Source organism: Mastigoproctus giganteus, chromosome 14 (assembly GCF_048544385.1).
Source record: "Mastigoproctus giganteus isolate SK-2022 chromosome 14, ASM4854438v1, whole genome shotgun sequence".
In the NCBI taxonomy this organism is placed as follows: Eukaryota; Metazoa; Arthropoda; class Arachnida; order Uropygi; family Thelyphonidae; genus Mastigoproctus; species Mastigoproctus giganteus.
Genome location: NC_143588.1, coordinates 90,436,024 through 90,724,381, shown reverse-complemented (window position 1 = coordinate 90,724,381; position 288,358 = coordinate 90,436,024). Strand labels below are relative to the sequence as shown.

Here is a 288,358-nt window from a genome sequence, read left to right as displayed (position 1 = left end):
AATTCCAACCAAGATCTTAGACATTGAGCTAAACCTGAACACTGACCCTAAGGCAGAGAAAACACGCTGTTACAATGAGATGATAAATATCTGGCAGACAAGATAGGACACTTCCACCAAGGGAGCAGTTACAAGGAGATTCCTGCCGGATGTGACTTTCCCCTTGTCTAAGTCGGCACAGAAGTGGCTCTCTCTAACTCTTGAGACATCGTTCCTAGTCACTGGGCATAGCTCATTGAACGAGAAGCTCTTCCAACTAGGCCTAATACCTATAGACGTTTGTTACTGCGGGGCCAAGGCGGATTGGTTCCACCTTCTCTTCGAGTGCACTCTCTATGAGTACCTGAGGCAAGACCTGGCAAATACCATCCCTCTCACTGAAAACCAACTGGACATTCTGTCACAGAACCTTGCTGCCTTCCAGAACTTCTCGACACAAGTATTCACGCGAAGGAAAGCCTCCTGCAGAATAACGCAGGCTACTAATGAGGATCCCCAGACAGCAGCTTAAAAATTTTATTTTTAATTTATTTTATTTTATTTTTTCTTCGTGATAACGTACTTTTTTTTCCCCTTCATTCCTCTCCCCACTAGAGTAGCTTCTTTCTCTCTCTCTCTCTCTCTCTCTCTCTCTCTCTTTTAATTACACCACGGGATTTTTTTTTATTATTATTTTTTATTTATTTATTATTTTTTTTATTTATTTATTTTTTCACTTCCTCTGGAATGGGCCCCCAGAGGAACCTGGTCCACCTTTTGACAACGTCAGGTGAGTCAGAGTTTCTTTTGAGACGGTACGTGTTTTATTGGGACTGGCCCACCTTCCCGTGGTGTGGACGAGTACCCAGAATCATCTGTCCAGGTGACTGATGCTTCTGGATAACCAAGAGGCCAGAACAGAACAACAGAACACACACATAATACACACAAACCTACGTCATTCACATTCTGGCCCATTTGTAGTGATACTGCTCTTCACAGAGATACGAGGCGGAGTTGAACAGACGTTCTAGGAGTCGCGCTTTACAAAACACATGTCCACATATCACCTCTATAAGGGCAAAGCAGTATCAATCATGGATTACACAACAGACCCAGCTAACACAGCTAAAGCAGAGAAAAAACGCCTAGCCCACTACCTACAACAAACCTGGCAATCCAGGTGGACCAACTCCTCTAAAGGAGAGATTACGAGAAAGTTCATTCCCGACACAACTACAGTTTATCCGGAAATGCCGAAATGGTTCTCCCCTGGCCTCCATGCCACGTTCTTCTTAACCGGCCATGAGTCCATCAAAGAGAAATTACAAGCACTAGACATTATTGATAACCCCCTATGCCACTGTGGTTCCCCGGAAAGCTGGAACCACTTAATGTATGACTGTGAGCTCTATGAGAACTTAAGATGTACTCGCTTCACCAAAATCCACTATCTTCCAAAAGACCGGGAACAGCAAGTCCTTGATAACGCCAAAGACTACATTGCCTTCACGCACTTTGCTCAAGAATTGTTCAACCAACGTAGGGCGCTTCCACGAACACAAACTTGAAAACTGTACAGTACCATCCACAAATCACGGCGCATCTTTGAATCACTCATTGGAGCCTCGACTGAGAGAGAAGTTCCATTAATGCACAGCAGAAGATAAGGAAACTGACAATCAAACCCCATCAAGTGGGGGCTACTTTATAAAATTGTAAGAAATAAATTATTTACACAAGAAGTGTATAGATCGATCGTATACAATGGTCTGGAGACCACTAACTGGACGGATTCTGTAAACATTATTCTAGATAATCTTTTTCTACAGAACAATGTGTGCTCCGACTCTGATTTTCACACTAATATTCGTTCTGCCAATTCTCTGTATGTTTCTTCAATTAAGACTGGGCCTTTTAGTGCCATCGAGTTGGACACAGCGGTCAAACAAGTGAAAGTTAAGAAATGCCCAGGGATGGATAGGCTGGAGAGTACCGTTATTGTACGGCTCGCCAAGATTAAGCCCCGTATACTTCTACAACTTTTCAATAAATGTTTAGATGCTGGGACTTTCCCGGATCTGTGGAAGACTGCCCTCATCAAGCTGATTAGGAAACCAGACAAGCCCCCTCAGGAACCGAGGTCTTATCGGCCAACCTTGGTAAGGTAGTAGTAGTAGTAGTAGTGGCACATGATGCAAGAAAGCAAGTGTAGGAGCTTATGCAGCATCAGCCAAAAAAAAAAAAAAAAAATCATCACACCATTCCCTCCAAATGCCTGTCCAGTTCCTCCTTAAATTTATTTAACCTATCAACTTCCACAACGACAGATGGAAGTTTGTTCCAGCAATTAACCACCCGCTGGCTAAAGGCAAATTTCCGCACATCTATTCTACATCTATCCTTTCTTAATTTGAACTTATGTCCCCGTAGGTTCGTAATCTGAACAAGTGGAAGGATCCCATCAGAATTCAGCGTGCTCAACCCATTCAAGGCCTTATAGACCTCAATCAGATCACCGCGCAGGTGCCTAGTCTCCAGCCACTGCAATTTGCAGAACTTAAGCCTCTCTTGGTAAGAGAATCCCTTCATTCCCCTCACCAATCGTGTTGCTCTTCTCTGTACACGCTCAAGCAAATCTACATCCTTCCTAAAATGAGGCCTCCAGACTTGTACGCAATACTCAAGGCGTGGCCTGACCATTGCCTTATACAGAGGGACAATCACCTCCTTTTCCCTGCTAGCAAAATTCCTATATATCATTGACAAAACCCCATGACCTGCCCTAGCAGCCTGTCTGCATTGCTCAGAAAACTTCATATCTGACTGCACAATTACTCCCAGGTCTTTTTCATTTTCTACCACCTTAAGTGTAGTACCACACAGTTGGTACGTTTCTCTGGGGTTACTTCTACCCATATGCAGTACTTTGCATTTGTCAAGGTTGAACTTCAGTTGCCACTTCTTAGCCCATCTGCCCAAATTATCTAGATCCTGTTGCAGTAGCACACTGCCATTACTGTCATTAACAACCCTGCCAACCTTTGTGTCATCTGCAAACTTCGACATTAAGCCTGATATACCTTCATCAATATCATTGATAAATACACAAAACAACAGTGGACCCAACACCGAACCCTGTGGGACTCCACTAATAACATTAGTCCACGAAGAGCAGCACCCATTGATTACCACCCTCTGTCTTCTCCCACTTAACCATCCTTTTATCCATTGTAGCAACTTACCCTTAATACCATTCTGCTCCAATTTGTACAGTAGTCTTCCATGCGCAACAGTGTCAAAAGCTTTCCTGAAATCCAAGTATATGATATCAAAATTGTTTTTCGCATCCAGTTCCTTTGTAACCACATCATAATAACCAATCAAATTTGTCAGACAAGACTTTCCCTTAACAAACCCATGCTGTGTTTGAATTATTGCTGCAGTCTTGTCTAGATGATCCTGCAATGCATCTTTAACCAGTGACTCCATTATTTTACCCGGAACAGAAGTTAAACTAACTGGTCTGTAATTACTCGTGTCACCCTTCGATCCACCTTTGTGAATTGGGGACACATTTGCACATCTCCAGTCCGTGGGAACCTCCCCTGAGTCCAAGGATGCTCTCATAATTATGGCTAAGGGTTTGCTTAGTTGCTTTGCCGCCTCCTTTAAAATAACTGGATAGATCCCATCCACCCCAGGTGCCTTTCTTATGTTTAACTTCAACAATTTCTCCTCCACTTTGCTCTCAGTTATTACAAAATCATTAAGCACACTGCTACAATTTGATAACCTTCTTCCATTTTCAAACTGTAATAATTCCTCACGTGTGAATGTAGATGCAAAATACTCATTCAGTTTGTTTGCTATCTGAGCAGGATCATCAACAGTCGAACCATCGATGTCAAGTGGACCAATCATATTCATCCCCTTCCTTTTAGAGTTTATATAAGTAAAGAAATCCTTGCTGTTTTTCTTAGCATCCTTTGCCAAAGATTTCTCGTAATCCGCCTTCGCCTGCCGAACCTCCTTTGTGACCTGATTACAGACTAGCTTATATCTGCCACAGGCTTCTGCGTCACCTGATAATTTATATGCATCCCATGCATTTTTCTTCTCTGTCACGAGTCTCATTAGTTCATTTGATAACCATTTAGGCCTAAACCTTGAACGATATTTCTTAATCGGTATATAAAGTCTAGTAGCTTCCACGATTAATTCCTTGAATGCTTCCCACTTAGAATTTACTGTTGGTAACATCGTCAGTTGATCCCACTGTACAGAATTTAAAAACTGTCTGAGACCACTGTACTCCCCTTTACGGAAGCAAAAACCCTTTCCTTTACCCCTGACGGTAGTTACCTCTTTGAGTAAATCCCACTTCAGCACACTGTGATCACTGCCACCTAGTGGTTCCTTTATCTGCAAATTCTTAATACACGAATGATCACTGCTGATAACCAGATCAAGAGTGTTACTTTCTCTGGTTGCCTCTCGAACATGCTGCTGCAGAAAACAATCATCCAATAAATCCACAAAAGTCTGACTGGTGTGTGAGTGACCAACCCACAAGTTCCAGTCAATATCTGGGAAGTTAAAATCCCCCATTATAAGACATTCAGATTTACTGGCCCACTCTATTTCTCTGTACAATTGTTCATTGTACTCATTCAAGTCATTAGGCCTATAACACACTCCTACCCTTATTTTTCCTTTCGCAGTGCTTATCTCGCACCAAACTGACTCAACAGAGCACTGTTCATCTATATTAACTGGGTGCACTTCCTTTGATTTTATGTTTTTCTTAATTAACAGCATAACACCCCCTCCCTTTCTGTCCTGTCTATCCTTTCTGTACACATTGTACTCCCCAAATTCCAGTTCTGCATTCCTTATATCTTTGTGAAGGTATTAGAACGTTTAATTACCCTGCGATTAAACAACTTGTTATTGGAACGGGGACTAATTGCGCGTAATCAATACGGATTCATTCCTGGACGGTCCTGCGAGGACGCCCTTGTAGACTTCATTTCTTCTGTTGAACACTCCAGTTTCAAGTATACTCTTGTTACCTTTATTGACTTCGAGGGTGCTTTTGATTCCCTTTTGTGGGAAAGTGCCCTCGAACGTTTACGTCATGCCGAATGTTCCCAGCAACTTTATCTTCTAATTAAGAGCTATTTCTCTAACAGATTTATCACCGCCAGATCTAAGTACAGACAAATTTTGCGTAAGGTCTTTCGAGGGTGTCCTCAAGGCTCCATTTTGGGACCACTTTTCTGGAACTTTGTTCTGCAAGGTTGGATTACCCGAACCTTTGACAACGTGAAGATCACGGCATATACGGATGATTTGACAGTCTTTGTTGGTGGCAATTCAAGATCTTTTATTGAAATATCCGCTGAGAAAGTTATCTGATCTTCAACAATGGACAGTTGAAAATAAGTTAAAAATTAGTTCTACCAAGACAAAAATTATGATACTTGGCTCTAAATTGGACGTTCGTCGACCACCAAGTGTTAAAATAAACAATAGACAAATACCTCTAATAACGGAAATTAAACTTTTGGGAATAACTATTGACAGCAAGTTAAATTTTCTTCCTCATTTATCCAATCTGCGAATTAAAATCAGAAATTTCACCGGCGCTCTTGTCAGAGTTTCTAGAACTGAGTGGGGTCTTTCTAGATTTTAAGAATCTACTAGAACTCTGTGTTTCTCCCTATGGTTGCCTATGCTGCTGGCGTTTGGTTCCACAGGGCGCAGACTGTACAATTTCAATCAAAATTGACGTCAATCCAGCGTTCAAAGTTACTTTGTATTTTGAAGATTTGTCGAACAGTTTCAACACCTGCTTTTGCAGGTTTTAGCTGGGACGTTACCACTCGATCTCTACGTAATTTTCAGAGGCTTATGTTATCGCTTGAAACGTCAGATTCCCACTCAGATCCTTGGAATTTCTATTAACACTCAAGTCGATGTTAAAGCTGAACGACAAAGAATTTGGCAAGAATTGATCAATTTGTGGCAGAGGAGGTGGGATGGCACAACACTGGGCAGTGTAACACGTAGGTTTTTTCCCTGAAGTTCACTCTCTTGTGGATAAAAAATCTACAATCTGGTTTAGCCTTGACTTGTTTACCTCCTATTTGATATCAGGACATGGATCATAAATAAGAAACTGTTTAAATTTTGCTTGTCTCCTACGGAACTCTGTCATTGTGGCGGTGTGGAAGATTGGCAGCACGTGTTGTACTCTTGTCCCTCATACAATGAATTTCAAGTAATTCTGCAGAATGCAATTCCCAACTTTTCATCAGGATTGTCTGCGCGGGTAGCACAGTGGTATCGTCACCGTCCTCCCCACACCAGGTAGAAAAGGCCTGGGTTCAAATCCCGTCGATGATGCGAGGAACTTTAATGGGCTTTTTTCACTCTGTGGCTGAGTTAGTCGGTCTCAGGTGTAGATAGCAAGCTTTTTCTCCCCAGTAACTGGGGTTTTTTCGTTCAGCAAAACAGGCAAATCGACCATAGAACATACGCAATTTATAGACATGTATTTCAATACATTAACCCGTATTTCAATTAATGTATTTCAATACATTAACCCTAAAAATAATAATATATTTTCATCAGGATTGGAAACTAACTTTGTATCAAATGCCACGAGTTACCGCGCCCTTCAGGATTTTGCTAAGGCAACCTTCAATAAAAGGCTTGCAATCCTTTCTGCAATGACTGCACATGCGAATGTTTCAAATTCAGCTCAAGACTCTTCACCTTCACTGCAATGACGTCCATTTTCTCAACCAGATCTACAATTCTGTACGTGTTCTGTGTGTTGTGTTTTTTTTTTTTTTTTTTTTTTGAAACTCTACAAGTGTCCTACAACTACAACTCAATTAGGCGATGAAAATTCCTGTGCTCCTTTGCTCGGATGGCTGTTAACTGACTGTGACTTTGTTATTGGTGATTGACTGACTTTGCTACTAATGACTGCAGGACTTACTGGATTTAACCTCAACTGTTTATAAGGTTTGTGCCTGCTTCTGGTCTAAAATGCTTGTGTAAAGTTTTGTCGGTTGAATGGTACTATTATCCTTAATTATTTTCTTTGACCTTGTTTTTTTTATGTTAATATGCAAAAGATTACTTGCATTGTTTACTTTGAAACCTCAAAGAATCACCTGTGTTTACCTAAATCTGCTGAGGTTATCTTGTGTACAGTATTTAATTTTTGTATAGTTGTATAAGTTCCTTTTTTTTTTCTTTTTTTTTTACTATTTTTGGCTCATACTTTGTTGGGCTCTTGGCGTCCCTCTCTTCTGTTGCCGCCGGTTGGTTGCCCCTGGTTTACCTTCTCGTGGTGGTGGTGGTGGTGGTGGCGCGTTTCCGACTTGCTGATTCCGGGTAGCCAAACAGCCAGTTCACTTCTGGCCATTTCTGCAGAATCCTCTAATTTAAAAGTGAAACGAGGCGGAGATGAACTAACGTTCCAGGTGCCGCCCAAGACAAATACATACATACATACATACAAACCCCATCAAGTGCCATCTGGCGATTCGAACTAGGTGCCTAACTTAGTTCCCTATAAGTCCCCTTCCCTAGGCCGGGGGGGGATACGGGTTTCTGTCTCCTCTCCTCCCCAACCTCCCCCTTCTTCTCCTGGTGGGGCCTACCCCACTGACTTTTTGAGGTCGCTTTCTCTATTGTCCCATACTTCAGTTTTTGCTCCCCACTCTGCCTACACTGTCAGCGTACACCCCACACAATGTCAAAATTAAACCGCATTAATATAAACCTCTTTCGGCCTTACTTTTCCAGAGTTTTTTGCCCCCGTTTTTTTATTTTTTTTTTTGTATTTATTTATTTTATTTTATTTTATTATTATTATTTTATTTTTATTTATTTTATTTATTTTTTATTTTTATTTTTATTCTTTTTTCTTAAGGTCCTAGCCACTGAAATCTCAGGAAATTAGGTGGCAGGACCTGCCAGAGTGAAAATTTTAAATTAATGGGTACCTGGTCTGCCGCTACGAGGCATAATGTGGACAACGTTGGGCCCCAGCAGGGGGTCTAGCAGTTAAATGGCCAGAAGAACAACGATACAAAACACCACACTTATAAAATCCATACGCTTTTAAATCTCTGGCCTTTACAGTGAACTGTTACAACTACAATGAAAGCAACGCGGAAATGGGGGAAATCCCTGGTGCCGTTAGACACGAACACACTATACCCTATACAGGGTGTTTCAGTTAAACGTTTCAGAACTTCTAAGAGGAGTAGGGTACATCCTGACAACTCGAAATCATATAGCAATGTGGGGTCGGAAATGCTTTCCTGAAGCGGTGTTGTACACAGAAGCACCATAAAGAAAAGAGACCGTAAGTGAGAAATCGTTTTAATAATACATGAAAAGAAGCAAAAGGTACATGGATTAAAGTAAGTGTTCGAAGTTTCTTCCACGGGCTACAATGCACGCCTCACATCTCCGACACATGGACATCCGAACATTCTGGAATACTCCAGGCGAATTTCGAATTTCTTCGGCAGCTACTGCGATTCTTGCAACCAGCTCCTCAGCATTGTCAACAGGGGTGTCATAAACTAGCGATTTCATATGACCCCAGAAATAAAAATCAAGACATGATAGGTCGGGTGACCGAGCAGGCCAACGCACGGGACCACCACGTCCGATCCACTGTTGACCAAATGTGACATCCAGGTAGTTACGAACATCTCCGCTATAATGGGCAGGGGCTCCATCGTGTTGGAACCACATTGTCTGTTGCGTCGATGCAGGAATCTGTTCATCTCTCAAAAGTTGTGGCAATACTTGCTGCAGAAAGATCAAGTAGATAGGTCCGGTTAGACGACACGGTAACAGGTAAGGTCCGATGAGGTGATCTCCCATAATACCGGCCCATTCATTGACCGAAAATCGAATCTGTGCTGCACGACGTCGCACGACGACTTCTGTATACAATACCGCTTCAGGAAAGCATTTCCGACCCCACATTGCTATATGATTTCGAGTTGTCAGGATGTACCCTACCCCTCTTAGAAGTTCTGAAACGTTTAACTGAAACACCCTGTATACACAATAGCTTCAGCAGATGATATGGTAATACTTCTGCACAGAAACATCAAAAAGGAGCTTGAAATGAGGTCTGACTGCATATTGAAAGAATTATGCAAATGGAGTAATTTACATAGGTTGACAATCTCTACATCCAAAACTAAAATCATGAAGTTGAAGGGTAAATTGTCTCTCAGTAGACATCCGCTCGTAAGATTGAATGGTATTTCCTTACAGCAGGTGTTAATGATTAAATACTTGGGAATATGTATTGCTAGTGGCTTGAACTTTATCCCGCATATTAATTACATCAGAGAAAGTGAAGAAATTAATTGCAATGATCTCAAGAATAAACAAGGGTGGAATGGGGGATAAAGGGGAAAGCACTCCATTTGATTTATGATTGCATTTTCCTGCCGATTATTACGTATAGTGCATCAATCTGGGTCGGCCATGCAATCAAAGTAAGCAACACCAGAAACCTCTATTCTATACATCGAGTTATGTTACTTAAAAATGGTTATGGCCTGCAGAACGGTTTCCACAGAAGCTTTGCACGTGATAGCTGGCAAAATGCCACTTGATTTGCAGTTTTTTTACTTTCTTATTCCAAAGGTGTTTTTCCTCCTGCTTGGAAATTTGCTCTTATCCAGCCAGTTCCTAAAAAATGATGACAAATCCCTCCCATCCAATTATCGTCCCACTGAAATTACTTCTACTCTTTCTAAAGTAATGGAAAAATAAATTAACCGCTAACTCTTAAACTACCTAGAAACCTTCCGTCTGATCAACGATCGCCAGTAAGGATTACGTCAGTGTCGATCCACTGGTGATGTTCTGGCTTATGTTACCGATTTATAGACAAATTCAATGGAAAATTTCGGTGAAACACAAGCAGTTGCTCTTGACATCTCAAAGGCTTTCGATCGTGTTTGGCATAAAGGTCTTCTAAACAAGCTTCCGGCTTATGGTTTGCCAGCTGTTTTTTGTAATTGATAATCCAGTTTCCTCTCTGATCGCTCACTGAGGGTGATGGTAGACAGCGCTCTGTCTTCTAACTTTTCCACTAATACCGGTGTCCCCCCCCCAAGGTTCAGTTCTTTCCCCTACTCTTTTCCTCTTGTATATTAATGACCTTCCATTGACTGAAAATCCTATCCATAGTTGTGCCGATGATAGTACATTGCTTTCCACTTTCCGTTTTGAGAAACCTTGACCTGCTCAATGAGCTTCAACTTCTCGAAAATCTGCTACCAATTCCCAATCTCCAGATAATTTTCCAGTGGGGAAAAGCCAACTTATTTGATTTCAATTCTTCTAAAACTTAGTCCTGTCTCATATCTTGGAAAAGGGATTCTTCTGTTCCTGTGCTTATCTTTGGTGACACTCCGATTTCTAGGCAAAATGTTATATCTCTTTTGGGGATTACCCTTGTAATCTCTCCTGGCACAAGCACATTACAAATATTGCTTCCTCTGCATCTAAAAAACTTGGTTTTCTCCTTCGCTCTCGGCGTTACTTTTCTTCAAAACAGCTGTTCACTTTGTACAAATCGCAAATCCGCCCTACCATGGGATATTGTTCCCACATCTGGGGTGGTGTCCTCAAAACCTCTCTCAAGCTTCTTGATTCCGTTCAGAAGAGGGCAGTTAGGTTAATTAATGACTCCTTTCTAACAGAGTTTCTCCACTCGCTGTGTCATAGACGTACAGTACTGTTTCTGCTGCATGCTTCTTCTACAGATATTTCCATGGGCACTTTTATTCTGAATTGGCTTCTATAATTACCACTTTCTCTTTCAAAACAGTCCGAACACGTGTAGCCACCAGCCAACATCCATTTATTGTCCAACTTCAAACCCACAGAACCAACTTTTCATCTTCTTCGTTTATTCATTCAACTGCCGTTTTCTGGAACAACGTATTTCCTTCATACGTATTTCCTGAAAATTACAGTCTACAGAAATTCAAGTCTAATGTCAACAAATATCTTCTTTCGTCTTCTCAACCTCCAACCCAAGCACGGTACTAAGTACTATAGGTTCTAATACCTCTCGTGTTTGGGGTTTTCATAAAGAAAAGAAAAAAAAAAAAAAAAACAGTATAGAGCTGTGTGGATAGCCTCCAGCGTTGCAGCATTTTTGTCAAGGTAATGAATGTCAACAAATATCTTCTTTCGTCTTCTCAACCTCCAACCCAAGCACGGTACTAAGTACTATAGGTTCTAATACCTCTCGTGTTTGGGGTTTTCATAAAGAAAAAAAAAAAAAAAACAGTATACAGCTGTGTGGATAGCCTCCAGCGTTGCACCATTTTTGTCAAGGTAATGTGTTGCGCTTCCTCCTCTGGCTCCATAGTATACTGTTCCCCCTCTGGTTCGATATTGACCATATTCTTTGTTCTTTGTAGTTGATCGCTCACATCCTGCTTTATTTTTTCTAAGATGGCAGGAGCTATTTGGTTCTTCATGACAATGGGCCTTCTTTGGTCGGCTAATCGCTGTTCGGTGACCTGAATATCTGGGAATCATTCCAACTACTTGGTATGTGGTGACAAATGGGCCTGGAGTACTGGGGTCCATAGTTTAACAGATATTTATTTAAAGTATACCCAGTAAAATAAAATAAAATAAAATATTTCCAGAAGCTTTCGGAACTCGTGTCCCTTTCTCAACTGACAGAATTTTTAAATACATTACAAGCAAACTGTGGCACGTTACTCATTCGTCATTGTTGTAGCACGGACGTGTGCTGCCTTGCGCCAGTGATCATCCATCAATAAAACGGTTGTCTCCAGGATTGGATGTATACGCATGCCTTTCTGGCGATTTAATGCCTTAGGGTTGTTCATTATGTTTAGTGACTCTAGCCATAGGCGGTGGCGAAAGTGTCGCGCGTGGTCCACTATCTCAAAGTCGCGCTTGGGGTCAAGATCGTGGTTGGTAGCCCAAAAATGTTCTGCAAGCGCGGACTGGTCAGTTTCGGCAAGCCGGATTGCTCTGTCGTGTTCCGTGAGGCGATCCTGGAGACGTCTCGATGTCTCACCTACGTAGCAACTGTTACAGGCCCTACAGGTGATACGGTACACTACATTGCTGCGTAAGACAGGTGTGACAGGGGTCTTCACACTGGAGACAAGTGAACGTAGGTTCCTACCTGGTAATTGTACACATTTTATGTTGTAACTTCTCAGGATCTTCGAGATACGTCCTGACACTCCTGGATAGTACGGAATGTAGGCGGATGATATGCCGACTTGCTTCGGAGGTCTTGGGTTGGAAGTAAGCTCTTGTGCCTGTAACAAGCATCTGTTTAGTACATGGGATGGATAACCGCATCTGGTTAAGTCCGCCTTCACACGGGAGATCTCGTTACGTCTAATTGTGTCGGTGCTGGAATGGCTCCAGGCCCTGGAGAACAGGGTGCGGGCAGTGCTATTGAGATGGCTTGGAGCGTGGCCGGACCCGTAGTTGGTGAATTGACCGCACCACATGGGTTTGCGGTATACTGAGGTCTCTAGATGTGGGCCTACGCGATGCACTAGCACGTCCAGAAACGGGAGCGAACCGTCCACCTCTGATTCTACGGTAAACTTGATGAAATTGGATAGAGAGTTGAGGTATTCTAGTAGTACCGTTTCAGAACCACGTGGTATTATGGTAAAAATATCGTCGACATATCTACACCACGTTGTAATAGGTGTAGGTGGGTTCTGGTGTATCTGCTTCTCCAGATCTTCCATGGCGATGTTAGCTACTACGGAACTGACAGGGGCACCCATAGCAGTGCCATGTACTTGTTTGTAGAGTGAGTCTTCAAAGGTGAAGATGCTGCTAGAGAGGCATAGGTTGAGGGCGGTACAGATGTCATCAGTGGATAGTGACGTCCTGGATTGGAGGCTTAAGTCGCTCTCAAGGAGCCTTCTGGCGCAGTGCACGGCCTGTTGGACGGGAATCGAGGTGAATAAAGAAACCACGTCAAATGATGCCATGACAGAGTTATCAGGGATTGAAATGTCCTTAATGGTGTTAATGAATTCACTGCTGTTTTTAACGGTGTGAGATGTATTACCTATAAGAGGCGAGAGGAGGCTCGCGATGTGTTTGGACAGTTCATACGTTGGGGCACTGCAGCAAGACACTATAGGTCTGAGAGGAATACCCGGTTTATGGATCTTTGGTAATCCGTAGAATTGTGGTAGTTGACAGCCAGTACCACGCAGAAGATGGTGAGTCGCGGTCGGGATCTTCTTATCTTTAAGCCATGCGTGGACAAGTTTATTAACATTTGCTTCCAGACGTTTCAAGACTTTAACGGGAGGATCAGGTAGAGGTTCATATACGTTAGGATCGAGTAATAGGGCCAAGGCTTTCTCTCGGTAGGCTGATCGGTCCAGCACAACAGTCCGGCGTCCTTTATCCGCAGGAAGTACAACGATGGAGTTGTCTTTTCTTATAGATGACAGGGCGGCACGTTGGCGGTGGTTGAGGTTTGGGCACGTTTTTCGAGTGTTGCGGAGGACTGCGGCAGTCTTGAATCGGATCTCGTTGGCAGTTTCTTCGGGAAGGTTGGTAATACTGGCTTCTATGCCCATAGCGAGCTGTGTGATGGGAGGTTTCGATGGTATAACGGCGAATTTCATACCGTTTGATAAAACACTCAGCTGCTCGTTGGACAGTTGTTTGTTACTTAGATTCAAGACGAAAGAAGTCGTGTCGTCTGAACGAGTGTTCGTCTTTAAGGAGTTAGTTTCTATGCTCAAGTTTATGAACTTGCGCTGTTGGCGTAAACGGTAGGTATCCGAGGTCTGACTAGCCCGATGGCAGATGGTATGTATAAGGTTTGTAAATACAATAGGCGAGACCTTACCTTGTATATGTTGTAACAGTCTGGACTTGTTGTAGTCAGCGTTCCTGATTTCATGGTGGAGATGGGATATCCATAAATTTAACGTGCGCAGGCTGAAGTTAAAGCAGGCACGATCCATATGAGAGTTGTGGAACGGGGCTTTGTATCGGAACCCTTTAGGTATAATTCGATTGCTTTTGCATCTGTGGGCGAAGCGTAAATGTTGCCTGTAGCGAGCTATTGAGAGGAAGCATTTTTGCAACTGTGCACAATCGTTGTAGGTATTATGGCCATAAAGTGATCGAATAGTGACAAATGGGCCTGGAGTACTGGGGTCCATAGTTTAACAGATATTTATTTAAAGTATACCCAGTAAAATAAAATAAAATAAAATATTTCCAGAAGCTTTCGGAACTCGTGTCCCTTTCTCAACTGACAGAATTTTTAAATACATTACAAGCAAACTGTGGCACGTTACTCATTCGTCATTGTTGTAGCACGGACGTGTGCTGCCTTGCGCCAGTGATCATCCATCAATAAAACGGTTGTCTCCAGGATTGGATGTATACGCATGCCTTTCTGGCGATTTAATGCCTTAGGGTTGTTCATTATGTTTAGTGACTCTAGCCATAGGCGGTGGCGAAAGTGTCGCGCGTGGTCCACTATCTCAAAGTCGCGCTTGGGGTCAAGATCGTGGTTGGTAGCCCAAAAATGTTCTGCAAGCGCGGACTGGTCAGTTTCGGCAAGCCGGATTGCTCTGTCGTGTTCCGTGAGGCGATCCTGGAGACGTCTCGATGTCTCACCTACGTAGCAACTGTTACAGGCCCTACAGGTGATACGGTACACTACATTGCTGCGTAAGACAGGTGTGACAGGGGTCTTCACACTGGAGACAAGTGAACGTAGGTTCCTACCTGGTAATTGTACACATTTTATGTTGTAACTTCTCAGGATCTTCGAGATACGTCCTGACACTCCTGGATAGTACGGAATGTAGGCGGATGATATGCCGACTTGCTTCGGAGGTCTTGGGTTGGAAGTAAGCTCTTGTGCCTGTAACAAGCCATTCCAGCACCGACACAATTAGACGTAACGAGATCTCCCGTGTGAAGGCGGACTTAACCAGATGCGGTTATCCATCCCATGTACTAAACAGATGCTTGTTACAGGCACAAGAGCTTACTTCCAACCCAAGACCTCCGAAGCAAGTCGGCATATCATCCGCCTACATTCCGTACTATCCAGGAGTGTCAGGACGTATCTCGAAGATCCTGAGAAGTTACAACATAAAATGTGTACAATTACCAGGTAGGAACCTACGTTCACTTGTCTCCAGTGTGAAGACCCCTGTCACACCTGTCTTACGCAGCAATGTAGTGTACCGTATCACCTGTAGGGCCTGTAACAGTTGCTACGTAGGTGAGACATCGAGACGTCTCCAGGATCGCCTCACGGAACACGACAGAGCAATCCGGCTTGCCGAAACTGACCAGTCCGCGCTTGCAGAACATTTTTGGGCTACCAACCACGATCTTGACCCCAAGCGCGACTTTGAGATAGTGGACCACGCGCGACACTTTCGCCACCGCCTATGGCTAGAGTCACTAAACATAATGAACAACCCTAAGGCATTAAATCGCCAGAAAGGCATGCGTATACATCCAATCCTGGAGACAACCGTTTTATTGATGGATGATCACTGGCGCAAGGCAGCACACGTCCGTGCTACAACAATGACGAATGAGTAACGTGCCACAGTTTGCTTGTAATGTATTTAAAAATTCTGTCAGTTGAGAAAGGGACACGAGTTCCGAAAGCTTCTGGAAATATTTTATTTTATTTTATTTTACTGGGTATACTTTAAATAAATATCTGTTAAACTATGGACCCCAGTACTCCAGGCCCATTTGTCACTATTCGATCACTTTATGGCCATAATACCTACAACGATTGTGCACAGTTGCAAAAATGCTTCCTCTCAATAGCTCGCTACAGGCAACATTTACGCTTCGCCCACAGATGCAAAAGCAATCGAATTATACCTAAAGGGTTCCGATACAAAGCCCCGTTCCACAACTCTCATATGGATCGTGCCTGCTTTAACTTCAGCCTGCGCACGTTAAATTTATGGATATCCCATCTCCACCATGAAATCAGGAACGCTGACTACAACAAGTCCAGACTGTTACAACATATACAAGGTAAGGTCTCGCCTATTGTATTTACAAACCTTATACATACCATCTGCCATCGGGCTAGTCAGACCTCGGATACCTACCGTTTACGCCAACAGCGCAAGTTCATAAACTTGAGCATAGAAACTAACTCCTTAAAGACGAACACTCGTTCAGACGACACGACTTCTTTCGTCTTGAATCTAAGTAACAAACAACTGTCCAACGAGCAGCTGAGTGTTTTATCAAACGGTATGAAATTCGCCGTTATACCATCGAAACCTCCCATCACACAGCTCGCTATGGGCATAGAAGCCAGTATTACCAACCTTCCCGAAGAAACTGCCAACGAGATCCGATTCAAGACTGCCGCAGTCCTCCGCAACACTCGAAAAACGTGCTCAAACCTCAACCACCGCCAACGTGCCGCCCTGTCATCTATAAGAAAAGACAACTCCATCGTTGTACTTCCTGCGGATAAAGGACGCCGGACTGTTGTGCTGGACCGATCAGCCTACCGAGAGAAAGCCTTGGCCCTATTACTCGATCCTAACGTATATGAACCTCTACCTGATCCTCCCGTTAAAGTCTTGAAACGTCTGGAAGCAAATGTTAATAAACTTGTCCACGCATGGCTTAAAGATAAGAAGATCCCGACCGCGACTCACCATCTTCTGCGTGGTACTGGCTGTCAACTACCACAATTCTACGGATTACCAAAGATCCATAAACCGGGTATTCCTCTCAGACCTATAGTGTCTTGCTGCAGTGCCCCAACGTATGAACTGTCCAAACACATCGCGAGCCTCCTCTCGCCTCTTATAGGTAATACATCTCACACCGTTAAAAACAGCAGTGAATTCATTAACACCATTAAGGACATTTCAATCCCTGATAACTCTGTCATGGCATCATTTGACGTGGTTTCTTTATTCACCTCGATTCCCGTCCAACAGGCCGTGCACTGCGCCAGAAGGCTCCTTGAGAGCGACTTAAGCCTCCAATCCAGGACGTCACTATCCACTGATGACATCTGTACCGCCCTCAACCTATGCCTCTCTAGCAGCATCTTCACCTTTGAAGACTCACTCTACAAACAAGTACATGGCACTGCTATGGGTGCCCCTGTCAGTTCCGTAGTAGCTAACATCGCCATGGAAGATCTGGAGAAGCAGATACACCAGAACCCACCTACACCTATTACAACGTGGTGTAGATATGTCGACGATATTTTTACCATAATACCACGTGGTTCTGAAACGGTACTACTAGAATACCTCAACTCTCTATCCAATTTCATCAAGTTTACCGTAGAATCAGAGGTGGACGGTTCGCTCCCGTTTCTGGACGTGCTAGTGCATCGCGTAGGCCCACATCTAGAGACCTCAGTATACCGCAAACCCATGTGGTGCGGTCAATTCACCAACTACGGGTCCGGCCACGCTCCAAGCCATCTCAATAGCACTGCCCGCACCCTGTTCTCCAGGGCCTGGAGCCATTCCAGCACCGACACAATTAGACGTAACGAGATCTCCCGTGTGAAGGCGGACTTAACCAGATGCGGTTATCCATCCCATGTACTAAACAGATGCTTGTTACAGGCACAAGAGCTTACTTCCAACCCAAGACCTCCGAAGCAAGTCGGCATATCATCCGCCTACATTCCGTACTATCCAGGAGTGTCAGGACGTATCTCGAAGATCCTGAGAAGTTACAACATAAAATGTGTACAATTACCAGGTAGGAACCTACGTTCACTTGTCTCCAGTGTGAAGACCCCTGTCACACCTGTCTTACGCAGCAATGTAGTGTACCGTATCACCTGTAGGGCCTGTAACAGTTGCTACGTAGGTGAGACATCGAGACGTCTCCAGGATCGCCTCACGGAACACGACAGAGCAATCCGGCTTGCCGAAACTGACCAGTCCGCGCTTGCAGAACATTTTTGGGCTACCAACCACGATCTTGACCCCAAGCGCGACTTTGAGATAGTGGACCACGCGCGACACTTTCGCCACCGCCTATGGCTAGAGTCACTAAACATAATGAACAACCCTAAGGCATTAAATCGCCAGAAAGGCATGCGTATACATCCAATCCTGGAGACAACCGTTTTATTGATGGATGATCACTGGCGCAAGGCAGCACACGTCCGTGCTACAACAATGACGAATGAGTAACGTGCCACAGTTTGCTTGTAATGTATTTAAAAATTCTGTCAGTTGAGAAAGGGACACGAGTTCCGAAAGCTTCTGGAAATATTTTATTTTATTTTATTTTACTGGGTATACTTTAAATAAATATCTGTTATACTTGGTATGTATTCGCGACCTGTAAATTGTCATATCGGTCTCTAGTCTGGTTATTTCATAGTATGCTCGCATCATACGTATTCATTTCGATGCTCCACTTCATGCGTTGGCGTCTTCTTCCTTCCTGGGTAGTCACAAGCGCAGTTGCGTAGGAAGCACTTCCAGTTGGTGGGGCTGGATGGTCTTGCCCTTCTCTTGTGGTTACGGGTCTGCGCGGTAGCACAGTGGTTTCGTCACCGTCCTCCCCACACCTAGTGGAAAGACCCAGGTTCGAATCCCGTCGATGACGCAAAGAACTTTAGTGGGCTTTTTTCACTCCGTGGCTGAGTTAGTCGGTCTCAGGCGTAGATAGAGGTTTTTTTCCCACACAAACTGGGTTTTTTTTCGCCCAGCAAAACAGGCAAATCGACCATAGAACACACGCAATTTACAGACAAAATAAATATGGGTAGATGTAATCATTTACAGGGGACCCTAATATCATAATTTGGTTGGTTGATTGCGGGGGACAGTGCCGCTTGCTGCACTGTTTTGCTCGGGAGACTGTCTCCAACTTTTCGAGCCGACCCCTCTGCCTAAGGTCTGAACGAAAATGACTTTATTCTGCGCCACACTCGATGCAGAATGATTAACATTTCTCTGCGTCATCATCCATCTATGGAGGTGGACTTGTTTAGGTTTGACTTATGTCCAGTGAGTTTATTCCTGGTGAGTGACACCAGATGGCGCCACTATCTACCTCAGTCGTTTATTATTATTATTAGCCATGTGGTGCAAGGAAGCCTAAGGCTTATTCTGCACCAGCCAAAAAAAAAAAAAAAAAAAATTCTCGACTTACCCTAAGAGAGCGACAGAGAGAGAAAGAGAGAGAAGTAGAAAGGAATCACCAAGAAAGAAAAGAATGATGATATCCTGATGCTCTACTGTTCATCAATATCTTCTGCAGAGATATTGACACAAGTACAAGGGATAGATAGTACAGAGATAGTAAGAATACGCAAGTACTGTGGTTGTATACACTTTGTAAAATTGATATCATGATTATAAGAACGAAAAATGTCATGCAATGTTAAAATATAATAAATAAAAGTTTTTAAATTCGTATAAAAATATTAGTTTATGTATTAGCATAATACGTCATGTATTATGCTAATACATAGTCATGTATCAATCAGCTTAAGTTTTTTTTTTTTTTAAATCTGCAGAGAAATCCATTTAAAATAATGCTTCTCTCTCTCTCTCTCTCTCAATTTTAATTTTGCTGCTAACTAAAATCTATTGCAAAAAATATCAGGTCAAAAGCTTGTTTAGTCTTTGAGCTTTTTCGGACAGAGGGACATAATAGAGATATCCCGCTCGCACAAAAAAAAATTGTAGCCAGGTTATAGATTTAAAAGGATCCTGATAACTCTTAAATCTCCGCAGATATACTACTTGTGTTTGCATAACATGACCGATTAGTATAGATGGACTTGTGTTTGCATAACATGACCGATTAGTATAGATGGACTTGTGTTTGCATAACATGACCGATTAGTATAGATAGACTTATGTTTCCATTGTGGAGTAGTAGCTTTCATACTTAATTTCGAAGAGTCGATGAAAAGCTTACAATTTTCTGGTTTATGTTCTTTGTCAAGGGCATCAAGCAGTCCATCAGCATCATTACAGAAGAAAAGATTATCTTCCATACCAAATTATGATGAAAGCTCTTTTATGTTGTTCACAAATATAGGTATATAGATATAGGTATATCTTTTTGCAGTAAATCCATTCCTTCAGCCTAGATCCCAAAACCTCTGGCAGTGCCCCACAAGATCACTCAAATCATTTTGAGTTATAAGATGGGGCTTGTTTGGGACTTGGAATTTGTATTTTGATTCAGAGCGGGTATGGACTATATCCACTGGGTTATCTGTTTCTCTTCTCTAATTACTAAGTTTCTGGATGAATAGGAACAGGTAGTTCGCTACTCTCATTAACTATTCTAATGGCTGGGGGTATATTTGGACACATTTTTTTTTCTGTCTTTCCCTTTCCCTTTCCGTTCTTCAATTTGAGTTATGTAAATATAGCAGTTGTCTCTTTTTCTCTCAGCACTATAGGAACAGGGAATGGCAGTGATACTTTTCAAGGTATGGCAGTGTTTATTTTCCAAACAGCCTGAGACACGAAGCACAATTAGTACAGCACAAAAAAAAAAAAAAAGATATTAGGGTCCCCTGTAAATGATTATATCTACCCATATTTATTTTGTCTGTAAATTGCGTGTGTTTTCTGGTCGATTTGCCTGTTTGCTGGACGAAAAAAACCCCACTTTCTGAGGGAAAAACCTTGTTGTCTACGCCTGAGACCGACTAACTCAGCCACGGAATGAAAAAAGCCCACTAAAGTTCCTCGCGTCATCGAACCCGGGCATTTTCCACCCGAATTAGTACAGCACATATGAAGGAGCCCACTTCATGTCTCGATCACCAAATTTACGACCAAAATAAAGCTGATATGCTTTCAAATGAACGTTACAGACCGCCTTTGAGATTTCATTATGTAATCACCGTACACATACCAAATGTAATTAACGTACCAATGTGACAATTCAGAAGCACGTTCAATTGCAACCAACGCCAAAAACTATTAGACAGCGCAAGTTTACTAATAAGCAACAACATTAAGTCACACACTTATAACTCCGACTAATTGATCTGTCTGAATGGCTTACATACATATCAGCATCTTTATATATCAGTATGACATGTAGGGAGCAGGTTCGGGTAGGAGAGTTCTTAAACTACTGGAAACTGACCATTGCAGCAAGATCTAGAAAATTTGGACCCAAAAACTCCTTAATCTGCAGTATAATTAAAATGAACAGACAGACCAAAATCTAAGTACTGTACGTAGAAACTAACATATCGAAGAAATATTTTACGAAAGCAGGATGGTATTAAAAAACGAGCTGCACATTACAAATTATCATTAAAAAACACAGTGCCCACCATATTTGTATTGAAAAAATTTTTCATTATTGTTCAGTGTTATTTTAAAGTTGAACGCTGTTATTGCTTGCATTTACTGGCAAAAATCATTCATCAATTAACCAGGTCTGAAAATATAAAATAATAGCATAAATGAGATAAAATTTGAACAATGCTCTCCTCAGAACAGCTAGTAGCTGAGACTTCATTTTTTTAAACTTAAAATGCAGAGAAATAGATGCAAAAGCTATCTCAAGCAAGATTTTATAGAAAGTTTATAGATATAAACGTTATATAATTGGAAATTTTTAAATACTAATAAAATATAACTTAAATAGTTAAGATATGAAGAATGCAATGCCATTTTAAATCAACATTAATCGAAAAGAGAAGGTAGCACTTTCCGATACAGCCTATAGTTAATGAATTGATATATATATATATATATATATATATATATATATTATGTGAGGTAAAAGTTAGGTAAAAGTAATAAAAATAAATAAATATGGCTATGTAGCTATCATTAGAGGTAGCAAATGCACATCCTCCACATGATGCCTAATTATATCTGATAATTAAAATAAATATGATATTTAAATATAATCATCAGCCAGTAGTACGGCAATAATGCAGAGCGAAATGAAACGCAAAATAATATAAAATAAACAAACAGGGAAGGGAAAGTAGAGTTAATAGGACAAAAAGGTAGTCGATAATCCCCTGTATAATTTAGTCAATTAAGTCATTAAACCCAATTAATAAAAAACGATATAAATTTAAATAATGCCAATTATAAATAATTTAGCGGTACCGCCCTTGAAGGTACCAGTTCCAAAAGACGTGAAATATCACCAAAAAAGGGTTAAAGAAACTACCATATATATATATATACATATATATATATATATATATATATATATTAGAAGAGGAAGCACTGCTTCATTCCATTCCACTAAAATTTTAAAGCCTTTTCCAGAAAGTCTGTAAATCTCTGGAAGGTTTATAAATAATATGAAATGAATATGAAGTGAATTAACGAATAATAAATATTATTCGTTATAATTCACATTACTATGCCATCAGATGGCAGCACAGTATAATGCCACAGGTTATCATTGATTTAAGTACGTCGGCACTACTGTATAAAGTTCGGAATTGCCAGCAGTCAAGAATTACCAAATATAGAAAATTCGGCAATAATAATAAATTATAACAAAAGGTTTAAAAACGCGTTTTTTTTTATTAATCGTATAAATCATGAATCGGAAGTCGAAACCCTTAAGTCTGTAATCAAGTCATAAAGGAGGTTAGGCAAGTTAAAGGCAGATTATGAGAAACCTTACACAACCATATGATTACAAACCAGACCCCATTTCTAGTCCACATGATGAGCTGTTTTCCATTCAAATCGATCGACAGCAGCTTCGTCAAGCCATCAACTCGCTGCGTCCGTCATGCACCGCTGGCATCGATAAAGTCCCGCATTTCATCGTAAAGTGCCTCAGTCCATATATCCTTGATCCTCTGCTCTACTTGTTCAACTCCATCCTCTCTCATAGAGTGTTTCCTGCATCCTGGAGCAAATACAGTCTTGCCCCACTACCTAAAGTTCAACTACCAAGCCAGCCGAAGCACTATAGACCGATTTCCACTTCATCCACGCTCCTAAAGCTACTGGAAAAAGTCCTTCTTCCGCATATAACACGCCATCTTCTTCCACAATCATCAAAACAACTCCATTATGTTCTCCCTAATAGATCAACTGTCTCCAACCTTCTGGCAGTCCAAACGGAAATTTTAAATGCATTTGAGGCCAAATCAGAAATGGCGGTTGTTTATGCCGATATTGAAGCTGCTTTTGATAGCCTCAACATCTCAGCCCTTCTGAATCTCCTAACCAATTTCTTTCGGATCAAAGGTGACGTTTTCGCTTTTCTGCACTCGCTCCTCCGGAATAGAACAGTGTACCTCACTCATCATAAGCTCTGCTATACCCGATCCATCAATGCTGGTGTGCCGCAAGGTGGCGTTTTATCGGGGTTACTTTTTACCGCCCTCCTTATTCCATTTGTGTGTAACAGAGATGATGTCATTACCTACGCCGACGATATAAAGTTCCTAACGGAAATACCACCATCAGCCGACAGGGGAGTGATCACATCGGAAATCTGTAATAAGATCACAGCTTTCTCTAACCACCTCATCCATTTCGGTCTCAAACTGAACCCCCAAAAATCCGTTATTATGGTTTTTTCTCTGAAGAAGTGTCCCACATCCATACAACCCTCACTGCAGGGTGCAGTTATTCCAAGTGTTACTAAACACAAAGATCTCGGTGTAACCTTCGACCCAAACCTTAGGTTCAACTGTCACATCGAATGTGTTCTACGCAAGATCAACCGAATGCGCTGGATTGCCCGTCAACATCTTCTTCATAACACAGACGCAAGAACCACAATCAGATATCTGGAAACCATTGTGTATCCTACCTTTCTGTATGCCTCTGAAATATGGGCATCCGCAGTACCTTCTCTCATGAAGCCCATCTTCGCCAGTGAATACTGGATGTTGAAGTGGGCAACCCACAAACATCGACTCCCCCCTCAGCAGAGGACCACCAGCATGGCCGACCAACTCCAAATCCCGCGGCTGCCTCAAATAATCAGCATGAGGAGAACTGCGACCACAGTCAAAATGCTGGTTGGAAAAATCAACTCCCCTGACTTCTGGGATATATGCCAGTGGCATGTTCCACTTCCTTCCTTACGAGCCACCCCTCTTCTTCAGCTACAACGGAACAGGCTGAAGATCAGTGACAGATTCCTACCTGGACAAGTACTTCCTACAGTACAAGCCCTGCTAATGATCGGAGTTGACCTGCAGAAATTCGCTTCTGATCGCAATTACAGGCGCTCGTTGGCCGAACTTGTTCCCCTTTTGTTTGGCCCCTGATGTCGACTCATACTGAAAACTCCATCTACTATCTCCTATGAGGCGCATAACGGCACGTCGCAGGCAAATCGACGAACTGTCTCACAAGAAAAGACGATACCGAACATCAATTTGGCACTGTGAAAAATTCTGACTCGTGTGAATATGCTTAAATATGTGCTTAAATATTATGCACATACCTTGGTGTACTGTCTGCCTCACAACTATACATACTCGTATCTATTGAATGGCTAATGCTACGTTTTTAATTGTTATGTAATCTTTTATACTGCAAATTCTTATACTGTACATATTTTTATATTACCCTATATCATTGTCAAGCCCCTGGCCTCCTGGCTGTGGCGGGCACATTATTGTATCTGTATCTTTACTGTACAATAAAGATTTTCTTCTTCTCTTGCAAAAACTTCTATGTTAATATTAATATTAATAAATGGTGAAGAATGGTGAATTAATGAATGAAGGGGCTGAATCACATTGGGCCACTTGATGTCTATGGGTTAACTGTTAATGATTCTGCTCAGGTTGCGGACAAATTGAATAAATATTTTGCATCTACATTCACACATGAGGAATTCTTTAGGGAAGGGGATGCCAGAAGTTTATCAAACTCTAACGAGGAGCTAAATGGCTGTGATAACTGAAAGGAAAGTGGAGCAGAAATTGTTGAGGATAGACATAAAAAAGGCACCTCGGGCGGATGGATTCTCTCTCCACTTATATTAAGGGAGGCAGCAAAGGAGATAAGCAAACCCTTGGTCATAATTATGAGAGCATCCTTGGATTCAGGTGAGGTCCTTATGGACTGCAGAAGTGCGAATATATCCCCAATTCATAAAGGGGGATCAAAGGCAACATGAGTAATTACAGACCTATTAACTTAACGTCTGTTCTAAGGAAAATAATTAAATCACTGTTTAAAGAAGCAGTGCAGGATACATTTGGACAGGCATACAATTATACTGCAATCACAGCATCGATTTGTCAAAGGGCGGTCTTGTCTAACAATCTGATAGGGTACTATGATGTGACCAAGGAACTGGATAAAAAAAATAATTTTGATATCCTATATTTGGATTTCAGGAAGGCTTGAAACTGTTGCACATAAAATACTACTGTACAAACTGGAGCAATGTGGCATTAAGGAATAGTTACTGCTATGGATAAAAGGATGATTAAGTGGAAGAAGACAGAGAGTGGTTAGCAATGAGCACTGCTCTTCATGGACTAATGTTATTAGCGGAGTTTCCCAGGGTTCAGTGCTCGGTCCATTGTTGTTTTCAATATCTATGAACGGTACTGATTAAAGTATATTAGGCTTAATGTCTAAGTCTTCATATGGTACAAAGGTTGGCAGGGTGGTTAACGACAGGGTGGTTAACTGCAAGAGGAACTAAAAAAAAAAAATGAACTATTGTCTAACCAATTAGGGTCACCTGGAAAGTAACTATCAACCACCCATGTGTATTGTGTCTGTAAATTGCATGTGTTCTCTGGTTGATTTACTTGCTTTGCTAGACGAAAAACCACAGTTTTTTCGGGTTTTGGGGGAGGGGGCTTTGCTATCTACGCTTGAGACCAACTAACTCAACCACGGAGTGATAAAAGCCCATTAAAGTTCCTCGCGTCAACGAAGGGATTCGAACCCGGGCCTTTTCCACCCGGTGTGGGGAGGACCGTGACGATACCACTATGCTACCCGCTCAGACATACAACAAGATATAAGAAAATTGGGTCGATAGGCTCAGAAATGGCAGTTGAAGTTTAACATTGACGAATGCAAGCTACTACACATGGGTAGGTAACGCCAGAGTAACTTATCAACTGTGTAGTACTACACTCAAGGTGTGGAAGGTAGTGGAGAATGAAAAGTCCTGGGGGTAGTTGTGCAGTCAGACATGAAATGCTCTGATCAGTGCAGACATGCTGCCAGAACAGCTCATGGGGTTTTGTCAATGATATACACAAATTTTGCTAGCAGGGATAAGGAGGTGATTATCCCTTTGTATAAGGCCATGGGTAGGCCGCATCTTGAGTATTATTTGTATACAGGTATGGAGGCCCCACTTCAGAAAGGGTGTAGATCTGCTGGAACGGGTGCAGAGAAGGGCAACCAGATTGGTGAAGGGAACAAAAGGGTATAACGGCTTCAGTTCTGCAAATTACAGCGTCTCGAGACCAGGCACTTGCGGGGGAGATCTCAATGAGGTGTTTAAAGCCTTGACTGAATCGAGTAAGGTGAATGGTAATGGTATTCTTCCGCTTACTGAGACTACACATGAGGGGGCATAAATTCAAGTTGAAGAATGATGGTTGCAGGATAGATGTGCGGAAGTTTTCCTTCAGCCAGTGGGGTGGTTGATTGTTGAAACAGGCTTCCATCTGTTGTGGAAGTGGATGGGTTGAATAAATTCAAGGGAGAACTACACAAATTCTTGGAGATTACGGATGGGTGAACTGTTTTTTATTTTATTTTTTGGCTGATGTTATATAAACTTGCTTTCTTGCATTATTTACTGCTACTACTACTACTATAACTACAGTACTCATTAGATATCAATACCGTGAGTAAATGATAATTTATAGTTAGAGTAGTTAGCATAATTGTATATACTAATGTGAGACAAGTATACATCATACAAATTTTATTCGACAATTAACACATTCAAGAATTTAGTTATAGAGGTTAGGAGTGCAGATAGCAACGTACAGTACCACATAATATATCAGGAGTGGATTTATATCCTGTATCGCCCTTATATGGGCACTCCTTCCCTCTTTCCCCCGACGTAGTGATACTGGAAATAATATTATGAACAGACGAGGAAATTGTAAACCAGTCTAATCTTTTTACACATTCGAAGTTAAACTTATGTACAAAGACAAGAATGGTTGCTTTATAGATTTAACTACTTATAAGCTTATTTCAGCAAGCAGTAAATAAGGTTATTGAGAATTATTTTATTTCCAGGTTGAGTGATAACCTTGAAAAATATACCTTTATTAAATAAAAATTTATATCTTTTCCAAAAACGGGATAAGCACAGAGCCATTATCTGAAGACCTGATATTTTTAACCTTCCTTTAAAAATAACAGCTTTATTCGTGTGTTATTAATGCATTTTACAAAAGCTATGATTTAATTCACTTACGTTTACTGCAACAAAAATTATAGCTTTATGGGGAAATTACTCGAGTTATTTGCAAGTTATTTCAAAACAGAAAGTATATGGTGAACGTAAACAATGCTTATAGTAAAAAGTATTTTGTGATTAGAGTCCCTCAGAGAGAGAGAGAGAGAGAGAGAACAAACAGTGTCGATTTTCTTTAATATTATTGAATGAGGCTGAAACACTTTAAGGGCTTAAGCCTCAGGCTGCGAGAGAATTAGACAACGCTTCACCAAAGAAGACTATTGTTACTTATTCTCAGTGGATACCATCACTCAGACGGCACCGTTCGGTGCCGTCTGAGTGATGGTATCGGCTGAGAAATATATGGTATCCTATTTTGACCACAGAAGTCAAATAGATGGTATAATGATGACAATATGATGCGTTTGCACCAACTTGTACGTTGTCTAATTCTCTCGCAGCCTGAGGCTTAACCCCTTAAAGTGTTTCAGTCTAACTTCACTTTATACACCATCAGATATCTCTCATATTGTGGAGTTATACTTCACAACTGTTTTGTCATTATTACATCACCAGGGTACCCAACCACCGAAGAAGGGCCAAATAGCCCCGAAACGGTCACCAGGGAGAGCCTGATGCTGCCCGGAGTTTCCAAGAATAAGTAACAACAGTCTTCTTTATCTACTGAGGAAGCGTTGTCTATTCGATGAGTGGTGTGAGTTGAAGGAGTTACTGTCCCTTTGATTCTTCTCCACCGTTTCTTTTCCTCTTCCACTCCTACTTTTTTGCATTTCTAAGTCTAATAGGGACAAGTGGATGGTATAGTTATTATTCCACACATATACAAAATAGCCTTGAAACGGTTCCGTCTGGGTGGTGGTATCCTCTGAGAATAAGAAACAATAGTCTTCTCTGGTGAAGCGTTTCTTATTCGAAGTAGTGCAATATCATGGCAACTCGTTGTGAAGGTATTCACAATATGAGATTTAACTAAAACGATGCCGTTTTTGCTAATTCAGAGTTTGCTGCGTACTAATATGATGCGTTTGCACTAACTTGAATATTGGATGAGGCTTATCGCAGTAGATTTACAACATGAATTTATAAAAGTACCACTCACGATGTAGACAAGTAGTCAAAGGCGAAAGTAGAGAAGCAAACGTGTTTGAGTGGACTATGGTTCAAGCGCATGTGACTGCTAAATAAGTTAGCGATTGTATTCATTGTTGAAATGATTAACTACAAATACCGCAGATCCGGTAGTCATACCGGAGTATAAATAAAATATTATTAGAGAGGCATAGCAGGAAAAAAAAGAGTTACTTCTTACAATTAGATGTGAATCTTCTTTTATTACAATTAAATAATAAACGCTTCCTTTACTAAAGTTACATCTTATTAACCACTCATCAATTGACTGACTACACTTCCTTCATAAAATTTCATTCCTATGATTGCAATGAGCCATACTGCTAAATTTCATAGCTATGTTTGCAGTAAGCAGCAACAAGCACTGAAGAAATGGTAAAAGTTCAAAAAATGAAACGTATGTTTTATACATTTCTTAAGAAATAAAATATAGATTTATTCTAACGCAGAAGTGCTCGTTTTGTTAAGTTTATGAAAGCTGTTTTAATATTGGTTCTTTATGTAATTTGCATAATAATTTGATAACTTGTCTGTGAAAGCAGCATGGAATCTTAACATTTTGTAATGTATTAAATTATTATTATAACAAAGAGTATATTGTATTATTATTATTAGTAGTAGTACTTGTACAATAAAGACTACTGTATTTTATTATTGTTATTATAAAATTTCATCACTAATTTGTATACAGACTATAGAACCAAAAGAATTTACCTTTTTTTTCCTTTTTCTTTTTTTTTTTGCCATAGATAAAAGACCACTAAAAGTGCTTGGCAAGTGAGTGTGTTCCAAATTAAATGTTAGAATTGGGGGGGGGGGGCTTATTTCCTTCGCGAAGCTATAAACTGTATTTTCCCCTATATACCTTATGTAATTTATACTGATGCAATTTTACATGCTGGTTTCCTTAATCAAATTTCTGACAGCATTAAAAGAACCAAAAAAATCTAGGTCAAACATAGTAAGACGCTTTACAAAGCCTCTTTCTCTTGAACAAGCTGATATATTCATACTTGTATTTCATCCAAATATTAACACTATTAATTTAATACTATGATGTGTGTACATATCATTGACAAGGAATTGGCAACATTCCTTGGCAAGTTAGCTGCCAATAGCTGTTTATAGATGGGAATAAGGAAGTAAAAGCCTCTTCTTTATAAAGCAGAATCAAAATTATGCAGCTCTACTAGGTTAAAAAAAATCTTATCATAAAAAATTTCTTGAAGGAAAGAAAGTCAATAATTCGTTATATTTTTTAAGTTAAGCAAATGAATTGTAAATCCGAAGGGGAAAAAATAACTAAAACAGTATTAAATAATGCTGAAACGTAGTGAACAAGTGCACTCAGTTTCATTGCTAAATATAGAATATAATTCTAAACTAGGGTCGTTATAAATGAGATCCACTTATATATTAAATATCACATCTGTCTTTGCACACATTTAGGTCGATGATTCTGCTAAGTGCAACGAAAGTTCGTTATTATAGTTAGGGCTAGTAGATGAACAATACAACGCTCTATAAGCTGTAATCATCATTACCACACACGTTCTGTCTTCCCGGTGTAGCTAAATGTAATCATCCATCATAATCGACCCAATTGCCAGGAAATTATTTGGTTCCGTTCACATATATGTTATTACTAGGATTAACCTTTCGGCTCTACGCAATATTTCGATCAAATCTTAGTAAGGCATAGCTTGACTCGCATTTCGAAATCTTGTACATGTTCAGAGACGAGATGAAAAGTTAAATTAGAGTGTTGAAAATTTTTTGCCTCCAGCAAGTATTATAATTCTAAAGTTTTTGTTACAAAACAAAATCAAGTGGCCATAAATTGCGTGCAAGCCATTCAAGAAAGAGACCAACTTGTCAGGAACGAGTTTGGCTCATCCTTTAAAAAAATTGATCACGAATTCGACCCACATTAGAACAGAAACATTGTCCTAATATCATAGGTGTTCAACGTCTTTATGTGAAAATTCGTAGCGATGAAGTTAAGCACTAGGTATGTTTCTGTTGGGAATGACTGAATAGTAACGATATTCTGTTCTATTTTAAGCTCTTGAAATTAATGACTGATAAAACAGACAAGCTCTCGATCAGTCTGATGATTCGAAAGGCAATAACTGTTAACAGTATTCATTGTAAGTTGTATCAGAAACCATCCTTTATTACCCCGGCATGGTTCACAAGTCAGAAAGAGAGAAATCTGGCTTCGAATCTTAGAAATAGTACATAATAGATTTGCATGAATTGGTTTTAGTACATTCTTTAGTTTTAGTATTTTTAGAAACAACATGCAAAACATATTTTTAAAAAACCAATTTTTTAAAAATTAGTTTATATAAACTAATTTTAAAAAATTGGTTTTTTTAAATATGTTTTAATATGTTTTAAAACATATTTTCTAAAAATATATTTTCAAAAACAAACAAACAAAAACAAAAAACAAAACATATTTTCTAAAAATTAAAAAAAATATTTTTTAATTAAAAAATTAAATTACTTTATATGTGTTAAATATGTTTAACATAAAATTTATTTTCTAAACAAGTTTACGTTTTTTAAAATATGCTTGCATATTTTGGTAAGTATGCAGTTTTTTTTTTTTTTTTTTAAATACTAAAACCAAAGATATAAAATCTACTCAAGCCTATCACGAACTTTTTCTTTTAACTACTTTCTTCATGTTTCTGATCCTTTCTAATGCTAATTTTCTTCATGTTTCCAATTAAATTACTTCATAACATATCTGGATGGTACAGCAGGGGACAGCGCCATTCAAAAGTGCTTGCTAAATCACGCTGTTAATTTTTAAAACTAGAAGTCTGTGTATAAAACTGCATACTGTTATTTTATAAAAATTAGTGCATAAAAGATAAGTTTTTAAATTGCACATAAGACGGTCTTCACTTTAATAATAAACTTAAAAGGCAGACACGCCTGTCTCTCTCACTCTCTTTGTTGCCACACTCTTAAAGTTGCTCTATTTGGATAAATAAACGAAATAATCTCGAGCATCATATCTGGCACGAATGCGTAGGTTACCAATAATTGAACTACATTTTTCCAACATTTTATAACTAGCTAATGCACTTCGCTTCACGTAGGTTGCAATAATACGACCTAAAATGCTCGACGATTTCTCTAATATTTCTTTCATTTACCTTTATGGTGCTATCTTCCGTTTAATAATATCTCAAATTCAGTATAAATTAAGGGAATGCATGAAATCGCGTCTAAAATGTCTCTCCCCCTAGACGTCTAAGCGTCTAAAAAACTCCCTAGACAATGGGAAATACAGATACCGAGTTCATACATTTGACCAATGGCCATAAAAGTTAATCACGTAAAGAAATTTAAAGACTTTTATTATTATTATTATTATTTTAATTTTATTTTTTGAGAATTATTGTTAATAGATAACGGTGTCTTTACAAAGAGTACCAATTCTAATTTGAAATTTTAATAGCTCGTTAATTAATGCGCTTAAAAATAGCTTCCATGTGCATACAATATGCTATGCGCCTGGTGGTTATTTTTAAGCGGGTTATTTTATTTTTAATTATTTTTTATTCTTTAGCATATATGTTGGGTTGCCACCCATCACGCTTTACTGGGATGGACCCAGTTTTAAACTTTTTTCCCATATTCCGATTTATTCTCAAAATTATTTAAACGGCAATAGACAGAATTTAATCAGCTTTAATTGGTTGTTAATAAAATATGATTTTTTTTTTTTTTTTTTAAGGTAGACTATCACAACCAAGGGCGGATTCGGGTTTGGGAAGGGAAGGGACACACATATCAGTGACATCATATAGGATGCCAAACATTTTTCTCTGTATACTTTTTTTAAATGTTTCAGGTTCAATTATTAAGTTTTCAGAAGTGAAGAAAATATTGGAATATCATTAATATGATCTTAATATAAATTCCAACTGCCGCGAATTCGCAAGATAAGGACAAGTGGAGTGGAGGGGGAAGAGGCGCCTAACCTTTGTGCCCATCCTCCCTTGATCACAATCTAAAAAAAAAAAAAAAACTGTGGGGCTTCATATCAGCCCCTATTAGCAACGCCAGTGCGTAAATGGTACATTTAATTACGAAAAATATGTAGACTGATGAACAAATTAGATTAAGTGTAGATTCCGTAAGAGTGGAACTACAGATTAGAATCCATCTCAATAAAAAAAAATGGTTTTGAATTTGTATATGTTGTTAGAATGCAACCGAAATTAATATAAGCTGCGAAGACAAAAAAATATATATATATTCATTTAAATTCTAAATGTTTAGTCTGCTATAATATTTGTGTAATATTATTATAAAATAAAATTGTACTAAATTTTCTTTTTTTTTTTTTTTTTTTATGTGAACCCCAAACACGAGAGGTATTAGAACCTATAGTACTTAGTACCGTGCTTGGGTTTGAGGTTAAGAAGACGAAAGAAGATATTTGTTGACATTGGACTTGAACTTCTGTAGATTGTAATTTTCAGGAAATACGTATGAAGGAAGGTTGTTCCAGAAAACGGCAGTTGAATGAATAAATGAGGCAGATGAAAAGTTGGTTCTGTGGGTTTGAAGTTGGACAGTAAATGGATATTGGCTAGTGGCGGCACGTGTTCGGACTGTTTTGAAAGAGAGAGCAGGAATTATAGAAGCCAATTCAGAAGAACAGTGCCCATGGAAGTATCTGTAGAAGAGGCATGCAGCAGAAACAGTGCGTCTATGAGACAGCGAGTGGAGAGACTCTGTTAGAGATGAATCATTAATTAACCTAACTGCCCTCTTCTGAATGGAATCAAAAAGCCTGAGAGAGGTTTTGGGGGCACCACCCCAGATGTGGGAACAATATTCCATGGCAGGGCGGTTTTGCGATTTATACAGAGTGAGCAGCTGTTTGGAAGAAAAGTAACGCCGAGAGCGAAAGAGAAAACCAAGTTTTTTAGATGCAGAGAAAGCAATATTTGTAATGTGCTTGTGCCAAGAGAGATTAGAAGTGTAATATTATTATAAAATAAAATTGTACTAACTTTTCTTCTTCTTTTTTTTTTGTTTTTTTTTGGTACCACCTTTTTTGTTTTTGAAAGATGGTGGCCCTATACGTATGTAAAGTTTCATGGTCTTGGAGATACGGCGCTAACATATACTCTGTAAACTGGTGTGTGTTGGGAAACCTTCTGAGTCAGGGCCATGATACATGTTGATCCCTTCATACACCAAACAAATTGTAACTAAAATATCCTTTAATATGATAAATCACTATTTATACTGCGTAATAAATAAAACTGCACGAAATACAATAAGATAAGGCTATATACAATAACAATTATTAAACTGTAAAACATTAAACTGTAAAACATAAAAACACCCATATTTAATTAACATCTGGCTGAAATTTAAATATCCAGCAAACAAGTGGAATAACCGTGTGAGATCGGCAACCATGTGAAGACGACCGCCGTTCTTGTCACCGATGAATCTGACAACGAACTTTCTTCCCTCCCTTTTCATTTGTTATTGTTTTCCATCGGGTCGTATCACACCGCAGTACGAGTAACTCAAAGATAGGGTGAATGAGAACCTGTTACATAACGCATTTTTCGCACGAGATGTTCATCGCTTCTAACCAGCAATGATATTGTTGACCTTTTTCGTACCCCATGATAGCCACGAGAGTCGGTTTACATAGTATCCTTCCTGCCAAACATGTTCCTCAATAGCTAAAATCGCCTTTCTGAACAGCATCCACGTGGTTTCCAAAACGATGCTTAATGTTTCACTTTGCCTTGCTGATACAGCTCGCTTTTACATTCAGAACAACCAATTTTACAAATAATTCCATTTTATAATCCCATCATCCCATCTTATAAATCATCCCAATCATCAATTTAATTGGTGGAAATATAGCCTGCAATTTCTTTACAGGTAATTTCCTGCAATAGATATTATACTGTTTTAGTATTCTGGTTATTCTCTTCGAAACCCCAAAGTAAGATGGACTGCAAGTCCATCTTTAGAGACTTACAGCAACCCTTCACTCCTCGGTTAGTCGTCTCGGGCGAAAGATCGCATGGTTCCCCCCCCACCAATCCGCTGGAGGAGTTTTCCGCCTAGTAACAGGCAAACCGACTATGGAACATACACAGCCATACAAATAGGGCTCACACTTGGTAGTGGGAGCTACCCACCCACTGCAGAAACCAAAAAACGAGTATCAGATATCAGAATTTTCTTGCATTTTTATATTTCTACTTACAAAATCTAAGTGCCAATTTTTCATAATAAAAGTATTTTAATTTGCATTTTAATTGAAGACATGTTTCTATAGTCATAAAAGACTAATTCTATTTCAGTTTCAAAATTTTTATTGCCAAGGTGATTTGTGTAATTCGGATTTCGTTTGGTGAAGTATTGACAGTAAGGCGAAAAGAGGAGATTTTGCCTATTTGTCTATTTTGAAAAATACACAAAATATCTCGAAGCACTGTCCTGAACTATCGAAAATTCAGTCCTATCTACAGAAATTCGTTTACTGCAGCAAGAGCACAAGAAAATATAAGATATAAGAAACTATCTTCCGCAGGATGACTTTCTTGATTTTTGCTTGTTATAAGAAGTTTCTTCGGAAATTAGGCGTGAGGAAACTCTCTCTCTCTCTCTCTCTCTCTCAGATTTATTATATGATAAGCAAAATCACTTTTAACGTGAAAACAAGGGACTGTTCGTGAATGACACAATCTCCTCAGAAAAGTAGTACCTTAGTCTCTCTTTACAATCATTTAAGACTCTTTGCAATAAAGAATGGCGTAGTCTAAAAGCTGACAACTTTTAAATGAACATCGTTCAAAAAAAGTTGTCATCTTCTTTTAGATATCGTTCATAAAGTTCTCAAATGCTTCCTCATTAATATAGAAATTCCTGCAAAATGAAAATTTAACAATCGTAATCGGAAAGCTATTATCGTGACTTCAAACAGCATAATGAACTTTACCGTGAAAAATAATTATTTCCGGGTTCAAGTAAACGACCACAATTACAGCTTTAAAACCAAGGGCGTCGAACAGTTTCAAGAAGAATAACTCGAGAACCTATATTTGTCATTGCTTCCAACAATACCTGAAGAGTTACTGAGATAACACCGAAACGTGCATTTTTTAAAAACCAGACATCACTTAAATAGAAATGCCTTTGTGTTTCAGCAAAGGTCATAGCCTATAACGGGGACAGCCGCCATTTTCTTCATCAAAAGGAGGTAGAAGTATTAACTTCGCATTACTTTCTCCAACACTTTTCGCGAATGTTTTATGCAGAAAATCACGTGACTGGGCCAAATAATTAGAGGGCTGTGCATGGAAAAGATAGTAAAGGGTGAAACCAGCGTAACGCCCTACACAGGGTCTCACTAATGGCAAAATGAGGAGTGTTTGAAGAAACGATGACGTCTCAGAAATGAAGGAAGTAGGTTAAACTAGGTCTTGAGTCATAATTGAGAAATGTGATGACACCAATATGATGAAAGACTGAGAAATATAATCGTTTACTGAGTTAAAAGTATGTTAGAAATTGCAAAGCTAATATATTCTGACAGATTCCTAAAAAGCATTTAACTATGTGCCGAAATTCTTGTAATATTGCATATTCAGACGCTGTTGAACATGAAGCGATAAAGCAAACTACACAGTTCTTTTTTAATTACACATCAGTATCAGCCAATGCTAGCATACAACGGAAGGTTGTCACCCTACCTTGCTAACGACAAGAAAGATATTTATCTTACCTCATGCATCGATATGTAGGCCAAGGGTAGCTTCTGTTTCGAGTGGCCTTCTACTTGACATATGCAAAATAGTTAAACTATTTCCACATTACAATAGAGGGCCTTAACTGGCTTTCTCAGTTATCAATAAGCAAAGATGTACCAAAGGTATATCACCATAAACTATAATTTATTTATTAGACTTCTTATAAGTATAAGCGTCGATTAAATGTTAATACAGTAACGAGTCCTACTTTAACTGAATCGCTACAAGCTTTCTAAATGAACACATCTCAGCCACAGCAGCGTATTAATTTCGAAGCTAAAAATCCAGTCTAAAAATCCGCACCCAGATCTAGAGCAAAGTAATCCACCCAAAAGCATCAATTATTTCGCTATGTTGAAGAAGCAATATTTGAAAACATTGCGAAACAAACAACGATAAATTTATACGTGATACTATCTTGTAAAGTCTAAGCAGAAACGCGTTTTGTTATTAAAGTTTTAATTATACAATAAATATCAATTTTAATAATAACGATAATTTCAATCGTTTCACAATACTATGAAATATATTTTGTTTATACATAAAAACTATATATAAATCTGTTTGTACATAAAAACTATATATAAATTTGTTTGTACATAAACCAGCTGTACAAAGAAACTAAAAATGATTTATACCTTCCAGATTATTATGAAAAAGACAAGTACATTCTTAGAGAGCCTTTATTTATTTTGACCAAGACTGTGCTAAGATCGAGCAGCGCTGATCAGTAGTCCTTTTAAATCGATACTACTGCTTCACAAAATGAAGGGACCCGTTTCTGTGGCTGACCGAAGGCAAAAAGAACAGTGCAATGTAACAAACAGCCCCAATCGGTCAAATGGCAGCGCAATACCACCTGCACTGTTAAATATGTAGTAATCATGAAACAGTAAAAAACTTCAAGGAAAATACAAATATCTCCATTTCCTACGATCCATGCGAAACAAGGTGAGTTTTGACATCCTCTTTGAACACAGTAGGAGCTGTAGGACGCTAAGCAAAACAGTTTCTGTTTTATTTTTTTAATATGATTTTTGTTTTGTTTAAAATATTAACAATATTATTTTTACGTTGTTAACATTGGTACTCTGTTGATTATGCGATGTGTTTTCATTATTTGATATGTTGTTTTATTGATATTAAACAACACATAATATCCACACTTATTCTGAATTATTGTAGAGCCTTTGAGGTTCAGATCAACCAGATACCAAGGTATAATCGCTGAAGAGTTCCATAAAATTTCACGTTTTGGAAAGAAAGATCATATTCATCCAAACAGAATAAACTTATTAAAGAGAAGAGAAATATATGCAACATTAGTAATCAGGAAAATGAAAACTACCGAGTAATAAATTATTCCAAGTTAAAACTGAGCTCAACAAATCAACATAATTAACAAACTTTTGTGTTGGTCTGGCACTAAGAGCATATTTCTAAAAGTTACAGAATTTTATAATTCAGTAACTTTTAGAAATATTACAGATTTTTAAAAGTTACAGAATTTTATGAAAGCTTTTTTTCAGTGTTTTATTTTCTTTTATATGCACTTTCCCCTTCCTTAGCCCTCACAGTAGTTATAATTAGTGTTATCCCGAAAACAAACCTGCTGCACTTAGACTTAAAGCACTAACTCAATCGTGGAATATAGAAATCGGCAATATATATCAGGACATGACACCGCCTGATCCACCGTGGACAAATATCCCTGCAATTTATGATGACTATTTCCAACAGTGGGGAAAGAACATCTTGTCTCCCTTCAATATCGCACAGTTACATGAAACGCATTCTTCTTCCAATTCACAGGCCTGTAAGATCTATACAGATGGATCAAAAACTGAGACCCAAGTGGGCGCTGCGGCAATCTACCCGTCATTCACTACTTCTGTCTCATTACCTGTAGAATGCAGTATCTTCACTGCTGAGCTTTATCCTATTAACTTGGCTCTAGATCACATTACTCAACTTCTAATTTCGTCTGCCATAATATACACTGACTCGCTCAGTGTTGTCTCTGCCATAAATAGTAATACCACCTCCTCTCACCCTGTTATCAAACAAATCCATTCTAAATTACTTTTGTGCAATGAGTCAAACCAAACTGTGACATTCTGCTGGATACCAGGGCATTCTGGTATAGCAGGAAATGAAAGAGCAGATCTTGCAGCGATCGAGCAGATCCTGCTGAGCTTTATCCTATTAACTTGGCTCTAGATCACATTACTCAACTTCTAATTTCGTCTGCCATAATATACACTGACTCGCTCAGTGTTGTCTCTGCCATAAATAGTAATACCACCTCCTCTCACCCTGTTATCAAACAAATCCATTCTAAATTACTTTTGTGCAATGAGTCAAACCAAACTGTGACATTCTGCTGGATACCAGGGCATTCTGGTATAGCAGGAAATGAAAGAGCAGATCTTGCAGCCAAACAACCAGATACCTCTATTTTACAGAATTGTCAAGTTCCGTATTCCGATTTCAAACATATCATCCGTAAAGCATGTTACAATAGCTGGTCACTGATCTGGAGAGGTTATCCAGGAAACAAACTGTACCAAATAAAACCAGAACCAAAGCTGTGGCTCTCCAGTTTCCGGAAAAATAGACGAGAAGAAACAATTTTAGGAAGGCTAAGGATTTTTTTTTTCTTTATTTTCTTTATTAACAAAGAACAGCAAGCGGCCCCTAGCCAGAAACTGGCAAATCCGCTATGTACATGCATAGATATATATACAATGATATATATATGATACAATATATAATGATACATACAATGATATATACATATAATCGTGTTAATTACAATGTTATAGGTGTGATGAACATGTATCATGTTCACAGAGCAAATCACATCACGTAATTAATCAGAAGTATTACTTGTGTCCCAGGAACCACAAGACAGCAGTCTTTTCCTATCCTAGGAAGAACGAAAACCGCACTCACTGAAGGTAGTGCTATATACCAATGGGTGTTAGCTAATCCTGTATCCACAGCTGCCCAAACTGGGGTACCAGCTAATAAAAAAAAAAAAAGAAAAAAAGAAAAGAGAATAGATGGCAGGCGATATCAGTTTCAAGAGGCTATAGACATTGCAGGTGTTGGGTTGGTTCCTTGTTGTTGATATGTTGATAAACTTGAGAAGAGTTGCTTTCTTTTAGTGAAAACAGTAGAGCAGAACCGTTGTAGAGCTGAGAACGATTGAGAATTTTCAGTCAGCGCCACTTCATTTCCTTCAGAGAAGTTGCTGACAGCAGCTTGTAATGTATTTCTGTCATCGTGGTACAGGTTGCAGCGATACAGAATGTGCGTCCAGGTTTCCTCAGCACCACACAAGCAGAGATTGGTGTCAGACAAGGCAAATTTAAATAGTTTGGAGTTGATGGAGCCGTGCCCAGTAAGTATATACGATGTTGTTAGGCTAGGAGAAAACCATTGGCGGACGCTCTTGTTGAGAGGGAAGGTAACTGCAGGAACAAAAGAGTGGGTGACTTGACCAGTAGTACTGGAATCCCATCGTGATTGCCACACACTGATAAGTTCATTCCAGATTCTCCGTTTCTCGTCTTTGATGTTAGCAGTTAAGTTGCATGAGATGCCGAGAATCTCGCCGGGAACTCCGTGCTTTAGACGATAGCATAGTCCTTTGAAAATTACATGCAGGTCTAGTGGTAAGACTCCAGCAAGGACCTGCAGAGCAGCAGAGGACACTGTCCTGCAGGCCCGGAGCATGGCAAGCAGCATAATCCGTTGAATGGAGATGAGCTTGGAACGGAGTTTAACATTAACGGCTCTATGGAACCAGACTCCCGAAGCATATGTTGTTATTGGTACGAATACTGCTGTATAATATAGTAAGAGAGTCTTCCTGTTTAGTCCCCAGTCCGATTTGGAAATTCGGATAACTGCTGCAGTGAACTTCTTAATCTTCGAGGCGAGGTGATTAATATGAGAGGAGAAGGTTAACCTGTCGTCTAAAATTACGCCAAGATGTTTTAATTCAGGAAAAAAAGGGATTTGCTTTCCGTCTATCTTTACATTTGGAGGTCTTCTATAATCTAACTTGCCTTTAAAAATCATCAGTTTTGTTTTTGAGGCAGATATTCGCAGTTTATGTATACTTGGAAGGCTAAGGATTCAAAATTGTGGTACCCCAGCTCCTGCAGGGCTTAATCCTGTCCAAGAGTGGGAAGGCTGGAGTCTGGACGGTATTGTTCTATCAGGATACGGCATTGTCCATTTCTTCTTTACTTCCTTTTCCCCACTCTTCCATGTTCCATCTTCTTTCTCTTCTCTTCCTTCCTCTTGGGCATAATCTTGTGTGACCCAACACCCATTGTTTTGCCGTAGTGTGCTGGCACAGGTGCAGTTGTTTGGCCACGTTCATCGGTGGTTTTCCTCCTCTTTCTTTCCTTTTTCTCTTTCTTCCTTCTTCTGCTCACTTCGCTTTCTCTTCCTCTCCTTCTTCATCTTCTTCTTATGGCTCATATTGTTTGCAAGGTATGCATACTTTGATGTCTGGGATCTGGTCATTGAGAGTTTGGGTCTGTATCTTGTCCCTCAGTATTAGGCTAAGGATTGGGAATACTCACCTCACTCACCTGTATCTATTAACTAATGACAGCGCTCCCCAATGTACATCATGCCAAGTTCAACTGACCATTCGCCATTTGCTAGTGGACTGTTCCCACTTTCAAACCATCCGCTTAGACACCTTTAAGTTAATTTCTAATACGCAGTCATCAATAAATTTAATGCAGATTCTGGAAGATGATCCTAATAAAACGGAACTATTTACTTTCCTAAATCGGATAGGAATATATCATAAAATATAGTTATTGTTTCATATTCACCATTAGAAAGACACTATGGCCCCAGCAACCTGTGTCGTTAAACTCAACAACAACAGTGTCATCCCACACCACGTGGAAAAAGACTTGGGTTCGAATCCCGTAAATGACGCTAGGAACATTTATCGGCTTTTTTCACAACGTATCCGGGTTAGTCAATCTTGGTTACATGGTTTTGTCTTGCAGAAACTGGTGTTTTTAGTCCAGAAAACAGATAAACCAAACACAGAATACATGTAATATACTGACGCCTCGTAGTCTTAGTTGCTCTTTGGCGCTTAATAGATGCACACAACCCCCTACCCCACCCCACCTTTTGAGTTTCTGTGTGTCATCATTTTCAAAGACGTTTTGGTATGAGCATCGAGATATATACGAGTATTTCTTGGAAATTCCAGGCATCTTTAAATTTGCTAGAGAGCCTCATATTTCAACTACAGCTATATAACTTTATTTTCTTTTACTGTGAAAATGAACTGGAAAAAAGGCTTTTCCCTGTAAAATCCACAATTAATGCGAAATGACCAACTAACACGTAAGCAGAATTTTTTTTATATGTAGGCTTCAAATTAAGGACGCTATTTAAGGACCGTGGGGAAATCATAAGCACTGCGTGCCGTTGGAGATTATATCTGATAACGCGAGCATAAATGATATGCCATACTCAGTTTTTATGAAAAATTTTTGGTTTTCGAGAACATATTGCGTGTAGATTATTGATCACGAAAAAATCCTTCAGTTAGCGAACAGCTTTCTCAGTTGACAAAAATATTTTGTCATCAGCAGTTAGGAATACGATTCCATAGACGTGGTTTTTATACAGTTAAACGATGTTTTAGCGTCTTTGCATATAATTTCCGTTTTAGTGACTTAATATATATTTTCTAGTAAACTGTCCACCGAGTTCATATGTGCACTCAACGGTGAATATAACAAACAAAAATTTCCCACAAAGAAATCGAAGTAATATTAAGTATTAATAGTACATGTTTACAACTCTTCACTGCTGTAATTCTAGGATAACAGCAATCATCTTCTGAAGTAGTTTACAAATACATTTGTGGAAAACTTTTAGTGAAAAAAATGGCTAAAGAGACAATATGAAATGTTCGTAGGAGCTCGGAATAAGAGTGCAGTATCACGACATCAAAGTCAATGATAGCCATACAACACTACCAAGGGCGAATCAATGCTGAGAAAACAAGTAATCACGAAACGTGTGGCTGGTAACGATTGGCTTAAGTTTGAAGCTTTTTTTTTTTTTTTTGGTTTTTTAGCTGTTTTGGATCTTGCTCTCTGTTGGATATAACATTTTTATGTGCGAAATGGACAAGATGCTCACAGCCGATCTTAATTAACTTCAACAATATCTTCATTGCACCTTTATAAATAACGTCCTCAACATCTTTAAGGAATCAATTTCAATACTTTCGAAACGTGCTTCAGGCTTCATTCGTCTCGATTAAGTGATATCCACAGAATAACTAACTATTCTCAGAACTAACGAAACTAGTAAATCCACTCTTAATTGCTCATATAAAAATCACACTACCTTGGCCTCGTATGCTTAAATAGCTGGGATACAAGAAGGTACCTGTCCTGAGGCACTTAAAGACTGAGTTAACACGTCTTTCGTGACACTCGTAGTTCAGGTGGTAATCTCCGGAATTACAACTGGGAAAAACTTAATAGCAAAGGGATTTATTAAATATATTATTATTCATGATTAAAATATCAAAAATATCTTTCAAGGAAACAAGCATGCATAGCGCATAGTTCCTGACGAGCGTTAATTAATTACAGTTATAATTATCTTTAGAAAGTAAAAGGTCTAGGGGTACAAACACTTTACCATTCTAAGAATTCAGAATGTCATAATTTATGTGTCCTTCAGCAATACAGAAGAAAGCTGTGGGTGTGTTCGCATATGTGATGTGTGCGCAAACTACAAAAACAATACTTTTTATGTTCCTTATGGTTAATCTCTTTCTATACAGACAGCCAATTTTATACTGACGAAACTGCTATTTTATAGACAACTTCCCACGAGAATTCTAGTTGTAAGAGAAGAAACTTGAAAGGAGGAACGTTGTCAAACGAGAAGATTAGAGTGCTGTTTTGTTACAAGGCCAACAGTTTGAAATTGAGGTTTTTGGTAATCAGAAACACCGCCATGTACATTCAACAAACGACTTTACTGTCACAACAAGAAAACATGGATGAAAGGAGGAAGTGTGTCAGTAATCTGTGACGCGTAAGCTAGTGACTGACCTGCCAGGACGAGTTGATTGATCCACTAATTAAACTGCATAAAATCACTTCAAATGAAATTTTAAAAGGACCAAATACACTGCTCGACAAAATTAACAGAACACGTAGAAAACATGGTGCAGCTCGTATATCTTGCAATAAAGCGGGGAAAATTTTGGTATGATGGTGTACATTGAATAACGATGAAATGAGGGGACAGTGAGAAACTTCGGATGGATATAAGGGACTTTATAGGGGTTTGTATAAGAATTACCAAAAGGGTCACATTACATAAGTCGATACAAGATGCTCGAAAATATGGTCAGGTGACATCAGTAGTAGTAGTAGTAGTAGTGGCATGTGATGCAAGAAAGCAAATGTATGAGCTTATGCAGCATCAGCCAAAAAAAAAAAAAATCACATCATTCCCTCCAAATGCCTGTCCAGTTCCTCCTTAAATTTATTCAACCTATCAACTTCCACAACGACAGATGGAAGTTTGTTCCAGCAATTAACCACCCGCTGGCTAAAGGCAAATTTCCGCACATCTATTCTACATCTGTCCTTTCGTAATTTGAATTCAGCGTGCTGAACCCATTCAAGGCCTTATACACCTCAATCAGAACACCGCGCAGGTGCCTAGTCTCCAGCCACTGCAATTTTCAGAACTTAAGATTCTCTTGATAAGAGGATCCCTTCATTCCCCTCACCAATCTTGTTACCCTTCTCTGTACACGCTCAAGTAAATCTACATCCTTCCTAAAATGAGGCCTCCAGACCTGTACGCAGTACTCAAGGCGTGGCCTGACCATTGCCTTATACAGAAGGATAATCACCTCCTTTTCCCTGCTAGCAAAATTCCTATATATCATTGACAAAACCCCATGACCTGCCCTGGCAGCCTGTCTGCATTGCTCAGAAAACTTCATATCTGCCTGCACAATTACTCCCAGGTCTTTTTCATTTTCTACCACCTTAAGCGTAGTACCACACAGTTGGTACGTTTCTCTGGGGTTACTTCTACCCATATGCAGTACTTTGCATTTGTCAAGGTTACCACTTCAGTTGCCACTTCTTAGCCCATCTGCTCAAATTATCTAGATCCTGTTGCAGTAGCACACTGCCATTACTATCATTAACAACCCTGCCAACCTTTGTATCATCTGCAAACTTCGACATTAAGCCTGATATACCTTCATCAATATCATTGATAAATATACAAAACAACAGTGGACCTAACACCGAACCCTGTGGGACTCCACTAATAATATTAGTCCAAGAAGAGCAGCACCCATTGATTACCACCCTCTGTCTTCTCGCACTTAACCATCCTTTTATCCATTGTAGCAACTTACCCTTAATACCATTCTGCTCCAATTTGTACAATAGTCTTCCATGCGCAACAGTGTCAAAATCTTTCCTGAAATCCAAATATATGATATCAAAATTATTTTTTGCATCCAGTTCCTTTGTAACCACATCACAATATCCTATCAAATTTGTCAGACAAGACTTTCCCTTAACAAACCCATGCTGTGTCTGAATTATTGCTGCAGTCTTGTCTAGATGATCCTGCAATGCATCTTTAACCAGTGACTTCATTATTTTACCCGGAACAGAAGTTAAACTAACTGGTCTGTAATTACTCGTGTCACCCTTCGATCCCCCTTTGTGAATTGGGGATACATTTGCACATCTCCAGTCCGTGGGAACCTCCCCTGAGTCCAAGGATGCTCTCATAATTATGGCTAAGGGTTTGCTTAGTTGCTTTGCCGCCTCCTTTAATATAACTGGATAGATCCCATCCATCCCAGGTGCTTTTCTTATGTTTAACTTCAACAATTTCTCTTCCACTTTGCTCTCAGTTATTACAAAATCATTAAGTATCTTGCTACAATTTGATAACCTTCTGCCATTTTCAAACCTTAATAATTCCTCACGTGTGAATGTAGATGCAAAATACTCATTCAGTTTGTTTGCTATCTGAGCAGGATCATCAACAGTCGAACCATCGATGTCAAGTGGACCAATCAGATTCATCCCCTTCCTTTTAGAGTTTATATAAGTAAAGAAATCCTTGCTGTTTTTCTTAGCATCTTTTGCCAAGGATTTCTCGTAATCTGCCTTCGCCTGCCGAACCTCCTTTGTGACCTGATTATAGATTAACTTATATCTGCCATAGGCTTCTGAGTCGCTTGATAATTTATATGCATCCCATGCATTTTTCTTCTCTGTTACGAGTCTCATTAGTTCATTTGATAACCATTTAGGCCTAAACCTTGAACAATATTTCTTAATAGGTATGAAACTTTTTAAATAGCTGCCACGATTAATTCCTTGAATGCTTCCCACTTAGAATTTACTGTTGGTAACATCGTCAGTTGATCCCACTGTACAGAATTTAAAAACTGTCGGAGACCACTGTACTCGCCTTTACGGTAGCAAAAACCCTTTCCTTTACCCCTGATGGTAATTAAATCTTTAAGTAAATCCCACGTCAGTACACTGTGATCACTGCCACCTAGTGGTTCTTTTATCTGCAAATTCCTAATACATGAATGATCACTGCTGATAACCAGATGAAGAGTATTACTTTCTCTGGTTGCCCCTCGAACATGCTGCTGCAGAAAACAATCATCCAATAAATCCACAAAAGTCTGACTAATGTGTGAGTGCCCAACCCACAAGTTCCAGTCAATATCTGGGAAGTTAAAATCCCCCATTATAAAACATTCCGATTTACTAGCCCACTCTATTTCTCTGTACAATTGTTCATTGTACTCATTCGAGTCATTAGGCCTATAACACACTCCTACTCTTATTTTTGCTTTCGCAGTGCTTATGTCACACCAAACTGACTCAACAGTGCACTGTTCATCTATATCAACTGGATGCACTTTTTTTGATTTTATGTTTTTCTTTATTAACAGCATAACACCTCCTCCCTTCCTATCCTGTCTATCCTTTCTGTACACATTGTACTGCCCAAATTCCAGTTCGTCATTCCTTATATCTGTGTGACACCACGTCTCTTTACGTCCTGTACGGCCTGTTTAGCCCTACAACGGCTAAACAGGCCTGACAGCAGTGAACCATACTCGATATAAGAATCACAATTAGATTCTGTAGCAACAAATCCCATTCTTCCACCAGCGCAGACCTTAGCAGACATTAGAGGAATTGGCTGTCGGTGGGCAATGCGTCCCATTCATGTTCGATCGGATTTAAGTCTAGTGATCGTGCTGGTCACGGCAGTCGTTGGATATCTTCAGTTTCAAGATATTCTTCCACCACTTGAGCTCTGTGTGCAGTGGCGTTGTCGTGTATGAAAAGAAAATCTGGGCTAACCGCGCCTCTAAAAGGTAGTACATAGGGTTTGAAGATCTGGTCTCAGTACCTCTGCCTAGTTACCGTACCCCTATCATAAACATGAGAAGAGTGCAGCCGTTTATCATTGTTCCGCCCCGCACGAGAACACCGCCTCCATTGTAAGTGCCCCTTTCTCAGACGTTGGAAGGATGGTACTGCATTCCTCGTTGTCTAATCCACACACCTTTAAACCTCTGGCATTGAGAGTTCTGTTTCACACCCACAATGTATACTACACGAAGATGGGGGGAACCCCTGGTTCCCACATCTTCGTGTAGTATACCTCTACACCAGGCCCGGGCAAACTATGGCCCGCGGGCCGCATGCGGCCCGCCGCACATTTGTGTGCGGCCCGCGAGCTTTAATTGTATTTTCGAAAAAAGTTTACTTATTTTATGCCCTTTGCGACGCCTTTTTGAAAAATAAATTTGTACAGTCCATTCCGGTTATTTGGGACACATCGGGACTAGTGCATTTTGGCTTGATTAAGCGGCTGCCCCAATTATCCGAAGTTTCACGTAAATAGTTAAAAATGCAATGTACTCCCCCTTTACAATTGTTTCACTGTACAATCAAATCACATTACGATGGAGTCAGCATCGCAATGTGATTTGATAGGTAGCATGTAAAGTACCGTTCACTATTACAATGTGCAGTAAGCGCCGGTCATTGTGATCACGTTTGTGAATTGAATTTTAATTCTATTAAACAGCGATCTAATTAGCGAAAATAGGAGGAATATTATCCACAGGTTATAAAAGTAAAGTTATATTAAACAGCACAAATTTACCCTTTATTACCTTACTAATTAAAAAATTAAATGATACGTGAAAATCGGAAGAATATACGTGATAATCGGAAGAATTAATACGTACTGTAATATGTACATACGAACTAGTTGACATTTCTGTTCACTGACATTTGTGGGTGGGGGTTAAAATTTAAAACAGTAAAAAGATAAGCAATCAATAACAAAGAACACGGTACACACAAATTGCAAGTAACAGGATACGCGCAAGTGAGAACGGAGCAACGAGTTACAAAGATTTAAAAATAGGAATGAAGAGAAGATCTGAAAATTAATTTTTTTATATGATTGAAGATTTCATGGAAGTGTAAACACATTTCACCATAATAACCCACAGAATTCCAGCTGTCGTTATTATCGCAAATTCAATAAGATCGAGTTTACTGTCCGTTTATGATAGATTTCACTAACAGAAAAGCCCAATACACAGGTGACTGCTAATTGTTTTTATTGTTTTATGGTTGTGACCTCCAGAATTTCGACCAAACCATGTGGTACCGTCGGAGACAATCGTAGGGTAATCTCCAGTGCTGGGGTCTCCTGCCCCGATTAAACGGCATGCTGTCCCAATTCCAACGGGCCCTTTTATAACAATATAATTTGCGATTATAAACTAACCGCGCGAAACTACAGTAACAGACAACTGGTGATGACGACAACAGCTTTGCTGAGGTGGCGGAGTAATAGGATAGAACTGCTGACTGCCCTCAGTTCCAGTCTGTTTTCTCTGACGGTCATCCCGCAGTTAGTTTTTTGCGTTATCTTCGGTTATCATCTTTGGTGCCAGTAGCGATAAAAATATTTACGTCCTTTTAAAAATGAATAAAAAACGAAAAATTCAACAAGAGCATCGTGTCTTCAATGAAGAGTGGAGCACAAAATATTTTTTTGCTAACATAAATAATAAGCCTATTTGTCTCATCTGCCGGGAGAGTGTCTCAGTGTTGAAAGAGTACAACATTAAAAGACATTTCACTACTAAACATTCCGAATATGGTGCCAATTTAACTCCGGAAGCGAGAAAGAAAACTGCTGATGGATTGATTCAAAATTTATCTAGACAACAAAATGTGTTTACGCGGGTAACTAAGGAACAAGAAGCTACTGTAGAGGCAAGTTTTGTTATTTCTCATATAATTGCAAAAAGCAACAAGCCTTTTTCTGATGGAGACTATATTAAAGAATGTATGACTGAAGCTTGTGGAATTATATGTCCTGACATTAAACACAAATTTGAGAATATAAGTTTATCTCGGCGAACCATAGTAAGAAGAATTGAATGTATCGATACAAATTTGAATGAACAATTATTATCAGTATTAGAATCCATAACATGGTACTCGATAGCTCTCGACGAAAGTAACGACCAAAAGAATACTGCGCAGTTATTAATTTTCATACGTGGATGTACCTCTAATTTTGAAATTATTGAAGAGCTTCTTTCGATGGAATCTCTTAAAGACCAAACAACGGGAGCAGATATATTTGAAAAAGTTGAAAAATGCTTAACAAGATATAATCTACAATGGAACAAAATGGTAAGCGTAACAACTGACGGAGCACCAAGTTTGACAGGTAAAAAATGTTGGAGCGTTAAAGAAAATTCAGGATAAAATTTGTGAAAATTATCCTGATTATAATTTAATTACAATTCATTGTATTATACATCAACAAGTATTATGTAAAAATGTGTTAAAAGTTGAACATGTCACATCTTGTATTATTAAACTAGTAAATTTAATACGATCGAGGGGCCTGAAACACAGACAATTCATTAATTTTCTTCAAGATATTGAATCCGAGTACACAGATATTCCTTATCATAGCCAAATTCGATGGCTTAGCTTAGGAAAAGTTCTTCGGTGAGTATGGGATCTTAAAGATGACATCATTTTATTTTTAAAACTGAAAAATATTATGGACTTTCCCGAATTAACTGATAATAACTGGATTTGTGATTTTGCGTTTACCCTGGACATCGTGACACACTTAAATACTTTCAACACCGTGTTACAAGGGAAAAATTTATACGCCCATGATATGGTAAAAAGTTTGAATGGATTTCAATTAAAACTCCAGTTGTTCCTTCGACATTTATTAATTAACAAGGTAGACCACTTTCCAACCATGAAGTTGCTGAAGATTCCAGAAAATAAATTTGAAAAATATTGTGAAATTATCAGCGCTTTGAATGACGACTTTTCACGAAGATTTGGCGACTTCCGAAAAATTGAGACAAGTTTGGCAATAGTGCGCGACCCATTTTCAATAGAAATTGATAGTGCACCGAGTGAACTACAGCTTCAGATTATAGATCTGCAGTGTGATACCGATCTGAGAGAATTGCACCGTCGTGAGGAAATCTGTAAATTTTACAATACTCTTAATTCGGACAAATTCGACGAACTTAAAGATTTTGCCCGAAAAATGTTGGTTATTTTTGGATCAACTTACATATGTGAACAAACATTTTCCATCATGAATCTAAATAAAAATTGTTTACGATCAAGCATCACCGATGAACATTTACAAGCAGTTTTAAGAATCTCAACTACAAAATTAACACCCGAAATTAAAAAAATGGTAAAAGATGTAAAACAGTTCCATTCATCTCATTAAATTCTTGGTTGTTAGAGAATAATTTTTTTATGTAAAAGATGTAAAACAGTTCCATTCATCTCATTAAATTCTTGGTTGTTAGAGAATTTTTTGTTGTATTTCTTCTTCATGATAACAAATAATATATGTATATCTAAAAATAGGAATTTACGTGCGGCCCGGCCTTCTTTGTGAATTTCTAATGTGGCCCTTCAGCCAAAAAGTTTGCCCAGGCCTGCTCTACACTCTACTCTTCGTTGTCTCCAGATGAAATAACGTTAAGAATCTGTTTGTAGGCTAAACGGGACTCATTAAAGAACAGAACTGTACCCCATTCGTCAGAGATTCAAGTCACATACGGTACCAGTTTCGACGAGCTCTGAAGTGGTTTGGGGTTAAGGGGATACAAACCACTGGCTTCCTTGAGTACAGTCCACTTGAATTTAGTCGTCTTAACACAGTCCGGTTGGAAATGTTTTCAGCTGTGGCCTCAGCAACCTCAAGAGACGGTTGATGACAGGACATCGTAAGATTCCGTGATGCTGTTAGTGTCAGATAGCGGTTTGTTCTGGGTGACGTTGCCCTCGGGCGATCTTGGCCAGTTCTTGTTGTAACAGTTATTATATCCTGAAACTACTTCCAGCAGGGATTTATTGCCAACAGCCACCTACGACTGCCCGGCTTCATGTTGTTCAACGGCCCGCCATCTCAAAGAATCATCTAAAACTTCTAAACAACGATGACTTGCTATCCTGAATACTGGAGATGTGGCTGTCCCACTGAGCAAGCCAAAAAAAAAAAAAACGGGAATGAAGTAGTGATGTAGTCGCAATCCGTGTTTTTATAGGCATGAATAATTTGCATAATGTGTGTCTCTGTAAGGATCGATTTCTATTGGATACTGGTATTTGCATGCCAGGATGCCTATTATATCAAATATTCGTCTTCAGCAACACTGTTCAATATTCATGAAAAACATTTGTTCTGTTCATTTTGTAGAGAAGTGTATAAAAAAAGTAGAAAAAAATGTGGAAGAAGGTTCAAAAAGAAACAATTGTTATATTAGGGTTAGATTAACCTCGTTCACTCATGTGTATTATGTCCATAAATTGCGTGTGTTCGCTGGTTGGTTTCCCTGGACAAAAAAACCGAGTTTCCAGGCGAAAAACAAATATGCTCTACTCCCCTCAGACAAAATAAAAAATTTTAAATAAATAAATTTTTCTGTTTATACTCCGGGACGACCAAACGGTCAGAGGAGTTCACAAGATACACAGATTACAAGAAACAGCACCGTATTCAGCAGTCACGGGTTTGAACCCCGGTCACTCAAGGCACGTGTACTTATGCACCCGCGCGCCTGACCACTAGCCACTAACCACTGACCACTAACTGAGCCACGGAGTGAAAAAGTTAATAAAAGTTTTCGGGTCACTAACAGAATTCGAACTAGGGACTTTTCCACCCATTGTGGGAAGAATGTAATTATAACCACTGTGTTATCTACGAGGACAAAGAAAAATGAAAAGATTACTAGAAACTGTCTAAATAGATGAGAATGATAAGTTGTTAATTTTTTGAAGGCAAAAATATACGTAACGTAGCTGAAAGAATATCTCGTGGAAACTTGCATTTTTCCTCGAAGATTGTGGAGTTCATTCCAAACAGAACATTTTAACCGTACTAAAATTATTTTTATACGTGGTTTAATAAGTTAATAACAACATTCAAGAGGTCATAAATGATATAGCTACTATGCTGATCTTCATAAGTTTCTATGGACATTATTTTACTAACATGTAAACTCGTTACCAAGTTCTCGAACATTTTAATGGCTTTAATTACCTCTTTAAAACGTGAAAAAAAAAAACCTTAATGCTCGTTTATTAAAAGTATTTATTACGGTGTACAAAGTGTGTTTATTTCTGGATTTTAATGGCATTTCTGAGATTTCTTTCTTTCTAGAATATATAGGGATGATTTAACTCGCTCAAAAAAATTAAAGATCAATTAAAAGCAATGAGGCGTCAGTCTACTATATCCCTAAATTACGTGCATTCTTTGGTTTAACCGTTGCTGTACTAAAAATCCGATCAAAGCTTCTCGCGTCACTGAGGAATTCGAACCCAGGCCTTTTCACATGTGGAAATATGTGTTTAAATAATAATATAATTTAATCGTAACAGTAGAGGCAAGTGATGCAAGGAAGCAAGCTTATGTAGCATCAGCCAAAAAAAAAAAAAAAAAAAAAAAAAAACATTTCACACATAATAAATAAATTTTCTGTTTATACTCCGGGACGACCAAAGCAGTTCACAAGATAGACACAATACAAAAAATAGGACCGCATTTAGCAGTCACGGGCTTGAACCCCACCCCCCAGGCACGTGTACTTATGCACCACGTGCCCTAACCACTCGGCTACGGACATCCATTCCCTTTAAACGTTTGTCCATTTCCTCTTTTAATCTATTTAAGCTATCAACTTCTACAACGACAGATGGAAGTTTGTTCCAGCAATCAACTACCCGCTGGTTACAGGCAAATTTCAGCATATATATTCTACAACTGTCTTTCCTCAATTTGAATTTATGCCCCCTCAGGTTCGTAATCTGAGCAAGAGGAAGAATCCCATCAGAACTGAGCCTGCTCAACCCATTCAAGGCCTTACACACCTCAATCAGATCATCTCGCAGGTGCCTAGTCTCCAGACACTGCAATTTGCAGAGCTTAAGCCTTTCTTGGTAATACCATCCCTTCGTTCCCCTCACCAAACTTGTTGCCCTTCTCTGTACTTGCTCAAGCAACTCTGCATCCTTCCTAAAATGAGGCCTTCAGATCTGTAGGCAGTACTAACGGTGTGACCTGACTAATGCCTTATACAAAGGGATAATCACCTCCTTTTCACTACTAGGAAAATTCCTGTATATCATTGACAACCCCTCCATGACCTGCTCTGGCAGCCTGTCTGCTCTGCTCTGAAAATTTCATATCTGACTGCACAATTACTCCCAGGTCTTTTTCATTTTTTACCACCCTAAGTGTAGTACCACACAGTTGGTACGTTTCTCTGGGGTTGCTTCTGCCCATATGCAGTACTTTCAATTTGTCAATGTTACACTTCAGTTGCTACTTCTCAGCCCATCTGCCCAAATTTTCTAAATCCTGTTGTAATAGTACACTGCCAACCTTTGTATCATCTGCAAACTTCGACACTAAGCCTGATATACAACAATATCATTTATAAATATACAAAACAACAGTGGGAACAACACCGAACCCTGGGGGACTCCACTGATAACATTAGTCCAGAAAGAGTAATGTGCATTTCTTACCACTCTCTGCTGTGTCCCACTCATCCATCCTTTTATCCATTGTAGCAACTTTCCCTTAATATCACACTGCTTCAATTTGTACAGTAGTATTTCATGCGCAACAGTGTCAAAAGAAAGCTTTCCTGAAATCCATGTACTGTATATGATATCAAAATTATTTTTTGCATCCAGTTTCTTTGTAACCACATCATAATATCCTATCAAATTTGTCAGACAAGACTTTCTCTTAATGCTGTGTCTGAATTATGACTGCAGCCTTATCTAGATGATCCTGCAATGAATCCTTAACTAGTAACGTCATTATTTTCCCCAGAACAGAAGTTAAACTAACTGGTCTGTAATTACTCGTGTCACCCTTAGATCCCCCTTTGTGAATTGGAGATACATTTGCACATCTGCAGGTCGTGATGACTTCTCCTGAGTCCAAGGATGCTCTCATAATTATAGCTAAGGGTGGGCTTACTTCCTTTACCGCCTCCTTTAATATAACTGGATAGATCCCATCCACCCCGAGTGCCTTTATTACTATGTTTAACTTCAACAATTTCTCCTCCACTTTGCTCTCAGTTATTACAAAATCCTTTATCTCCCTGTTACAGTTTGATAAACTTCTTGCATTCTCCTTCCCTAATATCTCCTCATGTGTGAAAGTAGATGCAAAATACTCATTACGATTGTCAGCTTAACTGAGCAGGATCATCAACAGTGGAACCATCGATATCAAGTGGGCCAATCTGATTCACCCCCTTGCTTCTAGAGTTTTGTAACTAAAGAAGTTCTTGCTGTTTTTCGTAGCATCCTTTGCCAAAGATTTCTTGTAATCTACCTTCGCTTGCCTGGCTAACCTCCTTTGTGACTTGATTACAGACTAGCTTATATCTACCATAAGCTTCTGTCTCCTGATAATTTATATGCATCTCATGCCGTTTTCTTCTCTGCCACGAGTCTCATTAGTTCATTAGGCATTCATTGAGGCCTAAACCTTGAACAGTATTTCTTAATCGGTATGTAGCTTCTCGTATGTGTGGAAGGACGTTGATTTTAATTACTGTTATTACCCATGAAGATGCCCTTTATCACTTTTAGTCTGCTTTAAACTTGTGAATAGTTTTAATGTATCTAATTTCATTTATAAAGAAAGTTAAGAATATTTAAAGGTATAGGAGTGGAAAAAGTTTTAATATAAATTATATTATTAATATTCTTAATATTAACTAAGTGGCTTCGCCCTCTGTTCGCTTTGCTCGCCCACCCCCGCGCACGCTTTTCTATGTAAAATGTAGAGGTATACGGAGTAAATCAAAACTTTTCTACGTAAACGACACACCTGTCGAAACGCACTGGTCGATATCTAATCAGGAAATGACCTATGTAATTATTTACCTGTGCATGTGCAGTGCGCGGCATTCTCAAGATCGAATAAATATCACGGTAAAATCCAGAACGGTGCACACCCTCCAACATGGCGGCAAACAAAACAGTGGGAAAGCTGTTTTTCTTTTCCCGCTTTCTCCGCCCACTGTCCTCCAAGATTGATATGCCTAGGGTGTATTTCACAACATTTGTCGCTGTTTTTAAATCGGGAACTCCTTTTCTCATTTTAAAACAGTGGGAGGCAGGGATAAACACCCTACCTAAGCTAAGTCTCCCCCTCCTCGACGACGCAAAACAATCAGAAAAGGGAGGTGCCTTCACCTGTCAATTATCGCCGTCTTCTTCGCTTTCATCGAAGTACCTGCCGGTGTATACTATACTGGACTTCAGCCAATATCACAATACAATTATTTGCCTGCGTTTACATAGGTCACTTAGGAAAAGGCCTTTTGCTTCGAGTTCCATAATACATGAAGAATATTGTTGCATCCGAAAGAGCAGGACTAAAATATTTATAAACTATACAAATATTTAAAATATTTGCCAAATACTAAACTACAATATTTACAAATTACAATATGTACAGTATTCATTAATATACAAAAAACGCTACAATGGAACATCAAATGTTAGGCTGTGAATCACATGCACGAGTTTCGTGAACGTTATGGAGGCAGTTGTCAACAATTAATTGCATTTGTAGTGACGTAATTGCCTAGCCCTCTTCTCCCATTGGCTCGAATAAATATCACTAGGAGGAAAACTTTTTTAATGTATAGATAGATAATATCATTCATAATATATACATAGGAGAGTTCGGCTTGAATAGTTTAAGTTACGTGTGAGATAAACGCCAAAAAACTAACGCTATGAAACGACAGTATCTATAATTCATGTATTCTTCAATTCATTTTCTGTTTGCCGGACAAAAAACACAGAAAAAAACAAAACAAAAAAAAAAAAAAAACAGGAGACTCTCGCCTGTGAAACCGACTAATTGGCCCAAGTTGTGCAACAACGCCTAAAAAAAATTATTAACATCGTAGATAGGACCCGAACTCATGCCACCAGTATAGTAAGACAAGATGTGTATTGCTAAAAAAAAAAATAGTACCGGAACGCTCGTTCTCCAGAAGACTATATGATAACGCCACATCAACTGTACAAATTATTATTATTTTAGGGTTGCCCGTAATTGAATACATTAACCCAGTGGTTTTCAACTGGGTGGCCGTGGCATACTAGGGTGCCGCAACAAAATTCTTGTGGTGCTGTGTAATTTGGGTTTAAGTTACTGAAAGTTATTATTATTATTATTTTTTATTTGTATATTTATTTCATTATAAAAAGGTGTACGGCATCCATTTTACCATATATTTTTAATTTTGTGGTGATCTGTAATTGATCTTTATTTAGTACCTCTATATAAAGAATAAAATTATTATATAAGTATATATTAAAAGGTCGAAAACCACTGTATTAGGTATTTCTTTTGGCCTAGGGGCGCCGTGAAAAAATTACTGGGACACTAAGGGCGCCGTGAACCGAGAAAGTTTGGGAACCTCTGCATTAACCCGTATTTGTGTCTGTAAATTGCTTGTGTTCTATGGTCGATTTGCCTGTTTTGCTGGACGAAAACACCCCAGTTTCTGGGGAGAAAAATCTTGCTATCTACGCTCCTCCTAAAGTTTCTCGCGTCACTGACAAGATTCGAACCCGGGCCTTTTCCACGCGGTGTGGGGAGGACGGTGACGATACCACTGTGCTACCCGCGCAGACCTACATCGACTGTACAGTACTGAATCAGACTTCAGACTCACGGTTCGTAGAACAACCAGTTCTAGCGTTCAGCTCATGGCGAATCAAAACGCAGCATTCGCACGCATCACAGTATATCTCATTCGTTCGATCTCTTTATCTAACACATTGTACTTTAGTAAGAAACGTTCAAGTTTCATTGAGAAATTTAAATTTTTGTTTTTAAATAAATTTTACAAGAAATTGTAATTAATTGTGAAGTAATTGTGAATTAATTGCATCTTTATTCCTCGGTAACGGCATATTCAGATCTCCTAAAATGATTGTGTCAATATTTAAGTCTAAGTTTGATACCAGCCAGGTAAAGAACACAATTTTGTGTTCACAATTAATTGTGAAGCCCAACTACTGAACAGAAATATATGGCCCAGTGGCACCCTCGTTAAAAGATACAGAGAACAATCGACAAGGCCCACTACTAGTGCAGTGAACACCCTAGCAAAACAATAGCAATCAACGAACACCTCGCCAGACTTCAAAGGGGATACAAAAGTCTCCCTTTTTCTACAAAATGTTCGCAGCATATCCAATAAACTCCACACCTTGCAGAGTCTTCTAATAAATGCAGAACACTCATTTATCTGTCTGACAGAAACGTGGCTTCAAAATAATAAACAGCTGGACACCCTGGTAGACAATTTAGGCTACAAGTGCATTGGTAGAGGGAGAGAGATCAAAAGGGGCGGAGGAGTAATGATGATATATAAAACCGACTTCCAGATTGTGAAAGAACACAGCTCTAATTCTGATAACTTTGAAGCTGTTATCGCCACATTCTCTGGTGAGAACAGCAAGGTACAGCTGTGCCTCATCTACATGCCACCAGAACATACGAGGGAGATCAGAAATGAGTTCTTTACCTGGCTGGTATCAAACTTAGACGTAAATATTGACACAATCATTTTAGGAGATCTGAATATGCCGTTACCGAGGAATAAAGATGCAAAAGCAGAGCTAGACGCCACAGTAGAAGCACTCGGAATGAAACAATTAACAACACCTGCGACAAGAGGATTACAGCGCCTGGATTTAATTTATTTTAACGCGCAAGATGTTAACTTAATAGACAACTCCTTACAGTTTTCCTCCGACCACTCTGCGCTTTCAATGGAGGTTGCTCTTCGAAGAAAGACTGCCGATCAGAACTGCGGCACACATCAGGGTAATGAATCGAAGTTGATATTTTCCACAAAATATATTAAATCCGAGGTCATCTTGCAATGCTTAGCGCGATACAACTTTCAAAGTCTACATAAGATGTCCACTGAAGAAGCCATAGACGAGATTTCGCGGTTACTCTTGAATATCGCCCGTCTAGGAGCAGCGAAAGTATTAAAGATCTCACACAGAGCGAATTCTTGGTTCACCAGAAGTTAAAGTTATGTTTAAAAAGAAGCAAAAGCTATACCGAAAGTGGAAAAGAACTGGACACCCGACTGATCGGACAACGTATAAATGCGAAAGGGCAAAGTTCATTCGACTGAAAAGACAAGCATACATTGAGGTTATTAAGGAAAAATTAAAAAAAGGAAAGAGAATAGTTAGCAAGAAAAACAACAAAAAAGAAATGACGGACCAGCTGTTTAGAGAGTGGACAGAAGTCACATTCGGAAAACCTTTGAATGAAAAGCAGAAAAATTGTGAGGAAAACATCCGCGAGATGCAGAAAATGATTGAAAAACTGATGGATCCCACTTGCACTAACCGAACTAGAGATAGAAACATATTACGTGAAATTAATATCAGCAGGGAAAACTTAAAGGAAGCTATTAATTCGCTCCCCAATAAAGCAACGATCGGGCCGGACCAGTTCCCGCTATTCATGATAAAAATATGTAGTGCTTACATAATCGACCCGCTCCACCACCTCTTCCAAAGAATACTAACTGAGGGGATTATCCCGAAAACATGGAAGAGATATTACGTAAAACCAGTTCCAAAAATAAACAATCCTAAAACCAGTAAAGATTTCAGGCCCATCGCAATCGGATGCTCTCTGCAAAAAGTTTTTGAGAAAGCAATCCTCAACACCGTCAATCAGCACTGCTTTGGGGACAGGCCAGAATACTTACATTCTGTGCTTCCTCGAAGGTCGACTATTACAAATTTAATGGAGACTCTACTCCGAATACAGCTAGCATTAAATAATAAAGAACAGTTGGACATCGTTTTCCTGGATGTAGCAGCAGCCTTCGACAACGTCTCAATCCCAGCTATAACAGTAATCCTCAAGGAGTATTTCCTCATTTCAGGAAGCACTTTAAGCATTCTCACTAACACCCTTCAAGAAAGACAAATTATCGCAATAAATGGGAAACAAACAGCAACTTACTGTATCTCTAGGGGAGTACCGCAAGGGGGTGTATTGTCTGCCACCTTCTTCGCAATAGCACTAGCCCCATTTTTAGCTCAAAACTGTGAGCAATTTATTACATATGCTGACGATTTGAAATTTTTTGTAACCTCTAAAGAACAAGAAACTGCACCCCATCTATCAGAGGAAGCAAACAAGGCAATCAGGAAACTAGAAGAATATCTGCACTACATTGGCCTGAAAGTTAATGAAAATAAAACTGCCCAAATGACCTTCACCAATAAAAAGAAGAAAAATGAAATTACGATTTTCGTGAACAATACCAGAGTCCAAAAATCTCCCGCACATGTTGACCTTGGCCTTAAGTGGGATGAAGGATTAAACTTCATACCTCACTTCGAATACATTAGGAAAAAGACATACGCAGCACTCTGGAGCACTAGACAAGAACTCACCGGTCTCCGAAGCCCTCATCTCATGATTCAATACATCCTTAAATGCGTTACACCGATTCCGTTGTACGCATCGACTATCTGGTCATCGGCCCCCGAGAACAACATCAAGGCCTTCTTAGGAGTAGAATACTGGCTCCTGAGATGGCTAAACAAGATCGCCAGGAAACCGTTTACCATCTCAAGAGCGGTCTTGTCTGCCAATCTGGACATCACACCGTGGAAGTATATCATCACAACCAGAAACATCTTAACTCTGGCAAAGCTACTAACGGAGAGAATAGATGCGCCGAAAGTGGGAAACGTGATCACTCGCCCTCGGATGACACGACCGAGAATAAACAGAGAAGAACCAAATCTCAAGTGCCAACTGACTCAATTGGACTCTCTGGGGAGATTTTTCCCAGCAAATACTGTGAATTATTTTAATAATTTAAATATAGATCCAGAGAAACTATGTACAGACAAAATGTATAGGACAGAAATATTTGGTAATGTGTACCGGCAGGTACAAATATAATAAGAGTAATTTAATAATCTATATAATAATATTTAGCATTTAACAACCATTCGCAATTAATCCATTAACACATATTCTGTGTTTTGTCATCTCCAAATATTGTAAATAAGTTCATGTAAATATGCTTGTAAATACTGAAATAATGTAACCACACCCTCTAGCCACGTGCTGTCTATGGGTGTCTCGGAAGAGAAATAAACAGATAATAATAATAATAATAAAAAATATATTAATTTTAAAGATTACTATTAATATATATTTTTAGTTGCAATGGATAAAATAAATATTTCTCCCTCTCCTTTGATTATGCCATTGTTTCATAATATTAGGTGTATAAATTTAATGATTTTCTATTATGACATTTAGAAAAAAGTAGCGGAACGATCCGACCCGAATATACCACTGGGTAAGACTACAATGATTGTACTACAGCAAGGTCTGGATTGCCCTGAACAGAAACCAACCCAAATCAGCATAGATAAACTTCACCTTGAGGCGGACACCATCACAAAAGCATCCAACGATCTAAGTAGTAAAATTCCCATGTTCGGCTGTTTATCCAGCCGGTAATACGGCTCAGAGAATACGATGTATGATAAATCAACTTCTTCTGATTGTGCAAACAGACAATCACAAATATATGTATTGTCAAAAGTAATTGGACATCTGCATGTTTCAGAGAACCCTTTACTGATACAACATTTAATAACATTCCGGCCTACCTTTGTCCTTAATTACACAATGTCTCCTCATCGGTAGACTCCAAATCAATTTTTGAGAGAGCGAGAAGCGGAATTTTGGTCCTTCCTTCCTTCCTTTAACACAGTTGTCAGTTCAACTGACTGTGGGAGTGTTTGACGTAGCCTGAAACTGACGTTTCAGTTCATCTCACAGGTTTTCGGTGGCATTACGGTCGGAGCTCTGGGTAAGCTAAGACTCATGTCTTCACACCAAGTTATTACAAGGTGTGCAGTATGACATGGTGCACTGTCATGCTGAAACAAAAAAGGGCACTCCCATACTGCTGCCACAGTGTAGGAAGAAGAACTATCCAGAATGCCAATATACCATGTGGCCAGTGGCGGATTTCCGCACAGGCGCACGAGACGCGCGCCCGGGGCCTCTTAAATCGAGGGGGGCCTCAAATCTCCGGTCTCAAAAAAAATAAAATTGTTTCATTTTAAATTTTTACACTCATCTTTATTACCGTTACTGAATAAAACTATAATTTAATATGAGAAGTTAGTAAACTCTTATACGAATATCCCTACATATTATATGAAATATCTATGCGGACTAAGTGAATCTGAAGTATAATACATATTATCATTAATGCTTAAATTAAACACTTTCAGTTTTTTCCTGTAGTGGAACCGAAAATATTTAGAGGGGGGCCTCAAAATTGAATTGCACCTGGAGCCTCTCGAGTGCTAAATCCTCCACATGATGTGGCATTCACTATTCCAAGAACAACCATTAATGGTCTAACCCCAAGCAACGGGAAACTGCCCCAGGCGGCGAGAGCACTTACGCCAAACTTCACAGTTGGGACAACCCAATTTTGTAAATAATGTTTTCCAGGTATCCGCGACAATCAGATCAGAAAATTGTGCAGTCCATAACACAGCTTTACAACGTTCAAGGGACAAATTAAGATGGACTAGGCACATGGCAAGTGACGCTGTGATGCTTTTAGTTTGTGTGCTGAGCTCTTCTAAAATCCGATAATATACAGTTTCCTATATATCACCCTTGTACTAATATCAGTTCTTATGAAATTAAATGAAATGAAAAAAAAAAAAAAAAATTACCTCCCTGAACTTCTCATTGATAGTATTCGACAAGGACTGAAAATTCACAATCACGTATCTCAGCGTGTATTTTATTGATCTGCTTACTTCCAGCGTGATTGAATTTGCTTTTATACCAATTATTTCTAATATGTGGATGGCGGGTATGGTTCATTTTCCCCAAATCCCAGGAGTGGCTGTATACTTTTGGCAAGTAGTATACCTTGAAACTATTGAATACTCTCGCCGCATTTAACCATACCTGCCTTCTAGTCAGAAGCATCAACGTGCTTGCTCTGCCTTCTCCTCAAAAAAGTTGCATGAAAAAAGGATTGTTATAGACTCGAATGTTTTCTCGGAAGTGTCTCCCTTTTTCCGCGTTCTCAAAGTCTTTAAAGCGTCTGGATAGGTATCTGCCGTCGGCAAACATACCTACCCTCCGTGAAAACACAAATGTGTGGCTCTTCCAAGTGCGCCACGAAAGATAATCCGCCGCAATGTTGGCATTCATCTACCATATCGCCTAAATCGTAATATGATACTTCAGCGGTTTCTTCGTTATCAGGATCTTGTGAAGATCGTACGTTACGTATGAGCCGTTTAGCGGTTCACTGATTTTCGGCCTGTTTTTCGTCTATATTAGCTACTGGTGTCCTGTAGCGTTGATTTTCCACTTTCCCAGTCATCATTGAATTTATTCTATGATTAGTTCGTAACCATTCTTTCTATATTTCCGTGAAGATACGTGATGGCATCGTTTTCGCTCGGAATCGGTGATATCCAATCTAAGTCACGGCATGTGTTAATTATTACTTTAGTACGTATAATTAGCAAATCAAACGTCACGATTCCAGAACACCTGTGGAAACGCACTGATCGATATCTAATCTGGAAATGACCTTGTAATGCATGAGCAATATTATTGCATCCGAAAGAGCAATACTAAAATATTTACAAACTATACAAATATTTAAAATATTTACAAAATACTAAACTTTTTCCAAATGAACAAACTATATCGGGTTCCTTCATCAGCTAACATTACAATGGAACATTAAATGATGCCGGGCATGGTCATGTGCACAATGAACCATGTGCACGAGGTTGGTGAACGTTATGGAGGAAATTATGGCTCGAATAAGTGACGTAATTGCCCCTCCTTCCTCTCCCATTGGCTGGAATAAATATCACTGGGAGGAAAACTTTTTTTAATGTATAGAGAGATAATGGATATACAGGCAATCCCCGGTATAACATGGTACTTTTACAACACGGGTTTGCTCTAACGCGGTTAGAGAATTGCGGCAAATCTCACATAACACGGTATTTTTGAGCTTTTGTGCAGGAAAAATTCTGCTATTATGTTGGATGTAATTTTTCATCATTTCCTTTTTTTGTGAATCCCCGCTGTTGACTCGACAGTAGAGGTGGGCTGGCCATAAGATTTACCAGGGAAACCTAGGTGACCCAGAGGCCGGTGTGATTTTCAATATTACACTCTGACCTCCAATACATTCTATTTGTTTACCCCCGGTAGGAATTTTTGATCCAGCAAGTCGCTGCTCGATAGCTGTAAAGGGGAAAAAAAAAAAAAAAAAAAAATTGGGAAATCCCCTTGTTTGATTCTGTGCTATTGAACTTGTGCTTGTTTCAGACCATAAAAATTGTGACTTCGAAGCGTGTGCAGTTCGTGACTTTTAAGTTTTTTTGTTAGGTTATTTTGGATTAAATTTGATCGTTTATAATTTTCCCGGGTACGTATTACTAAATTTTGTTTAGTAATACGTACCCGGAAATGTATTATTAAACTTTGTTTAGTAATACATACCCGGTAAGAACCGTATTGGAATAATTTCTTTGTTGTGAATTAAATTCAAACCCTAAATTATGCCTAAGGAAAGTAAAAAAGCGCCGCTCAAAAGAAACTTTATTTCTCTAGGATCAAAGATACAAATTTTGAATCGTCTTAAAAGAGAAAAAGGGGATGAGGTATCATACGTTACAAAGCGTTTAATTTAAATGAAACAATAATCCAGACGATAAAGAAAAATAAACAGAAAATTAGAACTGCTGTTGCTGCAGCAGCTTTCATTTCCGCAAATATGACAGCTCGTCCACGAGCGCCCATAACTGAGAAAACGGTACTTCTTTTGTGGAAAAAGCACTCAGTATTTGGATTTATAGCAATAAAGAACGGATCCCATTAGACGGCAATGTAATTAAACAAACGGCACTAAATATTTGTATAACCATTTAAAATAAAATGGAGAATCTTCTGTTAACCCGGAGTTTGTTGCCAGTAAAGGTACACACCACATCAAGTTTTCAATGCCGATGAGACAGGTCTTTCGTTTAAAAAATGCCCAACAGAACGTTTATTTCAAAAAAAGAGAGTAAAACTTTGAAATCTGCACCAGATTTTAAGGCATCAAAAGATCGTATAACGCTACTACGTGCAGTAACTCATCAGGAGATTAGATGATAAAATCTATGCTAGTTTATAGATCCTCTAATCCTCGTCCGATTAAAGCAAATAAAAAAGCTTGGATAACTGCCGATTTAAAGAATGGTTTCTAAATTGTTTTGTGCCAGCTGTGGAAAACTATTTAAAGCAAAAAAAAATCTAGATTTTAAAGTTTTATTACTATTGGATAAAGCGCCAGGCCATACAAAAGATCTAAGTCATCAAAATTTGAAGTAATTCCTACGACCTAATACTTCTTAAATTCAACCATTAAAAAGGCATTATATCTACCTTTAAAATTCATTACATCAGAAAATCGTTACAACGGATTTTGGAAAAAAATTGATTCCAAATCTATTGAGGTGATGGAGGCATGTAAACATTTTCAATTGTGGAATGTAACAGAATCATAGCTTTATCGCTCAAAAAAGTAAAACCATCAACATTAAATGCAGAAGATACACGAAATCTATATGCTGCAGAAGAAAGTTCAGAAGGTGACGCTATTCTGCTAAAGAAAAAAGTCCTAGGTGGATTGTGCTTAGCAGCGATGAAGAGGAAGAAAATTAAATGAACATACATTATCTGATATATATGTATCACAGTTTGTAAGACGTTTGTTCAGTTATTACTATTTTTAATAAAAATTAAGTTTCCGATAATTATTTAAAAAATTGTGTATTTCTGTTATTAGCTTTTGGAACGTAACCCCACTTTTTGTACTGGTTCTTAGTCCCGTATAACAATGTTTCGCACTACACGAGATTTTATAGGAACCTAACTACCGTGTTATAAGAGGGTTACCTGTATATGCATTTGCGCCTATTTTCTTCACCTTGTCCGCCCATCTGTCTGTCAATCCGTCCGCAAGTAACAACTCGACTTCCAGTGAACGGATTTTCGTGATATTTTATGTTTGACCTTGTAAAAATATTTCCGAGCCATTCCAAATTTCATTAAAATCGGACAAATAGAAATCCGGCATTTATTATTTTTCCCCCTTTTAATTTGCATATAGAACAGAAATCATAGATTAAATGTAATTTTAAAGCGGTATTGTTAGCTTCAGTTCGTGAAAGCTTCGCGTGTATATACTCGTGAACGTGGTGTCACTTGTGAAGAGCTACATATTTTCAAAAGAAAGTTGTTGTAGGAGGGTTTTAGGAACATTAGCGACTAAGGCTGTAATTGTTTCCTGTATACTGTCTGTAAATTGCGTGTGTTCCGACGTCGATTTTCTGTTTTCTGGACGGAAAACCCGAGTTTGCGGGAGGAAAAACCGTGTTACCCTCGCTTGAGACCTACTAACTCAACCACGCTGTGAAAAAGGCCCATAAAAATTTTCCTTCCGTCATCGACGGGTCTCGAACTCAGGTCTTTTCCATCTGGCGTGGGAAGGACGGCGATCCTACCAAATGTGCTACCCATGAGGGCGAAAGAGCGAGAGAGAGAGAGAGAGAGAGATGTGCAGTGGCGGATTCAGGGTAGGGTCACCAGGGCTCGTCCCCCCCCTGTCGTTTTTCGGAGAATATACACCAATCGTTTAAATTCCCTTTAGGTACAAAAAAAAATGTTGTTTTTTTTTTAATTTTTAACATATGATCTTATCTGTTTTTTCATTGTGGCTCAGCTATTTTCAACTGACTACAGTTGACAACACTGCTGATGTGATCGCCATTATAGCTCGAGGCGTCATTCAGTTTGGTCGTGCGCAATGTTTACTTCAAAGTACAGTAATTCAGAGTTTAGCTATGTGCCTGTGTCCGCCAGTCACATTATGTTTGAGTGTCATATTTTTTTTGTTCTGTGCATTATTTTGTACAAATGGTGCCCATCCTGTTATTTTTTTTCTGGATCCGCCACTGTCCTCGTGTATAAATATTATACAGTTGTACTTAAACTGAACAGTTAAGTTTAAAGAACGTAAAACTATAGTTTTATTAAGTGTTGTATAAAGTTATACTCTTAGTAATTAATTGATAAGGAGACAACTATATTTACTTTTCACTTCTATTAATCGCAGGGAAAAAAATCAATTAATTTAAGAAAAACAAAAACATTAAAGGAAAAGAAAATGCGTAAGTTAACTCGTTAAATAATGAGTTATTTAATTAGAAGAAGAATTCCGTTAGACGATAGCTTACAGAATATAGTTTTATCAAGCAGCTCTGTAAGGACAGGCGTCCCCCAGTTCATACTCGGATATATCAAATGTAGATTCAGTTGTGTTAATGCAAATAACGTTATATTTAAAGTGGGAAAATCCCTGTTTTCTTTTTTCTTTTTTTTAATGAAAGTTATATAAACACTCGAAACTGAAAAACATCGTTTCCTAAGTATTCAGTAATGCAATACAAACTTATTTCCTCCTCCTAAATTTCTCTTTATTTCTTTGTTGTTGTTTCTCCCCGGTTATCGTAATTGCCAATTCCCTCTTAAAAATGTTTAAAAATCAGACGCTTTCAACCTGATTTAAATAAATAAAAATATCAACCGGAAGGGCGTTCCAGCCCACTTCGAGCACTGCCTTCAAGTCGGTATAATTTTTTTTTTTAATTCAGCTGCTCACCTATAAAAAAAAGTGAGAGTCACCACTACTCGTGGACATGTCGATATATAAACATGAACACGTAGTAACCAAACCGGTCAACTGGAATTTCGATTTTCCATTTATATTCAAAACTCTGAACTGGCTAATTATATGTTGCAGAAACCTTATTTGCTTAAGTTAGGAACATTACAATGTTGCAGCTTTTAACAAAGTCATGTGATGGAATGAAATGTGTGTATAGTGTAAAGTACCTTGTATTATTAATCGGATGTACCGAACATTTTTTATTACATGTTATGTCATGTACTACATTTAAATTTCTTATACGGATGTATACAGTGCGCATGAAAAGTAATGAGTCAAAATTTTTTTTAAAAATGTTCAGGAAAAGTAAAAATCGTATTTAGAAGAGACGGAACGATTTTTCTCGGACAGTTCAGACCAGAGTTGCATAAAAACAAGAACTGGTTTTTACTGCACAATAATGCACCCGAACATTCTCCGTTAATTGTTCGAAGGTTTCTTTTGCCAAAAGAGATTATTGAGATCAACCACCCGACCCCTATTACCAGATAGGTAATAGGGGTCGGGTATTACCCATTTATCTATTACCCAATTATCTTTAAGAAGTTAAAAATGAATATGAATGGAACATAACATCCAAAAGAATGTGCAGACCATCTCGAAGAGGCGACCAGGCTAGCTGGGTGGGTAAAGTGCCTGCTTGGCAACCCAAAGGTCGCGGTTTCGAATCCCACCTCGGGCTTGGATCAAAGTACTGCAAAAACCTTGGGAGGTGCATTATAGCCACAGAATCCGATGCGCCAACAACTACCCAAAAAAAAAAAAAAAAAAAAAATCTCGAGGAGACAATTTTGGAGGAATTTCAAGAATACTTTCAACGTTTTAACAAGTGTACAAAGTCCTCAAGGGGATTGATTTATCATAAATTATTTTTCTGAACATTTTTTTTTTTTTAGAATTTCCCCCGAGGGATAGTTTGTATGATTATCATAAATTCTTTTTTCCGAACATTTTCTTTTTAATTTTTTTTTTAGAATTTTCGTCTCACTGCTTTTCAGACACTCACGTATACAGTACATTCACAATCAAAGTTTAGTTAAAATGCAAAATATAACTGCGAATTAGGTCAATTACATACACAGATTATGACAACAACTAGATTTTCTGAATACCCAGACTTTTCAATGTGAAAACCGGGTAGTCATCTTTTTTCGAAATTAGGATTTTTTGGTTACCTACCTGTGAAGAAATAGGCTACCCCATTATGGGGTAGGCTATTGCTTCACAGAGAATGTTAATCCTTTCTCGGCTTGGCACTGAAAGTCTGCAGCGCCACCTACACCTCAGTAGTTAATCCGCTGATAAATAGTAAAAATTCCAATCTAATCAGGTACTATGATAAAAAAGGATATACTGTATATTATTCACCCACAAAATTATTAGACGGTGAAGGCTTTGGTAATTGTGATCCTGCTTAAGCTTCATTTAATGTTATAAATCATAATGTCGCCTCGCAAATGAGAGAAATTAGACAACTAGGGACTTCGCGCGCTACTCTTTGTACATATGTGCAGACACCACTGTTGTCCTTGATAGATTTCCTGGTGCGGGAAGGAATGTCAGAGAGAGAGCAAGATATCCTAATTGAGGCCATGTTTTTTTGTCTGTAGGGCTTGGTCTGGTTTTTGCTACCTTCCAAGGACCGATATAGGTCGTTTCTGAGACTGACGACTACAACTCTCATGCCAATCTGCACACACAGGAAAGCGCCATATAAACTTTCTGAGATAGGTTGCGAGATTGCCGCCAAGCGCATAGCCATTCTGGATGTCTGACCCAATATATTATTCATAACCAAGGCCGGATTTAGCGAGGTGTAGTGGCGCAGTTGCTCCAGGGCCCCTGACTTCCTAAATCCAGCATTATTCACAACACGTCTCTTTCTTCCTATATTGGAGTCAGTGAGCATCATCATCACAGTAAAAATGTAGTATAAAACGACCTATATATCAAATTCCCTAGTTTTTATTTCTACTATATCTCTACTTGAAAACATAATGAATAAAATAACAAAACAAATAATCAAAAAAATGCCTCATTATTTAATTGTAGATGTAATTTTAATTCGTATAAATAATATACGTTTAATAAATAATAATAAAAAAGCAAAATAAAATTATTTGAATTAATAATATTCTAATAGTATTTTCCACCCCAAAATAATTAGATTCGCTTATTAAAGAAAAAAATATGAAAATATACAATATACACTACCTTACCATTAATATCCGGACACTCCTCCATGGATGGGAAAACAGGTCCTGTACATGCAACACGTACGTCACAGAATCTGCTATTAATATGCACACTGGGCTTCGAACAGACAATTGCAAAAGTGGGCATGCAAAATGACAACACCTCAAAGTTCAACAGAATTGATCAGCTCAACAAATGCTAGACGCCGATTAACATGGTGTAAGGAGCGCGAATCCTGGGCTCTAGAGCAGTGGAAAACAGTCCTATGGACAGATGAGTCGAGGTTCGCACGCTACCAGTCTGATGGCCGTTTCTGGGTGTGGCGAATGCCAGGAGTACAGTTCCTCCCTGATTGTATCCTCCCAACAATGAAGTTTGGTGGAGGCAGTGTCATGGTATGGGACTCCTTTCATGGTTTGGAGTGGGCCCATTACTCGTTATCGACAAAGCCATGGATGCTGTGCAATACCAGGACAACCTGGACAATTATGCCCATACCTGTATTAGCAAGACAACGCGCCATGCCATACTGCTTGGGTCGTAACAGAGTGGGTTGAGGACATGGGTGTGGAAAATTTGGATTGGCCAGCCCACAGTACTGATCTGAACCCTATTGAGCATCTTTGGGACGTATTGGATCGACGGGTATGTGCACATCGAGATCGCCCAAAGAACAAGGCAGAACTGGTGGCTGCGATAAAGGCCGAATGGAGGAACATATCACCTGACATTTATAAAAAGCTGGTCAAGAGTATGCCGCGAAGATTGAAGGCCGTCATAAAAGCAAAAGGTTTCAGCACAAAACATTAAATGACACAATAAAAGCTCTTTTTTTGTCTAAAGGCAGGGGCCGGATATTAATGGTAGGCAGTGTAGATGGCATTGCCTAGGTTGGGCAGTTGATTAGGGATTTTCCAGCACATCACCTGCTTTTTTTTTTTTTTCCACAATGCACCTGTTTACTAGATTATCATATACAGTATTATGTCTGTATAAGTATCTTCCAGGACTGATTTGTACACTGTGCGGACTGGAAAACCCAGAATAGCTAACTGGGAGTTAGGTATTTCAGAAACTGTAATTAGTCACTCTCTATCCGCTTGAGATTTGCTAATTACAGTTCCAACTGAAGAGGCTTGAATTCCTCCAGTTTCCGATGGACTTGAATCCCAACCTCTTCAAACGAATGACAAGTAAAAAACTCACTATACTGTCATTGGGCTCTAGCATGACTTAATTCGAGATTAGCACACGCTCATTTTTCATAAAAATATTACATAACGTTTGCTGTAGTAAGGATTCCATGCATACTATATACATAGAACGGATCAGGAAATGAATTTGATGCCACAAAACCTGGAGCTTATTACAAGGGTGCAGTGTTCTTTAGCGGATAAATTTCGTATGCAGTCATGAACAAGATAACATATTCCACTAAGCAGCGTGTATTTTGTCTGAAAACATTTTATCAGACTGATAGTGATACTAAGGAGAGTTTGGTTAGAGTGAGTTCCGAGTAAGATGTGACAGCAGAGAATGTACAAGCAGATCATGGAGTCCTTTTGCAGCCAGAAAAACACACTGCGAGGTGCGACGTTTCGTCTCCTGGAATTATGTCACCAATCTTTCACGACGGCTTAATGACTACTATCCTTTACCTACAAGTTCTTCACAACCACTTTACTCAAAACTTCCACGAACTGGGGGTTAGTCTGCGATAAATTTTAATGAACATTTACATGATAAAGTAGAACAGCATCGAATCGATATTTTCTGGACGCTTTGGAGTCGAATAGTGGTCTTAGCCACTAGATTTGAGTCCATGCGATTATCATATGATCATGAGAGCGACCATAGCCGAGTGATCCAATACAATCTGGCTAATACCAAAATAACAAAAGTTTCTCACCAGAGGTTTCCATTGATGTTGTTCTTCCTGGGGATGCACCTTTCTTTCACTACATTAAACTTTAACCACATATTTAAGCACAAAAATCAGGAGTGTGAAATAATGTGTCCACTCACCACGGCGGTCATATTGGCGTCCCCCGTATGGCACGGTATTATGATGGGAACGTTCTTGTCGATCAAAAATTGCCGGACGGCAAGTGACGTGTGACACTTTCTGAAGATGCCATCAGAAATTTGGTGAATCTAGGTAAAACTACAGACAAGAAATACATGATGGTTGTTTTTATCGACTTTGAGGGCACTTTCGATGCACTCTGGTGGGAGAGCGCCCTCAGGTCACTTCGAGAGGCAGAATGTGATGATTTACTATATCAGATTATTAGATATTATTTTTCAAATAGGCAGATAAAAGTCATCTCACAACATTTGGTATTTTCAAAATTCATTTCAGACCAATGGTTACTAAAAGAAAGTCAAATTTGCAATAAAATAGCATATGTCGACGATTTAGTGCTATGCATCCAGGCAGGTCAAGACTTCTGCTAGAAACACATGGAAAAGAAATCTTGGATGATTTGCTGGAATGGTCTAGAATAAACAAATTAAAAATTTCTGAGACGAAAACCAAAATGATGATCTTCAATAATAAATTAGGTTATATATGTCCAAATTCCTTATGTTTCTCAAAATAAATATCTTGGTCTCTTAATTGATGATAAATTTTCTTTTATCCCCCACGTAAAGAACGTAGCTGAAAAGATTAAGAAGTTTACTGCCAATGTGATTATATTATAAGGCTATATTTTTGCCAATTGTAGTATATGCGGCTGGTTTCCTAGGGTTACTCACGTTACAGTGAAGGCCAAACTTTTATCATTGCAGAGAAAGATGATATTGGCACACAGATGCTGCAGAACAACATCGATCATGCATTACAAGTGATCTCAGGTTGTATTCCGATTCACCTTTATGTGGCATACCAAGGCATGATTTCTAACTTAAAGAAAGGTTTGGCAACTCAAATTCTCGACATTGCAAGTAATCCGACCACAGACATTCGGCAGGAGAAAATTAATCTTTGGACAAAATTCACTGAGAAGTGGAAATACAGATGGCAATCCAGTGAAACAGGACTCACTACCAGGGAGTCCATTGAAGATGCAACATTTGCTGTAAATAAGAAAGTAATGGGATGGTTTTATCCTTCAATGACAACGTCATATTTAATTACTGGACATGGCTCCTGTGCGATAAATTGTGTAAATTTGGACTTGAACCTGATCCTTTGTGTTTTTGTGGGGCAGTAAAAGATTGGAGGCATGTTCTGCTTTATTGCCCGGTTTATGACGACTTCAAAGAACTATTTAACAGCACTCAACCTATTAGGACTGATAATCTCGATATTTTGATTCAAGATGCCAAGAACTTTGCAGCATTCCAATCTTTTTCTGACAAGGTGTTTAAAAGAAGACGCACCTTGTTTACTAATTCTAGAAGTGGACAGTAGACTGATGTATTCATGAACTTATATTTCTACCGTACCAGGTCAAACAGCTGTTAACTTAGAAATTAAATGTTGTGTTCTTAAATTAGTAATAATATAGAATGTATATAATGGTATTAACTATACATAGATTTTTTTTATTATTATTTTATTTATTTTTTTCCCTTCGGGTTGGGCAGCCTGAAGGCTCCTGTCCTTTGGTATTGCACTCCTTCCACTGGACGACAAATTGGTGCAGCAGCAGCACTAGATAACAGAACCAGGCACAACTCCTCATACTTAGAAATGGGCAGTAATTGAGCGGGTGTTGATCGCTGTAGAGTGTAGACAGTGTTACTTTTTCAACACAGATTTTCCAAGGTGGAGTTCGACTAAACGTCTAGGTGTCACCCAAAAACAAGTACACACGCATACGCATGACACTTCCTGGTTTTTTTCCCCCTATGGAATGGGCCACCAGAGGATCCTGGCCTACCTTCTGGCAACATCAGGTGGGTCGGAGTATCTCTTGAGACAGTACGTGCTTTACATGGACTGGCCCACCTTCCCGTGGTGTGCACGAGTACCCATAATCATCTGTCCAGGTGACTGATGCTTCTGGGTAGCCAAGTGGCCAGACAGAACAACAGAACACACACATAATACACACAAAACTACGTCACACACATATCTGGCCCATTCGAAGTGATATTGTTCTTTACAGAGATACGAGGCGGAGTTGAACAGACGTTCTAGGTGCCGCCCTTTACAAAAACACATGTCCATGACACTTCATGGTAAAGGGGCCAAACATTTCGCCATTTTTCGAGTTGTTTACAAGGGATTGCTCTCTCAGTCGTTTCAAAACTTCTTGTTAGAGGACTTCATTAACAGGATACCTCGCAGAACGAATTCTAATAACACTATAGCCTTGTCAAAAAATGCAAAAAATGCTTTTTTGGCTTTTTGTTGCGTTTTCCGTTGGTGTCTTGAACTTGATCTCAGAGTCACATCCACATATCCAAGACTCATTGTCTGTTATAATTTTTGTTAAAAATGCAGGATCAGACACAGCTCGTTCGAACATCTCACATGATATGAGAACCCGATGCTCATCTTTGATTTCTAGTGAGAATTGGTGGAACAAACTTTGCGTTCACTCGCCTCATGCCCAAATCTTTAGTTAAAATGGTCCGAATTGCAACAAACGAAAGAGACGACTCCTGGGAAATTTTTCGAATGGTCAGTTATAGATCTGACCATTTGAAATGATAGGGAGAGCTTCATTAACGTTTTGATCCTTTCAGGATATTGACGGCGACCACTTCTTTCTTCATCTTCAAGCGAAAAATTTCCCTCACGTGGAAATTTTTGAAACCTCATCTTTGAAACCACTTGAAAACTGTTTCTTCATCATAACATGATCTCCGTAAACTGAGATAATGTTATGAGGTCCCGTGCTGACTTTCCAAGCTTAAAACGAAATTAAATTTTTGGACTATGTTCAAAATTTCGTCATTTTCAGTACATGTGGCGAATGAGAAAAGCAAGTGTTCACTTTCAAAGCAACTTCCTGCTAGGCTGCGCGTGACAAGTTTAAACCTACGCATGCTCAAAAGATGTGAGCCCACAACCTTTTAGTTTCAACTATGATTTAAGGAATTATGAGCTCATACACCGAACCTTTTAATCAAACCTTGTACTGGTAGAGTTATGAAAATTTTCGAAGTCTGAAAATGCTATCGGATGCACAGAGGTAACAGTGAAAATGTTTTCGATTGAGTTAAATTTTCAGTGCTTCATTTTTTGAATCTTTACCATCATATAGTCGTATACTTTTCTAATACTTTTCGTAGTTACGAAAAGTAATAGGAAATTTAATATTGTATTGTTCTTAACATTGCTAAAATAATATCAATTCAGTCATCATGAAAAAATCAATTAATAGCTGCATTGCATGCACGATAATCATTGGGCTTTATACTGTAGTACTGTATTTCAACTCAAAGCAAAGTTATTAATAATAACAGAATTTAGTAATTCAAATGCTCGTGTTTTTATTTAATGGTCGCAAATCACTGTCATTATAGGAAAATAACACTAGAGAAAAGGGAGTGGCTATTTTCAGAAACTTAACTGAGCTTGGCAAAAGTGAAGAAATAATAGAGTTGTTGGTAACTGTTTTGCCATTTAGTTTGAACAGTAGTACCATTTCAATATATACCAAAATTTGAAAAAAAAAAGTTAAATACCTAGAATTCTCAATATCTGAAATTATGAACAAAAAGCAACGAAGTTCAGTATTTAATAGTACGATGACAACGAGAACGACCTGTGTGACAGTATAAAGGTTTCACTACTTCTTACTTGTTTCAGGTCTGGGTTAAAATTCCGTTGTACACTGAAGAATTCGTAAAGGTCCGAAGATGCAGTCAGCTGATCCCACACGGAGGGAATATGGTTTTCTTCCATTAGGTATTCTGTGAATTTTTCGACCCACAGAACACGCAAATCAGCCGGTGAACACACACACTTGTACAGCAATACACACTCCCCAAACTGTATGTGTATTATGTGGTCAGCGTAGGGGGTAATAAGTAATATTCCTCCTCCTAGTATAGAAGGAGGGCAATAGTCCCACAGTAGCCTGAAAAAATCTGAAGAAAAGAATCACCAGAATATAAATGAAAGATACTGTATAATATAAATAAAATAAATTTTATGTTTATGCTCCAGGACGACCGCATAAGGTCAGAGGAATTTCACAAGAAAAAGAATAGGAGAACATCACCGTATTAGCAGCAAAGTGGACTTGAGCCACGGTCACTTTGTACTTTTGTACCATTTCGTTTGACCACTCTGCTCCACTACTCATATTGAATTATTATTTCTTTATGAAACCCCCAAACACGAAAAGTATTTGAACCTATAGTACTTAGTACCGTGCATGGGTTGAAGGTTGAGAATATGAAAGAAGATACTTGTTGACATTAGACTTGAATTTCTGTAGATTGCAATTTTCAGGAAATACGTATGAAGGGAGATTGTTCCAAAAAACGGAAGTTAGTTGGACAGTAATAGATGATGACTGGTTGCGGCATGTGTTTAGACTGGTTTGGAAGAGAGAGAGAGAGAGAGAGAGAATTATAAAAGTCAATTCAGAACAGTGCCCATGGAAGTATCTACAGAAAAGGAACACAGAGAAAGAGAACGCCTATGAGACAGGGAGTGACTAGACTTTGTAAGAGATAGGTAATTAATTAACATTAACTGTCCCCTTTTGAATGGAGTCTGGAAGTCTGAGAGAGGTTAATGGCGCATCGCCCAAAATATGGGAAATATTCTGTGGTAGGACAAATTTGAGATTTCTGCGGAGTGAGTAGCTGTTTAGAAGAAAAGTAATGTAGGAAGTGAAAGAGAAAACCACATATTTTAAATGCAGAGAAAGTAATACTTGTGATGCTTCCTCTACATATAAAAGAGGTCAGGGTAATCCCTAATAGAGATATGTGACCTTGTCTAGAAATCTCAGTGGCATCGAAGATAAGCATGGGTGCAGAATAATCCATTTTGCAAGATATAAGACAGGACTGAGTTTTAGAAGGATTTAAATTAACTAAGTTGTTTTTGACCTGGAGCTGAGAATTTAGCAATCGGTAGTAGATATTCGAGAAGCCGAAGGTTTCTGAAACTGAACGTTGAAGTTGGAAAGAAATCGAAGGTTGAAGTTGGCAAAGTATCTTAAACTCGAAGGTGGAATGCAGTGTGCTATCATCAGCAAAACTATGGACAGGATTTCCAGCCAATAGAAGAAATTCATTAATATATAAGAGGAAGAGAATGGGAGAAAGAACTAAACCTTGGAGAACACCAGCACTAGTGAAGTTAGAAGACAGAGAGCGATCTACCATAACTGGCGGTGAGCGGTCAGATAGAAAACTGGATACTCAATTACAAAAAAAAAAAAAAAAAAAAAAAAGAAAAAGAAAACAGCCGACAATCCGTTAGATGGAAGCTTGTTGAAAGACCTTTATGCCAAACACGATCAAAAGCTTTTGAACTGCCAAGAGCGACTGCTTGAGTAACTTTTCCATTGAATTTGTCCAAAAATGGGTAACATTAGTCAATATACCCTGGATTGACACAGATGGAATCCATATCGGCAATCATTGATCAGATGGAAAGTTTCAAGATTGTTTATGAATTAGGAGTTAAGGGATTTCTACATTATTTTGGAAAGAGTAGAGGTAAGTGCAATTGAACGGATTTGTCACCCTGAAATTTGAAGACAAAGACGCAAGTGTATATGAGCATATTTCCAAGCAGAAGGAAAAACACCAGTGGAATAAGAAAATTCCCTCCTAGCATTTGATTACTGCCAAGGGGTGAATGTAACTTTTACTTTATCTGAATCAAAAAAAAAAAAAAAAGTGCAAAAAGACGATAGAGAACAGGAATAAGCTCAGGAGAACAGGTTTTGAGATCAAGTGGAGAAATACCGAGACTTGGAGTTTTTTTGGAATCAAGATTGTTAAAAATTCTTCTGACATCCTTTTGACGGAAGATCTCAGGAGGTTTTCAGCGCAGTAGGATGAGAGCACGCAATGCGTCTGAAAAATTCCTGATAAAGATTTCACTTTACTAGACAAACTAACCAAACACTGATCAAAGCGCAAGTTTTGCCAAAAACATAATTCTCAACATAAAATAGAAAAAGAAAAAAAATAAATAAAATAGTGAGTTTCCGTAAGAAAAAGATTACACTTGATGAAACTACACTAAACCAATGAGTTTCTCGCAATGCCGGACGAACCGGTGGTCGATATTTACAAAAGGCTAGACTTTTTTTTTTTTTTATGAAAACCCCAAACACGAGAGGTATTAGAACCTAGAGTACACTTAGCACCATGCATGGGTCGGAGGTTGAGAAGATGAAAGAAAATATTTGTTGACATTAGACTTGAACTTCTCTAGACTGTAATTTTCAGGAAATATGTATGAAGGACGGTTGTTCCAGAAAACGGCAGTTGAATGAATAAACGGGGAAGATGAAAAGTTGGTTCTGTGAGTTTGAAGTTGGACAGAAAATGGATTTTGGCTGGTAGCGGCACGTGTTCGGACTGTTTTGAAAGAGAGAGCGGGAATTATAGAAGCCAATTCAGAAGAACAGTGCCCATGGAAGTATCTATAGAAGAGGCATGCAGTAGAAAAAGAACGTCTATGAAACAGAGAATGGAGAGACTCTGAGATGAGTCATTAATTAACCTAACTGTGCTCTTCTGAATGAAATCTAGAAGCCTGAGAGAGGTTTTGGGAGCACAGCCTCAGATGTGGGAACAATATTCCATGGTAGGGGCGGATTTGCGATTTGCACAGAGTGAGCAGCTGTTTGGAAGAAAAGTAACGCCGACAAGGAAAGAAAAAATCAAGTTTTTTAGATGCAGAGGAAGCAATATTTGTAATGTGCTTGTGCCAAGAGAGATTTAGAAGTCAGGGTAATCCCCAAAAGAGATATATCATCTTGCCTAGAAATCGAAGTGTCACCAAAGATAAGCATAGGAACAGAAGAATCCTTTTTGCGAGATATAAGACAAGACTCAGTTTTAGAAGAATTAAAATCAACTAAGATTCTTTGCCCCACTGGAGAATTACCTGGAGATCGGCATTTAAGGAATTGGTAGCGGATAATCGAGAAGTTGAAGCTGATTGAGCAGGGCGAAGTTTCTCAAACTGGAAAGTGAAATGCAATGTGATATCATTAGCAAAACTATGGATAGGATATCCAGAGGAAAAGAATGGGGGGGGGGAAGAACTGAACCTTGGGGGAAACCGGCATTAGTGGAGAAGATAGAAGATAGAGAGCCATCTACCATCACCCTCAGTGAGCGGTCAGAGAGAAAACTGGATAACCAATTACAAAACACAGTTGGCAAACCATAAGATGGAAGCTTGTTTAGAAGACCTTTATGTCAAACACGATCGAAAGCCTTTGAGATGTCAAAAGCAATTGCTTGTGTTTCACCGAACTTTTCCATTGAATTTGTCCATAAATGGGTAACATAAGCCAGAATATCACCAGCGGATCGACACTGATGGAATCCATACTGGCGATTGCCGATCAGACGGAAGGTTTCAAGATAGTTTACGAGTTGGCGGTTCATTGATTTCTCCATTACTTTAGAAAGAGTAGAAGTAATGGGACGCTATGGGACTATAATTTGTTGGGAGGTATTTGTCACCATTTTTAGGAACTGCTGGATATGAGCAAATTTCCAAACAGAAGGAAAGACCCCTTTGGAATAAGAAAGTGGAAAAAGTCGGCAAAGAACAGGAGAAAAACGGAAAAGTTCAGGAACACAGGTTTTGAGAACAAGCGGAGAAATACCATCAGGACCTGGAATTTTCTTAGAATCAAGATTCGTCAAAATCCTTCTGACATCCTTTTAACGGAAGACCACAGAAAGCATTGAATGGAGCGTTCTGGGAATGGTGGGAGGTGTTTTACCAAGATTATTAATACATGAGTTGGAAGAAAAAATGGATGCTAGCAGGTCAGCTTTATCCTTGGCTGAAGTGACAATAGAACCATCTGGTTCTGACAGAGGTAGGAACAGAGAAGTGCAAAATTTGCGGCCAAAAGCTTTGGCAAGAGGCCAGAATGCTCGGCTACCATTAGGGCACGAAGCAAGCTTTCTACTCTTATCCTGTTCAAAATTTAGTTTGGACTGATTAATAACTGCTTTACAATTGTTGTGAGCTTTGGTGTAGGCAGAAGATGATACTGAAACATTCTTCTCTTGAACAGCCTTAGCACATTTATTTGAAAACCAAGGTTTAGATAAAGGACGAGATTTTAAAGTAGAGTGTGGAATAAAGGATTCCATTCCTACAAGAATAATTTCACTGACATGATCTGAGCAAACGTTGACAGCAGAACTTTTGAAACAGTAATCCGACCAAAGAAAGCAAGAAAAGAAATCTCGCAGGTCATCCCATTTTGCCAAACAACACGAGGTTGGGAATAGATAAAGCCTTGAGATAAAGGCTTCACTGGAGAAGAGACAATCACCAAATTGTAATCTGAGGTGCCTAAATGACCACTCAATTCGACCATGTACTTAGAAGGGTTGTTCGTGAGAAAAAGATCAAGCGTGTTGGCTGTATGGTTAGGACTGTCCGGTATTCTTGTAGGTAAATGAAAAATCTATGCGAGGTCATTAGTAATTGCAAAAGCCTTAGCATCGCGACCAACTGAGTCTGTGTGACTCGAAAACGGAAGCCAGCTGGAGTTGCGAACATTAAAATCACTGAGGAAAATTACCTCACTGTTAGGAAAGTTGGACTGAAGAAAGTCAAGTTGCAAACAGAGGAAGTCAAAGAGTTCCAAGTGATTAGAGGAGGTGGGAGAAAGGTAGAGACAACAGATGAATTTGACAGAATGAGGTAGAGAGATTTTAAATCAGAGAAGATCAAAAAGTGGAGATTTCAAATTACCAAATCTCTGACAGGGAATATCACAACGGACATATGCCCAAGTACCACATTTGAGGCGAAAGGAACCATACAGCGAATAATTCGGACAACTGAGATGAGCAGTGGTCGAATCAACCGATAAATGAGATTTTGTCAGAAAAAGTACATGAAGTTTGGCAGACTGTAAGTGGAAATCATTGAGATAAGAACTGAGACCACGTATATTTGTGAAATGAACTAGGAAGACTATTTATAAAGATAAAATTTAAAAAAAAAAGGAGTAAATTTTCTGTTTATACTCTGAGACAACCACAGAGTTAGAGGAGTTCACATGGCAGAGAGAAAAAAAGAAACAGCGCCCTATTCAGTAATCACGCAAGCTTGAATTACAGTCAATCAAAGCACGCGTGCTTATGTACTCTCACGCCTGACCACTGAGCCACGAACTGAAGTACGGTTAGCCTCTTTGCAGAGCAAGTAAAGACAAAAGAAACAAAGAAAAACTGATCTTCCGGGAACGTATTACACATAACGCACATTGTTCCCATATCACAGCTGACATTGAGCAATGATAACAGAGGCCTAATTCGTACCTAAAAGAAAGTAGGACGTTTTAAGATCGCAAGAGAGAGAGAGAGAGAGAAATCCTGCTTCAACGCACATCCTCACTCAAATCTGAAGACAAAGAAGCAATTACAAAACTGCAGTGAACCGGCACCTTACATTCGGTTCTTGCACCTTCACACTACTCTTGACAGATGTTATCTTCGTTTAATAACATATTTTAATCTGTCCTGTCTCCTGAAACTAAAAGTGCTTTCAAGAGGCATGACACTTTTATCGGCAAGGAATACATGCTCTTAAAAGTCAATGCGGTTGGTCGTTTCAGAATTAGCGCCTGAGTGGCTATGGTCATGAGGCATCAGTACAGTGTGTTTACAAATTAAGTATATTCTATAGTCAATTTTATCTGGATGAAAAACTCGTTTCTGGAACGAAAAAACAACTAATAACTACACATCATCTCGGACGAGAGACTGACTAACTCGACTACGGTATGAAAAAAAAAAAAATATATCCAGAAAAATTCCTCTACTCTCGAGGGCTTTGGAATTCCTCTTTTTTTCACATGATGAAAAAGTCCCTTCGATGCTTCTTCCATTTGGGAGGTTACCATTGAAGGGAAAGGAAAATACTGTATATGAAAGAGAAATAATCCTTGCATTCATAAAAAGATAAAATAAAACATCTCCAACGTTTTTATTTTATTTAATTCTTCAAAATATTTATATAAGCCCATTTAAATTTTTAAAAGCTTTGTTTCTACATGATAGGTGTGTAACTGTTAAACCGCAGGGCTTCTAAGATAACAAAGAGTTAGTATATCGTGTCTGTATTTGACTGGAATTTTCGGTCGATCTGCCTGTTTTCTGCATGAAAAACTCTAGCTGTCGAGAAATAACATCATGTATTCGTGTAACATTCGCTTAAGACCAACGAACCTCTCCATGATGTGAAGAACACAACTATTATAAGTTCTCCTCTCTTTACAGGATTTTTCACCCTATGTGGGAAAACGGCGAATACAAGCGGCGTATCACACATGCACGAAAACAGAACAGACAATCAAACTAACTTTGATAATTAACAAATTAGTGGCAGCAGGCTGTGGAAGTAGAAACTGCACAAAAATACTTTTGTGGACACATGAAGTGCGGATAGCTGAAGTATTGCTGGTATAGTTGAAGTACTGCTGGTATCAGCAGTGGAAAATGGCGCAAGAAATAAAGCGTATAAAGCAGAAGCCCATAACGGTCGATATGTTGACAAGATGTTCTGAGGATAGCAACGTTTCAATTGAGGGGAAGATAAAGGTTGGGATACAAACCTAAATAACTTCAAGTGGTGCATCAGGAGAGTAAACTATAGAAGATTACTTAGTCTCAACTATGTCTACAGTAATGTCAGGAACGTTGTGAATAAAATGGCTGAATTTGAACTCCTGGTTCCAACTAATGCTGTTATAATAGGGCTAATAGAAACGTGGTGCCACCCGGAAAATGCTGATGACGAGTTCCACTACAGTATGTATAATGTATTTAGGAAAGATAGGGAAGACAGAGAGGGGTGGACGGTTTATACTTCTTATCAAAAGAAGCCCGAGCGCAAAAATAGCTTTTGATGAGTCTTCCAGCATGGAATCACCAAGGAAGAGAAGGATGATGATATCCAGCTCAGGACCCTGGGTATGCCAAGCCCGTACTCACCAGATGTGAGCCCCTGGGAGAGTAGAAGTAATCTACAGACCAAATTGTTTGTTTATTTATTTGGTTTTTAGGAGCATTAGCAACTAAGGCCATATTGCTCCGGGAATATGCGGTGGTCATTCCCTGACCTTTCCGCATCCTCCGTATTTGGTGGTGACGGGCTCGAATCCCGGTCTAATCAAGAAGCGTGTGCTACGCACGGCTGCTCCTTCCCACCTGGCTACGGAGGCGCCTCTACAGACCAAAAGAATATGACGAGAGTCTTTACATGCAGATGGAATGGGCAAGCAAGGGTGAATGTCTTATTACGGGAGACTTGAATCTGCACAAGAATGATTGAAATAAGAGGAAGGAAAACTCAACATGGGAAAAAAAACTTTTTTTAAATAAATTATATGATTATTATTTGTACCAGCATGTTAGAGAAAGTACTAGGGGCGAGAATATTCTTTACCTCATCATTACTAACGATTGAGATGACATCACAGGGCTTAAAGTACAGAATTCATAATCAGGAATTGATCATGCAATCGTCAATAAAATGACTGAATTTGAACTCCTGGTTGAGACAACTAATACTGTTATAATAGGGCTAACAGAAACGTGGTACCACCCGGAAATTGGTGATCAGAATATAAATAAAGATGTTGCAGTAGTTAAAGATAAACGCGCGGTTTTAACTTCAGAAGAGAGGACTTTGACAGTTTAAGACGCTTTATGGCATCTGTGAATTGAGCGGATTGCCGGGGAATGGTGAATGATTTGAATTGCAGAATACTTTTAAAGCAAAAATCACAAAAGCCATGAATGTATACATACTTATAAGAACATATTGCAGGAGGATGCCAAAATGGATGACCGCGGAGTTGGCTGATCAAATAAGTCAGAAAAAGATAGCATGGGACAGTCAGAGCAATGAAAAGCACTGACTCCTACAACGGGTACAAGTTGATCTGTAATAGCACTACAAATAAGGTCAAGGGAGGCCAAGGCTACGTATGAGAGAGCATTGGCTAGGAGAGCAAAGAATGGGGACAAGGAATTTTTCATGTATGTGAATACAACGAAGAAGAAAGCTAACCAGATCGGACCCTTGTGCACTGGGTGTGGGAAAGTCTTGGATAGATAACCCAACTGATGTTACAGATAAATTGAACAAGTATTTTGTATCGGTCTTTATTGGCAAAAGACCCTTCATGCTGAGAAAGGGCTGTGCTAGTGAGGCTGAGCCATACGAAATTAGTGATGTTGTAATTACAGATGACTGTTTATTAGAAAAACTTTTGAGCAATAAAAGCATGCCAGGTTCCAAGAGTTGATAACGTATACCCTAATTTTGAGGAAGAGCGCGAGGGATGTATTGAATCATTGAAGTTAATTATGAGGGCATGTTTGGACTCGGGAGATTCCTTTGGGTTGAAGAAGTGCCAATGTAACACCAATACATGAAAGCAGTTCTAAGAGTGAAGTTGATAACTACAAACCGGTTAGTTGTTAAGGGTAAATCATGCCTAACTTAGTAGGCTATTTTGACACAGTTATTCATGAGCTGGATTTTGGGAGTAATTTCGACATAGTTTATTTGGATATTAGCAAAGCATTTGATTCCGTCCCTCATGAGAAGTTACTGTACAAGCTGAACAGATTGGGATTACTGGTAATATTCTAAGATAGATTGCTGGGTGACTGCAGGGCAGTAGGCAGAGGGTTGATTACTGGATATTCTTCAGATTGGTGTAACATCAGGGGTGGGATTCTCTCAAGGATTAGTTCTTGGATCACTGTTGTTTCTCATTTTCATAGCCCTCGTGGGTAGCACAGGTGGTAGAATCGCCGCCCTCCCCACACCGGGCTGAAAAGACCTGAGTTCGACTCCCGTCGATGATATGAGGAATTTTTATGGGACTTTTTCACGACTTGTTAGTCAGTCTCAGACGAGGGTAGCATGGTTTTTCTCCTCCGAGAAACTAGAGTTTTTCGTCCAGCAACAAGAAAATCGACCTCAGAACACACGCAATTTACAGACAAGGAACACAGATCAATATGGCCTTAGTCGTTCATGCTTCTAAAATACTACTACTACTCATTTTCATAAATTACATCGATGAAGGGATAGAAGGCGTGATGTCAAAATTTGCAGATGAAATAAAGATTGGCAGAGTCGTTAATAATCAGTGCAAGGCAGCACTGATTATTAACGACTAATTCTTCTATTTACCAGTGTTGCCTTGTTCAAGTCTCCTTTAGGATGACTTGAACAGACTTCTAAAATGGTCAGAGAGGTAGCAGCTATGTTTTAATGCTGCTAAATGTAAGGTTTTACACTTGGTGAATAGCAATCCCCAATTATACACTTCGGGTGTTGAATTAAAAACAGTGGAAGAGGAACGGGATCTGGGAATTACAATATAGGCAGATATAAAGTTTTCTGAACAGTGTAAACAGGCAGCCAGGAAAACCTATTCTGTCCGATTGATGATTTATCAAGCGTTATCCTGTAGAGATAGGGAGGTCATAATCCCACTGTATAAGGCAAATGTAGGACCACATTTAGAACACTGTGTTTCAGTATGGAGACTTCATATGAAAAAAAGTCATTGAGCTCCGTAAAAGTTCCAAAGAAGGGCAACTCGAATGGTGAGATTAGCAGAAGAACAGCTGTATGAGGAAAGACTCCAATTATGTGGGCTATGGAACTTGGCAACCATGCACTTCAGAGGTGACCTGGTTGAGGTTTACAAGGCTTGGAGAGGGATTAGTAAAATGAATGAAGGTGGAATTCTCACTGTTATAAAGAATTCAATCTGCACGGGTAACACAGCGGTATCGTCACCGTCCTCCCCACACCTGGTGGAAAAGGCCCGGGTTCGAATCCCGTCGACGACGAAAGGAACTTTAATGGACTTTTCTCACTCTGTGGCTGAGTTAGTCGGTCTCAGGCATAGATAGCAAGATTTTTTCCCAAGAAACTGGTATTTTTTTTTTTTTTTGTCCAGCAAAACAGGCAAATCGACCAGAGAACACGCAATTTACAGACACAAATACGGGTTTATGTAATCAATTATGGATGACCCTAATGTAATAATTTGAATTTTTTTTTTTTTTTTTTTTTGTTATAAAGAATTCCAGAACTAGGGGCCATAAATTCAGATTAGAGGGGTTGAAGTTTAGATTAGATTGTAGGAAGTTTTCTTTTAGCCAGCGAGTCATTGATTGTTGGAACAAGTTTCCCTCGCTGGTAGTTGAGGCTGATAGTTTAAATAAATTCAAAGTTCAACTGGATAGTTACCTGAGTGAGAAGGGAAGCATATAATTTGTATTCTTATCTACTTGGTTTTATTTATTTATTTATTTTTTTGCCAGTACAGCAAAAGCCTGTGGCTTCTTTGCACTATATACAGAATACTATCACTATAATTTATGTAGTTCTTCTTTGAATTTGTTCAAACTATCCACTTCCACAACAACAGATGGAAGTTTGTTCTAACAGTTAATCACCTGCTGACTGAAGAAAAACTTCGACACATCTACTCTGCAACTATCCTTCCTCATTTGAATTTATGTCCCCTCATGTTTGAAGTCTGGGCAAGAAGAACAATGTCATTAGCAGTGAGCTTGTTCAATCCATTCAAAGCCTTAGACACCTCAATCAGTCTACCTCACAGGTGCTTAGTTTCCAGACACTGCAATTTGCAGAATTGAAGCCTCTCTTGGTAAGTCCACCCTTTTGTTCCCTTTACCAATCTTGTTGTCCTTTTCTACACATATTCCAGCAGATTTACATCCTTCCTAAACTGGACCTCCAGATCTGTACACAGCACTCAAGATGCAGCCTAACTGTTGCTTTGTGCAATCACCTCCTAATCTCTGCTAGAAAAGTTTTATGGATATCATTGACAAAACATGATGGGCTGTCCTGGCAGCCACCTGTCTACACTGCTCAGAGAACTTCCCATCTGACTGCACAATTATCCCACCCCTATGGTATTTTTCATTTTCCACTACCCTCAGTATTATTATTATTATTATTATTATTATTAGCCATATGGTACAAGGAAGCCTGAGGCTTATGCTGCACCAGCCAAAGAAAAAAAAAAAAAAAAAATTCCCGAGTTACCCCCTGTGTGTGTGTGAGAGAGAGAGAGAGAGAGAGAGAGAGAGAGAGAGAGAGAAAGAAGTAGAAAGGCATCACCAAGAAAGAGAAGAATGATGATATCCAGCTCAGGACCCTGGGTTTGCCAAGCCCATACTCACCAGATGTGAGCCCCCGGGGTTATGTGAGCCCCCGGGGTTGTATAAGTCAACACAGTTGATATGTTAATCTGGGATTACTGCTACCATAAGCAGTACCTTCATTTGTCAATGTTCAACTGCTATTTCTCAGCCCAACTGCCTAATTTTTCTAGATCTTGTTGCACTAGCATACCATCATTACTGGCATTAACCACCATGTCAACCTTTGTAACCTCTGCAAACTTGGACATTAAAGCCAATATACCTTCATCAATATCATTAATAAATACATAAAACAAAAATGGATCCAGCACCAAACCCTGGAGGACTCCACTAATAATATCACCCTGTGACCAGCAATATCCATTGATGACTACTCTCTGCCTTCTCCCACTTGACCATCCCTTTATCCAAAGCAGTAACTTGCCCTTAATGCCACATTCTCCAATTTATACAAGCAGTCTTTTAGGTGCAACAGTATCAAAAGCCTTCCCGAAATCCAAATATATGATATTGAAATTAATTTTTACATTCAGTTCCTTCGTTACTGCATCAAAGTATCGAAGCAGATTGGTCAGACAAGATTGCCCCTTAACAAATCCATGCTATGACTGAAGTATAATTGCATTCCTGGCTAGATGGCCCTGCATTGCTTCTTTAACCAGTGATTCCATTATTTTCCCTGGAACAAAAGCAAAGCTAACAGATCTGTAACAGGTTTGTGTTACCCTTTGTGCAAATGTATTTCACATCGCCCAGATGTGAAATACATTTGCACATCTCCAGTCCATAGGGACCTCCTCTGAATCCAAATTTGCTCTCATAATTATGGCTGAGGGTTTACTTACCTCCTTTGCAACCTCCCTTAATATAACTGGATAGACCCTATCCACCCCAGCTGCTGTTTTCATGTTTTGCTCGAACAATTTCTATACGCAGTATTTTAAGTATTGGGGGATATATTAGTGAAGGGGAAAGATGATGTGTATAAGTTTTCAAGCAGTTTCAAGTCCATGAAAAGTAGCAGAATGGTTTCATGCATTTCTGAGCATGTTAGATCAGATAATGGCATGTGTACACAGGTATTAAATTACTTGAACTAACTTTACAATGTAAAATATGATATGCATTCATCGGAGCAACCTGGAATAATACAAGAAAGATTTAAATTAAAACCAAATGTTGTAATCCTTATCTTAGAGTCTTCCTCTCTAAATTATATTTAGAATAGAACTATTTAGACAATGATCATATAAAACATAACTTTCGGTAATGTTTTATATAATTTATATATTTATTGGTATATTTATTATTATATGATTTATATAGGATTTACCAACTTTACATAGGCCTTATAACATGTTGCAAGACAAAAAAAAAAAAAAAAAACATAATGAATAGCAGTCCAGCTAACAAGAGCTATGAGGAGCTTATTGGTTGAAATTGTGGCTGAACACTAAACAACAAATTTGAATTTGTCTTGCCTCATAATGAAAATAAATGATTCTGATAAATTTAAACGTATTGAACTAAAATCCGAAATTAAAATTAATGCATTACTATCACAGATATCAACATTGTTTACTATATTATTTAGTATTATTATTAATATTTGTAGTGGCAAATGATGAGAAAGAGGCTTAAAAATCATCAGCCAAAAAAAAAAAAAAAAAATACCTACACACTTCACATTTCCGTACCATCCAAGAAAATTCTTAGTTCTTCCTTGAATTTATTCAAACCATCCGCCTTCATCACAACAGATGGAAGTTTATTGCAACAATCAATCATCCACTGGTTGATGGCAAATGTCTGCACATTTATCCTGCAACTATCCTTTCTCAATTTGAATTTATGCCCTCTCATATGTGTAGTCTCAGCAAGAGGAAGAATTCCATCAACAATTAGCTTACTCAATCCATTCAAGGCCTTAAACACCTCAAAGAGATTTCCCTGCAGGTGTCTAGTCTCCAGATGTTACAAATTGTGAAACTGAAGCCTTTCTTGGTTAGAGAACCCTTTTGCTCCCTTCACCAATCTCATTGCCCTTCTCTGTACCTATTCTAGTAGATCTATATCCTTCCTAAAATGAGGCCTCCAGACCTGTATACAGCACTCAAGATGCAGCCTAACCATGGCCTTGTACAAGGGGATAATCACCTCCTTATCCCTGCTAGAAAAGTCTCTGTATATCATTAACACAGCCCCCATGAGCTATCCTAGCTTCCTGTTTGCACTGCTCAGAAAACTTCATATTGGACTGCACAATTACCCCTAGATCTTTTTTCATTTTCCATTTCCTCAGTGTAGTACCACAGAGTTGATATGTTAATCTGGGATTACTGCTACCCGCATATCTTGCATTTGTCAATGTTAAACTTCAAATGCTATTTCTCAGTCCATCAGCCTAATTTGTTTAGATGTTGTGGCAGTAGCTCACCCTGATTACTGTCATTAACTATTCTGCAAACCTTGGTATCATCTGCAAATTAGACATTAAGCCTGATATATCTTCATCAATAAATATTGATGAAGAGATATTAATAAATCATTGAACATTAATAAATATTGAAAGAACAATGGGCCCAGAATTTCTACCATTTTGTCATGAAGTGGAATGAAACCATGTATATATTAATAAAATTTTATATGGGCCTATAATATACAAAATGTAATACTGTAATTACCACTTAAAAACTTTTCCTAATTTTTTTAAATGGCAATTAAAATTTCTTTGATTAAGAACAACAACTAGCCAGGTAGTATCATTTTTTTCATAACATAAACATCTTGATAGAACCTTTCTAACTGACACCTAAGTTAGGTGGAAAAAATTGCAATATTGCAGGATTTCCTCTAAGTTGCATACATATGAAGTGGTTCTGAAAGTGCTGCCCTTTACTGACATTACTCATGTCTTCTTTACTGTAAGATATTTTTATCACTTGCTAGGATGAGGGTGAGGATTTTTCAGGGAAAATGTAGCATTGTTTTTCAAATGTTCACTGTGTAGTTTATAAAATTTGTTAATACTGTTAAGAATGGTTTCATAGAGATAATTTTATATTTGTAAAATCTGTTTACTTTAATAGTTATAATTATATCTTATTAAATTGTTTACTTTTCCAATTCACTTGTAAAAGTCATGTGTTATTATTAACAATTGTAATCATTAATAATTTTTTTTAATGGTGACCTGCCACACAACAGCATAAGATATGCACATACACAGTGATATTCATTCTGCCCACTGAGCAAAAAAATTGGAAGGAACTATACTTTAGAGGCCTATGTTCTACTAATGAGCGAGCTACCGCCCACAATTACCAATCAGTACTAATGATTACTTACTTACTAATGACCTTACATGTTTGTTCAATTACCTACCAGGATACCACAAGATCCAGGATATCCAACCCACACACCCAATATTCTTGATCTTTTCCTCACCAACAACCCTTCAAAGTACACAATCAACATTAGAGTTCCTCTATACCAACTTGGGGGTGGTCTTTTTTTCCAAATGGAGTCTCTCCTGTCATTTAGTATTACAAAAACATGAAATAGGATGATCTGTGTGATTTCTGTATTACTGTTTATCTGTAGTTATTTGTCATCACAGACAATCAGTCTGTAATAGTGATGGAAAAAAAGTTATTTGATTGATTCAATTCAGTGAAGTCATTACAGAAAAGCAACCCGACTTAACTTATGTCATCAAGTCACTTCAAAATAAGTTATCATTCAACACAAAAGCAGTGGCCACCGTGAAAGTAATTTAACTGATTCAGTGATTCATATCAAGGAATATCCAAGATCTTCCATTTCCATATCCAACACAGTTAGAGAAATGATAAGTAACTTTATGTAAATGAACAATTCTCTGTTAAGGAACTGCTAAAGATGAAATAATCAAAGCAAAAATGAAAGCTTACGGTATGATAAGTATTAATTAAATCTGAGTATGAGGTCTGAGTGGTAAATAAAAGGTATATTATCAACATAGCTAGAAAACATCGGCCCCAATACAATCATAAATTGAGCACCCCCTTGGTGATAATGACGTGTATTCTCCTTCCCAGATTTATTATTGTGAATAATAAACAAAATAAAGGGCATATGATAGCTGTCGTTGGTTATATGCTTATTTCAGGTCTACACTGTGACAAAAATCAGTAATAGTAAGAAAAAGTTAATAGGGGGAGTTGCCATAAAATGACATGTACTTACTCTTTACTTTAAAAGTTATCCTTGGCATTACTACTAAAAATGTTGTTACTTCTAACTTTTATTCCATTATATTTGTCCTTGTGAATTTTCTTGAGAACTAGAATTAAAATAAAAATATTACATTGTAGTATGTAATTAGACTGCCTCTTTAAGGAAATATCAGCTCATTTGAGGTAAATTAATTGTTACAGTTTTCATACAGAACAAAGTCAAAACAAATTGAAAATTGATATTTTTTGGCCACCAGCATTCCTTGAATAACATGCAAACCCACTAATTGTGGCCTCCATTATACATTCTGTATCACTTTTTATCCTTCTTTGAAGCAGATATGATGAATATTATAAAATTTCAATAAACAGTCCCTAAAAAAGCAAGCAAGCAAGCAATAATGCCAGGTGAAAGCAATAAAACAAAGTGAAATAATTTTTGAACAGATTTCACTATTAACAGTCCATCCATCTGCATTAATAGTTTGTCTAGTTCTTCCTTGAATTTATTCAAACTACCCATTTCCAGCAACTACCCACTGCTGGCAGAAGGCAACTTTCCATGCACGAGTGAATATCAGCCAAGTCTGATGTTTTCCCTCTTCCATTTACTTCCATTTTTACACTTACAGTCAGATTTTATTACCAATTCTTAAACAAGGTGGGGTTCTTAAAGCATACCACCTTATTAACCCTTAATCTCCTTTACTTCCTCCTGAGACCTCAGTGATTTAATCTCTTTACTCTTTAATCTCTTTTACTGCCCACACCTATTAACTGAGACCTCAGTGGTTTAATCCTTATTAGCTGAAGATGCCAACTGGCACTGGTTGGAAGTAGAGATTGCAAAATAAAAACTAAAAATAAAATTCATATGTCGAGGATATGACAATTGAAAAACCATATATCGATACCAGCAATATATCGCAACCAATATGTCGATATTCGACATTATAGATAAACTGAAAGTTCATTTATTATGCTGTTTAAGCTTGACCAACCAACAAGTTCACTTAATTGCCTCAGAGTATATGCATCCTAATGGGCACAAAGGGGTAAACTGCAAGTTTGACTCTTGGTTAGAGTGTGTTTGAAATCCTAAAAGCAAATTTCATTACATCCAGTCGCAAGCAATTTAAATTAAGAAAAATAATTGCAATTATTTTTCTTAATTTAAATCTATGTCCCCTTTTTGCATTATCCTAGAAATAAAATATATGCTTCCATCATTTAAGCTTGTTAGATCAATATATAGCCACACCTGTTGGATCTCCCCATAGATGTCTAGTTTCTGTTAGACTTTTATAGCTAGAATTATTTAATTGTGTTAAACTGGATTATTATTGTATTAAGCTGTTAGACTGTTCTTATCTTACCTATAAAAAAACAACAGAATTTCTAATAACCTTTACTTTCAATGTTTTGATTAATTTATCTTTCATTTAAACTGCCTGATGGCCTCTGCTAAATACATAAGTTTGTAAATATTCTTAGTTATCTTATCTTTATTTTTTTTTATTTACTAATTTCTTTACATACTTCTCACCCACAGGGCACACACAGACCCTAAACTCTGGTGGAAAACTGCGAATTGGAGGGCATCACTCATTAAAATTTATACAAAATTAAAATTAATGAAACAGAGTAAAAAATGATTTCTCGTAGTTTTATACAAAGATGGGGTAAGTGTATAATCAATGTGGTGTTTGCACGAGTATTCACTTATATTCGTATATCACCTGAAGGAAACAGAACAGAGGAGTAGCAAGTAAATGTTGACTACGAAAGGCAGCCAGCAAGAAACATTTTATGATGAGAATTCAGGAGAGGTATATTGGTATAAGGTGTTGATTTAATGTATAGGTTATTTACAGTGGTTTTCGACCTTTTTTTAATAATGTCACCCCGAAGTAATTGATTTGGTTTTGTGGCACCTCTACTCAATTTTCTGCCTCTTAGATCTGATTCTCTGTGTGTGTGTGTGTGTGTGTATATATCTAATATTAAAAAAAATATGTTATATGATAGTTATTACAATAATATAACTATAAACAAAATTACAATTCATAATACAAATTATATATATATATAATAATTTTATTCTTTATATAGAGGTACTAAATAAACCAACATCGAGCCATGATGATGATGAGGTTGAAGAAATGTACACCAAAATTGAGAGTCTTTTAGATGAGCAGAAAACCCACTACACTATTATTATAGGGGACTTCAATGCTAAGGTTGGAAAAAGACAAAACAGTGCAGAAAGAGGAACTATAGGAAATTTTGGAATTGGTGAAAGAAATGAAACAGGCGAAAGGTTTGTGGAATTTGCAGAATCTCAAGGATTTTCAGTAATGACATGGAAGAGTCCAAATGGATTAACAACTAATGAAATCGACTTCATCCTCACTAACAGAAGATATATTGTGAATGATGTTACCGTCCTGAATAAGGTAAATGTTGGAAGTGATCACAGAATGGTAAGACGTATACTTGATATAGATGTAGGAAAGGAAAAAACTGACTCGAGTAAATAATACAAAGGTCTTTGAGATAACAGAAGACCTTTGTATTATTTACTCAAGTCAGTTTTTTCCTTTTTTAAGAACAAGTTTGAGCTTCTGCAGACTGCTCAAGACCAAGATATCGATGAGGAATATTACAACTTTCTGAAAGTGATAAAGCCCAAGAAACCTATAGGGAAAAAGAAATCCAAGGAAGAAAAAATTAGTCAAGAAACACTTGTTATGATGAACCGAAGGCAACAAATGAAGAGCAAGATAAACACTGACAAGGAGAAAATTGAGTATACTGAGTTATGCAAAGCCATTAGAAAGAGACTCAGAGAGGACTTAAGAAGATTTAACACAAGAAAAGTAGAACAAGCATTAAGGGAAAACAAAAGACTTAAATCAGCAGCCATGAGCAGTAACACAGAAAGACAAATGATACTGAAACTGAAGAATAGCGATGGTGTACTTATAAACAGCAGAGAAAGCATAATTCAAATAGCAGAAGACGATAGAGAATTATGCAAGGAGCGAGGGAATGATGACAGCAGTGGGGAAGATGGATTGCAAATTAGCAAAACATACGACATACCCGATATTCTTCCTGATGAGGTAGAACATGCATTGAAGAAAATGAAGAATCAGAAAGCCCCAGGGGAAGATGAAGTTACTGTAGAGTTGTTAAAATTGGGAGGAAGAGACATAACACAAAAACTGGCAAGGCTCTTCACAAAGTGCATTAGAAAAGGTGTGACGCCTAAGCAGTGGAATAATGCAATCATAGTTTTGCTGCATAAGAAAGAAGATAAATCAGAAATTGGAAATTATAGACCAATTAGCTTGTTATCCCACATCCACAAGTTGTTCACAAGGGTCATTACTAACAGATTAGAAAGAATATTTGATGAGAATCAACCGAATGAGCAAGTTGGCTTTAGGACAGGATTCTCAACTATGGATCACCTTCACGTAATATCACAGCTAATGGAGAAAGCAAATGAATACAAAACACCATTATGCCTGGCATTTGTGGATTATGAAAAGGCATTTGACTCCATACAGCATAAGGCAATGTTTCGGGCACTGGAAAGGCATGGATACCCCATATATTATGATTTTGAAGAAAATATATGTGAACACTACCTCCTTTATTAGACTAGACAAAGACAGTAGGAAATTTAAAATCGAGAAAGGAGTTCGATAAGGAGACACAATATCTCCGATGCTGTTTACTGCTGCCCTTCAGGAAGCTTTCAGAAGATTAGACTGGTCGCAGAAAGGAGTCAATGTGAACAGAGAGTACCTAAACCATTTACAATTTGCAGGTGACATTGTGGTCATAAGCCACGATCCCAAAGAATTAGAGGAAAATCTTAATCAGTTATGCACAGCTAGTAAGGATTTTGGACTAAAGATGAATATGGTTAAAACAAAAGTAATGATGAACAAGTATGCCAAAGAAAGGGAAATAATGATTGAAGGAACAGTAATTGAAAAGGTGGAGTTATATACTTATCTGGGACAAGTTATTAGCTGTAATAATGATAAATGGCTGGAAGTCAAGAGAAGAATAAATTTTGGACGGATAGCATTCAGGAAATATAGTCACATACTGAAGAGCAATATCCCAATTTGTCTGAAACGTAAAATAATGAACCAATGTAAACTCCCCACCATGACTTATGGAAGTGAAACTTGGGCACTCACCAAAAGAATGGAAGAGAAGCTGAGAACTACACAAAGAAGAATGGAATGAATTATATTGGGAATCAGACTGTTAGATAAGAAGAGAAACACATGGATTAGGCAGCAAACTCAAGTAAAGGACATTCTTATCAAAACTAAAGAACTAAAATGGTCTTGGGCAGGACACATAGCTCGAAGATATGATAACAGATGGACAAAGAAAATAACAGAATGGTACCCAAGAGGAGCTAGAAGAAAATCTGGAAGACAAAGGCAAAGATGGATAGCTGAAATTCATGAGTTTGTGGGTAGTAAATGGATGGCCAGTGCTCAAAACAGAAGGAACTGGAAAGTTGCTGGAGAGGCCTTCGTCCTGCAGTGGATTGAAAATGGCTGATGATGATGACTAAATAAACATCAATTATAGATCACCACAAAATTAAAAAGATACTGTACACCTTTTTATAATGAAATAAAAATATAAATTTAGAAAAAATAATAAGTTTAAGTAACTTAAACTCAAATTACATGGTACTCCTGGAATGTTATTGCAGCACCCTAAGGTGCCATGCCACTCCGGTTGAAAACCACTGGGTTAGTGCAATAGCATCGATTTAATTTGTAGCCATCTACCAAAGTAGTTGAATTGGCATCGTTTTAATTATATCTCATATGGTGAATACCTTCACGAGTTACCATGATGTTGTTATTGTACTACCTCGAATAAGTAACAGTAGTCTACTTGGGTGGTGGTGGTATCCACCGAGAATAAATAACAGTAGTCTTCTCCACTGGTAAAGTGTTACTTATCCGATGTAGTACAATACCATGGCAACTCGTTGTGAAGGTATTCACAATATAAGATATAATTAAAATGATGCCAATTCAACTACTTTGGTAGATGGCTATGAATTAAACTGATGCTATTGCACTAACCTATATGTTAGTTATTCTACCACTGGTTTTTGATTATTATGATATCCCACAACGGCAATATCTTTCTCATAGACTAAAGCGAATTTAGGCTCTTGCCCTAAAATACTCTACAGTGTATGGATTTGTAAGGACGTATAAGGATTTGCTCAGGCAAAGATGGATAATCAATAACGGAGTTTATGACATTGCAAACAAAACGAGACCAATGGAGTTGACATCAGAAGCGAAGAGGGTCGATTCTGAAACGATGGTAACGGCCTTCATAGTTTCGACAGTGAAAGGCAAGACGATTTCGAAAGCATAAGAATTTAATGAATTTGATTTGAATTCGCTTTAGTCTGTGAGAAAGGTATTGCCGTTATGGGGACCAAATGATATCACAATAATCAAAAACCAGTATAAGCTGCTTGTACAGAGGAATTATAACGTTGTCATTCTAAAAAGTTTAGAAAGAACGCTTAATTTAATTGAGAAGTTTGGAAGTCTGAGATATTACGATATCTATATGGCACAAGGGATGAAAATCAAATCGGAATAAAAAAATAAATATCACACTTGGGTCACCCGAATATTAATTCAACTATCCAAGTGTATTGTTATGTTCATGAATCGCGTGCCTTTTCTGTTGCATTTGCCTGTTTTGCTGGACTACCCTGCTATCTGCGCCCACGACCAATTCACTTTGCTACGGAGTGAAAAAAACCTAACACGATTTCCTCCAGTCGTTGACGGAATTCGATCTCGGGATTTTCCACCTGATGCTTGATGGGCGGTGATGAGATTAAATTGGAATAAGACATCTAAATTGTTGATTGTGCTAATACTCGCAATAATAGAATTTCCAATATAATATCAGTCAATCAGTCAGGACTGAAGGTCGACCTGGGCGATTCAAGTGGAAGCGTTATAATTTACATTTCAACTGGAGATCATAACTACCAGTTGGAGAAGAGATAACTTTATAACGTTTTAGATTATCAACTGAAATACAGTTGAAAGATCATTAATGAAACAATACACAAAAAAGTGGACCTAAAGATGAGCCATGAAGAATACCCTGTGATTGCATTACAAAGTAGTTATTTTAAAACTGGCCCAAGAGTTAAATTTCCCGCCTATTCCAGGCCTTCTTTAATCCGCACTTAACAAAATATGGTACCATAATTGGAATAATATCAAAATTCAAACTCAAAATATTTTCCTTTCAGGGCTGCTAATTGCTCACTGGTAAGGTCTATGGGCGAAATTAAATTAGAAAATTATTAAATAAATTCTAATGAGTTAAATTTTAATTTAATTTAGTTATTAAATAAGTAAAAATTAATTAAGTACAATGTTGGCTAAATTTGTAAAGGACATGGAGTAGCGTATTACCTATAAATATAATTAAATAAGTCACTTTATCTCGTGTCAAATTATAGTAAAACTGGATTGTAAAAAAAAAAGTAACATTCACAAATGTCGCCATATTAGTTTAGTTTAATACCATATGGAGAGAAATTTGTATTTTTTTTTTTTTTCGCTTTTGTGATCCAATAAAATAAAATTTTGTCACATGTTAAAGTGTATTATATAATTAGACAAGTATGGGAATCACAAAGATTGCTAATTTAAATATTACTTTTGGATTATCAATATATATATTTTAATACAATTGATTAAAATACTTAGAATCCCAATACTTCATGGCTACTCTAATAGTGAATCCCTAAATTAATCGATGATTGCACAGGTACACACAATGGTGACCATGACGACAAAGAGTGAAGCAAGTTGTATTAACTAGTATTTAAAATCGATTGATATAGATCATTACGAAAGACTCGTGACTTTTTCTCCTCTGACTAAAAAAAAAGACATTAAAGAACGAACCCGAAGGGCGACCGTAAACACAGTATTTACTAAGGATATCACTGTCCACAGTTTCATGTCAAACTTGTATAACATGTTATTATAGTAATACAGTATTATTATGTAAATTATACTATACACTGAATGATAACTGAATTATGACCACCTACCTAATACTTCGTAGGTCCTCCGTTTGCCCTCAGTATAGCAGCTATCCGACGTGGCATTGATTCAACAAGATGTCGGAAGCGTTCGGGAGGTATGACCAACCAAGCTGTCTGTAATGCGGCCAACAATGCAGGTATGGAGGTGATTGGTGTATACATACGCCTGATATGCCTTTCCATAGTATCCCACAATTGCTCTATGGGATTGATATCGGGGGAGTTCGGAGACCGATCAATATGCTGGAAGTCAGAACTGTGTTCCTCAAACCATTCCTGCACATCAAGTGCCCGATGGCTTGGCGCATTGTCATCTTGGAAGACACCATTGCCATTCGGGAAAAAGTGTAATATAGCGGAGTGTACACAGTCAGCAAGCAGTTGACTATAGTGGAGACCACTGATAGGTTGTTCCACATGCACCAGGGGTTCAAATTCCTGCCAGTGAAACATGCCCCACACCATACAACTGTCTCCACCGGCTTGCACTTTTGATACCATGCATGATGGATCAAGAGCCTCATGTTGTTGAAGCCAAATCCGTACACGACCATCCACGTTTTGGAGTAAATAACGTGACTCATCCGACCAGCACACCTTCTAGTCTTCTAACGTCCAACTTGCATGCTCTTTGCACCACGCGAGTCTTTTACACCGATGAATCTTGGTTAGGAGAGGATGCCGTAGGGCTCGTCTGCTGGTATAGCCAATTGCGTGCGACGCATGGTCATGCTAGATATTGTTCTGAGTTGGCCCATGTTGTATTGGGTAGTCAACTCTTCAACAGTGCTGCGCCCGTAAGAGTCGTCGAACCCCGCGCTTACCTCTAACATCAAACTTTCGCTGACCTTTGCAGTTTTGCTGTCGGGTCATTGTTTGACCATTTTGAAGCCAGCCCTGGTACACTTTAACAACGGCGGCTCTAGAACAGCCCACCAGTTCAGCCGTTTGGGAAATCGAGGCAACAGCTCGTCGAGTTCCCACAACTTGTCCTTTTTCAATGTCCGATAAATCCTTCCTTTTACCTATCACGCTCGAAATTTTACTACCTACTGAACCATTGACACCTTATCTATGCTACGTAGGTCGACTAACTTCGCACTCTTGTACCTCACGTGGTCAACAGGTCGCAGTCAGTTTTCATAGGGGTGGTCATAATTCAGTGATGACTCAGTGTATATTACTAGAATAATACATAGTATAATTTATATATAGTATATTATAAGAATCTGGTATATATATACTGTACAGTATACTATATAGTATAGCATATAGTATATAAAATAATTTATACATAAGTAAAAATAGTATAATAGTATAGCATAATTGCAGCGGTTGGAGACTAGGCACCTGCGAGGTGATCTGATTGAGGTGTATAAGGCCTTGAATGGGTTAAGCAAGCACAATTCTGATAGGTTTTTTCCTCTTGCTCAGATTACGAACCTGAGCGGGCATCAATCCAAATTGAGGAAAGACAGTTGTCGAATAGATGTGCGGAAATTTGCCTTTAGCCAGCGGGTAGTTGATTGCTGGAACAAACTTCCATCTGTCGTTGTGGAAGTTGACAGCTTAAATAAATTCAAGTAGGAACTGGACAAACTTTTAGAGGGAATGAATGTGTGAAATTGTTTTTTTTTTTTTTTCTTTTAGCTTGTCATACGCTTGCTTTCTTGCATCATATTTCTCTACTACTACTAATACATTTCAAATATGAAAATACATATACAAAAAAAAAAAATGCTTATGCTCTGTTCAGATTGGTTTAGTCCGACAGCAGCACCTGGTAAATCCAATGTTAAGTATATATTTCTTCTTATTTCTTTTCATCCAGAAATCTATCGTACATTGTCAAAACCGTTCTTGAATACATTTTGTTCTCGATAGAGCCTCGAGTTTTACATCTACAAAGATAAATCATAATCATTAAAAAAGTCTCAACAAGGAATTGAGTTCATGATATTAACCAGAATTCACTCCTGGCTTGCAGCAGCGAAGGGATCATTGCTCTGATGATAAGTAATTCAGATAATAAATACCAGACCTCTGTAGGAGCAGAACACGGCACAAGAGAGATTTTGAGATGAAGTTGACGTGCCTCAATTTGTCTCCATAAAACATCCCAGGTGGATGAATGCTCAATTGGATCCAGATTGGTAGATCATGCTGGCGACGTCATCCGAAGAGTATTCATACTTCTTAGGAACTCGTTCATCAGCTGAACTCTGAGAGGAAGTATTTATCCTCAATGAAAATGAATTCAGATCCTATGGTATTTCTGCAAAGCTTCACATGAATTAAGAGCTGGATAGGTATTTCGAACGAACGGAGGGGTGAAGTGGACGGTTTTTTTTTTTTTTTTTTTCAGCTGATGCTGCATAAGCTTGCTTTCTTGCATCATATGCCTCTACTAATGCTAATGCTAATGCTAATATCCTCGAACATCCAAAGTATTTTCCTCAAAGATGTGGTTTCTTGAGGCCATTCCATCATGATCTCTACCCAGATCATCAAACAACTGCCACAACACTGGTCTCTTTCCCTAATGATAGAGAGGAGCCTATTCCACGTTCTCTCCAAATGGGAGTATGAAGAGAATGACAATCCAAAAGAGATCACTCTTTAGGTATCTGTACAGAGAATACTGGCCATGGCTCCAGAGATGTGGTCGGCTCAAACTAAGGAGGACTCCTTTTTGAGGTGCAAGGACACAAAGCCGGATCGCAGAGGGCCCCTTCTTCCCCTGCTCAACGTACTATGACAGCTCGAAATGCAGAAACTGCTTGGGTAAGTGACCGAGCATCCTCTGTACAGCCCGGATTTGTTGCCCTGTGATTTTCATATTTTTGAAAGACCGAAAAATTACCATGTAAAACGTCGATTACACTAACAACAAAGTGGAGGAAGCTGTCAAATAACAGTGCCAATAGCAACCCAAAGACTTTTAGGAGCAGGATATAAAAATCTGGAGTACAGATGGTATGTATAAGTGCCTAAACTGTGTTATTTAGTTGTTTATTTATTTATGTTTTTTTTTTTTTTTTTTTTTTTTGGAAAATAAAGTTCCAGCTATTGGTAAATAATTCTCGTTTTCATTTGGCCTACTTTCTTAAACAATTGATACTCTCCATCCTGGTATACAAGTGTACAGGTTAATTTCATTCTCTTTCTATGTTTCCACCAGCGTATCACACACATCACAAGAGCTACCCACGCTTTTGTAAGTGGTTGGTTTGTTACGACTCTTAAAACTAAGTTGTTAGTCTGCTCCGCAGGCAGAAGCATAGACTGCAATTTATCTACAACCTGATTCACTCTCGAGTAGATTCATTCTCTTTATTGTCAGAGCTTCTTTTTCTTACACACATTAGGTTTCTTACACTTTAGGTTTCGATAGGCGATTCTCTTTCTTTCTCTCTCTCTCTCTCTCTCTCTCTCTCTCTCTCTCTCTCTCTCTCTCTCTCCCTCTCTCTCTCTCTCTCTCTCCTTTCTTCAATATATATTTTATTAATTTAATTTAATAAGAAGGTTCACGTAATTTCAAAAGAATTCTTCGATCCATGAAGCTTTTTTTACGTGTTCACCCCTTTCTTCTGTTTCCTGCCGATCTGGACTTTGTGTGGGCTGAAAAACCTGAAATAAGTTACCCCGTAATCCCTCTTCTTAAGATCGGCTGATAACAGCACCGATTGAAAGGCTCTTAACAATTCCCTCGGTCTCCTATAGGCTATTCTGATCAGCAACATCGTTCTAAAACATCCATGTCTGACCATTAGGTACATTTTTTATATTTTAAGTTTGTTTTATCCTTTTGTACTGCAAATGGCCCCTTGGGAGGACAAAGGGGTTTTACATTTTTTATGCAAAATGATTACTGTAAGCGGATAAACCACAAACTGTGTTTTTTAACATTTCATGGTAACGTAAGTAATCAGTAACATTGGAATATTGCTGAGAAGAAGGGTTCCATGAATATCCATGACAAACATTACTAGTACAGCATTCGATTCATAAAGAAGAGTATTTAAGATCGGTATGCTACAAAAATAAGATTTAATATATTAACGGCTAGAATATGTTTTTCATTTCGTAATACGGCATTGATCTTTAGAGAAATCAGTGGGAAATATATTTCTTCTTGTCAGAAAAGAACTTGTTTTTTCGTTCTATATGTTTTTTAGAAAAATCGTTGGGCAATTTTGAACAATACTGATTTTGAACAATAGAAAATAATTATGAAATATATTCATTGAAGTGTCATCCGTGAATAGTCTTGATTGCGTTCCTTTGCGATTTTCAAAACATGTTTAATTTGCCGGATAAACGCGTTTTCTAAAAACGTTTTCAGCTTAAAGATAAAATTTAAGAAATCTGCTAGGTTAGAAAAAGTTGAATCTTTCGACGCACTATTAATTTCACTTTAGATGGTACAGCAAGTGCATTCTTTATAAGATAGGTCATGCTTCTCTTGAAGTATAACGACTCATTAGGGTTAAGGCTTCATGTAGGCTGTTGATGTAGGTGAGCGTCATTTACCCCAAATCAAGTTTTGGTCGTCAGACCTGTTTGCCAAGGTATTCCAGCAGGTTCAAAAGAAAAGTTGTTTTCACTAGAATAACAACCTTTTCTTAATTTCTCTATAGTCGTTCTCACTTTATGCTGCACTTGACATATAACCCGTAAGACACAGATTTGGGAAGTTTCAGCCTCATGTTGCGCCCTCTATGTTATATAACTCAGAGGCGCGTATTTTGAGCAGTAGTCATGAAGCTGACACAACAGGAAAGACTTCGAGAGCTACCTTGAGACCGTCTAGTTCATTCTTCAAAAGGCAAAAGGCCTTTTCCTTTCCAAAAAGAAAGAAAAGAAAATGGGTTTGGGTTTCATGACTCACTCGATGATCCATATTAACATACTAATAAAAGTAAAAAGATGAAGTTAATAACAACATGCAATACGAAATCTTTAATCGAAAAATTTAGCCAGTCAGTATATAAGGAATTGCTTGCTTGCCCGTCCACGTGCATTCTAGTCGTCCTCGTTTCTGTCCGTCCACAGGGACTTGACGGCATTCCTTGGGTTTTTCACTTCCCCGTTCGGGATTCATACAGAGAAACTGGTTTTTGCTTTCTCTAACCCGATTTTTCAGACCAGCTGACTTCATCCAGTCGAGACCGGATCATCAAGAATCACGTGTCTTTGCAGTGGTTATGCATTGGCAGTCTCGTCCTCCCATGCTATACAAGAACCTCCCAATCTACCCCTTCCCCCTCTTATTTCTATCCCCCATGCAGACAATGGTGGATAGGATGCAAAGAAGCAACAAGCTAGGGGTTACTGGGTCACCCAACCCATGCTTGTATAAATGGTAAAGACTGATTAGAAACGACAAAACTATCTGGACGTTATTCAAGCAGCATGTGCAAGCGAGAGGGTTAATCTCAGTTTCATTGAAAAACTTGTTGACTCTACAATGGTAAGTACCAAGTAACAATCGTGAGCATGGATTATACTGAAGTTTGTTGGGAAATGTGCGCATTGTATACTATCGTCTTTTTTGTGAGATTACATTCGAAGATTATCAAAAAAGAAAGATTTATTAAAAGTGAAAGATTAATTGCTTCGGTAGAGAAATCACGATTTTGTGTTGTAAAGATATTATTGAGAATTATGTCAACGAAATAGAATTGATTTTCCTGAATTAGGTCAATATTATGTCTTTATCCTCAATGAACCTGAATTCAACAAACTAATCAACACAATATTGTTATTCGTGTAAGGAATTTATCAAGTTCGTATATCAATTACATCACGTTGATCATTTGTGAAAAGAAGATAAAGACATAATATCCCTTAATGTAATAACACAGGGCTCGAAAAATATTCGACCATTCGCGTGTGGAGACTCATTTTGTCGGCAAGCGAACGTTTTAAAATTTTTTGGAATAATACTGGAAGGATTTCTTTAGATGTGAGTAATTATAGTGCAAGTATTTTTTTTAATTTAAACTTCATTAAACGTAATAAAAACCTATATATGCGTGTGGGGGGGGGAGAGAAAGAAGAAAGGATTATCGCTACTGCTTCTTAAGTTTTTCAATATTGATAAATATTGCAGCATAAAAATCATTTTAAGTCACTGAAATTAAACTACTAATTAACTGCTTTAATCAACTACTGTTTAAGTGCATATAAGCTAAGTTAGACTCAATCAATATTTTTAATTTTTTTTTATTGCAAATACGTGTTTTTTTTTCTTTTTTTTTTTTTTTTTTGTATTTGGTTGTACCAAGTTATCGAGTTTGTTAATAATAAAAACACGTATGTTTATAATATATCGTTTGAATAGGATATATATATATATATAAATTTATATTTCTTGAAATTTTCTCATCGATTGAATACATTAAATCGATGAGAAAGTCTTTATTTTCACATAGAAAATACCGCTTATATTTTTATTATATTTTTACGTATTTTTCAAAATTATACGTATTGAAATATTTGATATATGAGAAATAATACTTCTTCACACTTCGAGAATTCAGACTTAAAGCAAGTGACCACAAACACGTCATATTTCTAGTTTTTTCTATGTAGTTCCTAAATTTAACAGAATAAAAAATATAAACATATCATTACCTAAAAGCTTATATGCAACCGTTTTGTGAAATCAGGTAATGCCGGTATATTGACCTCTTTACTGCGTTTTATATAAACATTCAACTTCTCTATTTACACTTAAAATTATATCAATTTATTAATTATATATAATAAGAAAGTAACCTACTTTTTATTGATCCACATTTCTTATTTTCTTTCTCCCTGAATAAATAACACAGATCACACAAAAACTTCAGATTTTTAATAACCTGTACTAAATACATTCTAACAACAAATTCGCTGCGGTCCTATCATCTACAGCAGCAGCCGACAGTTACAAAACAATTTTACATATATATTTCAATACCGATAGAGGGCTCCCTTTATTCTAAATTAATTCTTGGAATAATAAATTAATTTTATCGTTGTATTTAAGAGGTTTATCGCAACCACTAACAAATATATATATACTGTATATATATACATATATATGGGTATCATATTTTTGAAAATAAAAAAAAAGCCTGCAATAGTTTAGTTAAATAGATATCTGACGGCTCATAATTCTTATAATTATTGGCTCATTTGAGATAATTATTTCATTAGTTCCATAGAAGACTCATTTTTCTAAACCTGTTATTCTATATTGAGCTTAGAATGATTAATGTTGTCCCAAAGGGGAAGAAAAAATATCGGCACCATGATTTTAGTGAGACTGATATTAAACACATGTGTTTGTAATATTTTTATACATTATTGCACATGAGAGCTGAATGCTTGAAATTTGTGTACTGAAGCATTTAGGAACTAGGAGCCAAAATTCTGTCCTCACGGAATTTCCGCGTTATATTAATCAGGACGGCTACGGAGAAATGAAAGGAAAAACTAGTCATTCCAGTCTCTGAAATGAAGCAGTGTGATTGCAAAGTGGCCGGAAACTAGGTAAAATCTCGTCTACTTGCAAACAGGTTATAATCACGGCTCTGCAGTTTGTCTTCCAGGTTTTCATTAACTGGATAGCAGATTCCAGTTCACAAACGAGGACTGTGAACTTTGTTCCAAGGATAAAATTGAGTTGCATTGTACAAAAGATTTTGATCTAACACTTCCTTTACCTGTTATTTTTATTTTTCACCTTTGATTTCTCTTGTAAAGGATTCATGAAAGGCATTAAGGTTTTTTGTTTGTCTGTTTTTCTGCCCAGACATGTCGTGATGAAGCCTTCTATAAAACAAAAATCGCCACACTTCTGGTATTGGATTTTTTGAAAAATATAAAAAACTAGGTTAAGAAAAGAGGTTTCGATTATATAAAATAATAATGAATGCGAGCCGGTGTTCATTATTTAAAACTGCTGGAACATGAGGAAGTGTTAGAGTGTAAATAAGAACTATTATTGCCTCATATCACTCTGAAAAGAGATCACAAGAAACTGTGCAACTAGTGAGCGATGACGACCTCTGCAGCTATGGCAGTTATTTTATGCCATGTTTGCTATCTACTTCTCTTCCTAGACTGCCAAACTCCTCGGCCACAATATGACATAAGGGCAGCCTCATAAAAGTTTTCCGATCTTGACGCTAAACGTTTCTGAACTTCAGCCAGCTACGAAAATAAAACCGAAGTCTTTTGCCAAGATGTAAAAGATTAGCGGTGTCGAAATTGTGCTAGTTGTGTGGCCTGTTGGAAGGTGGAAGACTAAAAAATTGAAATAAAAAATATACTGAACATGTAGCATAAGAAATATGTAAAATTCAGAGCCGTTGTTATGGCAAATATGAGAAGAAATACTGATTCGTATAAGTTCTTGGATTTCATTCGTATAAGTGCTTGGAACATATGAACATGCGCCTTTTACCCTACATGTGATATTCACCTTTAACAAAGTCTGTAATATTATCTTTTGGAATTACTTTACTGTTCAAATTAAATATTTTAAGTTATAGTGGATACAATCAGATGCGTAGGTCATACCGTTCAACGACTATACAGGGTAGCTAAATTCCAAATTACAGTATTATGATTTTAAGCGAAAGGTGCGGGGCTTGTATTTTTATTTTGCCGTTCCGAAAATTTCGTGAGTGCATTACCATCCACCAAAGTTTAATTTCAGCATCGGAATTCCAAACCTACAGCTTCTTATTATACCAATAATTTATGAAACATCCTCTACCTAGAGAATGCCTTTTTCAATCTGAAAATTAAGGAGACCATTGACAATGCGAATAAACTGTTCGTTCGATGTTCTGGTAAACTGTGAGAAATAATGTAAAAAAATGTATACAATCCTGAGGCAAATTGTACTGTCCTCAATGCCTATAAGCCAGACAAAAATCAAATTAATACAGCCAGGAAAACTGCAAATTCACTTTCCACTTATCAGTTTGAAATTCCTACAAAGAACTACACTGTTGGCCACTGAAAATGACCCAACCACAAGGAGCTTATACGTTTATTTCAAATTGTTCATAGGAAAGTAATTATTAAACATGCACGCCAATTTACTTTCAGAGTAAAAGCAACATTAGCTGTGTATTCTTTCCGAATTCCCCCCTTCCTCCCACTAGAGATACAAGCCAATATACATACGTTGCGTTAGCCAGTCATAAAGTGAAAATTAAATATCGTGGGACACTTCTCCACGTTTGTACCTGTATTATCCTACCAAAAGTTATCGGCATCTCCCTGACTACAGATTATTATTATTTTTTTTAATTTATGTATTATTATTATCACTCTATACGTCTGAGACAGCTACCTTTGACTGAGAGATGTAATTACATGCTTCCGACAGTAAACACATTAACATGGAATTTACAATGTTAAATGTGCACTCGGATTTGGCGTAATTATTTACAAACTTTCGCATAATAGATTTTTAACAATACATTTGCAATACCTTTGTCTCAATTTAAGAAACTTGGATACAATGTTATAATGTTACAATGGATACAATATTACTTGTTAAAATTTTCAAAGTTATTGTCAGCGCTAGATCTGCATATCGGTGAAAGTCTGCACACACTTTCCTTCAGTAAAGTACATTAGGTTGTTATAAGGTTTTAAGCGCAACAACAACTTAGGCCATATCGCACAGTGTATAATTATGTCTGTAAATTGCGTGTGTTCTGTGATCGATTTTCTGTTTGCTGGATGGAAAACCCGAGTTTCCGGGAGAAAAAACCATGCTACCATCGCTTGAGACCGGCTAACACGTTGTGAAAAATGCCCATAAAATTTCCCATGAAAGTGAGTTTTACTGAACATAGTTGCAGGATCGACATTTAACTCGTCGAATGGTTTCAACGTTAAAAAGAGAAAAATCTCTTTAAACTGTCCAACTGTATCATTTTTTTCCCTCTCATAGACCCTAAGAGCTTTCTGGGTCCAGCTTGAGGGACTCTTGGGTGTGATGAATAGATCAGGTAGCTATTCAGTGGATACAATCATAGGAAAACAGTAGGTGTTTCCACGACATGTAGAGAGCTGCCATGAATTTTCATGGATCAGCTATAGCCCACAAGCCTTTGATAACAAAAACGATTGCACAGCTCAATTGGCAGGATGGAAGGTACATGGAGTTTCAACTGCTAATCAGCTGAAATCAGCCATGCGGAGAAATGGGCTCTTCTAATCTGGGAGACGTACGGAGATTTGCGTATTTGCCAGGAGATTGCTTAATATCTGAGTGCAACGTTCAAAGTGTGAAGTTGGGAGGGAAGGGATGTAATGGGTATAGGAGTGTTTCTCATGATACAGACCGAAGTCTGTATCATGTACTTCAGTCAGTCCACTGACTGAAGTGCATGAAACCATGAATGCTGTGTTCTACACTGAATTTTGGACAGCTGTGTTCCCTACATTGGAGTAGTTTTATGGAAGTGGCACTTACCTCTTGCAAAACGACAACGCTTCCTGTCACATAGCAAGGATTGTATACTCATGGCTTGAAGAGATCAACAGCGAAACATTGAAGCAGCCATTAAAGTTCTCCGAGCTTATTCCAGTTGAACATTTTTAGATTGATTTGGGGCAAGGTGGCCAGCTATCTATCAAAATTGGTTGTTGTTGTTGTTGTTGTTGTTGTAGGGTGTTAGGCCCATCAACGGATTATACTATAATGCGCCTGTAAAACGGATTATGCCATACTGATTATGCCACTCTGTAAAAATTGCATGAGTTATGTGGTCAATTTGCCGTTTTTCTTGAAGAAAATCAAAATTTTCTGGGAGAAAAACCCGTTCAACCCTCGCTTGAGACTGACTAACTCTCAGCCGCGTTGTTAAAAAGCCTATAAAAATTTATTTTGTCACTGATGCGATTCGAACACAGGCCTTTCCCATCCAGTGTGGGGAAGGCGGTGTTTATGTGCACTGTGCTATTGGGAAGGCACGCAAATTATTTGAAAGCTTTCCACAACTCGGAAGTAATCATTATGGCTAAAGGTGTGTCAACTAGCTTGATTTCTTTGACTAAATGCATGTTTTGTTATGAGTTACACTCATAGTGTAACTCATGAATTACATGAGTGTTCCATGAATTTTAGAATATTGGGGATATAACATCAGTTTCAGTAATGTTAGAACGAGCGCTATTTAAAAAAGTATGCTTACTGATGTTTTTATGAAAAGACATTTAATCACAGAAATGAAATGAAATGATGCAAGGTACATAAGTGTACTACTTTTCGATGTAGTCACCTATTACATTCATGCATTTGCTTTTTCCATTGTCAGGAAACAGTTATGTCTCTGGGGGTTTTTTTTAGAAGAACTAAGGCCACAAAGCGTTGCCGGTGTTCTGTTTTTTGTAAGCAGCAAGGCCAGGAAGCATCTGTAAATTACATGTATTCTATGATTCATTTTCCTGTTTTACTAGATGAAAGACCTGTGTTATAGCCGGAAAAACTACACAGTCGGCTCTCGAAACCGATTAATTCAGCCACAGCGAAAAAGTCCAAAAATATTCTTCCGCTCTCAACTGGAATCAAATCTAAGCGTTTTCCACAAGGTGGAGAAGGACAGACAGCGCGACCTAATCATTGTGATAACTGCGAAAGCCCGTGTGGCCATACCCCCTGTCATAAAATTCAGGGGTTTTTCCATTTGACGAGGTTTCAAAGCAGCTTCATCGTCATGACAGAATCGGTTCCCTGACAGATCTTTCTTCAAAGGCGTAACAGACGAATGTCAGAAGGAGCGAGGTTGGGATTTTAGATGGGAAACACCTCCATCCATGACTTTGTAGCTACTGTGCTGATTTCTGTGTGTGAATGTTGCGTTATTTCAGCTGATTACACCAAAAACAGTCATATTTCTATTAATGATGTGCAGCTTTAAGGAGACTGTGTTGAAAATTGAGGCAAGTGTCACCTTTGTATCTTGTATACTTTGTGATCAATAAATTTGGAGACCTTATAACTTATAACCTCGTATAATAAAATGGGCAGACTTTATGATCAATAAATCCTGAGACCTTATAACTTATAACCTCCTATAATAAAATGGACAGAACTCAAAGAAAACCTTTTGCAGATTCATCAGATTTCTTGGAATCAAGTTTATGTCTTTCTGGTTTTTTCGTTAATGCATTACGCAAAAAGTTTTCTTTTCAAAGCGAGTTGTACTCTGGTTTCACAAAATCTCTTGCTCTGTTCATTATTGACGGAACCGAGATTTTCCATTAAAACAGATTATGTAAGAGTGCAAGAAATCAATCTTCTGTGAGCCTTAGGATGTGAGATGAACTTGAAGGTTCATCTTACATCCGTTGTTGCAACTCATTCTTCTTTTTCAACTGTTGCCATCTGGTTGACTGAAGGTAACTTTTTTTTTTAGATGGGCCCAAAGAAAATTCTTTATTTGAGTTTTGCATCAGATAAACTCGGAAATTGATTGCAAAGATGCTTAGAACAATTACCATCATTTTCTAAAACTTTTAAAAATTGTTTAATTAATCCTAATTTGTCATGAAACAGAAGTATCTTTCATTTGCGAAGCTATGAAACTATCGTTTTTGTCTACCAGAGTTTTGTGTTCAGTACTTTATAAACCCGGTATAATACTGTCTTTGCGTGGCCATTGCTTCTTTGTCCAACACTTTACTGTCTCATTCACGTATGAAACATGTCATTTTAATGTGATCCAACAGCACATATATATAACCGTAAAGTCCCCACAAGGTAACTAAGTAGTTCTTTCGTATTTAACTTTATTATGAAGAAGTCTGAGGTTTCCTTATCTCCTTCAGGTGAGCCGGATGAGAAGAGAAGCATAAATATTCCTCTTATGAAGATCGCTTTTCAGGCTAGTTTTAGAAGAATGGATGAGCAGCCTCTACTCATTTGGTTCATGGTGAAGCTCTCATGGCAATCATTAATCTGGAATAGACATGCGAATGTTCCTAGGAAAAGTATGAAAAGAATGTCCCTGAAATTAACAGGTTTTTATCTTGATTCTTGATCCCAGAATCTTGGTAGAATATTTTGGAAGACCCAAATCCCTCACCAAACCATTTTGCTTTTTGTGTGAACTGTTGCGGTTCATATGCATTTTCGTGGTGGGAACAGTCACCGTCGCCATATACATTACATTCAGAATCTGACAATTAAATTTTATTAAGAGTTTCTAGTCGGGAAGGTACAGCTTGTTGTTAATATGGTTTTAGGAGCATCAGCAACTTAGGCCATATTGCTCCGTGTATACTGTCTATAAATTGCGTATGTTCTGAGGTGAATTTTCTGTTTGCTGGGCGAAAACCCCGAGTTTCCGGGTGTCAAAAACCGTGCTACCCTGACCTGAGACCGACTAACTCAGCCACGTTGTGAAAAAGGCCCATAAAATGAAGGTATAGGATTAAAAGATTAAAATACAAAAGACATTTCAGATGCGAAATGCCTTTCGTATTTTTAATGTTAGAACCTCGTACCTTAGATAAGAAAAAATAAATCACCTCCTTGGCTTCTCGGTCGACGACAAACAACCGGCATAGCAAAAAGACAGACTTTTTATTACCTTGACCCTATTTCCTCAACTATTCAATGAAAATTTTGCAAACTATCCAATCTAAACCTTCCTAGAAAGTTTTTTTTCTCGTCATTATACTAGAAAAATTGGTAAGTAGTAATTACCAAACTTGGAATAATAAAAGCGCAATCATTTTTAAGTATTATATTCAAAATCATAAAACAAAAATAGTAATGACGTCTTGCGAAAATTCTGTACGTGATGGAGAAACATGGATGTCAGTTTTATGATTAGCCGGACATATATGATTAGCCAGATCAGATCTCAAAACAACCCAAGTCTGTGTTATTATAGTTTGTTCCACTTCCGGTCAGGAGCGGGAGTGCAGTAGCATACACTCTTTGAGTAGACCGGGGTTCAAGCCCCTGACTGCTAAATACGGTCGATCTGCTAACCCGCACTAGACCAGCGTGGAAGATTATGGTCCATTTCCCTCAATTGAATCGTTAAAGAGGCTTCCATCCTGCAGTGGATTGATAATGGCTGCAGTTTACCATTTTTTTTGTTTTTAACCTTTATCCGGATATCCGATTATCTATTATATTAGGTAAGCATAAGTTCGTTTAAATGATGAATCTAAACGAACTTATTTTCATTATTTTTACTTTATTTTATTTTTTATGCATTATGTGTATGATAAAATGTCCAGCTAATAATGAATGAATCGATCTATGGAGAGAAGGAAAAAGGGAGAGAATTGGGCAAACTCCGGTGCTTATACCACTTTTAATTGGACCCATTTTGTTAATATGCAGTATCTGTATATATATTTCTGCTGGCATAGGTTTCGAACTTTAGAGCCTTGGGCGAATATTTTAAGCTCACTTGTTATAAACATGTGTACTTCAGCCCTCATATTAATATTGTTATTAATTGCTCTAGACAGCTCCTAGGCTTAAGTATCTTGCTCACACTAAATTCCCTCTCCTATACTAACCCTGTAATTCGCTTTGATCTTTCCAATTCTAGACTTCGGATTTATTGTGTGGTCACCACATTGAAAGTTAGTAATATCTTCCCTTGAAAAAACATTAAGAATAGCTGTCAAGCAAATCCCCTTTTTGACGGTGAGTTAAGATATTTCAAAGATAAATATGATGATCACCTTCGCAGATCACCATCATCCCTATCCAAAAAATCCCTTGCGAAAAAATTCGTTTATAAACTCTGTTTCACTATAAATTTAGAACTGATTATGGTATGTTCAGTCCCCATTTTAAATTACTGTACAGTATATATGTATTTTTAATGAATCGCATCTTGACCCTTTTACTAACCTAACAGCTTTATTGGGTATTTATATTTCATTTCATTTCTTTTCGAAACTGATTAACTCGGCCACAATATGAAAATAACCATATAAGAATTCCTCTCTTGGAGACGACATTCGAATGCAAGCCATTCCTCTACAATATGGAAGAACAGTGACCGTAGCTACTTGGACTTACTGGTAATTACAGAAGATGACAAGGACCACCATTATAAGTTCTGAATTGTGTTGGCAAATCTTGCAGATGTATAGAGGTTCAGTGGCTAAAGAGCTTCAGTTGTCATACTAGAAGGATATCGATCGTGGGCCTCATCAAAATGAAGATCAGTCCCATTTCCTCGAAAGTTCATCTTCCTGGCAGTACAGTTGACTATCGGTTCGATATGTATCGAATCAGAAGTGACATCCACATCGATCGTCTCTTCTACGAAAAACTTTTTTGAGTTTTATAACGCACACTTAAACAAAGATTCACGTAAATTAAGACCAATTATTCCATAGAAATACATTAAAATTCAGGAATTAAAATGTAAAACAATGGACTTTAAATCTAATTTTAAAATATCCCTCACTGCGATCTTTTTATTTCTTGAGTTAGTGGTCAATTTTTATTTATTTATTTATTTATTTTTTAAATCCTGCGTGAACATATAGGGCGTTATTTTAATTTTTGGGCGTACATTAAGATTTATTATTATTACTTATATTATAATGAGACGTTATTTCAAAATTGCGCAAAATAAACCCGCATAAATCACAACTTCGCTGTTTTTTTTTTTTTTTTTTTTTATCCGTAATTCAAAGTTAAAAGAAAGTAAGAAATTATAACATTTTGTTTTAAGACCTGTGAGAAACGAAGATGATGTAATCCCGTTTTAACAATGACAAAGATGATGCAGTCTCGATTTAATAATGACAATTATATGGATCTGAAATGCAAAGTTGCTCACGAAAAAAATTTTTTTTAGAATACTACATAATGTTCACCACTCTGATATCTTGTGATAAATGTTGCCCCTTATCATGCGCAGTTATAAATAAGAGAATTTCGACCTTGACCTAATTTCGACGGGAATGTTGGATTATCTGCAAGAAGGCTGTCTGTAAGAATGGTTAAATGTTGGACTTTCTGTATGAACATTGGAATTATTGGATTATCTGTAAGAATGTTGGATTGTTTATGAGAATGTTGGACTGTCTGTGAGCAATGATGGAATGTTCAGTATATAGCTTTGCTGTAGGAATGTTGGATTGTATGGAAGAAGTATTTTTGAAACCTAATATACATTGGTTTATGAATGGCAAACTTTACCATGACGTAATTGAAGTAGATACTAACCAACAGAAAGAGATATTCAAATTATTTTTCAAATATTTCATCGAGGCCTTTAAGAATTCCTTCATTCTCCGAAAGAGGATTTGAATCCTTAGAGATTCAAATCCTCTTTCGAACCCCAAACCAGTGACAACTGACGAAACCATTATACTGTAACGGAAGACTAAGATATTGAAAAAGCTATTAGGAATCATACCATTGTACAGTACAGAGAACGTAAACGAGTGCATGAAAACGGACCTTAGTATTTTTCCTTCTCCTCTCTCTTTCTCTTCTGAAACCCTCCCGAATCCTAGTAAGCTCAAGACATAAGCTTAGTGAATACTGTTGCATGTTTGAATGAAAAATTTTACTCCAGTCAATATCTGCGCAATAGAACTAAAATTTGCATTCTTGACAGTTGTGTGCGATGAATTACAAAACCGTTACACTTTTGTAATACACCACACACATTACTTATCGACAATCGTTTTGTCATAATTACATTATGACAAAATGGCGACGAGAAGCTAACAAAAACAACGCCTGGGGGCGTTATTTTTGTTAGCTTCTCATCGTTTCTTTGAAGTGCCATTTATTTCGACAAAATGACATACAAGCTATTGGGTTGGCTTTTCCATTGCTTCCGAACCTCTCTTTAGTCGTGTGTAGTGTTCAGAATTGGTTTGTCTGTTTTCGAAAAGGAAAAATCCCCGGAATTTATAAGTGTAGACTCTTCAAGATTAATTGAGGGGTAGGCATTCTTTTTCCTTTGCTCCACGCAAAGTAGATGTATATCTTTCAGCGGATATGGGTGTGTTCCTTTCTCTTTGATAGTTACGCCAACGTGTGCGGTAGTACCTCCCAAATTCTGACACGAGGGTACGAAAATATAAAGTGAAAAAGAAAACGTAATTGTAAATTTGTTAAACTGCTAGTAATATGCTATTTTGGACAATATTCTACAGGATGATAATTTTAAATGAGAATCCATGAATATGCGAATAAATAACTTCGAGTAAAAGAGCGCTAGTGATATGAAATGTATAGGTAGCATTCTCTATTCTCTGATGTCACAATTTGTCACAAAAAATGTCGAAAAACATGACCCCACGACATTCACATTCTCAGTTTCCCTGAACATTTCCACTGGCGTCTATAACACGGTAACGCAGATTTTGATGGTGACTTACAACATCGAAACGTTCTACAAAAATCATGTTGGGTAGTTTTAAACGACTCTGTTTTGAGGTAATGTTTCACCCACTCCTCTATGCTGAACGCCATTTATTGCTCGCACTATGCACAGAATAAAGAATATTACTCGTAAATGCCATGTTTCTAAAACTCTTTTACTCGAAGTTATTTTCATTTTCACCGGCTCGCTTTGAAAATGATCGCCCTAGATAACAAAGGTGTGTTAAACGTTAAAGTGGCTAAGGCTGTGAGGTGTTAGTATATTGTGTGTAGTATGTGCAATCTTCGGTCGGTTTGCTGTTCACAAGACGAAAAACCTGGAGGACAAACCATCCAACTCTCTTCTGAGACTGACTATCTCAGCTACGTTGTGAAAAAAGCCCTTAAAAATTCCTCGCGTCATTGGAGAGATTCGAACCCGAGCATTTTCCAAGCGGTATAGGTGGACAGTGATTATATCCACTGTGTTATCTGTGAGGGGCTCATTATCAGCCAGATGTTGATATTGATGTGAACAAAAGCTCTCCAAGTACTGATTTTCCCTTAGTGGGACTCGTGATGTACTGTGTTAGCCAAGAGTTTCATACGTGTTAATAAGCATCTTGAGCTGTTTTTAGACGTGAAAGATGCCTACATTATAAATCAGTCTATCTTTTTGACTGCTCCTAAAAATGTATGAAGTAATATAAAAATCCAAGATTGAAGTACCCCATCTTATCCATCTGCTTCCAATCTTTATGCTTACAAAAGCGAGCCAAAATGTGATTAAGGATATTTTCTGTTGTTCCCATACACTTAATTACAAAAAGGAGTTTGTTCCACAGAAGAACGATTCTAATGCTTTAAGAAAAGTAAACAAAGATATCATGACAATGTTTAATGTATCCCTAATTGTGTTTATATCTATACAATGAATTTTTAATCAACTATAAAACATTTGCAAAGTGAATATGCTTTCAGTGATGGTAATAACGGGTGTTCTAAGTGTAAAATTACAACTACACTGCACTTAAAAATCGACAATAAAGGATATAGAGTTTCTATCATATATCATAACCATGTTATGTGCTATCCATTATCAGAAATTTAGTGATGTCGTTCTTATTCATTATCATATTCGGAAGATGTTACGAGCATGGCAGTCAACTTGATATATACCTTCTATATCAATTTCTGGACAACTTTTGCACACAAAGTAATTTTTAATCACTGGCTTTTCAACCCCAGGGTCATTTTTACGAGCGCCTGTCTATTTATTAATTAGGAGCACGTGCTACTCCTTCAGAATTTCATTCGAGATGTATAATTGCTCATGGGTGTGGCAAGTACAACAACCATCGTGCTAGTGTTTTGTGTTTTAATCTAGCGATCATGCTTCTTTTTCTTTTTTCTTTTCTTTTTTCATAAGCGCGCGCACACTTTTTGTTAGCTCGAAAATTGCACAATTTTTTTACTTCTGTTTCACTAATATCTCGGGGACCTGTTCCAATTACTATTTTTCTTACAGTATCTATTGCTTTAATATACAAACTGATATTTAAGACTAATAAAATATTTATTTATTCTTTCGGTCAAGAGGGTTCATGTATGTTCAATTTTTGTTCTCCAACTATAAAAAGCTTTTCAATATTTTTCATGATTCCTGTCCGATACACTATTAATGAGGCACACACACCTTGCTAAAGGGCTCATTTTTTATTCGCTCTATTTTATCTTCAGCAATTATCTTCACTGGCGCTGCTATTTCTGTTTCATGATTTATTTACTTTATTTTTTTATGCAACTGTTCTAATTTCAGAAGTGTTATTAATTTAAATGGCTCAGATAGTAACGGCTTTTAGTAATTAGGATCAGGACGATCCTGTATGAAAGAGGGAGGGGGGATATGGAGTTTATAATAGCATTCTCCGAATAAGATGAATTATATTTTATGCTTGTAATAGCATTTAGAATTAGTGTAAACGCTTCTAGTTGTAATAATGCAATGATAGGGCAAATTTTATCCCATGTATATCAGTGTCAAAAGTTCTATAGCACAACGAATATTTCTATTCTGTCCACTAGATTAATGAGATGAGAGAAAGACGGAGAGAGAGAGAGAGAGAGAGAGAGAGAGAGAGAGAGAGAGAGAGAGAGAGAGAGAGAGAGTGTTATTACCTTCCAAGCATTCCCGATGGATTGCTAATCTAATGGCTGCTTTAATAATGATAATAATTCTATCAATTATATTTGAAGCGAGTGTCTACTGCTAGCATTAGTACATCACTCTAGATCTCCACTTATCAAAACTAATTAGTCTTCGCGGTAACAGTGTTTATAATCACAGTCCTCCCCAAACCAGGTAGAAAAGGCCAGGGTTCGAATCCGGTCAATGACGCGATGAACTTCTGTGGGCTTTTTTTTTTTTTTTTTTCACTCCGTGGCTGAGTTGGGCGGTCTCAGGCGAGGATAACAAGATAACAAGGTCCCTTCCCCCCAGAAACTCGGGTTTTTCGTTCAGCAAAACAAGCAAACCGACCAGAGAACTCACGCAATTTATAGACATGATACACATAGATACATGAAGTTGTTCTCGGGTGGTCTTAATCTGACTTTTTTTTTTTTTTTTTTTTTTTTATACAAATGGATTGACACAGAAATCTGCTTGAATTTTGACTTGCATTCTTCAAAATATATTAATAAATTATTTTTTATCAACAGTTCTGCAATATAGCTTGATAAAAGTTTCTCTAACACTAATATATTTCGTGTACCTTTTATGTAAATTCTTTGCCATTTTAATCTATATACTGTACATAATTTGGGGAAAGCTGTGGCCATATTATTTAATAAATTATTTAATTTTATTATTTAAACCTATAGAAAAGTGCTCTTTTAGAGAGAGAGAGAGAGAGAGAGAGAGAGAATTACAATTGGGTTAACCTTTGAATTATAAAAATATACATTTATATTCTTGATATTTTTTATTTACCGGAAAGCAAGAATAAAAATTAGTCTTTGAAAAAATGCAAATAAAATGAGTATGTTTTTATTTCCCTAAAAGATTTATGTGTATTTTCGAAATAAGAGCGTGTATCGAAAAAATACAAATACAGTATAGTGCAACTTTCAGTCGTTAGACATTAGCATACACTTCAGATCTGCTATTTCAATCGAATTACAAACAGCGCAATTAAAATTCATACTGAGCTTTGAAAGCAATATAGATAGTTTTAGACTCTGCACAGAGGAACTAAGGCCACGAGGCATTGGTGTACTGTATTTGTCAATTTCACGAATTCTATGGTCGACTAGCCTGTTTTTATAGATATAAAAACCCAAATTTTCACGAAAAAATTCCAAATGGGTCATTCATATAGAATTAAGCATATACTCTTTTAAAAATTGTTTTCTGGCTTCTTTTGAACAATAATAATAATACTAGACTCATTAATTTGTTTAGTTGCAATCTGAAGCATTAGCCATCATGATGTTTGGATCATGAAACTCGGATTCTGATGCGTACACACATACCGGGTGGTTATAAAATAAGTTTCCCTATTCTAGAGACCCTATTGTCAAAACGGTTAGAGATAGCACTGTGAAAATCGGTGGCTATTTGTTGAAGAAAAAAAAAAAGTTCAAATTTCCGCCACCAGGGGAGAAATTGGCACTGTAAACATGAGATGGAATACTTAACTTTGGATTAGATTTTAATACTAGAACTTAGAAATCTACAGATATCGTTTTATGTGCTTTCCTTCACTTGAGATGACATTCTGAAAACGGAGGACTGCGTGCGACACAGTTTTGCATAGCATCTCATTGGGGATGTTGGCTATCAGCGGTGTATTCGGGCCGGAATGCACTGGAACGACGTTCCGGTAAGAGAAATATCTATTTTACCCATTGCTACTAAAAATATATATTAAAGTAATCTTTAAAATTAATAGATTTCTTTAAAAATTTATTTAAAAACAAAAATATAAATTTCGCAATGAAACTTGAACGTTTCTTACTAAAGTACAATGTGTTAGATAAAGAGATCGAACGAATGAAATATACTGTGATGCCTGCGAACGCTGCATTTTGATTCGCCATGAGCTGAACGCTAGAACTGGTTGTTCTATGAACCGTGTGTCTGAAATCTGATTCAGTTACTGTACAGTCGATGTGGTGTTATCATATAGTCTTCTGGAGAACGAGCGTTCTAGTACTATTTATTTTAGCAATACTCCTCTGTTGGCTACATGCTGTTTAATGCTTGCTTTCAAATCGACAAGCATCTGTATGCCTCCACGGTAAACTCAGTCTTTCGGGTATCCCCATAGCCAGAAATCATAGGGATTGAGATCTCTAATCGGGCTGGCCAGAACTGCGGAAAGTCTCTAGAAATGATGCGATCATTTCCGAATGTTGAACGGAGCAGTTCCTTCACTTGTCAAGCAATGTGGGGAGGGGCACCTAATTGCATGAACACTATGGTCTCCAAGCATTTCCTTTCTTGCAGAGCGCGGAATAATGTGATCTCTTAGAAGAGCGCAATACACTAGTTACCATAAACCTTACGGTAACTAGTGCAGGGGGGGGGCATGAGGTGTAGACTCTTCAAAGAAAAATAATAGTCCGGTTATAAACTCTGCTCTGAATTCACACATACTGTAACGTATGGTGTGGATTCACATAGTGCAATAACTAAAGTCTTGTGATCAGCAACAACGAATAGACTTTGCTCTACGATTTCTGGCTCGTCTTTCATGCACAGCAGATGGACAAGAATATTACGCAGGTTTGTGCATCTACAGTCCCATGAAGGGTGAAATGTGCCTCATCAGACCACAAGATCATTCGAGCCCATGTATCGTCAAGTTCCATACGAACCAGAAATCGTAGAGAAAGTCTATTCGTTGTTGCTGATCACAAGACTTTAGTTCTTGCACTACGTGAATCCTGTACGGGAACCAGCGTAAAATTATTCGAAGCATTTTACTTACAGTAGACTAAGGAAGATCCAAGTCTCTTGACACACCCTGGCAGGCACTACTGACTGGTAGTGTTTTGCATTCTGACCATTGCAACCGCCACTTCATCCCCTACTTCCGTTTCGATTCGTGGTCGTCCCCTGCCTGGAATTACACCTAACTCCCCGGTCGCTTTAAATTTCTTTATTAGTTTTCGAAGCCCCACTGACAAGGTCAAAGGTCCTTTTAGTTTCCGATATTCACGTAGTGCTGCATTAGCGTTACTATTATTCTGGTTGAACAGTTTTACTAAAAGAGCACGTTCCTTTTTTGTAAGAGCCATAATGGTTATTGACGGTGGCATTGGCCTTTTTGCTTTTATCTAACATGATGTCATTTGCGTAAGCAGCGTGTCTTGAAGTAAATGACAACTTTTATATATGTGCAGCGTCGTTTTTCCCCTGGTGGCGGAAATTTGAATTATTATTATTATTTTCTTTTACAGGTCGCTTCCTCATACCCGAAATGACATACCAACCGATTTTCACAGCGCTAACTCTAACCGTTTTGACACTAGGGTCTCCTGAACAGGGAAACTTATTTTATAACCACCTGGTATATACACAGCAGTACATACTGTATATGTCTACACACAGTAGTAGAACTCCCCTGTCTTGTTAAGGCAATTTCAGTCACAAAAATGCACATACTCGTGCATTTTAGGCAGACACTGAACTGTGCCTTTTATAAGTAGTTCCTAAGAATATAAGAGCTTGTGACCCACTATAAAACCAGCTTCCATATGGCCTCCTAAAAGAATTGGGCTTCAATCTGAAGCATCTGCTTCCATTGTACTCTCGTCAACATGTCCTAGTTAGTATTCTCTCGTGGATTTAAACAGATATAAATTGATGTCGCTAGGTCTGGATGTGCGGTGGATGATCCAGATATGCTTATCCATACCGGTAAAACCAGTTGCTTATTCTGGCAGTGATGTGAAATTGCTGTGTTATTAAGCAGGATGATTAGCTTCTCCTGAAAGAGACCTGGATGCTCACATTATAAAACCGCTGTAGTTGATCGAGAACGTTGCGATCTTAAAACTTATTATCATTTTTGCAGTTTATACTTGGGTGAACTTAGAGGAATGTTTAAAGCAGGACTGAGTTAGAGTCCAGCAAAGGTGCGCGGTTTTCCCGGGAGTTTTCATCCAACGAAACAGATCTGAGGATGCCAGTAACAAAAGGATGTGAGGTTGGTTGGGAGAAGTTCTCTTTAATTTAGTGTTGGGAAAGTCAATTCACATCATGTTCAGTTCAATGTAATACCAAAATCACCTCAGATAACAAAGTGGTATAGGTTGCTTTTACACTATGCGCTTTGCTAATTTTTGAATGATTTCTGCTACATGAAAAGTTCCCTTTGGTACTATTCATTTTTCTGCTCCTGAAAACTCGAGTCTGGATGCGACCACTGTATATAGCTAACTCCTATAATGAATAAACTGAGTTTTTTTTAAAAAAATGAAAGAATCACAATTTCAATTGCAGTATGCCATACTTGTCAAAAAACCAGTGTTCAAACTGAAATAGCTAGAACCCATCAATCGCTGTGTTTCCACATCGTGTAGAAAAAGCCTAGATTTGAATTCTGCGAAGACGCGAGGAATTTGGAATTTTTATAGCCTTTTTCACACCGTTTCCAAGTTAACCGTTCTCCTGCATGGGCTGCATGTTTGCTCACCCTCCAGAAACCTGAGGTTTTCATCCAGCAAAACAGAAACTAGCTAAATCATATATATATATATATATATATATATATATATATATATAACTTAAAGGCACAATGGACTAACGTCTCATACCTTTTTTGTTTTGGTAAAAAAAATGAAACAACAAACAGGATTCACACAAAATTGGAAAATTGGAATTAAAACGGGAGTGATGAATATATCAGTATGATGTAAGAAATAAGATTTACTTATTTTAGTTTTACAGAGCACATCTTTTGTAAATTAATTTTCTTTTTTTTCCGTCTTTCGGATTACTGAACTTTAATTTTTTTTTTTTCCACTTAAATTACAATAATGACAGTTCTTGCAAAATATTATGACTATTTGTTACATTTTTATAAAATACGTATCTTTTGTTGTTTTTTGTTTTAGGATTTTAGGTTGTTTGTGATCATCTTTTTCGTTGGTCTTCTTGTATCTTCCGATGCGCAAAGACGGAGGTCAAGCCGGAAAAGGACCACTACTGAGATTCCTCCCGAAGAAGATGACTACGATCTTGGGCCTGCTGACAATGGCGATGTAAAACCAGATATTCAAGATTCATCAGCACCTTCTGTTAGTGATACATCGCAAGGATCTCAGAAAAATACAGAAGGCTCAGAATCTCTCGAAGAGAAAGATGCTAACAAAAAGAATGCATCTCGATCTCAACTGTTTGTTCCCCGTGGCACACGACGGCCCCGACCAACAGCACCTCACGGAGATAGTCGACCCAAACCGACTTTACCTTCTTTTATCCGTAATCCAGCCGTGAAAAGGCGTCCTATAACAAATGGTGCTAGTCCGGCGGAGACAACTCCAAAATCTTCAACTTCAGCTGCAACAACAGCAAGCAAAGCAAACGGCAATGGTAATGGTAATGGTGGAAGGCGTCGCGATCGCCCTTCTCCTACAGAAGCGAGTAATACGGAGAGAACAGGGGGAGGCAAAAGGTTTGGAGGAGGATCCAGTTCAAATCGTAGGGACGCAAAACCTCGTTCAGGATTCAGAGGTTCAGAATCCAAATGATGGTTTGTTCATCCATTAATAGTGTAAATTCAAACGTTGTCTCATATGCCTTTTTTTTTTAAAGAATTGGTGTCGCTATGAGAGAAAGGAGGACTACAATAGAGAACGTTGTGTAGATACTGGAAGTAGACCACAACTTCACCCTTATGCTGTTGTGAGATGGACAGATCACGCAAATTAGGACTCCGGTCTACGGCACTTTTTTTAAAGAAATTTCAGTATTTCAATTTACAATTCATGCAAAAATTACTCAGATTAAAAATTCCATTTGCGTGTTTTATGCAGTATGAACTGTTCAACCTTTAAAATTTTACGATACTTCTTATAGATATTTTTAATCATTCAGTTAACTTTTCATTTCATCCATCGTATGTCCCAATAATAACATACGAAGAAAATGTGAAATGACCAAATTAGTTCATTTTAGCACAACTTAAACTGTATTGAGAATATTTTTGCATGCCATTCTATTTTATAAAAGATTACTAATTATTTTGAAATTTAAACCGGGTTCATCAAGTAAGTTAAGAAAAAATCACCCCACCCCCCCACCCCACAAGTAGTCAAATTGCTTAAAGTTAGTGTATTAATATCATTTTATTATATACGTGCATTTGATTACATCCATTTGCGGACATATAATTTTAATTTTGTGATATGTATCACCAAATACGATGTATGTATGAACAGAACTATAATCATGTCTATTTTTCTGTAAAGGTTATCAATTAAAAAAAATTATATATTATGAATCATTTTTGTGATATTTATTTAATTATGCTTTGTCTTGTGTAATGGATGATAATGATGCTATAATTATGGAACCATAAAATTAGGCAAAAGATTAAAATACGAAACTTCCCTAACACAATGAACGGTGTTACTAGCAGCGCCACCTCTGAGAGCAAAAGATTAATAGTACTTTTTAACGGAATTTAGACGTATTTTATATTAAGCGTTTTTTTTTTTTTTTTTTAAATTTCTTTCTTTTTGTTTCTTTCTGTAGATTTTATATAACAGTCTCATAGTAGGTTGATGAAAACATTTAAATTACTTTGAAAAGAAGTCTGTTACTTCAATACCAGCTAATAATTTATGAATTTGGAGACATAATTACAATAATAAATTCCCATCAATTAACATTACTTCTGATTACTAGAATTATGTCCAATAATGATGTATGCTAAAATCTAACAATTTAATTATTTTTAACCGAAACAAAATAAAAACAAATAGTCATTTTATAACTATAATTTAAAATTTAGTAAAATTTCTTGAAACAAATAAAAATTAATATATTTAATGTAAGGAAAAGGTAACTGAGGGATTTATAAATTGTAGGATAGATTATATTACTGAAATTCCCTTTTGCGAAGATATTCTAGAATCAAACTAAATAAACACTGCCTTACCAACTTATTAGAGAATGCAACGTTCCGATATCCGTGTGCTTTCCGTTGTATTAGGAATCTCTAATATTTGGTAGGGCAAGTATATGCTGACGATGTCAATATTAATTTTAAAGTAAACGCTGATAAAATAAAACTAATATTTTCATTATTTTCATTTCTGCCAACCGTTACTTTTTTTAAATATTTCTCAGTGTCCATATTACTTCTCCACAGAGATGTTTAAGTAAATTTTCATTTTGTATGCCGATTTTTTTCAGTGGTTTCATATTGCATGTAACTCCTATAGCCACCATTTATTTAAACGAACTAGCCGTCCTTCATTTTATCTCTTACATCACCCACATAAGAATTCTTTCACTGTAGTGAAAGAATTTAAGTATTTAAACCTCCAGGTATTTAAACTCTGCAATGGATTGTCTGATATCTTCAATTATTTATCTTTACTATTCCTTCCATTCTTTCCATCAGCTCCCTCATCGTTTACGCTTTTGTAGTATCAACTTTCAGGTCTCCTCTTTCTAGGCTTTCTGCCATTTCTCTGAGCTCTTTTGTAATTCGTCTATTACCTTCCTGTCATCAAAACCAAACAACTCCCAGACTGTTTCTTATTGTTCCATAAGTGATCCTTTCACCAGGAACTAGCCTTTCAAAGACATCGATTTGTAGCTTGGACAATTTCTTTTCCGTTTACTTTTTTTTTATGCTCCTTGCCCATTATGTTTTATTTTTGTCAGTTTTTTTTTTTTTTTTTTTTTATAAATGCGATCGTACCCAATTACTTCTGTTTCTTTAACCAAGAATGAAAATTTTCCTTCCCCTGTATAATTTTCCTTTCTGCTTTATTCAAATTTTTCCTAAATGGGGAATATTAAGGAATGTATAAATTTGATTTCGTAAAATTTATTAAAAATTTAGATAATATTTTAACTAAAATTTATTTTAAAATCAGTTCTCTCCAACACGTTCTTTATCAGTTACAAAGACAAGTATTTTTATATAACTTTTGTTTAATTCTCAAATAAGTATATAAATTCCATTACAGAAACAGTCATGCGCAGGGCTTTCGGCAAAGGTACAGTACGATGGATTCTTAGTACGGACACTAAACTGTAAACAGCATTATTTCACAGAATGAACGATATCGAATGAATGAATGTTATAGCAAACTTCATCCAAATTATTATGATGAGTTAAAAAATAAATATATATTCAAATACTGTATTGTTCATTCATGAAAGCATTATGCTGTTTATCTTATGCAGTTTTGTTCTAATGCAAGATGATTGGTCTATATCCAGAAATAGTAAGGCTTTCGTCGCACTTTGGGCACAAATGCTTATCGAGGAATGAACCAAAGCACGTGGCATTTACAGTGTTGGATGGTTACATTGGTCAGTGGATAGACGGTGATTGTAACTACTATCCTTCCACTGTATGTGGAAAATAACTCTTCATGAGCTTTTTTCACACTGTAGTCGAGTTCTGTTTCAGGAGAAGGTTGCAGAGTTTTCCCTTCAGCAAAACGGAGAAGCCAAAATCTATATGTAGTTTACAGACAAAATGTAATACTGCCTCATTGCCTTAGTTGCTTTGATACAAAAACAAAGAACTAATCTACATGATCCATGATAAGGAATGCATTTAAACGACAGTATTTGCTATTTTAAGAACAAGCTATCATTCAATAGTCTCTACGTAAAAAGTCAATGAACTCCAGTATATAGGTTATGTATATAGGTGATATAATCCAGTCTTTTAATGACGGATTCTACACTGAATTATCCAGAGAAATATTTCTATAGCAACTATTTGTATATAGACTAGCTAACAATGATTTTAATAAAGAAAAAACAAGATTTATTCATATTTAGGGACGGCCACACACGCTCAAAGGAATTTACACGATAAAAAACAAAAGAACATTACGTATTTAGCGATCACATGGACTCGAACCAAGGTCACGAACATCACATTAACTCGAACCAAGGTCACTTAAAGAGAAGAACGTTATGTATTTAGCAGTCACGTGGACACGAACTCACGAAAGAGTCAAATAAAATTAACATTTCAGTTATCAAAGCAAATTTGAATAAGTTATTTACGGATGTTGTATTTATAATTGTATTGTCTTGATTCAGTTAAATGTTAAGGAAACTTCTATTAGGTGAAACTAAATGCTTGCGAATTCACAAACAGCACCTGAGAAATCTCTCAAGTGCTTTCTCAGGTGCTGAGAAAGGTCCTTTTTGTATTTTTCTCTAATAAAGAGAATACCGAGATTAACTCAGACCAAGTACAAAGCGAGTGCTACTATTAGAAATCAATAGCGTTGTTAACGCTTGCTAGGCATTTACACTCGCTAGAAAATTCTTTTTTTCCAGTGATCTAGAAATTCCACAAAATAAAAGGTATTAATAGTTAGGTCACGTTTTCATTTAATCATTCAAACTATACATATTTCTAAAAACAATCGTTTCTGCTCTACTTCACTGCAGTAAAATTTTTTATGAACATAGAAGTGATTTCTCCAAATCAGCACAAAAGGCAAAAAAGGTTGAAGTCTTTTCGTCGCCTTTTACCCTTTGTTTTTTTCCCCCTATTTACTTTTATGCTTTTTTGGTCTATATTTTTATTTAATTTGCATTCTTATAATAAACAGTAAACCATTTTATATTTTAATGTTGTATTATCCTATATCTCATTCTTCTAATACTGTACCACGAGCACTTAGCTCGAGGCGGCCCTGTATAGATCGTTGCTCATAATATATGTTATGAAAAACATAAGTTTTTCATAACAGTTCAAAATTATTGTTCCTAAGTAAAAATGTGCACATTACCCTTATTAACGATTTCCGGTGCATTGGACATCGTTAACAAGAGCAATGTACTTTCGGCTTAGCAACAGTTTCTATAGAACTGGGTCGTGCGAAGAGGCTTAAAACAGAAAATTATTGACTGGTTTGCTGAAGCGGAGACCACAAACTATTATTCTAACGGCATTGCTACGATATATGTGTAAAGTGTAGAATAGGGGTCGGCAATCTACGTCACTACTACCAAAGGCCTTCAGATCACCACCAATGGCACCATATGACGGTTTCATCTAATCATCCCAAGACAGTATCACTACGAAAAGTTGCCACAAAAGCAAACAGGCGTTCCCTGTGCTTCAATTTAACTTTATAACGAAGCTTCCTAAATGTACAAAGGTTTTGGTAGGGCTTTAGGATCATCAGCGACTAAAGCTATATTGCTCTGTTACTCCGTATATAGTCTTCCCGGTAGCACAGTGGTATTATCACCGTCCTCCCTACACTAGATGGAACAGACCAGGTTCGAATTCCGTCAATGACACGAGAAACTTTTATGGGTTTTTTTTCCCCTCCGTGGCTGAGTTAGTCGGTCTCAGGCGTAGATAGCAAGGTTTTTTTTTTTCCTGGAAAAACTGGGGTCTTTCGTCCAGCAAAGCATTCAAATCGACCAGAGAACACACGCAATTTACAGACACAATACATATGGTTAGCTGAAAGTTACTTTCCAGGTGACCCTAATATAATAGTTTATTTATTATTTATTATTATTTTTTTTTTTTTTGCTCTGTATATACCGTCTGTAAATTGCATGTTCTGTGATTCGTTTTCGGTTTGCTGAACGAAAATCCCGAGTTTCCGGAAGGGAAAAAAACATGTTACCCTCGCCTCAGACCGACTAACTCAGCCTCGTTGTGAAAAATGCCCATAAAAATTCCTGACGTTATCGACGGGATTCGAACTCAGATTTTTTCCACCCGGTGTGAGGAGGACGGCGATTCTACCAACCGTGCTACCTACGAGGGCTGAGACTGAAGGAGAGCGAATGTCCAAGGACGCACTGACACAGTTACAAGTTCTATTATGTTGTCTGGTAATTGAAAAGTAGCCTTAAATTACGTGCTGTTAGTGCGACCTGGTTTGTGAACTGCAACATGGAAGGTCTGAAGACTGAGTAACGCATTGTTACACGCTATTTGTGTAACGACCACTCTCAAAGACTTATCAAAAAAATTGCTTCAGTGAGTACTTCTACAAGTGGTGCATCGATGGCACAAGTGTATATTCGAAGGAAATTTCTTAAACGGAAAGAGCACTAGCAGAACTCAACGATGAATGTTAACATTATAGTGGGTTCGTTCCGCTAGTTAAATGATCAACCTGTGTATTTCAAAGATTCCTACTAACCCAATGTGTGCCCATTTTCACAAAAGAACAATTTTCTTATATGTATAGACCCTCTTATTTCAAAAATTCATCGCCAAGGAGAACCTGACATCCAGATCTACATCCCAGAGTAAACTCAGGATGCTACCAATGAAAAGCTACTGACCGCATGTGTAGAACATACACAAGAGTTTTCCGAGAAGTCAGAGAACAAATGAACACTAATTCATGCAACTTTATTTGACTCGTGAATTAATGCCATTAGTGAAGTCCCTCAAGGTTCAGTGCTGGGCCCATTGTTGTTTTCAATATTTATTAATGATATTGATTTATTTATATTGGCAGGCGCCTCCGTAGCCAGGTTAACTATAATGTTAACTATAAACGTTAACTATAACGTTTGGCTGTATGGAAGCTTGAAATGTTTTGAGTATATGCGTCCCCTGCGTACCATGGCAGCATTTTCTGGCACGTTGTTTCCTGAAAAATTTCCCGGAGTCGAACTCTCAACTTTATGTAAATTAAACTGAACTCTCTCAAATAAAAGGATTTATTGGCGTTCTTTATTAAATACAGTTGGAAATGATAAACATTCAAAAATGCTTGTACTGTATATTCTAAAAAAATAATTGGAATGTATAACGCCCTTATCTAATTGAGAAGATAAACCGAAATAGAAATAATGAAAATCACGGAAAGATTAAAAAAAAAAAAAAAAAACAGGACGCAAGAGCCACATTTAAAATCAGATAAAGAACTTCCGTATAAATTAGTTTTATTAATAAAATATTTACTTTAGATGATTGAATTTTGAATGGAAGGCGTGCCAAGAAGGCTTGTTTTCAAAGTGTGTATTGTTAGTTATCAGCTGAATTATTTAGGAACATTTGTTTCCGAATTTAACTCATTGAAAAGCATATTTATAAGACCATATATAGAACTCATATCTGTTTCTCATATTCTTTGCTTCCTTATAATAGCGTTACAAGAAGAACAAAGTTCATGACATTTTAGGAAAATGTTTAAATATTCTTGAAATGCCACGGTCTGTGTCCTTTTAATGATGATTGTATTAAAAGATGGCAAAAGTCAAGTCTATTGGAAGGAGACAATGAAACTTTGGTCTGCATCATAGATGATAAATAACGCCGCATACATTAGTCATACACACAAGTACGTCTTAAAGAGGAAGCCCCAGTGCAATTTTTATTTTGAATATTACCGTCGTTGTAGTAGTATGGAAAACGTTTCCATTGCGTGTCCCTTGTCACGAAGGAGTCTGTTTGTTAACTTTACTGAAGTAGAAATATTTTTTTCAAAAGAAAACAAATTAATGAGAAAACGTAGTGCTTTTACTTTTCCTCTTTTAATTTAACTATGCATACAGTCATCTTCTTGAATTACAATATGGTTCACAGATAATCAGTTACTTTGAGCAACGCTTCATAACAAAAAATGTGTGATTTGTCCATTGTATGGTACTGGAGGATTTTTTATATACTTTAAATATACTTTAAATTAAACAGAAAGCTAAATAAAAGATGGATAAAGATGATAACACCATAAAGTGATATAGCGCCGTATAAAAGTAAATATCTCATAACACAGTTATAAGACTATTATGATTGCAAATTATAAAATGGAAACGAAGTGCAGCAGAGCCTTCAAGGATTTCATAAATTTCATTGTCAGTTTGCCTTATAAAAGATGTACATAATGAGTTATAAACATATGAGAGAAGAAACTAATTCGAAGAAGAGACAAGGACTTGTGTACTATATTCAGGTGACCCAAGATAAGTACATGTGTGATACCACCCTGTACCATCTTACCGTCTAGAAGCAATGAGATGTGTTTGGTCAAATCATAAAAAGTTATTTTTTATTTAAGTTTCTGCCTTAAGCTATGATTAGCATATTTTTGGAATTCTATGAACTGTGAGGGAATAGTACGGAAATGAAAAAACACATGTATGGAAATATGTAATTTAATAGATAGATATGTATTTTAATAGTTACATATATCACAAAAATAGTCAAAAAATCCATTATTTGAATATAATTCGTTCATCACAATCGCGATACTTCTTTTTTTTTTGTTGCCCGGATCACTTCCACTTAAATATTGTTCAATGCGCATTTCGTTAATACTTTGTTCTTTTTTAATGCAATCGATAAATTTCCAAATGTTGGGATGATAAGCGGCGACTCGTTCCTCAAATCCTCTATGACACCCTTCAACAGAATTATTCGTTCTTGGTAATCCTTCTAGAACAAGCTGGTGTACGTTCCACTTTTCATGGGAATACTTTGGTGGTCGACGGAGATGTCATCTGGTTGGGCGTCCAATCCATGTATCCTCAAAATAATCAACAACTTCTCGCGATTCTGGAGGAAAAACACCATTTTCACACAAATGATCAAAAACGACCGTCACAATAGGAGTGGGCACAAATTCAATTGCTGCCAAAATTCGCACATTTAAAGCAAAATTAGCATCAGTTTCATAACGTTGTTTCAATCCATTATTCTGAATGGAACGAAAAATACATTGTGAAAGTGAAAAAAACAACCCCGTTGTGAAGCGTCAGGAAAAACTCTTCTGCAAGCATTCATCATCGCCGTCTCAAAATCTATAGTTATTGATTTCGGGGACATAGCCGGTTCCAATACTTTTAGCCGCTGTAGTAGAGATACATACGTTTCCTCAGACTTGTTAGGCAATAATGCATAAACTAATGGAAGCGACATTTTGTCCTTGAATCCATGTATTGTATCAGCTGATAAAAAAGTAAGGGAACAGTTTTGAAAGTCCCATCGGCATACCAGTGTTCACTTCGCGCTAACAACTGCAAATTTCTTTTCGTACTGAAAATTAACGTACGATTGTCCTCGGGTCCAGAACCAAATTGTAGAAACAATTCTCCATTGAATGATGTTTTATATTCTTCTGTAAAAACTATGTCTCTACGATGCGTTGGAAGAACTGGGCCATCAAAATTTCGATTTCTTATATTTCGGATCGTTCGTTTTATTGTATCTGCACTTGGAAGCTTCGGGGCTGCTGCTTGGCTACAGGTTCTCGAAACATTTGAAATAATACTACGAGGCGTATTATTTGTTGTTTCTGCATAATTTCGAATGGTATCAAGAAGTTGCGCTGCCTCAACTCGTGCTGCGTCTCCAATGATTGTGGTCCTTCCATGTTTTAACGATGGTGTTATCTACCGTAGTAACTCGAGCGACACATTTGGTTTTTCGGTAATTTTGACACTTCCAATGAATTTTTGTTTCATTTTGCCTGTCTTTATAAAAAAAATGTCCACTAAAGCACAATTTCTGTTTTCCTTTTTCTGATTTCAAAAATTCCACCGAATGATGCGTTCACAAACTCAAAAGGATGAAAAATAAACTCAAAATAAGAAAATGTTGCGATTGTAAGAGATTATAAACATATAAGTACTTCCCTAATCGGCACTCCCTACCCCCACCGCCCTAAAGCATGCTACTTAAGTTAAAGGGATTAAGTAGGTACCTACCTAATTCCAATTTTGGAAAATAACAGGCAATTAAATTAAAGCACCTGCAATGGTATGTATTTCTAGGAAATGTATACCTAGCATATAACTTCCATTTTTAGCTGCCGTTAATTCTTAAATAACACCTATAGAAAAACCTTATTTTCAATTTAAAATAACCAATAAATATATATAAATTATATGCATTGCCTGGCGATAAAATATGCTAGCGATCATTTGTAGGCTATAAATTGTTTATGTGATAAACTGACGCGGCGGTAAACTGCTAGCGATTAATTGCTGGCGGTGAATTGCGAGCGATAAACTTTCCTAGACTCTAAAGATACATTGGTGGTGGTTGTTGTTGTTGTTGTAGGTTTTTAGATGCAGAAGGAACTTAGACTACCATATATATTATGTCTGTAAATTGCGTGTCTTCTCTGGTCGATTTGCCTGTTTGCTGGACGAAAAACCCGAGTTTCCAGGAGAAAAAACCACGAATCCTCCCTCTTGAGATCGACTAACTTAGGCACATTATGAAAATAGCCAGTTTAATATATGGTCTTTTATCCCCTACAACACGTTTCAACAAATTCCTTAGCCTGGAATATTGGTTTCTGAAATGGCTCAACCAGCGGACTGGCAACCAGAACACTATTTCTAGGGATCAACTCTACATCACCGTCGAAGTCACCGCATGGAAACAATAAATTGTGGCAGCTAACTTTCTTGCGCTTACCAGACTGATCACAGGACGCCTTGACGCCCTAAATATCACGGACCTAATAAAAACTCCCTAGATTGCTGGAGATGCCAAGTAGATCCCAGGCTCTCGCTCAGAAACAGTTTCAGCAACCTCAAAGAGCAAAGACGCATGTTTCTAAGAAACACGGCAGATTTGATTAACAATCTAACCATTGATCTCAATAGATTCTGCCAGCAGAATGCATATAAATGAATGGAAACATACAGAAGTCTTTCTTTATGACTACAAGGACACCAACTGAAAAAAACGAGATGCCAAAACTACCCATGTCATAATAAATATAAAGTAAAATGAAACAATGCTATCGCTAGTTCCACACTCGGTTTCTAGGTCATTAAAAGACGCTTGACATTGTAATCTAAGATTGAGAGAAAAGAGGGGAGACCGCGGATAATAACAGGTGATGAACTGTGATGAACCATTTCAATCGAAGAAACTCTTTATATTTTTTGTACATACATTATTAATTATTAGAGTTCTTTTGGACAAAATTAATATCTTTCTGGCTATGGGACACTTCGGTATCCCTCGAACTGGAATAACAAAAGTATAAAAACTGTATAAATACTGTACCTTTTAAGTTAAGCATGTATGTTGCCGAATGTAACCGTGGACACATTGTCCCTGCCTTAATCTTAGTATGTAAATATCACCCTCCTCCCTAGCTTACTAAAGGGGGGTGGTGACTTATGAGCAGAGTATTAAGCAGTTAATAATAATAATTCCTTGTGTCCACAGAATTCGAATGCTGCCTTTTCCACCCGGTGTGGCGAGGACGATGATTATAGGCACTCTGCGACCTATGAGGGTATACATTAATGGACCAAAGTAAAAGTATATATGAAGAACAGTAGCTGGAAAAATACGCAAGTCAAGTGAATTTGGTTCGGAAGTTTATCAGATCATGACGCAAGTGTACCGCATGAAAACTCATGCTTAAAACATGTAATTTAAGAATTATGCAAATTAACTTACGCGTATTGTAGGCGAATAGTCAGGCACGAGAGTGCATAAGTACCCGTGCTTTGAGTGACCGTGACCAGGGTTCAAGCCCATGACTACTAAATACAGTGCTGTTTCTTGTATTCTCTCTATCTTGTGAACACCTCTAACTGTGCGGTCGTCCCGGAGTATAAACAGAAAATTTATTTATTTATATATCAAAACGAGTATCTATAGCAGAGGTTGTAAACTTTAATAGGAGATACGATTACTCCTCATATGATAACAGCCAGGAAACAGCCTGGTTTCTCATACTGCTAATGAATGTTAAAGAGTCCTGGTAGTGTTCAAGTCCACTCTTCCGGGAGAGTAGTTCGCAACGAGTACAAGGTTATTGAAAGCAACTGACCACTCGATAGATAATTCTTTGGACATTCCATGCATACTTTATGAGGATCCAGGTCTGAAGACGCCGGGAACCACTCCATTCCGAAATATACTCACTCCAAGAAAATTCTCTACAGCTGCCCTCTGTGGAAAGTGAAGGAGCATTATTCTTCATTAGATGAAACTAGGAACTTGAAACACCGTTAAAAGGTCTTATAGGACCCAAGAATTTCGTTCTTGTAACTTACAGCAGTAACAGCATCTTCATGCTAATTTGCAGACATGATACTTCGAAGAAGTTTAGCTTCGTGTATGCGTTAGATATAATGGCTGCACTGATCATCAGACCAGCAACTCCGTAACGATCACTTCCCCTCATGATTATGAGTTGTTTTCGGGTCCCTCTACTTTTCTCCAGAAGAGGGTATCTGAAAAGAGAGAGAGACTGTTTCTAAATGTGAATAGATTTTTATTTCTGTCGTGCATATCATTTGTTATTCACAGTGCAGAGTGTTATTGCAGACATGAAGACGCCTTTGAAACGATCGACCAACAAGCTACAATAAATTTATGAGATAAAAATCATTATGCACAATGTGTTTAGTGTTATTCAAATATTCTAGAATATTCTACGCCACTTCGATAAAGTAATTAAGACAAGTTTTGCATTTCAAAGCTACTGGAAATCTGGAAGACTGTAAGAATGCACTTTTTTTTCAGTAGCTGAAATTTTCTGGCGTAATCGCCGCGTTAAACATCTTTAAATATGTTTAAAACTGCATTTACAATTCAGTATTGTGCGTCCTGGTAGCTAAGTAGCCAAAAACAACTAAATAATATAACAATACACACTGAAAAGAGAGATCTTTTTAAAAAATCATTACACGATTTTATTACTCTGTAATAAAATCCGTAACACAAAATAGCACATTTGATCTTAATATTGATAGCATGCAGGTTTAGCTTTTATGGACATAGTCATCGACAATAACGACCTAGCTGTTACCCTACCAGAATAACTGGATTATTTGGTCTGCCGATCACAATCAAATAGAGCATGTCCAGGAAGAAGCATTGCATTTAGAACTTTCTGATAAATGAAAATATGACTCTGTCATGAATCGATTTCGAAAATGATTCAGAGAGTTATATAGAATATAGGTATTATGTACGATAATCAAGAAGACGCTTGGCTCTATTCCCAGATCGCACATCTGTAATGAATTCCTTCTCATATTATACATCTACGTGCTCATTTTGGACAGCAAAAATTTGATATCTGGCTCGAATAAAATTATCCATTCCGTATGGATTATATTAGCAGTTCCTAACCTGCGGTACCTGAGAAAAAATAACTAGAATTTACTCCATTTTGACGATAATGGTATAAGATATTTTTTACTTTTTTTTCCGTAGTAGTTTTTAAAAAATACCTGCCTAATAAACTTGAACGATTATGCTCTGAGAAAGTTTATCGTTCAACTGGACACTCCCCTCCTCCCTTTCGGTGCGAAACATTTGAGATAATTCATACATTCATATATTCTATGAGACGTCATCGTCATTGTACAATTTTCTGTCTGTAATAGCGTGATGTCTCAGATCAATTTGCCTGTTTGCTGGATGGTAAATCCAAGTTTCCAGGAGATAAAAGCATGCAACAGTCACCGGAGATCGACTAACTCAGCTAGACTAGGGGGAAAAAAAGCAGATAAAATTCCTTTTACGGCTTTTTTTTTTCTCCTGTTCAACTTTTAACAACACCATTTTTTAAGCACAGACGCACAAATAAATACAAATTATTTTTGTTTGATTATTTTCATATCAATCATTTTATTGACTTTTATTTCGAAAATCCACTTATATCCGCATATGTACAGTATGAACTGATATATAAGCTGATATATAATTCATGCTAATAAGTTTTATTAATTCCATAACCATTTTGAGAAACGTCCAGCAAGTAGAACAAACTTCTGTTTGAGAAAGCGACTAATTAAAATAATCATGTTATAGGTAGTAATATACTCCTCCATATCAGTATACTGCTCCATTTTATTATAGCAATATAAATGAGATTGCAGATTTTAAAGATCCAAGGGTGACAACAAATTGGACAGAAACAGATTCCCAAAGACTATCGTGGAAGCACAAAAAAAAAAAAAAATCTCAATGCCATCACAGGAATCAGGTAAAAACGGGCAATTCCATTTGATAGTTTCATTCTCACCACTTAAATCAGTCGACTGTTATATATATATATATATATATACCGAAGGGATGGATGGATGAAGAATGTATCAAGGATTGGTTTGTAAAAGCTTAGTCCAAGCGTCCTGGTGGAGGAATACTGCGTAAAAATGCACTACTAGTATAGGATCAGTTTAAAGTACATAGGACTGAAAGCATTAGACAACTGGCCGAAATGATGAACACAGAATTGGCGGTAATCCTGGGTGGCTTAACGTCCCAGTTACAGCCGTTAGGTGTCAGCATCAATAAGAGATTCAAGAATAACATGCAGGAGCAATGGAATAAATGGATGATAGCGGGGGGAACCACGATACGACGCCTAGGGGAAGGATGAAACGTCCATCAATAGCACAAGTGTGCGAATGGGTGCTGAAGTCATAGCATGATGTTAAGACTGAAATTGTGGTAAAGTCCTTTAAAAAATGTGGTAAAGTCCTTTAAAAAATGTGGTATAAGTAATACAATGGATGGCACTGAAGATCATTTATTGTATGAGAGTGACAGTGATACCAGTAAAGAGGATGATGATTATGATGATGTTGAGGATAATGATGATCAAGTCAGTAATGAATCTGAAGTTGAATAATACTAAAATAATAGGAGTAATAATCCTATACCTTTCTTCATTGGCTTTTGGGTTTTATTTTTATTGAATTTTAAATTTCCATTGCATTAACAATAAATTTTTTTCAAAAGTTTTTATTTTTTCTTAAATTTACCGTTCCAAAACTAGGGTGCGTCTTCCACACCGCAGCGTCTTATAAGCTGATGAATACGGTAAATATCCGTTTATATTCAGGGACGGTCACATTGGGTCAGAGGGGTTTAGTAGACAGAGACATAGAGACATAAGATAAGCGGCTTTTTTAGTACATTTGGATTGAAATACGCGCCGTGAACACCAAGAAAAATAACTGTAATAATAAAATTTAATATGCAAAATTTTACTAATAAAGAACACAATTCAGAAAACAGCGTACTATAAATAAAGTTTAAGATTTTCAAAATCACAAAATATGCGTCATTATATTTTACACTTTTTACAATAGGTAGAATTGAAGTTAGTAAGCCACACACAAAATTACAGCACTAAATTTACACATCTTTAAATATTCAAAAATTTTACTTTGAATTGATAAATTTTACTAAATATGATATTTTATTATCATATATATTTATACGATATCATACTCAACCTTGAATGGGTTGAGCACGCTGAATTCTGATGGGATCCTTCCACTTGTTCAGATTACGAACCTAAGGGGGCATAAATTCAAATTAAGAAAAGACAGATGTAGAATAGATGTGCGGGAATTTGCCTTTAGCCAGCGGGTGGTTAATTGCTAGAACAAACTTCCATCTGTCGTTGTGGAAGTTGATAGGTTGAATAAATTTAAGGAGGAACTGGACAGGCATTTGGAGGGAATGGTGTGATTTTTTTTTTGGCTAATGCTGCATGAGCTCATACACTTGCTTTCTTGCATCAAATGCCACCGCTACTACTACTACTACTACTACTATTAGCAAACAGGAAATCCAAATTACATTCTCTGCTTCTAAATCAGCTTGTATTGAAAAAAAAAAAATATTGGATTTACTTTTTTGTATTTGTAACGTTGTTTGTCGTTCGCAATCAATGTTTAAAAATAACAGTGTTCCCCTAGAAACGTCATCATGTATTATACAAAGTGCGCATTTTCTAAGCAGAGCGCTTTGCCAGTAAATACGATTTCTGTTGATAGCATACTGCTTTCATGTTTTCCCCGAATTAAACTGGAACGCTTGGTTTTTGTTTTATTATTATTGTTATTTAGTCAAGATAAATTTCATGACTCCTACACAAAACCTATAAAAAGTAAATTATGTAAGGATACTTATACTTCGAACCTCAAATTATCTAACGTCGTTTAATGTCTTTATTAACCCAATAAAATCAGCTCAAAGCGTGTTTTCATGGAAACCCACCCCATCCAAAATCCAGTCGTCTGTTGGAGACTCGCTAATACTTTTAGTCCTTTTTCAAACCGACCTGGAAATTCGGTTCTACTACACATTTCTATTTCAACAGAAAGTCAGCTAGCTGTTCATTAAATCTACTCTGCTGGATAAAAAAAAAAAAATGAAATATCTGTACTGGCTCGTAACTATATATCATCACGGTTATATATCCAATGCTTCTATATAAGGAGGTGAAAAATATGGCATCAACTCTCAAACTATGCTGATATTTATTGAAGAATATTGGCTCTTTAAATGGATGGAAGTTTCCTGAAACTTCAGTTGCCACTTCTCAGCCCATCTGCCCAAATTTTCTAGATCCTGTTGCAGTAACGCACTGCCATTACTGTCATTAACAACCATGCCAACCTTTGTATCATTTGCAAACTTCGATACTAAGCCCCCTATACCTTCATCAATATCATTGGTAAATATACAAAACAACAGTGGATCCAACACCGAACCCTGTGGGATTCCACTAATAACATTAGTCCACGAACAGAAGCACCCATTGATTACCACCCTCTGTCTTCTACCACTAAACCATCCTTTTACCCATTGTAGCAACTTACCCTTAATACCAATCTGCTCCAATTTGTATAGTAGTCTTCCATGCGCAACAGTGTCAAAAGCTTTCCTGAAATCCAAGTATATGATATCAAAATTATTTTTTTTATCCAGTTCCTTTGTAACCACATCATAATAACCAATCAAATTTGTCAGACAAGACTTTCCAATAACAAACCCATGGTGTGTCTGAATTATTGCTGCAGTCTTGTCTAGATGATCCTGCAATGCATCTTTAACCAGTGACTCCATTATTTTACCCGGAACATAAGTTAAACTAACTGGTCTGTAATTACTCGCGTCACCCTCCGATCCCCCTTTGTGAATTGGGGACACATTTGCACATCTTCAATCCGTGGCGACCTCCCCTGAGTCCAAGGATGCTCTTATAATTATGGCTAAGGGTTTGCTTAGTTGCTCTGCCGCCTCCTTTAATATAACTGGATAGATCCCATCCACCTCAGGTGCCTTTCTTATGTTTAACTTTAACAATTTCTCCTCCACTTTGTTCTCAGTTATTACAAAATCATTAAGCACCCTGTTACAATTTGATAACCTTGTGGCATTTTCAAACCTTAATAATTCCTCATGTATGAATGTAAATGCAAAATACTCATTCAGTTTGTTTGCTATCTGAGCAGGATCATCAACAGTCGAACCATCGATGTCAAGTGGACCAATCAGATTCATCCCCTTCCTTTTAGAGTTTATATAAGTAAAGAAATCTTTTCTGCTTTTCTTAGCATCTTTTGCCAAAGATTTCTCGTAATCTGCCTTCGCCTGCCTAACCTCCTTTGTGACTTGATTACAGATTAGCTTATGTATATTATAGGCTTCTGTGTCGGTTGATAATTTATATACATGCCATGCATTTTTCTTCTCTGCCACGAGTCTCATTAGTTCATTTGAAAACCATTTAGGCCTAAACCTTGAACAATATTTCTTAATAGGTATGAAACGTTTAATAGCTTCTACTATTAATTCCTTGAATGCTTCCCACTTAGAATTTGCTGTTGGTAAAATCATCAGTTGGTCCCACTGTACAGAATTTAAAAACTGTTTGAGACCATTGTAGTCACCTTTACGGAAGCAAAAACCCCTTACTTTACCCCTGATGGTAATTATATCTTTAAGTAAATCCCACATCAGTACACTGTGATCACTGCCACCAGTGGTTCCTTTATCTGCAAATTCTTAATACATGAATGATCACTGCTGATAACCAGATCAAGAGTATTACCCTCCCTGGTTGCCTCTCGAACATGCTGCTGCAGAAAACAGTCATCCAATAAATCCACAAAAGTCTTACTAGTGTGAGAGTGACCAACCCATAAGTTCCAGTCTATATTTGGGAAGTTAAAATCTCCCATTATAAGATATTCTGATTTACTAGCCCACTCTATTTCTCTGTACAATTGTTCATTGTACTCATTCGAGTCATTAGGCCTATAACACACCCCCTACTCTTATTTTTGCTTTCGCAGTGCTTATGTCACACCAAACTGACTCAACAGTGCACTGTTCATCTATATGAACCGGATGCACTTGTTTGATTTTATGGTTTCCTGTCTATCTTTTCTGTACACGTTGTACTCCCCAAATTCCAGTTCTGCAATCCTTATATCTGTGTGGCACGACGTAGTAGTAGTAGTAGTAGTGGCATGTGATGCAAGAAAGCATGTGTATAAGCTTATGCAGCATCAGCCAAAAAAAAAAAATCACACCATTCCCTCCTTAAATTTTTCAGCCTATCAACTTCCACAACGACAGATGGAAGTTTGTTCTAGAAATTAACCACCCGCTGGCTAAAGGCAAATTTCCGCACATCTATTCTACATCTGTCTTTTCTTAATTTGAATTTATGCCCCCTTAAGTTCGTAATCTGAACAAGTGGAAGAATCCCATCAGAATTTAGCGTGCTCAACCCAGTCAAGGTTAAACTTCAGTTGTCACTTCTTAGCCCATCTGCCCAAATTATCTAGATCCTGTTGCAGTAGCACACTGCCATTACTGTCATTAACAACCCTGCCAACCTTTGTATCATCTGCAAACTTCGACATTAAGCCTGATTACCTTCATCACTATCATTGATAAATATACAAAACAACAGTGGACCCAACACCGAACCCTGTGGGACTCCACTAATAACATTAGTCCACGAAGAGCAGCACCCATTGATTACCACCCTCTGTCTTCTCCCACTTAACCATCCTTTTATCCATTGTAGCAACTTGCCCTTAATACCATTCTGCTCCAATTTGTACAATAGTCTTTCATGCGCAACAGTGTCAAAAGTTTTCCTGAAATCCAAATATATGATATCAAAATAATTTTTTGCATCCAGTTATCCCAACAATATCCGTCTTTGATGTCTTGACCAACACTTTAAATTCATCAAATTTATTTACTATACTTCTAGCATTGACATACATGCAAGTATACATGTACCTATTCTTATTATTAGTTACCCTAACACATCCCATATACCCATCTGTTTCACGATGACTGCCATCAGTCCCTGAAACCCCCAACACCTCTCGCTCCAGGCCGTTGCTTATTCTAATAGAAGTAGTGCAAGAATCACCTACACCTCTGCCTGCGACTATTTTAACCTTTTAGTCTGTGAACCCCCCCCAAGCTAGCAGTTTTCCGACCCACCTAACACTGCCTTGATAGCATCAGTAAATATTCTTGCACCCTTTCTATTTAAGTGTATCCCATCCCTGTAGAAGCAGTCTCTCCTGTTAACAATAATGGCTTCATCTGATGGCTAATTTTATTGAAATAAAATAAAAATACCCATATGAAAACAGCACCATTAAAAAAGTTGGTGACTAAAGACTAACGAATCGAAAATGTACCGATTAGAACCAATAGAAATATTTATTTCCGTTTATATGAAAATAATTGTTTTCATTCATAATTCATTTCCCAAAATTAATATATGAAAGTCATGACTAAACTTATTGAGCAAATAATAAATAATTAGAAATACAAGTTATTTGATAACTTTTTTTCGCGTTTGATAGCCTTTTTTTTCTTTTAATCGAAGATTTATTTCTCTAATTCATACGTCATCATTTCAGAAGGCGCTTTTGTCGCTGCTCAGTACAAATAATTCTGGCGGTTAAGTTTACATACACAACGTGTGTAACTTAGCAACAGACAGTGCTGATGTCTACCTTCAGATGTGTGAGCAGTATCGTTTTTATAGGGACGTGCTATGTAAACTTTATAATACTTTTTTAAATGCTTTGTTTCGCAGCAGTTCGGTTATTTCTTTAGGGATTTTAAATGCACATGACCGATAACACTGCTGATTATTCTTACTGGTAGTGCTATTATCAAAGAGAGATTAGTTATGATATGGCGACGGAATCAGACGATCAAAAATCGTCTACTGCAGCTACTTGCACAGCGAATGCAACTGGTGAAAGTGCAGCAAATATCGTTGCTACAGCTAATTTGTCAGAAACCAAATGGATACAGGTATATGTAAATGGAGACGAACATTACACCGGGTTTAAATGTGTTGTTAATAACAAACATTACAGAAACTTGGATGTTCTCCTTAGTTATCTCACAGAAAAACTTCAGCCCAGTTTTGGGGCTATAAGAAATATTTATACTCCGCTCAGTGGGAATCGTGTATCGAACTTGGACGACTTATTACCGAATCACCAATATGTTGCAGCAGGAAGTGAAAAATTCAAGAAATTGGAACCAGGGTAGGATATTAGAATCATATTTTATTCAGTTTTATTTGTTGTAGCGCTTGATTGAATTAAAATATTTTAATGTATTTTAAAAAAATACATTAAAATATATTTTTTAAAAAATTAAGTCAAAGAAATTTGACCAAATTTTATCAGTTTTTAATTCAATAAATTCTCACTGAACTACATAAAAAAGTAAATCTAATAATAAAGAATGAAGGCTCGTATGAGGAAAAATCATATAGTAATTAAAAGTCAACGATTGTACCTATTTGGATGTGAAATATATTGCATGTGAATAATTTAATGCTTAAATAATGATAAAAGAGCTTTGTGAAGCTTTCCTTGAACCTTCGTTTATAATTTTAAAAATATACGGCGCTATTTAAAAAAATCACATTGGGAATAGCAAGCACTTTTGGCATCTGCAGGCGTATCTCACGGTGTAAATGAAAGGCAGTAGAGTAAAGGTCACTGCCATTCCTCCCGTAATAATGTAGTAGCTGCACCAGTATAGAATGAGCCAGGTTCATTCCCATTGCCATGCTTAAAATATAATAAATAATATAAATAAACTAACCATAGAATACACTCAGTTTCGGTCATTTTTTGTACTGTCCTTTGTTAAGATTTTTGACGGAATTTTGTGGTGACGAATTTCAATATATATATATATATATATGTATATATACTAATATACAAATCGTATTGTAAATTTTATTATAAGATTACCATTTTGCTATATAAAACATTAATTAAAACTGATATGAGCAGGCTAAAATCTTAAAACTGTGATTATAATTGCCGCCATAGCTGAGTGGTCATACGAATGGGTACCTAGGTACACGTGCTTGAGTGTCCGGGGTTCAAGCCCGTGACTGCTAAATACGGTGCTGTTTCTTGTATTCTCTCTATTTTATGAACTCCTCCGACCGTGTGGTTGGACTGGACTATGAACAGAAAATATTTTTATTCATTAAAAGTGAACTAATATTAATTTCATTGATTAAAAGTCACCGTAATCTCAAAAAAAAAAAAAAAAAACAGGTTAGTTACCGTAAGAGATATACTCGGTAAATGAGGATGAATAAAATTAAAACACTTGTTTTGCTGTAACACGCGTCCTGACCAGAATTTCTTTATTTTCTCTGTCGTGTTGTAAAACACGACAACGGCTTGTGCAATGCCTGTGAAAGAGCTAGGGTTTGCAGTGGTTGCGTTTTCACTGTGCCATAGTTTCAGAAAAAGTGGTTGTCGTATAATGTACCAAAGTGAGAATTTTTAGAAACCGAAAGATCAAACTAGCGAAATGCTGTTGCACAATGACGATCATTTACTATGATGTGCATGTCTGCAGATCTGTTCCGTAAGTGAGTGTAGGGATTTGAAAGCGGCTACAAGATTTCGATGATGCTCTTCGGCTGGTCAAAGCCTACCTTGTTTTTATTCCTAATGCGTCACACTGATGGGAAGCCTGATTCGAGAAAATTGGTGGACAATTTTAGATAACCTTGCTTGAGCTGCATGGGTAGTACAATGATTATAATCGCCGTCCTCCCCACACCTGGTGGAAAAGGAGCGGTTTCGAATCCTGTCAATGACGCGAGGAACTTTTATGGGATTTTTCCCACGTTGTTGAATTTGTCGGTCTCACGCGTAGATAGCAAGGTTCACCTCCTTCCCCGGACACTCGGGTTCTTTGTACAGCAAAACAGGCAAATCGAACGGGGAACACACTTAATTTATGGGCAAATTACGCAAGGGCAGATGAGTTGGTTCTCAGGTTGCCCTAATATGAGGTTTTTTTATTTATTTATTTTTTTTAACCTCGCTTTTGTTGTATGTAATTTAGGAATTCAAGTGTTTGGCTATTGGGTAATACTGTAGCTGACAGATGAGATCGAAAGGTGCACGTTGAGGTATGAATAGGCGTGTGTTGAGCGCCAAAGTAGCTAAGGCTGCAGGCTTCGGTCGGTTTGCTGTTTGCCGCACGAAACACCGAATTTCCAGGAGGAAAAAACCACGAAAACCATTGCCTGGGATCGGCTAAAAGGCACGTTTGTGAAAGCCCTTACGATTCCTTGCCTCCTCAGGCCTGTTCCATTCCACCTGGCGTGGGGAGAATATTGTTTATAACTATTGTGCTATCAGCCAGGGAAAGGGTGCAATATCTTACTGGTCCGTTGTTATACAGAAAGCTACTTTCTAGCAAAGAATGGTGCCATACTTCATAGCAGAAGCTGTAACATAAAATATAACCAGAAAGGTTAAGTTCACTGTTTTCTGAGACAAATTCAAATTCGAATTTGCGTTTTAACGTAGTGTATTTGTGCGTGTTCGTGGGGCTATTTGCATGTTGTGCAGTCTTATAAACCCAGAATTTCTCATGGGATAAAATCCTGCTCCACTGCCTGAGATCGGATAATTGCTGTCCTCACTGAAGAGGACTTTAGGAATTACTTCCAAAATCGAACCCAGACCACTCCAAAAGAATATCAGTTTCGATGTTTTTTTTTTTTTTTTGGTAGTTGTTGGCGCATAGGCTTCTGTGGCCATAATGCACCTCCCAAGGTTTTTGCAGTACTTTGATCCAAGCCCGAGGCGGGAATCGAACCCGCGACCTTTGGGTTGCTAGGTAGGCACTTTACCCACCCGGCTAGCCCGGTCGGCAGTTTCGATGTACCATGCTGACTAAGCTTCCACGAAGGACTAATTTTCTGGGACATAACAGGGAGCAACGAGAGGAATTGCAGGTTTCTTCTGCAAATCCTTTTGTTGGAGCAAATGGAGCAGATTGCTGTATCGAAGTACACTTCCTTGCATTAATTGGCCATACCGATGCTATTACAAAAAAGATTTTTATCGCTCTTCGGAATCGTTTAGCCTGTAACACATCCCACTATTATCTTTCTATTTACTATTAATCAACTCATACCACACAGATTTAACGTCTACCTGGACTTGATCAGGTTCGGAGATCTATCTAGTTGCCTTCAAGCAGCTTTTGATAAGATGCATATCTCCTGTCTCGATAAGGCACCATGTTTTAATTACTCCTACAATGTAAATGTTAGTTGATCTGAGAGAAGCTCAAGTTCACTCATTTTATTTACAACGCTGCCAACGTTACTATGCAGACAGGTTATATTTAGCAGGTTTATCGTTTTGTAATCAAATGAACTGAGTTCCTTAGCCAAGAAAGAGATGAGTCATAACAATGATGCTGTTCTTGTTGTTGTAAAGTTTTAGGCGCATCACCCACTGAGACCATATTACTCCGTATATACTATGTATAAATTTCGTGTATTTCTATCGTCAATTTGCTGTTTCCTGGACAAAAAATCCGAATTTCCGGAAGGAAAAAACCACGTTACCCTCGTCTGAGATCGACTAACTTAGCCACTTTGTGAAAGGACTCATAAAAATTCCTAACGTCATTGATGGGATTCAACTCACGTCGTTTCCAGCAGGTGTGGGAAGGACGGCGAATATACTAATGGTGCTACCTACAAGAGCGAGTCATCGAAAAGGAGGGCATAAATTATTTACTCGATACTATTCCACAATCTTTTGGACCCCGGGTGCCAAGCGATTATTAGTGTAGCCAAGCGATCTATATATTGTGTGTGCAAAGCAAATAGTTTTCTTTAGGTTTTAAACACAATTTTCTTTATTTATTTGTATTGAGAAACTTTTGCACTACAAAAAGTAGTGCAAAAGTTAGAAAGGTGAATTTCCAGGAAGGAAATTCACCTTTCTGTTTCTTGTTAATCTTACTAACCAAACTAACTCAGCCGTTTGGTTACCCTTGTGGCACTGCTCCTGCCTCCCCGTGGCGGGGCCGGTAACCTGGAAAGAAAAGCTATCTTTCCGGGGCTAAAAGGAGCAAAATGATTTCCCCTACAGGACATAGGGATCCTAATATGGCTGCTCATGAGATAGAAGACTCTAACTCATGCAGTGCTAAACGTCAAAAAACTGACAGTGTACAAAGAAGGCATCCAATGTACCTTGTATTGCATTCGACTCAAGAACAGTCTCTTGGTAGTCTCTCGCCTTTTAAAATTCAGAAATACCTAGAAAATCTAATAGGATCTCCGAAAACAACTAAGCGTCTGAGATCGGGCGACTTGCTCGTTGAGGTCTCAGATGAACGGCAATCACAACGGCTCCAAAAACTAACATCCTTTGGAGGATTATCGATTACTGTCTCCCCTCATGCTACTCTAAACACCTCCAGGGGTGTGATAGCTGAGTGGGATCTCATAAATCTCTCAGAAGAAGAGTTGAAAAATGAATTGCAAGACCAGGGAATTGTGCATGTAAAACGCGTATACACAAAACGAGACAATGCTCTAGTTCCAACTCGGAATATAATACTAACATTTGATAGTCCCAAACCTCCAGCATCCATCAAAGCAGGTTATCTGAATTGTCAAATAAAATTGTACATTCCTAACCCTACACGCTGTTTTAAATGCCAAAAATTTGGGCATTCCCAAAACGTGTGTAGAGGTTCAGCCACTTGTGCCAATTGCTGTTCACGCGAGCACAATCACTCCGACTGCAAAGCAGAGCAGCACAAATGCTCAAATTGTAATGATCCACATACTACCTACTCCAGAGATTGTTCCCTTTGGAAAAAGGAAAAAACATTCAACGGGTCAAAGCCGAAAAAAACATCTTGTACCAAGAAGCTAAAAAATCTGTACAGGCTCAATTGAACACTCGACCCAGCTTCGCTGAAGTAGTACAAAAGCCAACTGCGGTAACCAGTACTGTGCAAAGAACAATAACGACTGGTACTCAAACTGAGGTAACGTTTACCCCCAGACAGATCAATGTCAGATTGGGCTCGGTCAATTTTGGAAGCTGTGCCCCTTTCTGGTAAACCATATAAATCAAACAAGGCTGTTAACACACCAATCACTGTTCCGCATTCTACCAATAACCCAATGTACTCAAAAAGTGGTGATACTACTAAAACTGATTCGATAGAAATGGAAGGAAACACTTACCGCGAAGACTCCGTTCTCGATCTCTTCCACGAAGAAGAGATGGAAACAGGAAGACCATACTTCCCGAAAAAAACATCTGGTCACCATAAGCCAACAGTACCTCGGACAGAAACCGAGGACCACACTTCACCCAAATAATGCCCAGTTTTCTTCAATGGAATTGTGGAGGGTATCGCACCAACCTTGATGACATTCGGGATCTCCTTCTCCAGTATAATCCAGTTACCTTCTGCCTCCAAGAAACTAACTTAACAGCTTCCGTTACTACTTCACTTAAACATCATGTTATCTACAGAAAAGATCGAGTTTTTCATGTGAGCAATTCGGCTCATGGAGGGGTTGCACTTGTAGTCAGCTCCAATATCCCTTCCCGACCATAAATGTTACAAACAAATCTAGAAGCAGTAGCTGCTCGAATATCCTTTCGTTTTTCTTTTACCATTGTCTCCTTATATCTTTCCCCTAACCAAGACATTTCTTACTGTTGTAACTGTTGTATCTCAGCTCCCTCCTCCTTTTTGCATCATGGGAGATTTTATCGCACATAATCCTCTATGGGGTGATAGAATACACGATAAACGAGGAAAAATACTAGAAAAGCTTTTAGATAAATTTAATCTGACACTACTGAATACTGTTTTACCCACTTATTTTCATCTACCTTCTGGGTCAAGCTCAGCAATTGATCTCTCCATATGCTCACCAGTCCTTTTTCCGCTGTTTGATTGGTCTGTTCATGACAGTTTACTGGGTAGTGACAATTATCCAATAGTCTGTCATGTAGAATCAAATTCACCACCTTGTCATAATGAAACTGCCAAATGGAACTTTGCCAAAGCTGATTGGGTGAAATATAGGCAACTAGCCATCCTGGAAAAAACAACTGTTTCAAATGTGTCAATAAATAATGCGGTTGATTATGTAACAAATCAAATATTGCTGGCCACCGAAGCAGCAATACCAAGAGTGTCCACAAGTCATAGAATAAGATCAAAACCCTGGTGGAACAATGAATGCAATCAAGCTAAACGCAGAAAAATAAAGCCTGGAATAAATTTCGCAAAATCCCTACTGCTGCTAATCTAATACACTTTAAGAAAGCCAGAGCCAATGCTAGACGCATTCAGCGTGCAAGTAAAAGAGAGTCATGGAAACGCTTTGCTTCATCTATTACACGGTCCACTAAAACACAAACCATCTGGAAAAATATAGAAAAATGTATAATAAATATCCTCCTTTGCATCTATCAATACTGAATATAAACGGCAATGATGTTTCACTACCTCAAGACATAGCTAACACTCTCGGAGAATCCTTTGCTGAAACCTCTGCCGTATCCTCGTACTCGCCAAACTTTCAGAAATTAAAGTCCCTTGCTGAAAAGCAGACCCTAAATTTTAACACAGACCACCATCAAATGTACAACTGTCCCTTTACCATAATTGAACTACGGCTTGCTCTTAACAGCTCGAAACATAGTGCTGCTGGACCTGATGGAATTCACTATGTCATGTTGAAAGAGCTGAGCGAAAAGTCGCTTCATGTCTTACTCCAGCTATATAACCGGGTTTTCACAGAAAATACTTTCCCTGATAACTGGCGACACTAATATGTCATAACATTATTAAAACCTGGAAAGGATCCAATTAACCCGCGTCACCTTCGACCTATTGCCCTCACCAGCTGTATGGGAAAAATAATGTAAAAAATGGTAAACTCTCGTCTCACCTGGGTGCTGAGCAAATACAACCTCATCAATTCATCGCAGTGTGGATTTCATACAGATAGATCAACTTTAGACCTCTTGATACAAATGGAAAACCAGATTCGCAATGCCTTCTTAAGGAAGGAACATTTGACTACAGTTTATTTAGACGTTGAGAAAGCTTTTGACACAGCTTGGCGATACGGAATTCTCCGTGATCTATATGCATTAGGCTTCAGGGGTAATATGCCAAGATTCATACAGAACTTTTTGAAGCAGCGATCCTTCTAGGTCCGTATTCAATCCACTTTTTCCCGAAAATTCATCCAAGAAGAAGGTGTTCCACAGGGCTCAGTTTTAAGTGCCACTCTATTCATTATAAAAATCAACTCAATTACCAAGGTCATTTGGCCACTGTATTTACTACTTTATATGCAGATGATGTTAGTACAGTCGATTCCGGTTATTTGGGACACATCGGGACTAGTGCATTTTGGCCCGATTAAGCGACTGCCCCAATTATCCGAAGTTTCACGTAAATAGTTAAAAATACAATTTACCCCACCCCTTTACAATTAGTTCACTGTACAATCAAATCACGTTACGACGAACTCAAAATAGTCAAGTACCGTTCACTATACGATGTGCACTAAGCGCCGGTCATTCTGATCGCGTTTGTGAATTGAATTTTAATTCTATTAAACAGCGATTCTAATTAGCGAAAATAGGAGGAATATTATCCACAGGTTATAAAAGTAAAGATATATTAAGCACAAATTTACCCTTTATTACCTTACCGATTAAAAAATTAAATGATACGTGAAAATCTGAAGAATATACGTGATAATCGGAATAATTAATACGCACTGTAATATGTACATACTAACTAAACTAGTTGACATTTCTGTTCATTGACATTTGTTGGTGGGGGCTGAAATTTAAAACTAAAAAGATAAGCAATCAATAACAAAGAACAGGGCACACACAAATTGCCAGTAACACAATACGCGCAAGTGAGAACAGAGTAACAAATTAGGAAGCTTTAAAAATAGGAATGAAGAGAAGATTGTGAAAATTATTTTTTTTATATGATTGAAGATTCCATGGAAGTGTAAACACATTTTACCATAATAACCCACAGAATTCCAGCTGTCGGTATTATTGCAAATTCAATAAGATCGAGTTTACTGTCCGTTTATGATAGATTGCACTAACAGAAAAGCCCAATAAACAGGTGACTGCTAATTGTTTTATTGTTTTATGGTTGTGACCTCCAGAAATCCGACCGAACTAAGTGGTACGGTCAGAGACAATCGTAGGGTAATCTCCAGTGCTGAGGTCTCCTGCCCCGATTAAACGGCATTTTGTCCCAATTAAGCGAAGTAAACCCTGGTTATTTTCTCCATTGGTTTTTGTTTTTTAAGATTTGCCCCAAATAAACGGCTGCCCCGATTAACCGGTGGCCCAAATAACCGGAATCCACTGTATATCATCTGACACTACTGAATGTCACTCACAGAACATGAGAATGATTGAGAGAATCAACTGCAAGGAGAACTTAATAAGATTACAACGTTAATAAGAGACCTTAATAAGATTACAACGTGGGCTACAGATAACGGGTTTTGCATATTATCTGAAAAAACTGTTGCAGTTCATTTCTGTAGAAGACGTAATCTCCACCCTGACCCACTTCTAAAGTTGGGGAACCAGGATATACCTGTTGTGCCTACTATTCGATTCCTTGGGTTAACTTTAGATAAAAAAAATTGACCTTTCTTGACCATATTAAGCAACTTAGAACCACCTGTTTCAAGAAATTAAACATTTTGAGAGTATTATCAGCTACAACATGGGGTGCTGAGTCAAACACTCCTTCATTTATATCATGATATTGTAAGATCAAGGTTAGGCTATGCGTCACCAGTTTACAACTCTGCTAGACCTATCATTTTGAGGGCTTTGGACCCTATTCACCATAGTGGCCTTCGCATTGCTCTTGGAGCCTACCGCACATCTCCTGTGCAGAGCCTGTACGCTGAAGCTCACGATCCCCCACTCTCTCTACGAAGACAAATTTTACTTCTAAATTATGCTATCAAAATAAAAAGCCAACCCCTACATTCATCGTGGAAACATCTATTTACACCAGATCGGAAGAACTTGTATGCCGTTTATCCATCAATAAATCGACCCGCTGTCATACGTCTTTGCTCACTACTTGATAATTGGAAGCTTGACCTTTCTAAAATAGCCACCACTAGTTTTTACGACTCCTCCATGGGTTTTTTGCCCTGCCGCCTGTGATCTGTCCCTTCAAGAATGGGGGAAAAGTACTCTTTCTTCACAGATTGTAAACCAGCTTCATAAATCTCTCCTTGAGAAATATGAATCCTATACCAGGATATACATAGACGGTTCCAAAACTGATCACCACGTTGGTGCTGCTGTTGTTCTTCCATCATCCATAATCTCTAATCACTTACCTTTAGAATGCAGTATCTTTACTGCTGAACTTCATGCCATTCAAATGGCGCTAAAAACTATAAAGTTGCAACAGTTTACCCATAGTATTATTTTTACCGACTCTCTGAGTGCCCTTCTCGCTGCTTTACAGCTTCATAACTACCTACTTGGTAATATTCAAAACTTGCTGGCTCATCTAGCTAAGAACACGAAAGTAATAAAATTTTGTTGGGTCGCTAGCCATGCTGGCATACCTGGCAATGAGAGTGCTGACCATGCAGCCATATCTACTGTGCAACCAATTGATGACTCTTTCAAAATTTCTTTCACCGATTATAAAAGTCTTGTAACAAAGCGAAGTATGATTTACTGGCAAACCATCTGGCAAAACCAAGAAGGCAATAAACTCCTTCGGATTAAACCGAAACTCCAGTCTTGGCCATCTAGTTTCCTTTCGAACCGAAAGGAAGAAGTCACACTTGCAAGGTTACGAATAGGACATACACACCTTACCCACCTTTACCTTCTCTCTTCCTCAGACCCGCCTTCTTGTCCGAACTGCCATGCTCAAATCACAGTCCAGCACATCATTGTTGACTGCCCTCTCTATAATGGAGTACGACAAACCGCCTTCTTATCAAACTATGCAGCCCAAATCACACCTACTTTGCAACAAATATTAGACGACAGATCTGACATTGATGCAGTTTTCACTTTCCTAAAAAGGATAAAATGCTATGACAGAATATAATGCTTAAATCTCACATAATGCACATATCACTTTTAATAAAGCCTGTTACGTCCTACCATTGTTTGGCGCATAATGGCCTATAGCTTCCGTTGCGCCGTAAAACATACAACAGCAACAACAATCTTTTGATACATTGACAATTGTCTGCGCGTGTAGCACAGTGGTATCGTCACCGTCCTCCCCACACCGGGTGGAAAAGGGTTCGAATCCCGTCGATGACGTGAGGAACTTTAATGGGCTTTTTTCACTCCGTGGCTGAGTTAGTCGGTCTCAGGCGTAGACAGCAAGGTTTTTTTCGTCCAGCAAAACAGAAAAATCGACCATAGAGCACACGCAATTTACAGACCCAAATACGGGTTAATGTATTCAATTACAGGCAACCCTAAAATAATAATTTGATACCATGACAATGTCTACCGAGTTCATTTCATTATTGTACTGTATTTGTAATTTTAAGTACAGTGGAATAGTTCTGATTCCTAATCTCCAGAGCCATAGCTGCAGCATTAAGTCAAATTGTGAATCCGTGCTGCCGTATTGATTCGGTGTGTGCTTGCCTAAGAAATAAAATTCGTTAGTTCGAATTCGAATTTTGTCTCCGGTGTAGTAGTAGTATCAGTAGCGGAGGCATGTGATGCAAGAAAAGCGAGCTTATGTAGCATCAGCCAAAAAAAAAAAATAATAATAAATAAATAAAAATAAAATAAAAAAATAGGTAAAAAATATAAATAAATATAAAATAAATAAAATATAAATAAATAAAATAATAAATAGGTATAAAATAAATGGTGTGATATGATTTCAGCAATGAAATCGTCTTGAAATTAAGTACTCCTACACTTCTTGACAAAATTAACAAAACAAAATGTTTTTCATGAATATTTTATTGTGAACAGTGTCGCTGAAGGCGGATATTTGATATAATAGGCATCCTGGCATGCAAATTCCGAGTATCCAATAGAAGGGCTTACGTCTGGTGAGCATGGGCTTGGCACACCCAAGATCCTGAGCTGGATATCATCATTGTTCTCTTTTTTTGGTGATTCTTTCTCTGTCTGTCTCTCTCAGGGTACTCAAAATTTTTTTGGCTGGTGCAGCATAAGCCTCAGGCTTCCTGCCTAATAATAATAATAATAATAAATCGATCTACCACCAACAGAGCTGCACATTATGCAAATTATTCATGCCTACAAAACTACAAGTTGCGACCACATCACTTCATTCCCGTTTTTTTTTGTTTGCTCAGGATAGTCACATCTCCAGTACTCAGGATGACAAGTTATCATCGTTTGAATGATTATTTTAGGTGGCGGGCCGTTGGACAACTTGAAGAAGGGAAATCGCAAGCAGAGGTGGCACGTTGGTTTAATGTGTCACTTATTAGTGTTTTCTCGGCACAATGGATGCAGTTCGTCTGCGCGTGTGGCACAGTGGTATCGTCATCGTCTTCCCCACACCGAGTGGAAAAAGGCCGGGTTGGAATCCCGTCGATGACGCGAGGAACTTTAATGGGCTTTTTTTTTTCCGTGGCAGAGTTAGTCGGTGTCAGACGTAGATAACAAGGTTCCCCCACCCAGAAACGGGTTTTTCGTCCAGCAAAACAGGCAAATCGACCAGAGAACACACGCAGTTTACAGACACAAATACGGGTTTATGTAATGAATTATTGGTGACCCTAATATAATAATAATAATAATAATAAAAATATGGACGCAATTTCAGGAGACAGAAACCGTTTCAAGAATAGCTGGCCAAGGTCACCCGAAGGCTGCGTCACCGAGAATATCTACGTCTGAGACCGACTAACTCAGCCATGAGTGAATAAAGCCCATTAAAGTTTCTCGCGTCATCGAACCCGGGCCTTTTCCACCTGTGTGGGGAGGACGATGAATACAAATTTTGTTCATTAAAAAAAAAAAAAATGACGAGCAAAGTCAGAGAACCCGAATGTTTGCTCGTCTTAAGCTTATTCTTCGGCATCAAGGTAAACAGCTTAAAGCTGTAGCCCTAATTCAAATAATCAAGTCGTAAGGGGTTTCGAACAAAAATAGAAGTGGTCGTCCACTAGCATCACAGTAAGTGCTTCAAAAAATTGATGAGGTTCAACAACGACAAGGCCGATTAATGAAATAATTTGGTGCATGGCATGCATTTCGTGACTGTTATTTCCGGGAGAAACATATGTGAAGCCTTAAAGGTAGGTTTCCACCTGTTTCCCTATAAAACCAAACATCAATGATAAGGCCACGCCTTGAGTACTGCACACAGGTCGGGGGTCCTCATTTTAGGAAGGATGTAGAGTTTCTTGAGCGAGTACAGAGAAGGGCAACAAGATTGGTGCGGAGAACGAAGGGGTCCTCTTACCAAGAAAGGCTTAAGTTCTGCAAATTGCAGTTTCTGGAGACTAGGCACATGCAAGGTGATCTGATTGAGGTGTATAAGGCCTTGAATGGACTGTGCAGGCTCAATGCTAGTGAGATTCTTCCTTTTGCTCAGATTACGAATCTAAGGGGGCATAAATTCAACTTGAGGAAAGACAGTTGTAGAATAGATGTGCGGAAATTTGCGTTTAGTCAGCGGGTAGTTGATTGCTGGAACAAACTTCCATCTGTCGTTGTGGAAGTTGATAGCTTAAATAAATTCAAAGAGGAACTGGACAATCTTTTAGAGGGAGTGGATGTGTGAAATTTTTTTTTTTTTGGCTGATGTTACATTAGCTTGCTTTCTTGAATTACATGCCTCTGCTACTACTGCTACTACTGCTACTACTGTCTGCATCGATTGGAACTACAAGACTATCAAAGCTGTTATAATTTCGCTCAGTGGATGATTGACATAGTTTCTCAGGATCTAGAATGGTTATTCAACATCCTGTGAAGAGATGAAGTGTACTTTCACTTTGCTTGATCTGTGACAAGCATAAATTATCGAATTTTGGCTAGAGAAAGCCCTCATGTGCACGTTAAGGAATTATTCCAACCATTAAAGTTTGGGTGTGGATTTCGGAACATGCTATTATTGGTCCATTTTTCTTTGACACCGTTAACAATTTGAGGGCATTCTGAAACATGCACAAATAACAGCACATGATATCTTAGCCTAGTTTAAATAATCCCATTGATACTGATTACTGTGCAAGAAACCGTTTTTAGACACACATCCGAGTAGTTATTAATTTGAGTTATTATTAAATATTGATAATTCCTAAGTTATTAAAATTAATAACTCCAATTTTAACCCTTGGAGTTATTAATTTTTAAACATGGGAAAGGAACGGTATAACACACTGTACTTTGCACTGACCCGACTTCTTTCTGATGTACCCTCGTGGGTTGCATAATCGATATAATCACCGTCCTCCCCACATCTGGTCGAAAAGACCTGACGAATGCCGTCACTGACGAGAGGAATTTTGTGGATCCTTTCATCAGTGGCGGATTAAGGATAGTTGGGGCCCCTAGGCAAATTATATTTGGGGGCCCCCAAAAAAAGAATAAAAAATAAAAAAAGTTAGGTGGCAAATAAATGAAATTTTGTACTTTTGAATTTTTTGCTTAAATTTTCGTTTAATCTTTAGTTGGCTTAATTTTTCATATAGTGTTCTACAATCTATTTTAGAACACTATAGGAAAATGTCTTGGCTTGGGCCCCCCCCCAAAGCCTGGGGCGCCTAGGCACGTGCCTCATTCCTTTAATGGGTAATCCGCCACTGCCTTTCATAACGTGGCCGAGTTAGTCGGTTTCAGGCGAGGGTAGCATGATTTTTTCTCTCAGAAACCTTAAGTTTTTCGTCTAAAAAAGAGCAAATCGACACAGAATACGCAATTTACAAACATAATATACCGTGCAATACGGTCTAAGTCGCTGATGTGCATAAAAACCCCTACAACAACAAGAATATAGCCTATATTACACTGACAGTGGTAGAGAATGAAAGGGACTTGGGGGTGGTTGTGCAGGCAGATATGAAGTTCTCTGAGCAGTGCAGACGGGCTGCAAGAGTAGCTCATGGAGTATTGTCAATGATATACAGGACTTTTTCCAGCAGGGATAAGGAGGTGATTATTCCATTGTATAAGGCAATGGTCAGGCCACACCTAGAGTACTGTATACAGGTCTGGAGGCCTCATTTCAAGAAGGATGTAGAGCTGCTGGAACGAGTACAGAGAAGGGCAACAAGATTAGTGAATGGAACAAAGGGGTGCTCTTATGAAGAAAGGCTTAAGTTTTGCAAATTACAGTGTCTGGAGACTAGGCACCAGCGAGGTGATCTGATAGAGGTGTATAAAGCCTTGAAGGGTTTAAGCATGCTCAATGCTGATGGGATTCTTCCTCTAGCTCAGAAAAATCACCTGAGAGGGCATAAATTCAAATTGAGGAAAGACAGATGTAGGATAGACATGCGGAAATTTGCCTTTAGCCAGCGGGTGGTTGGTTGGTGGAACAGACTGCCATCCCTTGTGGTGGAGGTTGATAGCCTAAATAAGTTTAAGGCTCAGCTGGACAGGTATTTTGAACGAACAGAGGGGTGAAGTGGAAGTGGGTTTTTTTTTTTTTTCTTTTTTGGCTGATGCTGCATAAGCTTGCTTTCTTGCATCAAATGCCTCTACTAATGCTAATGCTAATGCTAATATTTAAATAAGATTTGGAGGGGATTAGATGGCTGAACCACTGGAATCATCGACATCTTAAGGGAGTAATAATCATTGAAAAGTAATGCACTGTGTGCTTTGTGCGTTTGAATTAAATGTACCCTTTAAATCTTTCCCTGCTGATATAGAAATAAGTACTTCGTTTATGATTCTGGCATGAGCGGGAGTGCAGTAGCGCACGCTCTTTGAGTAGACCGGGGTTCAAGCCCCTGACTGCTGAATACGGTTGATCTGCCAACCTGCACTGGACCAGCGTGGCAGATTATGGTCCATTTCCCTCAGCATGAATTGTTGAGGAGGCTTCCATCCTGCAGTGGGTTGATAATGGCTGCACTTCACTTTTTTTTTTATGATTCTGAACGTTTGTATTTTTTCTAAATTTTTATAAAAAATTTCACTTTACGCGTAAAATGTTATGTTATTGTTTGGAACATTAGCAACTAAGGCCATATTGCTCTGGGATATGCGGTGATCATTCCCTGACCTTTCCGCATCCGGTGGTGACGGGCGGGAACCCCGGTCTAATCAAGAAGCGTGTGTTATGCACTGCTGCCCCTTCCCACCTGGCTACGGAGGCGCCTTAAAATGTTATGGTAATTAAAATATTTTTTCCTGTAGTTTTGGAAAATCTGTTTCTACAGAAATCTCTTTTAGGAGATACTGTACTGGGGAAACACAATCACACTGACTGCCACCTTATGGACAGTTAACCGAATATCACAGTTAATGATTATCACCAGACCAAGAACCGGGAACCAAGTGAAATGCCACAGCGCCCCCGGTCCTATTCAGATGCGCAGAGGATCCAACCAATGGCAGATAAGCTATTTGCCCCTCCCAACACCAGACAGAATAGAGAACAAAACCTAGTCATCCTTCGTGCGACCCAAGAGGGTTGCTTTACTTCAAGCGAGGCTGTCAAGGAGGTTGTTACTACCAACTTGAAACCTCAAATGAAAACCATAAAAATTAAAAGCCTCAGAAAAATCCGTAATTCTGGAATCATCATTGAGACTGCTTCCAAAAAAGATGCAGAAAACATTATTCAAATCCCACAGATAAATGAACTGGGTCTTAGCGCTGAGATACCCAAACCAAAAGGCCCATCAATTGTAATCTTCGATGTCGAAAAAGGAATTTCCAAAGATGACCTCCTTGAGGAAATATATGACAGGAACCTTGCTGATCATATCACTAGACATGAAATTCAAAGTGAACTTAAAGTCAAGTACTCCACCAAATCCAGATTGGGTACTTGTTGCAACTGGGTAGTCGAACTCTCCCCGAAGATATGGCAAATATTATTCCAACAACAACGAATATTTATTGGCTGGAGCTCTTGCCGGTTCAAGGAGCACATACCTACCATCAAGTGCTTTAAATGTCTCCGATTTGGACACACATCCCATGTCTGTGCCCGACAAGACTTCACCTGTGGCCACTGTGCTGAACGCGGACACACCTACAACAATTGTCCAAACAAACATCAAGCCCCTAACTGCGCCAACTGCAAAGCAGCAAAAATGGATCCCAATCACTCCGTCCGGGATGTCAAATGTCCAATCTATTTAAGGGTATTGAGAACCATCCAGAACAAAACCGACTATGGCTGTACACCATAATCGCCATTCCACCAACGTCCTCAAAATTCTCCAACTGAATGCCCAAAGAGCTAGAAATGTGGTCGAACAAATTAGAATGAAAATGGATGAAGAAGAAATTGATATCCTTTGCGTTCAAGAGCCCTACACCCACGAGGGACGGGTACAGGGCTACCCTCGCGCTTATAGGATCATTGAGACAACCACAGATACTCCATGGGCAGCCATCATTATTAGGAATACAACAATTACAGTCACAAAGATCGACTCCTTATGCACCCCCTTTGGTGTTTGTGCACACATTATCTGCCAACAAGGCTCTCTGCACGTAGTCTCGTTGTACTGCCGACCACGAACTGATATCGCAACATATATTGAATATCTCCAGTCAGTCATAACCCTCTTACCTTCCAGCAAAATCCTAGTAACGATGGATGCCAATTGTAGATCTCGCTTGTGGCATAGCCGTGTGGATGGCCACATAGTTTCCCAGAATGGACAGCAATTAGAAGATTTCCTTTCATCTTCCCCATTTGAAGTCCTTAACAAACCACATCACCTTTCTACCTTCAGCAATACCCTGTGGGAAAGCAACATTGACGTTACGCTCGCCACACGGTCCATAGCACAAAAGTTCTCATCATGGATGGTTCATGAGGCCTGGACCACCTCAGACCACAGGGCCATCTCCTTCCATCTATCTAGACAACTTGATAGTACTCCTCCCACCTACCACGATATCATCAGATACTCCACCAAAACAGCTGACTGGAATGCCTTCAAGGACAATATAAAATCAAAGCTACAAATGGATACATCCCAACTAAACCATCTTGATCCACAGGAGCACATCTCCCTCCTAACAAGCACACTCCAACAAGCATGTGAGAGAACTATGAAAAAACGTCAGAAGCATGTGAGAGAACTATGAAAAAACGTCAGAAGCACCTAAAGGCTGTCCCTTGGTGGTGCAGGGAACTAGAAAACCTAAGGCGGCAAGTCCACACTGCCCGAAAAGCCTTCCAGAGAGCGAGGCACTCCTGGCCTCCTGCTGAGGTCCAGGCTCTACGGGAAGCATATAGAAGATATCGTAACGACTACACAAGCCTCATTCGGCAGAAAAAGAAAGTGTCTTGGCAGAACCTTGTGACAACCACTGGTAACGCAGATCCTTGGGGGGTCGTTTATCGCATTGTTATGAACAAGCTGCCCAGGGGAGAGATGTTAAATGCAACCCTGACTCCTGATGGCAATCCAACACACACATGGGCTGAATCCATGAATAATATTCTGAATGCCCTACTTCAGACAGATGAGAGTCCCCTCAATGATGAACAAAAGCAAATTAAACAAGACAACCAGGCCTTCTCCAACAATAAAATAGAACCTCCTTTCACCTCTGAGGAAATGAACAAAGCACTTGACAGAACAAAAATGAATAAATGCCCTGGTCATGATAATATTGAGGTTGAGGTCATCAAGAAAGCAGCAACACATCTCCCAAACCACCTATTAGCACTATTCAACAAATGCCTTGCGAAAGGAATTTTCCCTGATTCTTGGAAACAGGCAGTGCTTCAACTCATCCTAAAAGGTCCAGATAAAGATCCTACTCTACCCAAATCTTACCGCCCCATTGCTCTTCTCCCGGTCTTGGGAAAGGTAATGGAGCGGCTGCTTCAATCCAGATTATCCACCTACTACCAGACAGCCAACTTAGACTCTCCAAAGCAGTATGGCTTTAAGCCAGGATGCTCCACTGAAGATGCTATGAACAATCTGCTCAACACAGCAAACTCAACCACAGAAAAATATCTACTGGCTATTTCCATTGACTTTGCTGGTGCCTTCGATTCCATCTGGTGGCCCAGCATTGTCAGGAGATTACGTCAAATCAATATTCCACTCAACCTCTACCGCTGTCTCCAGAACTACCTCTTCAACCGCTCAGTCACTGTTCAAACAAATTTTCAGAAAACCTCCCGACCAGTTGTTAGAGGGTGTCCACAGGGCTCGGTTCTTGGGCCCTACTTCTGGAACTTGATACTAGATGAATTTCTTCTTATGGATTTGGGTCCTGTGGACTGCATGGCCTATGCAGATGACCTCATCCTCCTTATCAAAGCTGATTCTAGAACTCAGCTTGAGCAAATTGCCTCCCCTGGCAATTTTGGGCAAACAACCACAAGTTAGTCATCTCTGGGGAAAAAACGAAGACAATCCTCCTCAAAGGATCTTTGGACATAAGAAGACCACCCCAAATTAAAATCTCTGGGCAGACATTGCAACTCAAAACTGAACTAAAATATCTAGGAGTAACCTTTGACTCCCGATTAACATTCTTACCTCATCTTAATTACCTCTCCAATAAAATACGTCGTTATACTGCCATGATCGTAAGAATTAGCAGAGCAGACTGGGGTTTGAAGAGGAGGACTCTCATGCTACTTTATAAAACCATCTTCTTACCAGCTGTGTGCTATGGTGCAGCCATATGGTTCCCTCGTGCCATCATTGCACGTAATAAAGCAAAGCTACATACAATTCAACGCAATATCCTACTCACTGTGACTAGAGCATGCCGCACAGTCAGTAATCCTGCCCTGCAGGTCTTAGCAGGCACTCTTCCTCTGGACCTGGAGGTTATTCGTCGCGGCCTTGCATACCGCATAAAGAGAGGAATTGCCACCACCATTCTGGATATAACACTCGATCTAGCTAATGATCCAAAAAACGAAATGAAACAGATTTACTCTAAGCTCTTCCAGCATTGGCAAAGATCTTGGGAGCAAACAACCAAAGGTGAAACAACTAAAAGATTTCTTCCACAAGTTATGATAACTGCACCAAAACCTCCTCCGTGGTACTCACCAGGCCTTCACGTCTCGTTCTTCCTCACTGGTCATGGATCGTTTCGGGCCAAGCTGCATGCCCTGGGTCTCACCGATTCTCCTCTCTGCACATGCGGTGACAATGAAGACTGGATTCACCTCATGTATAATTGCCCTCTTTATGATTTACCCAGAAGTCTCCTAATTACCAAAACTGGAAATATACCCAGTGGGCAGGAACACCTCTACATAATTGACGAAACCAACTACAAAGCCTTCACTACTTTTGCCCAGACTGTATTTGAAATGCGTCAAATTCACCTACAGCAAACTGTTCAACGCACCCCCATCTTATAATGAACCCAAAACTCAATTCACAGAACATATCCTGAATGGAATCAAAGAAAACACAAACAGAATATTGATCTTTGTCATGACCTAACAGGAATCTCTCGACGTTCACAAAGGAAGCTATCTGACAAACCCACGAACCCAAAAAGGACTTTTCTACAATAGCCACAAGAACTCCAAGCAATCCTTGAGTTTCATGAATCCATGTGCCTCCTCTCATCCCCTAAGAGAAGATTATCCAAGTCCCAGTGTGGGACACTGCTCATTGCCTACAAGTCACCCTTGGATGAAGAAGATTAAATTGTTGACCCTGGGCCCCTTGCCCATTGTGGGACCCACTCACTTGCTGGCACCTCTTCTCTTCAAGGTGTATGACAATATCTGATTTTCCTACTTGTGCAGGAACTCATATAAATACTCCTCTGGGAGTGGGGCTGGCATTTGACTTTCAAATGCAGGATCATGCTATTAGGCAATCTGACTTTGTGGGTCACTTGACCTCACAACCTTTTCTCTTCTTCCTGAGGTAGGGTGGGCTCCCCCAGGGGGGGAGCCCACCCTACCTCACCCTCTCTCTTCTGCTTACCTTCTTTCTTCTCCTCAATCTCTCACCCCTTCTCCTATTTCAAAAAAAAAAAAAAAAAAAAAAAATTTTTTTTATTTATTTTTTTATTTTTATTTATTTTATTTTATTTATTTATTTTTTTATTTATTTTTTTATTATTATTTTTTTTTTATTAATTTTTTTTATTATTATTATTTTTTATTTTTTTTATATTATTTATTATTTATTATTTTTATTTTATTTTATTATTATTCTTTTTTATTTTATTTTATTATTTTTTTTTTTCTCGGCCCTCCCTGGGAAGCTCAGGCTAACCCCAGGGTCGGCCAGCCAGAGTTCTCTTTCCACATACCTGGTCCGGCTCCCAGTGCCAGTGACGGTAACTAGCAGTCTGTGGTGTTCCACAGACCCTAGGCTAAGCGGCCAGATGAACAACATAACCCGCACTAAGCAAACATGAACATACACTAACATATGATATCTGGCCTTGACAGTACTGTACTGTCTTACTTCACAAGAGATTCAAATGCGGAGTTGTGCGAAAGCACCGGTGCCGCTTGTCAAAAAACACTATGTCACTATGTCACTATGTACTGGGGAAACAATATCTTAAATCGAATGAAAAATGTTAACCTTTAACAGATATTTATTTAAAGTATACCCAGTAAAATAAAATAAAATAAAATATTTCCAGAAGCTTTCGGAACTCGTGTCCCTTTCTCAACTGACAGAATTTTTAAATACATTACAAGCAAACTGTGGCACGTTACTCATTCGTCATTTGCCACAGTTTGCTTGTAATGTATTTAAAAATTCTGTCAGTTGAGAAAGGGACACGAGTTCCGAAAGCTTCTGGAAATATTTTATTTTATTTTATTTTACTGGGTATACTTTAAATAAATATCTGTTAAACTATGGACCCCAGTACTCCAGGCCCATTTGTCACTAATGTTAACCTTTAGTTCATATTCGTAATATATTTTTATAGTGTGTTATTTTAATATTATATTTCAAAAAACTCCTAGCACTCTAGATCAGATAACAAAAATATATACAGAAAATTTAAAATTCAACAATAACTTTGTTCGTGATAGTGTGTAACAGGCATTGCATGATCTAGTGGCTGTATTTAGGTTGATTCAAGGTCACTTGGATTTGATATTGATCTTGCACATTATTCAGTATACTCATTATTTTAGTCACAGTAACTAGGGAAAGAGAAAGAGGGGCACGCCGTTACGACTTCTTAACGATCGATATTTGTTGCGTGACTGTTGCTATTATGCCAAGAGAGAGAGAGAGAGAGAGAGAGAGAGAGAGAGAGAGAGAGAGAGAGAGAGAGGAGGGCAAAGTACGAGAAAAAGTAGAAAAGTGGATAAAGTTTATTTTTCGGTAACTCCCTTGTGACCCTTTTAATAAGTATTGCATGACGCCGGCCACACCTCTTAATAATTATTTCGGATATTACAATTTGAAGGTCATATTTCACTTTTTTGATAAACTTAATTACTTTTTTAAGGATGTTCTTACACCGATGAGCCAAAATATTATGACCACCTACCTAATATGACGTTGGTCCTCCACGTGCAGCAAAACAGCTCGTACCCGGTGAGGCATGGACGCTACAAGATTTCTAAATGTGTCTTGTGGTATCTGGTACCAACACGTAACCATTAGATCATTTAACTCCTGCAATGTCCGTGGTTGAGACGACGCTGATGGGAGTTGCTGCTCCAACACAAACCACAGATGCTCGATGGAATTGATGTCTGAGGAATTTGGGGACCAGGGCAATACCGGGAAGTCTTCCTCGTGTTCCGCGAACCAGTCTCGAACAATCCAGGCTGTGTGGCATGGCGCATTATCCTGTTGAAAGACGGCACCGCCAGAGGGGAAGACTGTTGCCATGAAAGGGTGTACAGTACTTGGTAAGCAATGATGTTTAGGTGTAAGGTATGTTGGATTCTAACGGCTCCTGGGATTTCTCCAATCCCCGCGGATGTACATTGTATCAGGCCAGAGATTTGTAGGTGTGTGGTGTCATGCAGTATGTTGTGTTGTACACTTTGTTCTTCCGGTCTATTAGCCACCAAGTCCCTAGTGAGACCCGACGTTACCACACTGTGCCACGGGGAGGCTGACCGGGTGTACCACTGATGCTAGAGTACTCTGGCGGATCCTGCCACCTACTTTCCTGGGATTTCAGTGGCTAGTACCAGATTTGAGAATGAGATGATCGCTGTTTCTTGAGCAACGGTTGTAATTTTAACAGAGCGTAGGGTTGTTCGCTGATAACTTATTCTAGGGTCTAATTGGGCGGGCAATAATTTTGATGTATTTAGATTTAGACCTGCGGGGCATAAAAAAAAAACATTGTGTAAGAGAAAAGTAAGGGGGAGAGGCAGAAGACTGGAGGGTAGGAAACAGAAGGAAGAGGCTGACGGGGAAGATGGCCCCTACAGACAGTGTGGCATGCCCAATGCCTCACCAGAGGGAAGAGTGGGGTTGCGGGAGGAGGAAACCCCTCAAATGATGTGGTGGTTTTTTGAAAGCCGGCGCCGCCAGAGGGGAAGACCGTTGTCATGAAAGGGTGTACCAGGTCAGCAGTCTGCACGTGTAGCACAGTGGTATCGTCACCGTCCTCTCCACACCGGGTGGAAAAGGCCTGGGTTCAAATCCTGTCGATGACGCGAGGAACTTTAGTGGGCTTTTTTCACACTGTGGCTGAGTTAGTCGGTCTCAGGCGTAGATAGTCAGGTTTTTCCGTCAGAAACTGGGGTTTTTTTCGTTCTAATTCTTCTTCATAGCATCAACAAAAGAAAACTCAAGTTTTTTGGTCATATAGTAAGAAGGGAAAACTTTCTGTTGAAGAATATCATGGAAGAAAAAACCGAGGGGAAGAGGTGCACAGGAAGACCTGCAACTAGGTGGAAGGATGGGAGTGAACTTCTGGGCATGACACTTTGCGATGCCGCTCGTAGAGCACATGATGGATGCAGTTGGAAGAATCTGTTGGTGGCCACAACAGCTCCTCAGGGAGCTATGTGACTGGAAAAAGAAGAAGAAGGCGTAGATAGCAAGGTTTTTTCCCCAGAACCTGAGGTTTTTCGTCCAGCAAAACAGACAAATCGACCATAGAACACACGCAATTAACAGACATAACACACAGCACGGCAGATTAATTTAATTATTCGGGTGGCCTAAAAAGAATTTTTTTTTTTTTTTTTTGATAAGTTGTGACCCAGTTGTCTAGCCATTACAATTTGGCCTTTCTCAAACTCGCTTAAGTCCCCTGCCTTTCCCATCTGAAGAACAACAGTAACACTGATTAACGGAGCTCAGTATCAGCTGTTTTTTATACCGTGTTCCCACCCGCGCACGCGCCGTAGTTCACCTGCAGTTAGCATTATCATTAACATTAGTAGAGGCATATAATGCAAAAAAGCAAACTTATGCAGCCAGGAAAAAAAAACAAAAAAACTGCTCCCATTTCAACCCCCCCCCCATTCGTTCCAAATACCTGTCCAGCTCAGCCTTAAATTTATTTAGGCTATCAACTTCCACAACAAAGGATGGAAGTCTGTTCCACTACCCGCTGGCTAAAGGAAAACTTCCGCACATCTATCCTACATCTGTCTTTCCTCAGTTTGAATTTATGCCCTCTCAGGTGATTATTCCGAGCAAGAGGAAGAATCCCATCAGTATTGAGCATGCTCTAACCATTCAAGGCTTTATACACCTCAATCAGATCACCTCGCAGGTGCCTAGTCTCCAGACGCTGTAATTTGCAAAACTTAAGCCTTTCTTGGTAAGCGCAACGCTTTGTTCCATTCACTAATTTTGTTGCCCTTCTCTGTACTCGTTCCAACAGCTCTACATCCTTCTTAAAATGAGGCCTCCACACCTGTATACAGTACTCAAGGTGTGGCCTGACCATTGCCTTATACAAGGGGATAATCACCTCCTTATCCCTGCTAGAAAAATTCCTGAATATCATTGACAAGACACTATGAGCTACTCTTGCAGATCGTCTGCACTGCTCAGAAAACTTCATATCTGCCTGCACAATTACCCCCTGGTCCTTTTCGTTCTCTACCACTGTCAGTGTAGTACCACAGAGTTGATACATCAAATTGGGGTTACTGCTTCCCATATGTAGTACTTTACATTTGTCAATGTTAAACTTCATTTGCCACCTCTCACCCCATCTGCTCAACTTTTCTTGATCCTGTTGCAGCAGCGTACTGTCATTATTGTCCTTAAAAACCCTGCCAACCTTCGTATCGTCTGCCAACTTCGATATTAAGCTTGATATACCATCATCAATATCATTAATAAATACCGAAAACAACAATGGACCCAACAGTGAACCCTGAGGGACTCCACTAATAACCTTAGTCCACGATGAGCAGTGTCCATTGATTACCACTCTCTGTCTTCTCCCACTCAACCATCCCCTTTATCCATAGCGGCAATTTGCCTCCAATTCCACACTGCTCCAATTTGTTCAGCAGTCTTCCATGTGCAACAGTATCAAAAGCCTTTCTAAAATCCAAATTTATGATATCAAAGTTATTCCCTGCATCCAGTTCCTTTGTGACCACATCATAGTATCGCATCCAATTGGTCAGGCAAAACGTTCCCTTAACAAAACCATGCTGCGTCCAAACTATAACCGAAGTCTTGTTTAGATGATCCTTCAGTGTTTCTTTAACCAGTGCCTCCATTAATTTTCCTGGAACAGAAGTTAAACTAACAGGTGTATAATTACTTGTGTTGCCCTTTGATCCTCCTTTGTGAGTTGGGGTCAAACTTGCACATCTCCAGTCCATGGGTACCTCCCCTGAGTCCAAAGAAGCTCTCATAATTATGGCTAAGGGTTTGCTTACTTCCTTTGCTGCCTCCTTTAATGTAACTGGTTACATCCCATCCACCCCGGGTGCCTTTTTTATGTTTATCTTCAACAATTTCTCCTCCACTTTCCTCTCAGTTATTACAAAAGCATCTAGCTCACTGCCAGAGTTTAACTCACCTCTAGCATTCCCCTCCCTGAATAACTCCTCATGAGTGAATGTAGATGCAAAATACTCATTTAGTTTGTCAGCCACCTGAGCAGGATCATCAACAGTTGAACCATCAATATCCAGTGGACCAATCTGATTCATCTCTTTCATTCTAGAGTTTACATAAGTAAAGAACTCTCTGTTGTTTTTCTTTGCATCCTTTGCCAAATATTTCTCATAATCTATCTTTGCCTGCCTAATCTCCTTTGTGATTTCGTTACAGACCAGCTTATATCTATCATAGGCTTCCATGTCACCCATTAATTTATATGTATCCCATGCATTTTTTTTCTCTGCCATATGTCTCATTAGTTCATCTGACATCCATTTAGGCCTAAACCTTGAACAGTAATTCTTAGTTGGTATGTAAAGCCTAGTAGCTTCCATGATAAATTCTTTGAATGCTTCCCATTTTGAATTTGCTGTTGGTAACATCATCCTTTGGTCCCACTGTATAGAATTTAAATATTGTCTGAGACCAGAGTATTCGCCTTTACGAAAACAAAAAACCCTTCTCTTTACCCCTGATGGTAGTTACCTCTTTGAGTAAATCCCACTTCAGCACACTGTGATCACTGCCACCTAGTGGTTCCTTTATCTGGAGATTCGTAATTCATGAAGAATCACTGCTGATAATCAGATAAAGATTATTACTCCATCTAGTTGCCTCCCGAACATGCTGATGTAGAAAACAATCATCCAATAAATGCACAAAAGCCTTGCTAGTGTTTGAGTGACCAACCCACAAATTCCAGTCAGTATCTGGGAAATTAAAATCCCCCATTATAAGACTCTCTGATTTACTGGCCCATTCTATTTCCCTGTACATTTTTTTATTATACTCATCAGAGTCATTAGGCCTATAACACACTCCTACTCTCAATTTTGATCTCCCAACTCTTATGTCATACCAAACTGACTCGACACTGCACTGTCCAGCAATGTCGACTGGCTTCACTTCCTTGGATTTTATATGTTTCTTAACTAATAGCATAACTCTCCTCCCTTCCTATCCTGTGTATCCTTTCTGTTCACATTGTACTCCCCAAATTCCAGTTCTGCATTCTTTATATCTGTGTAACACCACGTCTCTGATATCCCAACAATATCTGCCTTTGATGTTTTGAGCAATACCTCAAATTCATCAAATTTATTTACCAAACTCCTAGCATTGGTGTACACGCAAGTATACCTGCACCTGTTTCTATTCTTAGGTACCCTAACACAACCCATGTGTTTACTTGTACCGCAATGACTCCCAGCAGTCTCTGAAATATCTTGCATCTTGTTTTCCAGGCTGCTGCTCATTCCAATAGAAGTTGCTTCGATTTCCATAACGACTCGCTGATCATAACGTTTTGGCTCGTCTGGTGAGTATGGGCTTGGCACATCCAGGGTCCTGAGTTGGATATCATTATTTTTCTCTTTCTTGATGATTCCCTTCTACTCTCTCTCTCTCTCTCTCTCAGGATAACTTAGAATTTTTTTTTTTTTTTTTTTTTTTTATTAGCCTGGTGCGGCAAAAGCTTCAGGTTTCCTTGCACCATATGGCTAATGATAATAATAATAAAATAATAACTGTTGTTTCAGAAACTAAATATACAAATGTGACCTTTTCGCCCACCTATTGCATTATATTAAGATAATTGTTTTCTGGAAGCTTCTAATAATTAAAGATTTTGTTAGTTTATGGTATAGTTTAGGGCTAAAGCCTCAGGTTAAGTAAATAGTTTAACTAATGTACAAGTTAGTGCATTGGCATCATTTTTGTACATAGCCAACTGCATAAGTAACTATAAATTGGCATCATTAAGTATATCTCATATTGTGAATACCTTCACAGCGAGTTGCCATGATATTGCAATACCTCGAATAAGTAACGCTTCACCATAGGAGAAGACTTGTTATGGGTGATGGTATCCGCTGAGAATAAGTAACAATAGTCTTCTCCTATGGTGAAATGTTACTTATTCGAAGTGGTGCAATATCATGGCAACATGAACTGTTTGATCTGTACTTACTTCGTCCGCCTTTACATGCCTAATCATTATGGTGACTTGATTAGTTTTTTGTACTACGTTATTGTACTGTATTGTACTCTACTAAAAGTGCCCTTATGGGTATAGCAGGAGACAGTCACTAAAATTGAATGTAGGCTTTTCTTTGTGATAAAGGCCAAGTTTGATTCGTGTCGCCAGACGAAAGTGATAAATAATTCCCGTTTTCATGGGAGTAACTTTTATGATTTTTTTTTTTTTTTCACACTGTGCCCATGTTAGCGAGTCTCATCGAAGGTTGTATGTTTTTTTCTACCAGAAACTTTGGTTTGTGTTCATTCTCTGAAAACAAACTGACCATGGAAGACACACAATTTACAGAATATTCTGGCGCCCGCTGGAATAATTTCCGTAGAGAATCTAAAGTCGACCAAAAGTAGAGAAACACGTTGAATAATATGAATAATAAGAATTGTGGAATCATTAATTATTATGTTTTACATTCGTTTTTCGGATAATACTCCCCTTCGGCTATAAACACTCATCTGTAATTAGAAGAAAGAAATAAGCTTACTAGTTTAATTCTTTCCTATAAAAGTGCAATCGACATTAGTTACTTTACAAAGTAACTGGTCGATTAGTTGTCATTTGTTTATATAAAAAGGCTATTATAGGGCATAAAGGATGGCAAAACGAACAAAGCTCAAGGATTCAGATTTTGTATTCCATACAGAAGAGATATGATCCGAAAACTCTTATAATCTGTCCACTAAGTGCAGGCTATGGTTTTGTGACGTAGTACATATCTGTGATATGTGTCATATACCTATTCAGTTTAAGTCATTATAACCACATTATTATTATTATTGTTGTTGCTCTTACATTATTTCTCCCTGATTGGGGATTCCACTCCGAGACAGGTACTGCTACCAAGTACACAGGGTGGTTGTAACGTCTGGTGTTACTGTTGGTCGAGGAAATCTCTAACTATCCTACAGGTGTTCAGGAGTGCGACTTTCTGGAGTTCCTTGTAGGTGTTCTCTGGGAGACCTATTGCTGATAGGATGCTATGTAGAGTCTTTGGCACCATACCGGTGGTTGAGACGATGATCGGGATGGTCGATACTTCTTGCATATGCCACATCTGCTTGACCTCACGTCTCAGGTACGTGTACTTCCCAATTTTTTTCCTCATGGGTTTTCTGAGCATTGCTAGTGTTGGGCACCGCTATGTCAATCACGTAGGTAGCCTTTTCCATCTTGTCCACAAGGGTTATGTCCGGTCTGTTGTGCGGGATGGTCTTATCCTTTATTATTATGGCGCGGTCCCAGTACAGCTTGTGGGTTTGGGTCTCTAGTACTGCCTGGAGTTCGTACTTATAGTATGGTACACTTTCTTTGGTCAACTGGTATTTCCTCGCTAGCTTCTGATGTAGTATCCTGGCTACCTGGTCGTGTCTATGAGTGTATTCAATCTGGGTGATCACCTTGCACCCTACAATGGTGTGTTAGATCGTTTCTGATGCCAGGTTTCATCGTCGACATATTTCATCTGACATACCGGGCTCCTTTGCGATGTATTTTCTATAGTTTCTGGTGTTGATTACCTGGTCATGGATGGCTAGTATGAATCCTTCAGTCTCGGGGAAGAGCGTCCAGCTTGTGAGTCATGCATTGGAAGCAGTGTTATCGATGTGATCTTGATGGAGGTCATTGTAGTGTCTGCCATGGAGTGTCTTCTTTGCCCATCTTTCTAACTTCGTTTCTTGTACCGTCTGGGCGGGAAGGGTTTCCTCGCTTAGGTTGAGTGGGGTATACCACTAATCTATCTTCTTTATGGACTTGTGGAGTGGTGCTTTGTTGTTCACGAAATAATCCTTCGTGTTAACTATCGCTGTTTTCTGTTGCTCTATCAGGTCCATCAGGCTCCTTCCTCCCTCTTTACAAGCTATTGTTAGTCTCTTCACTGCTGACTTCGGGTGGTGTTGGTGGCTCTTGGTCATCATTGTCCTTGTCTTTCGCATGATATCTTCTAGCTCGGTGCTAGTCCAATCTATGACCCCGAAGGTGTATGTTAGTACTGGTGCTGCATAGGTGTTTATGGCTTTAACTGTGTTCCCTCCGTTCAATTTTGCTTTCAACAGGTCTCTGATGATATTTATCGGTCAGGTGCTTCTTGATTTCCTTGTGGTCTAACTGCTGAGCCTGCATCATCCCTAGGTATTTGTAGGTCTCTCCTTCTGTCATAGCTTCAATCTCTTTACCAGTCAGCAGCTCGTAGTTTCAGGCGACTACTTTTCCCTGGTACAGTGTGTGGGTCTTGCGTTTGTCTAGACCAAATTCCATCCTGATATCCTTGCTGAATTCTTCTGTGATCCGGAGTAGTTGCTGGAGTTGCTTCTCGGTTGCCGCGTAGAGCTTGATGTCATCGATGTACATCAGGTGTCAGGGTGTACAGATCCTTTCTTCTTTTTTTGAGGTTATATCCATACTTGCTGCCGTTAAGCATGGTGGATAGCGGGTTGAGTGTTAGACAGAACCACAGTGTGCTCAGAGCATCTCCCTGAAAGATTCCTTTTCTAATGGGGATTGGCCTAGTTGTGATGTTCTCGACCTTAATAGTGGTACTCCATTTCGCCATTGTTGCTTCTAGGAAGTTTGTCACTATGGGATTAACCTTGTAGATCTTCAGGGTCATGTATTAGCCAGCTATGAGGTACGGAGTCGAAGGCCTTGCAGTAATCAATGTAGGCCGTGTGTAGGTTGTGGTGCTTCTTGTAAGCCTGCTCCATAACTGCGGCATCTATGGTTAATTGCTCCTTGCATCCTTTGCTCCTCCGCTTGCATCCTTTCTGGTGTTCGGCCATTATGTTCTGACTCTCTAAGTGGTCCGGCATCTTCTTGGTTATGCAGCTGGTCAGGATCTTGAACATCGTTGGGAGGCAGGTGATTGGCCTGTATTTCGCTAGGTTTATTGTATCTTCGTCTTTAGGCTTCAGATATGTGACTCCTTCAGTGAGAAACTTCGGGATTGTCTCTTTGTGCCTTATCATCATTCGAGTGAACTGCTCTGCGAGGTGCTTTTGTGTGCAAGTGAGCTTCTTGTACCAGGAGTTGTGGATGTTATCAATTCCTGGGATTTGCCAGTTGTGGGTGTTCCTGATCGACTGTTTTACTTCTTCTCGAATCTCCCACTCTCTCATCTCTTGTATGTCCTTGGTTTTCTTCCGTTCTACTTCTACATCCAGGGTGCTCTCCTGTTATGTCTTAGTTCACTGCTCCAGATATATCCCCAGAACTTCTCGATCGTCTTCTTCTCGGGTGGTCCGTTTTCTGCTTTCTTATCTTCACCCAGTTTCCTGTAGAAGGCTCTTTGATCCTCATTGAAGATTCGGTTGTTTATTTTCCTCTTTGTATCGATGTATTCTCTTGCTGAGTGCGAGGAAGTTCTACTTCAGTGTGTCCAAGTATTCTCCTATTCTCTGATTTCTGATTTCATGTTTGCTTTGGATGCTGTCTCTCTTGACGATGCTCTTCACCTTTCCAATCAATTGTTTACTTCTATTACCCTGTCGGTACTGGGTCAACTGACCTATCTTGACTTTTAATTCTTCTATCTTCTGCTGAATTCTTCTTTCCTAAGCTGGCGGTTCCTTCTGTTTTCGGTTCTTCTGTTGCCGGTCCTCGTTTCTTTTCCATTAATCCTAGTAGCTGCTATGGCAGCACAGTATACGGCTGTGTGGATAGCCGTATACATTATTTGCCGATTGAGTTGGTCTGTTGCTCTCCACAAGATTTTATTTGACCTCTGCTTAGGTATCTCGTGGGTTCTTGTAGGGTACATTCCTTCGAATTCTGTTAGGGCCTTCTTCCACTCGTCTTCTATTCTGGATATCATGACTTCGTCTCTTTCCACTTCAGCTACTCTGGGTTGTACAGTATTTCTTCTTGCTCTTCCTCCTCTGGTTCGATATTGACCATATTCTTTATGCTTTGTAGTTGATCGCTCACATCCTGCTTTATATTTTCCAAGATGGCAGGAGCTATTAGCGATGGTCCGCTAATCGCTGTTCGGTGACGTAAATATCCGGGTATCATTCCAACCACTGGTATGTAGTCCCGACTTGTACATTGTCATATCAGTCTCTAGCTTGGCGTTTTCTTCCTTTCTAGGTGGTCATTAGTGCAGATACGCAGGAAGCACTTCCTGATGGGGCTGGATGGTCCTGTCCTTCTCTTGTGGTAGCCCTACGGGGGACAGCGCCACTTGCTCCACTGTCTTGCTCGGGAGTCTGTCTCCAACTTTTCGAACCGACCCCTCTTCCTAAGGCCTGAACGTGAGTGACTTTATCCTGTGCCACACTCGATGCAGTATGAATAATATTTCTCTACGACATCATCCATCTATGGAGGTGGACTTGTTTTAGCTTCTGCTTATGTCCAGTGGTTTTTTAAGTTCTCGCGAGTGACACCAGATGGCACCTCTATCTGCCTCAGCCGTCACTCCGACCTTGAGGAAGGTAAGTCCAGTGGAGTAACTTTTGCGATTTTTGTTTTTTATCATCATTTAATATTATTATTATATCGGTTTCCCAGCGTAATAGAGCCGCGCTCGCTTCCACCAAGGTGGGATTTGAACCCAGTCAATGAGACTGGTAGTCCAGTGTTTTAACCACTGGGCCATTGCATCCCTTTTTTTTATTATTGTTGTTGTTGTTGTTGTTGTTGTGCAAGGAAGCCTGAGGCTTATGCTACACCAGCCAACAAAAAATTTGTGTACCCTGAGAGAGAGAGAGAGAAGATGGAATCATCAAAAGAGAGAAGAATGATGATATCCTGCCAGCTCAGGACCCTGGGTGTGCCAAGCTCATACTCGACAGATGTGACCCCCTGGGGTAAATTTCCTAACGTGGAAGAAAATTTTTAAAACTAGTAATTTTAAAGCTTACGTGCTCAGTGTAACAATAGATACTTTTTTGCACCAAGCCATAAGTCTATGAAGCGCCAGTGTACAGAGTGGTCACAGAGTCCCTATGTATGAGATTGCGTCCTCTGTTAATTATTTGTTTTATATTTTTTATAGGTAGGATTTCAGTATTACGGACACCAGTGAGTATACGATAGAAGAGAGACTGATTACTTGTTAGGGTTTACGAACGCGCGTGAGAAGGAGCAAGTTTTGAAGACAAATACAAGATTTTCGCAGAGGTTCTACAAGCACGCTCCTATGTGATAAACTATTCGGGAATGGGAGAAGGTCTTTTCTACAGGAAGAATACTTGATTTAAAGCTTTCTGTCATCTGGAATCACATCAACACCATGTGGACATTGTTGAAGCGTCCTGCTCATGATCACCAAACTAAACTATTATTTTTAGGCCACCCGAATAATTAAATTCATCTGCTGTGCTGTGCATCCGGTATCTGTTAATTGCGTGTGTTCTATGCTCGATTTGTCTGTTTTACTGGATGAAACACCCCAGTTTCTGGGGGGGAAACCTTACTGTCTACGCCTGAGACTAACTCTGCCACAGAGTGAAAAAAGCCCATGAAAGTTCCTCGCGTCATCGACGGGATTCGAACCCGGGGCCTTTTCCACCCGGTTTGGGGTGCTCATGATCACCACTGAAATCATTTGAAAAATCTTCTGAGTTAGGCATTTCACGCTCCACAGTCTAAAAAATAATGACGCGGGATTCGTCATTGAAGCCATTTAAGCCTGGTCTGCTTGTGAGATCATTTTCACGGAGGCTCTTTTGGCGATTTACCACTATTGAATCAAGACGAAGAGTATTTTTTTCTGGTGAGTGTGCTATTCACCTTGAGGTGAATGAGGAAAATGAGGAGCATTCTCATGTCATAATGTCATATCTTGATATGGCATATTTTTTTCGATATAAGCATCAATCACACTGCTTATTTGAACATGTTTTGGTTTGTTCCACAACTGCGTGAGAGAGAGAGAGAGGCAACAGCTATCCTGCAACAAGAAGGTACACCAGCACATTATGCTCTCCTAGTTAGAGAATATCTTGGTGACAAATTCAGTGGACGATGGATTAGACGTGGATCTGATATGGTGTGGCCTCCTCGAAGTACAGACTTAACATGTGACAATTCGCTTTGGAGCATGTGAAAAAGAAAATTTCTCAATCCCTCCTAACAACAGTTGAAGACCTAAAAACATCTATCAGGAACTGCATTTATGATTCCTAACAGTCAACGTGGAAGATGTCCAAAAGAAAATATACGGAAAATTAAAATTTATGCGAAGAATGGAGGGGAGCATACAGATGACTTCTAACTAGCATGTATATGGACTTTGCGAATACTTTGTACTGTGCCTATGGCTACCACAAGTTTCCACATAATTTTAATATTTTTTCCCGCTCTTATTAGTAATAATGTAGTTTATGAAATGGGTGACATTTCAGTAAACATTCGTTTTAAAATCAAATATAAAGTTTTTTTTATTGTCTTTTGAACAGAAATTTTCGATCATCGCTTGGTATCTCTTGAGATTTAAATGGCCACTGCATTGTCGGATGTTGAATTGATTGGGTGTCTAAGAAGTGGCGAATTCAAGGTAAGGGCACCAGGGAACGTGCCCCCCTGTCGTTTTTCGGAAAATATACACCAATCGTTTAAATTCCCTTTAGCTACAAAATTTTTTTTTTTTTTTTAATTGTTAACCTAGGATTTTATCTATTTTTGCATTGTCTCAGCTGTTTTCAGCCGACTACAGTTGGCAACACTGATTGTTTATTATTATGTGACAGGGGACACCACAAAATGGTGCTCCCTGTCACAAATGGTGTCCCTCCTGTCATTTTTTTTTTCTGGATCCGCCACTGTGCCTGACCATCCTTTATTTAGACAGTAAACGTAGCTATAAAGTTTGTGCCATTGAACTACAGATAAATGCCAGTTATATTTCTAAAAATAAAAGACATTTATTTGCAGTGGCACCACGAGAAACTGCAAACGAGTGCATCGCAACTTGAAAGACGAATGCCGTAATATAAACACCGTTCTTTTCTTTTCGTTGAGACAATAGTAGAAACAACGAAGTAATAACATGAAAGTGCAATTTATTATCATATAGAAGAAGAAGAAGAACTCTTTATTATATATACAGAAAGCACATTGCTGTATACAACTCCCTTGACGGCTACAAGCCAGGGGTTTACATAAAAGAAATAACACAACATAATAAACGGAAAAAAAAACATGACTCCAGAAAGGTTTGAACACTGGGGTGATGGATCCATGGCAGTGATGGATAGGTCCCCGGGAGCAAGTTCTACTGTCTTCTGACGTGGTCCTGGGAAGGAAGCCGACAGTACTTTCTGCCTATATTCCTTATCGACTGCGAATTTGTAGAGGTCGCCGTCCAAGGACTATATGTCTTGCAGCATTTGCACGGGTAGGAATTGATCAAATAGCTTTAACCGGTTTGGAATGGCCTGTAGGATTGGATTAGCCCTAAAGCTTGGGACCGGGATCCTCCATCCGCAGTTAGCCCAGAAATCTGGTACTGAAATAATGCCGACCATCATTTTGATGGCAAAGACGAGTCTTCTCTCGTGAATGATGGCAGGAAAACGTCTGATGTTGAGAGCTGCCGCAATCTGGGTGGTCCTTGGTGCAGGGGGAAACCAAAATTTCCATATGGCCCACTTTAGTAGCCAGAATTCTCCCGCGAAAATCCGTCTAAGATGGGTCGTAGCAGTTGAAGTCCAGACTTCGGCGCCATAGAGTATGACCGGATAAACACGTCTTAATATATCTGCACCCAACAGCCTGGTCATGGACGTGCATAAGTTGTTGTTTAATCATCCACCGGAGTCGACAGAACTTTATTTGCAAGTGGTCTATGTGCTGTAGAAAGGAGAGCTTTTGATCAAAAATAACGCTCAGATTTGTATGTTGTTGCGGATCCTCTTAAAATGGGTCGCACTATTGTTGGGCTCCGTTTGAGAGAGAAAGTCAACTGTTTTGACTTCTCAGAATTGATGTGAAGTCCGAAACCGGAGAGGAAGGCCTCAAGGTTCCCGATTTTCTGAAGGCTTAAGGCATTGATGTATTCAGCAGTGTCTCCAGGGCTGATGGGAGTAAGCAGTTTTATGTCATCGGTAAAGGTGATGATATCAGTTCGGCCTGTCACGAATGGCACGAGAACAAGATTCCGGGGGACCCCCGCCTTGTGGTACTCCAGCTGTAATAGTCCTGGTGTAGCACAGATTGCCATCGCGAACAATAATGGTCCTGTTCTCACGCATTGTCTGAATAAACCAGAGCACGTCTCCACCAATGAGGTAATACTCACGTAGTAGCCTTGCCAACGCCTAAACGGATATGGAATCAAATGCGTCCTGGACGTCGAATTGTTGACTGCATTTATTGAATATAAACATTATCCGTCTATACAAATAGATATTTGTAAAAGGCAGTCTGTGGGATGGTTTTTCCTCACAGTTTTTCAAAATATTGGCTGCATAGTGGTTCTTTCAATGTGAGAAATAGGACAGAGTCACTGTAACTCGTGTCAGGAAAGTGTGACGGATACTTCATTGTTTTCCAATTCCACAGGCTCAGAAGTTGCTTGACAAATGCCGCCCCATTCCAATGTGCGTTGTCATGTGATACAAAGGACAATGTACCAAAGGTATTTTTCCATTTTCAATGCAATTTAGGTTACGGGTAGTAAGGAAAGAATAGTAGTAGAAGAGGGAAAAAAAAAACAAACTAATTGTGATATTAGGGTCCCCTGTAAATGATTACATCTACCTATATTTATTTTGTCTCTAAATTGTGTGTGTTCTCTGGACGATTTGCCTGTTTGCTGGATGAAAAAATCCCAGCTTCTGGGGAAGAAACCTTGCTATCTACGCCTGAGACCGACTAAATCAGCCACGAAGTGAAACAAGCCCACTAAAGTTCCTCGCGTCATCGACGGGATTCGAACTTGGGCGTTTTCCACCCAGTGTGGGGAAGACGGTGACGATACCACTGTGCTACCTGCGCAGACAGTAGAAGAGGAAGGAGAAATTTTTATTGTACTGTATTGCGTACATGGTAACCACATTATATAGGTCATCCGTATACAGCAAAGATACAATATGTGCCCGCCACAGCCAGGAGCTTGACGAGGTTATGGGGTAGCATAAACACGTGTATCACAAATAGATGAGAATTAAAACATGACATTAAATTAAATTAAAACATGACACTAAAATATGCTATAGATCAATGAATTACCAAATATATAGCTAAAGTATATACAGTGGCGGACAAAAAAACTGCATCACCTTAAAAAAAGTAACAGTTGTAGTGAAACGTATAAGATATTATTTGATTACAGTAATTTTGTTTGTCGCAAAGCAAAGGTATTGTGTCAGATAACGCTTCTATTGCATCAGAAAGTAATTGCAAGGTATTGTATCAGCCATTTCTATAAATACGGCATTGGAAGGGTATACACGCTCAATAGTATCCTGGTTTGGGGAGGTGTAAGCATGGCTTCATATGTTCAGTTGACACCAAGAAAAAAAAATGTAGCTGTTGCTCTGTCCCAGGAAGGGCTTTCTGCGTGTGCTATTGCTGATAAAATAGGCTGCCACCAGTTAACAGTATCCAGGGTGCTGAAATTAAAGCGTGAAACCGGTTATGTGAATAAAAGACCTGGATCAGCTAAGAGAGTGCAATTTTAGCAATTTTAGCAATCTGAGCAATTTTAGACATTACGTCTAAAATTGCTCAGAAGCCAACAAGTAAGATTCAGCTCCAGGAGAGCATTGTATGGGTGTGGTACCACGAAATTGGGCAACAGTATATCCAGAAGTTGATTAACTCTATGCCAGATCATTGCAAGGCTGTAATTGCAGCTCGAGGAGGAACAAAAAAATATTGAGGACTTATTTTGCTGATTTACAGTACATTCCCAGAAGTCAGTGGAGTTGATCTTGTCAACCAGCATTTTGACGGTGGGCGCAGTTCTCCTTGTGCGGATTATTATTATTATTATTAGCCATATGGTGCCAGGAAGCCTGAGGCTTATGCTGCACCAGCCAAAAAAAAAAAAAATTCCCAAGTTACCATGAGAGAGTCAGAAGTAGAAAGGAATCACCAAGAAAGAGAACAATGATGATATCCAGCTCAGGACCCTGGGTTTACCAAGCCGTACTCACAAGATGTGAACTACTAGATTGTGAACCCCTGGGGTTTTTTGAGGCGGCAGTGGGACTTGAAATTGATCGGCCATGTTGGAGGTCATCTGTTGGAAGGGAAGGTGATGTTTGTGGATTGCCCACTTCAGTATCCAGTATTCGCTGGCGAGGATAGGTTTCATGAGAGAAGGTGTGGCAGAGGCCCATATTTTAGAGGCATACAGACCAGTGGAGTACACAACGGTTTGCAGATATCTTATTGTAGTTTTTGAATCTGTGTTATGATGGAGATGTTAGCATTAGCATTATAAAGTTCTTATTTCATTTACTTAGCATTAGTAGAGGCATTTGATGCAAGAAAGCAAGCTTATGCAGCATCAGCCAAAAAAAAAAAAAAACCCACTTCCACTTCACCCCTCTGTTCGTTCAAAATACCTGCCCAGCTGAGCCTTAAACTTATTTAGGCTATCAACCTCCACCACAAGGGATGGAAGTCTGTTCCACCAACCAACCACCCGCTGGCTAAAGGCAAATTTCCGCACGTCTATCCTACATCTGTCTTTCCTCAATTTGAATTTATGCCCTCTCAGGTGATTTTTCTGAGCTAGAGGAAGAATCCCATCAGCATTGAGCATGCTTAAACCATTCAAGGCTTTATACACCTCTATCAGATCACCTCGCTGGTGCCTAGTCTCCAGACACTGTAATTTGCAAAACTTAAGCCTTTCTTCGTAAGAGCACCCCTTTGTTCCATTCACTAATCTTGTTGCCCTTCTCTGTACTCGTTCCAGCAGCTCTACATCCTTCTTGAAATGAGGCCTCCAGACCTGTATACAGTACTCTAGGTGTGGCCTGACCATCGCCTTATACAATGGAATAATCACCTCCTTATCCCTGCTGGAAAAATTCCTGTATATCATTGACAATACTCCATGAGCTACTCTTGCCGCCCGTCTGCACTGCTCAGAGAACTTCATATCTGCCTGCACAACCACCCCCAAGTCCCTTTCATTCTCTACCACTGTCAGTGTAGTACCACAGAGTTGATACGTTGCTCTGGGGTTGCTGTTTCCCATGTGTAGTACTTTACATTTGTCAATGTTAAACTTCATTTGCCACCTCTCAGCCCATATGCTCAACCTTTCCAGATCCTGTTGCAGCAGCATAGTGTCAGTAGTGTCCTTGACAACCCTGCCAACCTTTGTATCGTCTGCAAACTTGGACATTAAGCCCGATATACCATCATCAATATCATTTATAAATACAGAAAACAATAATGGACCCAACACTGAGCCCTGAGGGACTCCACTAATAACATCAGTCCACGATGAGCAGTGTCCATTGATTACCACTCTCTGTCTTCTCCCCCTCAACCACCCCTTTATCCATAGCAGCAATTTGCCTCCAATGTCACACTGCTCCAATTTGTGTAGCAGTCTTCCATGTGCAACAGTATCAAAAGCCTTTCTAAGATCCAAGTATATAATATCAAAGTTATTCCCTGCATCCAGTTCTTTTGTGACTGCATCATAGTATCCAATCAAGTTGGTCAGGCAAGACTTCCCCTTAACAAAACCATGCTGTGTCTGAGCTGTAACTGAAGTCTTGTCTCAATGATCCTGCAGTGCTTCTTTAACCAATGCCTCCATTAATTTTCCTGGAACAGAAGTTAAGCTCACAGGTCTATAATTACTTGTGTCAGCCTTTGATCCTCCTTTGTGAATTGGGGTCACATTTGCACATTTCCAGTCTATGGGTACCTCCCCTGAGTCCAAGGAAGCTCTCATAATTATGGCTAAGGGTTTGCTTACTTCCTTTGCTGCCTCCTTTAATATAACTGGATAGATCCCATCCACCCCGGGTGCCTTTCTTGTGTTTATCTTCAACAGTTTCTCCTCCACTTTACTCCCAGTTATTTCAAGATTCTGTAGCTTACTGCTAGAGTTGAATACACCTCTGGCATTCCCCTCGCTGAATAACTCCTCATGTGTGAATGTCGATGCAAAATATTCATTTAGTTTGTTAGCTACCTGAGCAGGATCATCAACACTTGACCCATCAATATCAAGTGGACCAATCTGATTCATCCCCTTCCTTCTAGAGTTTACATAAGTAAAGAACTCTTTGCTGTTTTTCTTTGCATCCCTTGCCAAGGATTTCTCGTAATCCGCCTTCGCCTGCCTAACCTCCTTTGTAACTTGGTTGCATATCAACTTGTATCTATCATAGGCTTCTGTGTCATGTGTTAATTTGTATGTATCCCATGCATTTTTCTTCTCTGCCATATGCCTCATTAGTTCATCTGACATCCATTTTGGCCTAAACCTTGAACAATATTTCTTAGTTGGTATGTAAAGCCTAGTAGCTTCCAAGATAAGTTCTTTGAATGCTTCCCATTTTGAATTTGCTGTTGGTAACATCATCAGTTGGTCCCACTGTATAGAATTTAAATACTGTCTCAGTCCATCGTAGTCGCCTTTACGGAAGCAATAACCCTTCCCTTTACCCCTAATGGTATTTACCTCTTTGAGTAAATCCCACTTCAGCACACTGTGATCACTGCCACCTAGTGGTTCATTTATCTGCAGATTCTTAATGCATGAAGAATCACTGCTGATAATCAAATCAAGAGTATTACTCCCTCTAGTTGCCTCCCGAACATGCTGATGTAGAAAACAATCATCCAATAAATCCACAAAAGCCCTGCTAGTGTGTGAGTAACCAGCCCCCAAATTCCAGTCAATATCTGGGAAATTAAAATCTCCCATTATAAGACACTCTGATTTACTGGCCCACTCTATTTCCCTGTACAGTTCCTTATTATACTCATTAGAGTCATTAGGCCTATAGCACACTCCTACTCTCAATTTTGATCTCCCAATGATTATGTCACACCAAACTGACTCCACACTGCACTGTCCAGCGATGTCGACTGACTTCACTTCCTTGGTTTTTATGTGTTTCTTAACTAATAGCATAACCCCTCCCCCTTCCTATCCTGTCTATCCTTTCTGTAGACGTTGTACTCCCCAAATTGCAGTTCTGCATCCCTTATATCTGTGTGACACCACGTCTCTGATATCCCAACAATATCTGCCCTCGATGTTTTGAGCAATACCTCAAATTCATCAAATTTATTTACTAAACTCCTAGCATTGGTGCACACGCAAGTATACCTGCACCTGTTTCTATTCTTAGCTACCCTAACACAACCCATGTGTTTACTTGTACCGCAATGGCTCCCAGCAGTCTCTGAAATACCATGCATCTTGTTTTTCAGGCTTCTGCTCATTCTAATAGAAGCAGTGCAAGAATCTCTTTCACCTCTGCCAGTGGCTACTGTCAATCTATTGGTCTTTGTCTCCCCCCAAACTAGCAGTTTTCCGACCCACCTAACACTGCCTCGATAGCATCAGCAAATATTCTTGCACCCTTTCTATTTAAGTGTATCCCATCCCTGTAGAAGCAATCTCTCCTGTTAACAAGTACAGTCCAGGCTGAAAAAAATTCTACCCCTTGAGCCTTGCACAATCTTTCCAGGGCCGAATTGATCGACAAGGCTCTCATCATATACTCCCTCCTATCGTGTCTGGGCAGAATTGCAGACACTTTCAAATTCAACCCTAATTCTCGGCTTTTGTTCAACAGTGACCTGTACTTGTTAAGTAATTCTGCCGGTCTCCTACTCTTAATATTATTAGTGCCAACGTGTACAACTATATCACCTGGATTGCCCATCATGTTGATGGGCAATCCAGTGCATTCCGCTTATCTTGTACAGAACAGATTCGATGTGACAGTTGAACCTAAGCTTTGGGTCGAAAGTTACACCGAGATCTTTGTGTTTAGTCACAGTTAGAATAGCTGCACCCTTTAGTGATGATTGTATGAGTGTAGGAGACTGTTTCAGAGAGAAAACCATAATTATGGATATTTTTGGGGTTTAGTTTAAGACCAAAATGGTAGAGATAGTTAGAGCTATGATCTTGTTACTGATTTCTGTTGTGATCATTCCTCTGTTGCCTGATGGCGGTATTTCTGTTAAAAGCTTTATATTGTCGGTGTAGATAATTACATCACCTCTGTTACACACAAATGAAATAAGGAGAGCGCTGAATAGTAGTCCGATAAAACGCCACCTTGCGGCACGCCTGCATGGATCAATCAGTACACTGTTCACTTCCGGAGGAGTGAATGCAGAAAAGTGAAAACGTCTCCTTTTATCCGGAAGAAATTGGTTAGCAGATTCAGAATTGCTGTAATATTTAGGCTGTTAAAGGCAACTTCGATATCAACATAAATAACTGCTTTTTTTTGTTTTTGTTTGTTTTGTTTGGTAGTTGTTGGCGCATCGGCTTCTGTGGCCATAATGCACCTCCCAAGGTTTTTGCAGTACTTTGATCCAAGCCCGAAGCGGGATTCGAACCCGTGACCTTTGGGTTGCCAGGCAGGCACTTTACAACCGCCATTTCTGCTCTGGACTCAGATACATTTACAATTTCTGTTTGGACTGCCAGAAGGTTGGAGACAGTTGTTCTGTTGGGAAGAACATAATGGAGTTGCTTTGGTGGCTGTGGAAGAAGATGGCGTGTTATGTGTAGTAAGAGGGCTTTTTCCAGTAGTTTTAGGAGTGTGGATATCGTTCTGTAGTGCTTAGTCTGGCTTAGTACTTGAAATTTTGGCAGCAGGGCGACGGCGTATTTGCTCCGGGACACAGGAAACACTCTCAGGGAGGATGGAGTTAGTATTAGCAATGGCCACATGGTGCAAGGAAGCCTATGGCTTATGCTGCACCAGCCAAAAAAAAAAATAATAATAATAAAATAAAATAATAATAATAATAAAAAGAAGACAATAAAAAAATAATAATACTAATTAATAAATAAGAGAAAAGGAAATGGACAATTGAAGTGTTTCCCTCCTCCTGTAGGTAATTATCCAGCTGACCTTTGAATTTCCCCAAACTGCCAGCCTCTACTACCCATGTAGGCAACTTATTCCAGTAATTTATAACTCACTGGCTAAAATTAAACTTCCTGCAATCCAGTCTAAACATCTCCCCCGTAACTTGCAATTATGGCCCCTAGTTCTAGAATCATTTATAACCATGAACATTTCATCTTCATTCATTTTGCTTAAACACCTCAATCAAGTCTCCTCTAAGGTGCCTAGTTTCCAAGCCCTGCAATCCACATATTCGAAGTCTTTTCTCATATGGACGCCCTTTTGCCGATCTCACCAGGCGAGTTACCCGTTATCTCTGGACCTTTTCAAGAAGCACAGTCTTGAAAGACTGTGCGTTCTCCATACTTGAACACAGTATTCCAAGTGTGGTCTAACAATAGCCTTATACAATGGGATTATGACATCCTTATCTTGACTAGCAATTGTTCGATACATCATCGATAAAATGTCTACAATGCTCAGCGAACTTAAAGTCTGACTGTATCGTAACTGTATCTGACTGTATCATATGCCTCTACTAATGATAATGCTAATGTAACACCCAAGTCCTTTTCCTCCACTACCGGCTTTAGTTCAACTGTGCCAAGTGTATAAGTTATAGTAATAGTAATTGTGGCATGTGATGCAAGAAAGCAAGTGCATGAGCTTATGTAGCATAGCCAAAAAAAAAAAAATTCACACAACCATTCCCTCTAAATGTTTGTCCAGTTCCTCCTTAAATTTATTTAGCCTATGAACTTCCACGACAGATGGAAGTTTGTTCCAGCAATTAGGAGTGTGGCTAAAGGCAAATTTCCGCACATTTATTCTACAGCTGTCTTTCCTCAATTTGAATTTATTTTATTTATTTATTTTTTTATGTAAACCCCAAACACGAGAGGTATTAGAACCTATAGTACTTAATACCCTGCTTGGGTTGGAGGTTGAGAAGACGAAAGAAGATATTTGTTAACATTGGACTTGAACTTCTGTAGACTGTAATTTTCAGGAAATACGTTTGAAGGAAGGTTGTTCCAGAAAACGGCAGTTGAATAAATAAACGAGGAAGATGAAAAGTTGGTTCTGTGAGTTTGAAGTTGGACAGTAAATGGATGTTGGCTGGTGGTTGCACGTGTTCGGCTGCATGCCTCTTCTACAGAAGAGGCATGCAGCAGAAACAGTATGTCTATGAGACAGCGAGTGGAGAGACTCTGTTAGGGATGAATCATTAATTAACCTAACTGCCCTCCTCTGAATGGAATCAAGAAGCCTGAGAGAGGTTTTGGGGGTACCACCCCAGATGTGGGAACCTATGCCCCCTTAGGTTCGTAATCTGAACAAGTGGAAGAATCCCATCAGAATTCAGCATGCTCAACCCATTCAAGGCCTTATACACCTGACAGGTGCCTGATTGATGATTTTGGGGTTACTGTTCCCCAGGTGCAATACCTTACACTTTGCTGGATTAAAGCATAGCTGCAATTTTTCTGACCATCCCTGAAGTCTATCTAGGTCATTCTAAAGAAGGTCTGATTGGCGGCAATCATTAACTACTCTACCAATCTTTACATCATCTGCAAATTTAGACATCATGCCCTCTAACCCTTCATCGATATCAATTATGAAAATCAAAAACAACAGTGGTCCTAATACTGATCCTTGGGGAACCCCACTTTTTACATCAACCCAATCTGAGGAATAACCATTTATCACAACCCTCTGCCTCTGCCCTGAAGCCATCCAGCTATCCATCTAAGGATTTTCCCTGTGATTCCAACCTGTTCCAGCTTGTAAAGTAACTGCTCATGTGGGACTGAGTCAAATGCTTTGCTGAAATCCAAATGAACAATGTGAAAATTATATCCCAAGTCCAGCTCTTGAGTGACCCTCTCAAAATAGCTAACCAGGTTAGTTAAACATGATTTTCCCTTTACAAAACCATGCTCAGTATCATTGAGAATTCCATTTCTATCTAAATGTTCCTTAATCCCAACTTTGATCATTGTCTCCATGATTTTCCCTACTACTGAAGTTAGACTAACTGGCCGGTAATTTCCCACTTCACTCTTAGAGATGCATTGGCACTTTTTCAATCCGACGGAATCACTCCCGAGTCCAGTGATACTCGCATAATTAGCCTCAGTGGTTCAATGCACTCACTTGCCGCCTCCCTTAAGATTATAGCATATATGTCATCAACCCCAGGAACCGTACTGGCCTGTATGCTTGAAAGATTTTTTATTAAATAAATGTGAAATTTCAGCATCATTAATTACATTTTTTTAAACTTCACTCTCAGAATTTCTTATTGACGTAAAGGGTTTTTTTTCTGTAAATATTGATGCAAAGTTCATCTGCAACTTCAGCTGGGGTATCAAATACTATCCAACGTTCATTACATAAGGGTCAGTCTGGTTTGTTCTTCTCTTCTTTATATTTATATATGTAAAGAATTCCTTATCCTCCCTCTTTGCCAGCGATTTCTCATAATCTGCCTTTGCCAGCCTAACCTTTTCTGTGGCACTATTACAGATCCTTCTCATAATCTGCCTTTGCCAACCTAACCTTTTCTGTGGCACTATTACAGATCCATTTGTAGCTGTTATATGCTTCTGTACTTTTTATTGCTCTGTAACGTTTCCATGTTGTCTTTCTCTGCTCAAGTAATCTGGCAACTTCATTATTCATCCAACTTGGAATCCTCCTTGTGGAGTATTTTTTAATGGTATATATGCATTCAAAGCTTCTGTGATTAATGTTTTAAAGGTATATCATAGTTCAATTGCATTCACTCTTTGTGAGATATCTACCCAGTTACTAGAGGCCATGTAGCACCTTAAGGCATTGCAATTTCCTTTCCTGAAATTATAACCCATTTCTTTGCCTTTAACAACCCCAGGGGCTCACATATGGTGAGTATGGGATTGGCACACCCAGGGTTCTGAGCTGGATATCATCATTCTTCTCCTTCTTGGTGATTCCCTTCTACTCTCTCTCTCTCTCTCTCTCTCTCTCTCTCTCTCTCTCTCTCTCTCTCTCTCTCTCTCTCTCTCTCTCTCTCTCTCCCCCCAGGGTAATTCTGTTTTTTTTTCCGCTGGTGCAGCATAAGCCTCGGGCTTCCTTGCACCATATGGCTAATAATAATAATAATAATAATAATAAATAAAAAATAAAAAAACTACTGCTACCTCTCTCTTCATTGTCCACTGTAGAACTCCGTGATCACTTCCTGCTGTTGGGTCCTGTACTGTCAGCCCTATTATGTCATCTGGTTCATGGGTGTTGATGAGGTCTAGAGTATTGTTTTTTCTAGTACTTTCCCTGACATGTTGATACAAATAGCAATCATCTAGTTGATTTAAAAATTTTGTCCCCCATGTGGAGTTTCCCTCTCATTTGCTCCAATCAATTAGAGGCAAATTAAAATCACCCTTAATAAGACATTCATGCTTACTTGCCCATTCCATTTGCATGAAGAGGCTCTCATCATAATCTTCACAATCACCTGGCCTGTAGATTATTCCCACTCTCATTATATCTTTTCTTGCACCTATCTCACACCATACAGATTCTATATTAGCATGTGAAACATCTGAATCCAGGAAGGCTTTTGTCGTGCTCAGGCTGCTTTTGATAAGAAGCATGACCCCATGACCCCATCACCCCTTCTATCTTCCCTAAATACATTATACATACTGTACTGAAACTCATCATCCCCTATCTCCAGGTGGCACCACGTTTCCATAAGCCCTATTATGTCAGTGTTACTTGTCCCAACGAGCAGTTCAAATTCACTCATTTTATTGACAACACTTCTGACATCACTGTACAAACAATTAAGACTTAAGTGTTCTTGTATAGTTAACTACCCTGACACACCCCTTAAAGTTATTTAAGGTCGCTTCCCTGGTATTAGCTGCCCACTCATTTGAAATGTTTCTGCCCTCAGAACATCTTGCTAATATGTTCTGTTGTGGTAACAAACAAGAACTCCTGAGGTATGTGCAAGAGTTAATTTGACCAATACTATCAGATAAACGTGTATCTGTATTATCCTTTGCCCCCCCCCCAAACTAGCAGTTTCTCTGAACCTTTAAGGTATCCTCAATAATGCTGGCAAAAACTCTTGCCACCTTTGTTTAAATGTATCCCCTCTCTACAAAACAGATTCCTTGTACCTACAAGAGTGGGCCAAGCTGATAGAAATTTCCCCCCAAAAGCCTTGCAAAGTCCTTCAAGTCTTGAGTTAATCCACAAGGCTTTCAGCATATAATCCCTCCTATCATGTCTGGGTAGAACTGCAGACACATAGACATTGTGACCTAACTTGCTGCATTTCTTCAGCATGGTCCTGTATTTGTCTAACAAATCGCCAGATCGTGTATGCTTAATATCATTAGTCCCCACATGAATAATAATATTCTCTTTACCCTCCTTAAAATCTGACACTCTGTTGGTGACATCATTAATAGTTGCCCCTGGCAGACATACCCTGGTTCTAGTCCACTTATCTTAATTACAAAAAATATTTCCCTGATAATGGAGTCCCCTAATAAAACTAAGTCCTTTCGAACCAGGGTAGTTTGCACCTGGTTATTCTGTTCTGGGGCTTGAATCGATTGAACAAGTAGAGTAGAGAATCAAGAATATATAGACTGAGGCACTTTGAGGTCTGCACACGTAGCACAGTGGTATTGTCACCTTTCCTCCCCACATGAGGAACTTTAATGGGCTTTTTTCACTCACTGGCCGAGCTAGTTAGTCTCAGGCATAGATAGCAAGGTTTTCTCCCAGAAACGGGTTTTTCGTTCGGCAAAACAGGGAAATCGACCAGAGAACACATGCAATTTACAGACACAAGACACACAAGTAGATGTAATCAATTACCCTAATAAATATATATATATATATATTTTTTTTTTGAGGATGAAATGCGGAACTTTATCCACGCCAGCAGTGCATGACGGATGCGGCAAGTCCGTCATGTTGATGGCTTGAAAGAGCTGCTCTCAATCGATTTGGATGGAAAACAGTTCATCAGCTGGACCAGAAATGGAGTCTGGTTGGTAATTATAGAGTGTTCTCATGAAATCTGGTTACATAGTTGATCCATTCAACTGGATTTAAGTTGGAATCTGGTTCAGAGTTAGGGGTAGAGTATGGCAATTTGCCTTTGGATAAGGTCTTGTTTGTATTTTTAATGGCTGTTAAAAAATTGAATGGCTGTTAACCACTGTTTAACAGACTTCAGTCTGTTAAACAGTGCTCTGGTTTTGGAGTACTGAATTCTGTCGTGTGCAGTACCAGACTGTTTCCATTGTTTATGAAGGGACTGTTTGCACTTTAAACTGTAATTTAGCTCCTGAGACCACTAAGCATTAGTTCTAGCAGAGAGAGAGAGAGAGAGAGAGACCTGTTTATCTGCTGAGAACATTGTAACAGTGTGCAACCATCTAGTTAATATGTCTTGGGCCAGTTCCAGGTTGCCTGATATTCAAGAACTCCTAGCAAATGAATCTTGCTGCTTCAAGGCTTCTGTTTGGTTGTATGAAGGTGGGAGAGATGATGACTGATGACCTTCCTTTTCACGCTATTGGAGACATCAAAGTTGGGCATTGGGAGCTGCAATAGGACTACGAAGGGTTCATGGTCAAAGTGAGTTTCAGGTTTAATGGCAACACGACAGAAACCAGATGATAATATGAGGTCAAGGCAATGAAGGCCTCTAGTTGGGCCTTCATTTATGATCCTGAGGCCACTAGGTGTAATATTAGCCATAAGTAACTCATGGAGATTTGGAGGCTTGGTGGTAAGTTAATATCTCCACAGATGAGTTGGATGGCAGATGTTTGGAGTGTATTAGCCAGGATGCAATATCATTGATTGTCTGAGCATCAGGTGTTGGAGGTATATAGATTGCACCAAGATCTAATAAGCAGGAGTTTATCTTGACCATTACAATCAATGCATTGAACAGATTGGAATGGCTGGAGACTTCACGGAGAAATTCAAGTCTGCTGGCATTTATGATAACAGAAACACCCCCACCACGGGTGAAGAATAATTTTTAACTGGGTGTTTGGGCAGAGGCAACTGATTCTTATTGTGGTTCCAGCCGGGTTTCAGACAAGCATCAGCTATTTGGGACAGGAGTATCTGCTAGAGCGTTTCAAGCTTATTCCAAATACTGCGAATGTTTTGGAAGCTTCAGGAGTGCTGATTTACAGACAGGATTTTTTTTGCTCGTTAGCTTTCCAGCACAGTTGGTTATAATAGTTGGTATCAGCTGAGGGCAGATTTCATTGGAGCTGTGACATCACAGAGGTTGATCAGAGGTTTCATCATGAAGGTATGTATAAAGCTCATCATTGGATAACCCTGGTTTCTGGGGTTGGGCATCTGAGAATTGCAATTTTGTGGAGGCATGCTTGGAGGTTGTCTTGGTAGGATAGTTGAGTAGTCATGGCTGGACATGAGGTGACCTTGGACTTAGATTGGTAATATGGCTGAGTAATGATCCAGATGGCTAAAGAGTGGTCATTGATATGGAGTTGAAATGTGCATCACACTTAACTTTGAATGATGTATGGAGGGGTGATTTCTTAAGTAGTGTGACAGAAACGTTAAGGAGAAGCTCTTGCATTATGTATGATTTGATATCATTTGGAGTTGTATTTGGGGCTAGTCGGGACACAAATAGGCTTCGTCGCAGATGGATAGTTGGCGGGTGCATTGCCTACAGCTTAGAAGTGGCTTAGAAGGGAGGCAAAGCTTATTATGATAACGCTGGCCCATAGATGGAGGAGATGCAGCTACAACCTCTGCCCAGGATGGTTGCAACATTAGCAGTGAGGGACCACATTTGTGGATGTTGGGATTTTTCGGTGTTGTAGATTGACACACCTGGCTTGGATACATGTAAGGCTCAGTGCTGCTCTCGGGGTTGGGTTTCTGTTGCAGTTTGGTAGAGGGCTTCTGTGGCTTATGAAGTGGGACACTAAGTAACATATGTGGGTTAGCTGATTCTTTCATAGGACCAGCAAGGATTCTTGTTTGGTTGTCCTGGCAGGGAAGCTCTTCGGTTATATGGTCTCAAGGCTATTTTGTGCTTGGTCTGAATGCAATGTGGTAGTGCTGTAGTTATTGTGTGCTTGATTAGTAGTGCAGGTCTATGTCGTGACACATTTAATAGCTTGATTGCCATCATTACATCTACACAAACTTAGGTTTTGAAGAAGGCTTTCAGCCATGGAGGATACACAGTTATTAATAGTGCAGAGCATGTGATGTTTGATATCTTAGAGGATTGATGTTATTGTTGTGGTCAAGTGATTTATGGTCCTTGAAGAGGCATGTGGAGGGGCTGGGAGACAGAGATTCAGCAAACGAAAAATCAGTCTGTGTAGACATTAATAAGCATGATAGAAGGTGAATTCCTTCTTTGGGACTCCACTTGCATTGTTGGCTGTGTGTGCAGGATATCGGTGAAGTCTTCTGTTTGGGTTGTGTTACAGTGGAAACACTGCAATGGAGGGATGTGTCATTTCTTCTTCTAAGTTAGAGAAGGTAGAGTCTTTATCGTCATCGTCAGCCACACAGGTTGTGGTGGTACTGATATATCACAGTGCAAACTGGGCTGTTCCACGAATTCGGCACTTATATCTGGGAGACAGTCAGTTGGATGAATTGTATCAGCAGCTGAGGAGATAGAGGTTATAGATGTATCATTATCAGCTACACTTGGGACTGTGATCACTTCACCATGTTGTTTGTCTGTGCAATTGGTGACTGCTCACGGGACCTATATTTTTTTGGCCGGTTGTTCAAGGAAGATACGTGAAATTCTTGTGGCACAGGGTGTTTAATTTCCATAGGGATTTTAGGCTTGAACATGATTTGCAAAGAGCAGAACATAATTTACATGAAACCGCTTCACTGACTTGCTTGTTGCAGCAGCTGCAAATGGCAGTAGTTGTCTTTGTGTTTAGTTGATCTTTGGTTTTACTGGATGGTATTGCAGTAAGACAATATGATGGCAGGCAACAGGAATGACTTTTAGTGGTCACTGTTCTGGGGAAGGACTGGAGGTGAAGCAGACACTTTCTAACAATTGCTGTAAAGAGATTAGGCGAGTAATCAAGCAAGCTGTTTGTGGCAGAACAGCTCACTAGTTTGTTTCAGGTGCATTCTTGACAGAGGAATGCAGGAGCACACTGTATAATCTCTTCCAGAGCCAATGACCTAGATACCATGAGGTGGGTGCACTCAACAATCATCCTACACTAGAAAGGCCGGATTTCTTATTGATGGGTCCAGCCTGAATTATTAATAGCCAACTGTGTTTCTTAGTCAGGCTACGGAAGTATTGTATTGCAATGATGCAATCAGTCATAAAATTATATATAATAAAACATTACCTGCAGAAGATGCAGGAGATTTGGTACCATTACTAGACAGATCATCACTAGACGAATCTTTAGTACATTATTCTTGAAAATAAAATTAATATAACTGCACTAATTATTAACTGTAATCGGAACTCACTTGTTGTTGTTGTATTACTGCTACTACTACTACTATGCATTGGCCGGTACCACTAGCATGGTAAGATAAAGAATGTCACTGTTACACATCACAGCCATAATAGCATCGCCTTAATGATGCTTGGTTCTTGCCGCATTTTATTCGGCAGGAACCAAGCAATAAATGTGGGACATCAAGAGCATTGAGGATACTCTTGATGTGGCCACTCTTTACTTTAACATTTGAATTCAGGTTTGTCAGCTCGAGCCCATGTCTCAATTAATTTAGTGAACATGGTTTAAATCACTTACTAGTCAATATCTGATGTCAACTATACACTGCCTCTCACACTGATAGATTTCATTTTCTACACTCACAAACCAAAACTTTATGACCAAACCTGTTCCCATGAGTGGACGCAACCCACAGCACCATAAAAGCAACGATTTTAGCATATGCATCCCTTTTAACTCATACTGCTTGTGCAAATTAGAAGTCAGTATTAAATTTTACTTGACTTGCAGCTGTAATTAATGATATTTATTTTTTAAAAAAATTATGTATAATGAATGATAGTATAATATCTATATATGGTATATAATAATGAATTTTCTCTGTAACTTGGGTTAAAAATTTTAGTGAAACTTTCATTTTTATTGCATAACCGTATTCTTTTTTGAAAATGAAATTTCAGATATGCTGATATTGGAAATAAACAGAGACGGCCTGTGAGAAGATACATCCCAAAGGTAAATGCTAAATATTCTACTTAAATTTCACTAGAATTTAAAATTACTGTTAAACCTGACCTTTAGAAGATTCATTTCAATTCCACATCAATTTTTTGGCTTTCATCATATTTGTTTTACGTTTTCAGTTTCTTTGTGGCAATTTATTCATTTAGCAAATATCACACCTCCAATAACCTACAAAGTGGTTATCTAAAATACAGCGATAACCCTACCTAGTGATTATGAATGTGAGCTGCTGGACTGTTTGCTAAATCGAAAGGGAAAGACCAGTAGAATAACTGGACTGCAGTTTTTTAAAAAGGACCCTAGGTGGAAGGAAAATATCAGTGCCATTGTGATTAAATTATATACACTATATTATATTATACTTGCATGTACAATGATGCTAGGAGCATAGTAAATAAATTTTATGAATTGAAGCGTTGGTCAAGTTATCAAATGAAGGCAGGCACTGTGGGGATATCAGAGATGTGGCATTACTTGGAGATAAGGAATGCAGTATTTCAATATGGGGAGCACAAATATGTACAGAAAGGAGAGACATGATAGGAGGAGGTTATTCTTCTTAGTATTGAAGCACATAAAATCTAAGGCAGTGCATCTGGTTGACATGAGTGGCCAGTGCAATGTTGAGTTAGTTTGGTGTGACATAAGTGCTGGAAAGACAAAAATGAGAGTAGAAGGGTGTTTTAGGCCAAATGACTAATGAGTACAATGAACAACTGTATAGAGAAACAGAATGCGCCAATCAATCAAATGTCTTATAATGGGGGATTTTAACTTTCCAGATATTGACTGGAACTTATGGGTTGGTCACGCACACACTAGCAAGACTTTTGTAGATTTATTGGATGACTATTTTCTATAGCAGCATATTAAAGAGGTTACAAGAGAGAATAATACTCTTGATCTGATTATTATCAGTGATTATTCATCACTGATAATGACCATAGCTGCACTTCCGCTCCTGACCATAGCCGAGTGGTCAGGAGTGGGAGTGCAGTAGCTTGCTATCTTTGAGTAGATTGGGATTCAAGTCCCTGACTGCTAAATATGGTTGATCTGCCAACATGCACTGGACCAGCATGGCAGATTATGGTCCATTCCCCTCAACAAGAATCATTGAGGAGGCTTACATCCTGCAGTGGATTGAAAATGGCTGCAGATTATTTGTGCATTAAGAATCTGCAGATAAAAAAATCACTAGGTGACAGTGATCACAATGTATTGATGTGAGATTTACTTAAAGATGTAACTACCATCGAGGGTAAAGGGAAGAGTTATTTACTTGATTAAAGGGGACTACAGTAGTGTGCTAGTTTTTAAATTCTATATACTGGGACCAACTGATGATGTTACCATCAGCAAATTCTAAATGGGAAGCATTCAAGGAATTAATTATAGAAGCTACTAGGCTTTTAATACCAACTAAGAAATACTCTTCAGTGTGTAGGTTTAAATCGATGTCAGATGAGACTTATGGTGGAGATGAAAAATGTATGGGATGTATATAAATTATCAGGCCACACAGAAGACTATGGTAGATATAAACTAATCTGTAATCAAGTCACAAAGGAGGTTAGCAAAGCTAAGACAGATTATGAAAAGTCTCTGGCAAAGTTTGCAAAAAAACAACAAAGACTTTTATGCTGATATTAACAGTAGAAGGAAGAGATTGAATCACATTGGGTCACTTTTAATGTTAATGAGTCAACTGTTGATGATCCTGCTCAGGTTGCTGCCAAATAGGTATTGAGTAGGTATTTTGCTGCTAGGTGCATTCACACATGAGAAATTCTTTAAGTTTCTTAATTCTTCATTCTTAATTCTTTAAGAATGCCAGAAGTTTATCAAATTCTAACAGAGAGCTAAATGATTTTGTAATAACTGAGGAGAAAGTGGAAGGAAAATTGCAGAAGTTAAGCATTCGAAAAACACCTTGGATGGATGGAATCAAGGGAGGCAGTGAAGGAAGTAAGAAAACCATTAGCCATAATTATGAGAGCTTCCTTGGATCAGGGGAAGTCTCTGCAAACTGAAGAATTGCGAGTGTATCCCTCGATTCACAAAGGGGGGGATCAAAGGGCAGCACGAGTAATCATAGATCTTGTTACCTTAACTTCTGTTCCAAGGAAAATAATGGAGTCACTAGTAAAAGAAGTATTGTAGGATCACCTAGACAAGGCTGCAATTGTACTTCAGACACAGCATGGGTTTATTAAGGGGAAACCTTGTCTGAGCAGTTTCATTGGATACTACGATATGGTCGTAAAGGAACTTGGTGCAAAAAATAATTTTGATATCATATACTTGGATTTCAGGAAGGTTTTTGATACTGTTGCACATAAGACACTGCTGTACAAATTGGAGTAGTGTGGCATTAAAGGTAAGTTGCTGCTGTGGATAAAGGGATGATTAAGTGGGAGAAGACAGACAGTGGTAATTAATGGACATTGCTTATGGAATAATGTTATTAGTGAAGTCCTTCAGGGTTTGGTGTTGGGCCTAATGTTCTATATTTATCAATGATGCTGATGAAGGCCTATCAGGCTTAATGTCCAAGTTTGCAGATGATAAAAATTTGGCAGGATTGCTAATAACAGGAATAACAGGGTTGCTAACAACAGGATTTAAAAAAGTTAGGCAGGTGGGCTGAGAAATGGCCAGTTGAAGTTTAACTTTTACAAATGCAAAGTACTGCATATTGGTAGCAGTAACCTGAGAGACCAACTGTGTGGTACTACACTTAGGGTAGTGGAAAATGAGAGCTGATGGTAATTATGTACTGTAATTGGATATGAAGTTCTCCAAGCAGTGCTGACAGGCTGCCATGACAGCTCATGTAATTTTGTCAATGATATACAGAAATTTTGCTAGCAAGAATAAGGAAGTGATTATTCCATTGCATACGGCATTGGTCAGGCACATCTTCAGTATGAAAATACAGGCCTGGATGCCTCATTTTAGGAAGGATGTAGAGCTTCTGGAACTAGTACAGAGAAGGGCAACAAGATTGGTGAGGAGAACAAAGGAGTGCTCTTATCAAGAAATGCTTCAGTTCTGCAAATTGCAGTATCTGGAGACTAGGCACCTGCAAGGTAATCTGATTGAGGTGTTTAAGTTTTTTTTTTTTTTTTTTGTTAGTCGTTGGCACATCAGCTTCTGTGGCCATAATGCACCTCCCGAAGTTTTTGCATTTTCTACTCTGATCCAAGCCCAAGGCGGGATTCGAACCCATGACCTTTGGGTTGCCAGGTAGGCACTTTATCCACCCGGTTAGCCCAGTCGGCGAGGTGTTTAAGGCTTTGAATGGATTTAGCAAGCTTAATGCTGATGGGATTCTTCCTCTTGCTCAGACCAAACATATGAGAGGGCACAAATTCAAATTAAGGCAGGATGGTTGCAGAATAGATGTGCAGAATTTTGCCTTTAGCCAGCTGGTGGTTGTTGTTGGAACAAACTTCCATTTGTTGTTGTGGAAGTTGATAGCTTAAATAAATCCGAGGAAGAACTAGACAAACTGTTGGAAGGCATGAATAGCTAAAATGGGAAGTGTTGGTTTTTTTTTTTTTGGCTGATGCTGTGTAAGCTTGCTGTGTTGCATCATTTCCAACAGCTAATGCTAATACTAACATTCTTTGAGCTTTTATATCAGTGATTTGGCGTGGATACCGTATCATGTAATTAGTTGTGTAGTGCATGGTAGTCTAACTGTAGGGTTTTAATTGTAGGAAATAAGTAATTGGAAGGATCTAATCACAGTGGTTGGCATATATATTTTTCTATTTTTTTGGTTTTAGGTAAGCCCTTAAAAGGTTATAACTAATTTAAAGCTCTACAAACGTAACTGTCTAGTATGATATATGTAATGTAAACTTTATAGCGTGATAGTAGTTTTATTATTGCGTTTAGATGTCTATTAGTTTACTGTGGTATTTTCAAATTAAATTGAATTTAAATGAAAATTATGCCTCAGACTAGAGCAACAAATCAATGGGCTCAGAGTAGTGGGAGTGCTATCGCTCGGGAGAGAACTGAAGGTTTGTTTGTTTGTTATTTGGTTTTTAGGAGCATTAGCAACTAAGGCCATATTTCTCCAGGGATATGTGGTGGTCATTACCTGACCTTTCCGCATCCTCCGTATTTGGTGGTCACGGGCTCGAACCCCGGTCTAATCAAGAAGCGTGTGCTACACACTGCTGCTCCTGCCCACCTGGCTACGGAGGCGCCAAGAGAACTGAAGGGACAGCATGTGTGTGAAAAAACCCACTGGTGTAAGGTGAGGTGTTAAGCTTGTTAATTGAAAGTTTCTTAAATTATTGATAAGAGTAATTGTGACAAAATCATTTTTGAATATTTTGTAAATTGCCTATGATTAAACTGCTGTATGTGAGGCTTACCCGTGTATTTGTGCCACAGCGACTCTGACACCTGTAGCTCCACCCACTGCTTCTTTGTGATTGGATGCTAATCACCACAATTTTTTGTTGTGGGGAGTACCGTTTTGCAAATGACTTCAGATCCTTCCAATTGCTGCCTTCATGGGTAGCATGGTTGGTAGAATCATCATTCTCTCTACGCTGGGTGGAAGAGACCAGAGTTCAAGTTCTGTCGGTGACCTGGGGAATTTTTGTGTGTATTTTTTGACAACATGGCTGAGTTAGTCAGTTGATCTCAGGTGAAGGTAGCATGGCCTTTTCTCCGTGAAAATTGAGTTTTTCTTCCAGCAAACAGAAAATCGACCACATGCAATTCATAAGACAGTATACATGGAGCAACATGGCCTTAGTTGCTGAGTCCCCTAAAACTCTACTGCTACTATTACCATTTTTGATTATTAATTGGGTTAATATTATATCATAGTAAAAAAACAAAAAAAACCATTAAGTTACTTTGTACAACTTTCAAGAGGGATTCAGCAAAAAAAAAATGATTTGCATTTTTTTTTTTTTTTTTTTTTTTTTTTTTTTTTGCTTGAATCAATCCTGTATAAAGTAACACAAACTTTTTTACTCAGCAAGTGAGTTGATCTTAAGTATACAATACTAAAAAAATGGTTAGGTTAGTTTGTATGACTTTTGGGAGAGTTTCAAGGAAAAAATAACTTATGATTATTCTTTTTTTTTTTTTTTTTTTCACTTGAATCCCACCCAAAAACCTGTTGCTTATTCACAGCAGTACATCTACCAATCACTAAAAAGTAGTGGGTGGAGTTACAAGTAGCCAGGAGTTGCTATTGCAAACATCTCTGGGTAAGCCTTAATGCTGAAGTTCAATCAGTTACCTTAATGAAAGGTTGCAGTTCCCAAAATCCATAGTTTTTTTTAGTAATAATCAGGAAGCACTGAGAACCAGCACAAGTCCTATGGTGAATATCACTGGACTGCCTTCAAATCCTCTTTATTCTCCAGAACCCAGGTATGAGACAGTTTACCTCATTCTTCCTAATTACCATAATAATGAGAGCATCCTTGGACCCAGGGGAGGTTCCCACAGACTGGAGATCTCAAATATATCCCCAATCCACAAAGGGGGATCTAAGGGTGATATGAGTAATTACAGACCAGTTAGTTTAACTTCTGTTCTGGGAAAAATAATGGAGTCACTGGTTAAAGATACATTCCCAGGTCATCTAGACAAGACTGCAGTAATAATTCAGACACAGCATGGGTTTGTTAATGGAAAGGCTTGTCTGACCAATATGATTGGATACTATGATGTTGTTACAAAGGAACTGGATGCAAAACATAATTTTGATATCATATACTTGGAATTGAGGAAAGGTTTTGACACTGTTGTGCATGGAAGACTGCTGTACAAATTGGAGCAGTCTGGTATTAAGGGTAAGTTGTTGCAATGGATAAAAGAGTGGTTGAGTAGGAAAAGAGAGAGAGTGGTAATCAATGGATGCTGCTCTTCGTGGACTAATGTTATTAGTGGAGTCCCTTTGGGTTTGGTGTTGGGCCCACAGTTGTTTCGTTAATCTGCAGATAAGGGAACCACTAGGTGGCAGTGATTACAGTGTGCTGAAGTGGGATTTACTAAAAGAGGTAACTACCATAAGGGGTAAAGGGAAAGGTTTTTGCTTTTGTAAAGGTGACTACAGTGGTCTGAAACACTATTTAAATTTTATACAGTGGGACCAACTGACGATATTACCAACAGCAAATTCAAAATGGGAGGCATTCAAAGAATTAATTTTGAAGCTACTAGGCTTTACATACCAACTAAGAAATATTGTTCAAGGTTTAGGCCTAAATGGATGTCAAATGAACTAATGAGACATATGGCAGAGAAGAAAAATGCATTGGATACATATAAATTAATGGGTGACATGGAAGCCTATGATAGATATAAGCTGGTCTGTAACCAAATCACAAAGGAGATTAGGCAGGCAAAGGCAGATTATGAGAAATCTTTGGCAAAGGGTGCAAAGAAAAACAACAAAGAGTTCTTTACCTATGTAAACTCTAGAAGGAAAGGGATGAATCAGATTGGGCCGTTGGATATTGATGGTTCACCTGTTGATGATCCTGCTCAGGTGGCTAACAAACTAAATGAGTATTTTGCATCTATATTCACCCATGAGGAGTTATTCAGGGAGGGGAATGCCAGAGGTGAGTTAAACTCTGGCAGTGAGCTAGATGCTTTTGTAATAACTGAGAGGAAAGTGGAGGAGAAATTGTTGAAGATAAACATAAAAAAGGCATCCGGGGTGGATGGGATCTATCCAGTTATATTAAAGGAGGCAGCAAAGGAAGTAAGCAAACCTTTAGCCATAATTATGAGAGCTTCCTTGGACTCAGCAGAGGTACCCATGGACTGGAGCTCTGCAAATGTGACCCCAATTCACAAAGGAGGATCAAAGGGTGACACAAGTAATTATACACCTGCTAATTTAACTTCTGTTCAAGGGAAATTAATGGAGGCACTGGTTAAAGAAGCACTGCAGGATCATCTAGATAAGACTTCAGTTATAGCTCGGATAGAGCATGGTTTTGTTAAGGGAAAGTCTTGTCTGGCCAATTTGATTGGATACTGTGATTTGGTCACAAAGGAACTGGATGCCCGTAATAACTTTGATATTAGATCTTAGAAAGGCTTTGATACTGTTGCATGTGCAAGACTGCTGCGCAAATTGGAGCATTGTGGCATTGGAGGCAAAATGCTGCTATGGATAAAGGGATGGTTGAGTGGGAGAAGACAGAGAGTGATAATCAATGGACACTGCTCTTCATGGACTAATGTTATTAGTGGAGTCCCTCAGGGTGCAGTGTTGGGTCCATTGTTGTTTTCTGTATTTATAAATGATATTGATGATGGTATATCAGGCTTATTGTCCAAGTTTTCAGACAATACGAAGGTTTGCAGGGCAGATAAGAACACTAATGACAGTATGCTGCTGCAACAGGATCTAGAAAAGTTGAGCAGATGGGTCGAGAGGTGGCAAATGAAGTTTAACATTGAGAAATGTAAAGTACTACATATGGGAAGCAGTAACCCCAGAGTGATGTATCACTCTGTGGTACTACACTGACAATGGTAGAGAATGAAAAGGACCTGGGGGTAATTGTGCTCTGGCAGATATGAAGTTTTTTGAACAGTGCAGACAATCTGCAAGAGTTGATCATGGTGTCTTGTCAATGATACACAGGAATTTTTCTAGCAGGGATAAGGAGGTAATTATCCCCTAGTATAAGGCAATGGTCAGGCCACACCTTGAGTACTGTATACAGGTCTGGAGGCCTCATTTTAAGGTTAGAGCTGTAGAAGTGTAGAGCTGTTGGAATGAGTACAGAGTAGGGCAACAAGATTAGTGAATGGAACGAAGGGTTGCTCTTACGAAGAAAGGCTTAAGTTTTGCAGATTACAGTGTCTGGAGACTATGCACCTGCAAGGTGATATGATTGAGGTGTATAAAGTCTTGAATGGTTTGAGCATGCTCAATGCTGATGGGATTCTTCCTGTTGCTCAGAATAATCACCTGAGATGGCATAAATTCAAATTGAGGAAAGGCAGTTGTAGGATAGATGTGCGGAAGTTTGTCTTTAGCCAGCGGGTAGTTGATTGGTGGAACAGACTTCCATCTTTTGTTGTGAAGTTGATAGCCTAAATAAATTTAAAGCTGAGCTGGACAGGTATTTGGAATGAACAGAGGGATGAAATGGGAGCGTTTTTTTTTTTTTTTTTTTTTTTTGGCTGATGCTGCATAAGCTTATTTTCTTGCATCGTATGCTTCTGCTGATATTGATGAAGGTATATCGGGCTTAAGTCAAAATTTGCAGATGATACAAAGGTTGGCAGTGTTGTTAATGAGAGCAATGGCAGTGTGTTACTGCAACAGAATCTAGAAAATTTGGGCTAATGGGCTGAGAAGTGGCAACTGAAGTTTAACATTGACAAATGCAAAGTACTGCATATGGGTAGAAGTAATCCAAAAAAAACATACCGGCTGTGTGGTACTACACTTAGGGTGGTTGAAAATGAAAAATATCTGGGAGTAATCTTTAGATATGAAGTTTTCTGAGCAATGTAGACAGGCTGCCAGAGCAGGTTATGGGATATTGTCAGTGATATACAGGAATTTTTCTAGTAGGGAAAAGGAGGTGATTATCCTTTTGTATAAGGCAATGGTCAGGCCATGTCTTGAGCACTATGTACATGTCTGGAGGCCTTATTTTAGGGAGGATGTGATTTGCTTGAGCACACCTCCAGGGGCTCACATCTGGTGAGTGTGGGCTTGGCACACCCAGGGTCCTGAGCTGGATATCATCATTCTTCTCTTTCTTGGTGATTCCCTTCTACTTCTCTGTCTCTCTCTCTCACAGGGTAATTCAGAGGTTTTTTTTTTTTTTTTTTTTTGCCTAGTGCAGCATAAGCCTCAGGCTTCCTTGCACCATATGGCTAATAATAATAATAATAATAATAATAATTATAATATACAGAGAAGGGCAACGAAAGGGTCCTCTTACCAAGAAAGGCTTAAGTTCTGCAAATTGCAGCAGCTGGAGACTAGGCACCTGCGAGGTGATCTGATTGAGGTGTATATTGCCTTGAATGGGTTGAGCACGCTGAATTCTGATGGGATTCTTCCATTTGCTCAGATTATGACCATGAGGGGGCTTAAATTCAAATTGAGGAAAGACAGTTGTAGAATAGATGTGCAGTAACTTGCCTTTAGCCAGTGGGTGATTACTTCCTGGAACAAACGTCCATCTCTCATTGTTGATAGCTTAAATAAATTCAAGGAGGTACTGGACAAGCTTTTAGAGGGAATGGATGTGTGAAATTGTTTTCTTTTTTTTTTTTTTTTTAGATGATGCTATATAAGCTCATAGCTCATATGCTCTCTTTCTTGCATCACATACCTCTATTACTACTATTACTTACAACAGGAGAGTAATTATTGTACACATTTTTTGTTTGTTCTTTTAAATACAACTAAATCATATAATGATTAATTATTCCATTTTGTTCAATTTTTCATTGCATGAATAGTATAAGTAAACAGTCTAGTAAATTAATTAATATCTTTTAATATATCTTTGCTTCTTTATATGATAGCCACGGCCAGCTATTCAAAGACATAGTTCAATTTTGAGACGACCAAGATCTCCTCAAGAAGTACTAACTATCCAGTAAGCAAATTTTATAATTAACATTCAAATTTTTGTTTTAACTCATTATATAGGATGCTTATTAAACTGGGAATTTTTAACTATTTCAGCGTACAAATGATATGTTAGTCCTTAATAAGTATCATTACCTAGTACCATAAATAAATATAACATTACCATAAATAAATGTAATATATATTTATTTATTTACTATAAATAAACTTCTTATATTATCTGCATTTTTTACTAAATTGTGTCTTTTTTTGTAATTCTTGTAAATGTCTATTAATTTTCTGTTGCTAGTATGTCATGTGCTTCGCGATGCCACTTTTTAAAATTTTTCTGTTTTTTTTTTAATTTATAAAAAGAAGTCAGATCCTCCTGCGTACTTTTTCCCCACCATAATCTCTAACTGGTTATACAATACTTGCTGTTTTCATTTTGATATACTATGAATTATGAGACATTAATATGTTTTTGGCATTTAACAGACACCAGGCCAGCAAAAACATCTGTCTTTCTTCTACGCCATTCCCGTCCTATCTGGTATATGTAAGATGTCAGCAGCAGGTTTCCAATTTTTTTTTTTTTTTTTGGCCACTAATGCCTCATCTCTTCAGGGACAGCTACAAGGCACTCCAGCAGCAAAGGAAGAAGATAGTTTTCAATAATCCCTTAATCCATAAAAGCCTGAGTTGAGTGCTGTATCTCTTGCACTATGACAGCCAGTAAGCAAGCACATTCCTGAACCAGCAAAGCAACAAAGGCTATAAAAAATTAACTAAACGTGCACAAAACAAACATAAATACCCACAAATTACTATTACTGGAGATAGTGTATCTAATAATATTAGTACTATTAATGGAGATAGTGTATATCTAATAATATTAGTACTATTAATGGAGATAGTGTATCTAATAATTTTCTTTCAAACTTTAGAAAATAAGGCTGCCTTGTACAAATCTGATAAAGTATAAATTAAAAAAATGATATTATGATTTTAAAATAAAGAAGTAAAAGATAAGAAATTTGAAATGTAACAAAAAATAATGGACGAAAAGATTTCCTGGAACAAGACAAAAGTGCAAGAAACAGTTCTTTCCGTATATAGCTTTGAGCAAACTGGGTTTGATACTTAGTGCATTGGTCTGATGTTTTGGAGGCACTTTGCAACAAGTTTTTTTGGTATTGTACTATAAATAAAAGGCACTGCTCCAATAGAGAAGTGGTTTTTTGTGTTTTGTTTTTTTTTTAAATTTAAAGTGTATGCCATTACCCAAATCGGGATTTTGACTCTGGTCGGAGTAATTGGTAGATAGGTGAGCATTGTGAAGACCTGAGCAAAATTTACTGCTTACTTCATATTTAGGCAGTCTTTATTTATCTTCCCAAAATATTGTATACTGATGTTAAATTTATCAAGCCTTAATTTCTATTTTGTCAGTGACTGCAAGAATATTAAATATTGTATTCAACATGGTAACCTCTATCTTTGATATCTCTCCTCCACAGAAAATCTCAAGGCATTAAATCAGGTGAATGTGGTGACCATTCAACAGTGCCAGCCACCAAACTATCTTTCAGGAATGTTTCATTCAAAAAACTGTTGAGAATTAGAGTTAAATATATATATATATGACATTTTTCACTAGATTTGGCCATTAGAATAAGTTCCTGAGGTTAAGACATTAAAGTTGGGATTCACCTGGATATAGATATACTTATTTATTTATTATATATTTTAGAATTATTTGTTCCTGTATTTTGAATTAAAATTGTTTTATATGATTTCACCTGTGTTTAATTATATTAAATGAATGATTTCAGTATATACAGAAATGGTGATGATGATACACCTGCACAGAAGTTTATTTATACCAGAATGGAGATAGCTAGGTGGGAACAGTTTTTGCAGGCTGTTGGAGAAAAGCTACAACTTCATTCAGGAATTGTCAAGAGGTAATTGATGAAATTGTTTTTTTTTTCTTATTTACATATTCATTGGAAAGGAAGTAATAGTTTTTTTTTTTTTTTTTTACAAAAACCCCAAATCTATAGTACTGTGCATGAGTTGAAGGAGATGGAGGATGCTGGAAACTTTGCTCTGGTGACTAAACATGGGTTTTACCACTTCAAACCTCCGATAAGCAAAGTGGTGATATTGCACCAGTTGAAAGTCATCTACCACCCAGTATCAGTATTATATTATGTTATATTATAATATTTTATTATTAGTGCTATTTTATATTAGTAGTAGTACCGTGCATGGGTTGAAGGAGAAGTTTGGTAACCTGAAAGATGAAAGAAAATGTAAAACACTCTTTTCACTTTATACATATGTACTAAGATAGTGCCTAACCTCAGTACTGACTTGGGAAACATTCAGTCAGGAATACATTAGTATGCTTGATTGAAGGTGCTGCAGTAACAGTATCTTAAAGAGCCATAATCAAAATTTATGTTAATAATGAAGGCCACAAATTACAAAAATCTTTGCTATCGGTTTAAAATATTAGCTTTTTAGCCCATCAACAAGTTTATGTGTGGGAGGAGGGGGGGGGGGTCAATTAAGTTTAACTACGGTAGGATAAAACCATGTATTTCTTAAGTATATATAGGCACCTCCGTAGCCAGGTGGGAAGGAGCAGCAGTGCGTAGCATACGCTTCTTGATTAGACCGAGGTTCGAGCCCGTCACCACCAAATACGGAGGATGCGGAAAGGTCAAGGGAATGACCACCACATATTCCCGGAGCAATATGGCCTTAGTTGCTGATGCTCCTAAAAAAACCAAAAATAACAAACAAACAATTCTTAAGTATAGAGTGATAATTGTTCTGAAAAATTCAGTTCTCCCCTATGACAATATATAGTGGTTTTGCAACTTAGCACTCATTTAGAGAGTCCTGAGTTCAATTCCTTTCTATGATTGGAGGAATTTCTAAAGACCCCTTTGATTGAGGCTGTAATTAGCCTATAAGAATGGCACAGTATGGCATAAGTCACTGATGTGCCTAAAACCCCTACAACAACTGAAACAGTCATTACCTTTCAATAAAACATTGTGCTTTCCTTCATTTGATACCTGGGAGTTCTGTATATAAGGGATTTTAATTATGAAGAAACACTGTGACGCAGTGCAACATTCAGTCTATCGGTATTCAGCCTATCTTGTCTTTGGTTTTCTTTTTTTAACCAAAATGAAAACTTTAGCCAACAAGTGGTTGATTGATGGAACAAACTTCCATGCATTGTTGTGGAAGTTAATAGTTTAAACAAATTCAACGAAGAACTAGACAAACTGTTGGAAGAAATGAATAGGTGAAATGGGAGGTGGTGCATTTTTTTTTTTTTTTTTTTGTGCTGATGCTGTATAAGCTGCTTCCTTGCATCATTTGCCACTGCTAATGCTAATGCAACCATGATGTTTATTATACTGCAGCTTCAGATATAACCAGATTTTAGCCTTATTAAATTCCATCTCTTTAAGAGTCTCCCCCTTCAGTGGGAGCAAGTAAATAAATTATTATTATTATTATTATTATTAGCCATATGGTGCAAGGAAGCCTGAGGCTTTTGCTGCGCCAGCCAAAAAAAAAAAATTCTGAGTTATCCTGAGAGAGAGAGAGAGAGAGGAATCACCAAGAAAGAGAAGAATGATGATATCCAGCACAGGATCCTGGGTGTGCCAAGCCCATATTCACCAGATATGAGCCCCCAGGTAAATATAGTAAGGCCTAAAAACTTTTAATGAATGTGACATAAAGGCTTTTAAAATTAATGTAGAATGGATGGTACACTGAGAGATCTGCTATCAGATGCCACATCAGAATTTTTTTTTTTGGCTGGTGCAGCATAAGCCTCAGGCTTCCTTGTACCATATGGCTAATAATAATAATATGTCAATCCTCAGAGGATTAATATGTGATTTGAATAAATAATTCATGTATGCTGAGTGGATAGAAATCATGGAATACCTACCTAGTAACAGGTAGGCCCACCTTTCTCCTGGATAAGAGCAGTCACACGGCATTGAGTCCACTAGTTCACAAAAGCCTTCCACAGGTATTTCCATTCATGCTTGCTGCCGCTGCCCATAATTCCATTGCATTCCTGGGTGGAGGATCCAAAGGTCGAATGGACCTTTCCACAGCATCTCAAAGATGCTCCATAGGGTTCATGTCCGGTGAACAGTAAGGCCATTCCATGGTGGTAAAATCTGCAGAATATTCTTTGAACAATGATCTAGTCACCAGACTTTGTGAGGAGGCGCATTGTCCTTCTGGAAGAGTCCATTGTCCTGTGGGTGCAAGGATGGACATGTAACATGGACCATTCAGAGATGCGTCTAGACGTACTAGAGTCCCCAAAACGTGCCAGTTGAACATGCCCCAGACCACCGACCATCCACCTGCTGGAACAGTTCCTTATTGACATAATGGGCACATAGCTTGGTGCAATTTCCGCCGGATATGCACCCTCCCTTCCGCTCAAAATAACTGGAGTAGAGTCCTGTGTCATGGTGTTAGCAATGGGACTTAGGTGGGTTGGTGGCTCCCATAACCTATTGCGGCTAATGATCGCCTGATGGTCTTGGTGGAGATGTTCTGGCACCTCCCTTGTTAAAGTCAGTGGTGATTTGTGCCACTGTCGTTCTTCAGTTGGCTGAAACAATGCGAGACAGACATCAACAGCCACATTCGTCCACCACCTTTCTGTGCCCACAGCATTGTCCACAATGAGATATTATTCTGGAAATAGCTTATTCCCAGTACACTTGATATTGTCGAACTGGGATAGTGCAATTTCTGTACCATCTCTGCAATATAGTGACCCATGCATCGGGCACCTACTGTCATCCCTCTTTCAAAGTTGGTTAACTCACGACGTTTATCCATACTGACATCGAAATACCATATACATGTATGCAGTGATGCAGTGTACCTATATACCTGCCAAGCGGTACGTTCGTCTACAAGCGAGAGGGCTGACAACGTCGCTTTGCCAGGAACCAGGTATCCCATGAATTCTGTCCTTTCAATGTACTATTTAATAAGACAACCTGAACTGAATAAGGCAATGTTTCCCAGACCTTATACAGCTGGGGTCCAGTTTGTGTAATTGGAGTTCAGTTTTTTATTCAGTTTTTGCAAAAATATAAATGCATAAAAATCAGAAAAAAATGAATACATTTTCCCTCTTTATTTAATCTTATAATAACAAGCTATTTATTATGTGATCACTTTATAGCTTTTAGATAACTAAGAACTGAACTAACATGAATATGTTTTTAAACATTGAATTAAACTTTATGCCAGCAAGCAAAGAAGACAGTTTTATCCTGAGATCTTGTTTTAACGTTCTTGTTTATACTTCGACACGACCACCAGGTCAGTGGAGTTTACAATAAATCATCAATACAAACATTAATGGTATTTAGCAGTCATGGGCTTGAACCCCGGTCCACTCAAAGAGCACTGACCACTCGGCTACATCAGGCCTTGTGAAAAATGGCATTGTTTAACATCATGTTGCAATTTTATGTCACAAAAAAAAAAAACAGAGGAAAATTTTTTCCTAATTTCTGGCTCGACATTCAGTCTATCGGTATTTATCTTTGGTTTTCCAGAAATGAAAAACTAGATTTACACTTATATGTCATGATTTGGCAAATTCATAAACATTGTGCAATAATAGTAGGATCATACAATTATCTGTATATTTTCTCAGAACCAATACCACAGGGGCTCATATGTGGTGAGTATGGGCTTGGCACACCCAGGGTCTTGAGCTGGATATCATCACTCTTCTCTTTCTTGGTGATTCCCTTCTACTTCTCTCTCTCTCTCTCTCTCTCTCTCTCTCTCTCTCTCTCTCTCTCATCTCTCTCTCTCTCTCTCAGGGTAATTCAGAATTTTTGGCTGGTGCAGCATAAGCCTCAGGCATCCTTGCACCATATGGCTAATACTAATACAGTCAGTCCTCGTATAGCACAATAGTTGTGTTCCTAGAAACCCTCGTGCAATGCAAAATCGTGCAATATGAACAACAAGCCCTATGGGAAAAATAGGATTAGGTGCCGACCACCCAAGACTGAACACACATTTGTAACACACATTTGAACAAACATTACCAAACACAATAAATAATCATAATAAAATACTTAGGTATTTTATTACGACTATTACGTAATAAAATATTGCTAATGCTTTTGCTTCTATCGTAAGCAAACTTGTTTTTTTGTTTGATTTTCTATCCAAACAGATGACAGCCGTTCCATCTCTTCCAGTTCATTGTGTCTTAATCTAATGGATTTTAATTACACTTTGAGTTGTTCCTGCTATGAAAGTTGTTTTTATTTTCTCTGCATTCTTTGTAATTCTCGGCATTGCTCATTTAGGTCTGTAGCATGTGCAACATCACAGGTCTTTCATTTTGCTCAAAGCATTTCACAATTTCATATTTTTCTCTATCGACAGAGGAGGACTGGCCATAAGCCTTACCCTTACCGGGAAACCCCGGTGGGCCGGGGGCCGGTGTGATTTTGGCCATAAACGCTAGTATGAGGCCACTATAAATTTTCCCGGGTAAGAATTTTTGACCCAGTCCGCCTCTGTTTCTAGATATTGCTTTTCTTTTTCTCTCTGAATCTGTAGTGTCTTCACCAGGATGCTTCCTTTTCACACCTTTTAAGTATTTTACTCATTTTTAGGGAATAAAGCAAAATTACAAAAACGAGGGAGACATGCTTGATACACATAAAAAACAAAGCTGCGCGCGTGTGTAGCAACTGAAATAAACAACACCATAAAGGCAGAGATACACTATTAACACCTCACATTTTACTAAAGCACATTTTCTAGGGGTTACTACCATAAAACGATAAAAAAACAGTTTCCAGTTGCATTTCTGCTAGTGGAATCTGTTATAAACGTGTAGTAAACTCGATCTAATTGCATTTGCGATAATACCCGATAGCTGCAATTGTGTGGGTTTTTATGTTATTATGGTGAAAATGTGTTTTCCCTTCACTGATATAAGAAAACTAAATACATTTTCAGATCTTCTCTTCATTCCTATCGTGTTGCGTTCGGTTGGGGTGATTCTGCGTTCAACTGCCATTTCTTGTAAACAAAAGGCGAATCATGCATAAGCGAATTCGGTTCGTGTTATATAAGATATCGTTTCCCCTATTTATAAATCGTGTATGATTGAATTCGTGTAATGTAAACAGCGTGTTATACGAGGACTGACTGTAATAACATGACCAGGTAGCCAGGATAATACATCAGAAGCTAGCGAGGAAAATACCAGTTGACCAAAGGAAAAGTGTACCATACTACAAGTACAAACCCCAGGCAGTACTAGAGACCCGAACCCACAAGCTGTACTGGGACCACGCCATAATAACGGATAAGACCATCCCGCAAAACAGACCGGACATAACCCTTGTGGACAAGATGGAAAAGGCTACCAACCTGATTGACATAGCGGCGGTGCTGAACACTAGCAATGTCCAGAAAACCCATGAGAAAAAATTAGGAAGTACACGAACCTGAGACACGAGATCAAGGAGATGTGGCATATGCAAGAAGTGTCAACCATCCCGATCATCGTGTCAACCACCGGCATGGTACCAAAGACTCTACATAGCAGCCTAGCAGCAATAGGTCTCCCAGAGAACACCTACAAGGAACTCCAGAAAGTCACGATCCTGAACACCTGTAGGATAGTCAGAGATTTCCTCGACCAATAGTAACACCAGACATTACAACCCACCCCCCCGTGTACTTGGTAGCAGTACCCGTCACGGAGTGGAATCTCCCAATCAGGGAGAAATAATATAAGAGCAACAATAATAATAATAATATATATATATATATATATATATATATATCTTTTTTTTTTTTTTTTTTCTGAGAACTGGTACTGGGCTGCAGACCACACTTTGGGAAATGCCATGTCCAGCACTGCTAAATTAAAGGCGTGTACTATCTTTACTCACTTGTTGTTATCAGGATAATAGAGATGATGTTGGAAAAGGATAAAGTTCTCATACTTTATTTTTGATATGGAAAGTTATTTAGCCTCCACTAGCATGCAGGTTTTTGTTACCATTTGGTTTCAGGCACATCAGTGACATGAACCATATTCCACCATTGTGTATATATCTGTACAGGCATGTTCATTGACTGACACTTTCATGTTTTGAGGTCTGAAAAAGCTGGAATAACTCACAGGGAAATACCCTGCACTCTCCATCTTAGATCAGCTAACTACAGCTCAATTGAAGAAGTCTTTAGAAATTCCTTCAGTCTGTGATGGGATTCAAACTCAAACCTCTCCAAATGAATGACAATTGCCAAAACCCCCTATACCGTCAGGGAAGATAGACATATTGGATATGACCTTTTTTCAGGCACAGTATGAAATTTTTGTCAACAGGAAGCATTTACATATGTATAATTTTGGTTTAACTGAGCTCTAATCATGCAAAATGTTTAGAAATCTTATAAAAAGTCATTCACTCACTTCTTCATATTCTTAAAGTGTTACCTTAGGGACAATTTTAAATGAGAGCGTGACAGATAGGTGTATGATGTCAGTTGACCCATTGCCAAGCTGCTCACACAAAGTTTACTCATTCTCTTGCATTTTAACTGTTCCTATACCCTAGGAACATTTTATTATTGTAAAGTTCTTTCATAATAATCAATATACGTAACTTGTAGCAGTGTAATTAGTATCAGGAGAGGAATGTAAACTATAAATTACAGCACTACTTATGTTTTAATAATTTAACTTGTCACATAGACCATAACATATGACAGTAATATTCACAGAGCTTTTCGAATCAGTGATTTGGCTTAGATATAATATCGCAAATAGCTAGCGTGAGAGTTCGAACAACATAGGTGGTAATAGATAGTTAAATTATTATCTATTATAACTAATTAGATTTTACAAATGTAACGTTTTAGCTTAATCATATAACCACATAGATTTTACAAATGTTTGTTTGTTACGTTTGTTATTTGGTTTTTAGGAGCATTAGCAACTAAGGCCATATTGTTCCGGTGATATGTGGTGGTCATTCCCCGACCTTTCTGAATCCTCTGTATTCAGTGGTCATGGGCTCGAACCCCAGTCTAATCAAGAAACGTGTGCTATGCACTGCTGCTCCTGCCAAACGTAACATTATGACTTAATACATATAACTTAAACTTGATAGGAGATACAAAATTCATATAACGTTAACTCCAGTAGGAGGTAAACTTGTTACTGAAATACATATATATATATATATATATATATATATATAGTGTTATTGCTGCATTGGGATATAAGTTTAGTGAAATATTTTTAATTGTATTGAAACTAAATTGAAATCATGTCTCAAACCAGAGTAGCAAACAAAAAGCTCAAAGTAGTGGGAATTCTGTGGCTCAGGGGAGAACTGGGGGGGGGGTTGTCCTCTGAATCACAGCCTTTTGTAATGTACTGCGTGTAGCTGTCAGGAACTCTCAGCTGCCCACATCAACACCAGAACTTGCACTTGATCATCAAGCAACCCAGCGGCAATCCCCGAGGCAGAATGCGCTGGTCCCACAGGAACTATTATTATTATTATTATTATTAGCCATATGGTACAAGGAAGCCTGAGGCTTATGCTGCACCAGCCAAAAAAAAAATTCCCGAGTTAGCCCCCTGTGTGTGTGTGTGTGTGTGTGTGTGTGAGAGAGAGAGAGAGAGAGAGAGAGAGAGGGAGAGAGAGAGAGAGGGAGAGAGAAGAGAGAGAGAGAGAGAGAGAGAGAGAGAGAGAGAGAGAGAGAGAGAAAGGTATCACCAAGAAAGAGAAGAATGATGATATCCAGCTCAGGACCCTGGGTTTGTCAAGCCCATACTCACCAGATGTGAGCCCCCGGGGTTATAGTTGTTGTCAGTGACTCTGTTGTCAGGGAAACGGGAAATATATTGTGCAAAAAGGATAGGTAGAACAGGACCAGACTATGTCTGCCAAAGGCGAAAGTTGATGACATTATAGAGCATGTATCATCTATTAAGGGCACAAAAGGTGATATTGTTGTACACATTGGCACTAATGACATTAAGAGTAGGAGAACAGCAGAATTATACATATGCAGGTCAATATTGAAAAAAACCACAAGTAACAGTTGAATTTGAAAATGTCTGCAATTCTGCCCAGACACGATAGGAAGGAATATATGATGAGAGCCTTGTCAATCAATTCAGCCTTGGAGAGATTGTGCAAGGCTCATGGGGTAGAATTTTTCTCAGACTGTTCTATGCTTATTAACAGGAGAGACTGCTTCTACAGGGATGAGCTACACTTAAATAAAAAGGGTGCAAGAATATTTGCTGTTGCTATCGAGGCAGTGTTAGGTGGGTCAAAAAACTGCTAACTTTGGGGGGGATACATGGACTGATAAATTAACAGGAGCTGCTGGCAGAAGTGCAAGTGATTCTTGCACTGCTTCTATTAGAATGAGCAGCAGTCTGGAATACAGGGTGCTGGGGATTTCAGGGACTGCTGGGAGTCATCGTGGAACAAGTAAATACATGGGTTGTGTTAGAGTAGCTAAGAATAATAATAGGTACAAGGGGGTATCAAAAAAGTTCACAACTTTACCTGGAAATAATAGCCCTAGAAAGGTGAAACTTCACAGGAACTTTAATCCTTTTCTATGTACTTTCTGTGTATAGTAACACATTTCTCCCATAAGTTAATCAGTTGTTTAATGCCTTGATCATAGAAGTCCACACTTTTTGCATGAAACTACGATTACACTTCATTGATGACTTCCTGTAAAGAGTCAAAGCGGCGTCCGCACATTAGCATTAGCATTAGCATTAGTAGAGGCATTTGATGCAAGAAAGCAAGCTTATGCAGCATCAGCCAAAAAAAAAAAAAAAAAAAAAAGTAACATAAATAAATAAAAATAACCACTTCCACTTCACCCCTCTGTTCGTTCGAAATACCTGTCCAGCTGAGCCTTAAACTTATTTAGGCTATCAACTTCCACGACAAGGGATGGAAGTCTGTTCCACCCACCAACCACCCGCTGGCTAAAGGCAAATTTCCGCACATCTATCCTACATCTGTCTTTCCTCAATTTGAATTTATGCCCTCTCAGGTGATTTTTCTGAGCTAGAGGAACAATCCCATCAGCATTGAGCATGCTCAAACCATTCAAGGCTTTGTACACCTCTATCAGATCACCCCGCTGGTGCCTAGTTTCCAGACACTGTAATTTGCAAAACTTAAGCCTTTCTTCGTAAGAGAACCCCTTTGTCCCATTCACCAATCTAGTTGCCCTTCTCTGTACTCGTTCCAGCAGCTCTACATCCTTCCTGAAATGAGGCCTCCAGGCCTGTATACAGTACTCTAGGTGTGGCCTGACCATTGCCTTATACAAGGGAATAATCACCTCCTTATCCCTGCTAGAAATATTCCTATATATCATTGACAATACACCATGAGCTACTCTTGCAGCTCGTCTGCACTGCTCAGAGAACTTCATATCTGCCTGCACCACCACCCCCAGGTCCCTTTCATTCTCCACCACTGTCAGTGTAGTACCACAGAGTTGATACGCTGCTCTGGGATTGCTGTTTCCCATATGTAGTACTTTACATTTGTCAATGTTAAACTTCATTTGCCACCTCGAAGCCCATCTGCTCAACCTTTCCAAATCCTGTTGCAGCAGCATAGTGTCAGTAGTGTCCTTGACAACCCTGCCAACCTTCGTATCGTCTGCAAACTTGGACATTAAGCCTGATATACCATCATCAATATCATTTATAAATACAGAAAACAATAAAGGCCCCAATACTGAACCCTGAGGGACTCCACTAATAACATTAGTCCACGATGAGCAGTGTCCATTGATTACCACTCTCTGTCTTCTCCCCTCAACCACCCCTTTATCCATAGCAGCAACTTGCCTCCAATGCCACACTGCTCCAATTTGTGCAGCAGTCTTCCATGTGCAACAGTATCAAAAGCCTTTCTAAGATCCAAGTATATAATATCAAAGTTATTCCCTGCATCCAGTTCTTTTGTGAGTGCATCATAGTATCCAATCAAATTGGTCAGGCAAGACTTCCCCTTAACAAAACCATGCTGTGTCCTAGCTATAACTGAAGTCTTGTCTAGATGATCCTGCAGTGCTTCTTTCACCAGTGCCTCCATTAATTTTCCGGGAACAGAAGTTAAACTCACAGGTCTATAATTACTTGTGTCAGCCTTTGATCCCCCTTTGTGAATTGGGGTCACATTTGCACATCTCCAGTCAATGGGTACCTCCCCTGAGTCCAAGGAAGCTCTCATAATTATGGCTAAGGGTTTGCTTACCTCCTTTGCTGCCTCCTTTAATATAACTGGATAGATCCCATCCACCCCAGGTGCCTTTCTTGTGTTTATCTTCAACAATTTCTCCTCCACTTTGCTCTCAGTTATTACAAGATTCTCTAGCTTACTGCTAGAGTTGAATACACCTCTGGCATTCCCCTCGCTGAATAACTCCTCATGTGTGAATGTCGATGCAAAATATTCATTTAGTTTGTTAGCTACCCGAGCAGGGTCATCAACAGTTGACCCATCGATCTCAAGTGGACCAATCTGATTCATCCCCTTCCTTCTAGAGTTTACATAAGTAAAGAACTCTTTGCTGTTTTTCTTCGCATCCCTTGCCAAGGATCTCTCGTAATCTGCCTTCGCCTGCCTAACCTCCTTTGTAACTTGGTTACAGATCAACTTGTATCTATCATAGGCGTCCGTGTCACGTGTTAATTTGTATGTATCCCATGCATTTTTCTTCTCTGCCATATGCCTCATTAGTTCATCTGACAACCATTTAGGCCTAAACCTTGAACAATATTTCTTAGTTGGTATGTAAAGCCTAGTAGCTTCCACGATAAGTTCTTTGAATGCTTCCCATTTTGAATTTGCTGTTGGCAATATCATCAGTTGATCCCACTGTATAGAATTTAAATACTGTCTCAGTCCATTGTAGTCGCCTTTACGAAAGCAATACCCCTTCCCTTTACCCCTAATGGTAGTTACCTCTTTGAGTAACTCCCACTTCAGCACACTGTGATCACTGCCACCAAGTGGTTCATTTATCTGCAGATTCTTAATGCATGAAGAATCACTACTGATAATCAAATCAAGAGTATTACTCCCTCTAGTTGCCTCCCGAACATGCTGATGTAGAAAACAATCATCCAATAAATCCACAAAAGCCTTGCTACTGTGTGAGTGACCAGCCCCCAAATTCCAGTCAATATCTGGGAAATTAAAATCCCCCATTATAAGACTCTCTGATTTACTGGCCCACTCTATTTCTCCGAACAGTTTCTTATTATACTCATCAGAGTCATTAGAGTCACACTCCTACTCTCAATTTTGATCTCCCAATGCTTATGTCACACCAAACTGACTCGACACTGCACTGTCTAGCGATGTCCACTGGCTTCACTTCCTTGGATTTTATGTGTTTTTTAACTAATAGCATAACCCCTCCTCCCTTCCTATCCTGTCTATCCTTTCTGTAGACATTGTACTCCCCAAATTCCAGTTCTGCATTTCTTATATCTGTGTGACACCACGTCTCTGAAATCCCCACAATATCTGCCTTTGATGTTTTGAGCAATACCTCAAATTCATCAAATTTATTTACTAAACTCCTAGCATTGGTGTACACACAAGTATACATGCACCTGTTCTTTTTCTTAGCTACCCTAACACAACCCATGTGTTTACTTGTACCCCAATGATTCCCAGCAGTCTCTGAAATATCCTGCATCTTATTTTCAAGGCTGCGGCTCATTCCAATAGAAGCAGTGCAAGAATCACTTTCACCTCTGCCAGTGGCTACTGTTAATCTATTAGTCCTTGTATCCCCCCAATCTAGCAGTTTTCCGACCCACCTAACATTGCCTCGATAGCATCAGCAAACATTCTTGCACCCTTTCTATTTAAGTGTATCCCATCCCTGTAGAAGCAGTCTCTCCTGTTAACAAGTACAGACCAGGCTGAAAAAAATTCTACCCCTTGAGCCCTGCACAATCTTTCCAGGGCCGAATTGATTGACAGGGCTCTCATCATATACTCCCTCCTATCGTGTCTGGGCAGAATTGCAGACACTTTCAATTTCAACCCTAATTCACGGCTTTTTTTCATCAGTGACCTGTACTTGTCAAGTAATTCCGCCGGTCTCCTACTCTTAATGTCATTAGTGCCAACGTGTACAACTATATCACCTTTTGTGCCCTTAAAAGATGATATCCGCTCTACAACGTCATCAACTTTTGCCCCTGGCAGACATACCCTGGTCCTATTCCACCTATCCTTTTTACAAAGCATGTTTCCCGTTTCCCTGACAATAGAGTCACCAACAACTACTAGTTCCTTTGGGACCAGCGCATTCTGCCTTGGGGGTTGCCGCTGTGTTCCGCGATGACCAAGTGCAAGCTCTGGCATTGGTGTGGGCAGCTGAGAGCTTGATGGGCCCCTCACTTGTAATCCTTCGAGGGCATCCACCCTATCCTTCAAGCTCTCATATAGGCCCATAACAACGCTGAGTTGTCGCCTTATCTCCTTACACTCCTTGCATCGCACACACACAAAGACATCCCCCATGGCAGTATCATGTCCCATACTTGACTGCTCCGCAAACATCAAGCAAATAGTGCATCTTACAAGGCTGTGATTCAGAGGACAACTGCCCCCCTCAGTTCTCCCCTGGGCCACAGCATTCCCATTAGCTTGAGCCCTTTGCTTTGCTGCTCTGGTTTGAGTCATGATTTAGATTTACTTTCAATAAAATTTCAATTTCTGTACAAAATTAAATCCTAAACTTGTATCCAAACACAGTTATAACGCTATATTTATGTTTCAGTAATGAGTGTTATCTACGGAATATTTACGTTTCAGTAACGAGTGTTATCTACGAAATATTTACGTTTCAGTAACGAGTGTTATCTGCGAAATCCCTTTATATAACTTTCGTATCAAGTTATGTATTAATTATTTGTTTTTACTAATTATTTATGTTACGTAACCTAAGTGGTTATATGTATAATTAATTATGTTAAATAAAATTAATTATATTACGTTTGTAATCTAAGTCGTTATATGTATTTATTTAAACGTACAATTTAACTGCTAACGAAGTTCAACTAACGCTATCTAGTACGGTATATCGTATCACAAAGGCGGGAAAATTACGAACGGTTAGCGGAGTTGAAACACGTGGAAACCTTTACCGATACTTTTATGCAATTACAAGGCCGAGTAAAGAATAAATACACCAAATTAATCAGAAAATCACCAAATAATGTTATACTACTAAATTTAAATCAAAAGTTTTTAAATCAAAACATTGGTTTCTTCATTTCTCAAAACAAGAAGTCTGACAGTGCTAGTTCAGGAGAATAGGGTGGGTGCTACAGTAGTTCAAATCCACACTGGGAAACAAAGTTGGTAGTGGTGGCAAAGGCTGTGTGAGCCAGTGCATTGTCTGACAGAAAATGGACATCTTTGGTTAACATTCGGTTAACCAAAGATGTCCATTTTCAGTTGTAGACACATTTGTTTAACAGGTGTAGAGCAGATATCATTTTTTAGGGCACAAAAGTTGATATTGTTGTACACGTTGGCACTAATGATATTATGAGTAGGAGACTGGCAGAATTACTTAAAAAGCACAGAACACTGTTGAAAAAAAACCATGAATTAGGGTCGAATTTGAAAGTGTCTGCAATTCTGCCCAGACAATTTAGGAGGACGTATATGATGAGAGCCTTTTCGATCAGTTCGGCCCTGGAGAGATTGTGCAAGGCTCAAGGGACTGTGCTTGTTAACAGGAGAGAGTGCTTCTACAGGAATGGGATACACTTAAATAGAAAGGGTGCAAGAATAATTGTTGATGCAATCGAGGCAGTGTTAGATGGGTCAGAAAACTGCTAGCTTGGGGGGGGGGATACGTGGACTAATAGATTAACAGTAGACGCTGGCAGAGGTGAAAGTGATTCTTGCACCGCTTCTATTAGAATGAGCAGCAGCCTGGAAAACAAAATGCAGGGGATTTCAGATGCTGCTTTAATCCTTTTCTATGTCATTGCAGTACAAGTAAACACATGGGTTGTGTTAGGGTAGCTAAGAATAGGAACAGGTGCATGTATACCTGTGTGTACACCAATGCTAGGAGTTTGGTAAATAAATTTGATGAATTTGAAGTGTTGGTCGAAACATCAAAGACAGATATTGTTGGGATATCAGAAACGTGGTGTCACACAGATATAAGGAATGCAGAAATGGAATTTGGGGAGTACAATGGTTACAAGAAGGATAGACAGGATAGGAAGGTAGGAGGGGTTATGCTATTAGTTAAGAAACATAAAATGCAAGGAAGTGCATTCAGTTGACATGGGTGGACAGTGCAGTGTTGAGTCAGTTTGGTGTGACATCAGCATTGGGAAAGCAAAATTGAGAGTAGCATTAGCATTAGTAGAGGCATATGATGCAAGAAAGCAAGCTTATGCAGCATCAGCCAAAAAAAAAAACTTCCACTTCACCCCTCCGTTCGTTCGAAATACCTGTCCAACTGAGCCTTAAATTTATTTAGGCTATCAACTTCCACAACAAGGGATGGAAGTCTGTTCCACCAACCAACTACTCGCTGGCTAAAGGCAAATTTCCACACATCTATCCTACATCTGTCTTTCCTCAATTTAAATTTATGCCCTCTCAGATGATTATTCTGAGCGAGAGGAAGAATCCGATCAGCATTGAGCATGCTCAAACCATTCAAGGTTTTATACACCTCTATCAGATCACCTGGCTGGTGCCTAGTCTCCAGACACTGTAATTTGCCAAACTTAAGCCTTTCTTCGTAAGAGCAACCCTTTGTTCCATTCACCAATCTTATTGCCTTTCTCTGTACTCATTCCAGCAGCTCTACATTCTTCTTGAAATGAGGCCTCCAGACCTGTATACAGTACTCAAGGTGTGGCCTGACCATTGCCTAATAGAAGGGAATAATCACCTCCTTATTCCTGCTAGAAAAATTCCTGTATATCATTGACAAGACACCATGAGCTACTCTTGCAGCCCGTCTGCACTGCTCAGAGAACTTCATATCTGCCTGCACAATTACCCCCAGGTCCTTTTCATTCTCTACCACTGTCAGTGTAGTACTTTACATTTGTCAATGTTAAACTTCATTTGCCACCTCTCAGCCCATCTGCGCAACCTTTCCAGATCCTGTTGCAGCAGCATAGCGTCAGTAGTGTCCTTAACAACCCTGCCAACCTTTGTATCATCTGCAAACTTGGACATTAAGCTTGATATACGATCATCAATATTTTTTTTAAATACAGAAAACAATAATGGACCCAACACTGAACCCTGAGGGACTCCACTAATAACATTAGTCCACGATGAGCAGTGTCCATTGATTACCACTGTCTGTCTTCTCCCCCTCAACCACAGCAGCAATTTGCCTCCAATGCCACACTGCTCCAATTTGTGCAGTAGTCTTCCATGTGCAACAGTATCAAAAGCCTTTCTAAGATCCAAGTATATAATATCAAAGTTATTCCCTGCATCCAGTTCTTTTGTGACTGCATCATAGTATCCAATCAAATTGGTCAGGCAAGACTTCCCCTTAACAAAACCATGCTGCGTCCAAGCTATAACTGAAGTCTTGTCTACATGATCCTGCAGTGCTTCTTTAACCAGTGCCTCCATTAATTTTCCTGGAACAGAAGTTAAACTCACAGATCTATAATTACTTGTGTCAGCCTTTGATCCTCCTTTGTGAATCGGGGTCACATTTGCACATCTCTCGAGTCTATGGGTACCTCCCCTGAATCCAAGGAAGCTCTCATAATTATGGCTAAGGGTTTGCTTACTTCCTTTGCTGCCTCCTTTAATATAACTGGATAGATCCCATCCATCCCAGGTGCCTTTCTTGTGTTTATCTTCAACAATTTTTCCTCCACTTTACTCTCAGTTATTACAAGATTATCTAGTTTACTGCTAGAGTTGAATACACCTCTGACATTCCCCTCGCTGAATAACTCCTCATGTGTGAATGTCGATGCAAAATATTCATTTAGTTTGTTAGCTACCTGAGCAGGATCATCAACAGCTGAACCATCAATATCAAGTGGACCTATCTGATTCATCCCCTTCCTTCTAGAGTTTACATAAGTAAAGAACTCTTTGCTGTTTTTCTTTGCATCCTTTGCCAAAGATTTCTCATAATCTGCCTTTGCCTGCCTAACCTCCTTTGTGACTTGGTTACAGACCAACTTATATCTATCATAGGCTTCTGTGTCACGTATTAATTTATATGTATCCCATGCATTTTTCTTCTCTGCCATATGTCTCATTAGTTCATCTGACATCCATTTAGGCCTAAACCTTGAACAATATTTCTTAGTTGGTATGTAAAGCCTAGTAGCTTCCAAGATAAGTTCTTTGAATGCTTCCCATTTTGAATTTGCTGTTGGTAACATCATCAGTTGGTCCCACTGTATAGAATTTAAATACTGTCTCAGACCATCATAGTCGCCTTTACGAAAGCAATAACCCTTCCCTTTACCCCTGATGGTAGTTACCTCTTTGAGTAAATCCCACTTCAGAACACTGTGATCACTGCCACCTAGTGGTTCCTTTATCTGCAGATTCTTAATGCATAAAGAATCACTAGTGATAATCAAATCAAGAGTATTACTCCCTCTAGTTGCCTCTCCCGAACATGCGGATGTAGAAAACAATCATCCAATTAATCCACAAAAGCTTTGCTAGTGTGTGAGTAACCAACCCAAAAATTCCAGTCAATATCTGGGAAATTAAAATCCCCCATTATAAGACTCTCTGATTTACTGGCCCACTCTATTTCCCTGTACAGTTTCTTATTATACTCATCAGAGTCATTAGGCCTATGGCACACTATTACTCTCAATTTTGATCTCCCAGTGCTTATGTCACACCAAACTGACTCGACACTGCACTGTCCAGCGATGTCGATTGGCTTCACTTCCTTGGATTTTATGTGTTTCTTAACTAATAGCATAACCCCTCCTCCCTTCCTATCCTGTCTATCCTTTCTGTAGACTTACTCACCAAATTCCAGATATAAGGAATGCAGAACTGGAATTTGGTACTCACCAAATTCCAGTTCTGCATTCCTTATATCTGTGTGACACCACGTCTCTGATATCCCAACAATATCTGCCTTTGATGCTTTGAGCAATATCTCAAATTCATCTAATTTATTTACCAAACTCCTAGCATTGGTGTACACGCAAGTATACATGCACCTATTACTATTCTTAGCTACTCCAACACAACCCATGTGTTTACTTGTACCGCAATGACTCCCAGCAGTCTCTGAAATATCCTGCATCTTGTTTTCCAGGCTTCTGCTCATTCCAATAGAAGCAGTGCAAGAATCGCTTTTACCTCTGCCAGTGGCTACTGTTAATCTATTAGTCCTTGTATCTCCCCAAGCTAGCAGTTTTCCGACCCATCTAACACTGCAAGTAGGAGTGTGTTATAGGACTAATGACTCTTAGGAGTACAATGAAGAACTGTAAAGGAAATAGAGTGGACCATTAAACCAGAGAGTCTTATAATGAGGAATTTTAATTTCCCAGATATTGACTGGAATTTGTGGGTTGGTCACTCACACACTAGCAAGGCTTTTGTGCATTTATTGGATGATTATTTTCTACAGCAGCATGTTCGAGAGGCAACTAGAGGGAGTAATTTTCTTGATCTGATTATCAGTAGTGATTCTTCATGCATTAAGAATCTGCAGATAAAGGAACCACTAGGTGGCAGTGCTCACAGTGTGCTGAAGTGGGATTTTCTCAAAGAGATAACTACCATCAGGGGTAAAGGGAAGGGTTTTTGCTTTTGTAGAGGCGACTGGGGAGGTCTGAGACAGTATAGAAATTCGGTACGGTGGGACCAACTGATGATGTTACCAACAGCAAATTCAAAATGGGAAGCATTCAAAGAATTAATCTTGGAACAACTAGGCTTTTCATACCAACTAAGAAATATTGTTCAAGGTTTAGGCTTAATGGATGTCAGATGAACTAATGAGACATGTGGCAGAGAAGAAAATGCATGGCATGCATATAAATTAATGGGTGACATGGAAGCCTATGACAGATATAAGCTGGTCTGTAACCAAGTCACAAAGGAGGTTAGGCAGGCAAAATCAGATTACAAGAAATCTTTGGCAAGGATTCAAAGAAAAACAGCAAAGAGTTCTTAATTATGTAAACTATAGAAGGAGGGGGATGAATCGGGTTGGTCCACTGGATATCGATGGTTCAACTGTTGATGATCCTGCTCATGTGGCTAACAAACTAAATCAGTATTTTGCATCTACATTCACGCATGAGGAGTTATTCAGGGAGAGGAATGCCGGAGGTGAATTAAACTCTGGCAGTGAGCTAGATAATTTAGTAATAACTGAGAGGAAAGTGGAGGAGAAATTGTTGAAGATAAACATAAGAAAGGCACCTCAGGTGAATGGGATCTATCCAATTATATTAAAGGAGGCAGCAAAGGAAGGAAGCAAACCCTTAGCCATAATTATGAGAGCTTCCTTGGACTCAGGGGAGGTACCCATGGACTGGAGATGTGCTAATGTGACCCCAATTCGCAAAGGAGCATCAAAGGGCAACACAAGTAATTATACACCTGTTAGTTTAACTTCTGTTCCAGAAAAATTAATGGAGGCACTGGTGAAAGAAACACTGCAGGATCATCTAGAAAAGACTTCAGTTATAGCTCGGACACAGCATGGTTTTGTTAAGGGGAAGTCTTGTTTGACCAGTTTGATTGGATACTACAATGTGGTCACAAAGGAACTGGATGCAGGGAATAACTTTGATATCATATATTTGGATCTTAGAAAGGCTTTTGATACTGTTGCACATGGAAGACTGCTGCACAAATTGGAGCAGTGAGGCATCGGAGGAAAATTTCTACTATGCATAAAGGGATGGTTGAGTGGGAGAAGACAGAGAGTGGTAATCAATGGCCACTGCTCTTCGTGAACTAATGTTATTACTTGATTCCTTCAGGGTTCAGTGTTGGGTCCATTGTTGTTTTCTGTATTTATTAATGATATTAATGATACTATAACTGAAGTGTTGTCTAGATGATTCTGCAGTGCTTCTTTAACTAATGCCTCCATTAATTTCCCTGGAACAGAAGTTAAACTAACAGGTGTATAATTACTTGTGTCAACCTTTGATCCTCCTTTGTGAATTGGGGTCACATTTGCACAGCTCCAGTCCAAAGAAGCTCTCATAATTATGGCTAAGGGTTTGCTTACTTCCCTTTCTGCTTCCTTTAATATAACTGGATAGATCTCATCCACCCCAGTGCCTTTTTTATGTTTATCTTTAACAATTTCTTCTCCACTTTGCTTTCAATTATTAAAAAATTATTTAACTCATTACCGTAATTTAATACACCTCTGGTATTCCCCTCCCTGAATAACTCCTCGTGTAAATGTAGATGCAAAATACTCATTCAGTTTGTTAGCTACCTGAGCATTAACAATTAAACCATCGATATCAAGCAGGAGAATTTAATTGTTGAGCAGGAGCATCAACAATTAAACCATCGATATCAAGTGGACCACTCTTATTCATCCCCTTCCTTCTAGAGTTTACATAAGTAAATCAACTCTGCTGTTTTTCTTTGCATCCTTTGCTAAATATTTCTTGTAATCTGTCTTTGCCTGCCTAACCTCCTTTGTAACTTGATTACAGACCAGCTTATATCTTCCATAGGCTTCTGCATCACCTGTTAATTTATATGTATCCCATGCATTTTTCTTCTCTGCCACGTTTAATCCCAGGGGCTCATCTGGTGAGTATGGGCTTGGCACACCCATGGTCCTGAGCTGAATATCATCATTCTTCTCTTTCTTGATGATTCCTTTCTGCTTCTGACTCTCTCTCTCTCTCTCTCTCTCTCTCTCTCTCTGTCCCCTACTCCCTCCCTCACAAATTTTTTTTGGCTGGTGCAGCAAAAGCCTCAGGCTTCCTTGCACCATATGGCTAATAATAATGTCTCATTAGTTCATCTGACATCCATTTAGGCCTAAACCTTGAACAATATTTCTTAGTTGGTATGAAAAGCCTAGTAGCTTCCAAGATTAATTCTTTGAATTCTTCCCATTTAGAATTTGCTGTGGTAAAATCATCAGTTGATCTCACTGTATAGACTAAAAACTGTCTCAGACCTCCGTAGTCACCTTTACGAAAGCAAAAACCATTTCCTTAACCCTGATGGTTGTTACCTCTCTGAGTAAATCCGACATCAGCACACAGTGATCACTGCCACCTAGTGGTTCCTTTATCTGCAGATTCTTAATGCATGAAGGAATCACTACTGATAATCAGATCAATAGTATTACTCCCTATGGTTACATCCTAAAACATGCTGATGTAGAAAACAATCATCCAATAAATCCACAAAAGCCTTGCTGCTAGTGTGCAAATGATCAACACACAAGTTCCACTCAATATCTGGGAAATTAAAATCCCTCATTATAAGACGTCTGATTTACTGGCCTACCCTATTTTTCTATATAGCTATTCATTGTACTCATCAGATTCATTAGGCCTATAACACACTCCTACTCTCAATTTTGCTTTCCCAGTGCTGATGTCACACCAAACTGACTCAACACTGCACTGTCCACCCATGTCAATTGGATGCACTTCCTTAGATTTTATGTGTTTCTTAACTAATTGCATAACCCTTCCTATCCTGTATATCTTTCCTGTACTCCCCAAATTCCAATTCTGCATTCCTTATGTCTGTGTGACACCATGTCTCTGATATCCCAACAATATCTGCCTTTGATGTTTTGACCAACACCTCAAATTTATTTACTACACTCCTAGCATTGGTGTGTGCGCAAGTATACATGCACCTGTTCTTATTCTTAACTACCCTAATACAGCCCATGTATTTACTTGTTCTGCAATGACTCCCGGCAGTCTCTGAAATCCCCAGCACCTTGTTTTCCAGGCTGCTGCTCATTCCAATAGAAGCAGTGCAAGAATCACTTTCACTCTGCAAGCGGCTACTGTTAATCTATTAGTCCGTGTATCCCCAAGCTAGCAGTTTTCCGACCAACCTAACACTGCCTCGATAGCATCAGCAAATATTCTTGCACCCTTTTTATTTAAGTATATCCTATCCTGTAGAAGCAGTCTTTCCTGTTAACAAGCACAGACCAGGCTGAGAAAAATTCTACTCTATGAGCCTTGCACAGTCTCTCCAGGGCCGAATTGATTGAAAAGGCTGTCATTATATACTCCCTCCTATTGTGTCTGGACAGAATTGCAGACACCTTCAAATTTAACCCTCTCAATTCGTGGCTTTTTTCAAATGAATAAGTATATATTAAAATGATTAACACTCTCAATAAATGTAAATTTTGTTTACTTTTATCATATTAAAAATATTTGATTGGATTATTAAGTGCAATTTTAAAATAAAATTTATTCATTTTTGTTTTTGTCTTTACCTGCCCTCAGTCATGCAAAGAAAGTGGATAAATATAGGTAAGTATATGACTGTTTCGGTATTAAAATCCTGGAAAGTATAATTTATACCTTTCAGGATTGCAGAGTAATAATATTACTCCTTGTATCCATAGAGTAATAATATTAAATTGAAATACTATATGACGGGTAAATCAGGAATAAATATCCAAAAATCTTATTTCTGAACCGTATTTATTCATAAGTACAAATAATTAATTTTGTTGCTATGCTGATATGCATATTGATATCTTACTACTTATCAGGCTACTTACAATAAAACAAAATGCAGGACGGAATATTTTTGGTGCCATATTTCCAGGTTATCCAGTTGCAGTGTCAACCACTTGTCTTAAACTTCAGCAGATTTAAAAAGCTAGCTAAATACTTCTCAAGCTATGCTATAGTGATAAACAACTGCAGTATCAGTTCTAGGCAAGTATGCAAAGTACAACATATCTAACCCCACACAGGTGGACAGAATGGGGATATACTAGAATGCCATCCCTGCACTGGCCCCACATACTCTAGCTCCAGTTATAGTGAATGGCATGATGTAAACACTTCTCGATTCACGTAATAAGGAGTAAATGCATGACAGGGGGCTCTCTTGCAACTGTTCTTTGGCATTCATACTGATCAATATCCTTTCTTTCTTTTAGCTCATTGATCTTTTTTTTCACTTGACTAATTTTTTATTTTAATGGGAATTAGACTGAAAAGTTCAACTTGTAGTAAAATGAAAGCCACTGTGAAAATTTCCTTTCTCACTGTATTTTTCCACTCTGAAATTTTTTTTTTCCTTCATAGTGGCAAAACTACCTCACAGCTAGGTGCACCACTGCAAATGAGGGGACAGAATTTATAGTTTTGCCACTTGTTTGTAGCAACAAACAAGTGGCAAAACTAAAATTGGTGTTTTGAGCATTATTATTTGAATATTTTCCTTCTGGGGTTCACATACACATATTCTCTCCAAGGTCCATAAATTCATATTTCATTTAGGGCCTGCAAATTTATAAATGCACCCTTATATAAAATTCTCTCTTCATGTAAATGGATCTTAGCACAACAGTAAGGTTCCATTCGTTTCAAAATACAACTTTATGAATTATGAAACTTTACTCAATTTAGTTCAGGGGATCTCAAACTTTGATATGTCGTGACCTTCTAAAATGATAAATGAATTTCTAAAACCTCCTGAAATGATAAATAAACTTGTGTAACTCCCAGGGGTCCCTATAAATAAAACTAATGGTTTCATTTGGGTTATTGTTTAACAATAAATAAATATACCACTTACTTTTAATAATTACATTGTAATCGGTATATCAAACAAAAACAATGAAAGAGCATTACAACTTTATGAAATAAGACTGTTGCACTAGAAACAAACAAAAATAATCATACTTAAAACCCGAGGCATAATTTTAAAAATTTCATGGCCCCTCTCTTTAAATTTTACTCCACCCACCCAAGGTAGGTCATGAACAAGGCCACTATGTGCAGGTATGCAGGTTGTGCACCGCACAAAGGTGTTTAATCAAGTGGGATGCCATCTGGAGTTTAATAGTTTATGAATTTTAAAAATTGGAATAACTAAAAATTATAAATTGGAATGATTATTCTTGTTTTTGTTTGTACTTAACATAAATATTACTAAAATGTTATCAGACATTACATTATTATCTAAAATTTGTTTTATATATATAAATTTTTTGTTGCAGTGTTAGAACATAGTTGTAGTTAACATAGTGTTTAATTATTAACATAATTAAACACTATGTTAATATGTCTAATTAAGCACTATGTTTAATTAGACATACATTAGATAATTATGTTAAAATAGCTGTCTGCTATTATTTTTTATTCTTTTTTTGGGGCAGGGGGTATTGCTGATCAAACTTTACACAAAGGAACCTCATAGGCATGCAGCACTTCTGGTCATGACTCACATGAAAACCTCCTGAATCAGAGGACTGGTTAATAAATGCTCTGAACCTGGAAGAGTATCTTTGATTTTATGACAACAGACTGCATATTAGTTTTTCAGTTTCCAAAAGAGATTAATCTCACTTTAATTTCTTTAAAAATAATTTTTAAATAGTTTTATAATTATTTTATTTTAATTTAAAATATTTTTAAAAATGGGTAGAAAAAATATAATGTCATGGATAGAATTAACATCTAAACAACTGAAAGCCATATCAATTGCCAATGCTTCTGATTTTACAAGAACTGCATCAAGAAATTTTATGATAAATTAGAAAAAAAATTATTGACAAAATGGGAATTATGTCAATAGGAGTATTAGATTGAGGTGAGACTGGGTTGATAACAGTTCAGAAAATGAACCTTTACCAATTTTAATTTCATTTAATAAAATATATGCCCTAATTTCTAATAATTGGTTCTATTATATTTTGTGTGTATTCTGTTTTGCTTAAAATAATTAAATTTGACATTCCAATATAACTTACAAGCCAGTCCAACCTAAGATACTCACTCTGGTCCAGTTAAGGACCTGGCTTCCTAAATTAAACCATTTGTGTTAATTACTTGCAATTATTCTGTTAATATTGGAAATAAAAAATCTTTATTATATGGATATATGTGTGCCAGTTCCTCTGGTAAACCTTCAAGAATTTTGGTGGCATGTTTTATGTGATTTTTTAACTTCAGAATCAGGAGTTCTAATTCAGGCAAGCTTCCCCTATATATAAAATACTATTACAGCAACAGCGTTCTCCCCAGCAGCTATCAAATGGGTGCACCACCCAACTAAAATTTAAGAAATTTTCATGGTACCGTATGGTACTGATCTCGATCAATATTAATTCAAACATACTATGCAAAGTATTACACTGAGCAATCTTAATGAAAAAAAAGACAGATAATTGTTATTATTTGACACACATAATAACAATTTTATTCAGATTTTTAAAAATCAAATCTTTGCTTCCAGTAAGAGAAAAACATCTCTTGGACAGAATATGCTTTCTCTTTCAGTTCACTGGAAGAGAAAGCACATTCTCCTTAAGGTCATTGGAGAATGCTTAAAACTTCAGAATTTTCAGAATTCATATAAATTTGAGCAGAATGCCTTTCATTAACAGTGCAAATATCTTTATTTTCTCTTAAGATTTGGTTAGAACACAGTATCATATTTTTTTCATGTGCAGCACAGCTAATTAATTTCAAAATATAAATAACTACTTGTTAAAGTTACACCAAAGTCTCATCCATTTTCTCATCCATATGGCTAGTTTGAAAAGTGAACAACAGTGATTATAGTTAGTTTGAAATTGTTCACTTTTCAATTAAATTCATTTGGGAGTCAACCTTGAAAAGTGAACAACAATGGTTATAGTTAGTTTGTAAAGTGAGAGATAATTTCAGATTGACTTTTTCAGCATTTGTTTCATGATACATATTGAAGGCATTCTCTTCATCCAATGTATTTCACCATGTCAAAATTTTTTGCTTAGTAAAGTGGAGCAGAAATCAATGTTCTCATGACAATTTCCTTGAACACTTGAAAACATGATAGATCTTTTCAGAACTCTTGTTACCATTTGACATTAATAGGTCAACATCAGAAAATTAATTGCATACTTTCTCTGCAACTCTACAGAGTGCTTCAGCTAAACAAATTATATGATGCAATGAAGGGAAAAGAATTTTAAAAACTCTTGCCACTTTCTTTATATAAATGAGTTATGTTAGTTAGTTAGTTAGTTATTTTGGTTTTTAGGAGCATTAGCAACTAAGGCCATATTGCTCCGGGATATGCGGTGGTCATTCCCTGACCTTTCCGCACCCTCCATATTTGGTGGTGACGGGCTCGAACCCCGGTCTAATCAAGAAGCGTGTGCTACGCACTGCTGCTCCTTCCCACCTGGCTACGGAGGCGCCTTGAGTTATGTTGATCAGAAGCATCAGAACATTATGCTTAATGCCTAATGAACAGAAAGAACATTTATAATGAGTTGGCCAGCAGTTGAGTTGTTTGCCTTTCTTATTTCAGATGTAAGTAAATACAGTTTGGGGGTTTTCTGGCCTCCATGATTCCTAATTATTATGTTGACAATATATCTTCCCACATAATTGCTTGACCACCAGTTATTGGCAAAACATAATCATAACAAGTGTCCAGATTAATTGTTTTCTTAATGTACATTTACTTGGATACTTTTTGCACTTATCAACTATTTATACTTATCAACTGTGCGATACTACACTGCGGGTAGTAGAAAATTAAAAAGACTTGGGGGGGATAATTGCACAGTCAGATATGAAATTCTCTGAGCAGTGCAGCCTGGCTGCCAGGCTACCAGTCTATATACAAGTCTGAAGGCCTCACTTTAGGAAAGATATAGATCTGCTGGACAGAGCCATGCCCGAGAGTGAGGCGAATGAGGCTCTTGCCTCAGATTAAAAGCTGAAAGGGGCACCAAAAGAAGGATTAAATAATTGCCAACGTTATCATGATTAACAATAAGGCACATTTTTTCATTCTTGCCTCGGGTACTAAAATGGCTCGGCATGGCCTTGCTGCTGGAACAGGTACAGGAAAGGGAAACCAGATTGTTGAAGGGAACAAAAGGGGGGGGGGGGACACAAATTCAAGTTGATGAAGGATGGTTGCATGATAGATGTGCAGAAGTTTGCTTTCGGGAGGTGATTGATTGTTGGAACAGACTTCCATCTGTTATGAAAGTGGGTGGTTTGAATGAATTCAAGGAAGTACTAGACAAATTTTTGGAGGGTATGGATGGGTAAAGTGTGTAGTTTTTTTTTTTTGTTTTTTTTTATGTTGATGCCATATAAGCATACTTTCTTGCATAATTTGCTGCTACTACTACTACAATTTTGAAAAAAAAATTTCTCTCTATAAAGTCAGAAAAGGAACTGAGGAATATGCTCTGTGAATTTATTAATCAAGCAAAATACATAAAATCTTGACAAATGTATTGATTTAATTAAAAACAACAACCTGTATGTTTATGGCAACGTGTGGGTCAACATAAATTTAGTAAAACACAATTCATTGTGAACAACAATTTAGTGTATGGAAATTGAGTATATAACAGTGTGGTGAAAGACAATTTGGCTGGTATGACAGTTCGTTCGGTGACTACAACAATTTGGTGAATTCTGTGTGAGCCAAAAATGCAAACTTTTAAACATGCCATGCCGTAAATCAGTGGTGTCGAACCTACAGCCTGCAGGCCGAATTCGGCCTGAGATTAATTTTTATGCAGCCTGCATGGAAAGTGAACTGAAACAGCATTTTAGAGAGTCACCCCGCTGCATGTATAGCCATGCAAGTGTCGAGCTCAACTTTCATTCTGTGGCTGTTAGTTGGACTCAGGCGTAGATAGCATGGTTTTCCCCTGGTAACTCCGGTTTTTTGTCCAGCAAAATAGGCAAATCGACCAGAGAACATATGCAATTTACAGACAGAATACACAATGGCAGATGGATTTAATTATTCGGGTGGCCTAAAACTAATAGTTTGGTTTTTGGTTTGGTCGAGCATGACTGTATCAAACGTGCACATGTGGTTCAGTGCCGTCATATGTACGCTAAATATAGTTATGTACATATCAATCTTTTCCTATCATGGAATTCTACTATTTTGATATAATTTGTTCATTATATTGAATTATTTATTATTAATTTGTATTGAATTAAAAAAATCATCCTTAAAAATGTTCCAAAAGAGGAAAATCGATTTGAAGTGTCGTGTTTTTGATCAAAGGTGGACTGAAGACTATTTCTTCATTGATTACCATGAAAAAGCAGTGTATTTGGTATGTAAGGAGACTGTGTGAGTTTTCAAAGAATATACTTTAAAATGACACTATGATTCCAAGCATAAATCTTATGATCAACATAAAGGAGTGTTGTAAAGAGCAAAGTGTTCAGAGTTACAAAACAAATTAAGAAAACAACAAAATGCACTGAAAACATATCAGTCAAGAAATTTATATGCTATAAGTGCCAGTTATCAAGATTTTCTAGCTCTTGTTGCACATTTGATCGCTTTTGAAAGTAAACCGTTCAGTGATGGTGAATTTGTTAAGCGTTGTTTGTTAAAAGTTGTGGAAAAATGTGTACGGAGAAACAAACAATGATACAAGACATTTGTCTTGACAAACAATTATGCGAAAAGTAGAAGATATTGGAAAGAATTTGTTCGAACAACTTTTGGAAAACATAAAACAAATGAAATATTTTGGCGTGGCACTGGATGACAGTACTGATGCAAATGACACAACCCAACTCCTTATCTTCATACCTGGAATTAATGATAATTTTGTAGCTGACCTACGGAGGATGCACAGAACAACTGTAAATGAAAATCGTTTTGAAAATTATTGCCAATCTATTGAAAAGTTAGGATTAAATATTAAAAACCCGGTAGGAGTCACAGCTAGCGGTGCAAAAAGCATTGGGCTTATGGGTAGAATACCAAGAAAATGATAGATATCGGAGCTGAAACTCTGATTGGAATTCACTGCATTGTGCATCAAGTTCTTTGTGGGAAAGTATTGAACCTCCAACACGTTATGAATGTGGTTATTTCAACTGTAAATTTTATAAGATCACATGGCCTTAATCACCGAATGTTTTATGGTTTCTTTCAGAAATTTAAGCTGACTACCAAGATGTAATTGTATATTGTTCAGTGAGATGCCTTGTGGCAAAGTATTACATCGGTTCTTTAAACTACATCATGAAATTGATATTTTTATAACAGAAAAAGGGAAACCAATAAAACAACTATCAAATATGGAGTGGCTGCTTGATCTTGAAATTCATACAGACATGTTTAGTCAAATAAATGCTCTTAATTTAAAACTACAAGGTGAAGGAAAATTAATCTGATTTGTTTGGTGACGTAGAATCGTTTCAGAATAAGTTGTTATTATTTTAATCAAAATTGAGCAAGAATGTTGTACCGAGCTAAAGGAGAAACACATTTCCAAAGAATTGTTGCCTCTCGTTATTACAATTACTTTTTGACGAGTCTGAAAGTCGATTTGCTGATATAAGACCCTATGAAAAAGACATCAGCTTGTTGAACCCATTTATTTCCATGAAAAATACAATCCCAGCTTGCAACTTGAAATTATTGGTCTTCAAGCCAAAACATGGTTCCAAAATAAGTACAGGCAATCCCTGTATCACACTGTTTCGCTCTAACATGGTGGATAAAGTGTGGTACTTATATAACACGGTTAGAGAATTGGGGCAAACCTCGCATAACACTGTATTTTTAAGCTTTTGTGCTTAAAAAAACTCTGCTATTACATTGGATGTAATTTTTAAACATTTACATTCTTTTTTTGTGAATCCCCACTTTTGGCTCGCTAATTGTTATGCAAAAAAAAAAAAAAAATTATTGGGAAATCACCGTGTTAGATTCTGTACTATTGAACTTGTGGAAAAAATCTAGATTTCAAAGTTTTATTACTATTGGATAACATGCCAGGCCACCCAAAAGATTTAAGTCATCCAAACGTTGAAGTAATGTTCCTACCACCTAGCACAACTTCTTTAATTTAGCCATTAGATCAAGGCATCATATCTACCATTGAAAATCATTACATCAGAAAATCGTTATAATAGATTTTGGAAAAAAAATTTATTCCAAATTGAATGATGAAAAATTGAAGTGACGAAGGCATGTAAACATTTTTCAATTGTGTACTGTATCGGAATCACAACCTTACTGCTCAAAGAAGTAAAACCGTCAACATTAAATTCGTATTGGAAAAATGTATGACCAGAGTCAGTTCATTCGGGAAATATGATCAAGATGGCAGAAAACAGAATCAGTGCAATAGTAGAAATTGCTAAGTTGGTAGGAAGGGAAGATTTTGATGATATGACTACTGAAGCCCTCATGGGTAGCACAGTTGGTAGAATCACCATCTGGGTGGAAACAACCTAAGTTCGAATCTCGTCAATGACGGAGGAATTTTTATGGGTCTTTTTCACAACGTGGCTGAGTTGCTCAGTCTCAGGCGAGGCTAGCATGGTTTGTTCTCCCGGAAACTCTGGTTTTTCATCCAGTAAAATGGAAAATCGACCCCAGAACACACGCAATTTATATACAATATACACAGAGCAACATGGCCTTAGTCACTGATACTTCTAAAAAAAAAAAAAAGGTACGATTACTGAAGACGTTAGAATTACTGGTATAAAAAGAGGCTGATGAAGCGAATTTGGTGCAAATGGTATTGGAGGCAAATCAAATAAATTCAGAGGATGATAGCGCAGATGAAAATTCTGAAGTCCCAAATTTTACACTAAAAGTATAGAGGAAGGCAGAAAGCCGAGCAATTAGAATCTTATTTTTTGAATGCAGATTCTTCGACTGGAAGGAGCACAAAGTTCAAAAGGGAGCTTTAATTAGTTCCACACAATGAAATTTACAAAGATATATCAAGCAAAAGCAACCCCAGAAGAGCAGAAAATACACGAAATCTAGAATGGTGTATTTTTTGTTAGTTTTGTTAACATTGTTGTATTTTTGTTAGCATTTGGAACGTAATCACCCTTTTTGTGATTATGTTCCTGTGATCATGAGATTTTATAGGAACCTGACTACTCTGTTATACGAGGTATACAACAAAGTACTCTATATTGACTGCAAAAATAAACTACAGTACTTTAATTCTACAAGGCTTGCTCTCTCCCATCTTAAGATTTTCCTCTAATAAAATAAAATACCACGAAAATGGCTACTTTGTTCGGATCAACGTATGGTTGCGGGCAAGTTTTTTCACACATGAAATCAAATATATATTTAAAAAGAAACAGAATAACAGATGAGCATCTTCATTCTGTATTGAGAATTTGCGTCAAAAATTTTCAACCAAATTTTGAACAGTTATCTAAACATATTCAGCCTTAATCATCTCATTAAATGTTAAGTTTTGTTCAGTAAATGTATTTTAGTGAATGTATTCAGTAAGTGTATTTTTGAATATTTTCAATTTTAGGTGTATCATTATATTTATTGATTTACCTTAATATTGAAAAGCAGTTATCCTTTTCAGGTTGTAAAATTTCTAAAGTGACCATTTAAAAGCAAAAGTAAAGTTGTTGGTTTTTTTTTAAAAACAAAAACAAAAGTAAAGAATTTAAAAAAAAAGTAATTCATATTTTTATAATTTTAAAAAAATCTAAAAAATAAATTACTGATATAGATTTGTTGCACATAAAAGTATTGGGAATTTCCATTTTTTATATAACATATACATATATTATATGAAAAATATAATATATGTATATATTACATATATTATATTTTCGGTGCGGCCCATGAAATAAATCTAATTTTGAATATGGCCCCCGTACGGGAAAAGGTTGAACACCATTGCCGTAAATGATAAATGTGCCAAACACAGCATGGATTTTAATATATTTGGAAGTGCACTATCCAATCTCACTTCAACATCTTATTAATACATATTCTGTGGTGATCTTATAAAAAAAGGTTAGTAAAAGTGAGGAAACTTCTTCACACTTTCTTTCACCTCCATAAGTTGTAATATTCAGAAAATAAATGTAGTGGTAAGTTGTTCCAAGGACAAAAGTAGAGAGAATAAATGAGAAACAACAAAACTGAAGTTAGTGAATTTAGAGTTGAATCATTATTGGGTGCTGTCTAATTAACACATTCATTGTGATTAGCATTAGCATTATCAAGGGCACATGATGCAAGAAAGCAAGCTTATATAGCATCAGTAAAAAAAAAAAAAAAACCCTTATTTCATCCATCCCCTCACTCCAAATGTTTGTTAAGTTCTGCCTTGAATCTATTTAAGCTATCAACTTCTACAACGACAGATGGAAGTTTATTCCAGCAATCAACCACCCGCTGGCTAAAGGCAAATTTCTGCACATCTATCCTACAACCGTCTTTCCTCAATTTGAATTTATGCCCTATTAGGTGATTATTCTGAGCAAGAGGAAGAATCCCATCAGTATTGAGCATGCTCAAACCATTCAAGGCTTTATACACGTCAATCATTTCACCTCACAAGTGCCTAGTCTCCAGACACTGTAATTTGCAAAACTTAAGCCTTTATTCGTAAGAGCAACCCTTTGTTCTGTTCATTAATCTTGTTGCCCTTCTCTGTACTCATTCCAACAGCTCTACATCTTTCTTAAAATGAGGCCTCCAGACATGTATACAGTGCTCAGGGTGTAGCCTGACCATTGCCTTATACAAGGGGATAATCACCTCCTTATCCCTGCTAGAAAAATTCCTGTATATCATTGACAAGATACCATGAGCTACTCTTGTAGACCATCTGACACTGCTCAGAAAACTTCATATCTGCCTGCACAATTACCCCCAGGTCCTTTTCATTCTCTACCACTGTCAGTGTGGTACCACAGAGTTGAAACGTTACTCTGGGATTACTGCTTCCCATATGTAGTACTTTACATTTGTCAGTGTTAAACTTCATTTGCCACCTCTCAGCCCATCTTCTCAACTTTCCTGTTGCAGCAGTGTACTGTCATTAGTATCATTAACAACCCTGCCAAACTTCGTATCATCTGCAAACTTGTACATTAAGCCTGATATACCATCATCAATATCATTTATAAATACAGAAAACAACAATGGACCCAACACTGAACCCTGAGGGACTCCACTAATAACATTAGTCCATGAAGAAGAGCAGTGTCCATTTATTACCACTCTCTGTCTTCTCCCACTCAACCATCCCTTTATCCATAGCAGCAATTTGCCTCTAATGCCACACTGCTCCAATTTGTGCAGCAGTCTTCCATGTGCAACAGTGTATCAAAGGCCTTTCTAAGATCCAAATATATGATATCAAAGTTATTCTTTGCATCCAGTTCCTTTGTGACTACATCATAGTATCCAGTCAAATTAGTCAGACAAGACTTCCCGTTAACAAACCTATGCTGTGTCCGAGCTATAACTGAAGTCCTGTCTAGATGAACCTGCAGTGCTTCTTTAACGAGTGCCTCCATTAATTTCCCTGGAACAGAAGTTAAACTAACAGGTCTGTAATTACCTGTGTCTCCCTTCGATCCTCCTTTGTGGATTGGGGTCACATTTGCACAACTCCAGTCCATGGGTACCTCCCCTGAATCCAGGGAAGCTCTCATAATTATGGCTAAGGGTTTGCTTACTTCTTTTGCTGCTTCCTTTAATATAACTGGATAGATCCCATCCACCCTAGGTGCCTTTCTTGTGTTTATCTTCAACAGTTTCTCCTCCACTTTACTCTCAGTTATTACAAGATTATCTAGCTTATTGCCAGAGTTGAATACACCTCTGGCATTCCCCTCGCTGAATAACTCCTTGTGTGTGAATGTCGATGCAAAATATTCATTTAGTTTGTTAGCTACCTGAGCAGGATCATCAACAGTTGAACCATCGATATCAATTGGACCAATCTGATTCATCCCCTTCCTTCTAGAGTTTACATAAGTAAAGAACGCTTTGCTGTTTTTCTTTGCATCCTTTGCCAAAGATTTCTTGTAATCTGCCTTCGCCTGCCTAACCTCCTTTGTAACTTGGTTACAGACCAGCTTATATCTATCATAGGCTTCTGTGTCACATGTTAATTTATATGTATCCCATGCATTTTTCTTCTCTGTCACATGTCATTAGCATTAGCATTAACATTAGTTAATGTCTGATTAGTTCATCTGACATCCATTTAGGCCTAAATCTTGATCAATATTTCTTTGTTGGTATGAAAAGCCTAGTAGCTTCCAAGATTAATTCTTTGAATGCTTCTCGTTTTGAATTTGCTGTTTGTAACATCATCAGTTGGTCCCACTGTATAGAATTCAAATACTGTCTCAGACCATCATAGTCACCTTTACGAAAGCAAAAACCCTTCCCTTTACCCTTGATGGTAGTTACCTCTTTGAGTAAATCCCACTTCAGCACACTGCGATCACTGCCACCTAGTGGTTCCTTCATCTGAAGAATCACTACTGATAATCAGATCAAGAGTATTACTCCCTCTAGTTGCCTCCCAAACATGCTACTGTAGAAAACAATTATCTAATAAATCCACAAAAGCCTTGCTAGTGTGTGAATGACCAACTCACAAATTCCAGTCAATCTCTGGGAAATTAAAATCTCCCATTATAAGACACTCTGATTTACTGGCCCACTCTATTTCTCTGCACAACTGCTCATTATACTCATCAGATTCATTTGGCCTATAACACACACCTACTCTCATTTTTCCTTTCCTAGTGCTTATGTCACACCAAACAGACTCAACATTGCATTGTCCACCAACATCAATTGGATGCACTTCCCTGGATTTTGTGTTTCTTAACTAACAGCATAACCCCTCCTCCCTTTCTGTCCTGTCTATCCTTTCTGTACACATTGTGCTCCCCAAATTCCAGTTCTGCACTGCTTATGTCTGTGTGACACAATGTCTCCGATATCCCAACAATATCTGCCTTTGATGTCTTGAATAGCACTTGAAGCTCATAGAATTTATTAACTATACTCCTAGCATTGGTGTACATGCAACTGTTTCTACTCTTAGTTACCCTAACACAGCCCATGTATTTATTTGTTCCACTATGACTCCCAGCAGTCCTGGAAATCCCCATTACCTTGCTTTCCAGGCTGCTGCTCAATTGGGTTTCAATAGAAGTGATGTTTGTTTTGCAACCTGCCTTATAATTTTATTGAAAACTAATTCTAGCAGTATGATGCATATAAATGAAATTTGAAATGAAATTATTTTGATCGGCTGCTGAATTCTATGCTATTTTTGTGGCATGGATTGGTTGAAGGTTGGGAAGCAAGAAATATCTTATTGTACTTCCATTTATATACAGAAAAAGGTTTATGGAAAAAATTGCTGTATTTCTATTGGTCCGATTTTAATGATATTTAGGATGGCTGAAATTCTTTTTAAAAGACAAAAATATAAAATTTCATTGAAATCCATTATTTTGGAATCAATTTCTTTCATGTGAATGCACAGGCATGTAGAAATTAATAGGCACTTATATATATATACAAACCAAACTAAAATTGTAAACTTTACAGTTTTTTATATCTACTGGCTCTCTCAACAAATGTTTTCTCACTTCCCAATCTTCAGCCAATCTATGCTATTATAGTAATATTGGTTTTAATAGTTTTTTCCACTAGCATAAGCAGATAAAAAAAAAACAATATTCTTTTCTTTTACTTTTGCAATTTCTGTTGTTTGTGCAACTAACAACTTTTAGTTTGTGCAACTAAACTCTCTTCTAGTCTCCTGCACCTTTTTATTCATTTACTTTCATAATTTCTTATTTCCGTGCCAAGAAGTTTCCTTTAGCTTCCCAACTGTCAAACCATCTGTGCTATTAGAAAAGAAGCTAACATTAACCTGCTTGATTTACTTCCTTGCTTCCCAGCCCTCATCCATCATACTAACTTCATACAGTTTCATCAGCATTCCATTAATAAAATAGTGCAGTCTTCTTTTATTTTCTTTACTTCTGGCTTCTGTGTGGTACAGAATTGCCTTGAATTGAATTGATTGCCCCAATTACATTGAATTGTTGTACTCTGAATTACCTTTTGCTGAATTTGAAAACACTCATTTGTCATATACGCAAGTTGTCGTGCACCAAAGTGATGTGATCTCTATGTTTTTTAATAGACACATAGAGATCATTTCTATCTATAGCACAGCAAAAAAAAAAAAAAACTTCCTGCATTGCCTATCCATCCCCTCTAATAGTTTGTCTAGTTCTTATTTGAATTTATTCAGACTATCCATTTCCACAACAGATGGAAGTTTCTTCTAACAATCAACCACCTGCTGGCTGAAGGAAAAATTTTGCACATCTGTTCTGCACCCATCCTTCCTCAATTTGAATTTATGTCCCCTCATATGCATAGGCTGAGCAAGAGGAATTCTTCTGCTTGTTCAGACTATGCATGTGAGCTTGAGCACAAGCTTGCTCAAGGCAGAGCCTTAAACACCTTAATCAGATTATCTCGCAGGTGCCCTGTCTCCCAATGCTGCAGTTTGCAGAACTGAATCCTTTCTTGATAAGACTACCCTGTTGTTTCCTTCTCTGTACCCATTCCAACAGATCCACATCCTTCCATAAATGAGGCCTCCAGACTTGTATAATGGGATAATCACCTCTTTATCTCTGTTACACCACCCATGAGCTAGCCTGGAAACCTATTTGCGCTGCTGAGAGAATTCCATATCTGCCTGTACGGTTATTCCTCGGGTCTTTTTCATTTTCCATTAACCTGGGTATAATACTGCACAGTTGTTATGTTAATCTGGAGATTACTGCTCCCATATGAAATACCTTGCATTTGTCAATGCTAAACTCCAATTGCTATTTCTCAGCCCAACTGACTAATTTTTCTAGATTGCAGTAGCACCTTCATTACTGTCATTAACCACTCTGCCAACCTTTGTATTATCTGCAAACTTAGATATTAAGCTTGATATAACCTTATCAATATGATTAATGATTAATAAATACAGAAAACATCAATGATTAATAAATAAATATGATTAATAAATACAGAAAACATCAATGAGACCTGCACTGAACCCTGTGGGATTCCACTAATAACATTAGACCATGAAGAGCAGTGTCCATTGATAACCACTCTGTCTTCTCCCACTCAACCATCCCTTTATCCCTAGCAGTAACTTGCTCTTAAAGCACACTGCACCAACTTGTATAGTAGTCTATTATGTACAACAGTATCACAAACTTTCCTGAAATCCAAGTACTGTATATGATATCAGAATTATTGTTTGCATCCAGTTCCTTTGTTACTGCATTGTAATATCCAGTCAACTTGATCACACAAGATCTCCCCTTTACAAATTCATGCTGGGACTGGAGTATAACTTCATTCCTGTCTAGCTGGTCCTGCATTACTTCATTAACCTGTAGAACTGAATCCTTTCTACAGGATTCAGTTCTACAGGTTAATGTAGAACTGAATCTGTAGATTCAGTTCTACAAAGGGTGACATGAGTAATTACAGGACTGTAATTACTCATGTCACCCTTTGATTCCCCTTTGTGAATTGAGGATACATTTACACATTTCCAGTTCACAGGAATCTCCCCTGTATCCAAAGATGCTCTCATAATTATGGCCAAGGGTTTGCTTACCTCATTTGCTGTCTCCCTTAATATAATTGGATAGGTCCCATCCACCCCTGGTGCCTTTTTTTTGTTTAACTTCAACAATTTCTCTTCCACTTTCCTCTGTTATCAGAAAATAATTTAGCTCCCTGTTGAAGTTGTTAAACAGGTGAAACTGAACAAGCATTTTCATGTTTTCTTTCTGTCCACTACTGTGGACAGAAAGAAAATGCACAGATTTCTGCTGTACATCAATAAACAAAGCTGAAAAGCTGCATTCTTGTTTCTTCGGGTATTATTATCAATTGATTATTGTGTTATCACATAATCTGAGTCCCGAAGAGATCACAATAAGTGTCGTCCACTTTACAAAGTTTTTGATTAACGTACTTTATATCTGCAATTCTGATTTTTGAATTATCTGACTTATTATTTAATTTGATTTTTTTTTTCATTATTTATTTGTAAGAACGCTTCAGAAACAGATTCAAGATCATGATTAAAATAATCAATTACTTTGGTCATAGTGCCCTAGTTCATATGGTAGCTCATATTGCACTAGTACACTTTAACCAAAGTAGTCGATTATTTTAATTCTGATCGCGACTATAGTTTTGACCTGGTGCCTTTTTTTTGTTTTGTTTAACTTCAACGATTTCTCTTCCACTTTCTTCTGTTATCATAAAATAATTTAGCTCCCTGTTAAAGTTTGATAAACTTCCAGCATCCACTTCCCTAAAGAATTCCTCATGTGTGAATATAGATTCAAAATACCTATTCAGTAACCTGAGCAGGATCATCAACTGTTAAACTATTGATATCAATTGGACCAATGTAACTCATTCCCTTCCTTGAAGTGTTTGCTGTTTTTCTTTACATCCTTTGCCAAAGACTTGATTGCAGACTAGTTTATGTCTGCAATAGGGTCTGTATCACCTGGCATTTTATATGCATCCTATGTATTTTTTTTTCTGCTACAAATTTTTTTAATTCATCTGACATCCATTTATGTCTCTAAGCCTTCAACGGTATATCTTAGTTGGTATGAAAAGCTTAATAGTTTCTATGATTATTTCTCTGAGTGCTTCCCATTTAGAATTTGCTGTTCGTATCATCATCACATGGTGCCACTGTATAGAATTTTAAAACTGTCTGAAACCTCTGTAGTCACCTTTATGAAAGTAAAAGCCCTTCCCTTTAATCTTACATTAAGTAAGTACCACATCAGTACACTGTGATTGCTGCCACCTAATGATTTTTTTATCTGCAAATTCTTAATGCTGAAGAATCACTGCTGATAATCAGATCAAGAGTATTGCTCTTTCTTGTTGCCTCTCTAACTTGCTGCTGTAGAAAACACTCATCCAGTAACTCCACAAAATTCTTGCTAGTTTGGGAGTGACTCAACCCACAAGTTCCAGTAAATATCCAGAAAGTTAAAATCTGCCATTATAAGACATTCTGATTTACTGATCCTTTCAATTTCTCTGTATATTTGTTTGTTATACTCATTACAGTTTAGGCCTATAACACATTCCTCTCATTTTTATAACTAAGGCCATATTGCTTTTGGAATATGCGGTGGTCATTCCCTGACCTTTCCGCATCCACCGTATTTGGTGGTGACGGGCTCGAACCCCGATCTAATCAAGAAAGCGTGTGCTACTCACTGCTGCTCCTTCCCACCTGGCTATGTAGGCGCCTCTCATTTTTGTTTTCCCATTACTTATATCAGATCTAACTGACTCAACAGTATACCATTGGCCACCACATTGAACGGATGCACTGCCTTAAATTTAATATGTTTCTTAACTAAAAGCATAACCACTCTTCCCCCCCACCATGCTCTTTGGCCTTTCTGTATACATTATACTCCCCATATTTAAATTCTGCATCTGTTATGTCTGAGTGACACCACATCTCTGATATCCCTATAATATTTGCATTTGATGACTTAATCAGTACTTAATTTGATGACTTAATCAGTACTTAATTTGATGACTTAATCAGTACTTAATTTGATGACTTAGCCAGTACTTTTATCGTATATGCACACATTTTAAGAATTAAATTTACAGTAATTTGCAAAAGATTAATGCTGAAATTGTGTGTGCGTGCGTGTTACTTTAAATATATTTCTAAAGGGATTCTTATTATTTCAGATTATATACTCTTGATGGTAGACCCATAAGAGGCCCTGATGAAATAAGTAATGGTCAGCAGTTTGTTGCTGTTGGAAAATATGAAGTATTTAAGAAAGCAGTGTATGGTGACACTGTAAGGCAGGCTGTCAAATCCTCAGCAAGGTCATTACAGAGGTATTTGTTTTTATTGTTATATTTCTTTAATGTAACAAAAAGATTATAAGAGTATATAAACATTGGGATGAAGAAAGAGGTAGAAGAGAACCCTGTTACTATTATTACCACTGAGAAAGCTGAAGTGGTACCAGGAAAAATGATAAAAAGAGGTAGGGAGAAAGCTGATAACATAGAGTTCTGTGTGGGTCCACTATATTAGTACTTACACTAACTGAAACTGCATCTGAACCCAATCCATTTTGTACCTGCACCTGAACCAATACTGCATTGTTTGTATTTGGGGGGGGGGGGATTAAAAAATAATAATTAAATGATGGTAAGAAAATTGGTATTAAATTTTCTGCACATCTGTAAAAATGCAGTAGTTAGCATTAAATTCCAAACAGTCAACCAATAATAATAATATGTTTTTTTATTTTTTATATACATTAAAAAAAATTAAATTGGAAAAAAAAAGAAACATATTCATAATAAACAGATGGGAGGAATGTAGTTGACAAAGACTGGGTGAAACTGTATACTCTAAAATGTTACCTGCCATATCTACCTAGATGATATGGCAGGTAACATTTTTTAACAGGTAACAGGAAATTGATTAATTGAATAAAACTACAATGGCTGTTCACAATGGGAAGGGAGGTTGAATTTACCCGAATCCTCCAACCATCTTCTAGGTTTAATTTAAAATTCTGAATACTCCTTAATTTTTTTAAATTGTATACTCTTATTTTTTCTATATCTTTTGATTTGATCCATCATGGCCTAAGTTGCTCATGTGCCATAAAAATTTAAATCAAATCTTTATATCTATATTTATAAACTTATTACATCAAAGCAGTCTGCACATGAATATACATTTTGTAAAAATAATTTTAATAAAGAGTAAAAAATGAAAATGCAGATGATTTTGTATGTGTGATCATAATTGGCTTAAATTACACAGTAATTTTGAATTCTCATGTTGAATGCGATCCTAAAAAGTTAGTGCTTCTTTTAAACTACAATTTATAGGAAACTTTTAATGATGTTATTTCAGTTTTGTACTGAGAGATTTCATTTTTAGTCTCGGTTCAATTTCTTATTCTCAGCACTGGCTTTTATGGCCTCAGGTATTTGTGCTATATAATAACAAGAACATCATAAAAAGTTAGTGCTTTTTTTAAACTACAATTTATAGGAAACTTTTAATGATGTTATTTCAGTTTTGTACTGAGAGATTTCATTTTTAGTCTCGGTTCAATTTCTTATTCTCAGCACTGGCTTTTATGGCCTCAGGTATTTGTGCTATATAATAACAAGAACATCATAATAAGAGATAATTTAGAAATTGGAAAAGAACATCTGACATGGCCAAGTGGTCAGGAGTGTGAGTACAATAGCATGCGCTCTTTGAGTTTTTTTTTTTTTTTTTTGTTAGTTGTTGGCACATCAGCTTCTGTGACCATAATGCACCTCCCAAGGTTTTTGCACTACTCTGATCCAAGCCCGAGGCGGGATTCAAACCCGCGACCTTTGGGTTGCCAGGCAGGCACTTTACCCACCCGGCTAGCCCGGTCAGCGCTCTTTGGGTGGACTAGGGTTCAAGCCTGTGACTGCTAAATACGACTAATGTTTGTATTGATGATTTACTGTCAACTCCACTGACCTGGTGGTCATGCTGGAGTATAAACAAGAACTTTTTTTTTTATATCTACTTTTCATGTCTGGCAACATAATACTGAGAGAGATAGAGGGGGGAGAGGGGGGAGTTTAAAAATAATAGTTTTTACATGTAGAAAGCTAATTGTACTGTTAGGACACATGTACATAATTTATAAAGATATCAGTAGTAGAGTAGGCGCCTCCGTAGCCAGGTGGGCAGGAGCAGCAGTGCGTAGCACACACTTCTTGATTAGACCGGGGTTCAAGCCCATGCCCACCAAATATGGAGGATGCGGAAAGGTCAGGGAATGACCACCGCATATCCCCAGAGCAATATGGCCTTAGTTGCTAATGCTCCTAAAAACCAAATAACAACAAGTAGTTTATATTATTGTATATAAACTACTGTTGTATATTATTGTTTTATTGTATTCAATTTATACAATAAAACGGTGATGTGTTACTTAGAAAAAAACTAATAAAAGCAGTTACTTCATGAGTAAATATATTAATTTTTGGTATTATTGTATTAAATTATTTACATTCAAAAACTGTAACTGCACCCAACCCACAGACTGCAAAATATTGAAGACTCAACCCACCTTGTGGGTGACCCAAGGCTATCTGACCCAATACAGGACTCAAATGTAGAGAACAGATACCAAAAAGTGTGAAAAGAATTGTGAAGTCAAAAAGATGGAAAAAGAAATGGATTAGAAATTATCGCTAAAGATTAGGTAATGTTCTGTGAATCAGCTTCTGCCTGTATATTTGGTAATTTAGTATATTGATTACTTAGGGTCAAGAATAAATAAAAATAGTGACTGCTCAAATGATGTAAACAGATGACAGGCAATTGTTAAAACGTTGGTCGTTGATCTGATAAAATTATGGAGAGATCATGACCTGCACCTAAAGACGAAGCTGAGAATCATTGATTCGTTAATTTTTCAAGTTGCCACTTATGGATGTGAAGAATGGAATCTGAAAAGAGTTGACAGGAAGAAAATTGAGGAATTTGAAATGTGGTGTTACAGGAGAATACTGCATAATTCTTACTTGGATCGAAGAACAAATGAGTGGATATTGAATAAAATTGGCAGGCCTAAAATTCTTCTTCATAGCATCAACAAAAGAAAACTCAAGTTTTTTGGTCATATAGTAAGAAGGGAAAACTTTCTGTTGAAGAATATGATGGAAGGAAAAACAGAGGGGAAGAGGTGCAGAGGAAAATCTGCAACTAGGTGGAAGGATGGTATCAGTGAACTTCTGGGCATGACACTTTGTGATGCTGCTCGTATAGCACACGATCGATGCAGTTGGAGGAATTTGTTTGTGACCACAACAGCTCCTCAGGGAGGAAGATAATTTTAGCACAGGGATAATTAGATAATTTTCCCTGTGCAGGCAGCTGATCTGCATAGGGGATCATCTATGGATCAACCAGGGGCTCACATCTGGTGAGTATGGGCTTGGCACACCCAGGGTCCTGAGCTGGATATCATCATTCTTCTCTTTCTTGGTGATTCCCTTCTACTTCTCTCTCTTTCTCAGGATAACTCAGAATTTTTTTTTGGCTGGTGCAGCAAAAGGCTCAAGCTTCCTTGTACCATATGGCTAATGATAATAATAATAATTCATCACCTAATGTATTCACCATCCTTCCTGATATATATATTTTTTCCATTTCATTTTTTCCAGTGACGTTGTCAATTTGGACACTTGTAAAAATATCTATGTTATTTTTGCAGCCTTTATATTTAGTTGTTAAACATATAAGAAATAAATATTATTTCACACGACATTAAGGATTGTAGCCCTTTGCTCATTTTATACAAATAAATTTCCTGTCATATAAAGAAAAGTTGCATATAAATATATTTTTATCTTTTTGTAAAATTTTTAAAATTCTTATATTTTGTGTAATGTAATTTTTAAATTATATAAACATACGTTAGATTAATAAGTAAAAAATATTTTAAACTGCTTTGCATTTTTTATTTCTCTGTTAGGTTACAGAAGCATTCTCCTTCAAAGAACTCTAAAAGAGGAACAATTGCTACTAGTACTAAATCAATTCAAGAAGAAAAAGAAAACACTGAGAGACAAGAGGAACCAGATAAAGGTACACCTGTAAAGAATTACGAAAAGGATCTAGTTCCTGATGTTGCACAAGAACAGGATGAGAATAAGAGTAACTATGTTGAAGAGCATTTAGTTGTAACAAACCCAGAATTAAATGAAAAAACTGGAGACTCTAGTGTCAATGATAACTTCAGTAATTTATCTTTAAAGCCAACACTTTTAACAGAAACAAAAGAAGATGGCATATTTAGGATAAAAAAGTTAGAAAATCAAATAAAAACACCGGTAATGGAAGTTGATTTAGACAATGGTATGACCTTAATCATAATAATTACTATTTTAATTTAATTTTTGCAATTAATTGAAGCAATGATTTTCAAACTTTTTTTCGGTGGCAGCCTATGTATGAAGTGATACATCAGTCTTTATTTTATTTTTATTTATTTGAAAATTTTTAAATTGCCTTTAGAGTGTTTAAAATATACTTTAGGTATATTTTTTTTTTCATTTGGTTTTTGATTTTTTAAATGGTTTAAATGTCATTTCATATTGAAGTGAACCATACCATACCTTACATCCATAAATGACCCATAGGTTGAAATTCATTACTTTAAAGAATTTTTATTTCAACAAATCTAGATATATTTATTTATAATTATATATTGTTAGACTTGCTAAAGCCCATAATAAGTACAGCAATTTCTTGTTTAATGTTCATTTGTAGTATACATTTTTCTTATTATGCAATTTTTATATTAGTTTTTGCTAAACATAGAACATATGCATTACTGCATGATTTTAGCATTGTAAGTGCTTTGTCTTGGGAGTTTTTGTTCATCGATGCTTGATACATGATGGATACTATGGTGTAATGCATAACATATCCTCATCTCTCAATTAAAAAATCCTTGTTTATACTCTGGCACAACCACCAGGTCAGTGGAGTTTATAATAAATCATCAATACAAATGTTAATTGTATTTAGCAGTCACAGACTTGAACCCCTGTCTACTCGGAGAGTGCATGCTGCTGCACTCGTGCTCATGACCGCTCAGCTACATCATGCTGTTTCCTTTCTTCCACTAAAAGTGGAACAAATCAAAATATTTTATAATGAAAATTTTACCATATTTTATATATGCCATTCTTTGAAATTATCTATAATAGTGGAGGTATTCTTAAGCTCAGGTGCAGTTTGAGGACATTGGTAAAATGCAAGTATCTCTCCCATATATAAAGTGAATTTTAAAAGAGATCTGGCAGCTGTAATCTTGCATCTTCTGTGGCAGGAAATATGGATGTTGATTAAGGATGCAGTGCAGCAACACCTTTATGGTAATAACATTATGTGGATCATATCATATCATAGCACTGCATGGCATCCAACAGATATTTGCTTTTTTTTATTATTATTTTTTTTTTTTTTAATTTGTCAATACAATCATATCCATCCATGTATCTGCCCCATCAATTTTCTCTAAATGATGATGCAGTTTCTGTTTTTGCTTCCACATACTAGAATATCAAAGAAAAAACAGGTTAGCTGTTTGTTTGGTGTTTGACAGATGCCATATAAGCAAAGTTGTCTTTTTTTCTTTTTTTTTTTCTGGAATTAGTTGGAATGCATAAATACTGTTCATTCAACAACTAAACAACAAAAAGGAAAGTATGTAAATAATAATTAATAAAGACCATCTTCATTCAGCAAAAAAGCTAAAAATTAATTTTTTATGATAAATGCATATAGTATCTATTAGATTCCATACGAGTACATGTGTTTCCTGGGTTGCAATCCATATAGAAGTGTGTGGAAGGTTAGGGGCGGATCTTGTTTGATTAATTTTGTGTAATTTTTTTTACATTGGTACATGTATAACTGAAGCTTTTGCAAAACAAAGCTTCAGTTTATATAATGTTTAAACAAAATAATGTTTATATCTCTCATATGCATAATGATTTTGCTTTAAAATACTGATAGCCTTGTTAATTCTTATAAGATTATTTGAAATGCAATGTATTTCAAAGTTGCTACTATTCCTTGAACCAATGATATAAAGTTTTATGTGCATTTTAGTATGGATAATTTGAAATATATATCTACAGTGAAAGTCAAGGTCTGAATTGGACCCTGGGACTTGTGAAAGGTTATTTGTTTCACAAAGGCTGCCAAAACCAACTACAGTCAAACATCATTATAACTAAATTGAATGGAACTATAACAAAAATTCACTATTTTTAATACCCCCTACTCCCAAGTGTATGCTTATTTATATATATGTGTTTTGTCTGTAGAAGTGTATGTGTTCAAAGACTGACTTACATGTTGTATGGGCTGAAAAAATATTTCCATAAAAAATAATATAAAAAATGCTTTTGCAAAAAAATTAATTACCAAGGTATGTGAAATATTTCTCAATTTCTCACACATAATAACAAAAATTGCAAAGTATTGTTTTTTGCTTCCATAATAGTCATGCTGCTCGACATACACTATTTATATTAAAACAAGAGTTGTGTAATTTATATTGTGTATAATTGTACTTGCCTGATAAACAGAGAGTATCCATATTTTGGGATATTATTTGCTGTTTAGTACTTTTACTACATGAAAGAGGTGACATTATTACTCTCATTTATCACAGTCACTTACTCTGCGAATTTTGTTAACTTAGCACAGATTCCTCTTAAAATTACATCTTTTTAAGCTGGTCATAGAGCACTTGCACGATCTGGTGACCAGTTTGACTTATGTAAATGGCTAAGAGTAAAGAGATAAATGCCCAGTCTGCAAGGTACAGTTGGAAAAGTGTACATTTGATTATATTTGTGAAATTTTACCTTGGTTGTGTAGAATTGAATTATTTTTTGCTCACTTGAGTTGAGTCCTTATTTATGGAAAACATTAAACATGGAAGCTGTTTCAGGAGCTTTCCTCTTATTTTCAATACAAAAATTAAAGCAGATTTTTGTATGAATAATATAAAAATTTTATTGCATGCCGCCACTCAAATTGTAAAATTCTAATGTTCTGCAAATCAGTATTTATTTTATTATACAGGTAACCCTCATTTAACACAGTAGTTTGGTTCCTACAAAATCTCGTGTAATGTGAAACCATGTTATACAGGGCTAAGAACCAGTACAAAATGAGGGATTATGTTCCAAAAGCTAACAAATATACACCTTTTTTTTTTTTTTTTAATAACTATCGGAAACTTAATTTTTATAGTAGTAATAACTTAATATTTTAAATTTATTTTTATAATAGTAGAAACTTAAATAGTAATAACTGAACAACTTATCTGCCATATAAGTATCACAAACTGTGATACTTATAAAACATACATTCATTTTATTTTCTTCCTCTTCATTGCTGCTGAGCACAATCTCTTCTACAGCATCTAGATTTCACGTATCTTTTGCTCTCTGTCACAATCAAAGTCACAATCTGCATGCTTCGAAGGCACAATTTTTTATGGTTTCAAACAAGCACAAGTTCAATAGCACAGAAAACCCAGGGATCTCCCAACAAAATACAGTGGAACCCCCTCTTTAAAGATGTAAAGCACAAATTTAACTGTATAACCTTACCAATTAAAAAAGTTAAATGATACTTGAAAATCAGAAGAATATTTTCCAGTTAGCAAAATAAAAATAAATTTACTCTTACATACTAGCTTAATTAATATGTACTGTAATATGTACATCCTAACTAATTGATATTTCTGTTCACTGACTCTTTTTTTTTTTTTTGTTGTAAAATTTAAAACAGTAAAAATGATAAGCAATTAATAACAAAGAACATGGTGTGCACAAGTAAGATACGAAGTAATGAGTTTGTGAAAATTTATTTATGTTTTTTATGATTGAATATTTCATGGAAGGGGAACACATTTCACCATAATAACATGAAAACCCACAGAATTCCGGCTATCGGTAATATGATTAGTGATGGCAAGAAAATCGAGTTTACTACCCATTTATAATTGATTACACTAAAAGAAAAGACCAATAAACCAGAAATTGCAAATTGTTTTTATTGTTTTATGGTAGCAACCTCCAGAAATGTGCTTTAGAAAAATACCATGAAGGCGATAACGACTAGTGAATCAACAGCAGCGATTCACAAAAAGGAACGGAAACAATGAAAATTACATCTAACATAATAGTAGGGTTTTCCCCAGCACAAAAGCTCAAAAATACCGTGTTATGCAAGATCTCCTGCAATTCTCAAACCATGTTATATAAGTACTGTGTTGTGTGAGGATTGCCGCAATTCTCAAACCGTGTTGTAGAAGTACCATGGGGGTTGCCTGTATATATATTTTTTTATTTAGCATTAGCATTAGTAGAGGAATATGATGCAAGAAAGCAAGCTTATGTAGCATCAGCCGGAAAAAAAAAAAAAAAAAAAAACCTTCCCATTTCACCCATCCATTAACTCCAAATGTTTGTTTAGTCCTGCCTTAAATTTATTTAAGTTGTCAACTTCTACGATGACAAATGGAAGTTTGTTCCAGCAATCAACCACACGCTGGCTAAAGGCAAATTTCTGCACATCTATTCTACAACCGCCTTTCCTCAATTTAAATTAATGTCCCCTCAGGCGACTGGGCAAGAGGAAGAATCCCATCATTGTTGAGCTTGCTCAAACCATTCAAAGCCTAATACACCTCACTCAGTTCACTTTGCAGGTGCCTAGTCTCTAGACACTGCAGTTTGCAGAACTTAAGCCTTTCTTTGTAACAGTAACCCTTTGTTCCATTCACTAATCTCTTTGCCCTTCTCTGTACTCGTTACAGCAACTCTACATCTTTCCTAAAATGAGGCCTCAAGACCTGTATACAGTACTCAAGGTGTGGCTTGACCATTGCCTTATATTATTATTATTATTATTATTATTAGGCTTATGATGCAAGGAAGCCTGAGGCTTATGCTGCACCAGGCAAAAAAAAAAATTCTGAATTACCCTGAGAGAGAGAGAGAAGTAGAAGGGAATCACCAAGAAAGAGAAGAATGATGATATCCAGCTCAGGATCCTGGGTGTGCCCAGCCTGTACTCACCAGATGTGAGCCCATGAGGTTATCATTACATATAAAATGGTTTACAACTATTAGCTTTGGTGGCACTGCCAAGAATTTGCTCCAAATTATATTTGAGTGGGTGCATCCAATGCACTGTAATTTTCGGAATATTCAGAAATAACATTCCAAAAATTTACAAATAACAGCTGAAATGTAAGATTCTGGAATTCATAGCTAAAGTGAATGCTTACTTTTGGATTAAGCTGTAAATCAGACTAAAATTTAAAATTTTATCAAATGTTTATTCCATGTACATAAATTAACCTCAACACAAGCAAAAAACAAAAAATGTATACCAAGCTATAAACAAAAATGAAGTGTTGAGGTTAATTTATGTACATGGAATAAACTTGATAAAATTTTTAAATTTTAGAGTTCAATCGTGTGCCAAAAAAATTGAGCACTTAATATCATGTGCCTTTACTTTTACACTACTCACATACTAACTGCTTAAGAATGATAATCTATCCCCCGGAGCAATATGGCCTTAGTTGCTAATGCTCCTAAAAACAACAACAACGATAATCTATATCAAAGGTTCCCAAACTTTCTTTCATGTATAAAGTATATTGCTCACCTCTGGAGGAATGGAATTAAGAAAAAAGAAAATTGCAAACAAGATAGTACTCTTTAATAAAAAACACAGATACAAATTGTTAGACTAAATTAAATAAAAATAAAATAAAGCAAAACAGTAGCTTTCAAGTCTAGGGGACTCTTCATCAGCTGAATACAAATGTTATTATGAAACAAAGAATGCTCAGGCGTGGTCATGTAAGGCAAACAAAGTATGACATGAGTGCAAGCAACAGTAATCACTAGTTAGAACTAGATGCTTGCAACTGCGAATGCAGGGCGAGTACGTGGAGTGCGTGCCAACGTTTATCACATTGTAGGATAACCACCTCCATGATTGGATGTATATGTATACCTTTATTACGGTTGAAATTATTATGGCATATGGTCAAGGATAATCACTTCCTTATCCCTGCTAGAAAAATTCCTGTATATCATTGACAAGACACCATGTACTACTCTTGCAGACTGTCTGCACTACTCAGAAAACTTCATATCTCTTTTTCATTCTCTACCATCCTGAGTGTAGTACCACACAGTCAGTATGTTACTCTGAGGCTACTGCTACCTACAGAGCCGGACCAAGGTATTTCTGTACCCCAGGCATAATGCTTTTCAGCACCCTCTTACTAAGGACATATATTTCTTGTTTCATTCTTCTTCTGTGTTTGGTGCCCTGGGAAAGGGCCCTGCTAGCCTGTGCCTTAACCCTGCACTGACTATCCATATGCAGTACTTTACATTTGTCAATGTTAAACTTCAGTTGCCACCTTTCAGCCCATCTGCTCAACTTTTCTAGATCCTGGTGCATTTTGTTATGTTTTATTTTAGTATATAGTGTGTGGAATCTTTTCCTTTCAAGTAGCTTTCATGATTAATCTCTTCCGTGACTTATTTATAGTTACAACAATAAGAGATTTAATTCCACACAACCAGTGTAAAATTTCATAACTAATCAAACATGCCATGGCTGAATGGTCGAGCACGAGGGTACAGGCGCCTCCGTAGCCAGGTGGGAAGGAGCAGCAGTGCGTAGCACACCCTTCTTGATTAGACCGGGGTTCGAGCCCGTCACCACCAAATACGGAACATGCGGAAAGGTCAGGGAATGACCACCGCACCGGAGCAATATGGCCTTAGTTGCTAATGCTCCTAAAAAAACCAAATAACAACAGCACGAGGGTACAGAATTAAATGTGCTTGAGTGACCGTGGTTCAAGCCCACATGACTATTAAATACAGTGGTGTATTTAGTAGCCATGTGGGCTACTAACACCATCTCTCTCTATCTTGTCAACTCCTCTGACTTTATGTGGTCATCCCTCAGTATAAACAGAAAATTTATTTATTTTTTTTTTCCAGCTGTTCCAAAGCAATGTTAAACTGATCACTGCTAACACTGTATGCTAAGCTTATATAGCTGTAATTTTCAAAAGCAGTCAAGAATTAAAGTTATGAAGCTCACCAAATAAGTGAGTGTACTAAAATAAAAGGAATGTCACCTTTTTGCATGGATTAAAAGCAAATTACACAGCAAATAATTCCAGAATATGGGTGCTCTCTCTGTAGCAAGTATGTACAATTATACATAATAAACAACATATGATTAGTGATGGTAAAAAAAAAACAAAGCTTAGCAATATGTGTTATTAACTGCAAGAAATTGGTTGAATTTCTCCACAGAACAATTGTTATTTTTTCTTGTTGACTAAATTAACACATTAATCATCTAAGGATTCTTAACAACGAGAGCTGTGAAAATGAGAACTGTGAAAATTTGATATAGCATTTAATAAGATTATCTGAAATTTCTCATTAATACTGACATTTTTATCTGGTATAAGGTGCCTCCATAGCCAGGTGGGCAGGAGCAGCAGTGCATAGCACACGCTTCTTGATTAGACCGGGGTTCGAGCCCGTGAGCCACCAAATATGGAGGATGCGGAAAGGTCAGGGAATAACCACCACATATCCCCGAAGCAATATGGCCTTAGTTGCTAATGCTCCTAAAAACCAAATAACAACAACAATCTGGTATAGATATTTTGAACCTGTTTAAATTGAAATAGACATATTTTTTGACCTCTTGAACTTCAACTTAACAAGGTTTTTACTGTATTTATTTGTAAAGAATCATATAACTTCTCTAAATGAATAATTACAGAAACAATAATAGTGTATATTTACCATACCCATGTTATGGGAATTGCAAGTGCATCTGGCATTATGACTAGAAAATTTCTTTTGATTTCCTCTGAAACATGACTGTGATAGATCACAAAAGTCATGCTATATGTTCATATCTCAACAAAGTCTATGATAAATGGTAAAAATCAAATAATTGAATAATATTTAAAGGAGTAGAATAAACAGCCTAAATATGGCACCGTTCTTGTTCACAGATCTCAACGCTGATATGAAAGCATTACTCATAAATTGAATGCTAATGCCCTTCTTGATAATGTCTCTCATCACATGGTATAAACCAAAATGATTTCAAATGAACCCAAATGAATGAGCAAATAAAAGAATAATAGCACTGCTCCATTAACCCCAGGGGCTCATGTCTGGTGAGTATGGGCTTGGCAAACCCAAGGTCCTGAGCTGGATATCATCATTCTTCTCTTTCTACTTTCTCTCAGGGTAACTTGGGAATTTTTTTTTTTTTTTTTGGCTGGTGTGGCATAGGCCTCAGGCTTCCTTGCACCATATGGCTAATAATAATAATAATAAAAATTAACTTGGTAAAGACTGAGAAGGAAGAAGTTTTCTTAGAATACGGGTTCAAAATTAATACAAAAAAGACAAAAATAATGGTTGCCAGAAAAGAAAGTCAAAGAAAAACAGACGAGATAGAAATAGATAACAAGTAAGTTCATTTGTATATCTTGGAAGCAACATACAAGAGGATGGCAAAAGCCATTTAGAAATAAAAAGGACTGCTATAGCGAAACAAGCACTTAGGAAAAAGAAATCATTTATTGCAAGCAAGATAAACAAAGAAAAGAGGAAGAGAGTCATGTAAACCTATATTTGAAGTATACTGCTGTATGGATGTTAAATAGGGTCAATAACAGCAATAGACGAGGAGAATTGAAGCATTTGAGATGTTTTTCTGGAGAACATTGATTAAAATCAACTGGAGAGACAAAAAGACGAATGAAGAATTCCTCAGACTAGCTGAGGAACAAAGAGTATTCCAGAGATATAGGAGTCTATGACATCTCTGGAGACACACTGATTGGATAGTAAACATACAAGTGCCTCCGTAGCCAGGTGGGCAGGAGCAACAGTGCATAGCACATGCTTCTTGATTAGACTGGGGTTCGAGCCCGTGACCACCAAATACAGAGGATGCGGAAAGGTCAGGGAATGACCACCGCATATTCCCGGAACAATATGGACTTAGTTGCTAATGCTCCTAAAAACCAAATAACAAACAACAACAATAACAGTAAACATACTAGGACAGCTAGAAGGGAAAAGAAGCAGAGGATGGCCAAGAATCACACCACTTGATGACATTCTCCGACTCTCAAGAATGAACTACAGGGAAGCAAAACAAAAATCCCAAATTCGGGTTGAGTGGAGAAAAAAGATCTCTATGGCGACAGGGCTTGGCCCTTAAAATGATGATGATGATGAAAGACTGAGGCTGGGAAATAATTAAGTGCAAAACAGAAACAACTATAATAGGCTAGAGAGAAATCACATTAAGGTGCTCATAAGTCTGAACATATTTGCAGAGAGAGAGAACCAGTGCAAAAGCAAAATTACAGTGAATCAATTTAAAGGAATAAATAAAATAACTAACTAAAAGCAGAAGGAAAGAGTCTATAAAATTCAAGAATTAAAGTTATACTGATACACTGAGAGTGAAATTTTCATGCCACCCCGAGTCAAAGAAGAATAATGGAAAAGGGGAAAAAGCACCAAAAAACACAATTCAAAATTCTGTTTAAATTAAATTTAAAAGTTAAAATTATTTTGCTGTTTTAGCTATAGCCCAGCTCATTTCAACATGTTCCTTTTCTTATTAATGTCATAGCCGTCAAAGTCATTTTAACTGTTTGGTGGCATAAGTTACCATGTCAGATTATTAATCACTCACTGGTAATAGGAAGTGTTATTTTTATATTTTACATTTCATTATTACTTCTAAGCACAGCAATAACTTTAATTAAAACATGTATTTAGTGTACATAAAGTGACAAAATCTTTTGATGTCCAAAGCAGGATGCTTCATTATAATGTGAGAACATTATAATGAGATGTCTGATTTTGTAAATGTGAAAAAGCATGAAGTTATAGTTTTTTGCCATTTCCATTTTAATTGAATTGTTTCAGTAGTCCAGATTTTATGAACCATAGAAAACATGATTTTTTATTATTATTATTAGCCATATGGTGCAGGGAATATTATTATTATTATTATTAATATTATTATTAGCCATATGGTGCGTGAGTGAGAGAGAGAGAGAGAGAGAGGAGTTTCTTCCCTGTCTTTGTGTAAAACAGAGAACCAAGAGTCAGGGAATCACCAAGAAAGAGAGGAATGATGATATCCAGCTCAGGACCCTGGTTGTGCCAAGCCTATACTCACCAGATGTGAACCCATGGGATAACATGCATTCTATAACTACATTAGTTCCTGGTACCTGATTTTGTTACTCTTTTCTGCAATCCACAATATTTAAATACACTAAAAATGACTATTTCTCTAAAACAGTAGGTTAAATGCCACATAACACTGAGCTATATCACACAGCAAGGCAACAGGAAGCCAAACCACAGATAATTGAATTACTCAATGTCAATGATATATAGGAATTTTGCTAGCAGGGAGAAGGAGGTGATTGTCCCTCTGTATAAGGCAGTGGTCAGGCCACGCCTTGAGTACTGCGTACAGGTCTGGAGGCCTCATTATAGGAACGATGTAGATTTACTTGAGCGTGTACAGAGAAGGGCAACAAGATTGGTGAGGGGAATGAAAGGATCCTCTTACCAAGAGAGGCTTAAGTTCTGCAAATTGCAGTGGCTGGAGACTAGGCACCTGCGCGGTGATCTGATTGAGATGTATAAGGCCTTGAATGGGTTGAGCACGCTGAATTCTGATGGGATCCTTCCACTTGTTCAGATTACGAACCTAAGGGGGCATAAATTCAAATTAAGAAAGGACAGATGTAGAATAGATGTGCGGAAATTTGCCTTTAGCCAGCAGGTGGTTAATTGCTGGAACAAACTTCCATCTGTCGTTGTGGAAGTTGATAGGTTGAATAAATTTAAGGAGTAACTAGACAGGCATTTTGAGGGAATGGTGTGATTTTTTTTTTTGGCTAATGCTGCATAAGCTCATACACTTGCTTTCTTGCATCACATGCCACTACTACTACTACTACTCATTAAGATAGTTTTATTATATGAGAAGCAGTATCATCAAAGTTCCAAATTCAAATTAATTCTACTTTCATTGCTTCACAATTGGTAACGTTAAGTCTGAAAGCAGGACAGAAGCTAAAAAGCAGAATGTCCAGAGCAAGCAGTGGGATGGATGGTCAAAAAGCAGGACTGTCGTATATAAGTTGACCAAACATCCTAGCAAAAGTTGGACAACTGGTCACTTTATTATTATTATTATTATTATTAGCCATATGGTGCAAGCAAGCCTGAGGCTTATGCTGCACCAGCCAAAAAAAATAAATAAAATAAATAAAAATTCCCACATTACCCTGAGAGAGAGAGAGAGAGAGAAATAGAAAGGAATCACCAAGAAAGAGAAAAATGATGATGTCCAGCTCAGGACCCTGGATTTAAGCATGCATCTTTGCTGTTTGTGTCTTAGTATTGACATATCCCATTTCCCATCCCAGTTATTTTAAGGCCAGTCTTTGGAATGGTTAGCATACCTCCTCTTCTCTGCCATATCAGTGAGGAAGGCAAAAGGATTGCAGGAATGGTAAAGAAAAAGACTATGAAAACTTTTGACAACTTTCCTGCTATGCACTTGGTAAAATATTTGTACTTAGTCAGCCCTCTGTTAACAAGGTTTCTCTCTCTACATCCTCAGTAAACAGAGAACACGTCTACTTGTTCAGCAGTGTTCTCATACCTGTAGGAACAAAATGCAAATGAAGGTAAAGGAAGAACATGGGAACTTGATCAGCGGATAACATTCCACAGAACAACAGTGAATAGGAACATTATGACATCAGCAATAATAAACTGCTCATTTGTATGAAATCCTAATATATTCTGATAACTGGTCGCCATTTTTCAAATTTTTTAAGCTAACTTAATCTAATGAAAAGCATTCAATTTTATGCTGTGAAATGGTTGCCAGTGGTCAATATAAATAGTTGCTAAACTGCAATGTTCATGTGGATATTTGAAAACTTATAGAAACACAAGGGAAAATAAAAAAAAAAACTGACAGCAAATAAATGTGGTTATTTTTGATTTGATAATTTGCATGTCAAAGATTTGTAGCATAAAATTAACATTGTACCTCATAATAGCTATGCATCCTCTTATCTCTTATGTTGTTAATAAGCTCAGATTGACATAATAATTATGGCCTTAGTTGCTAATGCTCCTAAAAACCAAATAACAACAACAACAACAACAACAACAGCATTCTTCCTCCTGCTCAAAGTACACACATGAGGGAGCATAAATTCAAATTGAGAAGGATGGTTTCAGGATAGAGGTGTGAAAGTTTTCCTTCAGCCAGCAGGTGGTTGATTGTTGGAACAAACTTCCATCTGTTGTTGTGGAAGTGGGTAGTTTGAGTAAATTAAAGGAAGAACTAGAAAAATTATTGGAGAGGCTGGGCAGGTGATGTGGGAAGTTTTTTTTTTTTTTTTTTTGCTGATGCTTTATAAGCTTGCTTTCTTGCATCATATACCACTACTAATTCCAATAACATTTGACATGTTCAGCAGCCTGGATAACTAGCTACTGAATGGGAGTGGTTGAACAGCCATTTGAAAAATGACAAAAATTCCTAACGACAATCAAATAATATTTGTTTAAGTAATTTGCACAATTTGTAGGTTGGCAGCATAAAATTAATATTGTATATCAAAATAATAAATAAGATGATGTGACCTGCTGATTGAGTGTCAGGTGGAAGCAACAGACAGTAAACTGATTAACATGTGGGTGTAACAGATGATAACATCATAAGTTAAACAATTGATTTACATAGTGATTCAGATTGATCAGCACTTAACAGGAATGCATTTGCCAATAGAAAAGTTCCCGTAGTTTTTTTTTTTTTGCTGCATAGTTTCTATAAAGGTTCCTATAGTTTTTCCAATAGAAAGCAGTTCCTATGGTTTGCTGATAGTTTCTGTAATCTCTATCTTTACCTTTTGCCAGATTATCATAACATAAGCTGCAGTTATTATTCCTATACCATCTAGAACTTGAAGTTTTATATAAAATTATTATTGTTTATTAATAAGCTGTGTGTTTTATTACAATAGTTTCCTCTTTTACATTTTTAAGAATTGATACTAGTATATTAACTACTAATGACAATTTTTATAGATCTATGAATAATATTTTGTTGAATATTTTTATATGTATTAACATGGTTATATTATGTATTAATATATAATATATAGACTGGGGTGGAATATATCGAGCCAAAGTGAAGAATGCCTTAACAAGAGATGCTATAGAGATTCAAGATACCCCTGATACTGCTGTAGAATTTCCAGTTGATCATGTCGATGCAGAAGAAGTAGATGTAAATATATTTACCATTTTCATTTTTTTTAATAACATCGTAACAAAAGTATAAATATCTGAAATCTATTTATATGTTGTTAAAATGAATTCACTACTCAGTTTTGTTGCTTTATTTTGTTCAGTTTCACATTTGATGTTTGCATTAATGAATTTGAAAGCCAAAAGTACAGCAACCAACATTCAAAGACACTGATGATTGGGAGTATTGAGAGAGGGGAGGATCGTAATTCCTCATAGCTTATTTCGTACATCATTTAGTATTACCGTATTTCCCCATGTATAAGACGCACCCATTTTCGAAAAATTTGGGGTCTAAAAACTGGGTTGCATCCCAGTGGTTGTAAATTTTTTTACTTGCATTTCCCGCTTTTTCACGCTTGTTGTCTTTGTGCTCATTGTTTCACACTTGTTACCGGTATATTAGGTTACGTTTTGCCATGTTCTGCCCAGAAATGGCTCAGAAAAGATTTTCGTACAGTGCTGAATTCAAGTGAAAAGTGATCCAGTTTGCAAAAGTGAATGGAAATCGTGCTGCTGAATGTAAGTTTGGTCCTCCTCCAACTGAGAAAACAATCCGAGAAGAAGGCCATGAGAGGCAAGTCAGCAAAATGGCCTGATTTAGAGAGGGAATTGAAGATATGGATTGAAGAGCAAAGGGCAATTGGAATTCCTGTGTCCACAAAGATGGTTCAGCATGAGGCAAGAATTGCTGATGAAAAAGAAGTTACTGATTTCAAAGGAGGACACAATTGGTGCTTCAGGTTCATGAAACAGAATGGACTAAGCATGCGTACATGCACCAGGGTTGCCCAAAAGATGCCTGAAAGCTATGAGCAGAAGGTCCTTGAATTTCATTGTTTTGTCATTCAATGTCGGAAGACACATCAGTTTGAGTTGGGACAGATTGCAAATATGGACAAAGTCCCCCTTCAATTTGATGTCCCAAGTAACAGAACTGTTGATAAGAAGGGGGTGAAAACTGTAACTGTGAAGACAAGTGGACATGAAAAGAGCCATTATACAGTTGTTCTAGCTTGTTGTGCCGACGGAACCAAGCTGCCTCCTATGCTGATTTTCAAACGCAAGACAATGCCAAAAGAAGACATTCCTCAAGGAGTGATTGGCCACGTTCATGACAAGGGTTGGATGGATCAGGATGGGATGAAGGTCTGGTTTGAGAAAGTTTGGAGAAGGAGACCAGGTGGGCTCTTACACAAACCTGCTCTATTGGTGCTTGATCAGTTCAGGGCACACATAACAAAAAACACAAAGAAGATTGCTGCAGAGCAAAAAACAAAACTTGCCGTCATACCTGGAGGCTTGACATCCCAGCTCCTACCACTTGATGTCAGCATTAACAAACCCTTCAAAGCTGCCATGAGAGACGAATGGAACCAATGGATGAAGCCCTCTGGGGACAATTTGACACCAGCAGGAAAAGTGAAGAAACCAACTATAGGAGAAGTTTGTACCTGGGTGAAAAGATCCTGGGATAATATCAAGATTGAAATCATTGTCAAGTCATTTAAGAAGTGTGGCGTTTCAAATGCCATAGATGGAACTGAGGACGAGGCAATATACGAAGACAGTGATTCGTCATCAGACACAGATGAGGACAAGCTAATGGATGGGAGCTTTGACAGTGATGAGGAGTTGTATGAATTTTATGATGAATAAAACTTGAGTTCAATAACTTTATGTAATACATTTTTTTTCAAATTTCGGGCCCCAAAATTAAGGTGCATCTTATACATGGGGAAATACGGTAGTATTAGTAGTGGCGAATGATGCAAGGAAACAAGATTATATAGCATCAGTGGGAAAAAAAAAAAAACTATCCACCTCCACAATACATGGAACTTTGTTTCAATGATCAAGCAATTCTCTGGCTGAAAGCAAGGCTGGATCATAATTTTATGCAAATTCTAACCATTACAAATAGTGGTATGTTTTGGGTCTTTCTTCAGGTCTTGTTTGCTAATAGAAATAATCGAATTAATTCATGATAGTAAGATAAAAATGATTATAATTTAGCTAAAACATAATAAACTATATGTGTATTATACTTAAAATCAAATGTCTATGCAATATCTTTTTGTTTCTGGAGGAGTATCTGTGATCATTCAAAGCAGAGTTAAAAAGTGATGTATATATAGGTTGTTCAATAAAGGTTGATCATAATTTTATATATATTTTTTACAACATACCTTTATTAGGCACCCATATTTTGATGGTCCTTTTCAAAGTAGTCCCCATTTGATGAAATGCACTTACTCCAAATTTCTGCTATTCTTCAAAAACATAGTGGAAGCCAATTTTTTGACATGTTTGAGAATTGCCTCCAATGTCTTTACAACTTCTTCTAACAACTGGAAACAATTTCCTTGCAGCTCCTTCTTTAACTTCAGAAATAAAAAAAAAATCACAGGGTGCAACGTCAGGGCTGTAGGGCCTGACCTTGCACCCTAACTATAGGTTATAGTTTTTTTTTTTTTATAGAGTGTTTATGGAATTGAATGCCAGGAAAAAAAAAATTAGGGAGAAACATTCAGAAATAACCATTCCCCCTCTACAAAAAAAATTAAAAATGTTACTTCTTTAATTTCAGTTTTTAAAAAAACTAGCTGTATAGACCAATTACTTGCAGGCTGCAGTGAAAGTGGTCTGAGGACCATAATTTTGTAACTACTGGTAAAGATGACTTTATATTAATTACATTTTATTTTCCATCTGTTAGGATGAAGAAATTACACCAGATATGGAAAGATCACTTCAGGAGATGACATCACTTCAAGCTCCACAAGAATTAGTTGCATTTCTGCCTTCAATGCAAGGAAAAAATATGAATGTAACATCTGGAAGGCATGAGCAGCAGCTTCAGCAAAATCATGTGCAAAATATTTATGTGTAAACTTGTGCCTTTGCTCTTGTAAAGTGTATTATATAGCACACCTCACTGTTGTAAAAGAGACACAAGGTAAATACAGTTTTCCTGTATTTACAAAAAGTCTGTTAACCATGAATTCATGCTTAGCCTGTCAAACAGGTAAGCATACACTGTAAATATCATTTTCTTAATAAAAAGAGAAAATATTGATTTAAGTTATATGAATTACAAGGGTATTTTGTTTCTCCATTTACCGTTTTATTATCTTACTGAATTAATTTCCTCTTATTCTTGGGCCCACCTAATTTCCAAAACCATTTAAAATGTGGCTATAAGCTAAATACCACTGGAACTAGGATTTTTTATATATATATATATATATTAAAAATTTATTTGATATGAGGGTTGCTCAAAAGAGTTCATAGAATTACCTAGATGCACTATTCAGATAATCCTGACATTTATGTAACGAACTGCCATTCAGTAGATGTACCCTTGTATAATAATATCACTTATGAGTTGTTTTTTTTTGTAAGGATTTTTGTATGTTATGTCTATTGAAAATACATTTATGGGTCCAACAAATGTTGACAGATGAGTAAAAGGCATGCTGCAAATGAATGTCTCTTACCAACTTGAATTTACTTCATCAGAATCCATAAAATTTATGGTCTCAGATTGTTACAATGGATGAAACATGGGTTTATCACTTTGACCCAGAGACTAAAAAAAAAAGTCTAATGTGGAAGCATCCATATTTTCTGCCTCCCAAGAAGTTCTATGTTGCTCTATCAGCTGGTAAGGTATTAGCATCAGTTTTTTGGGATGCAGATGGAATTATCATGATTGACTACTTGGAAAAGGGCACCACTGTCACTAGTGCGTACTGTGACAATCTCATAAAGCAACTTTGCGAAGCCACCAAGGAAAAGCAGCGTTGAAAGCTGCAAAAAGGTGTCTTGCTCCTTCGTGACAGTGCACCCAGTCACCTCCCAGATTGCAATAACCACCATACAGACTGCGGGATTTTGGTTACTTCAGCACCCACTCTGTTCTTCAGACCTTGCCTGTAGTGACTTTTATTTGTTCTCTAAGCTGAACGATAATATCTATGGGAAGAGATATGCCTTTGACTCTGAGGTGGTTGCAGCTCTGGGTGTCTGGTTGGAAGATCAAGATGAAGATTTTTTTTTTTTTTCAATGTGATCAAAGAGGAACTAGAACATCAGTAGGAGAAGTGCATTGCAATGGCCGGGGACAATATCAAAAAAAAAAAAAAAAAGATAAAGAAAGGGAATCGTAATGGTATGGCTTCCCTGTATATGCATTAGAATAGCAACTTTTTGAATCACCCTCATATTTCTTCCTTAATTGTTTTTATTTTTCTTTACTATTCATTTAATTTAAAGTTTATTTTAAATTGTGCGTGCATGTGCATGCGCGCATGTGTGTGCGTGCATGTGTGCATATGCATGTCTGCGTGTTTATTGATTGGTACTTTAAACTTTGAAATGCAAAAAAATGAGTGAGCACGACAAGCATTTTGCAGTATTTCATTATATATTTATTCATTGTTAATACACTGTAGACCTGATATAACACAGAATCGTTTATAATGCGGTCAAAGGAAAGACCCCAATTCCATCACCCACCTTCTGTTTTTTTGTGCTTCATATTTGATCAATTTGTGATTTGTTCCAGTGCATTTACTGGTTTGGTGAATATTTATAGTTTTTGATTTTTTTACAGGCATCATGGAGCAATTAGCATAATTGTATCCATAAACATGATGTTCTACAAATAATACCACTTTTAATTCATTTTGTTGTTTCATTCATCTTAATGCTTCGTTCCCTTTGTATTAGACAAAAAGCTCAGGTTGGAGACATCCGTGACTAATTTTAAAAAACGGTCAAATAATAATTCACTTTTTTTTTCTTTTTTTTTTTTGTCTTTATTTTATTTTACTTTATTTTTATTTTCAAATTAAAATCTGTCCTGGAATGATGCAACAGTGGTAAAGTTTACATGTGCTGTTTAGAAATTGGATATAAGCTTACTCTGCATAATGTTAGTATTTGTGTTTTCAAATATTTCTTTTCTTTTCTTTTCTTTCCTTTTTAATAAAAAAATTAATATCTATAGAAAGTTCTCAAAAGAAAAAAAAGGAAAATCATGGTCAGTTCAAGAAAAGCTAGCTGCACCGGACCAACTAAAATGGGGGAAAATGCAAGCGGAGGTGTCTCAACACATAAATGTGGGGAAACCACTCTCAGGAAATTGATAAAAGATGAAGCTAACCTACAACAAGCAACAAGTGACTTTGATACCAGTGAAGGTCTTCAGCAAAAGCAGGATGACACAGCAAGCAATAATCCACTGGACAAGACCATGTTCACAGTGTTCATGCAAGAACGTGCAGAAGGAATGCCTATATCTGGTGAAATTATTAGGGGTCAAACTGGAAAAATAAAGAAAGACTTAGACATGGAGTACAAGCATATGAAAAAGAATTCAAAGTGAGCAAGGGCCTGCTCAGCCAATGGAAACAGAGGCATGGAATTTGCCAGGTTGCAATTTTGGGTGAAATTCAATCTACAAACACCATGGCTGCGGATGATTCATCACAATTAAAAGTTATCATACAACAAGGTGGCTATGTTCCAGAATAAATTTACAATTGTGATGACACAGGATTTTGTTATCGCACACTTCTCGTTAAGACACTATCTTGTAAATCTGATGAACAAACAGCACAGAGCTTAAAAGCGATGAAGGACAGGGTGACACTGCTGTTTTGTGTTAATAAAACCAGCACACACAAAGTCAAACCACTGTCATAGGAAATTCAAGGGTGCCAAGGTGTTTCCACCACAAAAAACATGCAGGCATTAGCATTTGTGTATCACCACAGTAAGAATGCCTGGATGGCAGCAGAGAATTTCAAGGAATGGTTTCGTAAACTTTTTGTGCCATCTGTGTGTGCTCAATTAAAAAAAAAAAAAAAATGGACCCTAAAGCACTTTTGTTGCTGGACAGCTGTCTTGCCCACTCTCCTGCAGAAAACCTCATAAGCTGTGATGGTAAAATAAAGGCGTTTAATAAGAGCCATTTGCCAAAGAATGCAACCTCAAAGATCCACCTTTGAATCAGGGCATTATAGCGACCTTCAAGATGCACTTTTGATCCATAAGAGAATGCCTGAAGAGGCTCACAGTAGCTAGTGTTTTTGACTTGGCAGAGAAGGCATGGGGAACCATACTGCTGCCTACAACTGAAAAGTGTTGGGAGCAAGGTTTGCACAAAGCGTTTTCAATTGCACCTGACTCAGAGGAACAAGAAAAAGGTGAGGAGGAAGAAGAGTCTGAAGAAGAGTTTGAGGGGTTTACTAAAGGGGTCATCAACAAGGCAAATACAATTTAACCAGAACTGTTACACAGTCTGGCAGTCATGATATCTATTACTGGATCCATATTGATGATGATTGTCCTACTTATGAATGCTTAAGTGACCAGACGATTGCAGCAAATGCTCTAAGTTTCCAGGCTCAAACTGGAACCACATCTTGTGACAGCAATGATGAAGAGAAAGATAACACACCACTTCCTCCACCCCCTAAAATAACGGAGGCTTTAACAGCATGAAAACTGCACTTCAGTGGCTAGAATCAAAGAATGTAGATAGAATTGATATCCTTCATATGAAATCAATTATTGAAATTTCAAAAAAGAAGAAACGGGAGAAAAGAAGCAGTTAACTCTAGATGCATTTATTAAAAAACCCACCATGTAATCAGGTATTATGTAGACTCCAACAATCAGGAACTTGAACCCTGGGTCTACTCAAGGAGCATGTGCTACTGCACTCCCGCTCCTGACCACTCGGCTACGGAGGCCTCAAGTACTCATGTCAGACAGTTATTTCAATGTCAAAATGCATGTCTTGTTATTTCCACGATCTTAATCTTTAAGTGCTTGCCAGTTTTTTTTTTTTTTTTTATTGATAATGATAGAGTGCAGGTATTTTTGAATTTTACATGTGTGGGCTTGGTTGTTTGTGAATTTTTGTTCTTAGCAATAAAATCACAAAAAATTTGAGTGAAATCTTTATTTCTAGCACCCAAAAAAATGTATATGATTACTACATTTTTTTTTTATCTATTTTTGCTCATTCACGTGTAATGATTATTATTTGTAGTTACATCCTTTAGTTTGGTGTTTTCTAAAAGTCAAACATCAGTAAGTTTATGTCCAAATATGTTAATTCAATAAAATGTGAACTCACTTATAACACGGTTCAAAATTTTAGACCCCTTTGCCCGCAAGGTCTACAGTGCATATAATTATTATTTATGGGGTATTGGGTTCACAAAATCTTTATTTTATCTCAGGTGCAAAAATATCTAGTTTGTGGCTCTGGCAACATTTTCACATATATAAAAGAAAGGAAAATACACATTAAGCAGGATTTTAAAGGGCTGCAAAAATAAAATTACTGCAGATACAAATACTCGTTTAATTTTCCTGTTTCTGCCAATAATTTGTACAAACTTTCTTTAAATTTATTCAGACTATTCACTTTCAAAATATTACGTGGAAGTTTAATAATCAGTACCCCTTTCATTGAATGAAAATTTCACGTACATCTATTCTGCAACCATTCTTTTTCAGTTTAAACGTATGTTCTCTTGTTTGTGTCACATTATGGTTTACTCTTAAACCATGGAAAAATACACTGTCGCATTTGATCATAGCAATATAACATTGTTTACACAAAGTACTGATGAATTTAGGACTTGTTTAAGTTTGTGTGGTCCAGTTTCATTAGAACAGATATAGCTCAGGGCAATTACAATGAAAATTAGTTCAACATGTATTGCATTCTCTCTCTTTCTGATTTTGAGGACAATCACACTATTTCTCTGTACATACGTAGAAGGAAACAGATGCCGTATAATTACTGTAATAAGATATTTGCAGATGTGATAATGGCAAGAGAATAATTTTTACCTGGGTTTTCAGAATGGTTAAACCAGGGGCATCCAACCTTTCATGGATAAAGGCCAAAACAAATAAAATTCTGATGATGGTTGCAGACACATGGATTCCATTGGGCAGTGGGTTACAAGCCACAAGAATAGTTCCTATTATGCATTTTTCCAAAATAGGATTTAATTTCTATTGATCAGTGTATATTTACAGTTTATTATTTTATTTAATAATTAAATATGTGGCACTAAACAACATTCTTATTACGTGGTTGTAATAATATTATTAAATACTAAGGTACATGAAATATCATAAGAAAGCAATACAGAAAAACTGAAATATAAAAAATTCAAAATATTACTGAAATTGGATATTTTCAAAACTAAGTTTGAAACTATATTTTGTGACATGCTAGTTTTAAACTCGAGGTGATAACATTGGAATCTACCTAAAGGGCAGCAGGCCACATAGCATGAAGGACCGGGCCACAAATTGGATAACACTGGGTTAGACCAATAATTATTGCCATCCTTGGAAGTTCCTGTACTTGATTAACTAAAGTAGTATTCCCAGAAATATCTTTCAATTCAATAGTGAAAAAAAGCAAGCAAGTAACGATAGAAATGCTTCAGGTGACTTTTTTTTAGCCTTCAATATATTGTATGCTGCTCAAATGAGCTGACAATGTACCAGCAAGCAAGATAGAGCTCAATTATTTAAAGAAGCCATTATATCTCTCACTCAGGCCAAGAAAATGAGATGCGTGAAAATTTCAGCAAAAAAACATATGTATAACAACTGTTTCAAGCAATGAAGGATTGCCCTTATTCATGAATACAAAACTCAGTATTTATTTGAAAAAGAAAAAAAAACTACACACAGACTTGTGCCTACCTCATTTTGCATTTCCTTGGGTTTACTTCCTTTTGCTTTGGTAAAGGTGACTACGGTGGTCTGAGACAGTATTTAAATTCTATACGATGGAACCTACTGATGATGTTACCAACAGCAAATTCAAAATGGGAAGCATTCAAAGAATTAATCTTGGAAGCTACTAGGCTTTTCATACCAACAAAGAAATATTGTTCAAGATTTAGGCCTAAATGGATGTCAGATGAACTAACTATACATGTAACAGAGAAGAAAAATGCATGGGATACATATAAATTAACATGTGACACAGAAGCCTATGATAGATATAAGCTGGTCTGTAACCAAGTTACAAAGGAGGTTAGGCAGATTACAAGAAATCTTTGACAAAGGATGCAAAGAAAAACAGCAAAGAGTTTTTTACTTATGTAAACTCTAGAAGGAAAGGAATGAATCAGATTGGTCCACTTGATATTGATGGTTCAACTGTTGATGATCCTGCTCGGGTAGCTAACAAACTAAATGAATATATTTTGCATTGACATTCACTCATAAGGAGTTATTCAGGGAGGGGAATGCCAGAGGCGTATTCAACTCTGGCAGTAAGCTAGATAATCTTGTAATAACTGAGAGTAAACTGGAGGAGAAATTGTTGAAGATAAACACAAGAAAGGCACCTGGGGTGGATGGAATCTATCCAGTTATATTAAAGGAGGCGGCAAAGGAAGTAAGCAAACCCTTAGCCATAATTATGAGAACTTCCCTGGACTCGGGGAAGGTACCCACAGACTGGAGATGTGCAAATATGACCCCAATCCACAAAGAAGGATCAAAGGGAGACAGGTAATTACAGAACTGTTAGTTTAACTTCTGTTCCAGGGAAATTAATAGAGGCACTGGTTAAAGAAGCATTGCAGGATCATCTAGACAAGACTTCAGTTATAGCTCGGACACAGCATGGGTTTGTTAAGGGGAAGTCTTGTCTGACTAATTTGATTGGATACTATGATGTAGTCACAAAGGAACTGGATGCAAAGAATAACTTTGATATCATATATTTGGATCTTAGAAAAGCCTTTGATACCGTTGCACATGGAAGACTGCTGCACAAATTGGAGCAATGTGGGTGGCATTGGAGGCAAATTGCTGCTATGGATAAAGGGATGGTTCAGTGGGAGAAGACAGAGAGTGGTAATCAATGGACACTGCTCTTTATGGACTAATGTTATTAGTGGAGTCCCTCAGGGTTCAGTGTAGGGTCCATTGTTATTTTCTGTATTTATAAATGATATTGATGATGGTATATCAGGCTTAATGTCCAAGTTTGCAGACGATACGAAGGTTGGCAGGGTTGTTGATGACACTAATGACAGTACACTGCTGAAACAGGATCTAGAAAAGTTGAGCAGATGGGCTGAGAGGTGGCAAATGAAGGTTAACATTGACAAATGTAAAGTACTACATATGGGAAGCAGTAATCCCAGAGTAACGTATCAACTGTGTGGTACCACACTGACAGTGGTAGAGAATGAAAAGGACCTGGGGGTAATTGTGTAGGCAGATATGAAGTTTTCTGAGCAGTGCAGACGGTCTGCAAGAGTAGCTCATGGTGTCTTGTCAATGATATACAGGAATTTTTCTAGCAGGGATAAGGAGGTGATTACCCCCTTGTATAAGGCAATGGTCAGGCCACACCTTGTATACAGGTGTGGCCTTGTATACTTGTACTGTATACAAGGGTGTGGAGGCCTTATTTTAAGAAGGATGTAGAGCTGTTGGAACGAGTACAGAGAAGGGCAACAAGATTAGTGAATGGAACAAAGGGTTGCTCTTACGAAGAAAGGCTTAAGTTTTGCAAATTACAGTGTTTGGAAACTAGGCACCTGCGAGGTGATCTGATTGAGGTGTGTAAAGCCTTGAATGGTTTGAGCATGTTCAATGCGGATGTGATTCTTCCTCTTCCTCAGAATAATCACCTGAGAGGGCATAAATTCAAATTGAGGAAAGACGGTTGTAGGACAGATGTGTGGAAGTTTGCCTTTAGCCAGCGGGTGATTGATTGCCAGAACAAACTTCCATCTGTCGTAGAAGTTGATAGCTTAAGTAGATTCACAACAGAACTTGACAAACATTTGGAGCGAGTGGATTGGTGAAATAAGTGTGTGTTTTTTTTTTGGTTTTTTTTTCGCTGATGCTATATAAGCTTGCTTTCTTGCATCATGTGCCTATGCTAATACAGGTCAATATCGGATCAATTAATACATTAATATCAGTTGATTAGACTGAGTATAAAGCAAAAGAACACCTACACTCCCAGTTAGAATAACATAAGAGCTGCAAAGAAGCTCTGTCATCCTTCCAAGGAATCATTCATAGTTACTGATCTCTGGCTGAAATAAGGTTTACATCTTGACTCTCCATTTCTTTCATAGTTTAACTACAGAAAATCATTTTCACCAACATTGCTGAGAAAAGCATTCAGAAGACTGATGGCTTAATGAAAATTCTAGGGATGCAAAACCATTGGGGGGAAGTGGGTCATCTTCCACAAGCCCAGACATTGTGTAAGGGCCCTCTACATGGAATGGTAGATGGGCCTGGAGGTGATGCTTTTTGTTCCAGGGCCTGTGATCGCTCCCAATGCTCCTGTGTTTAAGCACTGGACATAGTGTGAATACAAAGGTTCTCTGAAGGGGACAGTGATAGTGATTTGCTGATAATTTCAGTTCCAATCAAACTATTTTTCCCAAGATTAATGGAAAAGAAAATATTACTGTGGCAGAACCCACTATCCTAACTCCAGTAACAGTAACTGAGTCAAAGGCAGTGGTGATGTCAAGGAAGGTAACAGAATTTCCTGTTTTTTTTCCAAGTTGTGTAAATGGGTTGAAGAAGACACATTTCCGTTAATTTGGTTGTGAAGAAGAAAAAAGTTGCATAGAAAGTGGTTTCAAGAGAATTTTATCTAAAAGATTTAGTAAAGGGGAGCAGAAAGAGATAGGCCCAAAGTTATTTCGCTTTTGTGGTTTTCCATGCTTTGTGATAGGAGTAATCCTGTAGCATTTCCATTCTGGAGATACATAAACTTGAGTGAGAGTTTGGTTATAAAGATTTGCAAAGATGCATAGAAATAAAAAGCTGCCAATTTTGGGGCAGCAGTTGGGGATACTTTCAGGTGGTACTGCAGAGAAGTTTGGAAGTTTCTGACTTAGTGGATAGCCACTAAGTCAGAAATTGAAATTGAGATTTAAGACAGCATGTTTCCAGATGAAGATTCATTTAACATAGGCATTGCATCATTGGATGAGAGAGGGTCAAATCTGGTAACATAATCTGCCAGGCCTCTAGATGGAAGTCTTGAGGGATGGAAATAAAATTTTGTGAAATGATCCTCTTTCCTTTTTGAGATCATTAATAAATCCAGCTAGGCTGTTTTCTTAGCAGTACTGAAGGGGAGAACTGTGAGCTAAGAAATCAACGTGTTGTATGAGAGGGCTGCCTTCAAAAGTTACGAAATGCTTTCTGCTTGTTCCAAAAAAAGATTTATAAGTTGGATGTCCACCATGCTTTGTTTTGAAAGAAGAACTGGCACCACCTAGTCATTGTTACATGTGAAATAAAAACAAGCGAATGAGCCAACTAAAACCAGCATCAGGGAGAGGAATGTGAAGATAGACTGATCAGGGAAAAAAGGTGAACAGAAACCCTGCAAAAGTGTTGATGAAGTGGCTGTACTAGTCACCATGATACAGGGTGACTAGTACAGCCACTAATACAGATAAACTCACTTTGTGATCACTGGTTGATCACAGATAAATTACATTCAGTGATCACTGAATTGTGACCATCCTGTCTAATGGACTATGCCACACACCAAATGGCTTCGTACAGTAGAGCAGCAGTAATTTGCATCTGGTCATGCAAGTGACAAAGTAGACGTTATGGGATGTAGTAAAGATGTCAAAAGTAGTAATGATATCAAAGTTTCAAAATGGTGTGATTGTGGGAGCTCTTGTGTCAGGTGCTGCCACATTGGAATATGGCAGATGTTGTCGGTTGCTCACGGCCCACTGTGGGTAAGGTGTACAAATAATGTCAAACAGTAAAACCAGGGCTGGATTTACTTATAAGCCAAACAAGCTGCAGATTAGGGCCTCATATTACAAGGGGCCTTGCTCCACGTTAAAAATTCTTTTTTAATATTGTCACAGTGAACCGACGAAGGGCCTCATACATGCTATAGCTTAGGGTCACAACAAGTTTAAATCCGGCTCTGTGTAAAACCATCTCCCACCAACATAACTGTAAAGGATTATGCAAGGTGGCTGTTCGAGGTGAGTAAAGGATGCAGTGTGTTATATGAGTTCAGCAGCAGGTCACTACAACCGATGACATTGGAATGCAGGTACGATATCCAAAATGACAATGTGCTGCACACTCAGACACATGGGGTTGCATGGCAGATAACCCAAGAGACTCTCTCCCTGCTGGACATCATCGATGGCAAATTCTGTGATGTCAACAACACATTAGTTGTATGCTGGAGGACTGGAAATGAGTGTGCTGGTTGGATGAGTTCAAATACTTGGTGCAACACATCGATGCCTTTGTATGTGGTGCAAGCAACATGGGTCCATGAACCCATCATTCATGGTGCCCACTATTCAGGCAGGTGGCAGTGGTTGCTTCGCATGGGGCAAGTTTTGCTTGCAAAAACTAGGACCTCTGGTGCGTATGGATTAACATTTCGCTGGTGAGGTCTACCAGCAGCTCTTAGGAGACCATGTGCACTCTGCCATGTATTTATCCCTGGACAGAAACAAGATTTTTCAAGATGATAATGTGTCATGTCATCTGGCTCACAATGTGCACAAATGGTTCGAGGAATGCAGTGAAGATATCACCCATCTTGATTTAATTCCAAATTTGCCTGACCTCCGAATTGAACACCTGGCTGTAGGATGTTTTGGAATGGAAAGAGGCATATGGACGTCTCTATTGATTTCAAACCATGCAGTCTGAAAGGCTGCATGGTTTCAGATCCCTAGAGACGTCTTCAGACATCTAGTGAATTCAATGCCTAGGTGAATAGTGGCTGTTATCTGTATGAACAGTAGCCCAACATGGCACTAAGTTGGTAGTCACAACTGGTGACCACTGAGTGTAAATTATGCATTATATTGCTAAATAAAATGTTACATTACATTTTGAAACATAACAATGTGTATAGTTGTATTCATTACTAACACAAGTTTTTTTAGTTCCTTTTACTTTCATGTCATGATCAATGGCCGAAATATTAGCAACCTGAAATCCAAGTATATGATATCAAAATTATTTTTTGCATCCAGTTCCTTTGTGACCACATCATAGTATCCAATCAAATTGGTCAGACAAGACTGCCCCTCAACAAACTCACGCTGTTTCTGAATTACTGCTGCAGTCTTGTCTAAATGATACTGCAATGCTTCTTTAACCAGTGACTCCATTAAATTCCCTGGAACAGAAGTCAAACTAACAGGTCTGTAATTACTTGTGTCACCTTTTGATCCCCTTTGTGAATAGGAGATACATTTGCACATCTCCAGTCCATGGGGACTTCTCCCAAGTCCAAGGATGTTCTCATAATTATGGCTAAGGGTTTGCTTACTTCCTTTGCTGCCTCCTTTAATATAACTGGATAGATCCCATCCACTCCCAGGTGCCTTTCTTATGTTTAACTTCAACAATTTTTCCTCCACTTTGCTCTCAGACATTACAAAATCAGTTAATTCCCTGTTAGAGTTTGATGAACATCTGGCCCTCTCTTCCTTGAATTAATAAACTAATAAAAGCTTGTAAACCAAAAAATGTAAATTTACTTGAATTAGCAAAAACTGTAAATCAAGAAGAACGCTGGAATCAAACAAATTTTTTATTAACTTATTTCTTTTATTCTTAAATATTTGTTAAAGTCACTGCTTTCACAAAGTTGCCATATATCCCAAATTAAGCTGCCGGACTAGCCATGGTCTTGGGGTAAGGTAGGCTGGTTCACACAGCAAACTCATATGCTGTGTCAAAGCATGCACCCTTCTGGCTGAATTAGTCGGTCTCATGCGTAGATAGCAAGGTTCTCCCCCCCCCCCAGAAACTGGGGTTTTTCGTCCAGCAGAACAGACAAATCGACCACAGAACACACAATTAACTGACAAGGCATACATAGCATGGCAGCTGAATTTAATTATTCAGGTAACCTAATAATAATACTTTGGTTTGGCTGTGGTAGCCGTACTCGGTTTCAACAAATAAGCATACACTACCCGTACATTTATGTCGATAATTATTGTTTTTTTCTTTTTCAGTCTGGTGGGTACAAGTCAAAACAAACAAAAAAAAAAAAAAAGAGTTCACTGGCTTTGATGCAATTCATTATGATGTTCATTGGCTTGCCTTAATATTATTTAATTAGTTATGAATTCATAAATGCTAACCACAATAATAAAAAATATATTTTATAAATTATACACTCACCATTAAATATCTGGAAACCCCTCCTTTTGTTCACAGTTGGTCATGTCCTACCCAAGCACCACTTGTCAGACACAACTATATGTTTGAAGGCCTTTAAGGAGACAATACGATTGTGAATGCAAGATGCCAGGATTGATGGAATTAAAAGACTTCCAATAAGGAATGATAATAGAGTGCCACATAAGCAATCGGCCTGTATGTGGCATTTCAAAGGTAGTAAAGGTCCCTAGGTCGACGATTGGTAATGTGATCTGCCATTACAAGCGCAATAGCACTGAAACCGTCATAATACAACCCGAAAAATCCCCAAATCTGACAGAACGTGACAGGAGAGTGTAACGGTTGTGTCTGGGTGCGATGGATGCTCAGAGAAGCTACCTGCTGGAAGCTATCATCCTGACAATGAAGTTTAGCTTGATGGTCTGGGGATATTTTGAATGTGAATGCCAGGTCTGTCGAGACGTGGACAATAATGAGTTACCTCCATTGCAGCAGCAAACCTGGGAAGACCCATACATGCATCAGCAGAACAACCTTTGTTGTCATACTGTTCACATTGTGATAGATTGGTTTGAAGATATAAGCATCAAAAAGTTGGACTGGCCGACCCAGAATGCTGACGTCAATCATATAGAGAACCTCTGGAATGAATTAGATTGTCGGATATGTGTGAAGAGAAACTGCCCATCGAACAGAGCTGAACTGCAGAGCCATGCCGAGGGTGAGGCGAACTAGGCTCTTGCCTTGGGTTAAAAGCTGAAAGGGGCATCAAAAGAGAGATTAAATAATTGCCAACGTTTTTGATTTTTTATCTTGATTGTTCCAATCTGTTTATCATCTTGCTTTTGCAAGATTATAAACATTGATGATAAAGATTTTGCAAGTGCTGAACTGATTGTCACTTGAAAGCAGAATGATGGGAAATATCAGAGGATATTTACAAAAAAAAACAAGTGAAGAGTGTTACATGGAGGGTAGAGGCTGTCGCCCTCGTGGGTAGCACAGTTGATAGGATCGCCGTCCTCCCCGCACCAATGAAAAAGACCTGAGTTCGAGTGCCATCGATGAAGTTAGGAATTTTTATGGGCCCTTTTCACAACGTGGCTTAGTTTGTCGGTCTCAGGCGAGGATAGCATCGTTTTTTTCTCCCAGAAACTCTGGTTTTTCGTTCAATAAACAGAAAATCGACTTCAGAACACACAATTTACAGACATTATAGACAGAGCAATATGGCCTTGGTTTCTGATGCTCTTAAAACTAAAACAAAAACAACAATAGAGGATGTCATAAAGCTGATAAGATTGTAGTTCATGCACATGGCGACCAGTTTTTAAGTGTTTGAGAGGAATAGTGGATTGGCGTGGAGATATTCCCGACTTGGAATGTGGATGATTGTGGAACAAGACGTGCAGATGCCAGTGTCTCGAACTGCTCCTATTGTCCTCGCTTTAGCACAGTGGTTATAATCACTGTTCTCCCCACACTGGGTGGAAAAACTTGGCGCCAATAACAGCAGGAATTTGATTGACTTTTTACTCCTGGCTAAAGCAGTCGGTCTCTGGCGTGAAAGCAAGGTTTCCTCTCAGAAACTCATTTTTTTTTATTTGTTTTTTGTCCAGCAACACAGGCAAATCAACCAAAAAACTCATAATTAATGGACATTTTTCACATGATCAGATGAGTTGGCACTCGAATAACCCTAATATGATTTTTTTTAAGTGCTCCATTCTGTGGTGTCGGACAACCAGCAAAAGTTCACACCTGAAACAGCTGCATGTGAAACTGTCACACGACGCTCACCGCATCCGTCTCTGCTAAAGCGCATCATTGTGGCCGAGCTAACTACCCAGTACAACTTCAGAACAATAAGACCAACATCCACTAAGCGCGAACTATTAGCTCGTATAGGCCATGGCAGTCGACGGCTATCATGGGTACCCATGCTCACTTGTGAGACAAAAAACTGTACCCTGCATGGCCACGACAATACCTACAATGGACCACCGACATGTGTAAATCTGCCTGCGCATGAAGCACAGTGGTATCGTCACCATCCTCCCCACACCGGGTGGAAAAGGCCCGGGTTCAAATCCGAAGCAAGGAACTTTAATTGGCCTATTTTCACTCCGTGGCTGAGTTCTCGGTCCAGGCGTAAATAGCAAGGTTCCCCCAGAAACGGGTTTTTTTCTTTCAGAAGACAGGCAAATCGACAATTGAACACACGCAATTTATAGACACAATACATATATCGGTACGTAGAAGAAATTCTGGGTGACTCTAATAAAATAATTTGAATTTGAATTTTTGAATGTGTAACTCTGTGGCCTGGTCAGAAGAATCCCGTTTCACACTTTATCATGCTGGTGGTCATATCCGCATTTGGAGAAATCGACATGAGATCATGGCACCTGGATGTGCTGTTGGCGTTCGGCAGGCTGGAGGTGGAGGTGTGGTTTGTAGACTACTTTCGTGTATGCCCTCGGGCTTCTGATCTCCGTTAATCAACAGCTCTATGGGAGGGCTACCTCTCTACCGTGTCTGCTCAGGTAGCAAAGTGATTATAAACACTTTTCCCTCCTCACCCGATGGAAAAGTTTGAACCCCGTCAAGGACAAGAGGAATTTTGATTTAGTTAGCCTCACGTGTGGACAGCACAGATTTTGCTCCCAAAACTCGTGTTTTTCATCCAGAAAAACAGGCAAATCGACTGAAGAACACACGCAATTTACAAGCATAATGCACATGGGTAGTTGAAGTGACTTTCTAGCTGACAGTAATAATTAGTTTTAACTGGTTTCAGGAATATGAAACTGAATTATTTGTCCTCCCACTGAACAGATTGTGCAACGTATAGCACTACCAAAGGATACCCTACAGCAGCGTTTCCCCAACTGTGTTCCGTGAGATGTGAACGAGTTTTCTGCGAAAAATCGTAATTAATAATTCAAAAAATAAAATAAATACATTTTGCATCTTTGTAGCGTACACTACTTTTGTATCATTATAATTGTTTGGTTTTTAGGAGCATTAGCAACTAAGGCCATATTGCTCCGGGTATATGCGGTGGTCATTCCCTGACTTTTCCACATCCTCCGGATTTGGTGGTCACGGGCTCGAACCTCGGTCTAATCAAGAAGCGTGTGCTACGCACCACTGCTCCTGGCTACGGAGGCGCCTGTATCATTATAATATTTAACATTTTTTTTTTTTTCGGTTATCACTAATAATCAAATAGACCGCGGAACACTTTATTTTCGCGAGCTTTGCATAGAGAAGTATGCGTAGAGGTAATGACACCTACGAACAAGAAGCAATGTGGTGATCTAGTATGCCATTAGTATGCGATTTAGCCTGGAGTACACGGGTTGATGGTGGTGGGGGCGAACCGATATCATAACTAAACTCACTTCCTTGTATAATTTTTTTTTTTGATAATTATCAGTATTTCGAAATATTCTTATTAAAATATGTGACCACGGATTTGTGGCTGAAAAAAGGAACTTTAAAACCAGAAGCAAAGTACTTCTAGTAGAGCAACTGTGGTCAATAAAAACGAACACAATATTGTCACACTTCAAAGTGACGATGAACAATCGCTATGTTTTGTTCCCCAAAAATCGGAAGTGAAAAAACAGGAACCAACTAATAAAAGACCAAAACGAAAGTATGATGACAGTTATTTGAATTTTGGCTTTACATGTGTAGGAAATAAAGATGCTCCTGATGCACAGTGCGTCAAATATAATATTACCAAACATTTCTTTGCCTCCCTCTAAACTTGTGTTTCGTAAGTGTTCCGTGTTATGTTGTGAGATGAAAAGTGTTACGTGGCTAAAAAAGTTTGGGAAACGGTGACCTGCAGTATCTTGTGGATTCCATGCCAAGAAGTGTACGGCTACATTACGGGCAAAACGTTTCCCCACGAGGTATTAGGTAGGCGTTGCTAATTAAAAGATGGCATTATATTAGCAACATCTACCTATACCCCCTATATCATCATAATGATTATCTACTAACACTTTTTATAATTAATTCCTTACGATTTTTTTTAGTTTTATTTTCCTTTTTTTTTTTTTTTTTTTTTTTTTCTAGCCCGGTCTGGGGAAGGATTTGCTTGCCTTCAGTTTTTCTGAATTTCTGGATCTTGCTGGTGCCATCAACTTGTCCTCCCGATAGCAAAGGATTATGCTTTCCCTTGCTCTTGCACTCTACCAGTGAATGGGCAATTTTAGCTCATCCATTCGGATGGAACCGTATGAATTTTTTAAAGGCCCGCTTCCTCTCGGTAGAAAAAGAAATAGCGCGGAGTTGTGGCCTGCCTCCTCGTGGCATCGAGGGGTATTTGGAAGAAGAGTTCCTAATGATCGCTGCGTCTTGGAAGCAAAGTGACCAGAAATATTTGTAAACACACACACACACACACACACACACACACACACACACACACACACACCACAAAAACAACATTTCATTCATTACTGGCCATTTTACAGAGTTATATATTCATCACAGTTTAACACGGCAGAGTTGAACTAATTCAGGATCCACCTTACAAACGACACAACACATGTTCATAGTAATGTTCGGTTGTTCTCAGTAGTAGCTTATTTAGCACGATACATCATTCTCAAACGAGGATAGCATGGGTTTTTTCCGGAAATTCCGGTTTTTCATCGAGCAAACAGAAAATCGACCTCAACATACGCAATTTTCAGACAATGTAAATGGAGCAATATGGTATTGGTCGCTGATGTTCCTAAAAACACCCTTCTACTATTACAACGATATATCACCATCTACCACTCATTAGGGCCATCCGAGTTCGATTCTTGTTGGCGACAGGAGGAAATTTTAAAGTCTTCTTTAATCGAGCCTGTCGCCAGCCGATCTCAGCCAGAAGCAGAGCTTTCCTCTTAACTTATTGAGGATCATCTCTTAGAAGATCACATGATCTATTTTTTTTTTTTTTTTTTTTACTTTTATCCTCTCAGGCCTGAGCAACCCGAGGATTGCTGGCTCTGCACTGCCTCCAGTGGGTGCAGGATTTGTCCAACCTTAGACAATTCACTTTTATTTATTTTATGTACTATTTTTTAAATTTATATATTTTTTTATATATATTTTATTTTATTTATTTATTTATTTATTTATAATTTTTTCTTCTATTTTCTTTAGTCTGGGCAACTGTGGGTTTTTTATTTATCTTTTTATTTTATTTTATTTTATATTTACAATCATTACTTATTTATTTTTTTTCTAACTTTTATTTATAATTTTTTTATTATTTTATTTAATTTTACTTCACCTTCATTTATATATTTATTTTATAATTATTTATTTTTTACTTTGTATATATATATATATAGTTATTATTTTATTTTATTATTTTTTTTAAAATAGTGTTTTATTTATTTTTTTCGACTCTTATCTATAAATTTTTACCTTATTTTATTTTTCTTTCTTTCTGTTTTTTTTTAACTAACCTATTTATTTCATTTCTTTAAAAATTAAATTATTAATTATTATTTTTTTTAATTATGATTTTATTTATTTATTTTTTTCTCTATCCTGGTACCCTAGGTTTGGGTAGCTGTGGATACGGAATTTGCTGGCACCCACTGGTATAGCACTACTTCCGGTGGATGCGGGACTTCGCCCTCTTCAGGGCAGACAAAGATTGTAATGTCTATCTCCACTTGGCTAAGGACATATCTAGTTGTGGCCCACCTCTTCGTGATGTAGACGGGAACCGGGCACGCTTTCCAGGAGATCGCCTGCCCGTTGGCAAAGAGGCCAGAAACAACTAAACAACACATAATATACGCAAACATAACACTATCTCCGCCATGTTACTCTGTGATGATACAAACTCTGTATCATCACAGAGTAACATGGCGGAGATGAACTAATGTTCCTGGAGCCGCTGTACAGAGGATACTATACATGTCTACATGAGGATGTGGCTTTATTGCAGGCTCCTAGGAGTGGGCATCCTAGGGGCGGGATGCTGGAACCCACTAGTCTTGCACTTCACTAGTGGGTGCGGGAGTTAAGTACATATCGTACTGTCTATGATAGTGGACCCAGACCTGACCTGGCTTTTCGAACTAGTGCGGGCACCAGGGGTGATATTTTCCCAATTGTGGCTATCATCTGGTGGCTGAGTAGCCTGTTCACTTTAGCTTACTATACACACTTTTACACACAATTACATTAACAGGCCACCATATTTAGATGGAGTATTATGCCTACAATTATATTGGTGGAGATGGATGTAGATCCGGATGCCACCCTGTGACAGGAAACATACATAATGAAGAAAAAAAAAACGAGGATTTGGCCTTCCAGGTGTGGGCAGCCTGGGATCGGGATTGTTGGCACCCACAAGTATAGCACTACTCCAGTGGGTGCGGGGTTTTAGTGCAAACAGCACAGCCACTGAAGTAGACCCTTCACGTGCTTAGGGATGAGCACCAGCTAGCGGATACCTAGGTGGTTCCTGCTCCCTGGTGGCCAAGAGTCCTGTTTTTTTTTTTTTATTATTATTATGTGTAACATATTACACACACTTTACACTGCAGGCCCATTTGTAGAGGTTCTACTTGAATACAGAATATACAGGTGGAGATAGACGTTAGTCTCAGTGCCACCTTAGACAAGTACATAAATAATAAATAATGAAATGAGGATTTAGCAGTCTGCGCAGATAGCAGAGTGGTATCGTCACCATTCTTCTCACACTGGGAAAAAAGGCACCGGTTGTAGATACAAGGATTTTTTTTTTACCCCAGAAACTGAGGATTTTTCGTCCAGAAAAACAGGCAAATCGACCACAGAACACATGCAATTTACAGACACAACACACGGATTTATGTATTAAATTACGGTTAACCCTAATATAATAATTTGAGGTTTGGCTTGATTGCATGGAGTTCACTTGAATTGAGTCTTCTTAACACAATCCGGTTGGAAATGTTTTCATCTGTGGCCGCAGCAATCCCAATTGAACCACAAGGAAACGCATGGTCTTTTCTTATTTAGCTGCACTACGGTACGAACGTCTTCAGGTTAATTCTATAAATTTAATTAATTGCGCCACTACCTGTCCGACCAACGGTCCATTATTCCCGCTTTCCAACCAAATTAAACTCCATTATTTCTAGTTTACAACCACATTAACTCCCTATTTGATATAATTTCTATACCTATTAATAAAAATCAGTTAAACTGTAAACATAGAACCAGATAGGTTTATGCTGATTGCTTTCACTTGTACGTTGATGGGTCTTGGTCTCTGTTGACTGCCTATCAATGTATACAGGCTGCAATCAGCAGGAGATAAATTTTAACATTAATTGAGTTCAATGTGTTAACGTTAGTTTTTATATCCCTATTACCGTTCTTCACTGTTACCCTTAGTTGCAAATCAGTAATTGGTAACTTAGATATTCTAGTACACGAACACAATTTATAATTTAGTTCTGGCAGTTATTATAGGTTATTACTTAAATAATTTCAACGGCATAATAGATTTAATTACATCAATAAATATGCAACGATCGCCTAATACTCAATTATTTAATAGCATACCTCAGGGGCTCACACATGGTGAGTATGGCCTTGGCACACCGTGGGTCCTGAGCTTGATACCATCATTCTTCTCTCTTTCTAGGTGATTCCCGTTTCCTTCTGACTCTTGTTCTCTTTCTATCTCTTAAAAATATATCTTTACCTTGAAATGAGTCATCACATTGCCCTTCGTTAATAGCACACACACACACACACACACACACACACACACACACACACACACACACACACACACACACACACACACACACACACACACACACACACACACACACACATTTGCTGCTTGTATTTACACGGGTGTTCAAAGAAAGTGCATCATCTAGGAATTTCACATTTCTAACCCTTTTTCGCGATGGTATGTTGGTATGTTACATTAATGACTAGTATCACAAATAGAAATATAAACGAAAGATATTTATTAATAGTTAAGGCAAAGCTAAGTAATATTTGACGGGTGCTCTCATAATGTTCCAAAATGAGCATTTGCAACCTTTATACAACAGTTTTGGTAAACACGACAATTATGGCTAAACTCAATTTGCTTCAGTTTATCATTTTAAATGAAAAACAAAATGAAAAGTTCACCAGGTGCAAACTAATATTTAGTTGAACCACCTTTGGCCCTGATGACAGCAGCACACCGTCGAGGCATTGACATGATAAATTTCTGAAGATAATTAACTGATAGTTCCTGGTTCCAAACACCAATTATGGCTTCCTGAAGTTCGCGAAGGTCTTTGGTTTCTTTCTAGCAACTGCGGATTCCACACGATGCCACATTTCTCTAGGGTGACCAGGGTGGCCTAGCAGTTAAGACGCCAGACTCTGCCAAATCTGTGATAAACCTTGCTATAGGATTCAGGTCCGGGCTGTTTCCTGGACAGCTAAAAGTTGTAATGGACCGTTCTTGCAACCATTTTACAACCTGTAACAAATGTAAACACATTACTGTCGAAACTGTAATGCTTGTTTGTTTGTTTGTTTTAGTTAGTTGTTGGCGCATCGGCTTCTGTCGCCATAATGCACCTCCCAAGGTTTTTGCAGTACTCTGATCCAAGCCCGAGGCGGGATTCGAACCCGCGACCTTTGGGTTGCCAGGCAGGCACTTTACCCACCCGGCTAGCCCGGTCGGCACTGTAATGCAGAAATGAAGCTAAAGTGACTAAAAAAGTGCCTATTTACACTTTTCGCCCGATGACAAGGAGCTGAATCTTCCTGAAAGATGCAGTTACTTGGCAGGTTGAAATTGTCTCTAATGGTTGGCAGCAATTTGCCTTCCAATATAGCCAGGTATCCATTGGCATTTTACGGAACCTTTTATAAACTGCAAGTGACCTACTCCGCGATACGATGCCCCCATATCATTTGGCTGGCAGGGAATTTCACTGTAGATACTACCGCACTCGCCAGTATTGCACTCCTTCTGGCGGGTGCGAGATTTACCGTGGTAATAACACCGGTACAGGAGGACTGTTAACCCAGGCCCGGTGCTAGGGATGGGCACCAGACAGCAGCTGCCCATACGTTGGCTGCACCCTGGTGGCATAATAGCCTGACACAAACAAAACAACACACATTAATATTGCACACATACACTGACACTTTTCAGGCCCATTATGCAGAGTTTCTGCACCATAACAGAGTACAAAGGTGGAGATGGGCTAAGGCCTAGGAGCCACCCCGATATAAGAACACACACAGTACCTTGATTACCATTATATAGAATGGATATATATATGATAATGTCTATAAAACTGTATAGAATCTTGTATATAAATTGTTTATATCATGAGAATGTACATAAAATTGTGTGTGTAAATAAATGAAAAATGGAATATAGATACTACCAACTATCAAAAGGCACATCGGTGACGTTCATGGACCACACCATTGATCTCACTAACAACTTGAAGGCTGAAAAGAAGCGACTTAGCCTCCATTTACAATAGACCTGGCAAGATAGATGGGCTAACTCCACTAAGGAGATATCTCTAGGAAATTTATTCCACATATCAACAAGGTATATCCCAAGTCTCCTTCATGGTTCTTCCCCGACCTGCCACAACTTTCATGCTAACAGGTTACGGATCCATCAGAGCCAAGCTTTCAAGTCTTGGAATTATTGATGATCCCCTCTGCAACTGTGGAGAGCTGAAGAGTTGGAGTCACCTAATGTATAACTGCCCTTTATATGAGGACCTTCGCTGCATTCTGATTACCAGAATTAACTTCAATCCAAAACTGCAGGAGCATTACTTGTTGGACAGCGACAGAGAGTACAAGGCTTTCTCGCAATACTGCCAGGAGCTCTTCAGAAGAAGATCCCTACCACTGTATAGAATCTTGTATATAAATTGTTTATATCATGAGAATGTACATAAAATTGTGTGTGTAAATAAATGAAAAATGGAATATAGATACTACCAACTATCAAAAGGCACATCGGTGACGTTCATGGACCACACCATTGATCTCACTAACAACTTGAAGGCTGAAAAGAAGCGACTTAGCCTCCATTTACAATAGACCTGGCAAGATAGATGGGCTAACTCCACTAAGGAGATATCTCTAGGAAATTTATTCCACATATCAACAAGGTATATCCCAAGTCTCCTTCATGGTTCTTCCCCGACCTGCCACAACTTTCATGCTAACAGGTTACGGATCCATCAGAGCCAAGCTTTCAAGTCTTGGAATTATTGATGATCCCCTCTGCAACTGTGGAGAGCTGAAGAGTTGGAGTCACCTAATGTATGACTGCCCTTTATATGAGGACCTTCGCTGCATTCTGATTACCAGAATTAACTTCAATCCAAAACTGCAGGAGCATTACTTGTTGGACAGCGACAGAGAGTACAAGGCTTTCTCGCAATACTGCCAGGAGCTCTTCAGAAGAAGATCCCTACCACTGTATAGAATCTTGTATATAAATTGTTTATATCATGAGAATGTACATAAAATTGTGTGTGTAAATAAATGAAAAATGGAATATAGATACTACCAACTATCAAAAGGCACATCGGTGACGTTCATGGACCACACCATTGATCTCACTAACAACTTGAAGGCTGAAAAGAAGCGACTTAGCCTCCATTTACAATAGACCTGGCAAGATAGATGGGCTAACTCCACTAAGGAGATATCTCTAGGAAATTTATTCCACATATCAACAAGGTATATCCCAAGTCTCCTTCATGGTTCTTCCCCGACCTGCCACAACTTTCATGCTAACAGGTTACGGATCCATCAGAGCCAAGCTTTCAAGTCTTGGAATTATTGATGATCCCCTCTGCAACTGTGGAGAGCTGAAGAGTTGGAGTCACCTAATGTATGACTGCCCTTTATATGAGGACCTTCGCTGCATTCTGATTACCAGAATTAACTTCAATCCAAAACTGCA

At 38.1% G+C, this 288,358-nt stretch overlaps 2 protein-coding genes across 2 annotated transcripts; both read left to right on the top strand.

Moving 5' to 3' along the window:
• The first annotated feature begins 103,154 nt into the window (after positions 1–103,154).
• LOC150075342 (uncharacterized) lies at positions 103,155–123,781 on the top strand. Its single transcript, XM_090388346.1, has 2 exons — positions 103,155–103,420; positions 122,459–123,781. The coding sequence occupies exons 1-2, from the start codon at positions 103,418–103,420 to the stop codon at positions 123,092–123,094; spliced, it is 639 nt and encodes a 212-aa protein (XP_090244472.1). The 5' UTR covers positions 103,155–103,417; the 3' UTR covers positions 123,095–123,781.
• Positions 123,782–142,500: 18,719 nt separating this feature from the next.
• On the top strand, positions 142,501–265,018 carry LOC150075341 (doublecortin domain-containing protein 2-like). The gene is made up of 8 exons (XM_090388454.1): positions 142,501–142,862; positions 194,181–194,235; positions 203,803–203,876; positions 205,684–205,815; positions 244,807–244,962; positions 248,619–249,001; positions 261,981–262,105; positions 264,845–265,018. The coding sequence occupies exons 1-8, from the start codon at positions 142,501–142,503 to the stop codon at positions 265,016–265,018; spliced, it is 1,461 nt and encodes a 486-aa protein (XP_090244580.1).
• Positions 265,019–288,358: the final 23,340 nt, after the last annotated feature.

Bases quoted from the DNA above. Each gene is read 5' to 3' on its own strand.
- LOC150075341 (XM_090388454.1), top strand. From the start codon at position 142,501: ATGGCGACGGAATCAGACGATCAAAAATCGTCTACTGCAGCTACTTGC. The intron at 205,816-244,806 runs GTAATTGATGAA...TTATTATTTCAG, and splicing joins CATTCAGGAATTGTCAAGAG to ATTATATACTCTTGATGGTA. The intron at 244,963-248,618 runs GTATTTGTTTTT...TTTCTCTGTTAG, and splicing joins TCAGCAAGGTCATTACAGAG to GTTACAGAAGCATTCTCCTT.